Raw genomic sequence first — 271,911 nt, 5'->3', positions numbered from 1 at the left:
AACAGTCAAAAATTGTGTGTACTGTAATTTATAATATGTTTCATGGATATTCATAATATATAGCTGTGTTACTTTTTATATATGTAGATAAAATAATATTGATTCAATTATTAATTAAAATTAAATACATTTTTCTTTTAACTTTGCTAAACATTTCATTATAGTAATTCTTGGAATACGATTCCGAGAACAAAGACTAAATTTCACTAAAAAATAAATTGAAAGACACCAGTCTTAGTATTTCATAGCAAATTAAATAAATTGAAGATACATTAAAAGCATGACACATATAAGTTACCTCGGTGATAAATCCATCAAGTGTGTTCTGGTGAAAGTGATCTCAGTGATTAGTGCTTCGCCGTCGCAATAGGAAGATTCTATCTGCGTTAGTTATCTAAAACTGGTTAGGTTTGGTGACACCGTTGTGTAACAAGAGGCAGATTTGACGCTCTAATAGTTTTCAAAGATGGAGCAGTTACTCTTTACTTATAAAAACTGCTCAAATATGCTATATATACTTATTATGTAATTCATTTTAATAATATAAAATATATTTAAATATAAACGATCTATAAGGTTAACCTTCTCTTTTTAGTTTTGCGAACGAGATGTTTACGTGAAAAATATCGTAATCGTATCGTAAATGATCGTTTTTTTTTATTTAAATTAACAGATTCAAAAACTTCATAGGGATGTTTAATTTGTGCATATGAATTAACGAAAGAACTGATAGTGACAGCATTGATTGATTTACGTCCGATGAGCTATTCTATTTGCCTGTCATGAGACGTGAATTGATCACACCAATACAAAAATATATATATATACAAAGTCTATATATTCTGAATCCCGAGTAAATTTACGCTTTTGCGTGGTCATAAAACGGAACGTTTTTGCTGCTATATTAATTTGCATATTCATGAAAGAAATTTAAAATTATTATAACTACATATAACAATATTGTATCTATACAGAAAATATTTTTGAAAAGTATAACGTGATAGAAAATTATACCACATTTATTTTAAACGTGTTGTCTTTTTGTTTCTGCACACATGCGGAGATCACTACAAATTATAATAAGGAAAGTTATAACTTATATAAACTAAAAACATACCTATCGGACGTCAGAAGTACATTTTTACATTATTTACCATTCATTTTATTCGTAAAAAGTAATTAAAGCTGGACACTGGAAATTGAGAAAGTTCTGATTCTACAGAAATACGCATTTTCTCGAGGACAAGAAAATGGGTATTAAATACATAGGATTATAATTTATAGTCTCGCCTATCTCGAATTTATTAAATTAATTAACATTTTAACAATTTTGTAATAGGATGTTTCACTGATTTTTAAATTGAACCATTAAAATAGTTTTAACAACCGTATATAGGAATTTGCTTTTAATCAGCACTTTGTGGTAGCTTTAGTAATTGTCACCGTTTAATTATTATGTATATTTTGACCGCACTTTTAAACCTGACATCAATTTATAATATTTATATGTTTGAAGCATAAATAAAAATTGGCTCACTGAATACACTGAGTACAATTTGTATAATTACAATATATCTTTCATACTTCGTAAAAAAAGAGCATATTGTATTCGTTTCTATTAAACTATGTGTGTGTAATGTATTATGCAAATTATTTGTTGCATCGTAGAAACATACATATAGATTATATACGATTGATAGTTTGTGACAGTAACATCTGGTTGATAATAACATTCATATATTTAAAAAGTAATAAAAATTTAATTTGGTGGACTACAGTGTAAAATATATACCCGCTTAAAACAAATACTAAATCTGAGAATTTTTAATCCAGTTATATTTACCGCCACCCGTCAATTAAATTTTACACATTATTGTAGGTTTTAAATAGACTATACTTTGTGTTATTACATTAGAGTTAAAGAAATTAATTGGGCTTAACATTTCTTGTGGCAAAATTGTATTCGGCACATTCAGGTTTTTTACGTTATTTTTTTTTTCCACCAGATTGATAAATTATTGGAACATGAATCTCAGTGGTACTTAGAAACCGTAAGAAATATTTGCAAATAAATATAACTTATTTTATAAAAAAAATCTACGCAATAAAAAAGCAGAATTAATCATACGTTATAGAAATTAACGTCTAACTGTTAAAGATTAGCTTATTAGCGGTTCTTGAGATGGCTTGGATCATCTCTTGTCTTATAATGAACCAGATAAGCTATTAAGCTTTTCTTTACACTCACGAAGGCTGCGATAAATCACCGTCACTTGTGCGCGTGCAGAGGTGAAAGTGATCAGAGCGATTAGTCAATGCGTCTGTGCCATGTTAAAATCATCGCCGCGGAATCGATTTAACTTCATGTATAAAAAAAATCTGAAAATTAAACGATCGATATTAATAATTCTTGTCTAGAGCACTATTCTGTAAAAACGCACTTCGTGTCTCACTTGTGAAATGTTGAAAATCGAGTCACAGTGATACGCTATTTTTGGAATTTTATGTTTATTATAGTCAATATCGCATAACACTTACTGATATACGATAAAATGCAGAAAATAGCGATATAATATTTATAATTACTTTTATAAATATATAACTTGTTAATATTTATTAAAATTAATGCCAAAACGTTTTCTAGTCGAATTTGTTTCAAGTCTTATAAGTACAAGTTATATATTTATATACCTGCCATACATAAAAGAGCTGATAGAACTATCGGACTTTGTTAATATTTAATATTAAAGTGAATTATTCCGTGTTTATAGCGCTGCTAGTCAAAGGCCTTCTCTCCTCATAATTAAAATGAATTCTCAACCCTGCTTCATTACTTACAGATAATTTAATATAATTATGATTAACTAACTTACATAGTATGAGCTTGTTTGGTTTTCACATTACTTTTTATGTTATATATGTATAAATATAATTATATATACATATATTGATGAATATAATGAACAAATGCAGTTATAGTTTGAAAATCAATTGAAGGATTTTTTTTAAATCCGGTTTCTCAAAATAATGATCGTTAAAATAAAAAATATTTTCATAAATGTATGTAAATATATTATACTACATTAAATTAGCTTACTCGTGGAAATTGGGAATGATTTTTGTTTAAGAAATTTCTATTGTCGAGGCCTCGGCTGCAGCCCCAGATACCCTAAGTCCGAACATGAACAAATGAAAAAAACTTTGACCGACATCTGATATTTATCCCAATTAGATATTTAGTGTTTAATTATTGCATTATTATATTACAAATATGAATTTAAGACAAATTTATTATTCATGTAAAAAAAGAAAAAAAAATAGGTCATTCAAATAAACAACTCTTCTTAAATATCCAATAACATTGTGGATTCTTAAAAATCCATACTCTGTATAGGAAAAAGCTTCTGTTCATATAAAAATCAATTATTCATCCTTTGGCGAATATATAACCATTTATAATAAATCTTTATTATTTCACCAAAACGATTGGCACTAGTTATTCACATTTTTTCTGAATAAACTGTATGATTTGACTCTTCTAATGGAATGAGACTTCATTCTTCAAATATCAACAAAATCATAACAAGTAAACAACACAACTGTCTCAACTAAAAATGAAACCTTTATTTAATCCTATGATTCGTTTATGTGAATAAAAAAATATAATTAAAGTACGCAGTTAATAAATTACATTAAGCATATCAATCTCATCATTAGCATAAAGCGTGCTAAATGAGACTAAATCTCTCTGGAATACGAATAATTTAAGCCACTTGTATGAACTATAATCAACACGCGAACGCTTTTGCATGATCATAAAACAGAAATACGTATTTGCTGCACTTTTTAATTTGCATATCCATTAATATTGATGAAAGAATTTTTAGTTTGTTTGTATCTCTTCTATGGCTTTGACTGTTCATAAAATATGAATGATTAATCTATACAGAAGCCTAGAAATAATTCTTGTATTTCTTGTATCAGTTGTCTGTTGCTGCAATTTTATTCTTCATACATATATTATAACAAGACCATTTCAAAGAACCTTTTTATTACGCTACCAAATAAATCTTGCTAAAAATAACGAAAAAATGAAAATTAAAAACACATATAAAATCAATTTCGTCTATCTAGAAAAAAATTATGCCTATGATAAGATATTTAATTGAAAAAAATATTGTGAAAATGTTAAGGCTTATTATTTCTTAAAATAATTTCGCCAAGTACATCGTCATTCGCACGCTCCTTTTAGATAATTATCTGTAAATTACGTTCTAAGTAACCAATATTTAATTAGTGGTGACGGTGTGATCAACGGTCTCGTTTTTATTACATTATAACTAATAAAAGAAGATAATTGGTAACTGACAGTACGATAGCTATAAATATGTCAAGTTTATCGATATTTTCACTATTCCCTTATTTTATGGGATACTCGTGTGACAGACAGTTTTTATAGGCTTCTGGTAAATAAGCGACACTTGGCGATATATTATGATCATAATACTAATGAATCTTGACGATGTTTCGTTTTTAATGGTCATACCATTTGCAGTTACGTAAGCCTAGTATCTAAGTAATTATATTAATATTTTTAGGTAGTATTTATGACTTCGCGCGACGTTCTTACACCTCCTGTGTACACATTAACCACACTGTTATTTTTTTTTAAGTAAAATTCTTTATATCTATGAAAGTAAAATTTCATTTAAGTTACATATACATATATAAAACATATAGATTATAATTATATAGAATAAAGTTTAATTTGCCTCAAACCTGACCCCTGCCCCCTGCCAAGATTTTTATGAAATGTATGTCTTAAACGGTTCTAATGGTACTTAACAGAAAGAGACAAATCGATGTGTCACCCGCTATGAAAGGTATATTAGTAAGGCAGTTTATCTAATCAATTGAAACAAAATATATTTTACCTCATTCGAAATTAGAAAAATGTACATAAATATTTTTATATAAAAAAAATGTATTTTGTTCTCGTTTTGTTACAACCCACATTAGATTGTTCTATAAATATGAATAGGTCGTATTTTATTAGTGTTATTGCGTGTTTTTCCTGCGACAATCTTTAAGTTAACTCTGTTATGGCTTAATTAACCTCAGACTATTTATCACACGCGACATCATACTCTCACGACGGGCTCTCTATTACAATATTGTGTGAAGAAATATTAATAGTTTTTGACTTTGAAAAATAATATTTCATGAAATACCTACTATGTAAAATCTAACACTCATAGTGATTTGATTAGAACAAAATTAGCGTGATCGAAGTAAGCTATCGTTGATTTACATTACCAATATTGTGAGCTTTTTAATAATTTAAAAAAATTAATTACTACTTTTAAGCACGTAGAGAGGGGTACAAATAGGTATATAAATTTTAATTAACACACAGCTGTAATATAAATTTACGTTACATTAAATAAATACAAGGCAAACTATGATAAAACACGAAACATTTTATATACCCCTAGCAAAAATTATAGTGTAATGTAATTGGCAACTTGACTTGAACATTAACTCTATATTGTAAAAGCCTGAAAATGTCTTACTTCTTCGAAATAGTAACCTTTCTGTTAAAAAGAATAATCGGAGCTTATGTTACTACTTAGTCTAGTATCAAATTCATATAATTATTGTATTAATATCTTAAGTATGTATCCATAAACAAACAACAAATGTATGAACTACAGATCAGATGTATTTCCCCTGGGTTTTAATAACGATTGCTTTCGAACCAAATAACCAATGTACATAATAGAACTATTCAATTGTATAAGGAATGAACTGTACGTAACTGACCTGTGCTCTCCCATACTACCACTAATAATACTGACTGACTGAGTCATATTATATTCCGTTTTTTAAAAAGTAATCATATCATATAAGTGTAACAGAAGACGTCAAATTAACTTGTGGTTTAATTAACGCTAATACGCTTCCCGTCGACCTTTAAGCGTAACAAGTCCTTTGTACGGCACATTTTTCGTGTTTTGAACACTGTTATATATAATTTTATTTTTAATTTATATGGTGTTTTTGCTAACTACATAGAGCCTAATATATTTCTTATAATTTATATTAGGTCGGTACAAAACGAAATTATTATTTCTTATTGTTAATCAGATTCCTGCTTATTGAAACTCTTTATGACTAACACTTTTTTTGTTTTATCATAACTTAAATTATTTGTAAAAAACGCAAAATTTCGTAACTAGTCCTATAGTACAATTATACATAACTATATGTAATAAATTTATTCGAAATTTAACCATTTATATATAATTCTACATATGACACGAGATGACGCAAGTGACCTGATTATCTCGCGGTTTAATTAACGCGAACCCTAACGCTCGCGGGACTGCGTGTATAGACTTTAGGGTTGCCAGGAGTACGGATTTAATCGGATTTTACGGTTTTGTCCTGTCATATATGTAGTACTGTCCATCTTCTTTTGCTCCTGTAAGGATTTTTGTCATAAAATTACATTGCAATAAATTAATAAGTATGTCCAACTTTAAAATCATAATTCTGCCATATGAAAATATCATATGGCAGAATTAAAACATATCTTTTATGTGCAAATTTTCCGACTTATTTCAATGCCGAATCCGATTTTTGTATTATACAGCATGGCAACCCTATGCGTGCAGAAACTTCTAACTCACTAGTAGCTATACTCGGCTACAGCTGTAACCGGCAACATTATACATTTTATAGAAACTTCGTCATACCACCGTAAAGTCTCCGTAACATAGTTTCTATCCTTCGAATCCAGTAAAAATAATTAATTTTATATAGAACAATAGGTTTTCATATAAATTATGATTAAAATTTGATAACCTTCGGTGGCGTCTTCAGTTGGATCTCTAGTTGAAAAAAAAAGTATGGTACCTGATCGACCAACTATTGTAAATCATGCCCACTTTTGGAGTTTCTAAAATAACAATTTAGCTTCTTTTTTAAATAAGATTCTATTTAATGACAATTATAAACTGGAAATAAAAACATCTATAAATAGCTTGTCATAACTCATATTGTGCATAGGTAAAGCCTATTCTTTAGGAATATTTGAAAATTCGTCCGTGGTATCACTGACCCAAGTGGGATATTTCCCACATCTCATAACAATCTAGACCCGCAACCTGCACGCAAATACTAGATTATCCGATATTTACTTCTAAACGAAAAAAATAAATGAACAATATTTGTAGATAATTTCGTGATCTACAATTAATGTCCTAACTAATAGTGTAAGATCTGTATCAATTCTCAACACAATGCGAATTATTTGATTCAAAGTCAAACTAGACATTTAATTGAAAAGTCTAGTTTGACCGGACTATATTGCTAACGAACATGACAACTTCGGACTTGGAGAGTAAAGTTTCTAAAAGAGTCGACAGACTCTGTCTGTGACGTATGCCATCCACAGTTAAATGACGAGACCAACTTTATAACGAGATCAGTTGAAAGCAAAAATTAATACCAAAGACGTCAAAATTAATATCATTTACAAAATCAACGTTACAAAATTATATCAACTTATTATATTTTAACTTCAATAATTAAATTTTTAAATATTTTTATTCCATCAGTGGCACCAGTTGGCGGACGGGCAAATGGACCACCTGATAGTAAGTGGTAACCACTGCCCACTGTATGAAAACTATTTCCTACGTAACCAATGCGCCACCAACCTTGTAAACTGAGATGTCACGTCCATTGCTTGAAGTTATACTGGCTCACTCAGCTTTCAACCGAATTATTATGAGTCGATACCTACCCAGACGGGCATCATAAATCAAGTAATTGCTTTCTTGTATTATGCCTCTAAATTAGATAAATGTAAATAATTTAAGTAGGCCGTAAATTACATTTTTAAAATAGTTAAAGTTGTTTAAATATTAAAAAAATGTTACATATATTATAAAGACACTTTCTAAGAGTATTGTAACGTTAAAAATAATGGTCTATACTAAAATTAGTTGTATATGTAATAAGAATGCTCATTATAATAACTAGTTTATGTAAGAAATATTTATAATACCATAATGAAAATGGAATGATAACTTATATCTACAATACATTATAATGAAGTACGAATAAATAATTGTTTAGTGTATATTATTATATATTAACCGATTCAAATCCCGGCACACCTCTGATTTTCATGAACTTAGTTCAATTTTTTTTTTTTTTTTATGTCATAAGGTGGCAAACGAGCAGGAGGCTCACCTGATGGAAAGTGACTACCACCGCCCATGGACTTGCAGGTGCGTTGCCGGCCTTTAATTTCATTATTTATCTCTTGCTCGACGGTGAAGGAAAATATCTTGTGTAAAGCTCCAATGTGCCGGATTCAATACATGGAACCATGTGCATCCAACCCACATTGGAGCGTTACCAGCGTGTTAACTCCATACATTCTTCTCAAAAGGCGAAGAGACCTAAGCCTTTCTAAATTTCTAAAACCTAAACCTATAGACCTAAAATTTCTCTGCAAAATTTTTTTCAACAAATTTTTGCTAGCATATTTTTTCACATGTTTGTCACATTTCGAATTATATTTTCCAGTGTTATATATTTTATCGCAACAAATTTACATTTTCTGTCACATTTTTTGCACATTTTCCGTCGCTCTGAATACGTGACGAATTTGGGCATGTCGTGTTATTCGGTATGACATATTTTCCATAGGCAGTGCTGTATGTATATTTTTTATGAATGTGAAAACTAAATATTGAAGTTACATTTCAATTTATGTTTTATAAAGGTATAGTATTTGCTTTAATTAGTAGACTTTCAAACAAAAAGCCCGTATTTACAAGATCCGTCGCTACTGAAAGCTACACCTCATTTTAGGTACTTTTTATCGGATCCATTGGTAGTGGAGGTTAAACCATATTTACGGTATCGGTTTTAACGGATCTTTCGCTACTGGAGGTTTCACCATATTTAACGAATCCGTTACATATTTTGTCGAATCAATATTTTTTACTGATTCTGGAATACTATTGTGTCTGTGAACTTGTTTGTATAACTACATACATATGTATACTAAAAAAAGTAAAAAGTAAGACGATACGTTTTTTCGGTAATTTTATTTTTATTATGTATTTTTCTTTACAACCTCAGCATAATTTTTAACGTCACTGAGCACTAAATAACCTAGTAAAGTAATTTGCACATTTTCAATAAATTTTAAAACAAAGAAAAAATATTTTAATTACCAGCTTTTTGCATATACATTTTAATTTTACGTAACGGTTTCACGTTTATAATTCTCCAGAAAATGACTAAGCTATCATTTCGAACTATTTTTATGAGTCCAGATGTTAAAAAATCAATTAAGTATGTCTTATATTAACCTAAATCTCAGTATTGTCTTCAAACCATAAATTATTAAGCCGTAAACGCGACAGCATTCCTGGAATAGGAGCCATGTAGGTCAGCGATGCGTTGCCAACATTTGTCTAAGTCTAGACTTGGCCTATCAGCCATTTTATCTTACAATAGGAATTTCGAACACGATTAAGAAATTTTATAGATACAGTTTTAAACTAATTTATACATTGTATAAACTAGAACTATTAAATTACGCCTTCCTTATCGTGTTGGAAAATCTATTTATTGAAAAGAAATCACTCAATTTCGTTGTTACAGTTTTCTAAAATAATGCTGTAAGTTAAATATTGGATTTATGTTGTATTTAATTACTACTACAAGATATCTTTATTTTTATTGAAGTTGGAAGACTGGCGGGTGGAAATGTACCAGTATTTACAATCGGCGAAGAAATCTAGTAATAAGCGCAATGCAAGCGACAAATCTTCTAGTTTTCCATCCTTCTCAAATTCTTAGAGTAAGATTTTATTTTAAAATTAGAATGGAACTACTCACGATAACTGCCGATGTAATCGCCGGCTTAAAATATTAAAAAATTGTTTTACAATCGGCGAAGTTATCAAGGAACATACAAAGATAATTAATCCTGAATTGATAACTCTTACTTATAATAGTCAGCTAAAAAGTGAGATTGTTTTTCCAAATAAAAATTTTGGCTAATTAAATCAAATCAAAATTCTTCTAAATACACTTACTTATTGATTGTATTATTAAATTATAAATAACACCCTGACTTGAAAAGAAAATGCCTGAGAAGAAACTCAGTCAGTTTTTTTGGCAGTTTGCTATTGCTAACAAAGTTTCAATAAAATTAGCCAGGGGACGATCGTTTCCTTCCTAAGGTGGGTATCGTCCGTGTAATCATCATAATATTATGTTATTATAAATAAAACCTTTGACAACATTCTTGATTAACATTAATATGGATAGCTTCACTTTTTTTTCTCACTCAAGATCAGTATTCGTTTATAACAAAAATACGAATATGTACCATATAATACGATAAACATTTTCGTATGAGTGACTAAAGAGAAAAGCTTGGCATTAGTCGTTATCTTGCTAACGAGCTAGTACTACCTACCTTCGCAATCTGTCTCGGAGATATGATCGGACTATTACTAATGTTTTCTATTAACTTTTCTCATTGAATCGAGATTATCATGAGATTTAATCGACTCGAGTATTATATAAGCAAACACATGTAGGCATTTCAAACAGTACTCAAGTCAAGGTCAAGGTGTTTCAAGGTCGTGGCTGCTTACGAAAACATATGATAATAATACTGAGAGACTTTCAAAATAAGAATTATACATATAATTACATAAGAGTATGTGCGTCAGAGTCGAAATACATTTTAGTAATAATTATGGTTAAGCATATCCTTATATTTAATATACGACTTGACCTGATATAACACAAAACAAACTACAAACGAAAAATCGCGTAATAAACTTTACATTTTTTACTAATTAATTTTTACTTAAATATTAATTAAAAACACAATTAAAAAAATTAAATGAAGAGAAATAGTATTGATAAATTTCCACGTTATTGTCGAATGATGCTGTTATTAAATAGCCTTTTAAAATAAAATCTTTCGCAGTGAAAACAAAGAGTAGGAGCTACAGCACGCGATGCGTTTTCGAGTACGACCGTCACGCGGTCAAAGCTCGCCGATGCTTTAATTGCTCTAATCAGAACACTATCTAGATTCCTCGCCGCTTGTTAGTGTTAGGACGTGCGAGATAGCATCGAGATTTATTTAATAACGTAACCGTAGTACCGCAGAACATCTGCGTGGAGATGATTCGGAGAATCGTGTTAATCGAAATAATTTATTTAATTATATGGTATCACTAATAGTAGTGTTTATATTCAGATCTATATTAAGACAATGGCGTTGTATATTTTCAATTATCTATGGATAATTTACTGTCATTAATCAGACATACTGATACCGGTATTTAACTTGTTACCTACTATACTGTATCGATGACCCAAAGAATAGCTTGGTTTTATTAGATTTGTCACCGAATTTTTCAAATTTAAATATTTAACAAATAAGGAAACAAACGAAAAATAATTGCAAAAGCGGCCATTTGTTTTTTTTTTATTTTTAAATCTAATTTGTTAGATAACTTAAAGATTATTTTAAAAACGGTAGCGAAGTCAGTTAAGGCCGGATATTAAACTTTAGTACTAGAGCTTTGCCACGGAAAGGACGCGGCTTAATTGGCAATTACCATGGAAGTGATACTTATAGAGTATGGGTTGAAATAGTTACTATGATACTATTTTTAAACTCATGAAAGACCGCTTAGCTCAATCTAATACACAAGTATTTATTTAATTATTATAAAGTACTTTGTATAGTCAATTATATATATCGGAACGGCCTCGTTGATCTAGTGGTAAGCAAAAAGGTCGTTGGATTTGTAGGTTTATCATATATCATAACTTCAGGCAGACATATACTATTACTGAGAGCTATATTTCATTTATTTATGTCATTGTAATCGGAGAGAAGTTTGAGGACCCGGACGCTCTCCAAATGGATACTGCAAAATCTATAACAATTTCAAAGATTTGAAAAAAGTGTAAGTCTAAAATAACTTTCCCTTATAAATAAGTAGCACAGCTATAATTAAAAAAAATAGGAAGAGATAAATAACACATTTTATAAAATTTTCATTTATCATTTAATATAAAATTATTTCAAAATAACTAACACGTTAATTTTAAGCGTTAATTTCAAATATTTTTAGTGCCGTTAAATTCCGTCACAAAAGACCTGGAGCGTGCCTAAAATGTATTAATTATGAATATAGGAATATATGATATTGATTTCAAAATTAAAATAATTTAGATCCTTGCAATGTTGGGATGAGTAAACATAATGCAATAAATGTTATATATTTTATAAAGATACATATGTATGCGTTTAAAAAACTTTCCTTCAGACAAAATATGATTCCTTCCGATACACAGAAAATCAAACGAGGAAAAAAACATTTGACAATTAATTCATTATCGTTCATTTGATACTATGCTAACTAGGTTTTAAAACTTGCTAAGATAAAATACTGAAGCGTAATTAAGATTATTTAAATCATAAAAAAAAAAACATTTTACTTAGCATATCATTTTTAAAAACATGATCCAAAGTACAAGAATCTTTATTCTATACGTATTAAGAACCATATTTCAATAAATGTTAAAACGATTATAATTTTACCTACATTTAAAATCTGCTCCTATTATATTGTTACAGATTGTTAATTTAGAATTACGCTTTCTTCTCTTTTAAGGTGAAAGTGGTCAACATTATAAAAAAACTAGAACTTATTGCTCTACTGTTGCGGGAATTTTGTGATTAAAAGATTAATATCAATTCCGTTACAATTGTTACGCAACAGTATAGTGAAAGTACATAGTTGTAAACTTAAAATAATAATATGTCAATTATCATAAAGCTAAAACTCATTTGAATAAACGTCAATTATGAAATATGTTTATTTGATAACATGTAATTAAATATGTCATGGAATTTTTGACAAATCGAACGTTACTAAGTTTGCAAGTAAAATAGTAAGTTACTTAAAACTTATATTTAGATTAATTAATAAATTTTTATTTTTGAATTTGTTGCTGTTTATATTATTATAAATATTCGTAAGTAATGAAGTGGCTATTTAAGGTGAAGCGACATACATATACGTGTATGTGATGTGATGATTTTCTAGATCGTATTAGCTATCTTTATTAATGACAATAATGTTTTCTTTAGCAAAATTCGTGGCGATTTTATTGTTAATACAGGTAATATACATCTCAAATAAGTACTGAATTTTATCATATAAAACCAAATTGTGTTTATAAATATACGTACACAAAAAAGTGTTTGCAAATATTGTGTCCAGGGTACTTTGCAAAGTTTTATAATCATATGAAAGGATCTACAATTTCTTCGCCTCCAGCTTCAATTATCGTATGTTTTTGAATGTCAAACAATAAATTCGTAGAAGTAATTTCTATTGACAGCATTGAGAAAGTAAACGTTATTATATGATATATGAATAAATTGATATTCATACTTTAAAAATTAACTTATGTTTTTTTTTTTTAATTTCAACGTAATTAATTCATACACCTCTGCTTTTAAATATTGCAATATGATATGATATATTGCATATGATTTAATAGTGATAGGATTAATAAACGATCGCAATACCTATTTATATATGAATGTGTAAATTAATTTAGCAGTATATTTTACTCCATGTTTTAGCTCTTTACCATAACCTGTGTTCTAGTTAATAGAACGCTATAAAAAGAATAGGTTTTTTAACTTTATTCGAGTATTATATATGTATGGCAAATGTAAATTTTTTACGTTTATTTATTATAGAATCGAATACATACTTTGTGAAGCCGAAAGCTTACAAGTTTATCTTTACTTCTCGTATTTATACAATCTTTGCCATTGTTTCTATCAAAATCATCGATGTTGCTATGGATATACGTGATGTTGTTGTAAATATATTGTGACGCTACCATAAGTATTCGTTTTTTACCAAAAACCGAAGAAGAGTGGTTCTAAGATTACAAATAGCCCTAACTACACGTTTATGGTGAGCGAGTACTATTTTTAAGTCAGAAGTATTATCCAAAAGTAATGTACCATAAGACATGATACTATAAAATAACTAAAATATACTAAACGAGCAATATCGATGTCAGTTTTCTACCAATATAAGCATATTGCTGAGCTGATCTTTAAGAGAGGTTAAATAAGAATTCCATTGTGATATCATTTACAGTGAGATCTTATTTATCGAATACTAGCTGAATATTTTGTAGTTTTAAATTAAGTAACGTAAACACTACACATTTTTGCTTTAAAAACAAAATTATTAGTTGCGAATAAATTCTGTATTTGTGATAATTACATCAACATATCTAGTGTTTTTCCTGTTAACTTTAATTGGTTATTTATCATCAGATAACAACTAAATTCCACAAATATCATTAAAATGGGAATAGATCATTAATTTATAACAAATATAGAAAAGGGCCCAAAATTGATACCTGTGCAACGCCCGTTTATAACAATGACCCAGCAGACTTTATCCTATTCATAAAAATATGCTAAATTCTTTGACTTAGGTATGAGTCAATAATATTAAGAACTTTACGTTTAACACCATAGTGATTAGGTTTAAGTAAAAGCATTTCGTGTGGCACACAATCAAATGCTTAAGAAATATCACAGAATATACCTACAACATTTTGTGATATCTCCCGTGAATAGTATAAATGCGTATGTAAGGAACGTTATTTTAATTCTAAACTCGTAATATCTAAAAATATAGCTTTTACGATTTTGTAGAAAGATTATAGAATATAGATTAAAATATTGATCTTGTTGGTACCAGAATAAATTAATCACAGTTATTTCTTTAATAATATTAGTATTCATAGTCGTCCGTTAGATGCAAATTATAATGTGCATAATATATTTTTAAACAATAAATATCGTCGACAAATTTCAATGATACAAATACAATGAAATAGTTACGTACAATATTCTCGAATATTTAAGAGATCTTTCAAACATTTCTTAAATATGTTTAATTTCGTTAATAAAGTATTCAAAAATATATTGAATATTTGAGTTAGAATCAAATTGGTTTATTTTATATATTTTTCCTGTGATACGGTATATTATTGATTGAAACTATTGTAATGATTTCATAAAGGTTTTTGTTAAGATTACTATGTGGGTATATTTGTATTTGAATTGAAATATTTTTTACCAATCGCCTGGAATAAAATTAGAAAAATTCTCACAACGTTTTGGTTTTGGTAACGTAAAAAATTATAATTGAACATTAAATGTTGTTTATTATTATCCCAACTTTGTATCTCACTTGTGAAATGTTGAAAATCGACTTAAGACATATAATTTTTGTATCGATTAATTGTTATAATTTTATTAAAGTCAATGTCGCATTTAACAATAGTTTTATGCGGTGAATTTCGAATTAAGAATTTTATTTAATAACGAATATCTCTACTGGTTAATTGTTCCATTTCTCTGCAGCTGTATCATATCAAATATATCGTAAATATGTTCATTTTATCTTACCATTAAGAAGATTAAATATAACCAACAAGCGTAAATTTCTTGTTCAGTAATTAATATTAATAATTATAAAATTAAATTGAACATTATTTTAACGCGTCGCTGATCCTGTATAAACTTGAATACTGAGATTTCAGATAACAAGTCGTATATTAGATATGTGGGCAGCCATTATCTAAAATCTTCAGCGAAACAATGAAAGTTCACGTTTCGAATGGCTAATAGGCCGTGATTACGGTCGAAGATATAATTAAGTTAGAAGAGATTTAAAAATAAATTAAGAATTAACTCTTATATTTAAAAATTAATTATTTTTATCGACTGGTCTTCCGCATCTTTTATCTGATTTAATGGAAACTTTGGACACTATTTTTTATTGGCATAACATTACTATACCATAGGGGCGCAAATGATATCGGAAAATTCTTAGGGAAAACAATTTAAAGAATAAATGAATGCCTACTTAGTAATATACATGAAATCATACATACAAAAGATAACTAAGACAGGATACTGATTACTTGCCGGTTCATCTGGTAGTTATCACCAACTATATTATTATTCTGCTACTTCAGTAGTTCGAATGAACTACTAAGGAATTTTGTAAAGTACACAAGTACAAGTGAATACTTGCACTTATCCCATTTATTTATAAATTACACGAAGAAATCTCCTTTGGGCTGTTTTGGGGCTTTGGTTCTCGCCACAATACGGGTGGTTAAAGCGCTTACGTGCCGGATTTATAGATATGGATAAGTCAAATTCTACATCATCTGAGTTTTAACGAAGTGGCTATTCTATTCCACGGGAGCAACAATACCAAAACCTTTAGTATTCATAAGTTATTACTAAAAACTTATACAAGAAAAGGATTTTTTTTTATATTTTTTTATAAAGTATTATTTAAAATTAATTTAAAAATGAACGTTCAAAACGTATGTAGTAATGACGCTATTTACAAATAAAAAAAAATATTAACAATAATAATTTTGTTAGGAAGACGTGCGAGTTATTTAACAATATAGTTAGCGATATATTATATATCTACAGTAGACATTGGTGCAGAAGAAAAATAGTAATGTACTCTCGATCGATTGTTCGCGGGAGCCATTTTCAAGCAAGACTCGTCCCTATTAATCTTATATGTAGGACATATTATAGTGCACCAATGTGTGCGCAACAATATAACCTGATGTTATGGCTATAGCTAGTATTAATACTGCCATCTTCCAAGCATTGGGCTACTGAGAATATTTCTACAGAAAAACTCCATTATTATTTTATTGACCTGTCCCATTCCTTGAAACCTCGTACCTCGAAATCTGCGGCCTACACAAAATAGGCTAGAAAATACACCAACATAAGACCAAAGATTGCTGCCTACCTTCATAGTTTTAATATAGAGAATATCTCTGTCACTTCTAGCATCTTAAATGGAAGTATTATGTTCGTGTAATTTATATTATCTGAATCGAAACTGCAATTACGCGTATGGTCTTTATTTCATTCTATTTAGTATATTTTTTGTCTTTATCTAAACGTTTATTTGGAATTTATCCAGTAAGATACTCTTTTAGGAATGTTAATACATGTTGCACTCATTAAAATATAACTAAATGTTTGTATGTGATATCTTACGTTTAACTAATTCATTTTTATTTATTTATTTACTGTTAGCGTTCTTAATGATCATATAGATACAATTATTTATTTTATAGACATTATTTGAAACATAGTAAGAGATATTATTTTCACTGAGTATTCTCGCGCTATTGTGTCTTTTGAAACGTCCGCAACGAGAATACATCACGTACAGTTTAGTTTAGATGCGAAAAATTGCAAATTAAATAATATTTATAGTCTGTGTAGAATATTTTATCTATAATTTGCGTCAAATTATATATTAAGAGGACAGTAATGTTATACAAAAGCATGTACAATTGCAGGACTCTCATTGTCTTCGTCTTATTTAAATTAATGTATTATAATGTTAATTAAAATAGTAATAACGTATTATAGTTACTTTATCCATATCTTTTTTAGTAATTAAATTAGCATAAAAATAAATACAAACATTCGTGAGAAACATTTTTAAACAGTTTTAAAGTAAGTGTTTTCGTTATATCAACATTAATGAAGAATTCATGGAAATTCGGAATGTTTCACGATGTTTTCTGTATATGTGATAAAATTAATCAAACCACAATATAAAAGGCTTTTTATATGTATACTATATTATTATTAATGTAAACCATATCTTTTACTGTATATTTATTTATCGATTTGATATTACAACGATAAAATCGATGTTTTACATCTGTCGGCGTCCAGTTACCATTCCAGCCTAGTCCAGTAAAAGTCGTTTTTTTTTTAAATAAAATTTCCATATTTTAAATATTCGAACATACATACACACTTTTATCCATAAGCGATAAAACTCGGTTGCGCGTTTACCAATGACTTATTCATACGTGCAAGTCGAAAGATATAAGTAGGTATTCTATATTTCAAGCATTGAAAAAAGACGAACTTCGACCCACTCTTTCATGCCCTATTTCACATTCTTCTCTTTCTTCTCTTAGTGCTCACCTTCATTTCATAATGATTCTTGTGCAGAATTTCATCCTGCTTCATTTGCATCCTATGTCAGTCAGTCATTTTAAAATATTTTCAAATGTATTATCAAAAATGATTTTCAATCATATATATTTGTTAGATATTTAAGATTTGAATAATACGACGATAGTGAGTGTATGTGCTCTGTACGATAACATTAAGCCGACAGATTTTTTATAATACAGTTTTTTTTATTTATAGTACGATTGACATCTGTCGTTTATTCAATTCAAATAATTAATCATTTTTTTTTAATTTTTACATTCAACAGATAAAAAATTAAATGTCACAGCAAAATAAATTATGGACGTACAGAATATTTTTGATCAGTCTAGTTTATGCGTCGATTAGAAATTATGTTATGTAGGTAATTCCTACCCGCTCACTAAATATTCAACGACCAAGCAACGCTATGTTTATGTGTTCTAGTTAATATTGAATTAGCTAGTTTAATTACAGGCACAATTGATAAATTATATATTATAAAATGCAGGAATTATATATAAAATGTTTATTCGTCTACGCAGAACCACATTGAGTATCTAAAAAAAAATTTAGTCAAATGGCAACCTTTACATGCAAAATATACTCTTCTCACCGATAAAAAATAAAACCAATATCTGAGCGTCGTTTACTTTTTTCCTTAAAAATGTACGTATAGTTGATATTATTTAATAATACCTTACTTTTAAGAGTGACAAATCGAAAAAGAGTAAGAGGTTTCATGGAAATCATTAACAAAACAATAATTTTTCTTATGGCCTTTGTATGGTTGATACTAAAATTATAGTATTTATGGTTTAAGTGACCTGAAAATATGTCAAACGTTAGTAATAATTCTATAAATTATATTATTTGTTTGTTTATTTCGAATTGACAATAAAAATACTCATTAAATTTTTAGTGAATTTACAGATTGATCTCAACGAAAAGTGTGTTTTTTATTTACAGCAATAGTTAAAACTGGTAAAATAATGAGGAATATATTACTAAGTATTTGAACTTTGTGAGGATTAGTAAGCGTTAATGAATAAAATAGTTTACTGAACTAACTTCGATAAAAAAAACGAAGATTATTGTCTATGACTATTATGACTTCCTACTTTTTTGAAATCTAAGAAAGTCTATAGCACTTTTAGATATAATTAGCACACTTTAGGTTGATTTTAAATATTTTTATTAAAATCTCGTTATTTAAAAAAATCTAGGGCATTATCTGTTAGATAAATATTTAATTATTGCCTCATGAAATCGGGAAGATCAGCTACTATAAATAATAACCCTGTACATTATCCAATTCAGCTTGGCCAACTAATAAGAGGAATTAATAAGAACTACCCAATAAAATAAATTTACTTGTTTAATCTTATAGTATTTTAAAATAAACGTATAAAACCAATCTTACGATCTACTATTATTGCATAAAATTGGCAACAAATGTCAGTGTCTCGAACCGATATAGCTCGAAGCTACGCACTTTCCATATCCTCATTATCGTTTCAATCTCTTCATTACTGGTCAAGTGTAGGTAAACAAACAGAGGAATTAAATGTACAGAGTAACTAAATAACAGAGTACTAAACAAAATATATCATTAACAAAAAACAAATCTGTCGTGGTGACATGTATATTGTACATGTATGTTAATGCATAGTGCACGTAATATAATTAGCGCTAGGTAAAAATATTTAATATATTTACATATATTTTATTCACATTAATATATTTTTTTAAATAAAGTATAGGTTGACACACTTTTTTATTAATTGAATCGAAAATGTCATCACGCGGATGCGGTGTTTCTTGACCACTCTGATTAACAAATACCGCCCTGGATTATTTATTCGTCGGGAGCAATTGAACCTTACATCTATCAGGCCCTAACTATTGCTGAACTCAAGAGAATAAAAGATAGACATCAGACAGATCGGATGCAGTCTTGGCGGATTTCTCGACCGGTTTTGCAGAAAACCCCATCCAAACCACAAAAAACGTCTCCAAAAACTCCAAAGTTAACCGAATAAATTTAGATTCAGTGTTGTTTCGGAACTTGTTGGAAAAAAGAAAGGTTTTTCCAAGGTTTTACAAAATATGTTTCTTGAATAAAATAATGTCTAAACTCTGTGCTATAATTACTCTGTTTTTGATATACACGTTCTCCGTAATTGGCATATCGACATGTCGGGGAAATGTACAGCTATGACGTTTAATTACACGCTGTTGAAAAGAACCCCAAGCAATGCAAAAGCAAGGCTTTTTAAAAGGAGTCGTTGGACATCGCAAAAAAGTATCGTCGTTACATGTTTCTGTGTTGTACACGATGGGATAAACCTGTGCTGCTACTTGTTCATCACTAATGATTGAAATACAAAAACATTTGGGCGACATTTTTTAGGACATGGCATTTCGAGATTAACTTTTTGCACTATTCAATGAAATTCTTTTAAATAAGACATAAAATATTACAGAATCAATTTAAATATTAGCGGCGATGAGAATGAAGAATGCATGAAAAAAACTATTAGTGTTTTGTTTTAGATTTTTTTTATGAGCAATCAAATATGCGAGGCGAATACAAAACCAGGTAAGGTGGTATTATAATCAAATAACTCTTCCGAACTCTCCCTAATGTAGAGTCCAAAGAACACACACTGTGATCAAATGTCTTTTTTCACTAATGACTTCACGAGTAAATTTAACATTTTCCACTATTCGAACTTTTGCAAATTCAGAAATTCTCTTTTGGGATCGTACTGTGTTGCGCCGACCCAAAAATTTGAGAACTCCATACGAGCTCAAAATAGTAGTTCTGAAGATAGTTTGGCTTTTCCTTCCAAATGACCCCGGAATTCGAATTCATTAGATATCAAGACACTAAAGATCCCAATTCTGTAAAATAGTGTAAATGGTGGTAAATGGTGTCTACAATATGCACAATAATATGTGAGGGCGAAATTAGATTCCTTTTTTAAATGTCATATAATAATAATATCGCCAAGCCTCGCCAATACGCATGTGTAAATGCGGTGTTATATGCTTTTACTATATGAAATAATGTACTGAAACTTCATTTTATTACCTATATATTTTCTTTGGATATGTATAAAAGTCGAATTCCATATGCATTCTACTTGGAGCATCTTCTCCTTTCTAAACAGGGCTTAGAGTCTATTATAGTACGAGTTCCAGTGATGGTTGTTAGACATGTTTTTTGTAACAATATTTGTATTGTTTTCTAGAATAAATATGCTTTTTGAATGCAATTTGAAATGGAAACAATTCAAATTGCATTTGGATTTGGATGTAGTTACAAAAGATACTGGGCGATGTAAATTTTTTTTAAATTGTTAAATTATAATGTTTTTCTTAACACATATCAAAGTAAGTGTATTTTAATATATTTTTAGTTAACCTTTATTTATTTCTAATCTTATAACAGTTATTGAATACGACTAAGCTGAAAAAACCGGAAATTAAATGAAACTGAAGTACGCAAAACGCTGACTCGCTTCTTTGTTAAACGCTGACTAAACGAGTCTGCGTCAGGGAATTGCAGAAATGCTGCTTCAGGGAATCTGCTATTAAGTAAATTAGCATTTAAATTATTTTTAAAACAATATCTGAGTTTAGTATTGAGTTTATATGATATATTATATTACCTTGTATGTAAAAAATAAATATCATTAAAGATAAATTATTATTTATTCAATTATGGCATCAGATACTGGTATTATGATAAGGTTAAATTTATTATTATCTGCATATAAAAGGTGAAAACATAACAATACCCTTTTCTTCCATTCGTCGACAGATTTTCTTCTTTTTTTCTATAAAAGAAGTTTAGTGTTAACTACAAAGAATGGAAATAAAATAGTAGCGATGTAATTAGAAAAAGAAATATTCGAATCAAGCAAATTCAAATACCTTTGTTTTCGTTAAATTAATGATTATATTCGAATATCGACTACTGGTCAACACTAGTGTATATATTTATTTAAATCATCTTTTGAAACCTTTATATTATTTCTTTTATTGATTAGAGCTAATTAAAAAAAACCTCGTTTTGAGAACAAGCTTACGTTGTTATAAATATAGTAGTATATATTATATTATGGATAGTTTTGAAATGAATATTTCACAATGGTGCGAAATATATAATTTATTTATTCGACTACAAAATGTAAATTGTGAAGGAAATATTTATATGTTTATTTAAATCGAGTCCCAACATTAAATATGTCCTTGAATCATATAATTACTGCGTTTATCCTAGATTTTTATTACTTTAAGATTAAGTTTTAATTTCTCCGATAATACGCTTAAGCGCCGATAAAATGTACGCTAGGGCGTTTTGTATTTTGAGTTTATCGTAATCAGTTTTATTTTAAGTTTATTAGCGCTTGAAATTATATTCAAGTAAAGTTAAGTTTTTTATTACGTTCTTAACTTTATTTATTTGCATTTAATAGTCATATTATTTAAACTTAAAAAGTAATTAACTTAATCCAAGACCAGCTTCGTTGTGTTTTGTTTTGTTGCTGTGTTATAAATAATCTCTTTTAATTCACTTATATTTCTTATCTTCTATTAATATTATCTAAAAATAAAAATATAACTAATATATTTCCAAAAAGTTAGCAATGTACTTATTATTTAACATAAACTCTCATATTATTTATATGCGAAATGCAAAATAAAAGAGAGAGAATAACCGAAAATCCGAAGCTGAATGTAATAATTCTGAAGCCATGTTTCGTTCTAAACAGTACATTTTCTCTTATTTATATTTATAAACGTCTATCTGTTCGTACATTTAGAAATCGAGAAATGTTCGACGCTTGATATCGCTTTCGAATTATATACTATGTAGCATATGTAATGTAACATAATAATACTTTTAAAATAATATATTCGTAGGACGAAATAAATAAATAATAGAGTAAATCAATAAATACTCTACTTTTACAGTTAGTTCAAAAACTGAAACAATCTAATATTAAACAAGTACATAGTTTCATAAATCAAATATATATATCGAAAATATATAAAAAAGGCACTGAGGTTTCATGTGCTTAATTTGTGTTTATAATTCATCTCGTGCTCCGCGGTGCCACATGTGTATTCCACCAACCCGCATTGGAGCAACGTGGTGGATTATGCTCCAAAAACCTTCTCCTCAAGAGGAGGCCTTATCCCAGCAGAGGGAAATTTACAGGCTGCTAATGTTGTATCGAAAAAGTTAATTACAATTTTTTACTTCCTTTTAGGTTATATAATTCAAGGTTAACTAAAGACATCAATATCATTTTATTACAACCCTGACACTTACGTAAGATGAAACGGTTTTTGAACAATAAACTTTAAACTAAATAATAAGCGCCATCAAATATCTGGAACCGTTCCTATATATCACAATAGAAAAATACTCAAAATGAAAGGACAATGAAATACACTACGTTTCTATTTCAACGAAAAACTTTTATTTGTGCCGGATGCATTCTGTGTTGTTGCAATATATAAAAAAAATCTTAATGTTTTATTTTCATTCAGCGCCGTTAAGCCGGATAAACGACACGAGTCGTTTCCATCAACAGTTGTATTATTATTTATCCTATGTGCTTTTATTATATAAATAATAGCGAAATAAATTATGAGACCTCTTTTAGTCAACTTTTGTATAATTTTTATTATAATTTATTGCTTTTTTTATTAAATTTAACTTAGTGCAAGTAGAGATAATAATGAAAAAAGTAATATAACATAGAATGGGTGTAAATATACTTAGTATGATACTATAAAAAATATATACATTTATAGAGAAAAAGATTGTACAGTCTTTTTTGGCAGCATCAAGGTAAAATAATTTGCGAGGCAAGGTCAATGTTTCCACAATCATGGATAATGGACAATAGGGCACTCCAGGGAATCAGTAGCAGTCCGTCAGGCATTTTGCCGTCATCACGATTAATTCCAAAGGGATCAATTACAGCTGGAACGTTGATAGAGGCAAATGCTCTTTTATACCGAAAATAAATTATCTTCTGATAATAAAAGAAGTTCGGTATGATATTATATATTAAGTCCTATTATGTCCTTAATTTAAAATTCAATGTTTTTATTACTTTATAAAAATGTTAACGTCCTCTGAAAATCTTTTGCAAATTAAGCGCAAATACTACGGAGTAAACAAGCACTGTACCTTTAGGCACATAATCCCTGTGGAAATCTAACGTGAATACCGCATTTCTTGAAAGAAAAACGGAACTGTGTAAATACTGAAAATTAAAAAAGCCTCATAACATTTTAACTGTAAACAATAGTCTTACTTGTTCTTTTAAGACTTCAAAAAAGGCGATCATCAATTCGCTTTATATTCATAAAAAATCCACAACCATGAATAGCAAATATTGCTAAAAAAAATACCGTAGGCACATGGGGACAACTAAATAACAAAATACATACTTTATTAAAAACCGTACAATATATAAATTGACTAAACCCAAAACCAATTATGAAAAAAATAATTCAAATAGATATAAAACTTGAAAGATTGAAAGTTAATTGCGATAAAAAAATAAATATTAGTTCTAAAATGTTACTAACGATTTGCACTTTCTATAGATTGCATTGAGCGTTACCAAAATTTAATATTATGATTGGCCGTCAACTTTCTCTTTATTCTAAGTGACAATCTAAGATGTTAGACAATAAATCAGTTTTTGTATTGCTCTTTTGTATTAACTGTGACGAGGTCCGGATAATCAAAAAAGTAAGTTAGAAAAATATCGTCTTTTATTGGAGAGGAATGAATGAATATTTACAATCTATTTAAAAAAAGAAAGCTTCTTTTATAAATAATCAGAGTCCGTTCTTTACACGGGTAAATTCTAATAATTTATGTTATAGTAGGTCTTAAAGTACTTTTACTTATAAGTATTAATGAATATTTTTGCTGTTTGAATGTGTGTTTCAATTTCATCCGATACATGCCAGTTGTCACAAATAAACTCTCCACTTGCATTGTTCATAAACATTTTTCCGGAAACCTAGAATATTAATCGTTCTACAGTGTTCCTTTTTCAAAACTATATTTTTTTATACAAAGTTTTGATAAATCAGCTATAATTTTAGAAATAGTCGCTTAAAATGCTCCCGCGTACTTTACCAATCTATCATAGTCGGATATCGAACATAATAAATAAAATATAACTATATTTTATACACGTAGGTATATCGCCTATGTCAGCCTGAAATACCTAAAATTTTATATTCATCCGATTAGCAAAAAAAGTTTAACCTTGATAACATATTTTTGTAATATCTATTATATAATTATGATGATATCTACACTCAGAAACTAAAACGTAAAATATAACTTAAATTTACGTTATCGGTCCATTTCATATTAAGTCAGGCGCATTGATAGAAGCACCCGTAGATGAATTCAATTGCTATTATACTTAGGACTAGAGAAAAGTGAACGAAATTATACGATGAATATATTCATGAAACGGTTAACGAAGATACCAACTCATTGAATGGGAATGAACAATTTATTCACCTTAGACGTCTGACAAATGGCAGGCAACCTGTCTTTTAGGCCAATTACAAGAGTTGATTGATTCCTCCACAGAATAGATATAATAAATTTTTGAAATATTTGGCTTAGTTGTATTTTTCAACCATGTTTTCAAATCGTGTAATTTTTCGTACATGTTGGAATATAAATAACAATTAGCAATCGTTTCCTTATCAATCATCATCAATTGTCAATTTATTTATTTTACATTACAATATATATGTCCTGTCTTTAATAATATTTATGGTTTTAGCTTTCATAAAATATATAAAATATTATGTCAATGAAGTTAAATTTAAAGTAAAATTGAAGTTACAAACTATTATTTAGATAATTTTAACTGCATATAATAAAATTTAAATAAATTCTAGTGAAGCGTCCAAACCAGAGGATGAAAGTTAGACAAACGAATAGCTTGAAAGGTAAAGTAGGTAGTACAATAATATGGCGAATGAAGAGGTATTTCTAAAAGTAAATTCTCTTCAGAACAAAGATCACGACCGTGCGAAAAGAACTTACTTAAAATTATATACAAACATGATATCAGTTAACATTTAAGACTACAAAAAATAATATATTAAATGAAATTACATTTATTTAACTTTAGAAAATTTTTAAAGTCAGCATAGCACACAAAGGTAAAATAAAAGTTATAGTTTGTAAATGTCCCACTACAACTACTGGGCAAGACAACTCTCGGTTTGAGCAAGTTAGGAGATTATTTAAACAATGGCGGAAAGACATGTTGTAGATTTTCATCCGACACATGTCGATTTTCTCGCGAGTTTTTCCTTTTATTCCAATTGGGAAATAAATTATAAGAACTAATTAAGCACTTCAGTGAAATTCAGTGGTTGCCATTGCCACTTGCCTGAGTTTGAACCTAAAATCTTCGTTTAACATTAAACTACTGACTTTCTCAGCTCATTGCATAGCATATATATCGACAAAATTATGCTAAATTCTTAAATGTAATTAAAGTGAACTGCTTTCTAAAAGCGCCTGTTGAAATAAATTAGTTATTATTACAAGTAACTTATTGCCGACAAACTGAGCCAGGCGCGAGCTAGTAAAGTATGCACGAATGCTCCGGTTTCATTAGTGTAAGTGAATAAATAAAATGTTATTACAGAAAGGAAATAACTACTATATTACAAAAACTTTTTTTTTAAACATCGGTAGGCGTCCGGGCAAATAGACCACCTGATGGTAAGTGGTCAACACTGGCCATAAACAAGACGACGATGAAATTTTAATAATTTTTGGCATATAATGTTGAAAGTAGGCAAACCTCGTATTAATCTATTGGAAAGTTATTATCCTCTTAATTTTTGTAAATACTTCTTTAGTTTAAAAATAACTGAAGTACCTACGAGTTTAAGAGTTTGAATCTTACATCATGTCTCTGAACCTTTTTCTACGAAGAATAAATTTAGGTGAATCGTTAACACAAATAATAATATTTGGACAATAACCTTTACTAAAGCCCTCGACATATTTTAGCGTAACAAAACAATGTCGTGAAATCGCTAGATTTAAAACAAGGTTAAAACATAGAGAAATTTAATGCTTATTTATGTACTAATTAATTACTTTATTAATAATGATGATTTAGATTTTTTTTTTCATTTTAAACGCTGCAATGTGTTTTATGTTAAAGGCTATTTTAATTGAAGCATAAAATCTAAGATATCTGGCGTGTGGCGTGTAACAGTTAAACTAATAACTTTTGATTTCATAGGTACGCGAGAGAATAAAACTTGTATGAATTACTTAATCGAAATAATATTTATTACTGAATAACAGTAGTATGTTTATAATCTTCTAGAAAACGTATGACCCATAACGAGTTGCGTAAACCAATGCCCCACTGCTGCGTCTACTGAACTGGAAAGCAAGGTCTCCGGTAAAGTTATTGTATTTGACAGTAGCGTTCTCATTACAGGCAGTTAAGACAATAAGTCAGGAAGGAAACGATCAAGCTCTCATACCGCGTGAAAACTATCGCGGCACAAAGCAACCACTTCGTTCCACCGAATTTAACATGACTATAAATAAACGTTGCAATGGCAATATAATATTAGTCGATTGCAGTCGGTGACAATTACATCAGTAAAATGTTGACATCAGTTTTCACTCTCATGCTTGCGCTAACAGCAACGCAAGCGATCAAAGTCGAATTATCTGAAGAAAAAACTCCGTACGATTATGTGAAAGAACGTTTGGATGCTATAGGAACTGATCCAAAATTTGGTATACCATTATCGAGCTCATACGAAGTAGAAGAAAGTGAAGATTATCCTGAAGAAATTAAAGGAGCAGCTTCGAATGTTTTAAATACAGTAACTGGAGTTGGTGGTATAGGATTAGGCCAAGGATTAGGTTTTAATGGAATAAACGGGCTTGGTGGAATCGGAATTGGTCAAGGCTTAGGTACCGGCTTAGGTATTGGACTTGGTGGCTTAGGCGTGGGTGCAGGTGCCGGCTTAGGTGGAATCCAAGGAAATGTACTTGGAGGGATTGGTGCTGGTGGAGTTGGACTAGGTAACGGTATAGGACTTATCAACCCAGGCTTGGGTGGCATTGGAGTCGGTGGAATTGGTCTAGGAAACGGACTTCTATATCATCCTTTATTAGGAAGCCAAGTTGGAGGTGGATATGTTGATAAAAATGCGTATGATGCTGCTCAAAAAAAAGGAGCTGATGAAAATATTGAGAAAATTGAAAAAAAAGCTGGAGAAGAAGCTAAGCATGGTCAAGAAGGATTCCAACAAGCTGCTGCTGCCGCTAAAGCTGAAAAGGGGGAGTCAAGTTTTTATAAAGATGAGGAGGCGAAAAAGAAGGCAGCTGGAGATGAGAAATTTTACCAAGGTGGCCAAAAGGTTGATAAGCAGGGTACGTTGTAAAAGATCTATTTGTTTTTTTTTTTAATAATGATACAATACGTTATCAAGATATAAGAATACAGTATAATTAAGTCTTATAATAAGTTTTATAAAAAAGTAATTATTTTAGGTGAGCAAGTACTGTATTATTTGTTAAAAAATTACAGGTGCTAATGAAGAGCAATTGAAAAAAGCAAAAAGTCACAAAAAAGGTCACGTAAACAAAGGATTTAAGTCATCAAGCAGCAAAAACGAAGAAGAGAAATCTGAAAGTTTCTATGACGAAGCCCATGACGAGTCCGATCATAAGGTGTCTGGACACAACGCTGGATCATTTGGGGAGAATTCGCAGCAAGGATTCAAAGGAGCGCACGAGGAAAAGGTTTTGGATGCAAACTCACAAGGAAAAGAGGGACATCACGTGTCTGAACAAAAGGTTGACGACGCCAAAGCAAATAAGGTAAACAATTTTTTACTACAAATTATGTAATATATGTTATTTTATTTACTTGAAAAACTTTACGCATTTGCACTTACAACTATTTTACCAAGGACAACATTCATTATTCTTCAAACAAATTATTAGCATTAGCATTAGCAGCCTGTGAATTTTCCCACTGCTTGGCTAAAGGCCTCCTCTCCCTTTGAGGAGAAGGTTTGCAGCATATTCCACCACGCTGCTCCAATGCGGGTTGGCGGAATACACATGTGGCAAAATTTCGTTGAAATTAGACACATGCAGGTTTCCTCACGATGTTTTCCTTCACCGCCGAGCACGAGATGAATTATAAACACAAATTAAGCATATGAAAATTCAGAGGTGCCTGCCTAGGTTTTGAACCCGAAATCATCGGTTACTATGCACGCGTTCTAACCACTGGGCCATCTCGGCTCTACAAACAAATTAATGAACACAAATTTAAACATATAAACTGTCAGTGCCCATATAATACGTCGAAAAATACTTCAATAATATTATAACGTCAAATATTAGTTATTGATAAAATAAACGTAGTTTATTTGAAAATAGAAGATCGACGTTTGATAATAACATTATTTTAAACAATAATAAAACTTCACGTTTTTTATACCCTGTTCAAGATAGCTTGATCTTTTTGAGAGATGTAATTTTTTCTGATCGACATTTGCAATGACGAACATGTTATGTTTGGCTAGTGGTTGGTTGGGGTCTCTTTAGCTAGTAAAACTCTTTTTAGAAAAATAATTTCCATCGTCGTCGATGGAACATTCCATCGTTCCATCGACTGTTATATATGTTATATTTTCTGTTCCTCATCACTAGCCCGTCTGTCAAAAAGATCAAGCTAACTTGAACAGAGTATAATCGTTATAAATCATTTTGAAATGTTATGTAGAAAAAAATCTTAAATATTATTTTTAGTTCATATTCGTGTGATGATACATCTGATAGATTGGATGATAAATCATGCAAAGATTCAATTTTTATCGGTTATTTTTATTATTTGTTGATAATGTGAAAAATTAAGGACACTTTCCGAAAATGCAAATAAGACCGCAGGAAATCGGAAAAAAGCCTAATGTCTGTCCGTCTAATTTTCTTCGAAGCAATTTATGTAAATACAAAGCCGAATTGAAACCCTTTTTTTGAGTCGGCTAATATATTAAAATCACTTACTGTTTTGTTTATTAACTATTTCATGTTGACAATATTTGCTTTCTAGTGTAATTAATGCATTTATTTTATAAACTAAATGATTTATTTTCTTTTTAGGGTGAATTTTTGCAAAAGGGCTTCAAAGAGGGCACGGAGTCGTTGGAAAAATTCAACAATCTGGGCGCTCAAGCCGTTCACGGACACCAAGAAGCTAGCGGGGGTTACCAACAGAATAAAGGAATTCTACCGATCCATTAAACTTATCTTGTAACATGACCGTTCAGTATTCAAAATGACAACAAAATACACATAACTCAATATTAATTTGTTTTTATTATACTACCTACGTTAAATATTACACGACAAATTAAAATACGCGATGAACACATAAAAAAATCACTTTATAAGAAGCCTTTTCATTTTGATATTATTAAAGATAGCTATGGTAAGCTGAAACCAATGTACCAGTTTTAACTATAGTGGATGTCGTTTACTAGCTTATAATTTGAGTTTTATGGTTATTGTAAGGATCTTAGCAAGTTATTCTCATATAAACCATATTTTAAACATATTGTCAGTACTTGAGATAAGCGCGATTAATAATACTAATCGTAAGTTAATATTTATAGGAGATTAGCATTGAGAGTATTTTAACATAATTTATATTAAAATTGTTAGATTTAAATCAAACTAAATATTATTTAATCAAAAAGGCTCTTAGATTCGGAATAGTTATTTAAAAACGGAAGACCAGTAGAAAAATAGTAAAGTAAAAAATATCAGTATTTTCTCTTTTAAATCCATTAAATGACATATACAATGTAAAGTACAGTTATATTTATAAATTCTTGTCTGAAAAAAACGAAAATCATCATACATAACAGTAATATTTCACGGAAATAAAAAAAATATTATATATGAAACCTTTAATCACTGAAAAAAATGAAGACATGCGAAATTAATCAAATTAATACGTAAGAATAAGATATATACAAACAAAACTTTAAATAAGATCAAGCATTTATTAAAGAACATTGTTCTATAAAGCCATCACAGTCCAACACAACTTGAGATTTATTCCACGGACTACAAGATAGATAACCAGACTCGATGCTCCTTTGACTAAAAATAGACCTAAAACATTCAAATTACATTACATTAATTTTAACTGATTTTTATATCAAAATTAATTTCATTATTATAGGGAAACTCTTAAAGATCAGTCAAATATTTTTAAATGTCGACAGCTTGAAATAATTTTATCGAATTGCTATCATATTTTTTTCAAAATTAATAGCTATAAAATGATATAATATATGGAATAAACGATAGAGGAATATAATAAATAAACTTAATCTAATCTTTAGTCAACATTTTTAAATAAGAGTGAACCGGATTGTGCACTTTTTATTGACGCTCGACATGAGCCACTTTCGAAACTTTAAGCAAAACACGCATTTACACTAATTGCATTGTATCTTGTAGCAACTAGCGGCTTCTGTATAAACATATATTTTTTAATTTAACTCTATCAGTAAATTCATTTAAGAACTAACTCCGTAGGTGACTCGCGAAATGTTGACTAACTTACGATACTGAGATTTTAATACGTTTATCCACCATGCGTTAAAATTAACGCAGTTAATGTCACATGTCACTTTCTAATAATATAATTCATGAACGTATCCTGCAATTAGTTCAGAGAAGAATGGTTCCACTTCAAATAGAGGCACTTCCTCTCAAAAATCACTTATTTTACTCTTATCCAAATGCCACCAACAGGAACTTAAATTCAAAGCGTATTTATATTCAACAAAACGACTGTCTCCTAAACTATAAAACGGTTTTTTTTTTATTTGTACCTATATCAAAATAGATTATGTTTATTTTTCAATTTTATCTTTGCACTAATACAACATTATCTCATGTACACATGAAGTCAAGTTTTTTTTGTAATACTGAAAAAACTATTAAATCTATATACAAAACAATGTACCATAAGATGGAACTCGTTTTAGTGTTTAATATTATGATACAAGTTCGTTTCGCAGTTTCATCCGCTTTAAATTTAGACTATTAACGTGACAAGCGAGAATTCAAAGTAAGAAGATATATCGGTAGACATAATTCGCAATAGCTTCGCAAGCTTGACGACTACGCTATGAAAATACCATCAGAGATTCTTTAAAAAGTTGCTGTACCCAACCGACTCTGGCGTTGGAGGCGTGAATACCGTTGACGATATCTTGTTTGACGTATTTGACCTCTGTAAATATAAGAATGAAAATATTGTATCTACAATACAGTACGACAGACGGCTATGTAAGAATAGTATTTATATGGTAGCACTATAATAATAATTTGTATGTAATCTTATTAGTAGTATACACAATAATACACATACGGATTAAAATCCATTGGTAAATATATACGGGCGATATTTTTTAAAATTACAATTCAACAACATTATATCAATTATAAGCACAATTGTGGCTTGTGAAAAATTTACAAAGAATTCTGCTTACAATGTATAGAAAAAAAAATGTTTTGGATATAACTTATTCCATACAAGATATTATATCTGAACAATTTGTTCATAATACTCAAGTAACGAATATATCATTACTAAAGCAAGAATTTTGTTCTTCTTTTGTCTTTTTATTGATCTGTGTTTTTAAATGATTGTAATAGAAAATATAATTTAAAATACCTACTTATAATCATTATTTAAAAATTATTATTAATTAATTCAATTTAAAATACATATTATTTTGTTTATGTATTATGTAAGTTTTTTTACAATAATTTATCCACCGCTTTAAGACTTTGTATTTAATATTATATCTGAAAATATATCTATCGAATTCTTTAACGCAACAATAAAGTATCAGATCGATGTTGTTTTTCCTTAGATATTATGGACTAGAGTTATAGGTACACATACAACGTTGCCCTTGTTACTCTCCAGTCACGAAAGCCGGAGGCGAAGCTGGAGATAAAAGCTAGGTTTTAATATTCATAAGTACCAAACTCTTAATACTTGATTTTTATATGTCTGGTAACAATATAATCACGCTTTACACATGTGTAGGTATGGATAAATAAAAAATAGTAATGAAATACATTAATAGTTAATTAAATACATGAACAAATTTATCAATTTTTTGTTTAGTATTTTTTGCTTAGTATCTATTTACTGTTATTAAAAACAAGATAAATGTTCGATACATGCAAAATCATGTTTTCCTTATTTTTTGAGTACTTATCGAATTTCGACTATTAACACTCGATAGACAACCTCAATTCTTCACTAATTTTATTTATTTATTTTTACACATAAGTTTTGTTTACATTTTATATAACATGTTATATAATATGTAAATAATTGTAAGATTTTACAAAAAAAAATGACTTACCTGACTCGCGCTGAAGCTTGCCGTCCGTTGCTTGCTTATCCGCGTCGGGGTCAGGAGGTTGGACTGATATGGTTGCTGGGTCATATTCCACAAACAAAACAGAAATAATTATCTTTGTTTTTAATATCTTATCAATTATATTCTATTATGGGAATACCCTAAACCTTTTAGACTCGAAGTAAATATTGTTAGAAAAATTCCTTAATAATTCTTAATTTTTCCTCAATATTATGTTTATAAATAAAATATAATACATAAATAAAACGTAACACGCAATATGATCTAGAATTGAAAAGCTTTCGCGAAATAATGTACTACACTAAAATACTACATTTTTAGAAATAATCAATTTATTTGGAATATAATCAAATTAAATACGTGTTTTTTTTAAGAGGTTTGCAACCTTTTTGATAAAAATTATTTGTCTAAAAATAATTTCTTTTTCATATTTAAAAAGGTCAAGTCATAAAAATAAGATATCAAATAATGTAGGCACAGATACGATATTCGAATTCAAAATAGTACAAAAATTGTTACAAAACAGGATCTATTATAAAAATAATATGAAAAATGTTTTAAACCTTACATTATATGGAGTGCTTTTAGCGTTTCTCTTATACGTAGGCGTAGTCTGAATGAAGGTTGGGGACAAATTACTGCCGGGCGATATGGGCACGCTGAATGGAGACATTTGCTCTAAAATTGATCATTTTTTATATGAATATCTACTTTACTTTCCTTGTCTCCCACTAATGGCAACATTTAATTATAAAAACTGCTTAACAAAATAATAAGTTTTAAACACTTCGTTATAATTTAATAAACTTTCAATCAATCGATTTCCTATTCATTCAAGAAGTCTTAATCGAAAGGAATTCGATTATAGAGAGCTAAAATACCCCTAAACTGTTATGATCTTGCCAAGCCATGATTTATGATCGTCTTTGTCTGATGGAAAATACCGAGTGTATCAATCAAACTCAAAAGTATGCTGACGTCAAAATATTAGGTTTGTGCCAATCAATATTGATTTTAGTATCGGTTTTCAGTTTGCAAATCGAATTAAACATGCTTTTACATCGTGTTACTATTGAGGAGAAGGTTAGGAGCCACTACCGTGCTGCTCCAGCGCGGTTGAATACATATGTGGCAAATTTTAATCCCAAGCATGCCGGGTTCCACTGATTTCATGATGTTTTCCTTCACCGCCGAGTATGAGATGAATTAAACACAAATAAAGCACATGAATATTATGGACTAACTTACAATAAAACCAAAATGTTTGTCCATATACAAACTATCGATATAAATTTATCGAAACATCGATTTTCTGTAATATATTGCGAAAATATTGCATCCGTAAAAGTTAATTATAAAATACCATTTGGTTAGTTGAAATTTTAATTAAATAGCGTTGAATATTTAATAGATGATCCATTAGCGCTTTTGGTTAGTCGCTTTGGGGCGAGTGAATAAAGATGAGGAGCAGATTACACCGTCCAGGATGAAATGAGAACGTTCATATAGAGTAGATCTCGTTTAAAATACTAGTTATTGCCCGACATACCTCTTTAGTTTAAAGTTAGGTTGTTACTGTGTAGAGTTGATGTGCTGCAGATCTTTATAACGACAAGGAAACAAAAATAGTCTCCATTAAATCGTATATATATAAATACAAACTTTTGATGGTAATCGGTCAAGCGTTATTAACGTCTACCAATTTCAAACGAAACCGAAAAACATTTTTTGTATTGACAAACAACTAACTAAATAGAAATAAGAGTTTTTATAAAACTATCCCTCTCGTCTTAGTACTTTTCAGGGTACAATTTTAACTGAAAATTATATCAAAGGATGATACATGAAATGTAGACAGTGTAAGAAATATGCAGATCATTTATAAAATTGGAATATAACCGAGCTTTTGCGGAAACTCTTACATTAATTAAAACATATTTTGCATTCACAATCAATTTTCAGAAGTTATAACGTAATATTCGAGGCTGATAACTTCTGAGCATTGCAAGTAATTACATTTTAAGGCCATCCTCAGACGACGAACTAAATGAGATTATCATCATCAGACGAGAACATTAGGGATTAAGGGACAGAAATATTCTCTGAATTTTCGGCTTTCATCAAAAATAATGAAATCTCTTTGACTTACAAAGAATTGTATTATTATAGGAGCTTATAAAATGATAGAAAATATTACGAAAGGAATGATTCATATTTAATATTGAAAAATATATAACAATTTAAGGAGACAACATGTTATACTGCTTGTTTTCGTTCTTATTCTATGTTTTTACGCATTGATCGTTCAATCGATTCCATTAAAACTTCGTACAGTCGTTGTTGGCACTTTTGTAAATATATCTAACACAATTCCCATCAACGAATAATAGATTGCGTTAGTGTTCTAAGAGATAATTAAAAAATAATAAAAAGCTCTACTACTAAACTGCCCAACACTAACTAGATCCTAATTAAAATAGAGAGAAGCCAAGAGACAGAGAAAGAGAAATATGCAATGCGGTTTATGCAGACAAGGTCATGAATTGTGTACAATAGATATTTGCAAAAACTTTTAATAAGACAATTTTTGGTTTTTGTAATTAGTGTTTTTCCATCTTTACGTACCTGTGAAAACTGACTTATTAGCATATCTTTACTTGAAGTTAGTTTCAATTAAGTGACAAAAATGTAAAGATAGAATATTTTGTAGACGACACGAGTTACACGACATTAAATGAATAAATATATTCTAAGAAATAAAACCACCACAGACTTCACGTTATTCAATATTTTGTAAGATGACACGCCCTAGAGGATAAATCGTGATTATAGTGTGGTTTTGCTTTGTTTATGACAAATTTTCAAACTATCTTCATTTTTGAAAAACATTAGTTTTTAAATTAATAAATCGATACGTAAGCAATTTCAAATATATTCAAAATGCTTAGGGTTACATTAAATAATGATAAAAATATAACAACACAGACATAAAAATCAAGCTGAAATGATAACACAAAAACCTTTTTGAAAATGCGTATTTACCTGTTCTGAAATATGTGTAAGATTACATAATAGTGTATTAACGAGTGATTAACTCTCAACATTTTTTTAAATGAGTCACTGTCTCTACATCATTCATTAAAATCGGTGAATCTTTAAGCAAAAATACATTACGTAAAATCGTATATGACGTAACGAACAACATGTCTTATTGGTACCATGTCGAATGTCAGACCAACAATACCATATACGGTAAATATACAGACAAATAGCTATCTCATTTTTTGTTGTCTGTAATAATAATTGAAACGCTTGCTACTTTGCTTTCTCTGTATATTTCATATAAGATTTTCTGCTATAATACTTTAGTGGCAATTTTGTGAATAATATGCAAATAATATAGAAAATATTATCTTTGTTTTCAATATATCTACCATGAGATAATTTAAGTGTATATTTACTCGGTTGACCGGCGAGCTGGTTTTCTAATTTCTTAACAATCTTCTGATACTCCTTAAGCTGTTTGTGCTGCGTTTGACAAAGCTCTGTCATACGTTTTAATTCGCTTCTAGCTTTGTAGAATTTTTTCGTCTGTAATGTCAAAGTTTTCAAAACAAAATGTACCAATTCTGCAAAATTGTTGATTTCTTTGTGAAACGAAGATAGAAGATAGTTATTATAATTAATAATATAAATGAGAAAGTTTATTTGCTTGTTACCTTATCACATTTACACACCGTATACTCTATTCCCAACCCTAACATGAAAAAAGCCTAGTAAGCAACATTTGACAGGAATTTGACGCGATATTATTGGTTGAGAGCTTGATTAATCTATAATATTCACTATGGATTTCCGAAAAATGGGCGTTTTGAAAGTTGACGAAACTGTTATCGGAATTTTGGAAATAAAATCAAAGTGAAAATAAGTAGTTAAGTGTAATAGAGTGGTATTAAAAATAAAAATATGTTAATCATAAACTCTTAGTAGTGCACAATATAGCTGAGTTATTAGCAAAATGCATGAAATACATAAATCTACGTTTTTTCCTACTTCCATTGGACTAGGCTATAAGAAGAGGCAAAGCCGCGGCAGAAACCTAGTTCTACTATAAATATTTGAATGCATAAATTAAATTGTCATAATTACCATTAAAGACAAAGAATACATTATGTGATCGCGATTTACCGTTACGTCAATATGGGCAAGACATCGGGGATGCAGCGGCATGAAAACACGATTAAAAACAAGTGTTTTATCATTAAAATTAAAATTTGTACAACAAACGTTTTCCTTAATATAGCAGAATTGTATGAGGGTGGATCACATTAGAAAATTCAAGTAGAAGGGCCGTTAATTGGATAAAGTTAATTAAGTTTTGGGGTAGCAACCTGGAATTTATTTACCAAGAGCGAATTCACGTCTCGTATTACTCAGTCACACTTACGCTATGGTGGTTCGAGTTGAAAAGTTATATTATTAAATATTGTTTCCACATAAATCAATACTATAGTTATAGATGAAGATGTCCATATGATTCAAAATTATACAATAATCGAATAATGCGCAATGTCATTGCACCGAAATAATTAGGAGTTCTATGACGTTATTTTTATAATGAGGTTTAATTAGTATCGAACCTCGATCGAATATATTATAGTAATCAAAATATTCATGAATTAAATCCTACCTTACAGAAGTCATCTATCATAGTTTAGTTTAGATAAATCTAAAGAATAGTTCTAGAAACAACTATCTAAAGAATAGTTCTACGAAGGGGCTGACGCGAAAAGTGACCATGTATAATACTATAGGGAATAAATAAAATATATAGAAGAATTTAGATACAATTATACATATATCTAAATACTTTTATATCGTGTTAAGGTTAATTATTGCAAATACTCAACAGGAAAATAATGTTCTTTTTTATATCAAATATTCTTAATATTCAAATATTAATTATTGATGTTAACAGATTCCGCCAAGTAATGGCTAATTGATCAAGACTGGAAGCAATTTCTTAATAACAACGAATGAAGTAAATTAAATAAGTGGACTTTATTAACCTCGTTGATCTACGGATTAAGTAACCAGTTTAACAAAGATCTAAAACATCGCAAATCGAATCGTTTTTTATTAATTTATAACTGGATGCTTTGAATATTGATAGTTTTTTTTTTAACTCATATACATACATAGTATATATATATATTTTAAAAAAATATGTTTGAAATTTTACCGATTGCAATAAATATGACAATAATCGACGTCTGTGCTGCCTTTGAAATTGTAGAACTTCAGAACACTTTTTAATCAATTCTTCGGGATCTGTAAAATAATCTTGGATTTCTTGATTCATCTAAAGAAGAAAAAAGGGCATTTGAAATTTCATAACTTATTTTTAAATGAATTAAGTGAATACTTACGTCCGGAACTAATTTCATAATAGAGCACGGCACTCGGCATACGAGACATGTACCTTCTTTTAAACCTAAAAGCAAATATATAGCATATATTTAATGTTTAAAATATTAGTGAAATATAAAATATTTATTCATTATTAAAAATATACTAATATACATCATTTTCATTATGTGATAAAACAAAACACACCATTGTTAAGGCAGTTGTTGCAAAACATGTGACCACATGACGTCAAATGAAGAGTAACACCAGGTTCCAATTGATTGAAACAATTATTACAGTGAATCCAATCCATTTTATATTAAAATAAAAAAACTTCTTTCACTTTAACAACCCATAAACGCAAAACATTATTATTCGACTATTCGTTAGCCTACCTAAACTGTTTTTTGACATTTATCCGCCATTTTTTACTTATTAAGTAATTAGGTTCTTTATAATGCGAAGAAATTCGTAATAAAAATATTAGCTATTTTAAATTAACAAGACTTATCTTTAAGGTTCAATCATTCATTTTAATTATAAAATTATAACAATGTTTTATTTAATTTAATTTTTGTGTCTTTAGTATATAATCACAATAATTTCAAAATTATTATAGATATACATAAATATTTAGTTGCCTCTTCAGATTTTTTTTTATTATCTTATTAGCTAAATTTCACATTTTTAATTCAAAATACATAAATACATTATAATACTTATTTTTTGGCAAGTACATAATTTTTGAAAATATAAATAACTTAGTATTTATACGAAATAAATATAAAACACTTAGGTAACGTCATACAATAGCTATCCTTCAAAGATGTAATGAATCTAATACGAAACCCAATTTCAACTGAATTATTTTATCGTATCTATAGTGTTAAAAAATAATCACAACAAGATATCCCAAGCAACCGAATCAATATATAAAAGAAATCGTAGAATAAACGTCCAGTCGTGTTAACATTCGCGCGTGGTCGAACGCCTGACCATGACTTTGAAATATTTATTAGTTTTGATAGCTCTGACTTGTGTCAACTGCAAATCTCCATGTATGTTTTGATATATTTTTTGTTATTATTATCTGTTTTTTATAAAAAATAGCATAGTGTGATAAATGTCTTGGCTGTATGTATACGATCATTTGATTTTGATTTATCTTAATGATTAAAAACTTAAATGTTTTAACATTTTAATATATAATTAATTTTGGTATAACTGCGTATAATTATACTAGTATTTGAGTTTATATATACTATTTCTTTCATTTAGAGTTAATATTTGCACTTGTTCTAACGTGTTTTTGATAACCTTTGCCATTTTTAGACAAAATATGCGTTCCGACGCAATACTTGAAGGCCTGCGAGGCGATGCTTGAAGTCCCTACAAAGAGCAAGGCTATTTTGGAATGCATACCAGCAAGAGATAGGTAGGATTTTATTAGAACTTGTAGGTACTTGGTTATGTAAGTTTTCGAATATACTTTTTTTTTGTATATGTTTTTTCACATGTATAAAAAATTGCAACGTAAAATTATTTGTTTTCGTACGTACTGAGCAGCATATGTAATAATTTAATTTTACTGAATTATTAAGATGGCGCCTGCCACCTACTATCTTTCCCGCGCTTTTGCTGCATTCATTTATTTTAATATATTTTACCTATTGCAACAAAATTAATATCTTATGAAATTTTAGGCCTGTAAAAATATATCATTCAATGGACTAGAGTTATAAAGATCAGTTATATACAAATGAACGTTTGTAACCTTTGATATCTTTTTTTTATAAATAAAGTAGATATATGTATAAATAAAATATGCTTGTACATATTAAAATAGTTTTATAAAAAAATTGCGCTGTGTAACATTTTGTTGTTTTTTTTTTTATGTTTTGTTCAGTAACTCTTTTCTGTTTGTTACCTTATTATAACATAACTGATGTACCGATTTTAATGTTTAACATAGAGAAACAAGGACTGAACACGAGCATTTATTTGCCTACTGTGTAGTATGCTCCTCGTCTTTGTTAGCTGTGATGATACAATCATAAAACGCATAACAACGCTTTTTATCGTATCCCAAGGGAAATTCGACAAATCCTAATAATAGTTTTTTTTTTTAGTTTTATATTTTAGCATACTTAGTAGTAAACACATAAAGGCGTTAACTTTAAAATCTTGTTACCTTTAATAGACTTGACCGATTTTGATGAAGTAAGGACAAACACTTTGCTGAAAAACTACTTAAAAGTGTTTTGGTATCTTGCATATAACCATATTAAATTATTTTGAAATCACAGACATACATTCCAGTTTTATTTAATTGTACAGACAGTAAAACATTTCGCCTACCTTCAAGATTTCATTAAAACGATACCAAAATTTAATTATAAATAACATCTTGTACATTAAGCGAGAGAGAAACGAGAGAAATACCGGAATATCTCGAGACCCAGTTGAGAGACGAAAGCAATTTATCAAAGTGACATTTATTGGGTACTCACTAACTATGTTACCTTCAAGATTTGACAAGTGCAAATTCATTCGCCATCCATTAGTCATGTACCAAATTTCTTCTTGAGGAAATATAGGTATAATATAATTTTGATATTGAAATTCGCCCTCCAAGTTTATTGAGTATTTCGGTACAAAAATATTTTATTATTTAAATATTATTCCTTTATTTGACTTTTATAAATTGTCCAAAAACAAATGACACAAGGGAAAAACGATTGCGTGCATACAAAAACGATTGAGTATGAGCATTTATTCAATTTATATTATTAACTCTATCATAAAAGATAATAAAAACAAAGGATAATATTTTTACTGCTTTGATTCATAAAATATTGTTTTAGTTTACAATAAAATGGAACAATAGTCATTGTCGCCACGAATACTCGTATGCCATCTATTCAAGTACGTGCTACGAATTTTCGAAGAGCAACGCGTAAAAGTCATTTTTATTAAAATATAACCTCTATTTTTATAGGAATAAGACCCATAATGTATGTCGTTTATAAAATTTATACGTAATACGGTTGAAGTAAATCCTATTTCATCTTATGATTTATCCTTATGAGGCCTCCGAATGTTCTTATCAATTATCCGAAGAAATTGAAATTTGAAGTCTTACACTCTGGCATACCTATTTCATAATTCTCGTGTTTTCTCCTTAATTAATTACCTAAATATAAAATTAACTAAACGTAAAGTATATAAAAAATACCTGAACACACCTGAAAAAACTCAGATCTGGGATTATGAGCAAATCTAGCTGGATACAATCAAACAGCAATGCTACTAGTCTTTTTGTGTGTTCTCGATTTTAATGACAGTAAGCCTGCGTAATTATAGACAGTGTATTTTTCTAAGACGACATCTTGATTCTAATTATTGACGGTGCATCAACGGAATATTTCTTTTTATTGCATCATTACCTCATTTTCTATAAGGATTGTTGCTCGCCTGCGAATTAAAATCAATTTTTCTACGATAAAAAAATGTAAAATTATAAAATATCTGCATAAAATCTATATAATATCAAACATAATATAACATTACAAGAAGGACATAAAACCTCAAATGTTATTACTATATACATATTTCTATTCTTTGAACGTTGTTTTGCAGTTTATGTGAGCGAGGAATCGTTCAATTCGAGAGACCTTGATTCAATTTGATCTTTTACGGGTCTATTCCCCAATTTAACTAAATTGGATAATACGATCCCAATAAGACTTCGTTCTTATTGAAGCTCATATGACCGTAAATGATATTATTATATTATTCGAGACCCGTTATGATTTAACCTACAAATTACATGTTTTAAAAACAAGAGAAGATATGTTTGTCGTCATCTCAATAAAAAATGAAATTTTCCTAAAATCTTTTTTCTTTGTCTAACTATTATAAAAAAAAAATAAGTAAACATTAATTATTTATACTTCCTTCTTATAAAATTTTGACTAAAATTATTTGGTGAAGATGAAGTGTTAATACATTTGCTTCCATGTTTAGGGTGGAATGTCTATCATTCGTTCAACAACGTCAGGCAGATCTTGTGCCAGTTGACCCAGAAGATATGTACATGGCTTCGAAAATACCAAACCAGGATTTCGTCGTCTTCCAAGAGTACAGGACAGATGACGAGCCCGATGGTAAGTTTTTGTTACAAACAACCAATTAACACTTGTAATATATTATACATAGTAATGTTAACAATATCATATTGATATTCATCTTTAACTTTAAAACATTATTATTATTGTAACAAGTATACGTATTTATACTAAAGGGCGGGTCACCAGACACCACAGTCTGAAGCAGTGTTAACGAACCTGTTTTTTAATAGCAACGTTGGTCCCTTTCTCATTCAGACAGATATCTTAGTGTTACATAAGAGAGAAAGCTGATAATGTATGTTAATGTATCACCAATCTGACCTCTAGGGTTACTGGGTGCAAATGTCAATCATTCTGTACTAAAACAATTTATTTGTCAAATCTTGTGACTGGGAAATTAGTAGGATAAAACTGACTTAATATAGAAATAATTACATACATAATAGAATAAAGTATATTTTCAAACGGTTTTATCTGTAATAAAATTGTGTATGGTTGAATTATCTATCATAGTATATTTGGTACGATATAAATATCATTCTCGTCATTTTATCGATAAATCACAAAATGGGAATAACTAATGTACTATGTAGTACATTACAAGTATTACAATGTACTTTAAGTCATACTACCATTGATTTTGATTTTTAATGGCGAGCGACTTTGTTCGCAGAGGCATAATTGAAGAAAAACCAATTTTGTTAACAATAATAACCCTTGTTGATCCAAGGTGTAAGCTGTTAAAACATCTCGGTATACACATACACGCACAAACAGACGTTTTCCAGACATTGTGTTCTCTAGTAACGTTTCCTAAAATATTTAATGTTTACGCAAGAACTGATGTAGTTTTTATAGGTTTAGACCCTCTGGATATATGTATAATATGTAGGCACCATTATATAATGATGAGGTGTGTGTGCTATAACATTTGGACTCCCTATTGTACACACTCTTAATGCTATACGACACGCTCGGGGAGAGTTCAGACACAGCACCAATGGCTGAGAGGCAAGGAAGTGTTAAAAATTTCATTTCATTTTCTAAACTTTAGGCTGCTACTGAGAAATTCGTGACAAAACAAACACATTTTTATGTGTCTGGCCTAGGGTCTGGTCCCAAAGACGCAAAAAGCAATCAAAGATAGGTATGCTTAAATATAATCTTACAATAAAATACAAATAATTAAGTTGATCAAACATTTATTAACTGTACAACACATTCTCACCTTAGAACACTCGAGCCAAGATTGGAAAAAAGATATACATTGAAGACGTACATTGACCGCACAAAGTTTCGAAACTAATCAAACATGCTTAGAAACTTAGATAGGCAAATTCGTATGCGCAAGATACATTTAACGAGATATAGGATACTTGGAGCGAGACGGGAGATTCTTGGAAACTTGTTTGACAAATAGATTGGAATTAATTTAATATAACTCCGGTACGCTGGCTTTTAGCTATCATTTGTTTCATGTTTCAAACGTGATAATGCGATGTGCTCTCAATCTATCTTCTAATTATAATTTCAACGAAGCTATGTTTATTGATAAAAAATGTTAATTATTTAAAATCTATTTAGTTATTTCAACTTTGAGATTAGGTAGTACATTATGTAAAAGGTAAAAGCACTTGAAACACAATACTAATAACAACTTTCGACTATGATATATATGATAGATCGAGTTATCTTATTTTAATAAAAGATAGAAAGTATATACAATGATTTTGTTCTTATCATTTAAATAACGTTGTATCAAATATTCTGTATAGTGTCTTAACATAATTTTTGATAACAAATAAATAATTGTATGTACATATATACTAACGGACTACTGCCAAACTGTACTGTTCTGTTCCGATTTGAAGGGTCAGTGAGTGGGTCCCAAGGTTGGTGGAGGAATGGTGATGTAAGGAATATTTAAAATTTTATACAGCGCCATCGTCTATGAGCGATGGTGACCCCTTACCATCAAGTGACCCATTTGCCAGTACGTCTATTTCGTCAGTATTAAAGATTTTATAGGTTTCATTTTGTTAGAGTAGCAAGAGCATTTTTTAATAATTGCGTATAACTTACCAAATAGAACACGCATTTACTTTTCTCCTCAAAGGTTTTAATATTTTTTTTTTACTTTTGGATAAACTTCCGAATGACGAAAACCTTCGTAAATATACTCAGCCATGTGAGAAAATGACTTACAAAATTCGATTTCTCGTAAAATATTGCGAGTCGCCAAAATCCTTTTAAGGGACTCTTAGATAGTCCCATGGAATACCTTTCACGACGTAATTCGGTTACGTAATGGTAACTTTATCCTTTATTCTAAAATTTACTTTTATAACATATACAATTAAAATATAACACATACAAACAATAAATTAATTAATTAAAACTTATCCACATATATGATTAATTTATGGCATCATGCTCCAAAACAAAATGAATATTCATGTCTCGCAAATGTTATTCATAAACACAGAACATGCTAATGGCATACATAAGGCATTAGAATTCTAACCACGCTAGATAAAGAGATAGGGACGAATTACCCTCTCACTCTCAGAGGTACAATAACCAGGCAGAAAATTCTCAGAAAAAAATCTAATATATCAACATATATTTTAGTTTATGAAAAAAAAAAAAACAATATTAAATTACAAATATTTACTGTTAGATCAATGTGTCAATAAGTACGAAGCATAGCATAATGTCACCTCTGTGTGCTGGGTCAAGGTTCTACATCATAAACAAACGCCATCATTAAAGTACTTTATTTACCACCCTCCCGACCCACCGATCCTCCGCCTGACCAAACGATAAACAAATAACAAACAAACAAACGATATTTTTGGGTATTTATATATATATATATATATTTTTTTTTTTTCTATATATTTATACGTAATATAAATTTAACATTTTTTTTATTAGAAAGTTATTGATGTTTAGTGTGAAAATATAACAATATTTATCAAGGCCGAAGAATTCGGATCGCCATTTTTTCATGAATCTACCACCACTGTGTGGGTATTACCAGTGATGTCGTCAATTCAATGTTAATTATTTTTTATTTGTGATAGGATATACATACTGACCCAAAATATTGGTTAATTAATAAGTATTCATTTACTAAGGTATTATGTAGAAGTACAAGTTAGTTCTATATACACATAAAATAAATTCATTTATTAAATGGAATTTCAATCTAAGCAACTCTAACAATTAAATGTATGTATCAAGATTATTTCAGTTAACAAATTTCTTGAAAACATCTATAAATAAACCTGTCTGTTACTTTTTGAAATTTTGCATGGGTATAGTTTGAGTCCCGGGCAAGGACATCAGCTACTTTTTTTAATTCACCCCTCGAGAGGTAAAATATTTTATAAATTTCGCACAGGTAATGCCGCAGGATTAGCTAGTCGGAAAAAATTCCTTTGATTTGATATTATTATAATAAATTTAGTCAACGTACCTAATATATACGAAATTCATAACTTTCCTTGATCTTACATTTGGGAACGCATAGTTATGTCAAGGGTTTGTAGAGTGGTCACAAGGGGTACATTGGTACACGGAGCAGGGTACATTGACCTGAGCTATAACATCATGTTCTATTTGTCTACCTTCGTGTGTTCGATGAAATACATGATAAACTATTTACTAGTCTATGCTCGCGACTCAACTGGCGTATACTTTTATTGTCATGAAGTCCTCATTTCTAACCTGTCGAGAATTTATCGTTGAACATAATATAACATTTTTTATACATTGGTCTGGTTCTGGAAAAACATCTGAATTTCTGCAGCTAATGCTTGGTCGGTATTTTGAGCACGGACTACATGTGTTAGTGACACATCAATATACTAGTTGAATATAAATTAAATCTTAAATACAGTCTTCTTATCTTGAATATATTATATGTACGTAGTAATGTATAGAATCGTTCAAGAATTCATCAATACAAGCGTACAAAATGCAAATTACTAAAAATTTCCTGCACAAATAAAACATAATTTATGATAAATATGAGCTTAATTTATACTATTACAATTTACAACGCAAAAGAAACACTTCGGTACACTTCATTAAGAACATTGCCAATCGTTATTTACCATCTTATAACTTCTTATATTATAAATATTCTATATCATATTTAAAGAAGGCATTAGCTAAGGCATTTAGGGGCTACACTAATTATTCTTAGTTTTTTCGTAAACTTGAAAACGTCAGGTACCAATCTTCAACAATATACGACACTTTTTTTGTCATATGTTTTCATACCGGACACTTAAGCCAACTTAGTTTAGCTATCTATAAAAATATATAAAGTTCAAATACCCGAGGATATTGTATTTAGAAGTTTAATTAAATTTAATGAATCAACACCGAAAAACCTCTTAATTACGCGGCCGTCTTTTATTGTCTCGTTTAAGGACAAAGGCGTTCAATGGAATTGTTTTATGCTCGTGATAATTAGTAAAAGCTAAGAAATGTGGCTTTTCAAAGGTATATACGAATTGTATTGTTGGTCTTGTCTGATTTAAAATATTGGAAAAGCTATTGTATAGTTTCAGAAAAGATTGTGAAAACAGAAGTAAAGCGACAATGGCTTAGCGTTTAAAATTGAAATGATTTCATTGGGAATATAAAAGCATGTTCATAAATACAAGGGCCCATCAACGTTAGAATATTTTAATTGTATTCTAGTTAGAACCTTAATATTTTAAGCTGATTTCTGAATTAGGTTTTGACACACAAAGGTGTGTACTTTGTGTATCAAAACCTAATTACAAAATGATTTAGGTAAGACAAAACAATTTAAGACCATGTAAGATGTGTATGTATATATCTCACTACATATGACCTAATATTATGTTTTTTAAATAAGAAACTTTAACTTTTTAACAACTGTTATTTTTAAATAAGAAACTTTCTAATTTTACTCACGTGTTTCGAACCAAATTTATTTTATAGTAAGACATAAATGTAGAGATACGTATAGTTTATTGAACTTAAACTTTAATATAAATGTTCTTATGTAATAGTAATTATCTCATCTCTCATTAAAATGCACTTAGCTGTTCTCTTACAATACTTCTTTCACCATAGGCCGCCTGTCAGAGATCGCTATAAGTGATAGATGCCGCCTTTGTCCACAATTGTTAATTGTTTGTTGTTACTCTTACGTCATATTTTATATGTACATATGATATGCAATCAAGTATTAAAAACAAATAAAAATACACAATTAAATATAACCTTAAATGTCCTCAAATTTTGTGATAGTTGTTATTTATAATTAAGATAGTTCAAATATAATGAAACAGTATATTTCTATCTCTTTTAGCGGAGTTTCGATATGAAGCGGTCATAGTTGTCCACAAGGACATCCCGATAAACAACCTGGACCAGCTCAAGGGCTTGAAGTCTTGCCACACAGGAGTCAACAGAAATGTTGGGTACAAGGTAGGTTATATAACAACAATTCACAATACGACGAAACCGGTTCTACTATGGAAGTACATATTTAAATACTTCAGTAAATAATGTACCTACTATTAATTTTTCCTTGGGTGGTCACAGTTATATTTTATTTTAATAGGTTTCGTTTCAATGGATTCTTAAATGATCGAGGAGTTTATTTTTCTCTCAACAGAAAAGTTGTCCGTGTCTTTAATATATTTTATCTTTAAATTTTATTTGTTATTTTAGCGTGCTTGCATGTTTTATTACCGAGCAGCATCACAGTTTACGATACCGAGCAAACAGTTTTTTTTTTTTTAATATAGATATATAGCGATAGAGCCGAGATGGCCCAGTGGTTAGAACGCGTGCATCTTAACCGATGATTTCGGGTTCAAACCCAGGCAGGCACCACTGAAATTACATGTGCTTAATTTGTGTTTATAATTCATCTCGTGCTCGGCGGTGAAGGAAAACATCGTGAGGAAACCTACATGTGTCTAATTTCAACGAAATTCAGCCACATGTGTATTCCGCCAACCCGCATTGGAGCAGCGTGGTGGAATATGCTCCATACCTTCTCCTCAAAGGGAGAGGAGACCTTTATCCCAGCAGTGGGACATTTACGGGCTGCTTATGTTGTATGTTATGTTATGTTATAGCGATTTGGGAAACCTCTCATGTACAATCGTACGAGGTATTAGATTTGTGATTTTATATTATACTTCCATATTTAAGCAGATATATTTTCATTTAATTCATACTAAAAATATTTAACATAAATATAAAACATTTGAATGTTACTCATTTTTTAAAACACTCTATGATATTCATGTAATAAATGAATAATTAAAATTTCTGTACACATACAAAAGCATTAAAAGTAAAAAAACAAAAAGGAAACTATTACCGCCTAAATATTTGAAATGAGTAAAATTTGGTTTTGTTCAACGGCTCTTTCAAAAAGACCGAGTAACAAAACTATTTCAATTACAAGTTGGAAACCTCCTTCCTATTTATCCTGCGAACTTATGTTATCCGGCAAATATTGGAATTGAAGCGAACCAACCAAAGTAAATTTGACTTGTAGGGTTATTCATCCTTTTGTACATACATATTGAGAAATAGTATTTCCATAAATAAAAAAATCACCAATTTTTTAGACTACCTATAAACTTATCGATTTAAGATAATATATTTCGAATTCAGAAGAAACGTAATATATATTACTTAGATCACGTGGATATAACAACAAATCAATTTCATTTAGAATAAAAATGTGACGTCTTTTTCGAATAATTCATTTGTAACTAATAGCTTACAAAATAAAATAACAATATTACTAAATAAAATGTGTGAATGTTTCACATTGACGCGTCTTGGGGGTAAGTCCCAAATATATAGTGTGACGGCAAAGTACAAGACGATCTCGCCACGCCACCTAATCGCCCTCACCACCACCTCTCAACTCCTTCGTTAGATTTCCTCAACATTATCGTTACACTATAATATTACATAGCAAAACTTTACATTTCAACAACTGAAATACCTACATGTAATTTACTAAACAAAACTGTTAGCTAATCTATTCCTATGTTTATGCTTAAAGATGAGTAATTCAATGTGATTTTGTATACGGTCCCAGAAATCTGTAAATTAAAACTTCAACACCCACTCTGTTTCTTCTGCATATCAATGACTTGTTGCAAGTCAGGAACATTCACTGCTATGCAGACGACAGTACCGTTGACACCTCATACACCGGCCGTGCTAATATTTCTAGGGAAAACGTCGAAGAAAACCGGAACAAACTTGTGTCTGAAATCGAGTCTTCGTTAAACGAAGTCTCGAACTGGGGCCGGCTAAACCTAGTCCATTTCAACCCCAAAAAGACGCAAGTTTGCGCGTTAACCGCCAAAAAAACACCATTCGTCGTATCTCCACGATTCGAGAACATTCCGATAGCCGCCACAGCTAGTATCGGAATACTTGGCGTTGATGTTTCAAGCCTCGTTCAGTTCCGCGGTCAACTGGAAGGCAAAGCCAAATTGGCATCAAAAAAGCTTGGTGTGCTCAGCAAGGCAAGACAGTATTTCACGTCGATCCATCGCCTAAGACTATACAAGGAGCAAATTCGGCCTCACATGGAGTACTGCTCTCACCTTTGGGCGGGTGCTCCCCAGTACCAGCTCCTTCCATTTGACCGTATCCAACGTAGAGCAGCTCGAATTATCGACGATCAAGCCCTTTCTGATCTGCTCGATCCTTTGGCTTTGCGTAGAGATGTTGGATCACTCTGCATCTTCTACCGAATTTTCCACGGGGAGTGTCCCGAGGAATTGTTTGGATCAATCCCGGCAGCTGCATTTCACCTTCGGACATCTCGACAAAATTCTAAATTTCACCCGCACCACTTAGATGTCCGTAAATCCATAACAGCGCGATTTTTAGGGCATTTTCTGCCTCGCACAACCACTCTGTGGAACCAGCTTTCGCCGGCGGTTTTTCCGGACCGATACGACTTGGGAACCTTCAAGAAAAGAGCGTACTTATTTCTTAAAGGTCGGCAACGCACCTGTAACCCCCCTGGTGTTGCAGATGTCCATGGGCGGTGGTAATCACTTTCCATCAGGTGAGCCTCCTGCTCGTTTACCCCCTACATCATAAATAAAAAAAAAGTGGAAATCTGTCCTAATTTTTTTAGTGTTTATTAGAAAAGAAAAGTAATCAAACATGTCATTAGAAAGGTATGGTGCTCTAAATACACAAAGAAAAGGTCAAATTTAGTCCAAAAAAGCGATTAGATACGCGCTATTATTTACAAGTGTCAGTGTAAAATATAAAGTCATTAAATTCTGATTCGGAATAAAATTTCGATGCCAGAATTCCTTTGATCTTAGTAGACGAAATGAATCTCTTTACAAGCTATTTGAAGTAATTTACGTTCTTTTGATCACGCTATTGCTGACTTATTCAAAATTAACGAGATCAAATTTAAAAAATTGATGTTGCTAAGTACACATTTTAAACATTAAACAGGTCAATTTTTCCATGCGATTGGTTGATTTTTTAATGTAATCTAGCTCAACATTATTGGTATTTTTATAGATTCCTTTGACAATGCTTATGAAGAGATCAGTCTTTCCCAAAATGACTGATCGCACTATTTCTCCAAAAGAGAATGAGCTTCGCGCCTTGTCGACGTTCTTCAAAAAATCTTGCATCGTCGGCAAATGGTCACCAGATCCTAAAACTAATTCAGCTTGGAGTAAGTAAAAAATATTACATTTTAAATATTTATGTTTATATTAAATTTGCAAATTAAGTACTTCCTGTAGATTTACCTTAAAGTACATAACAGTACTCGTCGTTTTATTAAATGTGACTGTTTCACGTACTACGTTCATGTGATTTATATCTTAGACTATGACGTTTAGTCCAACTATTGCTTCCACTAAATGAAAACAAATCCCTATTTTACATTAAGAACCAATAAAAAAATTCATACAATACAAAATTTTAAAATTATAAAAATACAAGTGTATCTTAAATTAAAGCGAAACAAAACTATAAATTAATTACAAATTTCTACAATTGAGTTACAAAAACGATTTATTTCTAAGCAGTCGAAATAATTTATACTTTGCCCAGTTCAAGTCTTAAAACTTTAATCGTAGCAACTGTTCTCGATCAAGTTTATTCGAGATAGAAAAGTCGTTAAACTTAAGACAAGGCAACAGGTGGCTCACAGAAATCATTACTGTGAGGAGTTCGATCGGATCTTGAATAATGACGGTAACAATAAGTAATTTAAAATTTCAAACGTTATGTTTGAAATCAAATTAAATTCAACAGATATTTTACTATATGTTGATTTGAGATCATGGATAGGTTACGACTAAGCCTTACTAAAACTAACTTAAACCATTCTCAAACCATCTCTTAAACCATTTTATTTTATATAACATATTAAAATAAACAAAAACATTTGTTATTTCAAGACATTTATAGACATATATATATCTATAACTAATTGTTAGCTGAACTAATTAATTGTTAGTTTCGTATTTTGGGAGGTAGTTATATAGTTAGCTAGATACGCCTACTGATAAACATCAAGACAATCCCTATTTTTAGGTTAATTCATGTATTGATGATATAATAGAATATTGGTTATTCAAACAGCTGAAATAACTAGAATGGTAACATTAGAGAAATGTATATATTTTTTATTTGTTAGTTTTGATGATTTTGTTCATAGAAAACCAAAGTGGTTCTATGTGTATATCTGATTGAATGCGAATAATAGTAAGAGAATTGTTTTTCCAAAATGTAATTTTTACGAAAAATTAATAAGTCTTTTCAGTTTTTTGGACATTGTCACTTCTTTCAAAATATATTGGAGACTTAATAAAATAAAAAGTTTTTTTTTTCATTGAAGTCTTTAATTACAGAGGGTCAATATAACCAACTGTGTGCAATGTGCGAACACCCAGACAAATGCGATTATCCTGATAACTTTAGTGGCTACGAAGGAGCCTTGAGATGTCTGGCTCATAACGGCGGTGAAGTAGCCTTCACTAAGGTCATCTACGTGCGCAAGTTCTTTGGGGTGAGAATTATTAAAACAACTAATTCATCATAAGCAGACGTTCTCATTCTAACGGATGTAATTAAAAATGTGAAGGTTTTCGTTTCGCTCAGTCATTTCCATTTAATTAATATTCCTTATCATGAAAACGAAAGTTATTAATTGCGAACACATTCATGTTAAACTTAATAAGTTAAATTATGTAATTCTACTATACAAAATAATAATAAACGAAATCTAACTAAATAAATTAATATATAACTAATTGTATCTAACCTCAGCTCCCAGTTGGAACTATCCCAGCCAACCAAACATCAGAGAACCCTGATGACTTCGCATATCTATGCGTGGACGGTTCTAAGGTACCAATAAGGGAAAAAGCATGCTCATGGGCTGCCAGGCCTTGGCAGGGACTGCTGGGACACAACGATGTATTAGCAAAGTTATCGCCTTTGAGAGAGAAGATTAAGCAATTAGCTGATGCTGGTAAGTTCACGTAGCTCTTTAACGTAAACCTATCATTTACAAATACTTCTTAAATGTATACGTTTATAAAAAAAAATTTTTTTGCCATATACTTAACACATATGACACTGCATAATATAGAGTGGTAGGGTTTTGTGGACGGTTGAATACATATATATAGTAGATGATCTACTCAGGTACACCATCACATAATCTGGTGCCAAATAGCAATAGGTACTTAGTATTGTTTGGTTTTTTAGAAAGTTAAGTGAGCCTGTGTAACCACAAGCACAAGGAAACATCTAAGTTTCCTAAGGCTAATGGGGCATTGGCCACGAGTTTCGTTTAACATTTCTTAGTGCTAATATAATGTGCCGGGGGGGCTACTTACCAATAAGTTGCCCATTTGCCACTCTGCGTCCAATAATTACTCAAATTAAATATATAATTTCTTAAAAACAGTTTGATTTCCAATAGGACCATAGAAAATAGCTCCCAAGATAAAAAGCACGATGCTGAATTATTTTTGCTATTATGATAATTATTAAACAGGAACAGGAAGACAATATTTTTAAACATTGTATTATAACTACCGACTTCTGAGTGACAATAATTCTTCGTGACGAATGTTTTCAAAAATATCAATCCCCAACAGATGTTGTTTTCTATATAACATAGGAATTTTTGTGCAATATTAATACTATTAAAAATGATAAGCTTATATTAAAAAAAAAATTAAACGATTTGTCAAATGGCAAAATGTCTTCAAATATGTTCTTTGGCCCTTTTAGCACCAAACCCACAAATATTGTTTTGATACTCATGTAGTTACCATACATATCCGCTTGATTTTTGGTATTTTCATTTACTTTGTATTATTAATAGATTCCTTCTTACTGTATTTCATGTTATTATTATACTCTTGGGGCAAGTAAGTCTTAGAAAGAAGAATATCTTTAAATTCGTATGCGTAGTAGCATACACGCCTTTCAATTAAGTTAAATATTAATACTTAAAAGATTTAATTTAAAATAGGACTTTTTAAAATAACATAAAATAAACTCAGTTATGACCATAATGATAGCTTTTTGAAGTAATTTTTGACATCACCGAGTTAATGTACATTTTTCGTACGACTGAACTGTCGTTCGAGTCACTGCGTCATCACGGAGCGTAAATTTTACAATTACTGGTATTTCTAGGTGCTAGCACCCAACCAGAATGGTTCACGAACGTCTTAGGGCTATCAGTCAAGATCCACCACGTAGCAGACAACATCCCCATCAAACCAGTGGATTACCTAACGAAGGCGAACTACACGGAAGTTATAGAGAGAGGTCATGGACCTCCTGAACCGGTAGTCAGGTAAGTGCGAATTTACATTGTAGTTACGTCAATGATATGGCAGACTTGTGAAAGGTCAACACCATTAACATTATTTATCTGTCTGCAACGTAACAGGTTGTAAAAGTCTAGCTACGTATCATTAATTATTTTTCGTTTACATATTCCGCAATTTCCAATTAATTCCAGGAGGGACTAGCTGGCCTAGTTTACCCTGCGTTTAAGATTAATGTTAAATGTTTTAATTACTGACATTTTAAAGTTACAGCTATCTCAATACATTGAATAATTTTTTAAAAAGAGAAAAAGTCGTATTTATATTTATGCCTTATGGGCGCGACACGTTTTGGTTATCACAAATACGTACAAAAAAACCTTGAAGTACACTTTGATTTTCTTTGATCGATTGATAGAACATTCAGAGATGAAACACTCAAAACTAATTGCGTCTTTACGTGACAAAGAGAAAACATCCTTTAATTTGTAATTCCTAAAGTCTGTATGTCATATATGTATATACAGAAAATCGTTAAAAATATTCATGGACATTCAAACTGGAGTTTGTTATCAGGTTGTGCGTAACATCAAACGTGGCTTTAGCGAAGTGCCGTTCGATGTCAGTATTTGCCTTCAGTCGCGACATTCGTCCAAAACTTGACTGTGTCCAAGAAGCATCTGAGGACGATTGTCTTAAAAGTGTAAGTAGTTCAATTCTTCGGTAACAAATATCTCATTTGTGAGAGCACCTGAATAATCCATCTAATAGCGATATACTTACCTACCCACTAAATATAGCTTTTATAAGGATAATGTGATGTTTAGGTATAAATTCCTAACATTTTATTAGCTCCTTCATTAAATATTGAACAGAAAACTGGTATCTGTGAATCACAGTATTTAGAAATCAATAGCAATTTACACTCCTTATAAACAGTTTTTCTTATTGCTAGCATTGTATTAATACCTCAAACAGAAATATGAAAATTTCCGTTAATCAAAAAAATACTCTTGTTTTATGTGGTTGAAAACAAATTAGCATTTGAGAATAATTTGCTAAAGAAACTCCGCTGTACATACATTACTTCTTAAGGGTATAGTTCGTTTATAATGCGAAAACAATACACTCATGAATTTTTCAATTAAGCACATCAATAACATTTACCAAATTTAATTCCAAGGTGCAAGATAACGGATCGGATTTGGCAGCAGTAGATGATATGAGGGTCGCTGCTGCCTCGAAGAAATACAATCTCCATCCCGTATTCCACGAAGTGTACGGAGAAGCGAAGCTACCGAACTACGCCGTTGCAGTCGTAAAGAAAAATTCACCGTTTAATAACATCGACGATTTGCGTGGAAAACTGTAAGTGTTGACTTTTTTTGAAGGAACCTCATTTCAGCTTTCGAATAATCTCGACACTAACATTTCATCTTACCGCGCGTCTCACTCTTTTTATGTCCTTTTTCAATCATCTTTTATTATATCTGAGAGTAGGTATCTTTTTTGTTGTACCGTATAACTATTAAATTTATATATATAACCTAATCAAAGACAATGTGATTTAGACGTAGACTATTTTTCTTCTTTTCAGTAATTTTATATATTCCTAACAATATCTTCGTATCCAAATAACAAATTTAAGTGGTGTTGTGCGTAAATCGGATTGTTTTTTTAAATAAATAAAACTCAAGCTACTTATATTTAGCTCACTTTATGGTAGGCCGGTTCAAGTGAGTGATATAATAACAAGCGCTAGGAACATATGATCTTTACTTATTTAATTATTGTTATTTCTGACATATCCATTGTATATACATTGCCCATACCAGGAGCAATGATGACCACTTAACATCAGGTGGCCCAAGACCTTTTACCGCGCCCGCGGACTTATCTATATACATTTTAAGGTAAGTTGCTCTTACTTAACTAACTCCTACTGGTATTACCTTTTCTTTCAGATCCTGTCACAATTCAATCGGTACATTCAGCGGATTTATTGCTCCACTGTACTATCTTATAAACAAAAATAAAATATCATCAGACAACTGTGTGAAGAACTTTGGTGATTTCTTCGCAGGATCATGCCTGCCTGGTGTTGATAAGGCAGAACACAATCCACGAGGTTTGATTGTTGCTAAAAAAATATAATTTACTAAAAGGGTATAATAATTATAATGTCAGGACAACCTATTCTTTAAGAAATTTAAATAATACCTGATGTCTCCTAAAACAATAACAACAAAACTTGTTGAATATTTATATATTTTACATTCTACTGTCAAAAAAAACACTATGCTCCTACTAGACTCATGTATTGAAATATTTTATTAGTTATTTTTTAAACAACCTCTATGATAAAAAATATATTAGAAAAAATAATAAAATTAATATAACTTTTTTATAAATCAAACATGTCTAAAAATATTTTTCAAATTTATATAATAGGGTTATGGTATTAAATTTATTATAGGTGAAGATGTGTCCAAATTGAAGAAACAATGTTCCGGGAACAACAGTGCTTGGAAATGCCTTCAAGACGATAAGGGAGATGTTGCTTTTGTCTCGAGTAAGTAAAAAATAGTAAATATACATTGCATGCTGCTTAGTCAGCATCATATTTCAAGAGAATTTGTAACTAAAACTTGCAATCCTTGCAAAAACCTGCATCAAATCACACATTTTTAAAATTGAACCACGACATTAAAAATTTGATATGGGTTACTTTTCATTTGTTACTTCCAGGTGCTGACCTATCCAACTTTAACTCTACACAGTATGAATTACTTTGCCTGAACCGTGATAATGGTGGAAGAGATCACCTTACCAACTTTGCTACTTGTAATATTGCTCTGGCTCCATCAAGGACATGGCTGTCTGCTAAAGACTTCCTATCTGATGTCTCTATAGCTCATACACCACTAAGTTTGGCACAGTTACTAGACACTAGGACTGATTTGTTCAACATTTATGGAGAATTCCTCAAAAATAACAATGTTATTTTTAACGTAAGTATATGAATAAGCATTGTAGTCAGTTTTGTTTTTAAAATGATCAACAATAAACTTTTACATATTTTTAGAATGCTGCCAGGGGATTGGCAACAACAGAGAAAATTGACTTTGAAAAATTCAAAACTATCCATGATGTTGTGAATACTTGTGGCGTTGCATAGAAATGGATGAATGAGACTAATAATGTTTTATATTGTTTTTATTTGCAAGAAAAAAAGACTGTAAAAATATATGATGATGTTATAATAAAACAGATTTAATAAATGTAACTGATTAAATTTATTGCATAACTTATAATGAGAACAAATAAATAATACCAAAATATTCAACAACTATTTTTGCTACTTAATCCTTTATTTATAAGGCAGCGAGGAATAGAGTGATGGCAATTGTTCCTGCTAACATTGAATAACCAGTAGTGTAAACTTCCTTTATTGTCAGTCCTTTAGCAGTATCCCAGTAAAGATGTCTAATTCCATTTGCAAAATGATATCCAAATGGAGATGCGATGGCTGCTTTTGCCAGAAATATAGTGGCTGGTGATAAGTTGAGGCCTTCAATCATTGTAATGTAGTGTGATATATCATTTGGTAGCATAAGAGCTCCCATACCCAAAGCAGTTGCATATCCAGTAAGAATAATACCTACAACAAAATTTTAGTATAAGGAATGATAAAATATTTTTATTATCAATATCCAAATTATTCATTTCTTAAATTTAGTTGATTCTAACTTAATAACATAGAAATATGCAGCACTTAATAATACCTAATACTGAGGGCTATACATAAGTATTTAAATACTACAATACATTAGCTTTGTTATCTTTCTTTAGTGACTAATACAATTATACACTAATATCTTGATGAATTGGTAAACTGTTGTTTAGAGTATTAAAAACATACCTGCTGCTCTATGAGTAATTGACAAGATACTAGTCAATTGAAACTTATAGATGGTTAGATGGGGAGACAACGGTCTATTTAGGCGTTCGTTTCTTAAATCGTGATGTTCATCTTTCGGTGGTTCGAATTTCTTAAAAGTTATCTTAGGAATTGATGCAGCCTGAGCATATGACACAGTGCCTAAAGCGGTGCGAAATTTTGCCAAGTTGCCTAACGTCGATCTACTTGCTAATCTGCAATAAAATTACTCATATTACAAAATCATAAAGTACAAGTATAAAGCATTAACTTTGTTACATAATAATAAATTAGTAAACATACCTGGTGCAGCAAAATAAAGCCATTATGATGGAAAGAAGGAATATATGATAAAAACGAGTTGTAAGTTTTTATTATTTTCTTAATAATTATATATATTAGATTTGTGAAAGTGTTTCGCACCACGAGATGAGAGGTCGACAAAAACAAGTTGTCAACGTCAAAGTTTGAATCTTTCGTCTTTACATTTACAATAGGTACTTGGTTACCCTAAATGTCAATATTGTCGATTTTAAGAGAAGCATTTACGAAGCAATTTTACTTAAACGCAATGTATACGTTATAAATGATAATCTTATTAGATAAACTATTTTATATAGGTGTTTATATTTGATTCGATGTTTAAAAATTTTGTGTAATGAAAAGATGATTTCTAATACTTAAATTAATAGAAAATAGTAATATAAATGTCATGACATTCATTCGTCATTTGTGACAATTGGCAGCGGATAATCTCATAACATAAACTTGGGTTTTCGTTTGTTTAAAAAATTATATATAATTAAATGTTCCGTTTATTACTATTAACCACAATAGTTGGCTCTTTTAAAACTCATTGTAGTACAGCTACAGCCACTATGGCACTCAGAAATGTAGATTTTGAAGTTTTTGGACGAGTTCAAGGAGTATTTTTCCGGAAGGTAACCTTTGGTTTAAAAGTAATATCCATAAATAAGGGTTGAAGGATAAAAAATATGTAATATCAATTTGCAATAGAAAATTAAAGAAGTCATAAAAATTAATTGTATAGTTATTGGAATATTCTTGTCTCGTTAATATATTTTTAATTTACCTCTCAGTACACAAAACAGCAAGCAGATAAGCTACAACTTAAAGGTTGGTGCAGAAATACCTCTCGTGGAACAGTAGAGGGTCAAATGCAAGGGCCCTCTGATAAGTTGGAAGAAATGTAAGTTTCTGTTAAATTACTTTACAATTTATGTCTTTCATCTTTTTAATCACAGATCGTCTCCATAACAGAAAAAAGCCTACTTATTATTATCTTTTCTATTTTGCCTTTTAGCTATTGTTTCATACTATATAGACTACTACTACTACTAGTTGTATAATAGTTCTTGAATTTTTGAATCCAATTGTTTTTAATATACTTGTGACTTTTAAATTATTACTTCTGTCAGTTTTTATATATTAATAAAGCCTATTTTAAAAATTAATTACTATTTGTGAAGTGATCTGAAGTCAAAATTATACTTGAATGAAATTAATATATTAAACCAAATATAAAACATTCAAGTGTCATAGAGGCAGTTTTATATAAATGACTAAAATTATGTGTTTGATTAAAAAAACAGCAAAGGAAAATTGCTCTAAAGAATCCCATTTTTTTTCACACGGTAGAGAGCATCAACGCTCACATTCACTGCCATTGTTACCCTCCTTTTCTAGTTAAGTTTAGTAGGACCCTGATGCAAAGTTTTGAATGTTCGTTCTAACATAGAACTTACTGCAGATCTTGACATGCCAAGGTTTTTCAAGAGGTTTGAGAGATTTTGCTGGTTTATGTCCCACACTCACTTGCAGTGCATATAAATTAAACACTTAGCCATTTCTTAGTTCGCTTGTTTGTAAGTTCGTAATATTTATTCATTTCTATTACTTGATCTCCCGGTATGTTCATTTCCCATGACAAGCTCTACTAAGTACTACAAGTTTCGTTTTTGTAGAGAAAAGATATATTGGTGTATTAAATAATGTTTGTTTATTTATTTTTTTTAAATAATAAATTAAATTATTGAACCTTAAAATGAAGTATATGAACCTATGAAAATGTATGTACCTTAATACTTTGTTATTTTCATTATACATATAAGGAAATTAAATAATGAAACCTATTTAACTAAAACTAAAAAATAAAAACAGTAATAAATAAATGTCGTAAGAAATAAGTATGACGCACGATAAAAAATCAGCCAAATTGAAGATTTTTTTTAAAAGATTTTTTTTTAAAGTCGCCTAAAAACATATCTTTAGCGTGAACTTAAGATTTATATTCTTACAAAGATCAAAGGGTCTGAGATCACTTGACCTTAAAATACAACGTCGCCAATTTTATGTAAACAAACTAGAGCGGTGTTTTCACATTTAGACGTTATTGCGATGGGTCGAGATTTAATAAAATCTACGTATTTTGGATTGCCGCAAATTCGATGTTCGCTTTATTAAAAGTAGTTTATTTGTCAGGGACAATTTTTGTACTGAGCATAAATGACAATCCGACGATATTAGAAATCACAAAAAAAAATATCACCCGATTTTGATGAAAACGAAAAGTGCGTCATTGGATGATTAAAAAAACAAAAATCATAGCCAGGGATCGAAACCGTTTCGTTTCGTCTCAAGATTATTATTATATTATCTCATTTCAATTATTTATTATTTCTGTGCGACAAATTATGTGTGTACATAAAAGACATATGTTCGCGAGTGCATCGCTCTTCATAATTTGAAAACAATTATAAACATGAACGTGAAACCAATTTCACCCTATGCGTTTAATGACAAACTGATAAAAAATATCCTAAAATTAGATTTAGCAGCAATTTAATAAAAATTAAATGCCTCGAAATATTATACAATGGTAGAATGGGTTGCCTATCAACAGGGAGCACATTATTCCTCATCTATTTTGGTGCGCTGATATTCTATATATAAATAATTATTTTTTGTATAACTTTCTGTTTTTTTATAACTATGAATATAGTTTTAAATCATGTTTCGGAAAGTAGATTCATTCAAGAAGAAATTTTTGTCATTATCTTCGTTAAATGCTGGCACCATTCCACGAGCAATATATTCATATTATACTATAGTAGTACAAAGATTCAGACGAGATTTGATTCCTATTTTAACTTTGGCATTATAGTATTCTATAATGCCAAAATAATGGTATTTAATACTATTTAATAGGTACTTTTGCTTTTCTTTTAATAATAATTTTTCTCTTTATAACAACTAATTTCTTAAATAATATAGTGATTTCTAGAAATTATTACTTGTTTTGAATGCTTATATACAATTTTGTTATTTGGTTACAAAACTAATAAACAATTAAAAGATATACGAAGGCTACATTAAAGATTAACCTGTTACTTATAATATATTATGTCACATTATACACAATATATTATGTATGATATAACAAATAAAGTCCGAAATACATTGAAATAATATATCTGTAGTAAATATCTCACATATAAATTAGATAGAAAATAATTTTATTCGCCACCCTCGCCTTCTTTCATTATGAAAACGCCCTAATAGCCGACATTAAGCTTTAACTCTCAAGGCTGACTAAAAAGAGCTTTACAAGGAACGCCTTTTTTGGAAAAGTAGGTTGATATTTTTTGAATGCTCTTTTCATTCCAATTTGTTTTGCCAACCCACCATTGAGTTTCTAATTACTACGTAGTGTGTCAAAAAAAATCTTGTAATTAGTATTTCAATGTGATGATTTTTCTCTTAGGCATACATCACTAGCTTAAGCTAGTGGAAAATGGTTCAATCAACAACGACTTAAGTTTCTTTTGTTTCAGGAGAAACTGGCTGAAAAATACGGGCAGCCCAAGTAGTCAGATCGACAAGGCGGAATTTAAAAACGACAAAGACATTACTGAATATACTTTCAGCAATTTCGATATACGACGTGACGATTAGATCTTTAACCTTTTTTTATTTAGTTTATAGCAAGTTTGTTACGGCTTTAAAAGTCCCCATGTGATATTATTTTTACCTTTTTCCGTGCTTATCCAGCAGTATTCCTCTATGAATATAAAATTTTAAAATAAAAATTGTTTTATTTCTACATTTGCATGAAAAAAGAAAGGTTTTTATGTCATCCACTCTATCCTACAGAGATAAATTTAAAACGCAACTTTATTTCCCAAGGCCGTAATAAAAGGCTCGCGTTCCGTAGGTAATGAACATGTAAAAATTCTGACGCACTGATGTCCATTACAGAGTTCTAGCGAAATATTGCGATTCACAAAATCCATGAAGGTTACAACAAAATTAATGTGTTCCTGATCTGATCTATACCAAATGTATAGAAACAAAATTAAGATGTCTAACTTAATAATACCTGATGTATTCAATACTATGACAATTTAACATCCACGTCCATGATTTTGTGCCGCTGTTACTGCCTAATATATAATTTTATACAATAAGTAATAATTTAATACATACATACCCTGTGAATAAAGTCAATAACTTATATTTCTATTACACATTAAAATATATTTAAATAGACAGTAAATTGATTAAATCATTATTAAAACATATATTTACTATACAAAATCAATTATTTCTGGTGCGTAGTGTATTTATAAGCTTTTCTTTATCTTTTCCTGTTATTGTACTTACTTTATTTGGTTGTAGGGCTTTGTACAACCTCGTCTAGATACCACACGCTTATCAGATATCTACCGCCAAACAGCAATAATTAGTATTGTTGTGTTCCGGTTAATAAAAGCAGGCACGAGGGACATAATAAAGTTCCCAATGTTAGCGATTTGGTTAATATTTCTTTTAGCGCCAATGTGGATATATAGGCATTGGTGACCAGTTACCACCAGGTGACCCGTTTGCCCGTACGCCTACCTATATCACATAAAATATATTGTTAAATCAAATCTCGAAACTAAATTTTAAAGTAGTTTTACAATCGATTGAGATGAAATGGTGCAAACACTTAATAGTATTTAAATATACAGTATTTAGTTAAACCTAAAAGCTTAAAAGTTCATTTAAGTTATACTTTAAGTATTAAAACTGTAATGAACACATGCGAGTTCACAACTTCTGCACACCTTAGTTTCAAAATTGTTATTTTTTTTAAATATGTGATAACGTTACACACCGTAGTACTTAGTACCTAGGAATTGTTAAATAATTTCCTAATAATACTTATTTTAATAAGTAATTTATTTACATAGTCTCGAATTTATATAATACCATACAAATCTATTCGAACATAAATAATATAGGTTTGAGTTACCTACCTACTTTCGTGGCTTGATTAGAATTCAACAATTGAATTTGTCTCTACTTACTAAAACAACAATTTGTCACAACTTTGTAATTTTCGTAGTTGACAAATGTTTTAACTGGATTAAAACGAGTAGCTCGTAAAATATAAATGAAGGTAATTTATAGATATCTATAGTTCCAACAACTTACATTACCACTGACAAACAATCCAGATGCTAAACTACTAAGTGCAATTTCGGAGAGAAAACTTTTAAACTTTGATAAAGTCAATGAATTTCGATTTCTTTAATGATAATAGATTCAGAGAACTTATTTCAAAACAAACACACATACCGGAAAAATCTGTTTTAACTCGCCACTGACGTTTAAATCTACACGTTTACGATTAATTACATATGTAAATTTTTTATTATAAACAAAAGTGAGATTGCTACTCAAAAGTTCCTACTGAAGTTATATAACATAATCCAGCACATTTTTGTAGAATTATTGTAGCATTACTGTAGTAATAACATAAATGTAAAATATATATTTAATAAAAACTAGGTACTTTTTGAAATTGTTAAATTTTCACGTCGCGGACATGGTCCAAAGATAACTACTAACTTTCTAAATAATAATAAAGCATATGTTGGTTGACAATGGCCTAAGACCTTGGAGACTTTTCAGAAGAGTCCCAACTTGAAGGGGTAGGAAATAATTACGTCCAAGTCAGTAACCCGGGCGTGTGTTATTGATGGGAGCGGGCGCGGGCGGAGGACGCACGGAAAGTGGGTCAGGAGGGGCGCGCAGTCGCGCGGCACTGCGCCCTCAGCCTCCAGCCATGGCGGACGCGCCGCCAGAAGTCCTCGAGCTGAACGTAGGCGGCGTGCACTATGCCACTACACGCGACACGCTGTTGCGCGAGCCGGACTCGCTACCCGCTGCCGCGCTCCGCGATCCGGATCATCCCCGCGACGCGCGCGGTCGCATTTTCTTTGATCGCGACGGCGTCCTCTTCCGCTACGTACTTGACTACCTTCGAGATGGTGGCCTCGTCTTGCCGGAATGCTTTCGCGAGCATAAACGCCTGTCGCGCGAAGCCAAACACTATAGGTTAGTGGGTCTGGAACATGCAGTACGGGAAGCCGATCCGCGACCGCCAAACCGGGAACGTGGCTGTATAACCGTTGGCTATCGCGGTAGCTTTGCCTTCGGCCGTGATGGCCTTGCTGATGTCAAATTCCGCAAGCTGTCGCGTATTTTGGTATGTGGAAAAGTAACACTATGCCGGGATGTATTCGGTGAGACACTGAATGAATCCCGTGATCCAGATCATGGGCTTGCGGATAGATACACATCACGATTCTTCCTTAAACATTCTTTCATCGAACAAGCTTTCGACATGTTGCAAGAGCAAGGATTTAAACTAACAGCTAGCTGCGGAAGTGGAACGGCTGGCGGCGCGGCAGAACTGAAACCTGGTGTTGATTCCGAGGAGAACCGCTGGAATCATTACAATGAGTTTGTGTTCGTACGCGAGTAATATCTCTATCTATTGTGATACTGGATCCCCTAACAATATTTGGGGCGCAATGCTTCTGTGGATCAGCCACAAAGATTATATGAAACGTTTAAAAGTATCCACAGGTAACCAGACTATATATATATATATATATATATATATATATATATATATATATATATATATAAACCGTTATTACTTCCACTTAAACTAACGTAATGTCATCTTTACATTTATAAATTAAAACTTCTTAAATTAATTTTGTACTGTTAACTATAAAATATTCTCAACTGTTCTACAATACATTGGTCTTTCAATAAAGTACAGACAATTACTATGTTTAAGTATATCGTTCTAGAAATATTACTAATTGAAAAAAAAATTAAAGACATGTTTACATAGGTAATAGATATGTAGATAAAGCGAACTTAAATGTATTCATGTACCGAATAAGTAGCTAAATGTAATAGAGTAAATGTATAAACAATAAATGTAGAAATTATCTAACGTTTAGAGCTAATCTTGTGTACTGTAATAGACCTATTTCTGATGTATCCACTATATTTTTTAAATAATTTTATCTTACAATGTATATTGAAATTGCGTGATGTTTTCGAATAAAATTTCAAGTTTCTATGAAACTTCAAAAACGCATAGATTCTTGAAGTAATTATCGCTATTTTCCTTAATTTTATAAAACAATGTTTACAAAAGTTCATTGGAATCTATATCTTATAAACGAACCCTTTACACCTACCTAAGTACTGACCGATGCGTTGTGATCAATCCATTTTCTACACTGTAGTCATTTATAAATCTTTATAGTTATAAGGAAATTTTGTTTTATTAAAGATTTAATTGAAAACGTTTATAAAATGCGCGAAAAAGAGTACCTAACTTATAATAGTAAACAAATGCGGTTAATACTGCCCCGTAGAACATAATATTAAACTTTTGTATCAGATAAGAACTTTGTTAAGACTTGAAAAGGCTAAAAAGTTTTAAAAATATCGCTTTTACTCACAAAACTCTCATATTTTAATTAAAATTCGAATAACAAGCGCGCCGTAGCATTTAAATATCCACCTTAATACGTTATTTGCATAGGCGCGAAGCCAACATCGAATTTACGATCGTAGCCATATCATTAGAATACAAAATAGTCTTAAGCTTACATTTTCGAACTCTCCTGCTTTTATGCTACGAACAAAAAAAATATCGTTATTATTTTAAATGCGGGAAATATACATGTAAGGATTGTGTCAAAATTAAAATAGAATGTGATACTGGCCAAAAAATCTATGATGATAAATATCTTGTGACACAAGTAAAAATCATTCAGATTGTTAATTTAATTTAAATATTAGTTTGTTAGTGTTGTTACACTGATATATAAATAAAATAAAGAAATTCGGTGTTTCGGTGGAAGCGGTAGTCATATACTCTTTTTATTTCAAAACGACGCGCTACTTAAAAAGTCAAAAAACCCTATACAAGTAATATTAATATTGAAAAAACTAAGTAAAACTTTATACATAGATATCATCGATAATTAAATAAAAAGATATACTTAGTAATGTTATAAACTCTTCTATAAATAAAGTATATACTCAATTTTAATATCAAATAAATATCGGAGTAAATTTTTCATACTCCTGTTCACACTTTTCGGTAACATGCCTTTGTATCTAGGTATAACAAATTCCTTTGTTGACATTTAGAGTCTACATTATTATTAGATCGTCCTCATACAATAATTAATAAATTAAAACACAAATTTAATTACATAAATATACATTCGAAATAACGTCGCGATATAAAATCTTAATTTGAAATCAGGAATTTGTGCGTTATGGAATTTGAATAAATATTCCATTTTTTTATTAGATAAATTATCTATGTACACATATATTTGCTATTTATAAATAATATTATATTTCTTGTCGCGTTTACATTTTGAATAATACATAACCACATATATAAATATATACATACACAATTGGAAATAATGAATTGTAGAATATAATGCTTACGACATCTTATATTTATACTTTGTAAAGTATTACACTTGAAATTGCTATCAAGTTATTCTTCGTCAAATACAAACATTCAGCAGCTTAAAAAGGAAATTGTTCTCTTTTTATAAGTAAATGTTTTCATTTAAAAATAAAAATATGCAAATCATTTCAAATAAATAAATGAGTTGTTTCAAGTAGGTTAGCTTATTTTATTGTTACTATTTACCTACATGATGACGGTAAGAGTTTACTTTTTTCTTTTTAATAAAAATCAATAATTATATAGTTAGTAGGATATTCTAAAATGTTTTTAAAAAAATCTTATAAAATGATATATACATACATATATATTTAAAGAAGATTTCAACTGCTAAGTGTGTTCTTTCATGTTTGAAGGTAAATTAAGTATTAATGTAATTTAGAACGTTTAAAAAAACTAATAGGTACTTTATTTGCTTATTGTAAAGTTATGGTGTTTATTCTAAGGTTATGTGAAAATGATTCTGAAATCAGACATTTCCTGTTATCGTTAACGAATAGATGAATTATATATTATATTGTTTATTATAAATATTTAAATTTTATTTAATAGTGTTTGAGCGGCGGTAAAACTTAAAATAATAAAAACTGACATTTTTATTTTAAAAAATCTTATCTTAATTATGTTATAAATATATTATGATTAGAAACAAAAAATAGAATGTTAAAGCTGGTCTTGACAACTATCGAAGGATTTTTAAATAATGAAATTGTTTCATGAATAAAATTAGTAAAAATATTGTTTTATTTCACTCGTTTACTTTATAAGTTAGTATCCAGGTTAACATATTATTTTACAAATTCTAGAATCTTATGCAAGTATTCGAAGTTAAATCGAATATGCTACTCTACTACGCAGTTTATCAATGCCCAGAAACTCTTCCGATACACGAAAGCTCAATCTTCACTAAGTTTGCCGCTACAGCCGAACAAGACATTAATTACAAATTTAATGATTCAGACTGTATGGTATTTGAACTCTAGTTCAACTAATTGGCTAGTTCGCTCTCTTCTATATTATAGTCATGAGTTTCTAATTGCGTCCGTATCAATCAATACACAGACTGGACACATTGATATTGGACAATTTTTAGGCATACCAGTATATAGTTACCGCAGAATAATATATTTACAAGTTATTATATAACTTGCAATCCTTGTTTGTTTAGGTCTACTTCCTATTACCTAACCTAGCTTAAATTTCAGATGTATATAATTCCGACGAGTGTATTTTTATTGTGAGTATGACCTGATTATGCACCCAGGATTAGCAACAAAAAGAGGAAATATACAATGGTCAACAGCATTGATAGAATTTTGTATACATATAATTTATTATTTTTAATTTTATAGGTAGGCGGGCCAGCAAATGGGCCACCTGATTAAGTGGTCGACACCGCCCAGACATTGGCCAATGCGTCACCAACCTTGGGAACTAAGATGTTATGTCCCTTGTGCCTGTAGTTACACTGGCTTCCTCACCGTTTAAACCAAAACACAACAATACCAAATATTTCTGTTTAGCGGCAGAATATCTAATGAGTGAGTGGTACTTACCCAGATGGGCTTGCACAAAGCACTACCTCCGTGTAAAAATGAAGTTAAATTTGTTTTATGAAAGTTTTTTACTACCTATTAAGTTATTAGAAATAGGGTTACCATCAAAATTCTGCTATAATTATTATATTTGGCGGTAGGCTGGTTTGTTTGATCCAAAAATGTACATCCGAAACAATAATTATTTACAGCTCTAGCTCTCGAGTTAGTAATATTTAAGTCATCAGATAAGAATTAGTATCAACATTATCAAATTATTTTAAAAATGAATATAGGTACTTATATTGAGTTTGAAAAATAAACAGATGTATTAAGCTTTTTTTCATCAATGTTTATATCGTATTAAACACTATTTTCAATTTGTGTACTGCACAGAATCTCCTTGAGCGAGATGCTTGAAATATATTAATATCACATACATAATTATACAGATATATGTACCAACAACTTTATACTACAAACCAAACATATTAGTGTTTTTAGATGTAAACATGTAAACTTATTTACATGTGTACTTTGTATGTGCTATAAACTATTCAACCTCAAAACGATTATAAAAACTTACAAAGTTATTACAAGTGAAGAAACTTTGCCGCACTCTCTGTAACAAACTGACGTTATAATTGCCTTTCCTAACTATACATAGATAGATAATCTGATTTCTTTGAATTGAAAACTGACCTAAACCAAGTGTACGTATAGAAAGTTACAAACATTGATGTGTATTGAAAAACTATACTAGTTTTATATAGTATACACATAAGTTTATCTAATCAAAAACAATAAGATTTGCTAATATAATATATTCCTAACAAGTGTGACACATTAAAATTATGTGATGAAAGAGTGTATCTAAATGAATAGACTCCAAAATGAGAGACCAAAGCTCCATTTTTTCATTTTGGACTGCAATCATAACACAGTATCTTAGTTACCTGCAATAGATTTAGGCCAACCAAACTGTTTGTAAAAAATCAAATTATATCTATATTGTAGCAAGGTGTTCTTATTGGATATCTTAATTTAATATTAATATATTTGGCCATCTGTGACTGCCTTTTTTTTCTTAACAGACATCTCATTTATTGTGTATTTTTATACTTCATTTTTACACCAAATAATTCATAAGTGATAATCAAATAAGCGAGAACAATTTCGGTTGGTAATTTCAAAATGAACTGACAAAATGCGCCTATTTCGTAACTCAATGGTGCGTCAAATCCGACACGACCGGAAAAATCGGGCGAGGAACCAAATGTGTTTTCCGAGGTACGGGCGTGTAATCACAAGCAAGTTTCAAAATCCAGGCTACTACAGATAATTTCTCAACAGAAAATCTCAATAAAGATAAAATAAGAGAAGTGTGTGATACGAGGTAACCAGCTCATAAGATTTCAAGTTTAAATATCAATAGACAAACAAGGCATTTTATATGATTTAATACCAAATCACTAGTAGAAACTTAAATAAGCAACAAACACTACAGATGGTAGGTATGAACCTATGTATCACTTATATAAGGAACCTATATAATTTATAACCTGCTAAGTTCCAAATGTTCGCACGTAATTAAGACTAGATACTTTAATTTTTGACCTCGATTTTAATTAGTTTCCTGACGTCACTATGTATACATATTTCGGAGCGCGAAGAACAATAAGTGATGAATTATTCCTTAAGCTGCAAATCTTTTGTTTTCAGGTTGCGATCTCTAGGTGCTAACAAAAATAAAGACAAAGGAGTCTTCAGTTCAGTATAATGACTACAAAGAAGAAAACGTTTAATCTATACGTATTATAAAATTAAAGGTGACATTTTTTAACTTAAAAATATATTTTAAAATATTATCTGTGACGAATTTAATGAATTGTATCTCAGATTAGACTTCTCGTTGTATTTACGACCTCCGTGGTCGAGTAGTGTGTACACCGGTTTTCATGGGTACGCCACTCTGAGGTCCCGGGTTCGATTCCCGGCCGAGTCGATGTAGAAAAAGTTCATTAGTTTTCTATGTTGTCTTGGGTCTGGGTGTCTGTGGTACCTTCGTTACTTCTGATTTCCATAACACAAGTGCTTTAGCTACTTACATTGGGATCAGAGTAATGTATGTGATGTTGTCCAATATTTATTTATTTATTTATTATTTACTTGTCATTTGCACACATAAAAGTACGCCCGTATCCAAAGAAAAATACTTTTATATTTGTGTGTTGCCTAGTATAATAACCTATTTTGGGATCTAGGAAATTTGGGACATCACTGAGACTATTACAAAAAATGTCGAAACCGTAGTAGCTGCAAGTCACGTAAAGGAAACTCACGAAGAAAGTATCCTCACCAGTACACTTAACGGTAAATAATCAGTAATTCTCTCTGTCGAAAGTTTCTCCTGAAGGTTAAAGTACAGTATGTGGTATATCATCACCTGAAAAACGAGGATCTAACGTATCAGTTAATAAGTACCCCCGATGAATAGATTAAGTATACTAATTATCACATACTCTTTTCCGACGGGTACCGTCACAGGTAGTGGTAAAGATACGAAATAGGATTATTTAGACTACTTTTAGGAACAGCAATTGATATAGTCTTTACTTAGGACAATGTAAACATAAAGATCAGAAATTTATCGACTTATACGATATTAAGGAATAATATTGATTTCCAAAGGCAAATACTAATATTAGTGTTACAAAATAAGTGGAAGATTATGATGAACATGTAAATAGAAAATAATTTTGAAAAGTATCAATAATATCTCTATCTAATAAAAGTGAACAAGTGTACACTTTTATTAGATAGAGATATGAGTTGGAGGCTGTGTATAGTCCCCTGGCTTTAGGAAAACCAGTTTTACTATCACGAGAAAAGTGAAGGTACCAAAACCAGTTACGATAATATTATCTTTCAGTTTCGCTCTCTATATACATTTTTTTTTTAGCATTAGCAGCCTGTAAATTTTCCCACTGCTGGGCTAAAGGCCTCCTCTCCCTTTGAGGAGAAGGTTTGGAGCATATTCCACCACGCTGCTCCAATGCGGGTTGGCGGAATACACATGTGGCAGAATTTCGTTGAAATTAGACACATGCAGGTTTCCTCACAATGTTTTCAGATGAATTATAAACACAAATTAAGCACATGAAAATTCAGTGGTGCCTGCCTGGGTTTGAACCCGAAATCATCGGTTAAGATACACGCGTTCTAACCACTGGGCCATCTCGGCTCTCTGCTCATCTGCCTCGATATACATACATTATTAACCAGCTACAGTAGGCTAAAAATTTATAGGACCTAGAGCGTATATGAATCAACAAAAAACTATGTAATCATAATTCTCGTATAACGACGCACAGCCGTGTTATCGCAAAAAAAACGATATCAACCCTTTTTTAAAGATGGCGGCGAACACACATAGAAAATCGAGGTCGACAATTCCAAGTTAAGCTTTTCTAAGCCCCTCCTAGAATATTTCCAACAACCAACCCACTCGGTTCAATTGCTTTTCTCGGCCTTTTTTATATATAATATTTTTTTTAATAAGACACGCGACATTGTACTGTATGTAGATGATACATTTCTTATTTTTAAACTTGACAGATCGATAAACAACTACCAGTAGGTCGCCCGCGAAACTTCGCATTTATTCAACAGATTTTTTAGAAATTCGACAGGTTTTGTTTTGATTTCATTTCATTGTAAACTGCAAGTCAGTCATCTATATTTGGCGCCAAGATGAAACCTCTTTAAATGGCATTTTAATGTCAAATAATATACTTACATTAGTTCAGTTAAAATTGGAGTTTGTCGAAAACTATTTACTTTAATTTTGTTAAAAATAAACTTTGACAACTTACAACTAATAGTCTAAGAGCCAGTGATCAGCAGACTTACGGTATAGTAGCAAACTCCATATTACTGCCAGGTATACTGCTTCACCTGCTGTTGGGGAAATGGAGGTTCACTATTCCCATCGAGGGTTCCTTTGAGCAGACAAAGAAGTCGAAAAGCTTAAAAATTGACTTTCAAAAGTGAAAAGAAAGTGCGAAACTACTTGGTGGTAGGGCTTTGTGCAAGCCCGTCTGGGTAGGTACCACCCGTTCACCAGATATTCTACCGCCAAATAACAGTACATTGTATTGTTGTGTTCCGGTTAGAAGAGTGAGTGAGCCAGTGTAATCACAGGCACCAGGGACATAACATCTTAATTACCAAGGTTGGTGGCGCATAGGTGATGTAAGGAATGGTTAATATTTCTTACAGCGCCTTTGTCTATGGGCGGTGGTGACCATTTACCATCAGGTGGCCCATATGCTTGTCCGCCAACTAATGCCATAAAAAAAAGAGAACGATGCGGGGCAAAAACACTCGTTCGCCTTTAACAGAGCAAGAGATAACTTTAAGATGAAGACAGTTATCATTCATCCAGACAACTTGAAATCAGGTTCCGTTCCTCAGGCTCAGCATCATGTTCAAGTTACGAAGCAGGATGACAATTGCACCAATTTTACATTATAATTTTTGAGGTGGGAGTCCTGATCCGTTAAGGCATCAAAAATTCAATTGATTATCGAGTTGGCTCTGCAAAATCGTTCGTAACAATAGAGGCGATGCTTTTGTAGCTGCGAATGTGATATAGTATTTTGTTTTTAGCCTGTTGATTAATTTGGCCACAGTTATCATTTTTAGGTGAACTAATGTTACAACCACTGACTTCTTTATTGCATCTGCTGAGAAGCCAGAACAATAAACTGCTCAGGGACACGCATAAGTTAAGAATTGCGCAGTGTTTCTTCATGACCATCACCAATATGTAGAGCCTAGACGTACGCAGCAAAGTCAAATTTTCCAGTGTTGGCACGCATGTAGACGCATGTTAGGTTGCGAACTTGAATAATAAAAATAAAATGAATAATAGCCGATCTATAATAGAAGCGGCAATGATCGCAACTAGCTCACGGCTTGAAAACCGTGACGCGCGAATTGCCGCTACACCCATCGCTTCGCCGCTTTTCGCGCAGCCCGCTCCTTTGGTCAGACGGTTACGTTGACTTATCACACTAAATCGATAAGTGCATTATCAACCCACAGTTTTAACTACCACTTTTAAAAATTATCTTAGGGAGAAAAGATGGGCGTTTCGTCAAAACAAAGCTAATGGTGATTTTTGAGCTTGATCTTCATAAAAAAGGGGCGGTTTACTGTATATACTATATAATAAAGACGTCTGCTGAATTTGATGTATTTCTACTCTGACAGATAAACTCTGAAATATAAACAGTAAATTTATTAATGTAGTCCAAATATTTTACAAATTAACATTTCAAACCATAAAGTACATATAACATCTCTAAAATATATAATTTATTGTATCTAAGTCAATTTTAAATTACAAAGAAACACGTAGTACGTTTTGTTCATTGAGTATGTTTCTTTACGCGAAAGTAATCTATCGCTCTACACTTTAATATTCATTGACCTGCATAAATTCAGTGACGTCCATTAATAAAATCCTTTGATCGTGTGGTAAACGCATTTATCAATCTTTAAAGACTTCATTCAAATAAATTTTGATTTCTTCCATCATCCTAAGTTTTTATTTTTATTAACTTATAAAATTAGTATTGTAAAAACTTGTAAAATTATATTTGTTTTATTAGATTTACTCTTTTTTAGTATCAAATGTTTGTGTGTGTGTAACTATGTATGTTTTCCGAAAATAAAATAAATAAATAAATATTTACATTTATTAGGTTTACATGAAATTTGGGCCTTTTAAAGTTTCTAGTTTTTATAATGAGATGGAATTTCGAAAATTTAAAGACCCTCCTTTTGTTTTAATTTTAAGGACCCCGTAAGGTAAGAAGGATTGTATTGTTTAATATTACAATTATTTCATCAATTCCGCCTTGATATAATAATAATAATAAACCTAAATGAAAGCGTGAACTTCCTACTACACCAAAAATAAAGAGACAGCGTAGCGAGGAAACTGATCACCAAGGACACAAACAGTAAAAACCAAGGAGATTCTGGACCATAACCAATAATAGAGATTACACCATTAAGGACGTCCGTGAAACGAGAACAAAACAAACAAGCTAAATAGTTAATCCTACCTATTTATAATATTAAAATAACCTAAATGTTTAAATACTATCAAAATAAATGAGTTATGTTGAAAATTCATGAAAAACGCCTTTACGTTCAGGCTAGGTTTTATAAAGTAGGAGTACCTTCTCCCACTGCTTTGAGCGTGGGTAGGAATGGGAAGGAATTTCTCTAGGTTGAAGGCCCGCAAAGATGGGTTTAGCACCATACATAGTGATTTTATTATTATAGTGATTAAATAGATATAAAACAACAGGTAGCTAATATACGTAAGTAATTTAAAATAATACATAGTAGCGTAGCTTAGAATATTTATTGGGTTCACATCGACGAAAACCGAAACAAACTTGTTCTATATTGAAATCGAGTCTTTGTTAAACAAAGTTTCGGATTGAAGGATCCTAATTAAGCCCCAAAAAGACACAAGTTTGTGCGTTAACCACAAAAGTCACCATTTTTCGTATCTCCACAATTTAAGAACATTCCCATTGCTACCATTCCCATTGTTAGTATCAGAATACGTGATCAATTGGAAGAAGCAAATTGGCATCTAAAAGCTTGGTATGCTCAGCAAAGTAAAACGCTACTTCTCGTCGGCCCATCGACTAAAACTATACATGGCGCAAATTCGGCCTCAATTGAAGTGCTGCTCTCACCACTGGGCTGGAGCTCCCTAGAACCAGCTTTTTCGATTTTACCGTACCTATTCAACGCAGATCGGTTCCAACTTAAATTAACTATGGGCATAATGAGTAAAATTACAATGATAACTGAGTGCATGCACACACACACACACACACACAGATTAATACATACACACACAACCACACACACACACACACAAACACACTTTATTTTTAAATGTACTATTTTATTTTATTTTTTTGTTTACATTCCTTTTTTTATATGTAATTTTGTGTTTTTCTTTTTTACAACACTTGAAGTTATGTCCTATTTAGAAATCTAATGTGCAATGAATTGAGGAATCGCTGACTCTGATATTACAATTTACATTAGTTTCGGGGTCAGAGGTCCACTATTTTTTGGTGATAATGTGAAAGCTCTAGATTTAGTTAATAAGCATAAAAATTGTGTACTTTTGTTTCCTTGGGTGTGAATAAATAAATTATTATTATTATTATTAAAAAACTATCAGCGATAAAGCTACGCCACCTCATTATGGGAGTTGGAGATACCTTTATTAATGATATATAAAAATGTATCAAATAATATATCAAACATGATAAAAATTAAACTAATCAATTTTATATAAATTTATCAATTACATTTAAGAATGATGCCAGCTATACAAAATGGGTCACTTAGTAAAGTTGAAAAATTTAACAAATATAAAAAAATTAAATAATGAGGTCATATCGACACTCAATATGGAGCATGATTTTTATCGGACAAGTTAAACACAATTTTTAAATTAACTTTACTAAACATATTTCAAAAAATTAAACTTGTATGTATGTATGTATGTATAACAAGGAATCATAACGACATTTTTGGGGTGGTGGACAGGCCATACGCAACATGATCTTTGTCGGACAAGTTGATGACAATTTTTAAATTATTTTAAAAAAAAAAATTAAAAATCAAAGTTGTATATAGGAAGAGTCATATTGACGTCATATCGACAATTCCAGGAATCGAGCATTCGAAAACACAGCAGAGCCTAAACTTTTCGCATTAGAAAAGTTTTTCTGACTTGTTGCAAAAAAGGCACCCACAAAGTTTTACATTTGTATGCATAAAACAATTTTATGTCCTTCTACTGGCTGGCCTAATATTATTATATATTACTTTGCATTTTATGATGTTGCATTAAAATTGTCATTTTATCAGTTTTTTCCTTAAGAATCACTTATGAAGTTCCATGGGAAGTTGAATTGTACAGTAATAACCAAATTAATAAAACCGCTTAGGACTTGGATTATACTTAGTAAAAAAAGCTCAGCATTGAGACCTTCGCAAGGATGCATGCTCTTACAAAGACTTCTGTCATTCAAGATTAATTTGAAGTGATAGGTATGCCGACCGGCAAATGAGCCACCTGATGTTAAGTGGTCACCACACCCATAGACATTGGTGCTGTTAGGAATATTAGCCATCCCTTACCTTTGCCAATGGCCCATCAACATGGGAAACTAAGATGTTATGTCCCTTGTATTTAAACTACTAGCTATTAATATAATAAATAGTACAGACAAAACCTATTTAATTAAAATGAAAATTCATACACACAATCACAGTCAAATAATTATTTCACTTAAATATGAAGTAAAATTCCACTTATTTCTCTATCTGAATTACTATAGAATTCTAAACCAATGAATGATGTCAAGACAAAATTTATGACTTAAGTATTTATGTACATTCAGAAAAAGTACATGAATACAACCAAAAATTAAAATAACTACTGTACAAAACTGTACAAAATGTATGGAATGGTAGTAGGAATGCTAATTTCCTCACTGAATAAGGATTCAAATTTACTGATCAAAAAAGTAAGGAGGAAACAATGAAGGCAAGAGACAATTTAACATGTACTTTATTATATGTAAGTTCTTTTTTACTTAACAAATAGATTTTCCATCAAATTGTTTCATTTATAATTGAATAAGCTAGCAAAGTAATGTCTGCCTTCATTATAATTTAAGTAATTCTACTGAAATAATACTAATTCAAGCATAGGTAATTTATAGTATAAAATAAATAGTTTATTTTATACTACTACTGGTTTAGTTTACATTATTCAATTTGCATAGTTTCATTTTGTTTAAATATATTTACCCTATAATAATTTAACTCTTCTATACTTTCCTTAATATCATTTAAGCATCTATGCTGAAACTTCTTCTGGGGTATCCTCGAATATTCTTTTTGATACCATCTCTTAGCTAATTCTTTTATAGAGCTAACATCAATAATTCTATAATGTAAATAATCATTAAGATTAGGCATATATTTACGTATAAATATTCTATCCATGTAGACACTATTACCGCCTAATGGGCACTTTTTTTCAGGAACATGTGACTTAACAAAGTTCAATATTTGATTTTCTGCTTCAAGAACAGAAACATTTGATTCCCGACTAGCCTTTGTCAATCCACTCTGAAAAAGACAATATAAAAATATGATTGTATATAATTCTTATTTAATTTTTTTTGCAAACTGATTGATGATTTTATTAGTGGCACATACAAAAATATCAATAAACCAATTATTTATTGTGTCCTAGTAGGCAAACATTGATTTGTATCATAAAGGAAATTTTATAAAGCAATTGATTTGATTAATATATGCTGTTGGAAAATTTACACTTAAATTAATCTATTGGTAATCTTACCAAATACATATTTAATGAAAGGGGATACTAAAAAACCTCAAATTTTACAAATTATATAAACTTTTTTTATACCTCACCGTGTTGAGCAATGCACCACGCATTCATATTACTAAGTATTTCATCAGGTTGATGAATTATTATGTTTGGTCCTTCTGCGATCAAATTTAAATTACAGTCGGTTACTAAACAGGCAATTTCTAAGATATGATCTTTTTCAACATCTAACCCTGTCATTTCTAAATCAACCCAAACAATCCTTTTTGCCGCACTATTTGAATGTAAATCCATTTTTGTTTCTCGATATACTGTAAAACGTTAAAATTATTTAATCGTTCTAACTAACCTGCAAATGATTCGTTAATTAGTTAATATGAATTTCAACTTCGGACTTACAAAAATGTTTTGGTGAAGTGCTTAAACAACCTCTTGTGTAAAAAGTCAAAAAATTACGAAGAAAAATCATTTTAGTAACATTGACAATTTCTGGATAAAAAAATTTGTTGATCTAATACAAAGAGTCTGATATCGCTTATTTCTGCGTGTAGCAAACACTTTCTGTGAATTTGTGTTACTCACGTGTACGTGTAGTCTGTTTGTGTTTAATGACATAAGAATGTGAGTTAGAGCACACAACGATATATCGATCGATCATATAATATTATCGAGTTATCGACAGTATTCAAGCGAAAATATTAGTTTGCAATAAAAGCTAGGTTCGTAAATTGCCTATACAACGAGAAGAAAATCAAACAGCAATTTTTATGATTTTACTAAATTATTCTTTCCTTAATTTCTGTATATCATTGATATCATTCCTACTTCTTGACAGTAAAACAAGCTCAAATCTTGTATCGTAATCTTTTTTTACAAAATAAATAAATTCATATGCTCTCAAAGTTCAAGAATGTAGTAATATTTAACCTCCTTGTTTTATATCATTTTATAATTTATTTCATATGTCACTCTTAAGAACTATGTACTTTTATTATATAGAATAAAACCGTCTATAAGATCTTATTACAAAACAATTATTACGACATGATCTCTACCCAAATACGGCACATTCATAAAAAATTAAAGATGAAGTCAATATCCTGATTGTATAAAGCAGTCATCCCTGTCTGGATTCCGTATTTTTATCGATATTAAAAATACCTGTACATCACTATTATGAAGCGGAAACAATCACCGGAACGATACTCATTTATTAGTTTATACTCTGTGGTTCTTTGGATAAAGGGAGTGTGTTGTTAATATTGGAAAAGGCACAAGTATTATATTTTAAGGTATATCAATATAGTACCTGTTAAGAAAAAAAGGAATAATAATTATTGGCATACAACACAATACACATCTAGTGGTTATTGTAGGTTATAAATTTTAAAATGGAAAATATTTGACAGAAAATATTATTTTAACAATATAAATTCAAAGCTAACTAAAACTACTAAGTTTCAACAGACATGAACAATCAAAATCCCAGTAATAGCTCTTTTAATAATCATATTATACATGTAACAAATTATAAATAATTTTTATGTATGAAAATTCACGATCTTATTGTAAAATCTCTTGAGTTTTTTTTGTAGTTGGACATTATTTCGTAGTAATAGCAACATTACATATTTGAAACTTTCATTTTCAAATATATAATTATATGTGGTAATGATAAGAATAATTAAGCTAAAAAACATGTATTTTAAAATTTTATATGTACCTATAAATTAAAAAAAATGTATATAACATAAATTGTCACAGTTGCTACAGATTATATAAAATATTGCTATTCTTCTAGATTGTCATGGTGCCTAAAGGTTGAATTTGTTTTTAAGTTTCATAATTTTCCTGAAGTAAGTCCAATTTAATAGGCAAAATGAATAGAATAGTGTTAAATCGTTGTCGGTGTTTAAAAAAATCCAGTAAGTATAAGAATCTTTATTCATCTTATAAAATAAACGTACTTTATATCGCTATAACCTTTAGTATCATTTGATTGATTATGTTATGACTTCATCAATATATAAAGTATATTTTAAATATTTTAATTTAAGTAAACTCTCATAATATAGAAAATATCTTATAAAGTGGTTGAGGTTATTTATTTTTTGCCGTTTTCAGAATGTTTATCAGTATCCATAATACATACATTTATATTTTACTCGAGAAATCACATGGTTATTTAATGTTGTTTATATTTAAAATTAAGTACCAAATACTTTAATTAATTACTAACTATCTTTATTTGTAACATTTACGAAATATACTTACCCCAGATCTTAAGAAAAAAAAAACAAATTTGACAGTTCGTTTTATATTTACACTTGTTTAAATAGCAGTTTATAAATATAAATATTATTTGATTTCAGCACTACTCTGGGAGAATAGGCAGTTCCAAAATTTTCCATACATTACTCTTTCAAGGTCATTATCCTATTACACAACTCAACCCATTGGATTGCAGCATGATATAAGTCAGAAACCATTCAATAGAAAAGTATTCTACCCTGCTTATGTAAGAACAATAGCAACAAGTAAATGTTATTATGAGAAGGAACCCCTGAAACCATCTTCTAAAGTTGAAGCAACTGTTGAAACTATAAAAAAGGAAATTGAAGAAAAAGAAAAATTACCCAAGAAGGAGGAAAAAAAGAAGAGCCTAAAACAAAAGATTATGGACGAATTGAGACACTATTATCATGGTTTCAGGCTGCTCTTTATTGAAGTGAGAATATCAACAACATTGTTGTTCAGAATATTACAGGGCCATTCTTTAACTCGCAGAGAGCATAGATTATTGGTAACAACTATTGGTGACTTGTTCAGAATGGTGCCCTTTATTGTATTTATAGTGGTACCATTTTTGGAATTTGCATTACCAATTTTCATAAAATTATTCCCTAATATGTTGCCATCAACATTTGAGAGCCGAAGTCAAACTGAAGCAAAATTAAAACAGCACCTAAAAGTCAAATTAGAAATGGCTAAATTCTTTCAAGAAACACTAGATCAAATGGCTCCACAGGCAGGTAATAGGCATTCAGAGTTAGCTAAAGAGTTTTCTACTTTCTTTACTAAAATCAGAACTTCAGGAGATGTTGCTACAAGTGAAGAAATAATGAAATTCTCAAAGCTCTTTGAAGATGAAATTACATTAGATTCTCTTCAAAGACCCCATTTGGTTGCATTATGTAAAGTGTTGAATGTATCAACAATCGGAACAGGTGCCATATTGCGGTTTAATTTGAAAATGAAGTTGAGATCATTAGCTGCAGATGATAAAATGATTGCTAAGGAAGGTGTGGACAGTTTAAACTTCAGCGAGTTGCAACAGGCTTGTAGAAGTAGAGGTATGAGGGCTTATGGTGTATCTGAAGAGCGATTAAGAAAAGAGTTAAGAAATTGGCTGGACTTGTCATTAAATGAAAAAGTTCCACCATCATTGCTCCTATTATCAAGAGCCTTGATGGTACCTGAACATGTGCCTACAACATATAAATTAAAGGCAACAATTTCAGCATTGCCAGAACAGGTTGTAACACAAACAAAGGCTGCAATTGGTGAGAAAGAAGGCAAACTTGACTTCAAGGTAATTTTCCATTTTAATCATGTGTCTAATCAAAACATTCTTGAAATAATATTGTATTCAAATTATTATGATTATATAAAAATCTTTTCAGACTAAAGCAGAAGCCATTAAATTGGAAGAAGAAAGGATTAAGGAAGAGAAAAAAGAAATGCAGGAAGCAGAAAGAGAGAAACAAATACTTGAGGCTAAGAAGAGAGAAAAAGAAGAACTTAAGGACAAAGCACCAATTCTTGATGAAGAGAGCACTCCTGTCATGGTTGATCCAGCACCTATTTTGGTCGTGGATAGTCCTCTTTCTAAACCAGAGGAAGGCCTGTCTGGCAAAGACATTGAAGTGATTGAAGATGCTTTAGAGAAATTAGGTAAAGTTGGCAATTTGCCACATTTTGTTACACAAGTTTAATGTTTTGAATTATTATTTTGGTTGACAATGACTTACATACTTTCTTGGAATATTGTTGAGTATTTACTATATTCATAGTAAATACATATATATGTGTGCAAATATTAAGTTTTTTTATATAAATTTTTAAAGAAATATTGATTAATTAATTACCCAAACATATTTATATAAGGATCTAGTTTACCATGTTTTTCATTTCAAGTTTTAACTGAGTTCACTTTTTAAAATAGATATTTTGTTTTAGCTGAACAGAAAAAGTCTCTTCTACTAGAAAAAGAGAGCATTCAAGAGCTGAAGGGAGAGTTAATGGATTATAGTGAAGATGTTAAGGAGATGAATGAAATTGTTAAGACCAAGCAAGCTGACATCAAATTAACTAAAGGAGCCAGGAGGTTTGATTTCATTTTACTATTGTTGCTCTGCCATAAATATGGGCAAACATTTTTGTTAATAGATTTACTGACAAAATATCTACATATCATACCTGAAAGAAATTATTTAATAATACATGTAGTCCTAGAAAATATTTGTAAATAGCCTATCATTTATATCATATAGGATCTTCGATTTCTGATGTAATTGTATTTTTTGAGTCTCATAAACATACATTTAATATGGTTTCATAATGATAGAAAAAGTCAAAATGATTGGTGTAATGTTAAATGTGTCTAATATTTAAATATGTATACAGTTTATTTTTTTCAACAATCTCAATACAAATATTCTTATTGCTTAATTATGAAATGTAACATATTAATTAAATGATGAAGTAAGCTTAAAAGATGTAGATATAATAAATATTACTTCAATTTATTCACTGCAAAGTGGTGCCAAGAATATTACTAATTGACTAAACTATTTTAAGATTATATGTATTAGATGTGGATAATCATAGCAAACCTGCTAGTATCTAATAATTTGGTTCTTTGTGATCAAATAAAGACTTATTTATAAGTGCGATAAAACTAACCAGGTATAGTTTAGTCTACAATATTAATTTATTATTATACAATAAAAAAAGTATATTTAAATATTAACAATTGTAAGAAGTGATAATTTATGATTCACAATTGAATTCCTAAACTTCTCAATGATTAATATTTTTCAATAATTACATGAGAAAGTTACTAAAGATAATATCAATTCATTAACTTAATTTAGGTTATCGATGAAAGAACAACTACTGTTAGATAAAAGGCACCAAATTATTGTCCTATAATGCAACTGATAACTTGTTGTTTATAAAGTATTGTTTTTAATCTTTAATACCTATTTCTATATTTTTATGTAATTTATTTATAAATTATTATTCAGTGCTTTAACTATTATTATAGATAAAATGATTATTTTCTCAAAATATTAAAAATATATTTAAGTAATATATTCACACATTTTCTGTTTATCAATTTACAGATTATATCGAGCAGTTAATAACATGATCAGCAAATTAGATTCGGTGCTAATTGAACTGGAAAGCAAAGAGAAAGCTCTTTTAACTACACTGGAGCAAACAAAATCTGAGCCTGAGAAAGCCAAAGAGCATTTGATCCAGATAGACGAACTTATGCATTCCATTAAGAGTCTACAGAAAGTGCCTGATGAGGCAAAATTGAAACTTATTCAGGATGTCCTTGGAAGGTTAGATGATGATTTTGATGGACAATTGAAGATTGATGATGTTTTGAAGGTGAGTTTTGTAGTATTTGTATTTGGGTAGGGCTTATGGTATGAAATGTTTTAGTTTATTATAATTTGTAATAACCCACCACCAAGTAGAGAAAACATATACAATATAATTATGTTTGTATTTGTTTGTAAATCTCCCCCAATGGGTCCTAATAAATTCACACAAAATAATAAATACAATTTTTTTTACCTTATAAAATTCTGCATATTTTTACAGAAATAGATTTTCTCCATACTATTTTACATAATATAATTGATGTGCCATTAATAGCATGGTTATGGTTAATTTGTTACAGATGTTAGAAATAATAGGCAACGAAAACGTAAATCTGTCAGAGAAGCAAATGGCGGAACTGATTGAGCTGTTAGATAAGGAAGAGATCCTGGAAGTTGAGAGTAAGATACAAAAGGCATTAGACAAAGCTGCCAGTGCAGCCAAAGAACAAGATAAAACCAGTGGATCTGACGGAAAGGTATATTTATTTATTTGTTTTCATGTCATCCATACTTATATCTCAGAAAATGTATGAATTTTCTATTCCACATAGATGTATCTTTAACTTTATAGAAAATCTAACCGAAAAAAATATAATTGGATGATTTGTATTAGGCCGATGAAGCAATGATTTGTATAGTATATAGTATACGGTATAGGAGAATCAAATACATCGCCGTATCGGCTATAACGCGCCAATACAAAAACGGCTCCATGAAAATATAAATTTGTAATTTGAAAGTCTAATTTCATGATGATAAATTTTATTAATCTCAAACAGATATCCCTTTCTATCTCCATATACAGTTATTCAAACTTAGTAAATGATTATATCCAAATTTTGAAATGCAATTCATAACATTGACATCTATTATACTCTGAACAAATTTTAATTATTATTCTATTTCATTACTATAATTTAAAGATAATTTTCAGATTATTTCACCAATCACCACACTAATATGGCGTGGTATACGCGTTTCATATCCGTCACAAATCTAATTTTATTACTACTTACTTTTTACCCAATTGAATACTAATTTGGCCATTTCAGCTCATTTGTATTGTTTAATTCAATATACGACTGTTTATTATATTAGAATTATTTGTGATTAATATTTCTTATAATATTCTTATTATCAGAATCTATTCGATCTGATCCGAGAAGCGCAGAAACGACGAGAAATGAAGAAAGCGGTTGAGAAGTTTGGGGAGCAACGGAACATGCCCAAGAGTGAAGATATTGTCACCGATCACGAGGAAAAGACCAAACGACCGGAGAGCCACAATAAACCTTGACTTTCCTAGCTTAAACATTTTTTTTCTAGTAATGATGTAAATATGTTATGTCAGTTGGTTTAGGGGTTTATGCTTTCATGCCATTTTGCTGCGGCAAATTTGCATGAATGCAAAAGTTAAGAGCTTGAATAAGGTATTTGACTATTATTCGGAAATATGTTTTGTGTTGTTTTTTTCTGTAAGATTATTTATCAATTCTGTAAGATGATGTCAACATGCAAAGTGTATTATTTAAGTAATATTTTTTAATAATTAATGAAAATTATTATGATTCGCTAATGTTTTCTAATAAACAATAAAGTTTAACTAAACTACATGAACTTTAGACAGAGATATATGTATGGTGAATATTTATTAGTAAAACATCGATGTATGTTGCATGAAATATCATAAGAATAGTCAAGTACTCTTATCTTTCTCTATGTTTTGTTCTGGACCAGACATATAGGTGCGTCTAATGTCTCGCGAAGTAAATGAACGTAGAAAAATTATTAATGTGTTACCTTAATGACAATAACCATTTTTTAAAATACATTTTCACATCATTCTGTACATAACTAATATATTATATAAAAATATATTGATTCCACGCCGTACAAAGTTACTGTTCATATAATATTTTTATTCTTTGGTATTTATGGTTCTGTTTATTTTGGTTATATCAGAGTTTTATTGTTATTATTTATGCATTTCTGTGATCAATGTTCAGTAAGTTTATTTTATTTAGTTTAAAAGTATTAGCACAAAATGTTGCTTCGTGTACAATGCATACACTTGTTTTCAAACAATAAAAATTTCCCTCTTTTTTTATTTTGATTACTGTTTCACTACGACTAATTCTTGCTATGACAAAAGTGTCATTTTAACTTAACGGTGGTTATTATTTTTCGAATACATAACAAATAATTAGCGAAAGCTAATTACAATTTCTATTTATAACCTTTGTAATGAACTTAATTATAATAAAATAATTAAAAGAAACAACTTCTTATTGTTAAGTTTTTAAATATAAACAAAAAAATGTCGTAACAAATTATCTTTCAAAGCAATTTTATGTTGAACAAGAATTACAATTATTTTTTTTAAATTAAGTAAGTGTACATGAAGACCACTATAAAGTACCACCGTTTTCATATAACATTTAGTTGCTTTCTGTACAGGTTACAATTAAATTAGTATACATTGAAATATGTATTTCATTTCACATTAAAAAGAATATTTGCATATAATGCAAAAATATTTAGACATTTCTCCAAAATCTATTTATATTGGTTTATAGTTATAAAGAGAAAGCGTAAAAGCGATGTATAAATGAATTTCGTTTTGAATAGATGTGCAGACAAGCTGTAAAATGTTACGATAATACAGATGTCCTAAGATAACATGTTTGTGTTTTATTTTTAATACTTCTTTATATATATGTACGCATACAAATACAAGCGGTATCCATACTAAACAAGGCGTTAAAAGTTACGATGGAAAAATGAACATGACATACTCTGACCAAAGTATTAATAATTTTTTTAGTTATAATACAATTATTTTAGGGATGTTACTCAATCAATAGGTTTAAGAAGGTACTATAAAACTTAGCCGCTAGGAACTTATCACAATTGGCTGCGGAGTAACAGAATCGTGAAATCCCTGATGAATGCGAATACGAATATTTATAGTTATTCTAAACAATATTATTTCATTCCATAAATATATATAACTCTTGCGAGTGGCGTTCCTTAGATGTTTTCAATACCTTTATAGCATATCTTAGCAATCCCTATAAACAATACATATCATACACAATTAATGAAATAATCGTATGATTATGTATTTATTTTATTTTCATATAAAATTAAATTCATAATCTACTATTCATGAACACGTCTATTATACATAACTGTATTTACATTTCTAGCCTTAATAAGGAATTCTCCACACCTTTGTTTTTAAAAATCCTTTATTTTTTCATAGCTACTATTGATTAACTTCAGCTTCAGCTTCGAGCTTACGATATGAGTATCTTAAGAGTTTAAAAGCAGATTTACTAATTTTTTTTTAACAAATGTGTAAACAAATATATTTTATCTCATTTTTGTCAAGTAATCTTATTATGATTACTATATTATCTATTCCACGCCACTTTATTTGATTTGAAATATACTGTATATATATGTTAAATAAACTGTGAACACTTTGAATAAGTTTACCTCCATGGTATGATATTCAAAGACAAGTAATTTAACAAATTAGTGTTCCAGTCTAGATTTTCCAGCCATATATGTACTAATTTTATTTCAATCATTCTAGTAATTTAGTATACTAGCAATCTCTATATAAAAAAATTATTCAATCAATTGTATTTAAGGTTCAATTTTATCATTAAGTACTTTCTTTATTTCATCAACTCTATTCGTTAGACATTTTTTTTATAAATTGTAATATTTCAAATATTGGCGGTCTAAATATGGCGCGAAAGTCATGATGACGTCAGAAAATCAGTATTACTATTGGTTACCTTTCGAAATTGTTGCCCAATAGCATACTAGGCACACATTTCCACGAATCATGAGCGACAATCAATATAATCATGAAATCACGGGCTTTTAGTCGGCCATGTTTAATAGATTAAAAAATCGTAGCATTGTCATTGGTCGATAGGGAGACGTCATTTCAATCTTTTGACGGCGTTGCGCAAATTATAATTTTTGACTCTCACTCATTGCGGCTGCCATGTTTTTTTTCATGTGGGGTGTATGTGTATAGAAACTATCATGATAATTTCACCATATAAACTACTAAGGGTAAGTGTATAAATTTTTCTAAACTTTTATCGAACCCACGCGGAAGTGCATCGCGCAACCATAGTGAAAGTGTATCATGTAATACTGTCGTGTTCTTGTGAAATTGTATCGTCTCATTTCTAACTCGCAAGTACCTAACGACTGTGTCAACATAATTAAGGATTTAGATGTTGCGCGGCTATCGCTTTGTTGATGTCAGGTAAAGATATTACACGTTAGTTCGTATTCAATAATGGCGTGTATAAGTATAAAGTAATACAGCCCTTGCGTCTGTGACGTTTGTTTGGCGCCATCGACCCATTTAGCGCGGCGGGGCGGGTATGGGTTTCCATGAAATTCTTTGTGCCCTTGCAAGTCATAATGAACATTGCAACAAAACAACACGTGACATCATAATAAATATAAACGTTTATTTTACAGAAGCAAGGGGTGCAGTAAGTGCGTAATTCGTTAATAGCTAGTGACAATGAACAAAATTTACTAAACGCGAAGACCGTCTCGAGAGCAAACTACGAACCACTAGCAAAGATTAGGCCAAAGAAATAAGGATGTTTTAGTACGCTCGCATCCTAAGGATCGATATAAGCACACGGCCCCTGGCAATTGAAAAATGGACATTCGATTTTTGAGCATTATGATTGTGTTTGATAGCAGCAAAGATTATATCGGGCAGGATGCGTAAGCATAAGAGAGGGAGCCAGGCCTACGCCTGCTGGCCTGCTACATCCAGAGAACTGCATCTGATTCCGCACTCCATCTGATACTTGCACACAATACACAGGTAAGTTGTTATACCAAGTAATACATTATGATACATCTGTATACATAGCATACATCACCTTACATTACTCATGTATTATGTGGTATGTTTGTACACAAATAAAATTTAGATAAATGTTTCAAAGGATGCAAATTAAACAATATGCTCCATGACAAGGGATTGACCTTAAATAAACTTAACTTATATTTAAAACAATATTTATATTTAGAATAAGTACAAGGGCTAAATGTGACAATATTTCTAGTAGACAACATTTAAAATTTGCACATTCAATTACAGTTATAGAAAGATAAAATATGGCTATAATATAATGTTAGTTATCAGTAACAACATCATTAGTAAACTGTTAAGTAATTAAACTAAAGATAGCTAATTACTAGGCACTGCTTAACATTAAATATAATATTGTAAAGAATTTCCAAATAAATCATTAGGGCACATTAATGTTAAGAACAGTATTTGTTATACTTTTATAATGGATCAGTCTTAGATTACTAATTTATTATTTTCTCTGCTGTGAAGAGGATATGCAGTGCCCAATTGTTCAGGAAAGGGACCGTAACCGGGGAAATGTTAAAATGAAGACTTTTAACACTTTTAAGAATTCTTATAAAAAGGTCGGTCAAGTATTGCACTATAGATCTGCACGGAGAGTTTAATTCACAGGCAACATTCAAATTAGTAACTTGTCCCTCGTATTTTATTGGAATTATATTTATTGGCATGTGTTGTCTGTGAAGTGCACTTGAAGTTTTTTTTGTTTCCCTTGGTTTGCATACATCCTCTTTTTGTTTCATGCCTATGATTTTTTTCTTGCATATCAGTTATAATACTCAAAGTCGTATCTTACTCATATTAGCATATCTCCTAAAATGAACATATAATATGTAGCTCCATCATTCATTAAAATTATATTGTTAATAATATTTCTTGCATTTTCACTTTTTTTAATTAGCAAAATTTTAAATTGAATTGTTAAAAATATTAACGAATGTAATATAATAATATATATAAATATATGAAAATTTCAGGAGTCTAATCTGGACAACATTGTTGATCAGCTGTGCACAAGACTTCAAGATATTAAAGATCAAGAAAGCGCGTCGCTAATAGGCATGCCCACGTGTTCTTTGGAACAAACAGAGGCTGTGCGTCGATATTACGCTGCATTTCCGGCTCTAAAGAAAGGACAAGAGTCGCCATTGCAGTATTATTTGCCGCCACCGGCCTGGTGTCGTAAACATACGCCCGATACGAAGGTCAAGATGCAAAGTGAACTCTCAATGTCTAAAGATTGGAATTCCAAAAATAAAAAGTTTTGTCCCGGTAAAGAACGTCGGAACTCGTACCACGGTCAAAAAAAGAATAACAGAAGAAGATATAATAGTTACACTAGATCATTTGAGAGTAAAGAAAATCTACCTGAGTGGATGACGCACGAAGGCGTTTGGGATATGGAAACTCAAGATCCAGTTAAGGAGTTTATTAGAGCAATAGCATTGGATGAAGGTTATGGTACTTGTGAGAACACGGTGACTGACGATATTAAAGATATAACCCAAGTAAAGTTCAGATTTAAAGAAAACATGGTGCCCGACTGGGATGACAGCCTCGACCTCGATGCTGAGTGGGTCATCACAGATGATTTAAACCCGCGGGCGAGATCTCCGATGGAGGAAGAGCTATACGCGAAATTCGAAGCGAAGTTCGATAGAAGCATCGAGGCGCTCTGGTCGAAAGACCAGAATACTCCAGATGACGAGTATCAGGACCTGCCGATCGATTTTCAAGATTTACTCTCGTCACCCTCCGATCATCTCTTCGCCGATCCGTCCGCCGAAAAGTGCAGCATGATCTCGCTTACCGAGAGCATTTGGTCTAACGACGTCCCTGACGTTCCGAGTGGCGAGCGAGCCGACCGTGCCGACTCGCCCACCCTCATCGCCGAGGGTCTCCACGACCGCTTCCGCCCGCTCAACATCGACGATACGGAGCCGCCTTGTCCGCGCGAGATCGAGTCTTTCTCGCTCTACGATGGCGACGAGCTGTACGATGCGCTCTCCACCGTCGCCAAGACGATGCGCTCCTTCACCGCCATCAATCACAGCCGTGACCGCAGCGGCTTCGTCGAAGTGCCGCCACGGCGCCGAAGAGACGAGGCGCCGGCTGCACCGCCACCCCGCGCGCCGCTCATTACGCGCACTCCCGTTGAGCGCGAAGATCTACTCACATCTGCGCGAACACACTTCCGCCCCATCCGTCGCGAGGCCGAGGCCGAGCCGACGCGCTACGCCGACGGCGACACTTTTGACATCCGCGGCGACCTCGACCCCGTCGAGTTCCGGCGCAGTGAGTCTGGTGGTGTCTACCTCGGCGGGTCGCTCGAGCGGTATCTCGAGTACCGCGTTGCGCGGAGCATCGACTACGGCCGACTCAACCTGACCGCCGCGCAGCGTTGCCCGGATCTAGACGACCCGGGCTTTCGGCTGCGCTTCCCGGTGCGCCAGATCGATGCCGGCGTTCAAACCGAGCGCCGTGCGGACGCCGCCTGGGAGTGCGACGAGTGCGGCGGTTCCGCCAAGAAAATGCGACCGAGCGCGATCCGCAGCATCTGGAGCGAGTCGCACGCGTGTGAGTGCGGCGGCGCGGCGGGCGGGCCGGGCGGCGGGCCCGGAGAGCGTACCGCCGCGCCGCCGCCCGACGAGCTGTCTCGCGAGTGGGAGGAGCTGCTGGAAGACATAAGCGCGGCGCACCGGCTGTACGCGAGCGAGGCGGGCGATGCGTGCGACGACGCGGGCGTAGGCGCGGACCGCAAGCGCCGCCACAGCGCGGCGCTGCGCTGCGCGGTGGCGCCCTGCTCGCACCCGCACGCCCGCTTCCTGCATTGCTGCGCTACGGCGCTCGACCGCCCGCTTACGCGCTGACCGCCCGACCCCGAGCCCGAGGACCTACACGCGCCGCCCGGTTATTCGTTAGTCGGTCGTATTCGCTTTTGGTATAAGTACCCCTCGAAGTGCGTAGTTTGTAAATTCGTTTCGATCTTTTGATATTCAATTGTAGTTTGGGTGCGAGACCACCACAACCTAGATTTTTCCTTTTCGAAGGTGACGCGACAGTTGCCCGATGAAACGAATATTATCGACTTTTTTAAGTGTTTGACTGACCATCGTTTATTTTGAATGTAGACGAATATTTTGTCTACCTGTAGTGCCTTGTTCGTAATATTAAAGATAAATTGACGTAAAATGACAATTTTCCTCTAGAAATGCTTCAGGCACTACGACCGACGAATAGAATAACTCGGTAGCGAAACGTTGTCAGTATCGTTTCGAATATGTTGGAATCGTTTTTTACTTCGGGTGCAAATTTAAGGTTTAGCAAATAGTTTTCATATGTTTGTGGCATGTTACGAGAGAAGAGGTCAGCTTAGCACATTATTTACAGGAACTTCATATAGTATTAACATTGAATTCAAAATCGCTAGCTAATATACTGTGATCTTTAGCGGAAACATATTGGCCTTAGAAACTGTAAATTATGAAATCACAACATCAGTATGTGAATATTGTGTCAAGGTGGCCTTTATCGATTATTTCTTTTACTGAACGATTATATTACGTTCGTTGTATATATCGCCTATCGAACTTGTTCTTATACGAAAAATTTAAGTAATTATAATGTCTCTTCCTGTTAATCATGTCTCTGGTAACAGGAGTGGGGATTCAATATAAAATCGCACTATTTCAATACATTGAATGCGCTTGAATATTCATGTTTGATGTTTCCATTTTCAAGTCGCAATATAATGAAAAATAGCAATAATAATAATATATTAAATTAGATTCCTTAACTTTACCGAATGTTACGGTCGAGATTCAAAAGGGCTAAATGTGCTAACATATCGTATGATTTCTAGGAGTTGAAGAAGACGAGATAATTGATTGATCATGTTAGTTTGTTTTCTTTGTAGCGATTTTATATTGATGTAGGGATACTCAATGAAATGCTGCTGCTTATACATTTTTATTGTTTTAGTAAATAACAAGTATTCATTGAAAATGATTTTTTTATAGTTTATCATAGTTATACCGAACTTATTATCTGTTGGTCTGTATTTATATGATTTTTTAAATATATTAATATTTTCGATCTGTTAAAATTTTATATACTTTAAAGCGATAGCATTTCATTTTGAGTATTAGGACGATTCTAATATAATTCTTACAATAATATCGTCCCAAGTTGTTTATACAATTTGTTAATATGAAACTAGTTAACCGGTATTTTATTTTTTGTTAGTATTTTTTCGTTTTGTTTTCTGACAATCAAAATTTCATTAAAAAGTGTATGGTAAGAAATTTATTTTATATAAAAAAATGGAGGCATGAAGTATAAGGGAGAAGAGCATCTGGACGGTCAGTGTTGGGCACTTGGTTAAAACAAAAAATTGACGAAGAATGTAGCGTTATATAAAGTATACATAAAACTAGCTGCAAATGCTGCTTTTATTTATTGGAAGTGTCTAATGCTGATATTGCTTTGGCAAAAGTCTGGGTGCTATATATATTAGTATTCGTTATTAAGAGGCAGTGGACGTTTTGTTTTAATGGTTTGTCCAGTATGTCTTAAGTTTTATACGCGGCGATTTTATTGAGTAGCCGCATAATTAATGGTAGGATGGCAGATAAGTGATAGTTGGAGGGTTTGGGTAAGGATTGAACTCACATCTGCCTCTAGTAGTAAAGTGTCAAGTTTTTTTATGAAGTTGGACAATGTTTAACTTTGGGGCGTTTAGCATCGCTCCTTAGTGCGTTATGTGAAGAGATGGGACGGTGGTTTGTAAGGTGATCTTCGATAGTTATATTTACAGTCCCTGTTCAATATTTTTTATAATTTATCAATATATATCATGTACTTGATTTCACTGTGAACTGTTTGCATTATTGGCAAAATGTTATTTCATATTAAAACAGCATGCAAAATAAATTTAGAGAATATTGAACAGTGATAACATTAAATTGTAATATAATTTACAGCTCCAAATATGGATTGTAACAGTTCATATAGGCGTAACTGTTATTATATAGTTTATGTAAAGCGTAAGAAGTGTATATGTTATATTTTGTAATTTTTATTGGAGTCTGCGGTTTCCGCTTTAGGTAAATCGCCTTTTTATAGAGCCCAATTTTACCCACAACGTGTTTTTATAATGCACTGGTAACATTGTGTCTCTGTGGAAGACTCACATATCATTTATTTATTTCATTTAAAAGTCTTTCTTTAATTATTACATTTCATATATTTCATAACTTTGCTACGTTTTGTCGTGTTTATGTATTTATTATATATACATATATATGTATGATTTCTGTAGTGTGACTTCTGTTTGTAATAACTGAAAATCAAAAAATAAACAAAAAAAATATGTCGTTGCAAAAAATGCATTGGTATGACAACTGTATATATTTAATATGTGAAGTTAACTTATAAGTCATTTCAGTTTTATATAATATATTTATTGTTTTTGATTTGTCGTGTCGGAAATATATAAGCTAATATCTTTATTATTCGAGTAATAGCGTGTTCTCGACATGTTTCAGACATGGCAACACTACTCTGTATGACTTATCAGAATAGAAATGAGCAAAGTTGATATTTTTAATCTCATCAAACTAATGAACTCATTTTTCATTTTATGTCATTTAATATTATGAGCCCATCTCTGTTTTCATTTTGTTCCGTCATAGGTCATATTATATTGTACTTATTCCATTAACGATATTTGCTAAAGAATACTTGAAAAAAAAAAAACTTTCAGAAAATCCAAAAAAAAAAATTGTAATAATTATAGTCAAGTTCGCATATAATATTATGTTCGATTAGCTCTTAATCTAATGTAATGTGCCTGTGCACTTGATCTGTGTGTTTATCCTTAACATCTGGATATTAGTTGTATTGTGACAACGCTAGTGTTGTTTTTAACAACTGACGGGCTTGTGACGACCTTAGATGGGGACATAAAAACCAGGTTGTTGCAAGTCCAAAGTAATATGCATCAATAAAACTGTTGCAACCGGCGAAATTATTTCCGTAAGAGATGGTTCAAAGCGTGTATATTTCAGTAACTATTAGTGAAATACGAAGAACTATCGAATACGACACATTTACCATACGTTACTCCACTATGTATACGATTTAACTGTTTTGTGACGAACCAGCTGTCAACAAATCAATTTGCACGACATAAGTGGAAAAGCCAGCCACTGTTTCTGTCTTCCCGCGCTAATGTGAACCAGCGCTTACGACGATATGTAACGAGTTTACAACAGCTTTATTGATTCCATATTGATGTCGCCTCTAGGTTCGCTTGTAACAATTTCAGATTAAGTATGAACGGAAATTTAATATTATTTATGTACTAAGATTGATGGTCTTTATAAATATGGAAAATATATTTCTATATAAATGCGGACCCTGAAAACATACTCCGACTTTCGTATTTATAAAAATCATAGGAAGATGTGCACTGTTTAAGGTTAGGAAATTGAAAAATAGAGAGAATAATAGAGGCGATCCTAGTTATAGTCCCCTAAGTTATTTCACACTTTATAAAACCACGATATAACACTTAGTGGTGAATGAGCTTTTTGTCAGTATGTATTTATAATTCGATTTGTAAAATTTCACTTCGGCGAATATTTACTTCCTAATATCATGTTGAGATGAGAGCAGTATGTTTTTCAATTCATCATTTTTGAGACACATCGCTAATCACCACACGTTAAAAAACATTTTCAATAAATAAAAAAAATATAAAAATGCATGTAGATATTTCTAAAGACTAAACCTTGCATTGCTCTCGTCTCAAGAAAAACTTAAAACAAGTCGGCTTGTAACCGATCGCCGACGATAGCCTTGGTTACATGCATATTTGTTACTGTTCATCTCAATATATTATTTCTTTTGTTTCCAAAATTCTGTAATTCATTAGACAAAAGTATCTTGTAAACCGGGGTAGTAGCAGTACTTAAGGGATTTCACATTTTTTATTTGGTGCCAAAATAGACATGCAATTAATACCATTTTACACCACATCTCTACACATGCAAATATCACAAACGTAAAATTGCAAATTTTGTATTAGCTATATTTCTGAAAACATAATTAATTACGGATGAAATACGCATATTTTGGCACCAATTGTTTCGTTCTTTATATTATGTAGAGGATTTAGGTTAGACGTTAAATTTATAAAATTGAATTTTAAGATGATACAACCGTTACTAAATCAATTAGAAGTGGTTATCCCTGAAAATAGTTACCATTTTCGTTTACGTTAGGTTGTGCTCACTACTCTGGTTCTTGCCACCTTTGGGAAGATAATAAAAATAAACAAATCACTTATTTAGTTTTATTCAACCATATTTTTATAAATCCCTTATACTAACGAAAATACTACTAATATTTACAATATACGAGAATTTTAGATTAACGAATGGTGGGCGAAGTTGCTACTAAAATCAAGTCTATTCTAGCGGACTCTGCAGTCCTTGTCTTGCGTTCGCGCAGAAATGAGAGAGCACTATACAAAAACCACAGTTTACACTTTCATCCATTGAAATGCACGCGGTGCTTCGTTGAGAGCGAGCCACGCCGGTTTGTCTTAAAATATAAGAAGCTGCTTTTATCGGCAGTAGAATAATAAGCCCATTTATTTCATAAATTGATTGTGATAAATTGTGACTAGACAGTGATATTGAACTGTTCGTGTTGTTAATGAAAAAAGTTTACTATTATACTTGTTGCTGATAAGGTAAGCTTTGTATACTTTTTTTGATAAAAGTGTAGTTAATGAGATTATAGTTACGTTATTCCATAATGAAATTTGTATAGGTTATTACACTTATCTTTTTATTTTAATTATGTTTTGGTTAGTAAATAATAACCCTAAATAATTTTAATTGTGAATGAAACTATTTAATAGTTTCACAATATAATATCGCACAGAAGGTTCAAATTTTTAAAGTACAGAAACTTACTTTCGATATTGACATAAATATATCATTTATTGCATTGAAATAGATCTATAAATCAATCAATCAATAAAAAATATTACAAATACCTTGATTCAATTTAAAATATATCATTTATTTTAAGGATAATATTACAATATTTTTCGTTTATAAGCATATCTTTAAAACCAAAAAATAAATATACTAAGTATTACTAGGTATAATATTTACCTAATTGTGAAAGATATTCTTTATAATCATCAGAATTTACTGATAGGTACTTTAAGAGTGAAGCATAAGCTATTGAGAACCGTTACAAATTTAATCGACTTCTTTAAATATGAAGCAATACTTAAGTCATAAAACAAACGACTTGCGATGTTCCAAATTTTGTCAGCAACGTTTGTATAGAATTAACAATAATTAAGAAAATTTTATGTGGTTGCGCTGTGATAGGCCGAGCAGGAGCAGAGCTTTTTTTTTGGAATGGTCCAGCTCTAGACATTCATAAAAATTACATGGACATGTTAGTTCTAGTAGTTACTATTAAAAGCACAGAGTCTCCGTTGACTGAATTAGAATTTTAGTACCTAGTTCCTATTTAAGTATTCATTGTTCGAATCGAAAAATCTCATGTGAGCTTAGGTGCTCGAGTAAAATTTCATGACATATTACTAAGGGCTCGTCGAAAAACTCCAAAATCGACTCGCGTATCCATTTAATGGATGGCCCCTAACACCCCATCAATGAAACACTTCTATAGTGTATAGCTTGGGTAGTCAATATTTTTTTATTCGTTATGATTTCACAGAAATTCAGGCTGACTTCTTGACTCTATTGTAAGTCAATCCGTAAGTTAAATACAAGCCAGTTACACGTGTTACCCAAGGACAAACCTAGATAGGAGCGTCCATACAAACAGGCTGGATATTTATTCAAATAAAACAACTTTTTCTCAACGCAACTCTTTTTGTATGTCTTTTTTAATGTCTACTTGTACTTTTAATTTTAAAAGAAAGTCTTCGATGATAATTAGTAAAGATGTAATTTACCTTTAACTATTAATTTATTAAATAATTGGTTATCCTTGATTTTAAATAGTAGGTTATTTTTTTACAGCAACTTGTTTAAAGTTGCTGTAAAAAAATAACCTCGTGGTCAGTGTTCTTCAAATTACGAATATTCTTCAAAATGTTCCTCGTATTTGTACTTATAACAGAATGTATGAACATCTACCTGGTACTCGTGCAGTATTCCATACATAAGTACAAAGTGGGCCGACACATAAAGATTTTGTGTAATTTGCGGGACTATATATACTTTCTTGCAAAAGAAATATCTTTTTTAGCCGACTTCAGTAAAGGATATACTTTTCCAACGACGTTTTTTACTTTTTTACTTTTTAAAGAATAAGATATGACAAATTAAACAGCTATTAAATGTATATATTATGCAATATGTTAAAACATATTCAGTGGTATGTAACTTTAGAAGTGAGGTAATTTAGACCGACTAAAATGTAAATATTAATGGTTAAGTAGTGATTTTTTACGGAATAATATATATGTAAGTACCTATTATTTATTATTATTTTCATGCAAACTACTGATTAAATATGGATCATCATACAATCACGATTGGTGTTAGGCAATTTGAATAAACGACGGAGCGCTACTTACATAATAGGTAATGCAATAAGCCTTGATTGACTTCAACGAATATTCACTATTACTAGCATTGTATAATGAATTCCTTATTTTATTTCTTAAATATTTTCAAGTTCTATACTTTCCATACTAATTTTATTCTTTATAAAATTAGTATGAAAAGTTAATTAAAAATAAATACTAAAATGTACAAAAAAACTACTTATAATATTGATTATATGATTGTAAATATATGATTGCAAAAAATTGAGAGCTTAAAAATTATATTGATAATTAGATAGCACAAAAATATATAATATGTAATTTAATGAAAAAAGGTAGGAGATGGAAGAAGGAATGACGATTTGAAAAGTTTTTGGATAACGAGGACCGTATATGCCCCAATAGTGTTTAACGTTCTAGTCGACTTATATTTTTAGCGCTGTGATTTGAAGTAACGTTTTATTTTACTTACTAACTATATGTATAGGCTTAGACAATATATTGATCAACACCGTATCATTATTTTAAGTAGCTCTCATCCTTAACGTATCCGTCAACGGTCAATCTTATTAATTTCGTATAAGGGATCGCAGGTGGCTGACAAAACCATCTTCGTTTTCAATGTACTTAATAAGATATAACTAAATATATTACTAACAAATAAGATATTATAAGCTATCGAGCAAAATTTCATTTGTCATTCGTATTGTAATTTTTAAAATCGTTACTTCATTTAATGCGTTTATTCAAATAAAGTGTACTTATTTTGTTCGTCAAATACTATGTTTGCAAATGATTAGTATAAAAACCGAAAATTAAGAATAATAATTGTTTTATGATTACCATTTTTTATCTATAATATAGAAGATTTATTTTATAAAAAAAAAAATAGATAATTTATGACTCATTAGTGAGGTTAGATACAGCGATAGGGAGAGCTGTGCGCTCGATAGCCGCCCACACACAGACCTATAATTATCCACCATTGTCCACAATACGATATAAACCTTCATGTAACGCGCATTCTTCGAGATTTAAGATACAACCTCTAGCCATTACTAGATGTTTTTAACGCTTCGCCTGTAGGGCTGCGATACTTCAAATACTGCCATCGCTGCTGTGTGGTTACAAAAAAAGTTTAAATTATATTGTAATTTTAAATTTTATTGGTTTATACTGAATAATGGGTAATTACTAACATCGTTTTAAGCTTATTTCTAATTTATCTACGACCTTTAATACCTATGATATCTATACTAATATTATAATTGCTCTAGTAACTCTGTCTGTCTGTTAAGATTTCAAGTCGTGTTCAATTTCTTCATTTTAAAGATGTGCTAATGGGTATGATGCCTACTGAAAAAAGTTATAAAATACTGTCAAGTGTAGTTATATGAAATACAGTAAAGCCCCATATAATGTTAACTTACTTAGTGTCAATATTCAATATAAATGAATACTAATACTTGACTCATCAGTACAAATAACAAGCAGTTATATAAAGGTATTCTAGCAATTTCCCCTATAAATTAAAAAGAGAGGAGGCTGAAACTTTATAAATTAAGTAATGTTACTGTTTAAAGAAAGTATTGTATAAATTCATTTATTTAGGTAAGTGACGACGTAGATATTCAAACATATCGTCATTTAAACTTTTTGTCTTAATAATACTTAACCATATACCTAATGATTTATATCGAAGGAGACATTATTTTGTATGAGGTTTCCTTTGTTATAAAAGATACAAATGTGAACCATACCGTAGGGTCGATTTTTTGCGTAGCAGTTCAACAGTCAGTCTTATTTATGTCTATAATTTAAATATGTGTTATTATTATTAAAACATACCCTAAAAGTTAAAATAGCAAGATGAATGTTCGTGACAAGCTGAATTCCACGCGGGTGAAGCTGCGGATTCTCTGTTATCACTCTGGGCCCAAGCCCAGGACTCGATCCGACCAAAATAAGTAATTAGTAATTATCAGTAGCAACTCTCTTCAAGTTTGGCATCTTTTACTCTCCCACGTCTCGGAAAATACGTAATCATTGGTTATGCTCCTGAATTCTTTCCGGTCGTAGTAGGATTTGCCGTCCCATCAGATAATTCGCTTTCGCGCCGAAAATGGGAACGCTACCAAGACTGGGCTAAATAAATAATGTTAGTAAGTAAAATAAATACTAGCGCATTCAGAAAGGAATATAACTCTGCCTCTAGGTCATTCAAAAACGTGATCGCTAAGGCGAAGACGGAGTACATTGGCAGAATTGGCGAGAGACTGGTGCGCCTCCCTTCAGGAACACGTGTGTTCTGGTCTCTCGCCAAGGCTGTCTTAGGGAATTTCTGTCAGCCTTCCTTACCATCTCTGCACAAGGACGGTGAGTCATTGGCAGTCATGACCGAGGAAAGTCACCACCAACAATCCCGCGGTGTGATACCACGATGCCGGAGGTTAAATTCCGGCAAAGTGCAGTTCGTAAAGCACTTCTTTCCTTGGATATTCATAAGTCGAGTGGACCCGATGGCATTCCTCCAATCGTGCTACGGACTTGTGCTCCCGAGTTGGCGCCGGTCTTAACGCGTCTTTTCCGGCAATCCTATACATTCGGCGTCGTCCCGAACTCCTGGAAGACTGCTTTGGTGCATCCGATCCCTAAAAAGGGCAACCGCTCAGACCCGTCCAATTATAGGCCTATAGCCATCACCTCCTTGTTCTCCAAGATAATGGAGTCCATTATAAACTGTCAGCTCCTGCGGTACCTAGAGGAGTACCAGCTGATTAGCGACCGTCAGTACGGTTTCCGTCGGGGTCGCTCAGCCGGTGATCCTCTAGTTTACCTTACTCATAGATGGGCGGAAGCAGTTGAGAGCAAGGGGGAGGCATTAGCAGCCAGTCTGGACATAGCGAAGGCCTTCGATCGCGTGTGGTACAAAGCGCTTCTTTCGAAGCTTCCTTCCTATGGGCTTCCCGGGAAATTATGCAATTGGATTACCAGTTTTTTGGCAGATCGGAGCATCAAGGTCGTTGTCGACGGTGCATGCTCTGACTTAAAGTTCGTCAATGCTGGTGTTCCACAAGGCTGCGTTCTATCACCCACTCTGTTTTTTCTGCATATCAATGACTTGTTGCAAAACAGTAATATTCACTGCTATGCACACGACAGCACCGTAGACACCTCATACACCGGCCGTGCTAATATTTCACGGGAAAACGTCGAAGAAAACCGGAACAAACTTGTGTCTGAAATCGAGTCTTCGTTGAACAAAGTCTCGAACTGGGGTCGGTTAAACCTAGTCCATTTCAACCCCAAAAAGACGCAAGTTTGCGCGTTAACTGCTAAAAAAACACCATTTGTCGTATCTCCACGATTCGAGAACATTCCGCTAGCCGCCACAGCTAGTATCGGAATACTTGGCGTCGATGTTTCGAGCATCGTTCAGTTCCGAGGTCAATTGGAAGGCAAAGCCAAATTGGCATCAAAAAAGCTCTGTGTTCTCAGCAAGGCAAGACAGTATTTCATGTCGGCCCATCGTCTAAGACTATACAAGGCGCAAATTCGGCCTCACATGGAATACTGCTCTCACCTCTGGGCGCGTGCTCCCCAGTACCAGCTCCTTCCATTTGACCGTATCCAACGTAGTGCGGCTCGAATTATCGACGATCAAGCCCTTTCCGATCTGCTTGATCCTTTGGCTTTGCGTAGAGATGTTGGATCGCTATGCATCTTCTACAGAATTTATCACGGGGAATGTTCCGAGGAATTGTTTGGATTAATCCTGGCTGCTGAATTTCACCTTCGGACATCTCGTCAAAATTCCAAATATCACCCGCATCACCTAGATGTCCGAAAATCCACAACAGCGCGATTTTTAAGACATATTGCCTCGCACTCTGTGGAACCAGCTTTCGCCGGCGGTTTTTCCGAACCGATACGACTTGGGAACCTTTAAGAAAAGAGCGTACTCTTTCCTGAAAGGCCGGCAACGCACCTTCAAGCCCCCCGGTGTTGCAGATGTCCATGGGCGGTGGTAGTCACTTTCCATCAGGTGAGCCTCCTGCTCGTTTGCCACCTATGTCATAAAAAAAAAAAAAATTATGAGAGTTAGGTAATAGAGACTGAAGTTGTGTTTGCGCACTCTATTACCTATAATAATATTAATAATGCACAAGTAATTACATAATAATATCTATTATATTATTACTTGTGCATTCTAATATGTGCTGTACAGTTAGCTCGTCTCGCTTGATATTATAAATTTAATACATTTTTATTTTAGAATGCTGACATTGTATCTAAATTAAATATTACTATAGACGGTGCGTAGTGCAGTATTTAAAATTAAAATAGGAATATTATAGTTCGTATTGTGTTATAACTATTTTATTTTTTTAAATATTTTATGTAAATTTCTTTCATTTCATAATTATACCTACAAAGCATAATTTAAATTTATTTTTTTAAGAAAAAAATAGCTACGCTTATTGTTTGAGCTACAAATGATAATCGTGCTTAAAAATTAAAAAAAATAATCGTGCTTAGGGTTAAAAGTCAATGCTGAAATAGAGATGCTAAGGAATCAGTATTAATTTTTTAAAAAACCTCTAGAAATCAGCCAAAAGTGGAACAAAGAGCCGATTAAGCACCGTTTTTTTGCTTACTAAAGGTAGGTACAGTTGGACTTTTGTGTGCTTCTACACTATTTTATATCGAATATTTAATATATTTAACTGGTACAGATAACTGTATAAAATGATTATTTCTTTGAATTAAACCGAATTACAACCAAAATTTATTGTATGTATTCAAATTAATTTGACATAATATGCTAATCTACACCAAGAGAGATCTAATAATGTTCACAATATATTAATGTCACAATCGGTGCATTTAAAATAGAAATAAATGTAAATAATACTTAACTAGGAAAAGGATTCAGTAGGAGGAAGAATCATACCTTTCAATTTATAATAATTTTAAATTTATAATACCTACATACAAAATATATAATATAATTGAATGAAAATGTTTTACTGCGCACTTATGTACTTTAGCCCTTCAAATAGAAAAAACTCTGAATGTCAGGTAGAATGCGCACAGATAAAAACAACCAACGAATCACTAGTTATTTCTTTCACTATTCTTAGTAAATAATAAGATATATGTAACAGTTCTCGTGTTTTAGGTATTAGCGAGTCCATTTCAAAGGAATCTTTTCACTTTAGGATTTAAGATTACATCACAAAGACGCAAAATATATAGACTGAAGATTAAAGAGAAATCACTGTAATATTTAAATAAATTAATGTTTATCCATGATAATACTATTATGTTGTTGTTCCACTGTTGAAGAGCATTTTATTCATTACCCAAAATTTAGAGATTTCTAATTTTAAACGAATTAAAGAATAAAATATAAGTACTGCTTAAAAAGTAATAATAAAACATTTATATTTTAAATAATAGTAAATAGAATATCTAGGTTAATTTTCGAATAATATTTCTGTATTTAGATTTTATATTATAATTCCTAGTTCAATCATGCTATGAAGCTTAAAATGTAAGTCTTTTGAACAATTGTTATACATAACAATTAAAATCAATAATAATAGACAGGGCTATATTCCAGCGCTCTAACTGGCAATTTTAATGACAGTGACATGTTTCGTTTCATACCATAAAGGCGTACTGCAAATATTTTCTCATAGTTTTTAATATCTTCCTTATTTAGCTGTAGTATAATGTTACGACATGCATATCAAATGCCAAGTTTGAATGGGTCACGGTTTCCAGCCAAGAGCCAAGTTTAAAAATCGAACAGATTATTAAAAGCAACCGATAGAATTTCTTGGAACACTAAAATATTTTAATATCTGAAAATAGTCTGAATATACAAAAAAAAACAAAGATATATCACCTTGATGTTCGAAGATTTAAATTGTATTACGGTGTTTAATATGTCAGAATAGATATGAACAATTTGTTCCAGAACTTTAAACGAATGCTTTTTAATAAAGAATACAATATACCATGAAGTGATAATAATCAACATCGAAGTCTGTAAAAGGGGGATGTTGTGGAATTGACTGCTTCGGATTCTTCTGCCCACTTTATCGAACCGCGGCGATGTTCCTGGGCTGATCTAGAGTACTTCTGACGTACGGGTATTGGTTAATTATTTACCGAAGCGGCCGTCTCAAATTTCGTCACCAAACGTTGGAGAGTCAACGATGGCCAACGTAAAATAGGCGCAACGAGCGTAACGTTTGTGCTAGCGTACACTTATTTTGATACTATTTCTTTTCAATTTAGATTTCCTGTTAAATCCTATACGTAACTTGTTATAGTTAAGTGATATCATTGCCATAAATTACAGATTAAACTAAGAATACAGCCATCACAGTATGTATGTCAATTAAACACAGCTATTGAAAAACCCTATTCCACATTTTTAGCTTTTAATCACGCTCATACATTTCTTTATATAATTTTGTTCTTATTCTTAATATACCACATTAAACTCGTAGTTTAATCCCGATTATATGGTAAAAAAAGGATGGTGAACATTCCTTACATGGTGAATATTCCTCAAAATATGAGGCGTACTACGAATAGATAAGCAATCCGTTTATTTTTTAACTTTTTATTCCGATATAGCCCCGTGGAACCTTGAGAGCTCTCGAGTTCACCGGCACATTACTCAGAGATAATCAGTACGGATGGATGAGTCACGAACGATGGTAAGATACGGTCGAATCGACTCTTTGTCAAACCCGCCTGGCTTACGGTACCACGAGGCCTTCCATAAACGGAGACTTATCTACATAGTCGTATATACCTCAAATTTTCTGGCAAGGAGCGATGTCATTGTTATTGGTGTTTGTGCTCACAGTTGAAATCTGATTTAAGGAGTGAATGTTTTTGATCAGTAATGACCAAACATATAATACAATAGGCTCTATTTTTGTAATAATGTAGTGTTACAAGAATAATGTTACTGCAAACAGAGTAAATCTTTGGAATAAAATTGCCTTTTTTTCATTAAGAATATTCATTAATTCTATAAAACACATCATTATTATATTAGGGCTATGTTATCATTAGTATAAACTCTAAAATAAAGTTTAAAACAACAGAATCTTTCTCACGAATCCTAAAATCTACTCTACGTACTGGCCCAAATAACTCGGTTTAAATATTAAATATGCGATTATTGTTAAATAAATGTTTAAACCTTCTCCTCAAATGGAGAGGAGGCCTTAGACCAGTAGTGGGAAATTTACTGGCTGATAATTTATGTAATGTTTAAACTTAATTTTGGAGATTTTACTCTAAGTCTGTGCCTTGGCAGATTTAAAAGGCTCTGGGTAATACATTTTTTGAGGCCTTAAATATGGGCAATCAACTTTATGTAACCTCAAACTCCGTATAATATTTTTTGTAATAAGACATATATAAAAAAAGGAATTGAATATATGTTTTGTCGTATAGTAAATAACCGCTTACAATTTTTTTTTTAAATGCGAAAGTAACTCAGTATGAGTTACATCATCACGTTTAAACCGCTAAATGGTTTGAAAATAGTCGAATAGTAATTATAGTAATGAATTTTGTCATAGCCTGGGATCTGGATAAATATAGAAAAATACAGAACTTATAGCTTTTTACGTCGATATAGTCACAATAGACAAATAGCTAGCACAACATAAATAATAATTTGGTTTTAGTTAAAATGATGTACATTATAAAAAATCTGGAAATAAGGATACAATATGCTGCCGATTATAAAATAAAAGCAGATGGAGGGCTCTAAACATAGTAGTGAAAAATGAAAATCAAAAGCACAAAGAAAAATGAGGTAGGTAAATAGTAGCATACGTCAATATTAAATTAAATCAATAGTTAAAGTGATAGAACTTTGTATGTATTAACAAAAGACACATGCTGTCACACTACCAAAAATTTGTATTCTGTCTTTTTCATATTTTATAAAGATAATGATCAAGGTGTTACTAAATAGTAATCTTATATACATTAAGCATATACTGAATTAAAAGAAGTACGTTAATCCTAGAAATTTTAATAAAAAATAAAATGAATTGGAAAATTTTAAAGTTTTTTTATTATGTGTGTTTGTTATGCATGAGCAAAATATCAATTCAAAACGCTGATACTTACTTAAATTGTACATTGAAATTGAAAAGAATCATGAAGTTGTTCGGATACTTTTTTCTCGGCAACGTTAGTGCAGCCAGCTATTATTAATCTCCAGATAAAAACACTCCAGCACAACGTAATTGCGAGGGCGACGATCTATGGTCTCGAGTCTCAATCATGACTAGGGTTACTAAATAATAAAACACATTATAACAAATGACTTTGTTATTTAATTAAAAAAATAATTATTTTTTATAACTTTACTTTATAATTTAAAAAAATATCTTATATTATTTTATCGAAAACTTTATTAATTTTCATTGATATTTTTTAGATATATATTCGAGAATAGCTGAGTAATTAACGTATATGATAATAACTATCTTGCCATAGACTCTGATACCATTAGAAGGCCTTTTTTATATTGTAAAAAAGAATGTGAATATTCTAAACTTTAATTTCTAGGGCTTTTTCAGTTTTTCTCTTCGAAAAATAACCGATTCAAAGTATTATATCTTCGTAGAAGAATGACAGCGAACTGTGTTTTGCTGACAGTAATGAGCTTTTAAAAAACAAAAATGTTTTTGATAGACAAATCACTGACTCTTAAATTTAATGTAGAAAAATATTAAACATTCCTTACAACACCAACTTTGGAAACTAAAATGTTACGTCCCTTGTGTATGTAGTCACGCTGGCTCACTCACCCTTCAAACTGGAAAACAACAACAATTAGTATCGCTATTTGACGGTAGGAAATGCACTTGCACAAAGCCCTTTCATCAAGACAAATGTATATTAATAACAAATAAATTAAAAATATGTGAATGTTTTTCAGTTTTAAATTGCAACCCTATATATTCAACTATTGATTTTACTCATATTAACAATTTACATTGGCAATAAATAAATTTTAGACTTGTGGTCCATTTTTAATTTCGTAAGTTTCGTGACGAAATAAATTATTTTTATTCATAGACCTAGTGTCTATGGGACATATCTCCTTACACCGTCAATGCAATACCACCATGGAAATTGTTGTCAATTATTTTTCTAATTTTTACATTTCTTCAAAAGTCATAAAAAATATAAAAAAAACAAAGTTTCAAATTATTTTTTTGTTGGTGAAGCAGCTTAATGCTCATAACATCTATGATCATTAATAACTGGCCCCGGAACCGGACAAACCGGAACACGGCAATACAGAGTATTGATGTTTAGCGTTAGAATAACTGATGAGTTACCCAAATAGCCCAGGCCAGTATAAATCCATACTATTAACCGGAAGGTACCTTTTGATTTCCATGAATATAGTCTATGCATAAATATTGCATTTTATAGTTCAATGAGCTTACTCTTGTCAATATTAAACGTATACTATAACTAAACATAAAAATATCTAGGATATAGTTTAACATGGTGGTAGAGTTTTGTGCAAGCTCGTCTAGTAGGTAACACCTACTCACACATTACATATTGTACCGACAAACAGCAATGCTAAGCATTTTTGTGTATCGGTTCGACAGATGAATGAGCTAGTATTACTGCACGCACAAGGGACTCCCAAGGTTGGCAGTGTGTTGGCTATATAAGAAATGGTTAATATTTCTTACAGTGCAAATGTCTATTTGAAGTGGTGGCCACTTACCATCAGATGGCCTATTAGCCCAGCCGCCGAACTAGATCATAAATTAAAATAAGTTAGTAATAAAGCAAACCTTTTCATGAATTAAAACTGTTTGTATTATGTGAAAATCATTATTTATTCTGTGAATGTAACACGTCCAAACTCAAAACTTGATGTAATCAGATGATCAAACGATAAACGAAACGAGACTCAAAGTCAAACGTTCACATAACTTTAATGAATATAACAATATGTATACAAAACATTATGAAATCTAAACCACGTTATGTGCACAGTACCATTGATATTGCCTGTCCGTTTCAGAAATGCTAAACTATCGATTAACGCCATTTATTAGTACTGGGTTGTAACATTATGTGCACTTAACAATATGTATAGCGTAAACAAAGACATTTCGCAAGTGAAAACATAATAATTCACTAGAATTGTAGCGTAGCTGGATAGGATGTAATTACTTCTATCGCCTATCAGCTAATGCGTTATCTCGGATATAATATATTGCCTGTAAGATAAATGTTGCTTTTTAATGACTGGATCCTTAAAGAAGATTTCGTCTTAATTAACGTTGTAGGTGGTTACATTATTGCTTAACGTGTAAGTTGCAAGTTTTATACAAACTTTGCGTATTCTACATTGCTCTGGCTAAGGCAAGCATAAACCTATTCCATATTAATTATTACTGTTAAAAGCATTTATATTTTATTTTTTTATTGTTTTAATTTTAGAGGATAATCGTATAACATTCTCATTAAATTGTATAACAATTCATAAACAATTGATAAAAAAAAACACACTTTTTTATTTTTTTTATTTTTTATGTCCTGTCCGCTAATTCAACGTAAAGTAAACTTATCTATTAACACGGACTGATTAGGTATCATAAATATATAAATAGTATTTTTAAGTTTTTAGTTTACCTGTGTACAAATTTAAATTCAGTTTTAATATTTGTATTTAAATAAATAGATTTATTTTAGTATTAAATAAGTGTTGTAGTTTTTTTTTATATTATATATCGGCACGCTCTTTTGAACGCGCTGTTCAAATGAACCCGAGTTGTTTATAGAAGTATAGGTACATAGTTTAACATCCTTAGTGGTTGAGTTTATCTTATTATTTAAATGGGACTATCGTTAAGCTTTCATCTATCGTTTAATATAATCAGGTTTTTACATTAAAAATTCAAAAACACGACTGCCCTGAATGAATGAAGTAATAGCATTATCCAATTACCAAATCTGTTCTTTAATTTCAAAGTTTATGGTGTTATAAAGAAACTTACATACAAACATGAACGCTAAAAACATAAAAGTCCTATTTTGGGCTGTGTGAATATAGACAGAGCAAAGATATCGAGGAATATACACACAATAAGTGACGAATGCCATAATTTTCACATATATTCTTATTTTAATGGGTGTATTTTACTCTACTTGGTGGTAGGTGAGACACACTTTATCGTATTATATTCTACCACCAAACAGTAATACTTAGTAGTATTCCATAACGGTTTGAAGGATATGTGAGACAGTGTAACTACAGACACAAGGGACATAACATCTTATTTCCCAATGTTGATGGCACATTGGTAATGTGAAAAACGATTAATATTTGTTACAGTCCCAATGACTAAAGGAAGTGGTGACCGCTTACCCATACAAGTGGCCAATTTGTTAGTCAACCTACCTATTTGACATTAAAAAAATGTATGTCGTTCTTTGGTTAGCCCACAATGAATCTATTGAATTTCTTATAAAAAAAAAACAAACGATAAAACTACTAGTTTTCTACCCTTTATTCCAATTTTACATTTCTTGAAGTGGATTTAATTTAAAACAAGAAATAAAAAATAAGACCACCCTCGATAAATTATTGATCAAATAAAAAAACCCCTATCAAAATCATCGAAGTGTTCATTCATATAAAAAATAAGATCGAATTGATAACGTCCTTCTTTTTTTACCCCGGCAAAAATGCTTTATTCCTTTTGACGAAGAAAACTTCTTATGTATAATACTATATAACAATCCCGTAAAGGCGCTCAGACGAGGTTTTTTTGTAATAATATATTAATTAAATAAGTAAAATTTTTCGTGGCCGATTAATTTAACTGTTGGTTGCCAGTATTTTTCAGTTCTTTTTAGAATATATTAGGTTAAATGCAAATGAATTTATTACTAGTTGAGTTCACTCTGGATTCGTGTCGATATTGTAACTATTGAATTTATTTGTACGCGGTTTCCACGGGAAAGTATGAGTAAGGGTGATTCTCATGGAAAAATCCGTTATGTGTAGGTACCATCGGGAGCAGCGCCCTTCCTGTTTGTTTTATTTGTCGATAGCGCACACTTTTTACTTCAGTTTAATAACCTTTCTTCAATAAAGATCTGAGTTGACGTAATAATCGCTAACAGAAACACGATAAAGGCAGTTTAGACACATCAAAAATATAAGATTCGTGACAATTATTGCCCTACGTAAATTATATATATATATATACATTAATAAACATTCACACTGAGATATCAATATATTAAACGCCAATGTCAGGTATTATGTATATCTAATTAAGATCATGAAATATTATTTTAATGCGAATAGAAAATGCAAGATAATGTTGACTGACGTCCTCATAATATTGTAAGCATTTTAAAATAAATATATGTACCTACAAGCAGGAATATCAAAGATTGTAAGCTTTCACTGCTATTATGAGGTTGTTCACATATTACTTAATCAGTCAACTTATACACCAATACGTTATAAATTATTGTCACCGTGACATAAAGATTTTATCGATTTACGTGGAAAATTTACTCAGTTATATCATTAGAAATGTACCGTGTCATAGATATGCACAAGGTGCGAAATTAAGACCAAACGCAATATTTCTTAAAATAAATGTCTATCTTAGGTATATCTCAAATTATTAAAAAATAATAAAATTGCCTATATCTAAATCTTATTATCTTTAATTAGTTCTATCTAGTATCCATTACATTTGACAAACGATTCTACGTCAGGAGACTATAAATGAGTAGCTTATGACTGAGAACTGTATATATCATAATTAGTATATAGTAAATAAATAATTGATCAAGACTTATATATAAACTGAATAGTGATTACTACATTTTAAAATCGACTCGAAGTATAATACTAGTACAAAGTATCCCATCTATAAGAGTATACATCCATGAGATGGTTTTCAAAAGAAGTTAACATTAGAAGTATACAAGTATCACTATTACCAGAGAAACTTGGTCTTGACTTACATTGAAGTGTAATGTATCTTCGAATTACTTGAAAGAATGGTCGAGATTCAATGATTTGATTAATAGCTTTCTTATAACGAAACATTATTTTTTGCCTCGCTCTATTTATTGGTTATGATGATAGGAACTTACCATTAATCGATGTTACATCTAACTCACAAAGTACTAATTTTTTAAAAGTAAAGCCAACATTGGTTAAGTCAATATACTATTAGGTCGATTTCAAATGATAAATTAATAAGTGATATATGGGTATCATTATAAAAACGTGAAAATGTCAAGCAAGTATAATTTATCAAATATATCCATCTTTCAAAGAGACTTCCGCGCAATTAAGATTATTGAAATAACACGCTTCACATCTATATTCATAATAACTAATAAGAAATGAATAAAAAAACATGTGATTTATCGCACTCATTAAGCTGACCGTAAAAAGTATTGCATAATGCGTGCCATTAAAGCCACACCCTTATCAGAGGTTAATATTCGGCCTCGTCCGCCAACCGCTGTACGCAAGTCCCACGTACATCCGCGAGCCTTTGACATAATCGTGTTTTACTCAATTCGATACCGAAATGATATAAAAGTGCGGAACATTGTGATTGGATTAGCACGATTTGGTCAAACCACTATTGAATTCGATTTTTTCTCGGTTCATATGTTTTAACTTAGATAATTTATAATTCAAATCATTGTTACATTTAGAGAGATGCATCATGGGTACTAGAGGCTTTGTACAAATTATTCTGTGTGGGAACTAACCATCATTTGCGATGCGGTGTATCGATTTGATGGATGAGTGAGCTAGTGTAAATAGAGGGACATAAAATTTAAGATGGTCAGCAGTATATTGATGGTATTCGAAGTTATTTCTATATTTTACAGAGTGAGGGTTTATGAGCGAATAAAACCACTATTATACGATGGTAAATTTGCGCGTGTGCGTTTGGAGCTTTTTATTCAGGGTTTTTATATTAACACACGTAAAGATGTTGATCCTGAGGTCTCTCCAGTCGCGTCAAATCGCCGTGTCATCGGGTCGTGAGAATAAAGGAATAGACGGTACCTACACCTGTGTTTACGCACACACTCATACATCACAATATCTCCTGCGCATTTGAATATTGAGATTGGTTGAGAATAACCGCGGACATCAAACCAAATATATAATTGTATTATTTTACTGGAATATATATTTTAACATATTTTTATATGACTGGTAAGCTAACCAATCCTGAGATATTATCTTCTATGGAGAATACGAAACATATTTTAAATGAATTATTTTATTATAGCATAATATGTAACAAAACACAAACTATATAACAATACTCGTAGTTACGATTGAGATTATTTAAATAAAAATAAACAGGTCTATGCGAAAACTTCAAATCCGATGAGAAACATCGATAAACCTGAATATTTATATTAAACTCCCACCGGATTATGAATGAGACGTCTTCATATTCTAATATTCACATTAGTGCATAATTTGTATGTAAACCTGTTCACGAGTAGCTGCAGTAGAAATAAATACTCCGTTATAAGGTTTTAGGTTTCTAGCGCGTCAGGGTTTGCTTGAAATCCTTGACTATAATTAATAGTTATATAGAACATACATATATACCTTCAATAATATGTATTGTATAAATACGTTACGAAAACATTAAGTCACCGATTGCAGTATTTACTTCTGCGATTTTTATTATTTGTAATTCCGTTTTTTTTAAAAGGCAAAAATGTAAAATTCAAGTGTTGTATAAAATAAGAAGTTTATAAAAATCTTTTTGTTTTCTCGTGGATGATCAAATTATCAAAACATATTTTATATATATCAGGTCTATTCATCGAAATGATGTAAACAAAACATTTTTATACAGTGGAATTTCATTTTCATAGTAAGATTCGTTTCGAACGAGATTGGATATTTGTATGAATTTTAATTAATATGTACATAAAATCTTTATCAACGACTTTCTTTGTCCATGAACTCATTTGCATGAAACAAATATTGCATATTAAAGTACAGTAAAAAAAAAACAATCGCGAAATATTAATTCCCAATTATTAAAACAAACGAAGAAAATATACTATATAACAGCAATAAATTTGTACCGTATGATTCTTTTATAAAAAAATATAGTATTTAATTATATTGGTATATTATACTTTACATAAATGTATGTTTTTATGATTTCTCGTTACAGTGATGCGTAACAACTAAGCAATGGGTCAGACGGAGGAGCGTGCGCATAGCGTGCGAAGATCTCCCGAGCTGCCGCCACTTCCACCACCAATACAACCATGTAGCGGATTTCTCGGCAACGTAAGTACATAATATTTACAAAAAGCATTTAGTGATGGTTTTTTTAAGTTTTAGTAGGCATCCGAACTTAACATAAAAGTTATTAATCTATCTATCTATCTATCGAAGCTTAGCTTAGAATATCTATTTCAATGTTAGTTACAATTATTTCATATCTTTTAAAAGCAAGCATGACGCCGCGCCGTTTCGAATTATCAAGATACAGAAACTAAATGTTATGATAATGGTTAAAACCGGCATGTGAAGCGGGGCACCAGCGTATATCGGATTGGCCTGCTTACAGTCACACAAATTGAGAATAATCGATGTTAATAGACGATAGAACCGTGAAAATTTTAAATCATTGTCTAGTCGGATTCCACATTTAAAGAATCATGTAATTGTACCCATACTTTATTGCTTCTAAATAATGTATATTCGGTTATATTTATAAACTTATTTATGACTTCATATAGATAGTGTTGACCTGTTAAATATATTAAATGTAATTTTTTTAAGCTTTAATTATGTAAAAATATATAATTATGTAAACGCTTCAATTGGCTCTAACGACAATTATGCAGCATCTCAAGAGCTCCCGTTAAGGAACACCAATAATTAGGCAACATGTGGTCCATTTGTCTTGCTTTGCCGACTTTCTTATCGACAGCCAGTTTAAAAGCGTTAACGGTACAGCTACGAAAGTGAGGTGTAAATCAAATCGGTCCGGAGACCCTTGTCGCTTTCAACCGGTCAATAAGCCGACATGATGAATGTTGGACTATGTCGCCACCAGACGTCTCTGAGACTGCCGTTTTACATATTAAATTATTCCTTGTGTTTTGCAATAGGTGATTTAAACTAACGGTTGAGATAGCGCCATATTGATTCTATCGTGTTTATAGATCGCAGCATTTTGGAATATAACTATATTTTTCCTTTATGTAGCCTATTTATAATTTCCTTATTGATTGGTATTTGTTCATTGTGTAGGCGTAAAATGGAATCTTATGAAAGATAATTAAAATAACATGTACTGCAACCATAGCAACACTCCAGATTTATAATATAAACATAGATTTAAAGATAGTTAGTATTAATAAAAAAGAAATAACTTTTTATTTTTTTCGATTTAACCTTTTTTATTTATCCAGCAAGTTAGGCAGGTACCTTAATGTTCCTTTAAAGAGACACTGTTTCAACGATAAGACTACCTTTTGTATACTTGTCTTATTTCATTGGTACTCATATTTGTATATTCTATCATTTCCTATTTTTATATTAGATAGCAATTAAATGATCATTGCTAAAGAAACAAAATAATTTTAAAAGTTCTTCCTCTAACTGTACAAATGTGTAATTGTTATAATGCGCCCGTTAGTACGCACTACGCAGTACCGTAGAATATGATTCTATAACGATTTGCTAAAACCGTCCGTTGTTGGGTATCACAAATCGCAACAATTTATGCTGTGGGAAGAGTGTGCCTGAGGCTAACGTAAGATTACTTCAAGCGCAATCTTCTTACGTCCATAAATTGCCCTTATTACAAACCCAGCTTTGAGGACTTGTCTTCTATTCATATTAATATAATAGACAATTTAAAAAACCTTAAACATTTGGGACGAAAGATGGATTCTGAACTTTGCTTCCGTTTTATAGTTAAAGGAACTTTTTTGTGTAACTTTTTTTTTACACTGTACTGTTCAACAAGAAACTATGTAAATAAAATAAAAACAAAGCATTTTTATGCACGGCTTTACTTGCGTGTCTAGTCATGGGGTATATTTATCTTAGCTCACCATGTGAAATAATTATACTTCACGTATCATTTTTTGAATGACTAATATAGTTTAATGCAAGATTCAGTGCAGTAACAGTAACAGTAGGAAAACTGTAAATATGCCAGGCCACATGCCAAGTGTGAGCAAAGATCTTGTCATCAAAAAAAAGAGAAACTTTGAAGGTTTTACCAACACAGTGATCCGGTGGACTGTTTTTGGTGGATAAAAATGCCTTAAGTTTCTTCTTTGTGTTTTTTCTTTATCGCCGAACACACGAGGTTCTTCGAAGATTTTACAAATAGACATATAACATTGTTTGCAGTGCAAATAACATTTTATAGTATTTAACTTTATCTATAAAATAGCTTTTAAGAATTTAGAGTCACTTGATTAGATTATATGTAAATATGGAAGATCGAAGAGGATTTTCACATTGATGCATTACGGCCCACCCACACGTAATCTTGTGTGTGTGGTCGGTTGTAAGCATATGCTCATACTGTCCCTTTTAAATAGAGCATTAGAGTTTTATATATTTTATATAAACGTCAAGAACTAACACACGTGCTTTATAGAATACGTTCGAGTGGATCACTTATTAAAATATTTTTATAAATAATATAATCAAAATTATAACAATTTAACGTATGTGTTTTAAGAGCTTGCGACATTGTTGTATTATGACGTTTACATTGGCAAGGATGAACCGTTATCCGAACGACATATTATTTTACTAATGCATTGCAAAGCGTGACCAAAGACGACCTACTTAAATTTATTATTTTTTGTAATGTGTTGTTTGTGAAATCTTAAATATGTTTAGCAAAATAAAGCTATATTTCAATTAAAATTAGTACATTTACTAATCTTCAACATTTATTGAAGTGAATGGGCATAGTATATATATATACGAGGCGTCAAAATTATATTTTAATTTTATCTCATATCTATCTTTTAAAAGTATCTTGTCTATTAAAAGATTGTCTTCGTATTCATTTTATATATATCCTGCTCGTTTTCGAAACTACGTAAAATCAAACCGACTAAAGTCTTGGGTAAAACAAACAATTTAGCTCACACCATGTCAAACAACTGAAACTGCAATTGATTTTATTATAATTAGTTCCTATATCATTTTATTATCACTTCACATTATTCAATTCATTAATTAAAATGTCTAATTCCAAAATGATTTCAAAATAAGAAAAAAATAATTGCATTTTAATTTAAGCCGTTTTACAGCATTGTCCCTCAAGACGAGACTGGTTCTATAGGAAAATGTAACCCTTAGGAAAGTATATACTAAGTAAATGGAAGGTTAGAAATACATTTCACAGTTTATATACTTCTAACCAATCATATAAATATGATAAATAAATTATGTGGTAGAACATAAACAATTGTTTATTATATTTATCGTCAGCACTAAATATAAAGCTAGCTTTTTATATGAATGTAAAGAAGTAACAATGTTGCATAAAATTGCACGAAGTGGACACTTGTAGAACCAATTTTAGACAGAAGACACGCTTGGTTGATGTTAAAGGAATGAGGGGGCGATTACCCTGTTATATTTGAAGACAATGCGGGGCACAACACGCCTGACCTCGGAACGGCTCAAGATTACGCTTGTTTGTCTTTTATTTTATAGAAAATGGCCAATTCAAGCCTCGACGGAATGTACTCACGACGCAACACGACTAGTCTTGATACTCGTCGTGAACTTTTTGTTCAATAAATTGCGGATGTATTAATATTGACTCTCGGTTATCTTAGAAATTTCCTTGTTTTTTCGTTGAAGATATAACGTGTACTGTAAATGTATGTATAAAAAATAACACTTTGATCTATCTCGTTTTATATTAATGTCCTTAATTCTATTAAATAATTTTCAATAATTTTGCCCTTCGCTAGCAATTATCGTTTTGTGATTTGAATCGAATTTGTGATTAATATTATTTAATTTTCTCAATTAATGCTTAAATGTTTAGAAATCGAAAGAGGCGTTTTCAGTCACGACGTGAACTAGTGAATCGTTAATTGTTGCTGCAATTAAAGTGAAAATCTCAATTGCAATTGTATCGGTCGCAGGAGATGTTGTTCTACTTCAAAACCGGACCATCGCAGTAGTTAAATTCATGCTAATGTTTAGTAGTAAATTGATATAATTAAAGGTGAAATTAAAAGGAAATAAGTAAAGTAGGCTATAAATTTTCGCGGCTGCTCTGAAGTTTTCTATTGATGATTTGGTTTGGAGCTGGGAGTGTGCTTGGAGTGACCACCAAGATCTAATGCAGAACTTAGTGTACATACATTACGCAGAATTTCATCCGAGATATCCAGGATTCCTCACGATGTTTTCCTTCATATCCGAACATGAAATGAATTACCAACAAACTAAGCATATGCAAACAGTAGTGCTTTTCCGGGTTTGAACTAGTAATGTTACCTTAAACTTAACTTTAAAAAGCTGTAAATTAATAAACAAGTACAAACTAGTGCAACATTTTGATAGGTACTTGAAAAAGTCCCGTTAACACAATGAGTGTTACGATTAAGTTTTGCTGTAAAAATACTGCGAGGTTTATCAAGTTATATTGAACTTTATAGACAATGCTATCACGGGCCACACACATCAGCTAACAGTAAAGTCTTAAGATTAGATGCTAGATAAACCAAGAATACTAGATGGAACGACTATGCTAAACGCCAATTAGCAACAATCTCTCAGGTAGAGATAGCAGGAAAATCTTGAATGAAAACATAATTATTTTTACCTTATAACTGTAAAGATTTTTTTATTGATTTATATTTATAATTAAACTCTAACGGGGCCCTGTCTGTATATCTATATCCTGTCGGATTGTATTATTATGAATTGAAAAGAAACATAGACACTATTTTTGGAAACAATGCTCCTATGTGAAGAAAAAATGACTCCCAGAAAAAATGACTCTGATTAAAATATGACAAAATTATTTTTATCAAGCATTATATTACTCATCATTTAGCAGTAATAGTACGTTAAAAAAAATGAACATATAATTTTATAAACAAAGAGTAATTAATAAATAATTCATTTGTTTTAAGTAACGTAGGCTTGCATATACTATTACTTAACTAATAAAAACGACGATGACATGTTCAGATATAAAAAGGTGTAAATATTTCTATAAAACTATATTTCACACAGAAATTTAATACATTACACCCTAAAATACAGAAATCCAATTATATTATTTGATTTGATATTTATTTTTTGGTACTCCAAATACATACTCAACTAAGTCTAAGAAGCGAACTACTGAGGGGAATTACAGTGCAAGTATGTGTGCACAAGTGCACTTTCCATGGTCTCATTGACATTGTCCGATGAGGCTGCTTTATCCACAGCTTAACGTTTCCACAAAAACATTGTCAAATTCTTAAATATAACCCAACAACTTTTTGTTTTGATTTAAACCGAAGCCTTCGGGATCTGAAACCTTGAATGCTAGCTGCTAGACCAAAAGGCAGTTAATAACAGGTTTTTTTGTCAACGTACTTATAACATTACTTCATGTATTTAATTATTCATCTGCTTTAATCATACGATCAAATTGCTTTCCACGTTCAGACGGACACTTCCTTTTATGTTATTGAATATAAATGAATAATAATAATAATACGAATACAAATGTATTTATAGAATTTAATAAAATATACTTCATAATATCGCAAATAGCATTTAAAATGAATTGCTTATATAAAATAAAAATTACCTAATATTTACAATGTCATTAATATTATTTTTTTGTAAATAACAATAATATATACATAATAGTTTTAAAATATAATAAGATATATTTCCACGATAAGTGTTGCTATTGTTTAAACTTCATATGTTTTTCTTTCTTTTAAATAAGGTAGAATTAAAACGTACTTTTCAATTATTTCTTTTATCTATTATTAATATAGAGTGTAAATATCCTATGATATGGAATATACGGATGTATAGTACATATGTACATGCTGAATTAGCGTTTATAATTAAGTTTGTACTTAACATTTGCTGATTATTTATTTATTGTGTAAGATTAATTAATACTTTTATAAAAAAAAAGTAGGTAATTGGTGGACCATTACGAATAAAATTATTTATTACTTACTTAAAATTCAATTAATAATTAGTTTAACATTTTTTTAATTACATATTAAAGTAATTTAGTTTTAATGACACAAGTAATGAATAATTAAGTCTTTCACGATTCTCATAAAATTAACTTTATTATCTTTTTTTTGTTTGAGAAAAAAAATTAAACCATGTTTTTTAAACCCTTATTTTTATTAAGGACTTTACAAAATCACTTATTTCGAAATAAATCTTTTGAAATAATGTAATTCTTTCGTTGTAAAACTTTTTCCATTTTAATACTCATTATAATGTAACTATAAAATCTACGTGCAGCGGGCACGTAGATTTTATATTTATTGCGTTTTTTTATATTGCAGATATTATGTTGTCTAATTTATGATTATACGCTAAAACGATATGTTTTTGAGATACATAAGTCCAATGTATGAAATTAGATATGTTACAAAATAGTATTTAAATAGGTATATGTGGAAATGAGTTCGAAAATAAACTGCAGATTGAGGACGTTGCTTTAAAGAAGCTGTTTCGCTTCCGTATGCATTACAACATGATTTTTAAAATAGCTCAATTCGCTCAGGGTATAGAGCACGTAGAACTCAACAGAATACAAAAGTATAATATAAAATTCAGACGTTTGAGTTTCTCAATAGTTATAAATTATTTATATTGTAACTATTAGTAATTTAGATTTTATTGTCAATATCCATGTATGTATTTACTCTTTCACACATACATATTTATATATGAGTGCAATAATTAATATCGATTCCGCCTTCAGATTAAAATGAAAAAGCCATCAACAAGTCCGCAAACAAATGTTTGATAGCAACAGTTGCTATGCTATAACCGTAATAGCACCACAGTAGGTTTTGATTAAAGGTTGATATCTATATTAAAATGGCGAGAGTTAACATTAAATGATAAAATTTTATTTAATTTCGTAAGTAACTTGGCAATAAATCCATTTGCGAATTTTTTATCTTTTATATTAATTAGCAAAATATATGACACTAGCAAACGTTTAGAAAGTATGTTAAACGCCTCGTATGTAAACGGCCTAAATATATTTTGTCACTCACAACGGCCGACCGTCACGGGTGTCAAAGCAACATTCTCTTTGCTTGACGTAAGAACAACTAAATAATATATTTGATTCGTATCATATGTTGATGCGAAATAATTATCTGGCGAGTCCGCTAAATAAAAGTTATGATGTTTTAAATAACATTCGCGACATTTAGATCTTATTTTTGTGTCGGACATGTCGGTTTTATTTCTGTGTAAGGATTTTGGTCATATTTATGGATATTATTGTTTCGCACTCTGGCAATAACTATTTTGTTCAAAGCAATTAAAGTCTTCTTTTAATATTAGATGTACTTATAACCACGATTGTGTGATTGTTTTTTTTTTTAGAAAAATTCTATAAATATAGTTTTTTTAATTATTCTTCGATGATTTTCCGAGTACGTTTGTTCGACATGTTAGTCGCTAAATAAACTACGGCCGGTTGTCTTATTTTTTAGTATTGACAAATAAGGCAGTTAGTGTAATTCGGAACTATTTAGGTGTTTGTTCCGCGAGCACGTACTGCCTTTAGTAAAAGATTTTTTCCATTACCTAGGTCCATCCCTTTACAAGAGGATCAGTAAGGATTGTTCAATATACGGCTTATTCTACCATAATTACAAGAAAAGTGTACGTAAGAAATGTACGTACACTTTTCACTCAAGAGTTATGACGAAACTGAGAAATACCTAACCAGGTATTATTAAATGAAAAAACACACACTGCACCCACTCACACACGCACACACACAGACACACACACACACTAACCCACCCTTGTAAAATAACTATGGAATACAATATTGTATAATTTTTGTTAATCTAAATAACGTGTTCGCATGTTGTACACAATGATTAGAAACACTCAAAGAAGGGAACGGGACTGTTACTCTTTATTACAGATTATTTTATAACCTAGCGAGGAGTACAGTACTACACCCAATTGATTGAAATAAGATTAATTTGTACAAACCAATATTATATGTATAGATTTTTCAATAATAAATAATAATAAAAAATAAAAAAAAACTCCAACCTCTTCATTTTATTTCGTAACGTATCGAAACGTCATATCAACAAAATATGTATAGGGTATTGTTAAAGCGTGCATATATGTTAGTACAATAATAATTAAGTTTTTAGTAAGACTTCTTGAATTACACTGCTTTACTAATTTAGTTGCATTTGCATTTCGCATTAAGTGTAGTATATAAATTCAAAACGAATATGCTATATTTTGGTTAAAATTGCCTATATTTCTGATATTTTGGACGAAAATTTGTTTTACACGTTTGTTTAATATTATAATAGACATAATTGTAAATGATCTGTTTATTTAAGATTTTTTTGTTAAAATTATTATGGTCGTGTAAGAATTAATAAAAAAAATCGTATAGCCAAAGTTACAATAAAAGTCTACGAATGACTATGTAAACAATTTCTTTGTCAATACAATGTTAACTTAAATCAATAGAATCGTTTGAGGTTACAGGTAAATATAAAATTTTGATGACCTACGAAGAGTTCTAGCAACACTGCAAGCTAGTCAGCTATAAAATGACCATACAAAACATGTGCATTCAAAATTGCATGTAAAGGTTAGTTTCATGTAGAGTAACGCCAAAGTATGCCATTCGGTCAGCACTTGGCACGCTTCCGATTCTGAACACGCTGTGTTGTGCGTGTGAGCAAGGTGAAGGTAGTACCTACTCGACTTTTAAGCAAAATTACAAAACCTCAATAATCTAATACTTTTTTGTTTTAATAAAAATAAATGCAAACTGCATTTATTTTATTGTTTTAAATTTAGAAAATATGGCCAGTATTTCTGTTACTAAATGTTAATGTTGAAACCGTAATTTAAAGATCATTCAAAAACTTCACTAGTAATACAAATATAAGAAAACAATTTGAAGCTTATTTTTCTGCAAATATATATGACCTTAACTGCCGTTCGTTACTTAAAAACTCCAAAGAAAGATCATTTACTATACATACAGACGTGCTTCGAACACTTTCGCTATTCTTTCGCGATGAAAAATTGATGTTTTTAAACTCCATTAAAGCTTTTTAAATGTTAAACGTGTTTTGTAATAACGGCGATAACTTGAGTGGCAGTGAAAGTAGGGATACAAATAATATCAGGCGTGACGTCCGGCGTCCATTGTGATAAACGAAAGCGCAAGAGGTCGTATCACTATCATGATTTGCAAAATTACATTAAAATTTAAAAGCAATATTGAATAACATTGTGCTAAAAGGAAATTGATTCGAATAATTCATACGTTCTTGTAGTGATTTATTTTAAATGTCGTAATTAATTTTATAAGTTTCGTAGATTAAGTTTTGATTCTATAAAAGCTTTAAGTTGTTACGACTAAAAATTTTGATGTTTTTAATATTTAAATTGTTTATGATAGGCTCCATTGGTGGTATTAAATTCAACAATGACACAACATTCCGTATAAAATGTTGATTAAGGTATAAAAACAGAGACTTAAATAAACGGCTTTGGCATTCGGCATTTGGTATCAGGTAATGTTATCAATTATATTTCAATTAGAAAGATCAATGAACACTGTAATTAAATTAACAACTAGTCGGCGTAAAGGTGAGAAAGGCAAATAGTTATTGGGTTCGACAGCGAATCTGATGGCTTCTGACGTTAAAAAAATTGTACAGACCACAGTCTTTGTCTGTCTGCATATTTGTGTTTAAGATGTCCTCTGTGACACAGGATTGTATTATAATTGTGTCCTAATGAACATTTATTTATTTATATCCCATAATTAGCAGTACAGTGGTATTATTAATGCTGACTACAATACTACAGCCCAGATTGCTTCTTTCCTATCGCAAAGTTCCTATAATATATAATCAGTTTATGATAATCGTAGTCACGTGGCAGATCGACACGAGACTACACAGCGCGTGATCACGCTTATTGAATTCAATATGAAACCATCACGATGTGACCTGTAATGTGAAATATTTGATGTACTAGAGTTGCTTACAAGTATCAAGATTGTTGATTTGCGCTGTTATATAGTGTTTATCGAATTCTTATTTATATACTTACTGCTTAAATTTTTTTCGACCACTTATTTTTTTGTTTGTTCTTATTAAAAATTAAAATTAAATATAAAAGTATCTTGTATCTTGATATCTTAGTATAATACGTTTTATTAGATATATATATATTGTTTGTCAATTAGAATGTAATTAAAAAAACGAACAAACAAACCAACATATTTATTTATGTTTATTATGTTTTGTTCCGAATATATTGACGAAAAAGCTTACGAATATATCTCAATAAATATTCAAAATATTTTGTGGCATATGTCCGTCCTATAACTTATCATGATGTGAAAGTTCCATATTAATCGGATTATTAATTTTTGTGTGAATCCGGAAAAAGACATTCAAACAAAACAAACGTCTTAATAATATTAGTAACACTGGCTTATACGTACATGGTCGTTTGTTTGGATTCGTGCTACTTGTTTTATTGGATTAACTATCCGTATGCTTACTTTCACAAAGATCGGTTGAACCTTGAGGTGGAAGCGGAACAAATCACAAACTAAAGTCTTTTTGTCTTTTGACATACAAGATCTATACTAATATTGTAAATGCGAAAGTATCTCTCTCTATCTGCCTGTATGTCTGTTGCTCTTTCACTGCCAAACCACTGAAAGGAATTTGATGAGGTATGGAGCCTGACCTCCGAGGAAGGACAAAGGCTTTTTTATGCATAATCCACGGATGAATCCTCGGGTCACAGCTAGTATTTTATTAATCATATTGTTTCAAGAATTATATTTGTTTCTGAGAAGTACTTGCGTAAATAAAACTCCTTGTGATCTTTATTAACCAACACAAGACAAATATACTGAAGTTAGTGTTTTTATTTTATTAATTACAACTAAATAAATTAGAGAGGAAAACATTGGCAACATTTTAACTTTAAAAAAAATATGACGATGATATCCGCATTATTTATTTCAATCAGCAGTTTTCAAGCGAGACTAGCGAACTGCGTAGATAATATAGCGTAGGTACACAAATAAACTAAATATTCCCTTTATATGTAAGTCTGATGAGACGATTTTAAACATGGTCATTCAAGTAAAAGGCCAATGGCTTAACGTGCTTTCTGAGTTAGGCAAAGATAAACACTGTCAAATTACAAATTCCGACCGGCTACTTAAAGTTTACTGAACCATAGAATTTCAGTTACTGAAGTCCATATAAGTTCAAGTAAGAGTTATTATTTATTAAAAGTAAACATTCCAATTTATAAGATTAATACAATTTGAAAGATCGATTTATTTCTCATTATTTTGAGTTTAAAGATTTGTACAATACCAAGTTGTCGATACGTGAAAGCTGAGCGCCGGCGGCTGTGGCGCACTGGAACGAGATATGAAGGCCACAGCGAAAGTTTATTAATTGAGCTTGCCACTTGCCGGTCAAGTGCGGGAGTGCGGGTCGAGTACACCTGAAATACGATCTTCTAAATATGTGATAGTTTAAAAAGACACTTCCTTCGAATAGCATTTGTAGAACAGATGAACGCTCTCAAATATACATTTATGTATATAAGTCGTGTACAGATCTAACATGACATTAAATAAAAATCCCGCTGAGTTACTTTCGCCGATTCTTCTCTGGTCCGAGGTGCTTATTTTCAAATTGGTAGTAGATATTTGACAGTTAATAAGCAAGTTTAACGTTTCTATATTGAGTAGCGATTTTTGACTTTGACTTACGTAATCTTTATGAACCTGAAGAGAAATTCCATATAGAACATACTCGTATTTTATATTGACAGTGTTAATTTTCAGATCAATACGAATCGCTATGGTCCAGTAAATTAATGTCAATACATCGCTTCAAGTTTGTAATACTGTGAGACATTCATCAAAATAATACTAAAAATGAAAAAAAATCCATGAGCCAGACATCCCTGGCTGTCATTATTACGAGCTATATATCACGGAACATAGTAAAAATATAAAGCTACACTATATAATACTACGCTCTAGTGAGTCGTTTGCTCAAGGTTCAAGTTGCTTCCGTTTGATTAATTATAGCTTCCTTCATATAAAAATAATTGGCGGATATTTTCTAACTAAAATATGTATATCCGAAAACATTTAAAAATGTATAATTTTAATTAGTTATTTAATCAAATAAAATATTATTAAAACTTGAATGAAGAATGCACGTATTATTTATGTAATATCATTTTTTATTTTCAATTGAGTTTTCAATAAACATTTTAATTTGTTTGGTCGTCAGATTGATTTTTTTTAACTTTTTTGCTGTTCTTGCAATTAAAAACACGAAAGCAAAGCTTTTACAAACCACAAAATAATAAAATAGCAATGAATCTTCATTTTTATTTGTTTTAAAATAAATTCCAGATTTGTCAGCCTCAGAGGCAGACATAACCGAATAATATGGTACCTTAATGAATTTCTAAACGTATATAGAGTTTATTAACAAATCCAAAGAACTATTAATTAACAATACTGCGGTACTAAATACTACTAAGCCAGATAAGTTGCTGATAGAACGTACTCGAAAGATTAATTGTATTAATAATTATACAATATGCCGTAATCAAATCATTATAAAAAATATGCTTACAGGCTCCTTAACGATAATGAAACTTTATGTCGTCATGCGATGACTTTCTAATAGATAGCACTCTAATGGTAGGATAACTAATACTAATTACTTGCTAAGCCCATATAAATATTTATATAGTAGATTGTAAACTATTTATTCTTTCCATTGTAAGTTTTTGGTTAGAATTATTTTAATCTGACAGCCCTAACATTAGGATAATTGTAAGTATCCAGTAACATATACACACGGAAATCTTAGTTATTTAAGTATACTTGGTAGTAGGGCTTTGTGCAAACCCGACTGGGTAGGTACCATACCTCCGATATTCTACCGCCAAAACACTCAGTAAATTGTTGTGTTCCGGTTTGAAGGGTGAGTGAGGTAGTGTAACTACAGGCACTAGGGACATAACATCTTAGTTCCTAAGGTTAGTGGCACATTGGTGATGTTTAATATTTCTTACAGCTTTTTTGAATGATTGGTTATTTTTCTGACAGCGCCATTGCTTATGGGCGGTGGTGACCACTTACCATCAGGTGGCCCATTTTTCCATCCGCCTTCCTATATCATAAGGAAAAAAATACAAAATTAATTGCAACCAACGTCGGCTGTGTGATTTCGTATAAAGATTTTGATAAGGATAATAAAAGTATTCCTCGGCAAAAATTTAAGAAACAGTTTCTCCACATATGTTAAAGTCACGCGAATGCATTCCACGGTACACTATACAGCTTGCACCGTAATAAATCAACTGCTGTTGCCTTTTCCGACATTTTTTCATCGTTTATTAACAAGTACAACCGTTATATTCTACTAATAAAACGACATAAAATAAAAGAGTATTGAGGAAAAATAATACTTTTTCCTGCCGACGCAATCTTTATACTTTAGTTTTATTGCAGAATTCTTCACTACATCACCAGATCTTGATAACTTACTACAATCACTTACATTTTATTAAGAGAAAGTTTGAAATCGTAAACTTTATTAAACATTATACTTTGGATCACTAAACAATACAACGGACATTTGCTATATCGGTACATATCAATCACGACACAGCGTCAGTCGAAAATATTCTACAAAAGTATGTATTGTAACAGGCGGACGATAATAGATATGAATGAGTCTTGTTGTTATATAACTTTTTTATCAGCTTATAAGTCTTGATATTTTTTTCTTTTTGTAATAAATAAGTATTCGTTCTGTTTAATTTATTACTATTACTATTGCGTTCATTAATGTAGAATGCTCGAAATAATGCCACTTTATGTTTAACAAAAAGAATACTGTCGCTTACTGATAACTTTTCATACAAGCTCACTACAATAAATATTTCACGATATTTTCGTCAAACATTTATTATAATCTTAGCAATTTATTCTCGATTTTAACATTCATGATTATGAATGTTAAAATCGATGATGATTTCAATATTCTTTCCCTATTTTATCGCAATAGGTTTCAAGTATAAATAAATCTATTTGCAAAAAACAAAGATTCAAAATAAGCAATTTTGAGGTGCTAGGGGTGTAAAATCGAAACCAAACGATATTATCCCGACTGTCGGACTACGATATTATGATGTAAATGTTTGGACATCGACAGAATATAGCTTTTCATAATTCTGCCGTTCCATTTATGTATAAAAAAACAATGTAATTTCATTGTCTTGTACGTATTAATCAATCAAATTTTCGGATGGCCAAACTTAATTTATATTTCGAACTAAAAAAAAACCATTAAAACTTTTAGTAACTAATGTAAGTACTTGATAAAGAAAGAAATCGAAAGTTCTAAATTAAGAAGACTTGCTTTAGTACAAGTATTAATGATAATAAACAATGTTATCGAGAATACGAACTCGATGTTGTTGTAAGCTACAAAGCTAAATTATTACGTTATTCATTAAGAGCTTGTCTCTGTTCCCGTATTCTATGTACAACCTGACGTAGACCACTTCATTAGGCCGCATTGTACTATAAATGGAGCCCAATTAATGTACAGACGGACGATGTAATAAGGCTAATTATATGCTAATACTTATGAATATTGTGAGATTCGAGATGGCTAGGGGAATAAAATTGGCGAAACTGAAGATCGCGATTTAAAACGTGGGTAAGCTCAAAAAATAATCAGTGAGATTTTTTTTTAATCTCTCGTCATCGATTTATCTTTGAATTATGTTGATGGTGCTAACCGAATGAAAACTTTCAAAAATTAACTATCTAAGTTTTCACTTAGTCAGATGGACGAAGCGTCATTCAAAAACATCAACAAAAACAATAATTCATTTATATTACAGGTTCAAGTTATGGATTCTGTTATTATATGTATTGTGTATATAATATTATCGATGAAATACTTGTCTAATTGTTAGGTTACGTCAGAGTGTATTCGTACGTAGATTTCAGTATTGAGGCTTATAATTCACTGCCCTGCCGTATTTTATTAGATCCTGTTCTGATTGTATTGTATGTGCACTGCACTACATTACACAACACTTGTTTTTCGTTTGATACACATGCTTATTTGACTTTCTAACCTGAGGCTGATTTATGTCTTCCTATTGTTACATAACATCAATAAAAGTTAATTGTTTGCAAAAAATATTACAGATAAAGTACAAGTAAAATAAACGTTATCATTGTGCAATATGAACTAGGGTTAGATAAATAAATTAATCAGTTATTAGTTAGTCACATTTAAAAACCACACTCGGAGGTAGAATGTTAGTATTTATCCTTAAAATCATTAAATTATTCGATTCAATGATTGGACTTCTAATACCTGGATAAAACTAACCTAAACCAGGTACCTGACTTCGACTTCAATATTTGCTTGTACATTAATAAATGATTTGGCGGTTCCATTAGTGTTTACTATGTCAAATGTTTTTATCTTGTCAAATGATTTTGACAAAATATGTGTAATTCCTAGAAAAAAAAAACTAATTACCTGCATGTTGCATGTGCAAGTGCATGCGCATGTTGTGCAGGTTATATCTGGACGTGCTATAATTTTGAAATTTTATATACATGTTAATATATACTAAGCAACAAAATATTTTTTATAAATTATATAAAAATATTATAATTAAATATAATGACATATAAATAATAATATTTCAAAGCAAATTGTACAATTAACGTTTATTTTTTCATTCGGAATTTCTCGTCTAAATGACTTTTCAAATTCATACATTCGATTTTTTATTTTTAATGTTTATCGTTCTTTGTTCTTTAAACAAATACCGTTACAAAAGTTAACACTTGCAAGAATCTAAAGGATTTAAAAATAAAGAGAAGTAATGTGAGTCGAACATTAACCGAAACCATAATTTATATTTTATTGTTACGTTCAAACAAGCCGTATATGTACTTATTAAGGTATTGGTCATTGACCCGTCTTTGTGAATTCGTATTTTATTTTGAAAGGGCAATAATTAATTAATATCGACATTACATGTTTACTGTTTGTATCATAAAACACGTGTCGCAAATCACGGTCATTGCGAGCTTCTTGTAAATTATTGCAACCTGCGAACATTCAAGAATTCCTGCGCGTGTGTAAAGGCCTAACAATGAGCATTGTTTTGTAAGTCACCGATATAAAATTATATAAGAAGTGACTCAGAGAAGAGCAGAAATCGCAATGTATTATTTATATTTACAGAAACAATGTATGTAACAGTAGTAATGATTTTGATTGCTAAAAAGCCAAAATATAAAATAATGACTACCTGATGGTAGGAGCCCACATATGGGTACATACTGGATGGTATCTTATTATTATATTATATTACTTATCATATATTCTACTGCTAAACTGAAATATTTAGTAGGTCTTATTGTATTTCGGTTTGATGGGTGTAATAATGAGCGATGTAAGGAATAGGTAATATTTTTATAGTGCCAATATCTAGGCAGTGGTGACCACTTACCATCAGATGGCACATTTGCCCGTCCGCCTACCTATCACATAAAAAAATTACTTATTTTCATGTTGCAATTTACTGTCAACGGTTTTGTTTTAGAATTATTATAGGTTTTTTTTATAAGTACATGCTTATTTATACATAATCTCTTCCATTTTCTGTACATAATATAGGAAGCGAACTTGAACTCCCATCGCACTTCCGCGTCAAGCGTTTGACTCCGACCCAGCGTCCATTATGCAATGACATTGACGTTTATGAGCTGTCTTATGACGACAGCATTAACAATACTGCCGCCTTGTTGTTAATGCTTAGAATTTTATTAAAAAAAGCTAAAATGCGTCGAAGACGAAATATTATGCTGATTTTTTCACTGTCCATCATGTTAAAAAAAAAAGAAATGATAAAATGACGAGTACGAATATATGAGTAGAGGAGACCGGTAACAAAAGTAACACTTTGTACTTTTACTTTGATTTCCAGCGATCAATCATATGTTCGATAAAATGCATATAGCCCTATCAAACTTTCGTCTTCTACGAATGTAAATTATGATATGATTTGCCTTTCTTTTTGATGTAATTTTTCTCATGATTTGTTTTGTTGTAGGTATCATATTTTATTTTAAGGTTTTTTTCTATTTTAACGATTATCAGTGAAACCATTTACAGTTTTTGTAATAAAAGTCAAACAAAATAAAAATCTTTCACCAGTAATCCCCTTTTTGTTTTGGATCTCGGACAAAATAGTGCTAGTAATAGATAACTTACTTTGGGATGAATAAGGTATAGGCTGTGGAGAAATCGCCTGTAGCCAAGTAGGTCATGTGTGTTGTTTGCCATTGTGTTATGTTTATTTTAAACATAACCATGGATTTGATATTGTGCATCTGATCATTTTAAAACGTAATATACAAAACATTGCCTTATATGCTCAGATATACATGACGTGCAGTTCAACGTTATAATTAAATATTAGCATTTAAGAAAATAATTGAATACAGTGAGTCGATACTAAACAATAAATATTACCGAAGAACAAAGAAACTATGAGAACAGCTGATACGATCGAAGTTAATATTGAACAGTAAAAGCTCTACGGCTTCTAGTTTGAAAGATTACTTACAATTTTTCCTGACCATTGTTTCTATTTTATATACCATTGTTTGAATACAAAAACATAATGACCGCTATTACTTTGATGAAAAGTAAAAAAATATGTCTATGTATAAATATGTATAGCCCGGAGCACGCCTTTTGATAATAACATAGCATTGTTTTTATTACAGTTTCCTTCATTTCATTAATGTATTATTAATTATAATAGCATTATAAATACAGCCGTAGTGCATATATAATTATGTCATAATAAATGTATCTATATCCTGGTGATGATAAATATACACATGGAGCAAACAAATAACGTAAATGCAATAATCAGCTTTATCAGCGCCTGCTCCGTAACAATTTCCATTGATCACAATAAAAGTAATGCAGTGTAGGCACGCCTACATAACAGCATTACATAAATCGTGAATTCCTTACGAAAACGGATATTGTTCTCAAGACCATCTCAATAACGGTACGAAGAACATTTATACAGGAACGCTAAACGGTTTATGCCACACTCGTCTTTATGACATTTTATTCTAAATTTTTTTCATAATTTTTTTTGAGATTTACCGTTTTTTTTTTAATTTAAAAATATTTTTAACATAAAAAAATCTAAAGCAGTACATTTTTAAAATTCTCTAATTAGTTATACAATAAACATACATTGTATAACTAATTAAAGAAAATCAACTCGAATATGTATTAGATGAGAATGGCAGACACCGAAGTAAGGAAGTAAGTCTAACCTACATCCAGACCGTTATGTTCTGCCCCAAACAATCGGTCGACGTGTCTCAATCACGACAGATGATTGTAGTGGAAATGACGACGTGTGAGGTCAAATGTCGTCCAATCTTATGGACTCTATTCTGGATGACTTAAACTTAGTAATTAAATTAAGTGAACCAAGCAACATCATTTATATCACATATTCATTTGAATAAAACAGAAGACGGACAGAACTTTAATATTTAAGATTTTTCTAAATTTGTCGTTGTGTAAGTCCATCGGGGTAGGTACCATCCACTCATCAGATTATTATATCGCCAAACATACTAACTCAGTATTGTTGAGTCGATGTAACTGTATTCCCCAAGATTAGTCGCCACTAATTTGCGATGCAAGGAATTGTTAATCATATAACATAAAAATTAGTATTATTTTTTTCCATCAATAAAACATACCGTGGGTTGTTTCATTTAGTGTGAATACTGTGGTAATTTCAGCGAAACTGTCGATCTCTTCTTGTCTCTATCTTGTCTTTCAATCTGAACACTGTTATAATTATTGGTAAATATATGAACTCAGTATTAGAGTTAGGAGTATAGAACGATTATTGACCTCAAGATTATTAGGTGACGATCGCTTTCTGAATTAGAGTAAAAAATGTTGCTCTATATATGTCATCGGGTGTCTTCATAGCAAATGTCCGCTCAGTCCAATTAATCGACATACTTTGAGTGATTCCATATATGGAATAATGATACGGCTGATTTTCTATCAATCGAAGAGAACCACAAAATGAGCGGGGTCGTGAGAAAACCGGTGCAATTTAGTCGCTCTGCAGTCTGCAGTGACACACATACTGATGGTTCTTGTACAACTCGAGACCACGATCAATACCAATTGTACGAAAATATTTCGAAAAAAAATATCTTAAATCTTTTTTTTTTATTCATAGCATATATTCATATTATATTGTATTTTACACTTTTTTTTAAAGTAGATTTAGATTTGTTTCATATATATATGAATATATAATATATACATATATAATACTTTTTAGTTTGTTTTTTCCCATTCAAAAATCTATCATTAGTTTAAATTGTTTCATTATTTGTTATAAAATTTAATATGTAATTCATAATATTAATTTTTACCGCAAAACTGGGAAAATTATAATATCATTATTTTATTTATTAAAATTCGCGTATAAAACTCAAATAAAAAAGTAATTAGAGAAAACTACACGATGTAACTATTGTAACTCTCAGTCACACAATAAAGATTTCAATACAGTATTAGAGAGTTTAAACATGAAGAGAAAAAAAATAGCCTTATTATAGGACTAATAAAGAACGCGCGTGGGTTTATGTCATGTTTAATATATTTTACAAGGTCTTCAATCACATTAAAAGCTATGCCATTTTAATTATATTATTTTAGAGAAAATAAACGTACCTTTATACGAATAAGAAATACGAATATTAAAGATTTTTTAATTTACAGTAACGCCAAGCATAATTAATTAGAAATGTAAGATGTATTGGATCTTTTATCATTTAAAACATATTCGATGGCTTAATGATGATATATTTATTTAGAACGGATGATAAAAAATGAGCGATTTTATCGGTATTTTAGTAGTGTTAAAAAATATTTAAGTTAATTAAGCATTTCAAAGCGCCGGAAACGTTTAAGCCGTGTCTCGCTATATCCTTTATAAGTTATAAGTAGTAGGTATAATTATATCTAATTAAAACATCCACTTCATTTTACTCGTAAATACATGTTACTTTGAATTATTACATGAAATTCGGACACATGTGTATAATAATTTAATGACATAGAATTTAGCAAATTCTAAAACTGCACACGAATCGCATACGTTATAGTAAAAAAAGATAGAAAGAGATCAATAGATAACATGAGAATGAGAAGACATTAAAAATTTAAAACATTTCATACCTAATGTACAGGTTTAACGTCAAACATTCTGTTTTAGTTTTATTTGATTATATTAAAAAACGGAACGGATTAATTTATTTATAAAATTATCTTTAAACGTTTACTATTAATTAAAATTTTTAAAAATACTATTTATTAACTTTTACTCGCGTTTTAGGGCTTGGTCGTCAGATGCTTCTCCTATGCTTCCTTGGAGTTCAAGCTTACTTCACATCAAATTTCATCAAATTCGGTTCACTGGTTCGGCCGTGAAAGAGCAATGGACAAACAGACAGACAGAGTTAATTTTATATGTTTATTATTGATAGCTCTTTGCTCATAAAAATGGCCCTCCTAAATTACAATTTTAAATCTAAACATTTCATGTTCCACTTGAGTACCTGCATTAAAATATCTAACATCAAGCTCATTAGCGCATGGACAACTAAAAATGTTGAACAAGTGAAGTAGTACTTCGTGAGATAAGGCTCCACGGGTCTGTTTTCGTTTCGTCCTACGATCATTACTCATTAGTCGTAACCTGAGCTATTTCTTAAACTAAGTAATTAACCATGTAAACGCGATGTGCAAGAAGAAAGACGGAATTCACATTTTTCTTTATCGTAGGTGATAAAGAAAATTGTATTTCGAATAACTCACGTATCGCTTAGCGAATTCTACCAACGTTGTATGTTCATACGATAAATGAAGTACCTATATCTTATACAAATATAACAAGATCTCTTGCCTTTGTTTAGCTGCGTATAGCCATACGTCGAAATAAATATGTCTATCTAATGGTGACTTTACTAAATAACATTAACATAGCTTACTATGTTAATGTTAGTAGTCAGTGCTAAGACGCTTAGTACATAACGTATATGTTCTTTGATATTACGTTAAGTTGACTGCACGTTACTGTTTCCTTACGAAATTCCTTTAGCAAAGGGTGTCCATGAGAGAAATATTACATAGCTCTAACACGTAGACACGTATGACCGCCTTTTCTTGCTATATATTTTTTTGTATTGTCTTTTTAATGTGGCACTTTTATGTCCTTTTTTACATGTTGTGCAATAAAAAACCAATAATTGTTTTTATTAAAAGGAGTCGTAGTACTTATTATTTTGCTAATGTTACCAACTTTCCTATCGGAATCTTTTTTTTGAAGACAGATTTACTGGTGTAGAGTCGAGCTATTTTATGTAATGGTATTTCTTTTTTTTTCATTACTAAATCTAGAACTGCAGTCGATTCGTTCGATTCTTGACTCAACTCAACAAAAACTTGTGAAGTCCGCAATATGTTACTTTAATTAAAATAAGGCGGAAGATGTTAATAAAAACACAATACCATTCAATAAATAGCAGCTATAAATCGAACCGTATCGAAGCAAATGCGTATCGTGGAGTTAACATCGTGTTTTTTATTTTTTCTCTTATGGCGTCATTCGGTGCTTATTTAATTTTATCTTATTTTAATAATCATAACGTGTCTCAAATTATATTTTCTAAATCTTAAGTGATTTATAGTATTTTAAATCAAGTTCAATTGAAAAAGTCATTTAGCTAAATATTATCAAGCAATGGATTAAAAAAAACTATCTCACTTGTATTTGATAAAATGACTCATTAACGGGACCTCTTTTATGTGATTTATATACTGATACAATAACATTGAGGAGTAGCAAATCTTTGTCTTTTCTTTTACGCTAGAATTACTTATATGTTTTATACTACATATGCTCTGATTTATATTTACATATATAAAAGTAGTATTTTATGACGATTTTAATATTGTTCCTGGAGGCCAATTCTAGTTACTCAAAATTGTATTGATATGTTTCCGATTCTATTTCGATCCAACGTTCAATGTTCATGTAAATCATTTTGTTGCAGTAAGCGTCAAAAACAACAGTTTACGTAATTGTGGTAAATACGCTTACCAGCTCACTGCTCACACAGTGCTCTTTTTGTAATGACTGGATTAGTCAAAACGAGCTCTCAATTAGAAAGTACTAACTACATTTCTGAGCTGTACCTCTAAATTAACCTAAGTATTAGATTTGTTATTTTTGTATTTGTTTTATATCAAACTTTAATAAATATAACAATTTTCTAAGATATATTATAAAATATATTTATTATTGCTATAATATAGTCATATTAAGCTTTTTGATTTGAATTTTTTTTTACATCAATGCACTTACGAGCTTATTATAAGAAGTCATATTGACAGAGATAACTGATGCAATTTCTAAGTGCAATGATAAAAATAATTAATGGTTCACGCGGAGAGCAATTTGTTTGATTGCGGGGCAGATACAGAAATAAAGTGTTGTGTGCGCAAATAGCTATCTCGTTCCATTTGTCTATACCGAGGTATCTCGGGAAATGGATGCTTGGTCACGTGCTATCTAACTACAATTTGTAACGGATGGCTTATCCTTGTTATAATTTCTAATGACCATTTTTCCTGGCGTATATCAGCCGCATTTTTTCAAGATCTAGAAGTACCAAAAAGTTCGTAACTTTAATAATTCCGATGATCATTTATATTCTACATTCATATTTTTAGATTGTGTTAATTTGACATTAGCGACATTTGTTTGATCGACGACGAAGATCGACGTTCCTGAAAACACAGACACTCGAATTAAAAGTCGCATGATTTACGTAAGAACCACGTGTCCACTTGACTGTATCTTCATATTGTATTGTGTATTGATAATAAAAAACGATATATAAACCACATTTATTTTATTATAGGTTTCTAATCCATCGTAAATTTGTCTTACTCCTATTGTATTAAATATCATCACTGAAAACTTTGCAGCTATTTAAGAATCTTAAAGAGAGGCTAGCTTTAAATAAGATATACATATATACTTACATAAATAACTGTTTTCTTCTTATTAATAATGTAATTAATAAGTAGAAATGCGTTGCCTTTCTGTAACTCTGTTTCGCTCGAACTATTGGACAGATTATAATCAAATATGGAATAAGTCAATAACGTCACGGAATAAAACGTAAGATAAAGTTTACGTACGAGAATACTGTTTTAATATTAAATAAAAATATGGGATTGTTACATAATAATTTACCCTGAGTGAAGCCGGAAGCTCACAGTAATATATTTTATAAAATTATAATACAGGAGTAGTAAAAATGAAACAAGAATTTAATACATTATTCTAGATTATTCCTTAAAAATAAAAGACAAAGATAAATATATTCAAGTTATGAAAGCGTTTAGACTTGTACCTGTTACATATTGTATTCGTTCAGTTATATACGATATTGACAAACACAGGTCCCGATCTAAACCGATCGTGACCTAAAGTCACGATTTTTTCACATTTCCACTAATCCTGTTGTATCGACGAATGCTGTCACACTTGCAACTTAAAATTTACCTAATATTCTGACACTATTCGAAAAGGACTATACCTATTTCCTTGGAAAGTATTTATTTACTTTAAAATAATTTATTCCAAATACGGCGCCGGTGACTCTTCGTATTTACTATAATTATATATAAATTCACATCGATTTAAGTTTTAACTATAATTTTCCATGATGTTCTATTTATCTTTTGTTCTTTTTTTTAAAATTATATTATATTTGTGCTCTGTAAAGTTTAATTAAGTAGACACAGATGAAAAATTAAAAATAATATTATTAACCTTAGATATATGTCATATACATTTTTTCTTTAAAGTATACAGTACAGTGTGTATAGATATTTTTAATATAAGTTATTCAATTGCTTTTATTAATTTAATAAGAAATCAGTGCAATTGATATTTCAATTTCTGTTATTAATTAAACACGATACCTTTATATATTAGTCAATTAATAAAATCTCTGATTCCGCAGTGACCTAATAAATATATGCAGTAAACGCTAATTAGAAACAGTTAACATGTAAATGGCTACGGCTGCTTGAATTTTACTATAGCGCTGTGATCGATCCACGTATCGATAGTAGATCAATCGATAAAAACGATAGGATCAAATACGATTCGAAATATACATTGATTTAAATAAAGATATATTTAGGTCACATTAAACTGTTTTCCTAAAATGGTAACGTTATATTTAAAAGCATTTAAGTAATTTCTTAGAACTTAATAAAAATAGTGACTGTTTTTAGGTATATTTTACAACGTTATGATACGTAAAAGGTTTGACGAATAACATTTTGTGTCCTCGAATAAGTTTCACGAACCAAAATAGCAGGTACTTTTTTATACCTTTACTAAAACCACAAAGAAAACCGATAAGATTTCTTCGAAGAAATTTGTACGCTTATAAAGGCTTACAAGAGCGTGATAGTATCTCCGATAGATGTACAATGCACAATAAAACTGGCTACAATCATTCGCATACATAAACAAATCACACATGCGAGCTATCGGCTAATAAAACCCATTAGCACTTTTAAGGATCCATAAAGCGGGAATCACTAGAAAGTTGTCATAAAAACCGGATTAACGCGGCGAAATGTGGCGAAACCCTGCAGTCTCGACCACGTGAGAATTTTAGGCTACTGAGGTAGCCATACTCCTTAAATTCTCTTGTAATTGAATCAGCACGCTTTTGGGATTTTGCGTTTAAGAGTTTTATATTTTTTGCTGTAAAAGACTTACGTATTTAAATGTTAAATCGGTAATGCAATTATACAATTACAAGATTTCTAGCGTAGCTTCAGTGTGCATATTTGTGTTTTACGTATTTACTGTATTTTTAGCAATACTCAATAAAAAAGTGTACTCCGTTCATTTTGATTTTTATCACAATAATCCTAAAGTAAATGGAGCTAAAGGCTGTTAATATATATGTCATCTTTGTGTAAAAAAAAAAATATCAAGAACATTCATACTTAAATAGCTACAAACATTCACAGATAGCGTGGCCTACAATTGGAAGTATTATATTTCAAAGTTCAAGTTCGTTCTGATGTTACATTGTAATGATACCATCGGATCATATTACAGTGTAACTACACCGTGCACTGACATGTTATAGATGTCTGATATTTTCAAAACATTAGATCCTATTGGATAATCTTTTGAAATTTATATAAATAAACGATTAATTCAGTTAAAACGAAATAATTTAATTTAGAGATTCGTTCTAAGATTTCATGACAATGTCTCTACGGTATTTTTTCGTGTTACTTCTCGTATTAAACACGTAAATAACAACCTCAAATAACACTAGTATTAACTTCAACTTCGTGTTTTAGAATTTATATTACATTTGGTAATGCCATTTCATTTTGCACACATAAGACTAACCAATTTTAACTGAATAAAAGTTTGGGAGAAATTAGTCTCGGTTCTGTAGTAATACTTTATTGATAGATTTTTGACTGTTTTGTAGGAGTACTTTATTGATAGATTTTTGTGTTTCTAATATTATGGATTATAGTTCTATAGTTATTTTGAAATAAGCTATACTGCTTATTTTCTTGCTCATCCTTTTAGAAAAAAACATTGAATACATATATGTACTCAATACATGCTCGAGTCAGTGCAAATAAAAGGCTATAAATATATAAAATTATGCGCAAGAATTTGTAGCCAAAACAAAAAGGCATAACATTCGAAATTATATTCATCCCTAAGTCTTATCTATTTATCGAGATCTTTATCACTGTATGAGATCGATGTTATTTTCTCTTACAATTTATATGGGTTACTGACATTGGCAATAAACTAGCGGCTCGCCTTTGTATTTTTTCCCACGTTTGTTAAGGAGTTATCGATTGTCGTGGGAATACGACGGATGGATAGAATATAGGAGCCGGTTTTTACCCGGAGGCCTTGAGACAGTATTTAATACGCCATACAAAAGATTGTAGTGTAATTAGTATAATTATTCCATATATAGAATAAAAAATAAGCTGTTGTTTTAAAACGATGATGTGAATTATTGATGTATTTTAAAAGGCTTAGTAAATTTACGTAATTTATTTTATTTTTACAAGTCCAGTTTAATTTTGAGTTTGAAATCCGCATTAGATCGCTACCACAGCTTGTTTTTGGGTTTTGCTCTGTCTTTCGAAGACAGAGCAAAACCCAAATTGACAGTGATATACTCCCGTACCTCAAACAGCACGAACAACCATTGGTCACGGCTGATCTTTCTACGGCCATGTTGGATTGCCCTGACTTTGAGAGTAGGACAATGCACAGTGCGCATAGGCAATAGAGCCTATTCTAATCACATTCTTTATCTAATTTAGTCGATGTCATTGGTTCAAGGCTTAAGTAATCTATGATATTCATTATGGTTTTACAAAATAAAGTTTTGAACGTCGACGAAGCTGCTTTCGGAACTTTGGAAGTAAAATAAAAGGGGACATAGTAGTTAAGTGAAATTGTATTGTAATATTTATTAATCAAGAACTATTAATCAATATAGCTGAGCTGTTAGAAAATTACATGGAACACGTCAATTATGTTTTTTCTTCGATTGGATACTTGTGTCCTATTTTACTACTTGTCTCTTTAAATATCATTTTTAGCGTATATTTTGATATATTTTGATAACTACGAAACTAATGATCTGAAATCTAAAGCTTCAGCACAAATTATATAATTCCCTCATACACACTATAGGTATGTATGCTTTATTTACTAATAATTATTGGATTTATTTTACTTTTTATTTTAATAAATAAAAGAACGATTGAAAAGAGTAACTACTGTTTTTTTTACCGGGTCTCCTCGGTAGAATGAACATTCCGAACTGGGGTAGCTTGATATTATAATTAACCTTCGAAAATGACGATTTAGTGAAAGTTCTATTTCAAAGCCTACTTGAATAATGTAAATATTGATTTTGACATTAAGATTTTGATTCCATCAAATACTAAATACTATAAAATCAGAAAATAATTAATATAATATATCCATATCATAAGCCGGACACAGTTATAAGCAACCAAGATTATTTTTATAATAAAAAATAATTTTAAACATGTCAACCGACATAACAATCACACGATTATATATAATTATATACATGCCCCAAACAACAAAATAGGTAAAGACTTCACGCTCAGACGCTGAATTTAGCAACACTTGGTATTATACTGAAACCGATTCTCTGATGATGTTGCGTAGGTTTTTGCTCTATTTACCGACACACACAAACACACTAAGCATGAACAATGGTAAGCGTAACTTGGAGTTCGTGCAACTGTATTGCGAGTTCTGATGCAATAACGGAACGCCTCCTGTACCTCCCTAAAGCTTAAATAATGTTGAGAACCAGTCGCAATATGTAAGTATAATTTGACCTTTAAGAGGAAGTCAATAGATTCTGTTTCAAAACGAGATTAACGCTATCACTTGAAATATTGTAAATCATTTAAACCTTATTTACAAATTGGTTTGAAAAGGCCCTTAATCGATATTTTTGTTTTTGTTATCTTTATTTTATTCGTTATGTTCACAAGAAACATAAGAATTAGACGTCCAGATTCATAAAAAAATGATAAAATATTACACGAACCATTTTATTGCTAATTAGAAAAGATTTGTGACACAATATCGCAAACCAGTTTTCGTATTTTATTTATAGAAAGATAAAAAATATTTGTGCCCACATATTTTTTGTGAATGGCAAGGTTAATTGATGACTCATCGTTTCCTTTAAATATTTACATCGGTTTTTTAATTCTTGACCTATTAGTGGTTTGGAAAGACAAATTGAAAAGGAATTTACTCAAGTATCGTTCCTAAATTATCTATCGTTTATTACTTTATTAACGATTAAAAATAATATCAGAATAATGTTCTAAGGTATGCTATAATTTTTAAATAGAATAGAGCCTAAGTATTTCTGAAAACTTTTAATTTGATCAGCAAAAGACTGTCGTTGAACTCTGAGTTAATCGTTTAAATATTTCCAACGCTTCAGGCTAAAGACAAAACGTGAGAGCAGGAATCTCAAAACAAATCGATTCCCAGACAAATCGGAAGCTGTAATTGCAGATTATTTAATCCTGACCATGTACTGCCAAGTGGAATTTAGGATGATAGAAACTGTTCCACTGACTTTCTTCGATTTACAACTATGTTTGCATCCTATTTTTCAACATTTATAACTTTTTTTTAAATAGTTTTTAAATTTTATTTAAAAAGATATATTAGGTATGCAGATTTGATACGCTTGCGCGTTATAATAAATGTGGCTTCTAAATGACAGCTCGGCCCACCATAAAACTTGGAAAGAAATATATAGGTAAATATACAAAAAAAAATCATTGCACTCTAAAGAAATAAAAAAATATGTAAATAAAAAGATTGCAAAATATGTACCTATATAAAAATAAATATATATTTTTTTATATTTGCGAGATACCTTTTTGCAAAAAAGTTAAATTTTTATTTTTAAGAGTATTTCTTTTTTTTTACTTAATTGATCTGTTTTTAAATGGCAAGTCAAATCGTACAAGTTTTATATTTTTTTTATTAGAAATGGCACGACAAAAATTTTATTTTCAGACATACGTACAATTTAGGGAAATATACCTAAAATCATAAAACATAACATTTTTTAGCCTATGCGCTTCTTGTTTAATGTCTAATATGTTATAAACATATAATTAAAGTTATCGTTGTAGGTTTATAGGATAGAGAAATTTGAATCAAATGCGTTAGGGGTCAGGATGAACGGTGACCTCCGAACTCGAATGGTTCATTGAGCACGGCAGCTGAGCGTCACCCATTGAGTTGTGCGCCGCCATGGCGTTGTGCGCCGTTCAGTCACGGCTAAACATTGAACGCGTCACACGCGCTGGCTGAATAGTTTAATACATATTTATTTATTTTTATCGCGCGCGCTTGGCGGGAATTTTGACAGTTGACATTTAGCCCTAAGATTGACATATGTTTTTTTTTATTTTTGTAAAGAGTTCAATAACTTGTTTTGGTTACCAGTGAAATGTTCGCTTAGTTATTCAGTCTGTATTTGGTTTACAATTTGTAAACTCGCAAGATGACGTCCATATACAATGAGGTGAGTGTACGACATTTACCTGGCATTTACGTTTTTGCTAAAATTTGCCCTGTAAACTGGTCTGAGGCGTTATTAGCGTTGTTTTCTTATAATTCATAAGTTAATTACTAATGCCTGTCAAGTGAACTTCTCTAGAAATTGAGTAAAGTATTTTTCTTATAAGTTTTATAACTTATTCATAATTATTCAACTGTTCCGTTAAATTATTGTTGCTGTGATCAATTGCTGCAAATTGATGTAGATTGCAAAACGTTTACAAAATGTCTCTCGACAATGCATTGAATGAACTTTAATGCATTTCAACATTGCAACCCATACATAATCTAGGTGTCAGGAATTAACAATAGAGCGTATGTCTATTTACGGTTGTATCCTTATGAGAATAATAAATACGGTTATTTCCTGACTTTGGCAGTTGAAACTATAGTAATGGTCTATATGTACTTATTAGGATCTATAATAGGTAATTTGAATTTAGATCGTGACGATTCTAACTTTGAATGTCACATAACTATTGTAGAAAATTACATTTAATATTCGCGTTCCAGATTAGTTTAATTCTAATTAAATAATTAAAACATGCTTTTGGAATTTATATTTCTCATGGGTAAATCACATACTTTTAAAAATTAAAACGCCGATCTTAAAATATCAGACATTTTTTTTCTAAACTAGAGTCGTTCACAAACGGTGACGACCTCCAGGGGGTCTGGCATTTCGACAAAGAGAATCGTGCGTAACCAAGTATTGGAATTTTAAGATGTCTGTTAATATTGAAAAAAAGATATATGCTACTTCATAATACTTAAAAAATCCGAAATACGAAGGAGCCTAAACAGTCACATTCCTTAAATAAAAAAACAACTCGGATGTTTTTTTTTTTAATTTGTATTTGCCATTAACAATCATAGCTGTAACTCCAATTTGTTCAATTAGCTCTGTTTTTGATAAATAAAACGATACAAACAAATCGAATGCATTTCTTTGAACTTTTTAAATTATGAACGTTTTATATTTTCGGGCGTTAGTTGTACGTTTCGTTGCTCATTATTTGTATATCTTATTATCGAGTGCAATGCACCTATTTGTAGTTGAAGGGAACCAAATGTACGACGGTGTGTTTACATTGCTTCGTTTACTGACTATCGTGTGTTCCCTGTGAGGAATTTATTTACGACATGGGGTTTTGTTGATTCTGCTTTTAGTGGTCGTTTCAAATATTCATTTCGTTAGAAATAATATCTCGAATATAACTTCGTTTTTCAAAAATCTATTTCTCTATAACCTTGGGGTCGTCCATATATCACGTGATGTTTTTAGCAACTTTTTGATATTTGAATTTGAAGTTTTAGCTATAGTTTAAAATTATTAAATACATCTTTTGATATCGCTTGATCTTGTCCATCCCTTTGGTAAATTGGCCACCCGATGAGTGATCATTAGTGACCATAGACTTTGGAACTGCAAGAAACACTGATCAACCCTTACTTTACCAATGCCACCAAGCTTGGGAATACACGTTACACGCTGGCTCACTCACCCTGCAAATCGCAACACAACAATACTATGTAAATATAATGTATATTTGGCGGTAAAATGCATACATAATATAGGTACAAAAACCGGAGATACACAAAGCCCTTTCACCGAATTAAAAATATGTATTTATTTAAAGTTTACCTATAGATGTATTTAAAATGACAATTTTAATGACAATTTTAAAATAACCGCTAAATTTTAAAATTCATGTCGAGACCGTTGACTATTTATCTTGATATAAAAATATGTAAACAAAATGCTGTTTACGCTATCGTTAAACATGGAATCAATTTTGTTTGCTTTAAAATAACATTGCTTAGAGATTTGAGTTATCAGATATAACAGAATTATTACATATATTTTTATTTAAATTAAATAAGATAACTAACTATCAAAATTCATTGATATTTACAAATTTTCGACTTTTTAGAAATAAATTATTCATCAAACTTCTTGCAATAAATATCTAAATACGATACTATTATACGTCAGGTTGACATATTAATAAAATTATAAGGTAAAAAAGTAATAATAAGAAAATCGTAGGTTGTAAGTAAATATTTTGGGAATAAGGTCGCTATGATGAACCAAATTTTGTCTCTCCACTACAACTTTCACCGCGGAACTGATGATGTGCGATACCTGACATTTATTTGTTGTTTAAAAGCTCATTGGTTACTTTCGCTGTCATTATTTCATACTAATCATTGTTTTCGTTTGGAAATTATACCTCTCATCAGAGAGTTAGTTCGATGTACCGTTACATTTGAAATGCCTTTTATTTCACGTACTAGATAAATTGTATACTTTTGCAATATAATAATATAATTTTATGGAAACTTTATATATCCTAGATATATAAGGACGCGGGCCGGGCCAAAAAAAAGTCAATATTCAATATTATAATTTCTCCGATGACATTAAATGTATTTTTTTTTTTAATATAAATCGGCATTATTCTCGTATTATGTTCTATCTTGGGCAAAAATATAAACATAACATATAAGGCTTAACAAGGACATTCTTGTCTTGGACATTACCATGTCCATATTATGGATATGCAAATTTTAGCCTTTCTGTTATATGTTATAATTATCTCTCCTTAAATATTAATCTTTATTTAATTGCTGTCATCGAAATAATTTGTATGTCATACGAACAAAATTTTAGGACTCGTTTATGACCACTATACTTCTCCAAATAATGTTATATTTTGCGGTAATGTCGAATCCATTTATACTATTTTTATAATCTCATAAGTCATAACTTCGTATGAATATGTTCTCTTTTTTAATCGTGGAGTTTCATAATTTTTTATACGATAAACAATTAATCCAATGTTAATTCAATAAACTACGTACATGAAAAACAACAATAAATATATAAAGATACTAATAATCATAATATCTTCGTATATAGGCTCAATGGATATATCAAATTTGTTCTAATAATATAAAAATGTTTCAAAATGTAATGTTAATGAACAATGGGGACGATAACGCAATGATACAATCCAACATAAGTAGTTGCAACTTTAAGCAAGATTGTTTAAGTTATGAATTATAACGATTTACTCCATATGCATTCTACATTTAAAATTATTTAAACATTTTTAACATTGCACTTTAAAATGTATTGACTATAAAATTATATAAACAGTCGTTAATGGTTGCAACTTAATATTACCTTCAATTATTCTCTGTAAAAGTCCGTAAACATCCCACTGCTGGGCAAAGGTCTCGTCTTCTATCAGAGAGGCGGTTTAGACCTAATTCTCTTATTCTGCTTAACTTTTATGATCTTGCCACAAATGATTGGAATAAATCAATTTGCAGAAAAACTTGTTTTTTAAATATCGACCTGCAACAATTGCAAACATCAAAATATACGAAAAAAGTGTTCATTTTCAGTACTTTTATTATAATTGAAATAATGAGTGAAATAATGAATCTTATAAATGCTATTCCTCGCTTAAAAAAATATATTTGAAATATAAAAAGTAGAATAAACAAAACATATAAAAATAACGCTAAAAGATATATTTTACTTTTTATTAAAAAATAAATATATGTATAACGGAAGTGATAAGCTTATGAAATTACTCTGGATGCAAATATCTCGACACTGTAAGTAGAACTCGCCTGACCATGCCATGGCATGTTATGGAGGATGACGCCATCCATGAGTCATGCCGTCAGATGTTCCCAGTCACAGCCTCCTTTCTAGCTCATGCCCGAAATATATGATTTATGACTTAGGATGATTTACGGATACTAAATTGAAAGATACTTAACCCAGATAAGATCGATGACTGCTTTAAAATCTAAAGTAAAGCAATATTAAATATGAAAATCAGAAATAGTTAAATATACTTTATGAGAAACTTCTGCACACAATTTTCATATACCTACGTTATAAACGTATAATATATATAATATATAATAATATAAAATAGCAGACAGAAAAAATAAACAAACAGAGTAAGTAGACATTTTTAAACAATAAGTTTTATTTGAATAACTTTAAAATGTTCGTATTGTCTAAAAGCATATTAAAATTACCAAATTTATTTATACCTAACGGTATGAAGTCTAAATATTTTCATTCGCTATGAATGCTTAGATTTAGTTGTCCATCTTGTTGGTAACTAGTTTTATAATTTAAAAATTCTTCGTTCGAAAAGAAATTTATAAACATGAATGTGTGTGATCATAATTTATGGTAAAATCCTAATTCATGCAACACAGTAACCTCCATATGAAGTTCCATTTCATTCACTGCCGGTTTTATGGCTATTGGTCTGTTATATTATTTATGATTTCAGGTCATCAGATTTCATTACAAATTTAATAGTCTTATTAAAAGTATTAAATTGTTGAGTGACTATTATAATGTTACCATACATTTTCAAGCCTTAAATTTTATCTCTTAAATTAAGTATAAAAGAAGCTATTGATAGAAGTATGTATTTTAATAGGTTTTATGGTAAGTGGTCATCACTGCCCATGGGCATTGTTGCTGTATGAAAATTTAACACGCCACCAACGTGGGAACTGAGATATTATGTCCCTTGTGCTTGTTGTAACACTGGCTCACTCACTCTTCAAACCAGAACACAACAATACTAGAATATATGTTGAGTGGATGAGAGCCCGAGTAAAAGTAAAAGTCTTAAGGTAAAAACAATGTACATTAAAAAGACAAGTACTGCTTAGAGATTACTTCAGTATGGACATAACGCAGTTCCTGAGATAAATGAAATACATAATGAATGACCATGACATTACAATAGCAAGTTTTGTCAAAGAATTGGATCGTGGTTATTATTATTAAACGCAATGTTTTGTACGTGCTTTAGACAATTATTTAGTTCGTTTAACTATTAGCTTCCAAGTACTGTTGCAATACATGTATCGATTTGTTGCGTACCATTTTAAGCAAAGTTGTTTAAAGACATAAATAAAGTTGTTTAATAAAATTACTCTCCAAGTTAGCAATCATGATAAAATTACAGGAGCTAAGACTGCAAATTAAAAAAAGAAACATAATAGTGCAAAATCACGGTCGAAACTGATCTAGCTTTACATTTAGAGCAAATCGTTTTTTGTGTATGAGTCATCACGTAAAAACAGCCTTCGTTTTGTTTCGGTGCTGCCCACAATGAAGCCTTAGTAGGCAGTTAGGAATTTCGTACAGTATTCATTATGCCAAATTTAATACTCGTATTAAAATTACCATCTTGCGAAATCATTCTATAGCAAAAATCGGTTATTTTTTAGAACCGGTTTTTTATTATATTTATGCATACTGAATAATAATTAATATATTTATTATATAAAGCCAAACTTATATTAAATGAATACATGTTTCTATTCAATTTAAAACAATTGCCCACGATTATATAGTTATAAACTATTGAGCATCGTCTAATAAATCAGCTTGCTTACAATTACATGTCTTCTATATTTACGATTGGACGTGGGACTCGTGGGACCGTTCTTTCTCGAACACCGTGACGGTTGACTGATGTTACCAATGAGAAACAAATCAATGACACGCATTGTGCAGCTTTGAAGAGACTTAAATAAAGACTTGTTGTGTATTCAATAATTAGTCTATGCCAAAACAGACGCGAAGATATTACCGTTTAAACAATCGAAATAACTATGATGCAAGAACAAACGAAAGTATTGGTTCGTTTTATGCTAATAACTCAAGCAGTATTGTTTTATTTATCATACGATTGTATTATAATAAATATTACACATATGAGTATGTTTATTATTTTTGAAGATAACATCAACTTAATTAAATATTTTATAAAAGTCGTCTCCATAAGGTTTACGTTAAGAACTACAATTATGGCGTGATAGTACTGCGGGAAATAACAAAAGTATATCTTTTATTGATATAAAAAACGTTCTCACATTCGCCCACGGGGCTGTGTCGATAACATACGTTGATAGGCGTGAATTTTATAGACTGACAGAAACGATTGACCTCGTCGGTATATTGACAAACTTAATTTTCTCTCATAGTTCTTCTGGATTACTTCGCCCACTGATCACTTTTAGGTGTATTCATTGTGACAAATCCGATTACAACTTAAATTTTTAAGAATTTTCACATCCAAAACAATTAGTTTAGCATAAAATTTCCATTTCCGTTCCAATAAATTTACATTTTTTTTATTTAAACTAATACGTTTATAATCTACTATTTGGTAATTCTTTCAGATTTCGCGACTACGTTTTCATTCTTATTTATGTGTTATAAGATATTTTTTTTTAATTTTATATTTCAATCAAATATTGTTGGACATCAATTTGATTGTAAAATTTTCAGCTTAAAACGTCATTGTTACATCTTATCAATGAATCACTGTTTACTTATCTTTCTAACTTATCACCTCGCATTAAAATGGCGACGTTAGATATAGTAATACAACCTTTTGTCCATTAATACTTTCTATTTGACCTTTGCTAAATTATATAAAGGTGTGTGGAAATAGTCCAAGGCCAGCAAGTTGCTGGCGGATTTCAGATCCAGTGGTCACGACTTGATCTGGCTCAGTGTCCGATAATTATTACTAACAATGCTCAATTCAATTGATATTGCTTTATATCCTATGTTATTTGAAGGGGGTACAAATAATACGGATACATTTCTTGTTATTAAAAACATCCACCTCGATCAAAGATTTTTTTTTAAAAACATATCTCATTTAAGTATCTACAATTCGAATCTTTACAAGATTTGATAAAAAAAACCTTTTACTCTATTCTCAGTCATAAAAAATTGATCTACAAAGACCGGTCATTCAACTAAAACTTGTTTTGCATTTGGAACAGCCCCTTTTTTACCGATTATGGAGTACTTATTCACTATGTATCAATCCGGTAATATTTTATACGTTAATGTTTTTTTTTAATCTATTATATGTATGTATGTTTATTAAGTAAAATAGCTTATGATTTTTTTAAATTTTATTTTAGATTTCAAGGCTATTTGAAGTCCCAATATAAGTTACACAGGTGAATATCGAATCTGAAAGCTGACCGCTTGACCCACAGAGTGGAACAAGCATTGATGCCTTTCCGCGAGATAAGCCCCTATGTTTTATTAATCGACCCCATTGTTTTACCTGCCTTATAAGATTCATACTTGACTATGCATGAAAATTCCTTTGCATCGCAAAAATTTTATATTTTATTTATAAATATGCATACGAGCAGATGGGTAACCTGATAGTTAAGTGACCGTCTTGGCACATGAATATTGGTTTTTTTAAGATATATCGTATCTTTATCTTTATTTTAATTGAATGAAATGTTTTGTAGACAAAAACACTTTTGTATGATCAAGATTTTTTTTTATTCTTGCGCGAAAGGCATTTAAATCCAAGTCATACATTATAAACATTATTTTGATAGATATTAGAATTATTTTTGTAATTACTATTGTACAAATTAAAATGTTTATTATTGTTTATTGATAATTCCAAATTTATTGCTCTATAGAGAAAGGCTTGTTAATATCTCTTATTATAAGAACATGCCTGTTAACATGCATGTTGTCTTCAGTTCTACGAACAAGAGACAGATCAAAATAAGACAAAGTACGTTTTGTATCTCGCAATGCATCAGACCACCAGCTATGCTCATTTCCATATCTCAAAGCACCAACTTGCATTACCTAGCATCCAAGTAATTAACCGTTACCTTCTTTCCATTAATTTATATAATCAGGATTGCTAGACTTATGTTATTCGATTTCGTTTGGTATGATGGGATTTGTAAACAGCCGACTACGTTTTTATAAAAGCAATGATGTACTATATAATAAAATTTATAATAATAATGTTCCTTCCATCCGTCGTTTGTCATTGTTATTTTCACTTAAAAGACTAATAAAAGAAGGAATAAAAAGGTTAGAAGAATGTTGTACATCGTTGACACATATAGATATTTTTCTTAATAGTGTAAATTTGTTGGCATATAAGAACGCAACCTTATTAGTTTATTAGTTGACAACTTATATATTTATTCTTCTGTCTTATTCAGAGATTGAGATGTAAACTTGTAACCTTATCTACTTACAATATATGTTAATTTATATCAACAAAATCAATGAAAATATAGCAATTGATTGTAAAGTAAAATAATAGAAAGATGTGAATCTAAGAGATAGAGCAATACATTGGTCGCTAAAACGTGTGAGGTTGCGAATTATTCACGCTTGTCGGTTATCTTAGCAGGTGACGTCTGTAGATTGCATCGCCTACGCTTCGCGGATTAACCATGTGCTGACAAGTCTATTTTATGCTGAAGATACGTTGGGTTAACTGACAATCAAGTTATTTGAATATAACTCTAATGACATCTTACACATTAAGTCATATGAATACAATTGTTCGTGGCGTACATTTTGATTGAGTGTGATACAATTAAATGAATAGAATCTTCGATTGTAAATTATTTCAGATAGTCTGACATACATCTACAAAGCAGAATAATCTGAATTCTATATATAAGATTTAATTGGATTTTGCCTTTCTATACCTTACATAAATTTGCGGAAGCTTTGGTCTGTAATGTAACATTTTTATCACGATTAATAAACAGATGATGAGCGTGTGGAATATAAATATTATTCTATTTAATTATCTTATATTCATTGCAAACTATGAATTTTTTACCACTTAAACCTAATCGGAATTAACATTAACATTCATTTTGCCAATATTCAATAATTTGTGCCTTATAATGTAATCTAATATCTTGTTTCAATTTCTTTGCATTCTATTAGAGCTGGCTAATTATCGCCCGTAAATATATTTTGTACATTACTCTCACTTTCTCGAACGTAGAAATGATTAAAATTCTAGCCGTGTTTCGATTTGGTTATTCAGTGAGGTCGACAGACTTTCATCAATGAACTGAAGCTGTGAAAATGCCAGTGGCAAAGAAACTACTTTAACCAATATAATTCTATAATGTATGTATAACTCTAAGTCTATAATAAAATAGTTTCATGAAAACATATAACGTAATACTTAAAATGTTGTTTTCAATTGCACTTTTATGTCTTGCAGAGCAGCCCGTGCTATTAGTCATTGTAATTTATAACGACTCATTGCATTTTTGTCGTTTGTCTTCTTACGATTTTGGTTAATATATTCGCCTTGTGGTAGTCCTTTTTGCCAGCACTCGCTTTTGATAATTCAATCTTTCTCAATAAGGAGAACAATGATAAACAATAAGAAATACAGCAGCACAATTCAGTCAACAATTATTAAACTGCTCTTTTGACACACGCATTTCGATCTCTTATGAGCTGTTGGTACTGCTTTTTATCGCTTCATTCCGAGTAAATATTTGTAGTCGTGATTCATTATTTATCTTTTGCTTTGTATGCGAACCTTATATTGTACTTACGAATATTTTTTAATGATTTTAAAATTTTAAAATCACAATGAGATAAATGAATACCGACTTAATGTAAATTATGGAAAAACTCTTCTGTCTTTAGGCCAATTTGAGATACATATAAATCCTTTAATTATTTTCTACAGTTATAGCTACTAGAAGAATTATACAGAAACGAAGAATTTTTAAGAAACGATCTCTATACAGCCTTTAATTTAAACGTAATCTTGTTTGTGTTTTATTTAATTAAGATTGTTTAACAATATTCGTGATTTGATGAAGGAAAGGAACTAAGAGAAGAAGTTAAATAAATGCGAATAACGTAACGTCGAGGATGTATAAAACCTTTTTTAACCTTTTTTAATAATAACGTTTTGCATGTTATTTTAAAATACTGTTCGTCGTTATATCCTTTTAAAACATTCAAGCGCTTTAATAGTTCTTCTATACATTTCGGTGATAACATATTCTGAATATTTATTGCGACGCGATTCGCAATCAATTAAGATTGCGACATTTTAATTTTATTACCTTGGCTCTCTTTATATGGATTCCTTTATTCTTGCCCACAATAAATCTCGTTACAGCTTGACGAAGTTTATTATTTCTTTTTAATATAAATTTTCAGCCGTATTTAAATAATTCCATCAATTATATATCAGACCAGTTGTTTATGAAGAATTCTTAAGTAACGACAAGTTGAATAAAAAAATCTAAAAGCAACGAAACCCCTTTTTTATACAGCAATAATAAAATTCCGATTACGAACATAAATTGCTACTTTTATGTTCGAAGCCCTATTGAAATTAAACGGAACCAATACAAGTTAAACATTTAGTTTATGCACCTATTGATTTATTAGCGAGTAGTCCATTGTTCCCATAGTTTTTTTTAAACAAAACACGTTTAATGTATTGTTTAATAAAGTGGTTGTTTTATTGAAACGCATGTATTTGTTCATTGTTGATTTAATAGACGACTCTGAGTTAATAATAAACGCTGACGTTTTTAACATAAGTACATATGTTATTTGATTAAGTTAACTTCGAAAGAAAATGTTGTTGAAACGAGAATCTAAGGCAATTAAGTAAAAACTGTTTGATATTTCCAAATGAAACGGTGATTTATTGATGGATAAATTCCAAGAGAAGTTTAGCAATAATGGATAAGATTTAATTAAAAGGTTATAAGGTGTACCAATATACGATACACAAAGATACGTATGAGTGGTATTATGATATTTATATAAATATAATATATAACGAACGCCCACAAAATCTTAACAATGCTGTTGAGATAATTGTGCAAAGCCACTCACATAGATGACTCCGCGATCAAAAAGTCTGATTAATTATAATCCTATCGTTTCGTAACAATTTCTTTCATAACGCTTTAACTTTTAAAATGTTGACATTAATTATTATTATTATATTGCAATAATCAATTTTGTGCTTTTCAAATGAGATGTTACGATCTCTTTTGCATATTTATTTCCACAGAATTTACAAAATAGAGCTACCTATATGTATTCTTAAATTATTAAAACAATAATAAAGTTTATATGTAAGGAAATTCACCATTAGAACAAATGTCGAGAAAAAAATAAAATTAATATATAAAAAAAACTCATGTAATTAAAAAAAAACGGTGTAGGTACTTTTTTTCTTATTAAGTTTAGATGTCATCGTGTTTTAAATAATCATTGTTATTAATGAAGCACCAGTAAAAGTAATCCTGATCGTATTATTTATAACGTCTTTCCAATGCAATTAGTAATTACTATTGCTACAAAACTACGAGCGTAATCGTCGACGAACTTATGAGTAGGTATACATCACAGAATTATTTAAAATATAATATAATTAATTAAATTAGTAAATTATTTTAATCGAAACAATATAAATATTTCATATAAATTAAAAACACAATAATTATATCTTTCCAATAAAATGACCAAGATAACGTTGAAATATAAGATATTTCATATTATTTTACTTTACCTCTGATGTTGATATTGTTGTAATGGATTTGATTGTCTGTGACAGAAACAATGAGCTCTATTTTGACCTAATGTAACTCACGATTCGACGGAAATTCTGTCCAATCGTGAGTACCCTCGTACTTTGACATTTCGTTTTCGGTTTTCGATTCTCATTTGGGCGAATGGTAATTAGGCTTTAAATCTCTACATTGATAATCTTCCATATAAAATATTATCGTATGGGAACTGACATTAAGTGACCTGATTCAAAGTAATAAAGATTTGATTCAACTACAATGGAAAGTAACGAATCCTATTTATAACGTCAAATCAACATTGCTTGAATTATTAAATTGTATTTTGTGAATTTGAAAAAGGTTTGTGTTGATCGTGAGCTCTTAATCGGATTGCTTGTATTCACGTCACGAAGTGAACCACATTTGTGCCAAGGTCCTATACATCGCTAATGTGGTCTGGGCGCCAATAGCTGATGTTGCATATGCTCAAATGTGTTGTATGTTATTAAAAATACCCGGAACACATGATTTTACGAAAAGATTTTAAGCGTGTTGTTAATACATCGTCTGATGTTTTACAAGTTTAAAATGTGGTCTATAGATTAGCTTGAACATTGAATTCTACCTATTCACTCCAATTTTGAAACGGTATCCCTATGCAATAATATGGCCACCCTTAAGAAGAAGCATTCGAATTTTCTACTTCTTACTTCGACTTGTTGAGAGGCAGGTATTAGGTATTCTAATATCCTTTTCTGTACCAGTAACAACGTATATACAAAATTTCTTAATTTTTTCGTAATCAAAATTTAAGTATTTATAAGCACATCTGCAAGAGTGTGTTCGTGTGTAAATATAATTAAAACAATACATATAAATTATACTGATCATAAAACTTTTGTAAATGTTTTTACACTGAGAATATATTAGATAAAACATTCAAAAATATACCATCTAAATATACGCAAGCAATATTAAAACATATGGAATTGTTAATGATCCTATGCATCGTATTCCCAATACTTGTTTCTGTTTGTTTAACACCAACATTCGACAACTTTCTCTGGCCCATAAAAAGTGACGTGTGACCTGATCGGACCATCTATTGATTGTATTATCATCACATGTAAAAACGTACACGCCTCGAACGAAACCGGCTGAACCATGCGCCCGCTCAGTTGAGGACACATCTGCATTTCCTTTTGGATAGCACTTAATTTTATAGTGTTGAGTGTTAGCATGCCATTGCCATGTTATGTGATTTATTGTTAATGAAAACCAAACATTTATGCAAAGTTGGAATATCCACGTTCGGGAACAGTGTTAAAATATTTATACGTTCTTTGGTGGCAAGATTCTGTGTACTGATTATGAGGAGTTCAATACGGAGCATAAAAGAAAAAATGTATACCATTTACTCTTGAAGATACTTGGTGAATATGTCCTTTGAAATTTAAGGACATTACGCTTGAGATTTGGCTTTTCTATTAATACGCACCAAAGGCTCAAATGAAAGCTGAATGGTATAGACTCCGTTTGCTATACCTTATTATATGTATGTATTACAAGAATGCATTGAAAGCTTGCTTGAAAATGCTTTCGACGCATTCAGAAATGAAGATACGATTATATTCTTTATAAAAAATAATTTAAAGATCGCATATTTTCTAAATTAATAAAGTAATTATATATAATTATTAAGACATATTAAATCTTAGGTAAAGTTTCTTTTTAGCTTTTGAAATCCTACTTTAAAATAATAGTAAGAAGGTCTTAAAAAGTATAGCAAAAAATGCTCAAAAGATATGCTCTCCATTTATAATCACCTCATTTGCGATTTAAAAATCCCCCAATATTTCACGAGCATATCCTTTAATCATTAAAAGCAATAAGGGTCAAATCAATTCTAAAGACATGGACGCTCAAAGAGCGGAACGCTCGGCAGATGTTTAGGACAAAAACATCTGCCGGGCACGTGCGACCGTCAATTTTAATAGTAAAATATAAAATATCACTCAGTATAAACTATGCTCCTTCGGGATATAAAAAAACAAGTAAGGGTAAAATATTATTGTAATATTAATATAAATCGCCCAGTATACGATAGTCTTAAAACAAATGATGCTGAAACCAAATATTTATAGTAATTATGAATAAAAAATGCGTAGCGTCAGAAAAATATGTTTTAGGAAGTTAGAAAACGATAAATGGGCCTTAAGAAATGCATTGCGAAGGGTCCTCGACGTGATTAATCCGGCCGTGGTGACTTTTTGTTTTATTCTTAAGTAATTTGTTACATAAAACACCCATAATAATTATAATATTATTCTTTGTTTTTCTAATCTTGTGATTTATACTTGAGTACATTAGTATTACTCGACTATGTGCACAAAAGAAATGTTTTCTTTTACGTATATGCCAACGAAATTATTATAAAGTATTATATCATTCATTGTTAAGTGTCATTCGCCTTTCATGATCTTTTACTTACAAGATTCATGTTTTGATCGTTATCTTCTAATTTACGATGGTATGTTTTTAGAACCGGAACCTCATTCCTCCAATATAATTATAACTCCAGTAATAATTATATTGCAACAAACGCGTCTACAGTTAAAAATAATATATATTGCAGGAAATTACATTTTTGAATGACGTGAATTAAAAAGGAAAAATCATAAATATTATAATAAAAGACACTTACATATTCAACATACAGTGGAATCTATTTATAGTGACGTCGAAGAGAATTGAAATAGAAAAAGAATTGAGTAAGTAAAGTATATATACATACATATTATGTAAATACGAATCTAAATATATTTAGTCCGATACCGACACTGGCATAATTCTAAAATCACAGAATTTTCGTCTGTCTTGATATTGCTGAAATTTGTCCAAATTTATTGTTTCTAAAAATCAAACCTCGCACAATAACAAAATGAGAATTAGCTATTTAAATATATATTTTCTTAATTATATTAATGGAGGTATGTTAACATATTGACATATGTTAGTTACATGGATTGAGCAATCGCTACACTTGCACTACACCATGCAGTTGCGTGCTAACTATAAAACTTTCGTCCATGATCGGAATGCAAATCACTGTCTGCTGGCTCCCTATAGCGTGTGTAAGCAACACTAAACAAGAATCACCGAATACACTCTAATTTGTTTAATTGTAAGCCTGAGATATAGCCGGCGGTTGTTTCAAAATCCTTACATTTGCAAAAATAACTGGCGAATATCCAAAAGCACGTGTTACATGCGTGTAAGAAATAGCGTGGGAGACGCCTCGGGGTGTCGCAAAACTGGTCCATTTTATTTGGACAATCATTTAGTCGTGCATGTTTGGGGTTTGCTCATCTTAGAATAGGCATGTGTGGGCGAAACACTGTCGTTGCTATTTAAGCTAGGTATTTTGAAAGTTGTAAAATATCTCAATGTATTATACTTGGATTTAAATACTTTAGTAAAATAAAGCATATAGATATTGCAATAATTTTGTATAACAGAAACATTTCCAAGCCCTATTTGCGATCAATCTAAAGATTAACATCAAGGAAATCGTACGCTAGATAAAATTACATACAAAGCGAAACGTTCACACGAAAACAGCACATTATACGCGCTAAATGTACAACTGTAACGAATACCGTTGATTCCACTTCTTACTATATTATAATGTTTCTAATCTCTTCTACCCATAAATCCATACTATAAATGGAATTACAAGACGTATTATTCCTCAGCTTACACTTTACGCTATTCAATAGCGATTTAAAATATCTTATGCCCAGGGGAAACAGGCTGGATATTATACTGCCTAACACAGCGCCTTATGCAGTAAATACGATAACTGTAATCTCTCTGCGACTAAATCCCGCGACTAATAAAGTAATAAATGCATAGCACTCGACGCGTATCACATTTATATTCCACTTATAGTCGACAGCATTCTAAACGCTGTAATTTGGTATACGCCGATATGGGTCTTAAGGTGTACGCTAATAAATACGGGAATTGATTGCTTATTGGAATGTTATCGAGAGAGCGGTGAAGTGTACGGCAGAACAGGTAGAGCTAATAGTTTAAGCAGCGGTGATTCCATAAGATTGTCTAATAAATCACAGGAACCACCCAGCTAGTGCGCGATGTGGGTCGACCGCAGATCCGTTTGGAGATTCACCGCGAACTTTTCACATAAATATACCATATCATATAAGCGTTGACATTGTTGGAACTGTGTCACTAGAAAACGCTTCAGACCTTATACGGGTACGTGGATTTACAATGCATAAACCAACTCACGCATAAACCACTTCTAAGATGTTTTTCGTAAAATCGTGCCATCACGAGGAAACATATTTAAGGTTTATGTTATTTTTATAGCTGCAGTTAATGCAGCCGCGTTTCAGTGTTGACGTTGTTACATTATGACAGAAGTGGAATATATGTGTATAACAGCACAATCCAGTCTTACTCCTAACACCATTACATACAAATGCGACGTCTATATTACTTGAGATCAAGTGAAGGGTCTGAAGTGGTCTACTTTTATTGAAAAGATCGATTTCACCTTATGAATTGAGACCTTTACTTCTCTCGCACGATCTTGTTTCTAAATAACGATTCCTGTTCGAATTATAGTACTGAAACCTTAGTATTCGCTTGTTTGCAAATAATGCTGTTTTAAATTGTCTTGTTGTATAGATATAAAAATTACATATATTTATAATATTAGTTCGACCAGCGTATAAAATTGCTTTCGCTGTGTTTATTTGTCGGACATGTGTAAGATTCTTCAACGCGTTAAATCACAGATCACGGGCCTATGATTACTTACCACCAACCCACCAACACTTTCGTCGTAATACCACTAATGCTACATCGCCTGTACTGTCATTGCTCAGCAACTATTCATTATGTGTCTGCAAAACCAGGCTACAACAATTTGCAATGATACTTCGAACGTCAAGTTACGATGCGAAATGACCGAGTAAACATGCTAATATTTTCTTTAGCTTTATATTCTTTATCATTGAATGTTTCCATTACGTATACGTCGCTTAAAGTAGCTCTGTTAACTTTTGTTATTTTAATTTTTTACTCATAGTAATACTGCGATAGGAACAAGATGGATCAGTACATATACATTACGTGGACCTTAAATGATCATTGATATCCAAGCAGGAATTACTAAGATTTCAAATATTTAATTATGTAGTAATTAAATATTGTTCTTATAATTCATATCATGTTAAATAGTTAAGAAATGGATGTCGTACCAAACTCTGTGGAATATATATTAACTAGATAAAAACACGGCTTCGCTCGTGTAAAATAAATAAAACTAGACAAATATAAATGAACTAACTGCCGTGCACGAAATTATTATTTGGAACACACTTTAAACGTCTAACAGGCTGGCCGTTGAACTGTCATGTCATTGAATTTCATGGATTTAATATCGAAATATGTTGATTACACGAATTTTGCTGATATAAGTTGTCGACTAAAAATTATTATTTTTAAATGGTCTATAATTGCGGAAAGGTTTGGATCGGGTCTATCGAAGACCTGTAAAATGAAATTATTAATATAGATTAACCCGTAGTGGGGCAAAGATATAATATAAGAAGCACCTTAAGCTTAATCATGTTATGATCACGACCATGAAACTGTACTTTGTGATACCAATACACAATTTATATTAAAGTAATTGTAGGTGTAAAGCTTACAGCATTTAAATTATCGCTATTTTAAATTCATTATTTTATAAATATAAATATCGTGTTCTATATTGGTTTCCAACAGCGACTAAGTCGAATCACTAAAGCTTTGAAGATATACTTTCTTGGGTCAAACTTTTTTGAATTGGTGCCATTATTCAGCCAATGTAAAATAAATAAGTAGCATTTCTTAACACCGTCATGTACCGCCATTTTATTCGGAAATTTTATTTTTTAAAAATCGCTAGTCATAGTTTTATACGTAGATATTAGTTAAGCGACATATCTACAATCTCGTCTCGTTCTACAACTATTCTGTCTATTTGTTATATGATGGATCCAATTTACAGACGCCATGCGGTTTTATTCTATGTCTTTAATATTACTTTAATTTCTACTCTTTGTTAGCGCCTCATAGCAATTAGTTTGTTATAAAAAAACGCGTATATCTTGGGTCGATATATAAGTTCAAAAATATAATAATAAAGTTTTATCCTAATAACAAAATATTCTGGGAGCTGCTTGTTATAGTCTTCAAATAACGATCATAAAAACTTGTCGAGGCTATTTGTTAATAACATTGAATTTTTTTACATGAGACTAAGGTACCACCCACTTATCATTCTACCGCTAAACAAAAATTGTATTGCTGTAGCCGTATTGCTGTGTTTCGGTTTAAATTATGCATAATTCAATGTAATTACAGACACAAGGAAAAAATCCCTTTCTTAATTTCTATCTTAGTGGATGTAAAGAATGGTTAATATAACTTGCCTTGCATTTATATATTTTAATTAATAGGTAGGCGGACTGGCAAATAGGTCACCTGATCGTCACCAACGCCCATAGACATTGGCGCTATTAGAATATTAACCATCCCTTACTTCGCCAATGCGTCACCAGCCTTGGGAACTAAGACGTTATGTCCCTTGTGCCTGTAGTTACACTGGCTCACTCACCGTTCAAACCGGAACACAAAAATACCAAGTATTGCTGCTTGGCGGCAGAATATCTGATGAGTGGGTGGTACCTACCCAGACGGGTTTCAACAAAGCCCTATCACAAAGTAAATATTTATATTGGAGGTGGTGACCAATCTTCATCAGGTAGTCAATCGTACGGTATATAAATATATATATATAAAAACAATTAAAGTGAATATTTCATGTTTAATGTTTTAAGCTCTAGTCTATAACTTGGTCTAAACTTCAATCTACAATGTAACACCAATGCTTTCTCACGGATAACCCAGTAATGTGCAAGTGCCTACCGCTGGTGGAAAAAGCATTCGTTACACTCAAAATGGTGTTGTGATATTATCATGATTGTTTATTATATCCTGGTTTTAATTGAAACGCTGATACATGAAACAAATAAATATGCACTACCTTAGAATTTGTAATTATTACATGCATAAATATATTAATGAAATCTACATAATATAATACATACTACAATAAAACATCAGTTTCTTTTTATTAGGTCCTTACATATGAAATTGGCGTTTATACGGGAGGAATATAAAGTCATTTTTGTTTGGGAAAAATATATTTAATTAATCAAAGTATGCACCGTTGTTATCTGTGTATTTTTTTAGGTAGTTCATTGATCCCTTTACTATAAAAACCATGGGGTCGAGAATCAATAAACTCTCTGAAGGCGGTTTGGACTACCGCATCGGAGTTGAATTTTTTTCTTTGTAAGAAGTCCCCCAAAATCCGGAAAAAATGGTAATCTGTTGGAGCAATGTAGCTCATCTAACTTGGTGGTTGTTTGTTGTTCAGTGTGTGGTCTTATATTGTCGTGAAGCAGCAGTGGCCTAGAGCGAACTAAGTCTCTAGGGTTCAACCATTGCCACGAACGCTTCCGATTATCGTACAGAATCCACTTTTCATCACAAGTAATAATTCGATTTAAAATCCCTTTGTGATGGTGGATGTGGATGATGTCGTGCTTTGTGATGGATCCGCTTTCACAATAGCCTTTAATTCTTAATTTTCCACCTTGTTCTCCGACCGTCCACTGGGTCCTGAAGGTCGAAATATCCAAAACGAAAACGTTAAAATCAAAAAAGTATCGTTCTTTCTTTTGGGACACCAGCGCAGGACACATCATTAACCCTTCAAGCTGTTTCTGCAGCCGATATACTAGGCGACGCCAAATAAAAATATTTTGTGGGAAAAAAATGAATGACTGTTTTCAAAACTCAAATGTTCCAGCTAAATTAATTTATAAATTTGAATTTGCAATTATTAACCAAAGAGGAAATATTTCAGATCCAAGTGGTCAGTACGACAAAGCACTCATTTCATATGTAAGGATCTAATATATTTACAAACATGAAAAAAGTGGCTTAGTATTTACTATTAATACTTGGGATCATAACAAAATAATTTGTATGTTTGTCGCCGCTCACCATGACATAACCATAAATGAAACAGCCTGTAAATGTCCCACTGAAAAGTAATTTTTTCCCATTATGGTGAAGATTTGGAGGTTATTCCATTACACTGCGCCAGTGATGATTGGTGGATACACGTACAGTCAGCATTTCATTCGCACGTCTTCCGTCCTTGAGAATAAGACAAATTTTAAGCACAAATTAAACAATTGAACACTCACTGGTCCCTCATCATTGTTGCTGGAACCTGAAATCTATAGTTAAGAATCACGTTTATTTAGCCATTGGGCCATCACGCTCGAAATAGCCATGCTGTTGCATTTAATACACAGTATTAAATAAAACATTTAATATATAGATGTATAAAATGCATTTAATAACGGTAATCTTATATAGATTCCCACGGGAAATTTAAAACTATAACGTCATGTCCAAAATCCAAACAAACGATTAGATATAGAAGATACGTATTATATTACACTAGCGACCCGCCCCGGCTTCGCACTGGTGCAATGCTGATACTAAATATACTACAGAATGTTTTTATATGCAACGTTCACAGCTTTTTTCGTTAAATGCACAATGTATTTAAGGCACTTAATTGGATATGGATTAATTCTGTACTGCTTAAAATCTCTTAGTAAATAAGCCATTATTTCTGTTAAAAAGTAAAGATAAGACTTGGTTATTGTGGGTTATCCCGAAGAGATAGACCATTTTCTGTAGAACTTTTTAAGGTGTACAATATTGTAGTACATTATTTTGAACTGTCCCGAAGGGTTTAGCTAGTGTTTGCAATGTAAGCGCAAAAAAATTGTGTTTATTTACGATATCGTATTAAAACACCTAAAATTATCAGTCTACCTCTACTATATTTTGCATGTATTATACATATAAACCTTCCTCTCGAATCACTCTATTAAAAAGAACCGCATCAAAATTTGTTGTGTCGTTTTTAAGACCTAAGAATACACTGGGACAGACAGACAGTGGGAAGTGTCTTTGTTTTTTACGATGTAGTGATTCAATTTATTGCTCAACCCCATAAAAAAATTCAAAACATTAAAAGGTGATTAAAACGTGTAAATAAAATACTGTGTTACAAATAAAGCAACAACTGCTAACACTATAAATACCTGTTTTACTTTGACGTATGACGTTTTCAAGAAATTATCTGCTGACGCTAAGTAAAAGTTAAATCTACCTTTTACTAGAAACCTTCAGTTATCGTAACAAGCGGACATTGAGTGTCGATCGCAATGCAGTTCCATTTCATTGCCGGTGGCAATAATTATATTTGCTTATCTAATGCCAATGTTTATCAGTTCCCAGTAATTACAAATAACTTCATGCTTTCACCTTGAATGTTAAACTAAACTTGAACTTGCCTGAATATTCTTCTATAAATATAATGAATGATAGCAACATCACTTCGTTTAATTGGACTTTCGATTTCGTCGTCAGTCATAAATCACGTTTCTTTTTACTACATCTAAATAACAATTAAAATAATTCCATTTAGTTACGTTTGCTTGCAAATGTTTTGTAACGGGTCCTTCTCATTAAAAAAGTTCAGAGTCATGTATCCGCAACCGACAATGCGTGACCGAGCAAGATCCTTCTCGCTAACAGTAGAAGCCTTCAAACAATCGTGGGATTTTACAGACTGTTAATGGTAGTAGTTACTACTAATGAATGTTTACAGAAAATTGATCATTTTACTATTTAATTTGCGTGTATTGTAATAACGTATTCAAATGTTTTTTTAATATAATTATAAGAATCATAATAATTATTCCTTCCTCGTGCCAACCAATATCAGCTATTGCGGTACTTTCAATAGAATGCACAAAAGTGTGCTGAAATATTTGTAGATGAACTGTCTAATCACTTACTCTTGTAGTCCTACGGGACGGCAGGTATACGCCGGAACAAAGGCTTCACGTTCTTTCTCAAACATAAGAATATAACTCTTTAAATAAATTCTTAACATATCAGCCTAATATTATAAATTCCAAGATAGCTCCCCCTCTACCGCAAATTCGAACTTGACACCTCGAGGCCATAAATTTCCTTAAAATATATTTTTAACAAACTTAACATTAACAAGTATATGTCATATAAAATGTCAACTTTACTTGTGGATGGATGGAATGGATATGTCTATGTCTAAACTGTTAGAATTATTGAAAGCAGCCATTATTTCCATCGATCAATCATGCGATTTATATTGACCGCGGTATTATGATTATAGCGACGTTTATTGATTTTATCATTAATACCAGCTTAGTTGATGATGGGAACTTATTAGGCTAGAAAATTGTGCGTGTTACGAATATTTATAGACGTAATCACTTAAGCTTAATATATAATATTTAACTGTCTTGTTATGCATGCAATGTTCTTAGTTTTATTATGCCATCCATATCTAGCTTAAAAGATTACTTATACGGCGCATATGTTATTAACAGTAAATCGAAATAAATGTTTTTTAGTTCAATGCTAATTGTTAGTATTAGCTACAAATGGTATACATGACCTTCGAATATGTTTTAAAAGAAATTTCATTATTTTTAGTTTCATTATTACCAATATTGCAGGGTTAACGTTAATTGTATTATAGTTCATTTCATATGCTAATGTCATGTCAAGAGTACGATAAAAAATATGAGGTTGATAATGTGTTTGCAATAATAATAATTTAAATAATATAATATCTTCTATGTAGTCGTGAGAATGGACTGAAATATTTCGGTCTTATTTGGTACCACCCTATGGACAGATACCACCTGTGAAAATGGCACTAAGTATCACTGATACAATATAATAACATTAATAAAGCTAATTATGTTTCTACATCCTCGTCTAGTGCGTGCATTTTTTACCACCATACTAAATGTGGGCTACGGATTGCTCACGTGCAATTAGTTAACAGGTAACTGCATAGGAATTGCCGATAAAACAAGCGCGGCTCGTGCTCGGTTTAGCGGTTCCTACGGTGCGACAATTCCATCCCAGTTTTTTACACCTGACATACCAAGCTCATTGGTTTGTTCGACATCGGTGGCTGCGAGATATTTCTTCTTAAACTCGACATTCCGCTTGATCGATCATGCCTTACCAATGTGTCCGTTTGAACTTCGGTTTTGTCATAATCATTGACTGCATTTACTGTGTACAGTTTATATAACTACAACTGTGTTAAAAATTAACTCGTGTTTTTATTTTGATATGTATTTGTATGAACTAATACGTTTACTTTACTTCTAATTTAGCATAGATAAATGAAAAGTCTCAAAAACGTGATACAGCTATCTAGCCTTTGTTGGTCAAACACAAAGAGGAAACTTGTGACAATGTTATCCGTTAAGTGGTCTTTCCGTTACAGATTTTGTAACAAATTTGTGTATTTCATGAACGAACATCGATTTTCTTTATATATACGAATACAAATACGTACATATATATGGAAAAGGTGAACTTGGGTGTGCTAATCCTTTAAAAACTATGTACGTACTACAAAGACAGCCTTGTCATACTTTACTACGTGAATATTATACTACAATATATTTAAATTAAACTAATAAAATGTTTGTTTAATATTAAGATATGACCGTATTTCAAACGAATTAGAAAGTATTAACTAGGAACGGGATATTAATATTTAATTAGTAATTAATTGTCACTAAAATTGTTTAATAATCACGATCGACCGTTAATTTTTATTACCCAGCAAATTACCTTGTCCGTTTCTATTTTATTGTTGTAAATGTTTGAGCCGGTTTAAATTGGGACAATTTTATTGTCATAATCTAGCTATTATTTAAAGGCCAATGTCCTGGCTGTCTGATTATCAACGTACAGCTTAACCTATATGACATAGAGACATGATAGCTTTGATACAATTCAGTGTGATTTTGTTGTATGGTGCGAGCGCTGCACGCGCTCAATCTTTACCATCATCCAATTGATCCTATCAATATGTTTTTACTCTCAATGTCGAGAATGTATTTTTAATTAGGAATGGGTACCGTATAGCTGTTATTGTAAAAGGAAAGCGTCATCTTTTTGGATAAGCACAGTCTTCATTTCAACATAAAATCGGTGTAAAGGATTTACGTGTGTCTTGACGAGGTACCTACATAAAAATAAGAGAACTTTAAAATTTTAAAAAATTATCTTTTTTTGCATTCTGACGGTCTTTAACAATATTGGGTATATGTCTAATTAACTTTTGTCACACAAAAACGGCTCAGCAAAATCAAGTAAAAATATGAACCAGTAAATGACGAAGTACAAAATAGGATCGTTTAAAACACCGGAACTTAAATTATTACGCAACTAAATGATTGACTGGTGGATATGGCAAATTCTATAAATGCTGACTTCGAGATCCGCTTTCGTAACTGTTACGTTTAACTGCTGGTTAAGTGTCAAACACTTATCTTGATTATAAGGTAGTTCACTGTCCATAATTATATAAATAAACTATTAAACTTCTAGAACTTAAACGCTTATAGGATAAAATGTAAGTAATATTGAGTTTATATGCGATTTAGTAATACATACTATACCTTGCTATATTCGAAGAACTTTGTCTTGAGGAAAATATATTATCCAAAATTAATATTTTTCAAAGGCTTACATTGGTTTTTTTTTCTCTATGTTTGTTGTATTACTTTATTCCAAGTAGGCGAAATTGAAGAAAAGCCTTGCGCCAAATAAAGGTCAAACCAGGTCTCTTAACACCTCTTGAACAAGCTAGCGATCGTTTATGATAATTAAAGAAAATCTATCACTAAACAGTGGCGTCAGCATCACGGTCAGTCATGATAAAGCAAAAATATTTAAAAAAAAATACAATTGTTTACCTGTGTTGTTATTATAACATAAATTTCAAAAAAATAACATGAAACAGAACAAATACTGCTTGGCGCCATTTATTTACCTTTCAATTTAGATAGTATAATTCGATTAGTAAGCACATTGACAAATTTTAAATGACATAAGCACTATAAAATCACTGAAGTTAAGTATGAGTATTATTAAAGTATTCTGTTGAAATAATAGTTTTAATTCGAATAAAAATATATACGTTATTAATATTATGTTTACAATCCAAAACTTAAATCGATTTTGGAACGAAAAAAATCTATGTCCTAATGACGAAATGAATACCACACACCATTCCAAACTACAGATATCTGTCAATCCTTTTTTTACTCGATTCCCTGGAAGACCCAAGAACCATTTTTTTTAATTTAATATAGGTAAGCAGACTAGCAAATGGGCCACTGGACCTGATAGTAAGTGGTGACCACCGCCCATAGACAAAATACTTGCATCGCCTACTCTAAAGTATCTATCAATGTTGTTATAATAATATGAACTGAAGACCTTAAAAGAAGGTATTGTCATTATGTTATAAAATATATTAGCGATAGATCTAACTGCTTAAATTTGTAAATCTATTTATATTTGTTTTTGATTTTTATTTGTCAACAAACAAAGCTAGTACATACGCACGTTGTAAATATATATGACCTTTGAATTGTGTCATTTTGTTGCGTCTAACGTACAAAATGCCGATTCCGTGCCGCTTCACAGATAACGTTGCGAGATAGCCATTAGCTTACATTTCTGTAACGAATATCATTACATTCATCTAACAAAAATGATATCCCAACTTGCCCAATACACTCTTGATATATTATCTATGAGTCAACCAAAATAAAAAAAAAATTATAATTTTATTCTTTGCTTAGGTGACCACAATTAACATATACTTATTCATATCATAATTTACACTGACAATAATATCATAATCTTCTTTTTCTAAAATATGCAATAATTAATTAATGATTTTTTATATTAAAAAGAAGAATATTCGAGATCAATGATAGTTTTAATTGGTTTTGACCTTTATTTATTTTTTATTATAATTTAACAGGTAAATGTCAAAATATCATTTATGTTATGCACGATATATTAAGATTATTTGTTCGAATCGATCGATTTCAATTTTATCATTATTCGTATTCGTATTCGTGATAATATTCTGCAACAAATAACGCAACAAAAGCAATGAAGAAATACGCTAATGAATATGTCTTAAATGAAATTTGCTTATTTCATCGCTACTAAATGAGAGTAAAGATACATAAAATATTTATTATAAGTTAAATATTTATTCTATATTAACTTATTTTATGAAATACAAATTATTTCATAATTTGTGTTTCAATATTTTTATCATATTTTTAATTGTTTCAGGGCAAATCCGTTATACGTCCGATAGCGTTCAAGCCGCTAGGCGGGCGCCTCTCTGCAGGCGGAGAGCGGTATGGCTCCACGCCAGTGCTAGCGAGTCGACCGCCATCACTCATGACCCTATATGGCAGTAAGTATATAATATTTTTAATAAAAATGGGATTGATATGTACAATTCCAAATGTAATCGGTTTTCATATAGGTGCAATTACCTTTATAACAAAAACTATTAAAAATTACAATTTTAAGTATTTGTCCAAGACTTTTAAACTAAAATTATTTTATTTTATTTTTATTAGCTTCGTGTATTTCACTTTACGTGTATTTCAATGGTGAATCGAAAATCATGTGGACGTTATTTTTAACTAAATTGCACCTTTCGTGTACTTTTTCTCTTTACACACGAAGGCGTGCCCCTCCACGCTGAATTATCGACGCGAATGAGTGAGTGAGTAAGATGACTAATGTAATAATATAGACGCCGAAAAATAACTTATAGGGGCGCGCCTTCGTTAGTGAACAGATCCTTACACCTATGCTATATAAAAGAAATAGTAAAATAAATCAAAAAGTGATTTACTTATGAAACAGCTCAACGATACTTGTCAGGTTCGTCGGATGTCCGCGAGGCACGTTGGTGCGGGTCGCCACAGCCAGCGTCACTCTCCGCTTTACCACCCGCCACGCTTTCCGCTCCGCTCCATCAACGACACCATTCCGCTATTATGTAAGTACAAGTATTATTAATAAATACCTTTGCAATTGTATTGTCGGCTGAGCAAAAGGCTACTCTACCCTTAAGGGGATGACTCGTAGTGATGTTAGAATTACATCCGACACGTACTTCACGATATTTTTTCTTACCTGCTGATTTCGATATTTATTACAAATACAAATTAAAAACATATTCAGTGCTAATTCAGTTTCGATCTATGAGTTCAATATATCAAGCAGCCAATAATTTAAATTTGTATTAAAAGGACCAAGATCAATAGCCCTATATACAGTTTTAGCAATCAGAATAAAAGTAATGAATGAACGAATGATGCGTCATCTTTATGTGATAGAATAAATAAATAAATTTTCTATGATTTCTTTTTTGAGTTAAATAATAACTGCTTGTGATGCATTTAAACATAAGAAGTATTATTAAATTTGACCGTACGATAACTCTATTCGTAACTTACAATGTGTTTTGATAGACCAAAGTTCCTTTGACTACATGCAACATTAATTTTAACAATCATTGTTAACTGCCCGGGTTTTATTACCCGCATCTATCAATTAAGTCCGGCCATGTTACATCAAACACAATGTTATTTAATAGACTCGTCTGTAGATTAGTCATGCTATTTGACATATTGGCCAAATACCGATTAGATTTTATCGAAATTAATTGACTCTCCGAGAAAAAATTATTCAAAGACACATACTTAGTTAATTTATTGCCATCCAAAGAATTTTTTATTTTATTTCACAATAACTATTTTTATTATATTTATATTAATACGGGTACCTAAAGAAAGGAACGGAGTGAAACATATCTGTACTAATATTATAAATGCGAAAGTAGCTCGGTCTGTCGGTCTGTCGGTCTGTCTGTCTGTTGTTCTTTCAAGGCTAAACCATTAAACCTAATTTTATGCAAATTGATATGGAGCAAACTTGAACTCCAAGGAAAGACATGGGCTTCTTTTTTATGCCTAGCACCTGACACCCGACCCCTAAAAAAAGCCGCGAGCTAAAACTAGCAGCATTATAAAATAATCCTAATATTTAAATCATAGTCTAGATAATCTCGACCGTTCAATCTTCTTTCGTACGTGTATAAGCGAAATAATAAGTGAATCTTTGCACCACCAACAATTACTACGTTAATAATTTGAAATTAAATTAAGTACCACTATAATAAAATAGAAGAGTGCAATATAATATAATATACATTATAATATAATAAGGTACATTAAAATTGATCGGTAAGCACAATTGATTGTTAGGAAATGACTAACTGTAGGTATTATTTATAAAAACCAGACATCCCATATTGAGTCATAAACAAAAGTCACTGAGAAAATATAAGAGTTAAAAATATTCATTTCATTAGATATATTCGTTTTTTATTATTTATTTAAACTGACGATGGAAATTAAAGTACTGTCAATTTTTATTTTATATATTTCTTATAAATGAGAACGCCTAAGGACATTTAAGTTATTCTTAAAGTTATTTATTATCAACATTAACATTTTTTTATTAAACATTCATATAAAATGTTATTTTGATTATATCGATATTATAATAATGAAGTATCAGATTAAGTTGTTCTTGATTATAAAAAGCCTTAAAGAGAGATAGTTGAAAGACGATTTCTGGTTTTGATAATTAGTTAATTGTATATTGCAACTTTATTATTACACTAGGTACAATAAATAAAACTAAACAAATACGGTTTATCATTTATTAATATCAATTTATTATGGATACGTTTCCCTTATGTTTACCGTACCCCAGTACGATTTTTTTTGTTTTGGCTTTTATTTTTCCAAGAGGGCACAGATTGTTTCGCTATGATTTGGATGACACTTACTGAACGCACCAGTCAACGTCAAACATGGCCGCCCGTTAAACTTCATGTCATCGAATTTTGTGGATTTTATATCGAAATATCTCGGTTATACGAATTTTGCGGATATGAGTCGTCGACTAAAGGTTTCGATCGGGTCTATCGTAGACCTGCACGAAATTATTAATATATATTTTTTCTAAATAATAATTAAAAGTAATAAAATTTCGTCATTGTAGTGTTAGTAATTATACTGATGCTGTTTGAGCGTGTCCAGCAAGTAGCGGTAAAGGTTTAGGATCAGCTCGTTAGACGAATAGTTTATAATTAATGATAAATTACAAGCAGGCTAGGTAAATCTTGTTCATATAATAAATATTGCTGTAATCAGACTGGAGCCTGTTTTTTAGCAGGTTTTAACGTTTCCTGTGTTTTTATAGCTATATATGTAGCGAATCTAATAATACATAAGACAGAGTATTTATTTATATGACAACAATAATTAATTAGACGACCAGCTGAAGAGTTACAATTTACTTTTTTAATTCCATGTGTTCGATATTAGCGTGTTTTTTGGAACGTTAATTTATCGTTCATTCTTTATTATCATGATCAAAATATGAGATTATTTAATTAATCTACAGAACCATTGTTACAAGTGGTTAAACATACACGTATGGTAAACACATTTGTATTACATTATAAATAAATAATTATCGCCCGTATGCAAGGAGGGTCTTATATTTTAGGTTTAGCCTGTGTCCTTCCATGGGATTCAAGCTTCATATGAAAATTCATCAAATTCGGTTCAGTCGATTAGCATTATTACCGCATATATAATATTAATATAGATAATGAATTGACGAAACCGTTTTCCTATATTATTTAATGGAATATGAAAAATGGTCGTCTATAGACAATAGACGTAAATTGTAAAGAGTATAAAGGTAAAAATTTCGATGTAATTTATGTGTAGTCACTCAGACTACATCAGGGACGAAAACATTTTAACTCGGATATTGCTGCACCATCTCTCATACCGTTATCTTAAGTATACATCGACTTAAGAACATAATGGATGTTGCTCACGACGGACTTTATTAACTATGAAATTGTCTATTAATACTCCTTTAACGACTCTCATAACGATTAATGTGCTTGTTCATCTAGACTTCTAGTAGGTGGTCTTATTACTATGTTCAGATTGAGCAATGTAGTCGAAATGATTTTTAAATTGAAACCATAAAGAGTATTTCATTTGTGGTCGGAACTAATTCTTATTTTTATTATAAAATTTTATTAAATCATTTTTTCCTGACTGTACCCAATATACTTTTTACTGATTTTTTTACTGACTATACCTTTTAACTAATCTAAATATCATATCCTACCATCGATTGTTTTCATTTCCTTTATCATACTAATAAATAAACGACAAAATTTTATATACACGTACGAACACTACCAAAGCTTTTTTTTTTTAAATATATACACTTAAATATACCTATATTTTACATCCAACAGTATAAAGTCGCTCTCATGCGTACATACAATATCGTATAAAATACCTATACAAAAACGAAATTCCTCACAAAACCCAAGACGATCCCACGATTTAAATAGAACTGCTAACAATGAGCTTAGTAGTGACATTTAAAATCATTGGTATGGAATGATAAAAAGATTGTACAAGCTCTTAACACTTAACAGAAATAATAATGGAAATGCCATGTATGATAACCGTACCACAGACTCTACTTTATAAATATATTTGGTTGGATCAATCAATTTAGAATCAAAAAAAAAATTAAGCCCAACAACTGTTGGAGAGATTTCCTCCGCCTCAAAAGGAAATGATAAACTTTTACTGTCTTTATTTTTTAATTGGATAATAACAGTACTTTCATTACATTATTATTTAAGTAATAGCGCGTCAATGGCGATCATTAAATACATCATAAAAGTGTATAATATCTGTCTTAAAACGGCAAACGTACATAAATTAAGGTAATTGTGTTTAAAATAGCTAACAAGCTATTTTATTTAATAAGCTAATACCTATATTAACTAGATTTCATATAATAAACAAGATGTCACTTTAAATACGTTTTGGTCTAAGGTACGTTACAAGTGATTCCCAGTCTGAATCGATGGCAGTACGGCACACATTGCTTACCAGGAATCAAACGTGTGTGTCGGAATGTCGTCTGCGAGACACTACGTTAAGATAGTGAATTTATTATCCTTTCATCGACATATCCGCTATACATTTGATTTCATTGTCATGAGTGACATCATTCGAATTCCCACTAGCATTCGTAATGGACTGATTTTAATTATTAATAGACCGTCTGTCGTTATTCTGACTAAGGGATGGATCACCGTTGTTAACGTACTAATAGTAAAAGCTATATCGGGAAATATTGAAAGAGTATTTTATAAAAAATATGGTTTTATTTTGAAAAGTGAGATGTCTTCAGAGATTTGTTTCAAAAATATCAAATATGTCACCAATATAACCAAACCTTTATATAAGTAGGTATTTCAAAACAGTTGTTTAATTACGAATTTCCGAACGACACACAAATGTTTTATACCTATTCATTGAATGTACTAAAACATTGATGTACAAGATATACACGAACATGGTAACTGTGTTAGTAAATTTTTAAGATAATTATGAACGTAAACGTTGAATAATATATGATATATGACCAATTTTATTTAATTCCATTCGGCTATAATCAAGACTTTCATTGTAATATTTTTTAAAAACATATTTTGCGAACTTTGATATTTCAAATAAAGTTTACATGAAGTATTCATAAAACATTGAAAGACAGACTAATGCTTACTGACCGTTCAATTTCCATAATTGGTTTGACGAGCAATAAGCGGCTTGGCGCATTAATCCTGCTCCAAGTACAGATCTTAACCGCGTTATATTTATCCAATTTGAGATGAAAACGGTAGGAGAGGCAACGATTACGCGATTATGTCGGGCGCACCGTGACAGGCCTTAAGAATTTATTGTAAGCACTAGGGTGGAAATCTTAACTTTCAAATGAAAAATATAAAACTGTACACTTATTTTATACAAATTTGTATCCGTGACTTCGTTCGAGGTATGAAATTATATTAATAATTTATATGCAATAAATTCTTCAATTACTCTTTGTTTTATTTTTATCATTACATATTTCTTTTTTCCTATATCTCAAGCTATAGGTATATTTTTCTCTTGGAGTTCTTAAAGAATTATTGGAATGATAAATATCAAAAATAAGAAAGCGTATAAATATATTTAATATTTAAATATATAAAATAGTTAATTTTAAAAACGACGAAGAACATGATGTAAGTTTTTAATGAGTTAAAAAAGAACGATGCTGTAATACTGAAGAACATCAAACGATCGTGGTTTTGTGGTAAAATGCTTCGGTTATGTTTATGTATTTTTACGTAACTTTTAAAATTCAAGTCGAAGTGGAACTATTTTCTATGAGAGGGAAGGAATGTAAATATGGAATACCTAACTTCTTATTTATTTAAAAATTTGAAAGCATGTTGGTGTGTTGTCGTAAATGTTTCAATAGTTGCCCTTTAATAACGTTCAAATGAGGAAAGGGATTCTAAGGAAATTTTACTTATTTTTTAATGTACCGTATTATAAGATAATGTACCGTATTATATATCATAGACTTGTGACAATATGAGTTATCATAAAAAGCAAATATATAAAAATAACATTATAAATTAATACATTTCGCTTAACGGAGCGTGCTATTGCAACTAGTACCTACGTTATAATTTAATCATTTCTTATGTAATTAAGAAAATTTTGCTTTCCAATATGCTTCACTATAATTAACAGGTGACTTGCATATTACTACTAAAGATACAGACGTCATTCTTTCTCTCTCTCTTAAAGCTATTCAATTAAAAAATATAATACATTCAGAATAAGTACGAACGCATTTTGAATATACATATCAATTATACCTGAGTATATTATTATTAATAAATATAAACAAAAGGACGAAAAAAAATCTTCAAACCTTACGCAAGTAAGCTGTATTTTAAAGAAATATTTTTTGTTATTAAGAGAGAAAAAAGTCAATAGTGCGTAATAACTCTCGTTCTTGCAAATAGTAATATTAAAAAAAAAAAACTGTAAATTGCATAATATAAGTAAAGCATTTTTATTTATAATATATTTGTGTACATCGATTGATAGACAATAACTAGATCATTAATGCATTTATGTGCTGAATATTTATTAAGAATTTCTGATGTACAGTAAAATAGAAAAAAAAGATCAATAAAAAGACCACCAGATGATTCTCCCCATGTCAATGACTCATGGTCCCAGTCCATTAGCCGTTTAATTAAAGTTATTAGCAGAACTCGCGTGTGCAGCCGCCTTAACCATTCGTGAATGAGTACTGTTTGTAGCCGTAATATGACGCTTTATTTTACTTTCATTTTATTTCAATATTATTATAAAATCAGTATATATTCATATATCTAATACTAAGTCATTAAAACCAAAATACTTAGGATTGTGAATAAAAATAATCGTACTTCTATAATTATGAGAACCATATATATTGTAAACTCCTTGATAAAGGACTTCTTTGTAGATCCCATTACGTATACGTTTGTAACACTCCGTAAATGTATCACCACAGAGCAAAAGTTCTTCTATTAGATAGATACAAAGCTTGGTGCTTATATTTATTTTAATGTTATCTAAATATTTTTTTGAAAAAAAAAACTAACTACTCATAAATGTTATCAGATTTAATTTTTACTCTAAATATTCTCAATTTTCAATGTACAACATATAAAACATACAATATACAATAATTATTAACAATAAAAATGTTAATAGCTTTACTAAGTTCTATGTATATGTTGTTTAAACATAATAAATTCCTGACTCATAAATAATTCACAATAAACCAAAGGCGGTCCTTAGATACTTATAAATAGACAACAACAAATTATTGATTCACTGTATTTGTTATCTGAGTCTTATATATCTTAACTAATTATTATGAATACTTTACCTGAGACAACTGGAAATTAGAGTCCTCATTAAACTCTATTTTAATATAAACGCGATCTCTTAATGCTTTATCAATTGGTGTTAATAAAAATAAATGATAATTATCAACATAGATGCGCCAAGTACAGTTTTAGCGTCCCGATACGGCACGCGCTCGCATTCACACATAGCACACTGCGTGGTCACGTCGTTTGTTCTTCGTAGGTCTATAGCCTATCGTTTTGTATTATTATTAATAACATATCAACTAATTAATAATGATAATCTGTTGTGAAATATTTTTTATGTGTTAGTGTGTGTGTAATGACTATAAAAGGATTTTGTTGATGAAGAAAGATGTATAGGTGAGTCCTTGGTCTCGTATGTTTCGCGTATGAATTCACTCTGCATTTTCTAGCTTTTTGTTTATTTTCACTGTACTCATTGACACTTTACAATATGCATTATTAATATATTACTCGTTTCGAAACTAAAAACTAATAAGCCAAGAATAGAATAAAATTTTCTAAATATATCAATTAAGTTGATAGCTGTTTATTTTTTGTTCGTATTTATTCTATATTATTTATTAGAGTAGATTAGTAGTGTAGAGTTAACGTGCAAAGTAATTTACTAATTGTAATATTTTTAAAAATATTTACACAATACCGTAAACACGAGATTATAACTTCCAATGTTTTTAAATGTTCTATCCTTGAGTATATACAACTATATAATCCAAAGCAAGCCTGGATACATTTCAAAGTAATGGTACAATTTAAATAGGCATAGCTACGTGCTAGACACGAAAAATAATTATAATGACTTTCACGTGACGATTCAACGGATGCTCTTTTTCGCTGCAATATGAACCTTATAGTCAACGCCCTAAAGTAGTATAAATGTAAATAATTTATTCCGTATATCGCTGTTTCATTGTAAGTGACATAAAAAGTGTCATTAAATGTAAATATGTACATATATGTAGAAATCACGACGAAGAACAACTTTAACTTTGTGTCTTCGATTGTCATATTAACTCTACGATTGTTATAAATTGGTTTATTAAAGTTTTTACAATATCTGAAATAATTAATGAGATATTAAAAAAATAAAATGTAAGAAACATCCCATACAAGTCCCATTTCTGAGTAAAAGCTTCCTTACTTGTTAAGAAGAATTAGGTGTAAGTATATTTAAGCTGGTATACCTTATTGCTTAATGAAATGCAGTTGTGAAACCAGCGACAGTCTTCATGACTTTAAACATGTATAAAAAAATAAACTAAGATACACAACAATAACATAAATCGGTAGTAAGTAGCAAATACTAATGAGTAAAAATTCATTAATAAAATTAAACTTACTTTCAAATTCATACCTTCATAATTCATTAAATTTAAAATAAAAATAAATATATTTATAGAATTAAATAAATAGTGTGTACATTCAGATTAGCTGGTAACGTTAGTAAATATTTTTATTCAATCCCCTTGGCCTTGCGTTAACATTCCAACGGATATCGTCTTTGGATTTACATTATAAGTATAAACTTATCGTCCAGTGTTAATATAGAACTATCTAGCTTTGATCGAAAAATAATAATATAACAACATTTTAATGTACTTAAATACTTAACTTTAGTTACCACTGAAATGACTTTTGAGACTTTTTTTTCTATCAAAACCTCAAAACATATGCATTAATCATAAACAATTAAATGTATAATTATCATCAAACAAGAAAATTAACGTATACTAACACTTAAGTAATTAAAATATATAATTTTTCAATTAATCGTTTAAGAAACGTCGAGATAATGTTGTCCTCTGAAACATTATTTTCAACCTTATCGATGCAATGTAATGCTACGGTATAATATAAACACTAGACGACAAGCTTTATCGTATTGTAAAATCAGAGTTAAAAGTCAGACTCATCGTTTAACTATTTCCTTTGATATTTTATCAAATACACACAATACGTTTCCTGTTGTGCAAGCTTGAAATTGAATAAAAATTGCAATGATTTTGGAATTTAATTACATAATTTAGAAGCGTTTCTAATTATATTATAAGTAGATTACATTGCAGAGTTCGCCAAAGTATTTAAATTAACCTTTACTGTATTTAAAATTATATGTTAAATTTAAGTCAATGTGCAATACATTATTGTTTTCTAAAAGTAATTTTATACACAACAACTAAGTATATAGGGATAGGGTAATAGGGATAATATTAGGTTTTTTTTTTATTAGAGAGATATTTTATATTAGTGAGACATTGTAAACACGTCCAGGGTATTTTTACGTGCCTATTTAAATATCTTGCAAAATAATTAATAGACATAATAGACATATGTTGATGAAAGTTCCATATTATTATAAGTCGAATTAGCAGAATTAGCTTGAAACTGGAAGAACAAACAAACGAAAAAAAAAAGTCTTTTTCTGTATCTCATAAGTTACTGTGACTTCATATTTATATATTGGGTATATTTATACATATTATACATAAAATAATTTAGATAACCAAATTTATTTTAAAGAAATTATATAGTTAAAAGGGGAAACCCCTTAATTAGCTTTTGGAAATGCGAGCTTATATAGGTACTATTTATAAATTTTAAACATTAGGTCCGCTTAGTATTGCGTTAGCATATGGCAGCCGCGTGTCAATCCTGTCTAAGAATATATATTTTTTTTATTTTATGAAGAGGGTTCTGGAATGTGACCGTACTAAATAATATTAAGAGATCGGATTTTGCAATTCCATATGTATGAAGTTAGTAAGAAGTTAGTTACAAAAAAGAATACTTTATTTAATCTACTTTATTTGTATTTTATTTTATTTTACCTCATTAAACTTAAAGTGAGCATGTTATAATAATGCTATTTAGAACATCAACGTGTTCAACCGCTATCAAGCCTTTCAATATATAATTCATAATTTATAGCAAAAACTCTGCAAAAAATGCCATAAATAGCAAGGTTATATTGAATGTACATATAATTAAGACAAATACAACTTAGACGTGCGTTTTTACCATTGTATATAATTATTTTAAGACACATGTACGTGATATAAAATAAAAAATAAAAAAATATATTATTACTAACTTTTGTAATGTACGTGGTATTACTTGCACAAGGAACATAGCAATTTAAAACTAAATTAGCATTAACAACATAAATGCCTCTAAGTATACCCAACAATGTCAATGTTATCATGTGTTCATTTTTTGTATTGCTACCAAAATAAAATAACCTACATGTGATTGGAAACAATACCTAGGTGCGATTTGAATCATACTGTTGCTTGTCTTTAGAGATAATTTTCAACCACTTACTATGGAAGGTAATGTAATTAAAAGTATTGATTACGTTAAAGAAACGTCAATAGCATACATTCATCAGATGATTTGTTGATCTAATGCAAAGATTATAAGTCAGCAGGTCCTGAGGTATAGAGTTAAGAAGATGACAGTGTTACACTCTCGCACCGCTCTAAAAGCCCGTAAATCAATGGACCTTCATCTGATTTCCCGGTTTTTTCGTATGTTTATGCAATATAATATCCTGTATTGTTGTGTTTCTGCCTTAAGCTAGGAGGACGTTTAATGCATCTGACGAAATTGAGCGATGATGAAACGATAGGTATCATTCTTTGTTCGCAAGATTCGCAAGATTCTAGTAACACTAACGACCATACAACCTTGTCGGTGCTATTAGTGAAGTTAATAAAAATTGAAATCATGATGTAACACACATCGGTATGTTACTTAATAATTTAGGAAAACAGAAGTTTATGTTTAACCGGAGGCTGCTTAGAATATAATGGTGATCAGATAGTCAGGAACTACGCTCTGCGGCGTCTAATTTGCATTGTACAACGGATAATTAAAAATAATTTGTTGGCATTATATCGCAATGCCTCTTCAATTATAAGAACCTTCCGCGCATTGCGAAATGTTACTGCTAAGGAAGATATAAAATAAACATTTTAACGATATAAATAATTAAAGAATTGTTTTATTTAATTGCAGCAATTAACATCCGTTCCCGGTCTACTATTGTTATCAACATCCACTACTCTCATTCAATCATTCGCTTATTCACTCTGTTACAAAATTATAACTATCAAACTTAGAAACTGCTTTAGTTTCGCTCGTGGGCGTTTGGATTTTAATTTGACACGAATTATATGGAAATGTTTAGTTTTATTAAAAATATATAACGATGTCCATAATAACTATTTAAAGTAATTTAGCTGAAGGTGGTGTTTCGATATATATTTATTAAAATTCGTTAGATATTTCAAACTTCTATCGAGCTTCAATTTAATTTTCTTTATACGATTGGAACACAATCAATTGAAATTTTTACTACATAAAACAATAATACAATTTTTGTCTTTAAAAAATAATTAAAAAGCCTCTCAAACCGAATTACTCTTAAGGTGAATGTTACTACTAAACAGCTCCACTGCGGTTTGCTGGATAAGAATAGGATAAAAATTAAAATGCCACATGAAGTTCTCACGATATTATCCTTAAGCGCAGAATACGAAATGTAAAATACAGGCAAAAAAAAATTAAGCCCATGAAAACTTAGTGTCGTTTGACGAGATTTGAACCCAGGACCTTCCGTTAAGATCAACGTGTATCTCTCAGCCCACCTTGCCAATCAAAGACATTTTTTTTAATAATTAATAATACACAGACACAATTTAACTCCATGACTTGCTAAAATTATTTTTTTGAAAGTTCGTTAAAATATAAGGTTTTATTTAACTACGAGGTGATAAAAATGGCATTTCTTCGGCAGTTTCAACCTGGTCTCACTTTGCCACGCTCGGCTGCTGGAGCACGACAGGCTGTCGACCGAGACGCTCATACCTTCATACCTAACTTAACATAAGGCTCAATTGAGATCAACAAGTAAAAATATGTATATATTACCGTTAAAAACCGCAAAACCTACAATTTGTCAGTGAATTGTGTGATTCTATTCATTGGTTACGCAATATTTAAGTCTGTCAAATTTCAACAACCCCGAAGTTGCTTCCGAAACTAAATGGTCGATAAACACTATCTTTACTACAATATTTACGACGAAATTTGTGACATTTAATAATTAAAAAAAAAATACCAAATTAACATTTCGTTATCACAGGCAAACAAACTCAATTCTCATAAATATTTATAAATTACTTTCAGTAGAATACATTAATACGCTTAAATTTTAAATACACAGTCATATTTACTTAAAAGAAGAAAAAACTGTGTTTTAATTTTTAGGGTACATTTTATGTCTTCAAAAATCATCATCTTAAGCTTAACACAGTTTTTTAAATTTATAATTAGGTTAAATGAAAGCAATAATATTTTTAATAATCTTAAACAATTATCTTATAAAGTTTTTAAAAAGATAAGTAACCATAAGTTACTTAAGTCACACACCGAAACGAGGTCGAAAAAATAAAAAATAAACTGTTACATTCAAAACACAATTACCCTAAATCACTAAAACATCGCGCAAAATGCGATTCAGAACGACAACTTTACGGATATTTGTAAAAAAAATACTAATAAACATACACATTCAAAAGAAAGCCAACGTAAACAAAATAATAAAATATCTTAACAAATTTACAGTTCAATTATATTCGTTCCTTTAAACTAATCGACGACGTAATGATAAATAATGATTCGATACAGTAAAACCTAATTAAAGTATATCATCACATAGACACTAAAATCTTTATACTACTACTACTACATGTCAACTAACAGAGGCACGCGTGCACTACTAATGATAATACCAATAATGACACAATAAATTGCCCGGTATCAGTGTAATCGAGTATGCAATTTCCAACTTCATATACAAGCTAGGCTTTGGGCCATTTAACTTGCAAATAATAAAGAAATATGTATAGCCCTAAGCTGCTGCCCTTCTGTATGCGAGCCTTACCTCAAGCGATTTAGTTCGTATTCATACCTACATATATTTTTATTCCCATTCAACGCCGCGACACATTGCTAGTTATATGTTATTAGAATAGTTATTGATTTCTTATCAAATCATATTATCGAATTGCATTTGTAACAGCAGTTTCAATTAACGATAATTTATAGACATAATCTATTTGGTGATAAGGAAATTGCTTTAAAAGCTATGCCTTTGTTAAAAAGTCTTATCCAATTAACTAAATTGCAACAGCGGGAACATAATTTATAATTTTTCATTAATGATTTATATCTATGTATTGTATTGTAATAAACTATTATTTATTTCGTTTTAGTTTTTATTTTCATTTTATTATTGTAATAGTTGTTATGTAATAATTCTCGAAATGATACTATCATATTCTTAGAAAGACAAGGTTTTAATTCGAATTATAATATATAACGTCTAAGGTTTACCTGAAGTTTACCTGAGGTTGGTTGGTAAATGATGAAACATTATTGTATAATTGTTAGTGACTTTCTAAAGAATTGCATTACAGTTGCAAATACAATAAAAGCCAACAATTTCAGGGAGACGGAAACATTTTTTATGTTACACGAGTAATAAGGCGGATGCGCAAATGAACCTGATAGAAATTGGTCACCACTGTCCAAAGATATTGGCACAAATATTAACCAAGTATTTCCCATACTTTTCATCAAATAAATGATACATCTTCTTCGTTTAAGATTTCTAATAACGACACCATATGCCACCTCGCTGATGATTAATCTACATATAACTTAAATTTTTCAGGACAAAATCGAGTTCAGGATTGGGTTCCGAGTGCAAAGAGCCTGTGCCGGCGCCCTCACCTGCTGACTCTGGTGTTTCTGAATTGGAGCGGGATCACCATGACTACAGGTATAATAAGTTACCTATATATTTATTCTTCACCATACTTACGTAAATTTATTTTTGTTTTTATAGATTTTATAAATTCTTAAAGTTGCGTCTTAAAAATGTCTTAATTATTTAGTTCATGAAAACTGTATTATTGTCTTCCTCAACATTAAACTGTCATATTAACATCAGATTACTATTAATCATAGAGTTGATTTTTGATTATTAGATATAATTTGCTTAAAATCTATATAAATATGTAAATGCAAAAGTAACTCTGTCTATCTGTTGCCCTTTCCCAACCAAACCAAATTTAGTATGAAGCAAGCTTGGACTCCAATGAAAGTTTTAGGCTACATTTTTATCCCTATTACCTGTCGATAACTAGTATCAAATATTTTTCTAAGTTCCAATCTTTACGGACTCATTTCATTATACCTTACTTGTAACACGACTTTCGATGATGACTTTTGATGCGTGTATCCATTAAATGGTACAATTTTACAATCTATGGATTACGAATATAATTTATGCTATAAAACAGAAAACTGCGCCTTCCACGGTTAAAGATTTCATTGCATTATACATCAGGAAATCCATAAACGCTTTAAAAAATTATAATAACAATTATGCAAGTGTTATTTACCGTAGACATAAAATTAATTTGACATGAACGTTAGTTGTGCTTATAATTTAAATATTACTTCAACTTCGGAGAATATTTCGACTAGGTTTGGTTTCCAAATCACAGTAAGCCTTGTTTATTACAAGTTGAACTAAAAATTCGATAATCACAAATGCAAAATTTTAATCGTTACTTCTAATGTATATTTACACTTGTACATCGTATGTGAAACAGAGTTGGTACAGTAATAGAATAATATATTTCTTGTAATGTAATATATGAATTAATTACAAAATAGCTTGATGCATGTCCGTATCTTAGGAGGAAGTAGGAAGCTAAGCTATAACAATAAAGAAGTTCTTTCTAGTTGTTAATGTAAGGAATTCGCAGTACGTAGTTATAAGTTTATTATTAATTTATTATTCTCATTATATAATACGATATAAATCTTGCACAATTTTTCTAATATATTTAGTAAAATAATATGATTGAGTCTTTCATATAAATGTAGTCGTAAAATATCGTCGGATGGGAAAACAACGGGCGATCTGTGTCAATATTTTTTTTTACGAAATTTACGATTTCTACGAGAATGCTACCGACTAGTGCGTGTGCGACAAAAGTGAATGGTTTGAAAATGTCAATGCATTACGTGTGTGAATTTAGCGACTCAACTGCATGTCACAAATGAAATTCTGTTCTAGCAGCGTCCAATATAGTTCTACAGTTCTTTAAAAGTTTTAATGAAAGTTCCGCTACGGTAAAATAACAGTTGAAAAAATGAGACGCTAACTTCGCAAATAAACGATAGCATCTCATCGAAAAAGGAAACCTAATAATATTGCGAACGAATGTCACGATTGCAGTTCAACGGACCGCCTGCGCGGGCACGACGTGCGCCTGCGAGCGCCGCGCCTCATGCTGCAGAGCTACGGCGCGCGGTCGCGGGACGAGCGCGACGCCGAGCTGGCGCGCGTGCGCCGCGACCGCGCGCTGCTGCGCCAGCGCCTCGAGGACACCGAGTGGAGCCTGTGCCAGCGCGCCGGCGAGATCGCGCTGCTCAAGACGCAGCTCAAAGATGCCCAGGTACGACGCCGCGACTGTCGCCCATGGCCCATCCCTGAGTTATTTTATTATCGTACCAGATGCTCGTCCCGATTTCACTCGGTTATATTACAGTCGGTCAGATTTATGTGAAACTCTAATCGTTGACACTTGCAGCGGAAATTCTCAAAATCGATATTTTTTCCCCTTTTCGCAACATTTATAATATTATTATAAATGTCAGTAGACGATGTTTGTTTTACTATGTAAAGTGGTCCCCGCATATAGACAATGTCATGTAAAATTATTTATCACACCATGGTTCCGCCCGTTTGTCTAAGATATGTCTCAAATTGGATCACAGCAATATGATAATATGATGATGGGTACTCACTAAGTCTCCCCGCTTCATCATATTACTTATCTATAAAGTCCTAAAGTTTTCAATTTAGTGAAGCTTTATTGTAAACAACTAAGAGAGTAATCTAAATAATTGCACCAGTAGGAAAGTGATAGGAAATATGTATGTCGGATAAATGTTAAAATATTTCTTGTCTCAATTTGGTTTTAAAAAAATCTTAAAAAAATAATTTTCCTTACGGTTTTTCTATTATAGTTTTGCTATAGCAAAACTATAATAGAACATATAATAGCAATAATTTTTAGTTTTTTAAATTTGACATTTTAATTTATCATTCCAGAACGAACAAACCGCCAAAGGTCACGAATACCTTACACTGAAAGCCGACTGTCGCCAACTCAGGGAAGCTCTAGACAAGAAAGACAAAGAGACGTCGAGACTACGAGCAGAATCTGAAGAGAAAGACAAATCTTTAAAAAGATTGCAAGCCGAAGTCGACAGACTGACGAACGATTTGATGGAGAAAGTAACCGAAATGTCAAAAACTAAAGAGAGCAATAAAAGCGAAATAGAAAAATTAAAAACAGAAGTAAAAGAACTGAGACAGGAACTCTCCGACGTATCCCTCAGCGGATACGAAGGGATCGAATGTGGGAGGACCATGAGGGGAATTTACGACGTTTGCAAAACGAATGAGTATCACTGGACCTCGAGCGACAGCGCTCTAGAGGACGCCGAGGTGCAAAGACTCAACGGAGAGCTGCCGGACTCGTGCGGGGACTCGTGCCCCGCCAGCGCCCTGGTCGACCGGCTCAAGTGCGAGGTGGAGAATAAGGAAGCCCAGTTTAACAACGAAAGAAGGAAATGGTCGGAGGAGAAGGACAAAGTTCTGAGATACCAGAAACAGTTACAGATGAACTACGTGCAAATGTTCAAGAGATCTCGCACCCTCGAGGCCGAAATCGACGGCCTGAGGCTAGAATTAGAACTCTGCAATAAGAATATGAAGAATCTGAACCAACACAAAACCATAGAGTTGTAAATGTACCAAATTATATAGTTTAATATTTATTTATGTTTACTAATGCTTGTGTAAATAATTTGCGTCCTCTTGCCGCGTGGTCTCGATGGTTGTCAGTTATGGAATTGTCTTGCTATTGTTTAAAGATAGATCTGATTGGTTTATTGTCATTATCTTTCTTGCTCTCGTGAGTAAGAGATAGAAATCTATCAAGTGAAGAGTATAGATATATCCTAGTGTCTTTGATTTAATACTACTGAACTTTTTATTTAATTTTTAAATACTCAGCTGGCAATTTATTTAATATCACATTTATAAATTAAATTATTGTACATTTACTAGCATAATAAAATACGTAAATTTAGGCGAAGATTAAACAATATTTTTTAAAAAATATTAAAGCTATTGTAGATAATATTAATAATAATGTTTTAATTACATAATTTTGTTTTATTTGAAATGAAAGAGCGTTTTTTTGTTATGATTTTTATTGTTCTATTTAAAACGAGCAGATTGTGCAGGTGAGCTTATACTAAATACCTTACGTTGAGATCAAACAAACTTAAAAAAAATTGAACACATGAAAACCTCTCGAGGTTACTTCCAAACATTTATTTTCTATCCATTTCTACTAAATTTGTACAATAAATAGATTTATTGAGAAACAGAATATATGCCAAAAAATATTTCATAAAAAAATTAAAATATTTTTAAAATCGAAAATGGAATGCAACTCACCTATTAGAATGGTTAGCCTTTACCCATAGACGAAAAAAAATGCAATAAATTAAACAGATTAACTCGATAAAATTAATTTTACAACCAAATATAAAAACATTTTTAATACATTTAGCATTAGCAGCCCGTAAATGTCCCACTGCTGGGATAAAGGCCTCCTCTCCCTTTGAGGAGAAGGTTTGGAGCATATTCCATTGATACAATTAATACAATTATATTTAATTCAACCTATTTACTGTACAGGTTCTTTTGAAATGGAAAAATATTTTTGTTAATTTTCACACTCTTAAAATTTAGCCTTTAAATTAGCGAGACCTAAATTCCTAGATCTAAAATTGAATATTTCTCCTTGTTGCTTGAATCCGACTTTGTTTCGGACAGACTTCGCTGGTTCAACCTAAAATAATAATAATATTTATCAAGTCACAAATTTAAAATCTCTATAAACATTTTTTTATCATTATACTGCTTATTTCCTTTAACTTTCGACAAAAAATAATGATACCCTTTGTATATAAAAATAGTAAAATAATTAAAAAAAATCATATTCAAAAATACTTGATTATAGAAATAAATTAATTTTAAATTATTATATTAGGTACATTTGTCGTCACAAATTCTTGAGTTGAATTGAACCCTTTGCCCTTATAATCAGATACCTGAGTCACATCACCAACAGTTGGCCGTTTTCTCCACTTGTACCACCAATACTCCACGCCCAATGTCACACAAGCCAAACCAATACCCATGAAAATCACAATAAAAACCCCGCCGATGTTCTGAATTGAGATGCCGTCTGATTGGTCATCTTGTTTCTCGCATTTTATGGCTTTTGGATTATTATTCCACCAATTCTCTTTCAACTTTTCCAGTTTACGCTTGTTGAGGAGCTGCAGAATCCTAGATGAAGTATGTTATAGAATTATTTTAATTACAAGTTACAAACAGATATACAAAAATATCCTAACACTTTAAAACAGGCAAATGCACAGGAAGGTGGATATTAGATGTAAGATTTAAGACTTTTTCATTGGTTACTCATACCTTATATATTATATGCAATAATTGGCATAAAGCGAATGTATAGGTCTATATTTTTATTTGCGTTTTTAAAAAAAATACATTACATCAAATCTACAATCTACGTTCCAGATAGCGTTCGATACTCAATTTCTTTACCTAAATAAATACAAATATAAAAAAAAAAAAATTTCATTAATTTTATTATCGTAAAACAATTTAGATCTATTCAGTATTTTGTGTGAGTCGCCATTATTAAATACCATTACACAAATAAAAGAAATACATTTCAAATTGATTAAATTATCGTAAATTAATTATTCTCTTTGAACGTAATATTCTAATTTAACAATAATAGACGTTTACAAAACACAAACAGTTATTTTACAACAAATGCGACGTCGGTCACTTATTTATGCATTATACATGAACTCATGACATTAGCCGACATGTTATGTATGAAAATCGCTCTACCGTCATTGAAAATGCATATGTATTCGTTTGATCTTTGCTTTGAAGGTGGCTTCAGGGAAACAATTACCATATAAAATATTAATACAGATAAAAAATATATTCCACAGATAAAAGAAAACAGTAAGAAATATAGTCTTGTAATTTAAACAATTTCTTATCATTTCCAATCTAGAAAAAAAAATATTATAAAGAAAAACTTAGTTGTTAAAGTTTCTGGCTGCTTTCCGACATTTAAGTAAATCATATTAATGTTATATTTTAATGAGTTACATACACATATATGTTAAAGTGGTAATTGTAAGAAACTGCTACACTATAGGTCAAAGGTTTAAATATTTATAGAACTATTTATATTTTTAGTGTTATTAGTGGTTAAATAAGAATATATTACGAGTATGTATATAGTACCTAACAATGAAACACTATTCTGAATAATTACTTACGCGTTGTTAAACTGGTCTTTAAGCGGTGAACCTTGCTGAACAGCTATAGCATATGGCTTTCTAGAAAATTCATCACCAACCATTTGTAGATCGCAGCTCGTCAAAACGTGGTATCTTACGTCTGTGGCGTCTCCCAGCCAAGCGAAACCTTCGCTGGAACTCTTCGATGCTCTGACGCGTTCTATCGCTTCTTCTATAGAATTCGGAAGACCGGCTTCTTTCATGGCTTGCCACATTTTACTGTATTTATCACTTACAGGGTAATCCCAAACTGCGAGCTTTGCACGCTCTACATCACTTAAGCTATCGTTTAGACTCATTTCTTTCCATATCCTGAAATTACAGTACGTTCCTTGTATACATCAAAACTATGATTAAATAGACAGGATAAAAAAAGTTTATTTTAACAAAATTATATTTTTATTATTATTTTATATTTATTTTCAAATAAAAATTCCGGTGAGATATTACAATATAGCATCAACAAGTAGGTACCTACGATATAGACCTACTAACTATCGCCTCCACATGAAAGTGGCGCCTTCACAATATATCTCATATTAGCATATTTTAAATTTAAAAATTTTGTCTCTCTGTATTAAGTGATTTTGTCTTTATCAACTATTTATTATATGTATATATATGATAATTATTTACAGTTTTCGACATAAATCGCTACTATTAACAGATAGACAATGAGATTTGAACAAAGTCAATTTTAATACTTTTTACTAATTTGACATACTTCTAACAACAACAAACATTATTTTACGTCTGGTTAAAATAATATTAAGAGTCTGCTTTCTTTGTTACCTCAACGGCTTCAAATCGATCGAGTATAAAAAAAAATCAGCATATTAAACTCATCAATTTAAATATACTGATTATTATTATTATCAACATCAAATCCAATAAGATAACTCATTTTTATTCAATTATAACTCATTACATTGCATAACTTACGCATTCATCGTTCATCGCATTTCCTTTTTAGAACACTTTACTAAAGATACTAATCATAAAGTCTTTTTGCAACGTAAAATCATTGCATGCGATTATGATTACGAGTTAGCCAAGTGAATTAAAACATCGTAATTAAACCTGCACAACCATCATTTGAGTATCATAGTGGAAGCTGAGCCTGAGGAAATCCTCCTCAAAGGGATGCCTAAACCAGTATGACATTCACAGGCTGATTTTTATGATTAAATATATACCTATATATATATATGTTAGTCATGTGTTAATCCTGAATGTATTAATAATTCGTATATATATAATACGCTTAGTTATCATTAAAAGTCTACTATTAGTTTTAGAAAAGAAATAGCACAAAAATGAGATTAACTGTCGCGAAACAGTAAATAGGCACCACCACCACCACCCTCCAAAATCTTTATAAGAAACACGATGCGTGTTGCCAGACAAAACGTAACAAAAGGTTTATTGATTTTAAAAAGTGAAAATCGTATACATTTTTATAACCACCAACATAATAAAGGACGACCTCTAAGACTTTGTGAATTATTTTCGTATCTAATGTAAAGTCGGAAAAATATGTTATCTTGGTTGCTTGACCGATAAAAAGATAAAGTTGTTTGATACAAAGATATCTTAACGTGTGAAAACAAATTCCATTGATAAATACACGAGCTATTTTTAAATTGTTTTAAGATAACATTTAGGCTTATAGCCGTATAAGAATAAGAGTTTGTTCCGTTAATCTCCTTTGTTTATTATCATCGTAGTGACATAGACTACAGAATATATTTTTTCCCGAGACGAGCAAATAGGTCAACCAAATAGACAGTGATTTTCTTTTCTTTCTTATGAGAGTACATCTGTGTGTTCTTTTGGAAATGGCTTCTCATAGAAATCGTATAGGACGCCGTCATATTGACAGTTAGTTTGAAAAGCAATTGTTTCTAGTTAACAAGCTGATGAAAGGGTCCCGTAAGAAGTAAAAGCACACATACGCAGCAGGCATATGAAATTGCTAAATTAAATTTGATGCTGTTAATGTAAAAATTAATGTAGGTGGATAGAATTAAAAAAAAACCATCATTCGACTAGCACACGTCGCACATGTCTTCATAAGTCACTTAGAAGCACAAATTACAAATCACCTAGACTCACATAGTTATGTTGTTCACAAAGTAACATAACACTTGATCACATTATAGTACTTATCCCACCAATATAATAAAAATAATGTAATAAATTAAAAAAATATATATACATTAATTATTATTTTATTCTTAATTCTTATTAATATACTTTATTGTATGCTACAAATATAATACAGAAATATCTTTGGACTAAGGAAATTAATAATAATTGATGTGTGGCGGACATATAACTAAGTAGGCATTTCTTCCAGACAACCCAATCTGAGCGAAATTTAAAAAAAAACATAATCCTAAATGAAGGGAAATATTTACACACTAATAGAAATACTTAATAAATTATTAAAAAAAAATCTCTATTCCTCTCGCAAATAAAACGATAAGTGTTAAAATGTAGACACGGATCATACAGGGCACTTTGTGAACGTCATACTATAGTCAAGGTAATATTAAATATTTAATAGGGTCTTAACACTTACTCGTAAAATTTTACTTCAATGTTGGCCATCCTCTCGAAATACGTCATAGCTGACGAACCGTTTAACGGCGCGTACTGTATCTTATACTGTTTCGAGAGGTCGTCTAAAGATTCAATAGGAGTGTCCAGGCGGGAAACAGTTAGGAAAGCCGCTAGATTTGCTGTGTAAGATGCTATTATGATGAAGCTAAAAATGGGAAAATGTATACTTATAAATTTTTTACGAGATTACTACAATTTATCCGTCTATACAATGTTATATTTAAATACAGTTGTGGGTCAAATTTTGCAACTGAATTTTATACATACCTGGTGCTGGTCATAATACAAACTAGAACGCTATGAAATTTAGTATTTATTTGGTAAGTAAGTAAGTATGCAGTTGGAGTACTTTTTTTTAGCTATAATAATACATGCTCCCCTAGTTTTAGTTAGAATATACCTATTAGAAATAGAAATAGAAAAAAAAATACTACAAATTAATTTTGATAAGCAATTTTAACCAGTTGTGATTTAGTTGGGGTACATAAAGTTTTAATTACTAATAAAAAACTTTACCCAAAAAGCCACCAAGTAGCAGCAAGCAGTCTTCCGGAGAGGTTCTTCGGAGCTTCCCCGCCTCCCTGTGGGGTTAGTGACGTCATACAGAACCAGAGACACTCCTTCAGTGTAAACTCTCGCTTTTCTTCGTCATCTCTATATTTTTCGCGATTGTTTTGGTAACTATAAGGACTCCATTTATCAAATATCCACATAAGAAAACTGAAAATTATATTTGTAATTAAAATATGTAATATTAATTAATTAAGCTTTTTTAGTGTTTCTTGTCTGTGGGGGTTTTTATAGTTCAATCAAAAACATGCTATTTTTTATAAATAATTATTGACAGCAACAACCGAGGACTAAATATGCACAATGAAGTTCAAGACAACCCATTACACGAGTATTATGTCCAGACGGACTAAAAATATCTGGATTATTCCAACACATTAAGTAATACAGACAATACAGTTGACAAAGGGCAATTCAAACTGCGACAGATTAATGAAAAAATAAACAATATACAACTTACTATTTTTAAGTTAAATATTTAACGCTCTTGGCAGATGACAATTTAAACATTTTAAAATACTAAGAGTATTTTAAAATGTTAAATGTCCGTCATCTAAGTATTACATTACCTATTATTTGCTAAATAGCAAATTCTTTACATGGTGTTGGATATCATTAAATTATTTATATACTGTGTCAGGGCTTTAACGACGATATCAATGTCGGGCGGGCATGGGAATAATGAAGGTGAAATACATAAAGTCAAATATATGAGTTGGCAAATAGTATGTGGCAATATCATATAGTTATTTATTTTATTTTGAATAAATAAAAAAAAAAAAAAAACAAAATATGCCATAAATGCCAAAAAAGATGTGTAAATTTAAATTATATTTAAAAACCTCCAGTCATTATTTTAAGGTAAAACTACATATAATCATTCTATGCAATGGTGAATATATGCAGGACCGCGACCTTATGCACTGAAATAAAAAAAAAAAACATTGACGTTTTTTAGATAATTATTTTTGGATATTTAAACATGCCGCCCGGGCCCTTTATACCCCGCCCTGTATGACCTAAAAGAACCTGATTGGATGTTTGGAACATATGACATTTTTGAAGCTTACTTTCTCTTAATATCTTTCTTTTGTACTTTTTCAAGTACAATTGTTAAATTGCACTTGAAAAAGTACAAGAAAAAGATTTAATTAAAATATTATTATTATAATATAAATAATTAAATATATAATATTATCACGTCTGAATGAAAATATTAAAAGTTTTGTAACCAATATGAATTTATTATTTAACCGACCCAACAATGTTGCTTTCGACATAGAAATGAATATTCACTCGAGCGAACGTTCTTCAGTGTGAACGGCCTGGAACATTCCACACAATTCCAACTAAAAGCTTATTCCATGAATACATGTCGCTATAGGTTTCAGTTGTATGTATGAATATTCATGTGGATAAAAACCTTACCCGCTTTTTATTTGTAATCGAATGAAAAAAATATAGCACGTAGAAAATTTCAATGACACTACTATACTTCCTAGACAATTAATTAGCACTCTTTGATAACAAGTTCCATCGACAAATGAAATACTTGTTTGCCTTTTCAATTTACATATTAAACTAAAGATCCGTCTATGTGATCTAATTTATTTGATACAAAACATATACGTTGAATTTAAAACCTTTTGTTTTAATTCTATTTTTACGAGTCAATTAATCATAAATAATTTAAAAAAAATAGTTTTTAAATTATTGTTAAAAATTTTTTGCATTTTTATGACCATTCTTTTCGACTTGTTAAAAATTATAAGTTATTAATAAATATTTTTGAGTTTAAATTGAATTAAAATATAATATTAAAAAATATATATAAATTTCAAATTGTTACTAAAAGTCAGAAGAAAATCGTAGCTATAACCATTAGATTTATTACAATATGATTATCACGGCTACCGAGTATGATTAGTTATTCCTAGTTCGACCTCGTTCGACAAAATCAGATAAGAAATACATAATGGATTCAGGTGGGCATCGGTCTATTGATCGCATGAAATATAATGGCATAGTGTTATATTAAAATTGTATGACAACTGTCTGGCAAAAAGGCTCCTGTTTAAATTACTGCCCGGAACGGTCATAAATCTGTCCTATACGTGGATAAGTATATTTGTTGGATCTTTTTTCATGCCGATTTTCTGGTCTTTAATAGCGAGACTAGGCAAATAGTTCACTCTGCCATATCATAAGTCATATGCCATGCCAAGTCATAAGGCAAAACGACACCTATGACGTTTTTCATGGCGTCTTTAATACAGTATTTCTTAAAGCGGATTGTTTGGAATTCAAACTGAACAACTCTGTGAAAGAAAAACCGATGACGACGCGAGTTCATATCAGGACAAGTACTATTGTTATAGTTTCGCATGCTAATTAGTATTTACATCTCGTGCTCGTTTGGCGAGAAAAATATAATCTGGGCATGCTTGCATGTATATCCAATAACCTCCCCTTAAAAACACAGTCTCCTCCGAAACAGACGGATTGATATTGCCCGGCGGTGGGTCAATTAGGAACTTGTTCGTGATATTTATGTAGGTATGAATTACTATATCCTTAGCGTGTTGATTGTTTGGAATGACTGTTAAATTTAACTTGGTGTTTATAATATATTGCTTGTGTAGAATGTGCGCGCCTTCACGACTTCCTGTTACAAACTTCCGTCCCTTTAACAAAGTCACTCTTACAGATTGCAGAATAGCGAAAAAATATGTAAAACATAGAAAAGGGAAAAAAGTAAATTAACAGCCTGTGAATGTTGCGTTGCTGGATTAAGGCCTCCTCTCCCTTTGAAGAGAAGGTAAGGAGCTTATTGCGTCAAGCTGGTCGGGATATACATGTGATAGAATAATATCATTAAAAATAGAAACATGCAAGTTTCAACGCTGAGGATTTTAAAAGTGTTTTATTGAAATAGATAACTAATTACTTAAACTGTACGATATTTTTCTTTTAAATTTAATTATGTTCCATTTATATTCGCGATATAATTATAATTAATTTCTTATCTTCTGTAGTCTTTGGAATCTTACACTTATATTTATTTTTCTTTTACGGATTATTAGCTGACTATAGTTACTATCAACCTATAAAAGTTGATTGTAGCTATGGTCAGATGTATGTCAGAACTAACTATTAAGTACAAGGCTTTAACTACGGCATTTATTCTAGAACATAGAGCATTCTTAACCTGAAAACATGTTATAGATATCAATATCACACAAAATCCACAAGTTATGTTATATTAATAGATTATTTTAATTATTATTTCAAATCTAAAGATTCTTTTTTTTTAAAGATCCGTTTTTAAATAAAAAAAAAAAAAATAAGAAACGGGTTTTAACACAAAAATATCAAAAGTTCTGAATTAAACTGGCACCTCGATTATTATCGCTCCATTTTAGTGTATCTTAAAGTTAATGTCAACAATATGATATATATTTTATTTTATTTTCAGTAGGACTACCAAAAGTAGATACAATATCACATTTAAAAAATTTCATTTCATAATTATCTTGGCAAATGTTCTACTATTTATAGATAGTCTCACCATGCACTATCACATTACATAAAATGTATTAAAAATATAAATCAAACATGCTCTCATCTTAGAGATGATAATTAAAATACACTTTTTAAACTATTATTTATACATAAATCTTCATTACATAATATAAAACAAAGTCGCTTACCGCTATCTGACCCTATGTATGCTTAGATCTTTAAAATTACACAACGGATTTTGATGCAGATTTTTTAATAGATAGATTGATTCAAGAGTAAGTTTTATATGTATAATACATGCACAATATAGTAGAGAAACACTGATTAATTAGAGGTTTCTTAAGCGATGTCGTAAATAAACACTTTTTTTGCGTTTACATTGCAAACGCTCGCTGAACCCTATTTTTTTCCTAATTGCGTTCTATATAATCTGGTATAAAAGAAGTTACTTGTATTACGGGAATTAATCTGAGGGACATTTCAGTTAATCAACATTATTGCAAACTATATATGTATAAAATTGTCATAAAATATATAAAATAGTATATTAAACAATCATATTGAAAAAGGTAGGTAATTAAATTTAAACAATAGTACCTAGTGTTTATCAAAAAATAAATATATGTAGTTATAGTTTATATTATTTATGTGGCATTGTATTAGTCATAGAAAAAAATGTTATGATATATACGGATATCAACTAAATGGCGTAAGTCCTATATATAACAACATTGTCCGTGCTTACATTGTGTTTATTCGCAGAACTCGGGCCGGCACTATCCTTCAGTCGTCTAGTACGTCTAGATAAGCTAATTTATAAATATTTTAAATGCTGTGTTGCCATGCGTGATATCTATTTTTAAACTCACCTCGTAAAAAAATATGCCGCTAAAATAGACAGCCAGACATCGTTTTCCAAAACAGTGAGAAACTTGAACAATGACGTAGGTGTAATTGGTAGCTTCATTAGAATTGTTATTCCAACCAAATCGTAATATGGTACAGTAAAATCAACCACATTTTCTCTTTCTGCCATCACTGATAATGATGTAAGCCCGATATCAGCCCTTTTTTCGATCAATTCTTTTATTATCCCATTCCAATTTCCATTTTCATCCATAGTACCAAAATTACCATCCGGCGACAGTGATATTTCATAATCAAATTTAACAATTTGTCGAATTTCCTCGATCAGGTCAATACAATAACCTTTAAAACCTTTCGGTGATTCGTCATCTCTTATAATAAATGGTTGTTGCTGCAAGCAATTAATATTATTGAGATATACCTATTTGTATTTTAAAATAAATATACCAAACGTTGGAAGATAAAATAAAAACGTTACACATTAAAAAGCTAATAATGACATGATTGTTTACGCAAGTGTATCTAAGTAAGCGACTGAATTTTATCAAAAGATGTTTAAACAATATCAGAGTTCATTAACCCACCTCAACTGTTATAATTCTGTACACAAGCTGTGCTGAATAATCACTCATATTATCAGGGTCTGTTAAAGATAATGGATTTAACAGCCCAGCTTTCCATGAACCTAAAGACCTACTTCCGATGGATGCTCCATCTTTAATAGTAACCGCTGTTAAATCTGTGCTAAATTCCATGAAACTTCTACCGTTCATAGGGTCATCTTCCGGAATATAAAAGGGAGCATAGGTAGGCGTTTCTTTTACCTACGATAATAGTTACAAAATTATTAACAATCGTTTAACTAAAGAGAAGAATAAAAGGAAGGTTAATCAGGGGAGCATTCTTATTACACAATTCAAATTACAACAAATGAGGGAAGAAACAATTATGCGGATAATTTTAAAACTCATATTTTGCGTACCTCTTGGAATGCAGTTTTAAGATCCAAGATTCTGTTTGGAGTATTCTTACCATCATAATCGTCGCAATTGATATATTTCATATCATTTGGCCACTTGCCAGAGTCCAGCATCGATCTGGAAATTCATAAAATGTATGCTCATGGAAAATGCCAGGATATAATTAGATGATCTATATAACACGCGTGCGCTAAATTAGAAATAACCAACATTATGAATAGCAAAAGGTCATTACTTGATTGCTAAAAATGTTCGCAGGGAAAGGTCGAAATAAAAGGCAGACGTGATTTCAGGCTCCCCATTCATGCTGTATGTAGTTTTAATTTTTCCTAAGCGATCCCTACTTTTAACATCAGGCGTTGGTCTCATATAGACAATAGTGGCGTCTTTACATCCACAACCTATATCTCCTTTGTCTAAAGACAAGGCAAACCACGCAGTTTTTCTGCCGAAGTATTGGTTCTCGTTAGCTGCATCTAGAACGTTCTTTATGGTCCTCAAACCGCCGATGATAAAGAAATTAACTATATCGAGTTCTCGTAAACTTCTTAGTTGAGTCTTTATTTCATCCTTACTGAAACTTTTTACTGGGGTAATCACATGACGAGTTGGGATGTTTTGTAGCAGAGATTTGTATTTGTGATCCATAACTGCAACAAACATTTATAAAATACTCGAAATAAACGGTTTATATAAATCCAAATTACTTATATCCAATAATACTAACCGAAGTATTCATCAAAAATAATGGCAGCATTTGTAATATCTTGTTTGATAACAATCGCTCTAATTGATTCTGGTAGAATATCTGCAGGTGGCATGATTTGCAAGAGATATTTAGTTTGGTTTGTTGAAAGAGTACGCCATTGCCTTAAATCACCTGCTTGTCCGAAAGATCCAGAAATAGTTGGCAGTGCCAATGCCGCGGTAAACGATTTAATAGTTTCGGAACCAACTCCGGTCATGGTAAAATCTAACACGACGTGTGGCGTTTTCTTTGCCGACAACATGTCGTTATATTTTCTGCAAACTGATCGTAACATCTATTTAGTTACATACACTGTCATAAGTTATAATACCTTTACCTTTAAAGTGTTAAGCTATTAGTACAATCTGCTATACATATTATTTTATTGAGGATGAAATTGCAACGTAAATGGTTAAGACTTTAATTACCATTTTCTAAAAATGCCTTGGCGTCAGAGCGATTTCCCACCACTATAACAGGATCGACAGCAAGACCAAGACTAGGGTTACGCCTTACATACTCTTTAGCTACTTCAAAAGCTTTTTCAGCCAGTGCGTTATTTTCTTCATTTATAAGTACTAAAAATGTTTTTTTTTAATAGTAATAATTGTTTAATTTGTGGTTGTAATAACAATATAATGAACGAGTTTCAATATAACTTACAAACGTTAATATTTTGCGTGGTCTGTGAAATCGAAAATGGAATATTAAAATACACGCTCCAAAAGGCGAGTAAGAATTTCATTTCACAATTATATTGCTGTCAGTCCGGAGAAGTGTCTGCGCCGAATACCGATATCCGTATACTAAACTGAACAAGACTGCTGTGTACTATCTAGTTACCACGGTGATGTCCGGCCTTGATTCGCCCTAGTAATTGATGTTATTCAAACTCATCACTTACATACTGGTTTTATTTACAAGGTAACGCAAACATACATTCATGCATTTTATTTATTAACTATTATTATTGCTTGTGTTTTATAAGGGTATTTGTATTTCTCTAGTTTTTTGTGATTACTGCAACAACTAAGTAAAAAAAACTATCTGATCAATACAAAGATATGATCTTGGTGCACTGGACAATTGTTATAATTCATTACCATACCATACAGTATTTTCTTTCTTATTTTTTTTATTAATATAATTAATATTTATTATATCAAGAACATTCCATATAAAAATAGGATTTACTTATATTATATGAACATCCAATTACGATTACTAATAAAAATAAAAACAGTAATTGATTGGACTATTTTATTGCCAGAAACCTTTTACAAACACTGACTTCACAATAAGTAGTGTTAACTGTACAATCTACGCTTCTAATACTAGATGAACTTTGAATAATATTGAAAAATCTGAACAATTTGTATTGTCAAATAATTATAATCTGAAAAAAGTTAGTCAAAATCTTAATATAATATATTCCTTAGCTTGGAACTTTGTCTCAAAAATTGTTGCAGAATAAAATGAGGATTCATATCCACAAGGATTTACTATATATTTATCTTACATTCGAGGTTTGTAATCTATCACATATTAATGAGAAGCAAATAAATTAGAAAAAAAAACAGATATAAGAAAAATAAAGACCCATAGAATTCAAAATAGCACACAAAAATAAGTATGTCAATATGAACTATCACCTTATTTGTCAACTTTGAACTTTATAATTTTCAAATCTTATAATTATTAGTGCAATGTGAACATTTTAATTCAACAAGGCAGAATAGATCATAGTATTTTACAACACTTATCTGATCTTATCTATCTTACGTACAAAACTTGCTATGAAGCAAGAACAAAAGTTCACATGCACTTAAACCCAAGTCAAAGGAATGTTTAAATGGTTAAGTAATAATGCCTATGTAATATAAATGTGCGACATTTAACTGCTAACTTAAATTTACAACTGAATTATTTATCTAAACACTTTAATTAACCTTAAGTTTATATAAAATCCTTGTATTATAGAAGCTGTTTATATAAGTCGCATCGTTCACAGAACGGATTGTGAATTGATTTCACACTGGGTGAATTACTTTGGCAGTACCTACTGGCGGAATAGTTGACCAATATGTGTTACTCTTTCATCAATTCAATAACCCATCTAATGGTCTGCTGTAATAGACACCGATACGCAAAAACAGCATACTACACCAAATCCAAACTTTCATTAGTTCAGTTCACTGCGATGCACATCTGACATGACTGATATAAAAATTTACACTTTACAGGTACTTCACAGGTAAGTTAAATACGCATTTATATTATAAACCTAAAATTAGTGTGGTCACAAAAGGGCCCAACTCGCAATATAATAAAGTGTACAAATACATAACAATGTATAAAAACTATAGTTTTGGCATTGTGTAAATGTATAGAGGATATGTATCAGTCTGAGTAGAGTTGAACCCTAATGAACAAAGGATGCATTGCAGTAAACCAAGTACAGTGTAGTGTAGTTTAGGCTTTTGCCTCTTCTTCCGCTGGAGTGGCTTCCTCCGCTGGAGGAGCTTCCTTTGCTACTTTCGCCTTTTTCTCAGGTGTTGTCTTCTCTGCTGCATCACCATTGTCGGTAGCTACAGATTTCCTCTTTACACCAGCCTCTTTTTTTTCTGAAATAAAAAATATTCATTAATAAATTAACTATTTTTAATCATTATTATAAATTAAATCAGCAGCAATAATGCAACAGTTACTTTGAACTTCTATTATAAATAAAAATTGCAAAATATTTTAGTATAATAGAAAAATAAAGATTGAATATACCTGTTGCTTCTCCATTCTCAACAGCATCATTGCTTTCGTCGCCGTTTTCTGCAGGAGTTTCCTCTGGAGCATCGCCACTACCATTTTCCTCTTTGCCATTGCTTTCAGCAGGCTCTGCATCTTTCTTGGCAGGAGTTTTCTTCACTGGGGACTCTTTTGGTGCCTCAGTAGAAGTAACTTCTTCAGGTGCGACATCTCTGAAAAAACATAAATTTAAATTAATGCCTATTTAGTTATTTAACATTCTTCTTTCTTTTTAATTAATCCTATGCTAAAATATTTAGTCTAACGTAATTTATTAGTATCAAAAGAATTTGGCGCCGAAAATGCAAAGCATACACATACAATTATAGTTGTATAAAAACTGCAATACGAAAAATTTAAAAGAAAAAAAAATATTAAGTTCACCGACGTAACATCGTACCTATTTACCGAGGAGAGCGATAGCAAGGAAATGTACCGGAACAAAAACAAGTAGCAATTGTTGCGCAAGGCTGTCTTCATGCAGGTGGGAAAGTAACGAGGAAAATAAACGCATGTGATTGCTGTATCAATATGTTAAACCAGTCGATTGCCTCGAGACGTGGACTCAAAAGCGTTAAAAATAACTAATGACAACACGCGGCCCTCGCGAGCGGCAATAACGTAACCGACAAGTTGCAAAAGTCCGAAGACTCGGCAAATTTGAAACAAGCGCGCGCCGATGACGCTACCGCGCCGGCACGCTGCGCACACAGCGCCATCTTGAACCAACGTAAAACGACTCGCGTTCGCCGGCGTGCTTTCAATTTTCCCGTTAATTATACAGAAGGGAACGGCTTTATTCACTTAAATACGTAACTAATCGAGGTTTATTTAGTTCAATTACATTGTTCTTTACATTTTTTTAAAGTGAAACGTAACGAAAAACGAAATGTTTGATTGGTCTCACTTTCCCGCGTGTATCGGCGTCGATCAACTAAGTATCAAAAACTTACAAAAGAGTAAAAAAAATAGTTATTTTATATATGTATAAACTTTATAATTAGTTTAAGTATTAAATGCCACGCTAATTTGTACAAACAACAAAAAACATATCTGAAACATAATAAAGGAAGCCATTTTGATCACGTTTCGAAAGCCGCCAAAAATAAAAAACTATTTAAACTAATATATAATTGATATAATGAGACACTATAAACTTACTTTTCGACGGCTGCGTCTGCCATTTTATATTAAGTTATAAAATTATTTGAATTACAAATAAAAGTATCCGGCACGTGCTACGCACTACGTACAACAATGTTCACTGCACAAACACCGACGACCAAATGAAGGAGAAAGAAAGACAAAAATGTGCTCGACGTTTTGCGGGGCCGCGCGCTTATACTGAAGTTTACGCGCCAACTTCGCTATATGAAATAACTAGACCATAAAACACGTAGGTTAGAGTAAGATAGCTGTAGATACACAATCCATCTTCAAACAGCCTTGAATTTCTTAAACAACGCTAGGCGGGAAATATCTACCTTGCTCTGTCTTGTTTGAAAAACATTAATCGTTAAAATGTTACATCGCGCAGAAAATATAAATTATTGTATAAATAGTTTTAATTATCCTATTAAGTTTATTTTAAAAAAGAATATAAAATTTAGCTTATTGCATTTATAGATATGATATATTTCAAGCCTCTGTTAATCTTTAAAAAATACCCATATTTATATACCAAATATTCGGACACATTTTTTTTAAATCAAATACTTCAATTCTTCATACAAAACTTATTAAAGCAATGATCCAAATTGCAATGAATTCCAAAACTTTTCAACGTTACCTTTATCGATTAGCATTTGAAAATTATGGCTATTCTTTTCAAAAACGATATTATAGATTTTTTTTATTTAAATTGATTGTTACTTTAGTACCTGCAACGTACTAAAGTAACAATCAACGATTAAAGTTAATTAGCTCCACAAGTTCATTTTCCGCCAAAGTGATTTTATTTCACGTCTTGGTTAAGAAAAGCATCATGTTTTACGTCTACGTACCACAAAAATGTAAAAATTTAAATACGAAATCACATTCAAATAGAAACCTTACGACACTGATTTAACGTCCATTTACAAATATTTAGCAGCAAATATATCTCAGCGTTTTGTATTAGGTCGTTGGCTTTTGAAAGAAATCTTGGCACACGTTAGTGATTTCGTCAGAATATGAATTTGTTAACCAGAACAATCCGGGCACGGTCCTAAAGTTTTTGGCAGGTAAAAACCTTGAAAGAAGACTATTATCTTACATTTCGGTTAACAGGCTCACTATAATATGAACCTATTTTATTTTATCTACATGATCTTAAGTTAGCTTAGCTTAGTATATTTAGTAGAAGAAAGTATATAATTAAAATATAAGAATACATTTAATTTTTTATATGAAGGTACATACCGATATTACATGCCTCAGTTTTTAACAAACATTCATTTTAATTTATTTAATAATATTATAAATTAGTGATTACTGATTATAATTTCTATTTACAAAAATAACTATTAAATTATTATTATTTTTAGACTTTATGAACATTTTGCAGTTACCTACAGTCTTATCGCTTGCCATTGTAACCAATTGCCATTCTAATTGTAGATTTGCTTTTGATAGACAAATATAAACTGTCCGTCTTACATCTTAAGATATGTATTCCTTTGCGTATAAACGTAATTCTTAACATCAATAATATAAATTAAATAAAGTATTGAAAGAAATGATTTTTCTTAAATTTATGTAAAATTTAAGAAAATTCTGCCGTTCACGTCTTTGTAGTTCGTAACTAAAATTTTCTATTATTTTTAATAAATAAAACATGAATAATGTAAGCACGGACTACGGACGTTGAATCTGCTTCCTTATTTTATTTGCCATTATGTAAAAATACCGCCTATCAAATCACTCAGACGCGTTAATTAACGAGGGTAACCAAGCGAATATAGAAAATATTTCTATTATTATTCCTTTAAAATGTAATTGTACATTTTGATGGAAGAAATATAAATAGTAATATTAACAAAAGGTCATTTTTAAAAATAAGTATAACGCATGGATTAATTAATGACAAATAGGAATGACTCCATTATAATGCATTCCTTTTTGTCGTGTGTGCACTGCTAAAAGGTAAGGACACATTTAGTACTATATTTTCAATAAAATATACTCCGAAAACAGCCTTGATGTTTTAATATATTTAAATGATGTTGTATAAAACTAATTTTAAGTCTTTACTCTCAGATAATATCAAAAGTTATTGTTTTTTGTAAATTATTATTTTTTTTTTATTTGGAATCCAGAAAGATTCAACATTAGATAATTAAAACTGTTTTTGTATTTTTTAATCAAAATAAATTAAGTGATATTTTTAATATACTAAATTGTAGTAGTCATATTTGTCTTCCTTTTGTAGGTACTCACTAGGTCATTTATTTTAGGATGTTGCGTTCTATTTAATCACCTGGATGAATCAATTCCGCTGATTCACTTATTTCAATGCCGCTTTGTATAAAAATACCCTTCAAATTGTTTCTTTGCCAAAATTTGCAAATCGTATACAATTAAGTGTTTTAATTTTGTATAATTATTGCATTACCGATGGTTTGTTGAAGGAGGCAAATTTTAAAATACTTAAACATGTCAGAAACCGTTACAAATCATTATTTTATTGACTGTCATCAGTTAACTAAATTCGTAATGGTATTTCTGTGATTATACACAATAACTATATATTATTTTAATTTTGCGGTGCGCCCTGGAGATTTTTTGACTCGTATGCCGTAACGTCAAACGACATGACATCCTCCCTCTCCACCGCAGCTCTCTGTTCCCTAGTGTGTGCTTGACTTGACTATATTTATTTCATTAAAGATGTATGTATCAATGTTTTTAATGTTTTTTTTTTAATAACTTATATCCTTTTATCTTCATAAATTTAGGGAAAATAGTTATTTTAATAACCATCAATATGATGATGATGATTTACATCTTACATCTGCCGGGCGCGTCACAACGGCCCCGTTTTTTAATAATGAAATGATTCCATTTTTATAATATTTATACTAAATTGGACCAGACGAGCGAACATGACACTCTTTCTGAATTAGGTACCTCCTTATTGTCTGGAGAAAACATACAGACCATACTAACTTGTCAATATTTATTTATAACAAATTAGAAAAATAAAAATAGAATAAACTTTATGTTGCCATCATTATCATCATTAAACTGTTACTAGGTAGGTACTTTAAGAATCGACCTCCGATATATATTTAAATAATAATATACTTTATTAAAGGTATATAAGGAGGGTATTTGTGTGAACGTCTTCATCTTGACATTTCTCAGTATCTTACTGGTAATTCTCATATTGTTATAAATGGTGAGCTTCACATTTCAATAGATCAAAATATTATTTCTTATTTTAAATAAGAAATAAATAATAAAAGCTACGTGAAAAGGGTTTTTTAAAATGGATAAATGTATTTGTACTAATCATAGGGATATTGATTCAGCCTCATCGATGCCATAAAATTGTTGCAGGCTATATGTTTTTCGCGGATATGCTCGCCGTTTATCTCTATTACAGACAAACAGGGTTTACACTTTCGAATTTATCAAATTAATATAGAATTATAGATAAATTGAATCAGATTTTCCTTTACATTTGGTTATTTGTGTCGTTGCGCTAATTCTAAATTTATAAGTCTAAGTGAATCATTTAAAAATAAAGTAATTATTTAAACATAATATAAGCTTATAAATACCAACCTAAATTACAAGAAAAATTAAAATTTTAATAATACATTATTTATTAAAAAAAATAATTAATATACATAGTCGTTAGTGTTATGGCAATTTATTTGAACAGTAAGATCAATCCAGAAGCATATGCATCAAGCATAAAAAGTACCGAAAGGAATTAATACAAGACAATTCCTATTATAATTTGTGCTCAACTTTTCAGTTATTGTCACCGCTTTTGTAAGTAAGAAACTAATTCGATGATTAGGAATTATTGTTTGTTATTTTAATTAAATTTTATATACCTATGTATTTTTTTTCATTTATTGTACGTTATAACCTAATCCATTAAATTTATACATCGGATTATGTTGCTATGCCGTAGTGCCACCTTGCTACGGGGCGACTGATCTGTTTTACTATTTTGAATCTTATGGTTAGTGTGATACAAGCTATATTATCGTTTAACGTATAACATAACGCAACTCAAGCGTCGGCCTTTACGATGGAACGTTATCGCGGTCATTGTTCCGCGTGTAGAAAGAGATACATGCTTAGAAGTAATATATACGTCTGTCTCTTTCTCGTCGATTCATGATCCCACTGAAATTTTTCATGGTAATGTGCGTTCCTTATAGTCACAGTATACTATACAATAAAATAAAGTGTAGCCTGGCGAATCCTCTAGTCAAATATATCATTTTTCTAAATTATAACAATTTTCAACATTATTTTCCATCTAATAAGTCGCAAGTGTGTATCATACATGTTTAAAACGCAACCATCAAAGGATATTTATCTCTATAATCTATTAATTATTTGTTGAAACATGAAATTATTGGGACAGCAAACAATTTAATTAATTGCGCCCTGTGGTACTGACCTTTATACATTAATCAGTTTGCAAAAGGAAATAATTTATCTAGCAACAATCTTATTTCTATTGATCAAATGAAGAAAACATTAGATGACCAATGAATGAAACATATTATATGTGTATATTGTTTATAGTAAGGAAATTCATTATTAGAAATATAAAAAAATATTATTATTATTTTGAAAAGCCATTGTTATCCAACTGTCAATATTTCATCATCGATAATAATGTCAATTGCTAAATTTATAAAGTAAGGGCCGAGTATGAAATGTGATACGCCATTCGAACTGATTTCCTTATTTCTAACATTAGAAATTACGAATTCACATGCATACAAACATTTAACACCCCTCGGTTACGAATTTAGAAAAATCCTTTCTTAGTGCGAACCTATTATTAATTTATACGTTCCATAAGTAAGCCTTCGCGGTAGGTATTTACTATACCTGTCATAGGTTTTGGTTACTGGTTAGGTTAGGTTCATAATAGATATGACCACAAGGATTGGCTGGCCGAATATCATCTAAACCAGCCTATCCACTAACATTAATTACCCAATTGACAAGGAAGACTTCTGGCTGGCACATAAAAAACTGAAATTACAAATAAAAAACCTAGAACTTAGAACTAGAATAAACTCAAATTTGTAATCATTAAAATGCAAATTTTCCTGGAAATTAGAACACGCAATGCATATTAGACTACTGAGCTCAATCAAAATAGTAGAAAGAAATATCAACAATAAAGATTGTAAGTTATATCCTATTAACAATTATTTAAATATTAACTGCTCGATACAGATACACAGTGAACATTCCGTTAATTTTTTAAATAGGTAATTGATAATTGAAGGAAAATGTTTTTGTTGGTAAATCCAGTTGCGAGTTGGTATCTCTAACCTACCTATAACGATTAATAAAATACTATTAGTGCTCAACTAATAAAACTACCCCGGAAAAAAATTTCAAATTGATATTGGAAATAAACAACAAGTATAACAAAGGGAAATTATTTTATTTTGTGTAAAAAAGTACATCAATCGGTACATTTAGCTTACGCAAAGCGCAAATGGTCCAGTAACGCCCGCCATCTGCCGTCATAAATGAAAACAAAAATTTGGAGTTGCCACAGTGCAAGCTCTTCAATGAAATTGGTAGATTTTAGAAAAAGCTTTTTTTCTACGTTGTGATTGCTTTTGTGTGGTATTTTAATTAGAAATAGAATATTGTATTTTATATAAGTATTATTACAAGTACTTTATATAAAAATAGACATTTTCTTTTTCAAACTAAAAGTAAAGTACTTCGTCACCTTATAACATTTTAATTTTTTAAGCACATAAAATAATAAAGGTCCATAGACCATATATGGCATTTTTATATGTATAATAGCCTGTTTGAAATTAATTGTTAGATTTTACATTAAAATATTAATATTCATGATATCACCTAGTTGTAAAATGCAGACTTGTAAGATACATAAAATTGAAACATTGACGCTTTTATCCTATTATATTTTCCTACTACATTAGAAAACTTTATAAAACTAATATAGTTGAAATTTATGATTGTTTCTAAAATTACCAATAATTTAAACTTGTAAATAAAACATTATAGTAAAATTGTCATAGTTTTTTTTCAAGTGACAGGAGTTGCAACGGGTATCGATTACGTAATAAAAATCCGAAAAAATAAGTTTATCTCTCTTAGTACTGTGTTAGTTAATATAATAATATGTCAATGTAAAATAAAATATTTTGAAAGATAGTTTTGGAAACAAAAGCTAATAATAACAAATTCAAATAATTGAAAACTTTCCATACCTATTTATTTATATACTAATATTTTTTGCAGAAGAGAATACGCTAGGTATTTAGTATTTTGTACGTTGATATCATCAGTTTATTTTTTAAGTTTTTTCGGTACCGAGAAAAAAGGGATCAATGTAACTCTAATAAAGCAATTTAATCCGTGCCTTGAACCAGCAGGGTACCGGTCTTACTTTGGTTAAGAAATAGTCAATAGAAAAATTCATTCTCATTGTGCATAAAGAAATGTCATTTTAAAATTAAGTGGCTTTTCTTAAATACTTTAAGTACAGTAAAAAATCGCTTTTTTATGAATAATATAATGATAATATTATCCTAATAAACGATAACAACTTTCACTTTAAATTACTCTTTTCTTTGTTATTATATTTTGTTAAAGTACAATTCGGCCGAATTGTACTTTAATAAAATAAACAAAAAACATAATTTCTTTATTTTTAATAACCAGGTGAAATTTTATATTAGTGTTATAGAATTTAGTAGTTTTTATTTAAAATGGTAGCAATTAATTCTTTCATATAGCAATACTCTCACAACTGATCGCCACCCGTGAGCAAATCGTTCGCTCGATCTCGCTCTGTCGATCGGGTACGGTAGTGGAAGCCATTTTATTCTTGTGAATGTGACAAAATATTTTTCGGATTATAACGAATTAGTTGAATCGTGTCAATGTGTGCCTATAATAAGTGTCTTTTGTGACGTGCATACGTGCTTTAAAAGTTGATAATGTACGTGTTCAAAATCGGTTTGTGTTGACCTGCCCGTTTCTTAGACGGACTTCAGGCAGGCATCGATTAGTGCAGAAGGCAGCCTATATTACGGCGAATAGAGGCACTGGAATAGTTTGTGGTGTGCGCCATGGGCAATAATGCTGCCACCGCCAACAAAAAGGTGGATGCCGCCGAAAGCGTCAAGGAATTCCTTGACCAGGCTAAGGAAGATTTTGAGGAGAAATGGAAAAAGAATCCTACCAACACCGCCGGACTGAATGACTTCGAACGAATAAAAACGCTCGGTACTGGTTCATTTGGGCGTGTTATGATAGTACAACATAAACCGACAAAAGAATATTATGCTATGAAAATATTAGATAAGCAGAAAGTTGTTAAATTGAAGCAAGTTGAGCATACGTTAAACGAAAAACGTATCTTGCAAGCAATTAATTTCCCGTTCCTTGTAAGCCTTAAGTTTCATTTCAAGGACAATTCCAACCTATATATGGTCCTGGAATATGTTCCTGGTGGTGAGATGTTCTCACACCTTCGTAAGGTTGGCCGATTTTCAGAACCTCACTCGCGATTCTATGCCGCTCAGATAGTCCTCGCATTTGAATATCTTCACTATTTGGACCTAATTTATCGGGATCTTAAACCAGAAAATCTTCTGATTGACTCGCAAGGATACCTCAAAGTGACGGATTTTGGTTTTGCGAAGCGAGTTAAGGGTCGTACGTGGACGCTTTGCGGTACCCCTGAGTACCTCGCACCCGAAATTATCCTTTCGAAAGGTTATAACAAGGCCGTAGATTGGTGGGCGCTGGGTGTCCTCGTTTACGAGATGGCGGCTGGATATCCTCCTTTCTTCGCCGATCAACCGATACAAATATACGAAAAAATCGTCTCAGGTAAGGTTCGCTTTCCATCGCATTTTGGCTCTGACCTGAAAGACCTTCTGCGTAACCTCCTGCAGGTCGATTTGACGAAACGTTACGGTAACCTAAAAGCTGGAGTAAATGACATTAAAGGTCACAAGTGGTTTGCCAGCACTGACTGGATAGCTGTCTTCCAAAAGAAGATCGAAGCACCATTCATCCCACGCTGCAAAGGTCCTGGCGACACTAGCAACTTTGATGACTATGAGGAGGAGGCATTGCGTATCTCATCAACAGAGAAGTGTGCGAAGGAGTTTGCTGAGTTCTGAGCACATAGTTGGAGCCTGCATGCGGACACCCCCGTGAGTAGGTGTTTTGTATTAGTGAATCTTCCATGACACTGGTCGTGGGAAGGTAATGAGTGCATCTCTTGTGGGTAGCTTTGGGTGTACATAGACTTTGAAGCTCCCCAAGCTGGCACCCCAGGTGTATCAAATTTGAAATATAGGTCAAATGAAAGTAGAACTGATCCAGATATTTTTTGTGGCATTCATTTTCTTAGTGCCCGTTCAATCTGAAATATGAACAGACAAAGCGTGTAGCTCCCTGGTGATATTCTTTGAGAAGCATACTGCTGATAGTGTAGTCGAGTGTAAACAGACCTTCATTGTCAGTAATAAGTGTTTTTTGGTATGTAGTTTGCCTTTGGTAGCATTGGAATGTGGTAAGCTTGATTCTTTTTTAAATTGTTTTTATGAATTCATACAAATTGTATATTTATCAGATTTTCTTGTGGCTTATTTAGACTTATAGGTCTTCACTATTATACCTCTCAATTTTAAATAATATTGAAATGCATCACTTTATCGTGTTTAGATTCAGTCATTAATTAAGTCAGCTATTGAAATAAATATCCTAATATGCAGACATAAAGTACTAGTACTACTTGTGCTGAATTCATGTTGCTTTTTTCACTTTTTTTTACTAAGTGAGTTAATAGCTCGTAAGTAAGAAAAGCACACAATGAAAATGATGAAAAAATTCTATTTATATAACCTTGCTATAAATATAATAAATTAATTAGATCAATGTTATTTTGTGAAAGTTTTAATTTTTGACATTTTGTTATTGGTTTTATCTTAATATAATATTGTTAAATCAGTTGATATTTTAATTAAGGAATTTACTACTACATCAAAATATTAAAGAGATTAATTTATTGTACTTTTATGTAGTTGTGTTCATTTGTGCAATTTAACCTGTGTTTGTGATCTGATGAAAGGATTTGTTTGGGTATAAGTGTAACTACATAGTTCCTTATTTTGTAGATTACTATCATAATGGTGATTGTCATGCACACTGAAAGCCAGTTTTGATGATGTTGCATAATCTGTATATTGTTAGCATCAGTTGTTGAAAAGCAATAAATTTCATGCTGTTTATAATACAGTTTAGAGAAAATATTTCCCTTGTAGAAAAACTCTTATACATAAATCATTAAAGTAAAAAAAAAATCAATACCATTTGTAGACTGATGTTTTCAATAGATTGATTTTTGAGGTGCGAAAAGTCACAATTCTGATGTGCAGATTTCACCAATCATTGTGGAGGTTATGATAAAGTTTGTTAGCTATTAGATGTAGGACTTTGAATCCAGGCTGTACAAATAATTATCTACCTAGTTATTTGTAGAGAATATTAATACATTGTGAAAACATTGTTCACATTTGTGTTATAGTCATTAGGTTAAATATCCTGGGATGGTTACTTAACCAATATTGCTTGTTACAAATTCTGCTGGATAATGGAGGATATATAATATATATATTTGGATTAATTTAAATTTTGTACATTGTAATTAAAAAAAAAAAAAATGTAATATTATGTATGCAGTTCTGTCTATGAACTTAGTGCATCATAAAATAAGGGCTAATTTATTGTAAGTAGAATTGATCATCAAAAGTTCCAAAGACTATAACTATTTTAGTTTACTTGTGCTTGTTCATAAAAAATGAAATAAATTAGCCCTTAATGCAATGAATTTAGCATTTGGTTGCACTAAGTGACATACCTAGTGTATGAACTTAACAAAAGTTGCACTTAGATTGATTACATTTTTTTAAATATATTAATATCCATTATAACTATGATGTATGGATGATGCTAAATCATATCAACTCGTTATCATTAAATATTCTGAATTTATATTAAATAGTGTTTGTCCATCACCTTATAGTTCTAGTGGGATAAATTGCTTTTATTACAAACTTAAATTATTGCCACCACATATAGAGAATTAAAAGTTACATAAGTGTACTAATTTATTGATCAACAAATAAAAAATATTGAAAACAATGTCTTATCTGGTGAAGCACCTGGGTTATAAATATTTATATATTTAACACATTAAGTTCTATGAATGAAGTAGTTCTATTTGGTGCCATAAAATTGCTTTTAAACCTTTTCTCATGTAAATAATAAATATTTATATTTCTTATATTGTATTTTTTTATTAATTAAATTACCATATTATTGCCTGACTAAAAATGGCATGTATATTAGCAGTTGATTTTGTTACAGTATTAAGCTATGCACCATCTATTAAGTGATAAATAGACTCGAATTAGTTATAAGACTAAAAATCGTCACTGTTTCATTACTAATAACCTCAATGCAATATTTAGTTTAATTGTAAGATTGTCAAGATTTCAGAAAGCAAAACTAATAAAAGAACACAATTTTATTACAACACTGGATGAAATTTTTTTTCTCTAAATATCTTCAAAATATTGTAGTTCAAACTCTTAATAATCTAAGATTTCTTTTGTTGTTCATGGGACTATAGTATCCATTGTCTTTGTATGAAATTGCTAGCTTTTTATGCAACAAGTTATTCACCATTTGGACATTGTTTGTCAAGGTGTTTCTACTTAATTTCTAAGATCATGTTTAAATTTCGCATTATTGTTAATTTTAGTGGCAAGTGATTTTTTGATCGCATTATAAATTATTAATGAATTATGATGTGTACCTTTCATAATTGTCATTGTATATAACTAGAGTGATTGTGTCCCCAATAAATATTTAGGAGTTTTTAACATCTGCTTGAATACCTGCAGATTTTCATTCCATAAGCTTCACAGAGTGCTCGCCATCATTGTCTCAGTAAATATTCTAATGTGAACATTTTAAGGTCACTTTGGATATTATAAACATTAGTGTGACAGTTTGAATATTTGCGAGCAGTCTTTTTATATCTGTGCGTATAATTAATATTAAAATGTTCACGTTTAGATCTATTATATCGAGTGCCTATAGCATTGAGGAGTTCAAGTGTAAAAAGTCAGTTTCAGTAATTATTTGTCACCATGTATTGATCTTCCATAAAATTACGATGAAATTAAAATATCGATGTAACAGTAACAAATTGTTTCATTATTCTCTTTCAAACTTAAATTTCGCTTGCAGCCTGGCGCTGGTTATTCTGATGTAAGCTGAAGACGTTAGCGCTGTATATATTATGTTGGTATGAACAGTTTTGTAGAGCACTTTTGGCAGGCCTCGGCTAATGCACGTGGGGCGACTGCTATAATGTGCGGCTTCCTAATAAAGCGGAATATTCCGACAGTAACTCGTCTGCCAAACGTGACGAAATGTAGGTATAGTATAAAATGTACGTATGAATACGATTCAAGTAATTATAACATTTTTTTTAGAAAAACTTTTGTAATTATAGTTTTCCAATTATGATTTGTTTAGTAACATTGAACAAGTATCAATTTAATAGATAATTTAAGATATCTTTATGTAAGATATATTCGTATGGCTTGCTTGATAATACTTTAGTCTTTAAAAATAACTCTAGTTATTGCTTCATGTTTATTTAAACGGATGTGTGCAAGTCCATCTGCGTAGGTGTCATCATGAGTGGTCATCAGATATTCTACCGCCAACTAGTAATATTTCGTATTGTTGTATTCCGTTGAAGGGTGTGTAAGCCAGTGTAATGACAAGCATCTTTACACTGGTTGGTGGCGCATTTGCGATATCAGGAATAGTTAATATTTCTTACATCGCCAATTTCTAAGGGCGGTGGTGACCACTTACCATCCAGTGGCTCATTTGCGCGACCACCTAACTGTATTATAAGAATAAAACTGTTTCTGTTTATTCATACTGCATGCTAAGCAGAGACAAATATTTGACGCAATCTAGAAGTATAAATTAATTGGTTGATCGATTAATAAAAAAATATTTAGCTACCATTTTAAAATATATGATTCTGCAATGTTTATTTGTTAGGTTTTGTGCACAAATATTCTAATTTATAATTTTATGTTTATATAAATGTTTTGGATAGTTTTTGTTATTTTAATAACTTATCTTTTAGATATGCACATAAACTTAACTTACTTAAAAGTTATATACAACCAGTTATCACAATGTAGTGAATTATCTTTGATAATAATGTTTAAATTTTATAAAAAAACGTAATAAAAAAAGAGTTCATCAATGAAATAATTTGAAAAATTACCTAATTAAATATACATATAATATATAGCCTATTCCAATGGAAGTAGGAAAAAAATAAACCTTAGATTTACATATTTAATGCGATTTGCTAATAACTCAGCTATATTGTGCACTATTAAGAGTTTTATGATTAATTTATCTTTATTTATAAGCAACACATTTAACTACTTAATTCTACTTTAATTTTACTTTGAAAATTTCGATAACAGTTTTGTCGACGTTCAAAACGCCATTTTTTCGTAAATCCATAGTGAATATCATAGATTAAATCAAGCTCTCAACCAATGATATCGCGTCAATATGCTGTCAAATGTTGTTTATTTGAATTTTTTCCTCTTATGGTTGGAATAGAGTATATGTAATTTTATCATTATTAGTTTGTGTTCATCAACTGCTGGATATGGACCTCTCCCAGGAGTCTCACTGAGATCAATCTTCGGCTCTTATTTCCTAAAGGCCATTAGCAACGTACTTAGCGTCACCCCACCTAGCGGACGTTCTCTCTTACGTTTGCCAGGACGCGTTCTTCACCAGTTTTTGAACATCGTATTTATTTACCGACAAATGATAAATATTAAGATTCTACGTGCATCAGGAATTTACTTCTTACTTTTGATTTCCATAACACAAGTGCTTTAGCTACTCACATTGGGATCAGAGTAATGTATGTGATGTTGTCCAATATTTATTTATTTATTTAGATATAAATATAGTTCCAGGATTTAAATATCGTGTCATATATTAAAATGAGTTTTGCCTTTATTACGCCTCGCTTAAAAACAGATAAGGTCATTGTATTAAGTACGACATATTCTAAAGTAAAATTTTTAATAGTTTTTTATATTTATTCATACAGAAAATATGGTCAATCAAAAAGAAAAAAAAGGAAAATCAATTAATTATGTAAAAAATAAAACATTAAAATAAAAATAGTAAACATGAAACAAGTTTCTATTGACATGAATAATATATCATCGATATTAATACGCATTGATTCAGGCGATAAGCGAGTGTGCAGTTCCACTGCGTTTTTGTCTTGTCGCCACCAATACACATTTGGCCGCTTTTTACACGATACAACTTTGCAGTCACCATTATTACCATTATTATCTTCAAACTAAAGTTAACTATGTTGTTTGGCATGTAAGTTTATATTATAATCTTATTAATGCATAGTTGATATCCACAATTAGGTATAACTTGTTTGGGGATAACGTAATTGAGTTTGAAATCATTCGAATTATTTAATATTGTTCGAATTAATTAATATTGTGGTAACGAATAAATAAATAAAAAAAAAATACCTAGTGTAGACACCTTAAAATTAAATGACGTGATAAAGAGAGATTGTCAATTTAATATCATTGACGCCTGAATGAAATAAACTTTTAACTTACGTAATGTATTTCAGAGCCAAATTGCGTTGGAGTTTAAATATTCTATTTAGCTCTATGAACATATTATTTAATCCCACCCACATTCGATATTCGACGTATTAAGCAATTTAAACTGTTCTAAAAATTACAACTTACCAATATAATCTTGCTGGATTTACATAAATAATATGCTTTAATACTTGTTAAATTTGCTTTGAACCTCGTTTGAGAAAATAGTACAACGAAGAATTGGCACGTTTTGCATAACAATAGCACGGCAATATTATGTTGCCTAAGAATTTTTAGGATCGATGTGAAAATTCACGTAACACCCACATGTTTAGCCTCATTAGCATAATGGACCAGAATTTTTAATATTTATTTGTAAAATAATTTTATATGTATATACTTTTTAGATAGCTATGTTTAGAGATACCCTTTTAGTCGCAGTTCACAGAAAAAAAAATGTTTGATAATTTTGATGACTTGAGATATCAAGCTCTTCTTGTTGATTAAAGAACAGATAATTTTTAAATACATAAATTTGTTTATTAAGACGTGCACGTGTATTCATTTGTAATTAAAACGCAATATATTTTATAACCGCAACTAATTGTTAAAATTCTTTAGTGCTCGTATTTATTCAGTGTAATATTATACTTTGTTATGTAAAAACGTAGCAATTTATCTTTTATTTTATTTAGTAGTGTGATACATAAACTCAAATATAGCATTTAATAATAAGCATTGCAATATCAACACATCAACGTATTTTTATGAGATAAAAATGTATGCCTACATTAATTTGAACGGTATGTACTAATTTCACTGATTGTATTTTATAGGTACGTACAACGAATTGTGCTGATTTGTACTTTTAAAAATTACTGTTACAAAATGGCGGCGTCAGCTGTCGATTGAAGTGAAAAGAATTTTAAAACGTTTCGCTGTTTTGCCAACGAGTGTTGTCGATAGCCGGTCTCGCAATCTAACCTTGGAACGTTGAGAAAGCTAGTTATGTGTTATGTGTGTATTTTAAACACCTATAATATTTAATTAATGACAGTCGCCAGATTTATCTAAAATTGTCTTAATTCGAAACCGTCAATAGCGATAAATATTACTTAATTTGGTCAATATATTACATGATCTCAAGTTATGAACTAGTTACTAACACTAAATAAAGATACGATATTCTTAAAATTATAATGGTTGTAAAGAACACCATAAATTATTCTTCTTAATCAATTCTCTGAACTATGATATACATATATACCCACCGTGTAATTTACATACGCACCGCTCCACTATTTATTAATAGTAATAGTTCACTTGTTACACAATATTAATAGTTCACTTAAACCTTATTAGTAACATGAATTGGCAGGTAATGATATAAAGGCACTTATTAATTGTATTATTGTTTTTATAATTTAAAAAAGCAAAAATGGTTATCTTTGTTTTTTTTTTTTTTGGAATACCTACACTAAATTTTATTCAAATTTATATATTTATATTTAATAGTTGTTATGGTTACAGTATTTTTAGTGTTTATATCTGTTTTTACGTAAGTCTAAAAGGTTGTAAAGGTGTACAAACAAAAGCCAATCAAGAAAGAATAGAAAATAATTTTGTGGGGTTAAAGGATAAAAGGATATTAGATATGTTTGTTATCACTATAGCAGATGCTAGTTTTCCGTTTAACTACATTCTCCAATCTCCACGTCATCGATAGCAAACATGCTAATTTTCACGATGAACATGGTAATAAAATTCAAGGTAAACTTCAGAAATGAGACATTTTCTTACATTTATTGTCGCTGGCAACATTTTTTTTTTAAATTGTTTGTTGGTATGGTGTTCTGATTTATAAATTATTAACGTTTCATTTTTCAGATTTGGGGTTAATCAGCTTTGAATTCTTTCGACGTATAGACGGATAAATGTCCGAATAGCAGAAACCGAACTTCTTAATGTCATTTAACATAAATATTCCATTAGACTATCTAAGACTCCAATGAAAATAGAGTGTAAGGATTTTTAGCTACTTACCGTTCTTACTAGAAATCGAATTTTGAAAGTAATTTCCTCGCACGGCCAAGTATATTATGACCGCAAACCGAATTTCGTCATGAAATTTAGCTGAGTTTCGTTTTATATCATAAAACTTATCTCCGAGGGATTTTTGGCGTTTATTAATATTACTGATTTTTTTATTTTCAAGGTAAATCGAAGGATATGTTGGGTTTAAATATCCCTGGTAGGACTTAAATGGTTCCCACAAACGTAGGTAGTAAAAAGATTTGTAATTTTTTATTAAAACGTTAATAGTTTTTCGTATGGCTAGCGCTAGAGCTGAGCTGAGTACAGGGGAGTCTCATTCCGTCAGAAACCACTCCCATTAAAAAGTAATAGCACTGGATGAAATACCTAGATATATTACAAAAAAAACGATCGAGCGAATGATAAGCTCGAAGAGACCGTAAGAAAAATATAATTCGTAATTCTAACCTCAAAATTAGGTTTTTGTCAACATTTTCGAAAAACATGTGCTTCCGGCACTGCGGGATGTGAGACGTTTTGTGCCTGTACCTTTTTACAGCAGGAAATCTATACTCGCTCCTCACCGGTTTCATAAAACATATCCTAGGGGTAAGAACGGCAAGACCACATAGAGACGGCGGTAAATACAGTCGATTCTTTGTCAATTTCCTAAAAAAACATCTGTAACGTCTCGGGTAACGGTTCTGGTTAACGCAGGTTACAGAAAATTTTACTCTAGTTAATTACTCTTATTACTTGGAGGTAAAATAATTAGAAAACAAAAATATAATTTTCATTTGATAACAGTTTTGAAAAGTAAGTATTTTATTATGTTCACATTTTATAAATACTTTGACTTTATAAGAGTAATTTTAAAATTTCTATTTGTTTTTCTTTGGTTCATTTAAAGCGTGGAAGCGGCTTGACTTTACATTTTATAGTAGGACAATGAAGCTCAAGGGCTGGTAGATGATTAATATGTACCGTGAGAATGGTTTATTCAATACTCGTTTTTAAACAACCCAGATCTCATATCTATAAATCGACGTGAAAATATTTCATTAAAATGAAAGCTAGGTTACTAATAATATACAACATGTTTTGAAAGTTTACTGTAAAACGTTTATATATATATATAAATATTTAAATGAATTCTGATACTTAAATTCCCCGAATCTTCGAACACATTAATCTTACAAGACCTTTCTAGTTTTTTTATTAAAAACTCTCCATGATCTCTGATGTATCTCCTGAGCTTGCATTATGGATAAATAGGCACAGTATTATGTTGGTATTTAATGGATTTTATATTAGTTCGATATTATGGGTTATAGTTCTTGTGTAGGCGTGCGTAGGTTTGTAGATGCACACGTTACTCTTTAAACAATACCGCAGTCCGCAATAGGCGTTCAACTTTTCAATGGTACCGATATAGATAATTTGCCCTATTTTAAGCTTCTATGCTATATGGTAAACTGGGTAATTGTTATGTAAATTGAGGATAAAAATGTATTTTGTAGTTACGTACTTGTGTGAAAAATTGTATACCTAATAAATGAGATTACTGTCAAGTAGTTATCTATTGTTTTATAAAAAAAAATACCGAAATATAATTCGTCAATTACGGAAGTTATGTCATCTATAAATGTAACTTGACATCGGTTTATCAAATTGCTTTCATGTCAATTTAAATAAAAGCATTACTTGACAACACTACAACCTAAGTGATTATGATGTTAATACTCAAATACTAACGGACTATAATTGCTTGTACATATTCGACAGGTGAAAAATAAAGTACGATACGTACTTTCCATCACTATCTATGTAAATTTAAAAAAATCGAGTTGAATGTACGTATTCTTGAGATAATAGCGACATGGGCTACCGATTGTAGCCATCTTTGTTATCACTATGTATTTTAATAAACGCTTTGTAATCAACATGTTTTTATTTAAGTGTATATATGCGTACACTATAAAATTATATACTTACACGTATTATCTCTTTAATTTTATTATATTGAACTTATTAAAATATTAAATTTCGTATATGTTACGAACCAGTTCTATTGTATGAGGATAACTAGCCAAAAAATATAACAATTACCACCTATAGGTAGTTGGTAATTGTTATATTTTTTATATAACTTAATACTTTTTTTAAATTAATTTTAACGAATTATGCACATAATCGCGCCCTGGCAGAGGAATAAATTTTATATATTGATAGTCATACGATGGAGATTATCATGAGTATATAGAAAACATTTTATTGAGTATGAACAGATCTGTTTTAGTTTTATTATGGGACTTGTTGTTTTATAAAATTATTTGTTATAATTATAATTATTATTAAAATTTTAGTATACTACTTTGTTTTGTCACCAGCATCAAATTACCTGTTACATTCCTATAAGTCACGATCGAACGGATTTAGAGAGCTAACGTAACGTGTAAAGGAAAAACATCTGAAAAACATTTATAAAATGAGATTTATTATGGATATATATAAAAAGCGTAATTCTCAATTCACTCTATATAGGTATGTGTACTTAAAATTTATCTCCAAACGTCTTGTCTAAAGACTCGATGCTATCTAGACGCTTATCATTACGATAACGAGTGTTCATTTAGGAGGGCGGCGAGGTCACGTATTTATATACTATAAACTACTTTTTATATCACGGCTTAATGGTTTGAGTAATTTACATTGTGAAAAACGTGAATATGCAAACTAAATTATAATAATTTTAAATATAGAATTTAACCTTACAATAGCTGATATGGTTTACTTAAAAATTAATTTTATTTATCCCAACTAAAGTCATTCTGTTCAAGACTGACTTCGAGCAACAACAAATTCTATAAAAAGAAAATTTTAATACATTTTATCTTATATACAACAACAATCATTGAGTTGTTTTCATTTAAGCAGCATTTTTTAATTAAAGCCATATTAGATAATTATTTTAGGCCGCAAGTACAATCTATCTGCGTCACGCGTAGGCCAAGGGTCACGTTCCTAGCGCGACAGACAAGACTTAGTCGTTAGGTATATATATATACCCTTTATGCTGAACCCAAGGTCTAAGACCAGTGCCTAAAATGAGAAATTGACACGTCAACTTTCATAACCATAATTGTTGTATAAAAATGAACAACCAAGAAAAATGATAATAATCTTTATGATCTAAAAAAATAAGCACGTAAGTAGATTTTTTTTTTTTATTTATTTAAATACAAACCACATACAATACATCCTTTCAACGATCTGCAATATGCCGAACGCCGTGGCATCTAAGAAGTTATATCTCTTGTTCATGTCCTTAAATGTAATGTTTTAAAAATCTTCATAAACTAAAATTTATTTAATGACTACACATTTTTAAACTTTATTTGTTTTATTAACTTTTTTTGACATACATTTAAAACCTTTAGAGAGGTGCGTATTGGTTCGATATAACGTATCCTTTGATTATATGATTGGTTACGGTTAGCCTGACTAATCCTTCTAAAAATCCCAATGACCAAAGGCAACAATGAAGGTTTATCCTGTTGATAATTTCCGTCTCTAGTGATATTATCAATAAAATGTTTTATCTTCGTTAATAGTTGTTATCTTTGTTGCTGTAGGAGCCTTGTTCACGGAGTTCCTGACTTGTTTTAACCTTAACCTTCACTTTAATCTTTTATTCTACATTGCTATCTGTCCTTGTAACCTTTTTCAGGTACACGATACGCAATATATTACTACTTAAAGTGACGACAATCCCGATTCATAAAGAAAAAATATATTTTAAATAAACATATAAAATTAGTAAAATCAAAGTACAAGTCAGCAGCTACTATATATTATCACCTGAGATTATCGTGTTAGTGATTTTGTCAATTGAATAGATACATATATTATATATTGACATTTACATGTAAAACATATACTCTTTGGTGCGTTAGAGTATCGATTTTACGTAAAGGGAGTGTTCTAATATTGTAAAGAAATAAACGCGTTATCTATGTATGGCTTCATTAAAGATAAATTTTAAAATACAAATACTCGTTTTATTTTAGATTTATGTTGTTACATAGCTGTTTTACATAACATTATGTTTCATATCGATGTTGTGTTAGGAGTCCCATTATATTTCCAAAGTATTCAATAAAGTTAAGGAAAGTTTGTGTTCTGATAAGGTCCTTGGCCCTTTTACCGAGAAGCAATTATATTGTTAATCCTTGGTGCTTTTTGTGATTGCTTAGGTGCTATATGGTGCTGAAATATTTGTCGATGGCATTGAGCGCTAATTTCGTATACACGCAGTATACAAAATAACACAGAGAAAACAATTTATAATCATTGAAAACAGCTCGTTATCATTAGTATCAAGATAGGTAGGTAGGTAGAACTATATTTTTTACTTTAGGAATCCATCATAACTCATTATTAACGACTTGAACCTAATCTGACACGTGACCAAAATCAAATATTTAAGCTGCGACAAAATTTCTGATGATTAGATATATGTATATGTATGTATGTCCTATGAGATTATCAGATGATTGGTAGTATATGGTAGATGGTTAAAAGAAGACCTAAATGGAGATTATACATCCTCATACAATTTTTTTACATAATAGTACTCTTATACATACTCTTATACAGTTATGTACAGAAACATTATGAAATACTTACTTGTGAATTTTGTTTATTTAGATAATAAACGGTGTGCACAAATATTTGCTACTCATTTAAAATCTAATATATGCAGAGCAGAAATTTCTTATTAAAATATATGCACTATGACAGATCACAAAGCACCATCAATTAAAAAGTTTATCGGAATTTCATCGTTCCTATTTAAATATAAGTAGTAAAAAGTAAAGCAAAGTCGCGATATAAAACTTCTACATATTTACATTATATAGAATATAATATTTTCAAAAGCTCATAAATAAAAATTTTATATTTTAGAGACCGAAATAAGAGGTAATATTGTACACAAAATATACAACAACAAATAATCATAGTACAGCATAAACAAAAGGTATATGCGTGTTAAGGCAGTATTATCTTTTACACCGATCTCTTCCGGTAACCTTTGTGACAAATGCTTAACCGTAAATATTAAAATAGTTTGAATTTAGAAAAATAGGAATAAATTAACAGTGAAAACCTACTGGATACAGATTTAATTATCATTAAATCTCTAAAATTATGAGAAGAAAATTCCGGTAGCAATTTACAACAGAACAATCGCAGTGTGTACCTACATACATATGTTGTTGATTTGCTTGGGAAGTTCTTATGAGAACAGTCCTACGTAATTTTCGGCTATGGGTTACAAAATAGAAGCAGGAAGCAGAAATTGGTGATACGATTTATAATGAAACACTAAAGTCACGTTGCAAATTGTCGTTACGCTTCCTGTAAGGGCAGCAGTAGCAGACCGGTCATTTTCCACTCTACGAGGTCTTGAGTAATCGCTGCGTGCTAATGTGGGTGAAGAGCAACATCCGTTTTCTGTTCTTCTCCTTCTTTCCCACGTCATTAAATGTCCATGAATATTTTAGCATCGTTGATAATTTGTCATATAACGTTATCTATTTATAATATGTATTTCTTATTTTTGTATTTAAGGTATTTAAGTAGGATATAATTCATTTACATTACAGAATTTTCAATTTCTCACTCGTTCAAACTTCAACTCTAGATTGGTTCTAGATAATACTAGACTACTAAAGAGAGTTAATATATATAAGATACATACCTACCTATCACAATCGTAAATATATTATTTTATGATTACTGTTTAGTTCCATCATCATCGATTTTCATGCCAATATGTCAATAAACGCCAGACAGACGCCGCGCCGCGCCACGTCAAACAGGAAAAACGTCATTAGATGGAAGCATCAATCATCAGGCCCTCACAATTTTAAAATGCAATCAGTTTTTCCATCATAACTAAAAGCGTTTCATCTATAAACTGAAAATTATATCCATAATATATTGTACATTCCAATTTATTAATAATTTTAATAAATAAAAATTAACCGATGGGAATAATTAAGGTGAACTCAAGGGTAAAAACTCAGCTATATTAGGCGCCAAAATAAAAAAGTCAAACCACTGCAGTATGTAGGTATGACAAACACGTGTATTTCTTAACTTATCGTACATAGTAGCAATGCATGAATGTACTTTATTTTCTCAGACTTGCGTAAGTCGCGTAGCTTTTTCGTAAACAGCCATTAGCTATTGTAGATTGGTCGTTTAAGATATCATATTGGAAGATATAATCGCATAAACTATAATAGTTGTATTATTATTGTCAGACACTGTTATTTTGTTTCAATAAAGAAATAATTTTGTAAGCATGATTTTGGAAACCGACAACGTTTAAGCTTACTAATATGTTGATATAGATACTTTGCTTGGTGTGAGACCTATGTACCTATGTGGCTTTATTTTTAGATCTTAATATTTTTAAAGAGAAACGAAACATCCTAATTTGTAATATAACTGTCTGTAGGTTTTTCTGTTACGCTTTCACGTCTCAAACCACTAACTGATTTTTTTAATCGTGTACGGAGTAAGCTTAAGGCCCAAGAAAAGAGATAGCCTACTCTTAATAATAAATAATTTCAGTTTATCCTTCGATGACATACAATTGGGGATGAAGGTTTGTCTGCTATAAAGTCTGATAAATTTCACGTAAGAAAAGCTGTGTTCAGCTTATATTATATTTAAAAGCTGTCTATAATTATGCAGATATTATGCAACGTGTGGAGGTGATTAGTTATTCAATGCAATCTATCACTAAAAATGGGGCGTTGGCTTAGCAACAACAATTTTTTTTCTAAATTAACCACAGAGTTTATTAACGTGCTGTTTTTTGCGTATAGGAAATACTCTTCATCATAATAATAGGAGAATATTTCGCACGTTCAGTCTAATTATCAATAGTATTTTTACGATATCATCATCTTTGACGTAACATATAATTATGATGTCCACGACCACGGTTGGCAATTTCAAGGGAAATTACCTATCTACGCAGAACATATTATCGTGCGAGAGTGTGTGCGCAAACACAGGTAGGTACACTCTCTATTTTCTCACTCTCGTAATCCGATGGGACTGTAAATTCGATTCGATTCGATTCGACTGAAAGATTTCATGCGTCGCACCAACGGATTTACGTGTTTTTCAAGACACGATAGTGTACATCCTTTACAAAAAAACCCAATTTACAATTAAAAAAAATTATCGGCCCGAACTGTGGACCATCGGGATCTGCAGCTTTATATCGATCACCTTTTTTTTTTTTGTTTAACGAGGAGGAAATGCATTTACGCATGCCGCCCGGTCGGGGGACCGGGACGGGTATGTGGGACTCAACCGGGAACTAATGCCCCGTGCCAGGGCACGCTAGTGCTAATGCCCTGTCCTACCCACTAAAACCATCCTCGGGTTTCCACCATGCCGCCGAGTGGTGAGGCCACGGGATCGCCAAGGGCATGCAACCGCGACCCCACCAGCGGCAGCCGCCATAAGGCGGCTGAATATTCATGGAAAGCGCGCCTAGTGCGCGCCTTCCCCCTCATCCTCCACGTAAGAATGTAGCGAACTCCCCCGAGTTCGCCACTGGAGGCTGGGCGTCAACGAAGCTGACGCCCTGCGGCGGATAAGATGGTAGGCTCCGCCGCTGACCGCCGGTGTAAAACACCTAGGAGGCTCGAGTAGCGAGCCCTCCCACTCCCTCCTAGCCAACGAGGCCACTCACATGGTCCGCCCTGACGCCGATCAGGGACTCCCTCAGTCAGTCCCTCCCGCCAGTCTTAGCCGTGGCCGACGAGCAAGCTCAAGCCGGCCCCGTTGCCCAGGGTACACCACGAGGAGGTGACTGACATGTACCCCTTATATCGATCACCTAGGCCAACGTGGTAGTTAACATATAATATCATTAATACCTAATTTGTTCCCTTATCAAAATACCAGGATATATATAGAATGAGGTATACGAACAAGTTATGTTATTATTGTTTTAATATACATATAGGTAGGTATAACTTTAATATTCATAAAAAGATTTATTTATTGTTGATATAGTCTAGTGCAGATTCAAACGGAACACCTTCGTTGTCGGTCGTAGTCGACGATTACCTCTCACTCCCAAAAGTGGTTGACGCTGCATGGAGAAGGAATCTTTCTACGAGAGTGTCATCTCGCAAAAGGAGGTTACGAAGCGGTACTGGTAGCGGTATGAGAAGAGTGTCTTCACTGTCCTGTCCACTGTCCGAAGCGTCGACGTCATAAGCCTATAAGTACGAGCACAATACAAATCACAAAGCCAACAAACAATGGCATATACCTCTTCAAAATAATGGTTACCTATTATTCAAACCATAAATGAAATTACTTCTTAACTATTCAATCCAACATGAAATTTTGCATGTACATTGTCCGCCTTACAGAAAAAGACATATAGTAAAGAGTACGTAATCCTTCCCCCTCATTACTAGGGTGGAAACGAGAATTTATATAATTGTCTTATATATTATGCAGTATGTACACGTACAGGTTTGGTAGCATCTAATGACACGTTTTAATTAATGAGATATTTGTGTACCTGTTTTCTTTATGAAAAAACCTTTTTTTGGGAGCTTGCTGTATATCCCTTAATTCATGTATGATTTAGGATTAGATATTTTTTACATTATAATAGACTCCCATTGTTAAAAGCGGAAAAATTACGCAGGCTATTAAGAAATTCTCATGTAACGTCGGGAGCTGGCCCACATAAAGTATTTTAGATAAAAAAATTCATTTAATAATTAGATTTAATAAAAAATATGTGTCTGCAATTTAGTGTTATAAGTATTCATAGTTTCAACGGTGTGATAAAGTAATTAATGTTAAAGTTATGTCGTTGTCGATCCATTTTTTCTACAAAACCATTTTACAGTGACTTATTAAAAAATCATCAAACTTTACTTATAAAGTTTTCTTGTAGATATAAATTGCTATATTTCACAGCGTTAGCTTGGAAAACCTTTGGGTTGATAATTTTCGCTTCGTCGTTGTAAAGAAAATAGCTTACTGTCAAAAAGTATGAAACATACAAGCATTATTTATGGCTTACTTTGACTCTGAAACTATATCTATGATAATGTAAAAAATATGATTGAATTTAACAGTTTTTGTATAAATAAAATTACAAAATAAGCTTATATTTTAAATGATTTTTATTTGAAAATATCTTCTCTCTCTTTCTTTATTCAAATTATTAAAAAAATACAAAACTGAACACGAAATATGATAATAACATGGCTTATTAATTGATATATTTTTTATAATAATAACGATAAATATTAATTATCCGAGAGCCGAGATGGCCCAGTGGTTAGAACGCGTGCATCTTAACCGATGATTTCGGGTTCAAACCCAGGCAGGCACCACTGAAATTTCATGTGCTTAATTTGTGTTTATAATTCATCTTGTGCTCGGCGGTGAAGGAAAACATCGTGAGGAAACCTGCATGTGTCTAATTTCAACGAAATTCAGCCACATGTGTATTCCGCCAACCCGCATTGGAGCAGCGTGGTGGAATATGCTCCAAACCTTCTCCTCAAAGGGAGAGGAGGCCTTTATCCCAGCAGTGGGACATTTACGGGCTGCTTATGTATGTATGTATGTATTAATTATTAATTGAAATCACAAGTTTAGCAATTATTTGTCTGATCTCACTTTACCTATAAAAAAACCTCGATGGTTTTCAGTAAACTTCGGTTTAAGTTGGATTCTTTTATTCTGGACAGTGAATGGTCTCAAGGGTAAATACGAATTAAATTAAAAAACTGTAATTCTACTTGGTACCTACATTTGAACGATTTACTTATATACACAATTATATCTTGATTATATGTTTTGCATAAAATTATAAATGGCTCAGTAGGTAGAACAAGTTTATCCGAATATAACAGGTTTTAATCAAACATCTGAGTTCTCATGTTCTGTGCATGTTTCGTTTTATAATTCATCATAATGATGAAAAATGATAGATGAAATATTTTACTTGCGAAACAAACTCACTGTAACAGTTTTATGGAATAATCTTTAAACCTTCAAGTAATGTCAGGAGAAAACTCTTTATGATAGGAGATGATGCCATTATCCAGACGTGGGAAATTGACATTCTGTTACTTTACTTTTCACTTTGTCTTGCATACATTATTTTGAAAGGCATGTATGCATGTAGTATGGTATGATTAATGAATACATGTTAAGAATACATATGAATACATACTTATATATAAATTGCAATTGCGGTAAAAATATTTTTATCAATGTTTAAAGGTAGCCATGTTTACAAACTAGTTCAGAGATAAGGATCAACAGCTGCTCGCTGTTTGGTAATGGCATGTTGAAAGATCGTTATCTTATAAATTATTTTTAGTCTATAAAAGTACTTAGTTAATAGGAATTTTTAAGCGTCCATTTTATTGAGACGAAAAGGTTTGGTCAAGTATGTGAAATGCCCAAACTAATTAATAATACTTGAGATATTTCTTGATTTCATACAAAAAAAAAATGTACATTAAATGATGTTCGAAGCATTTTATTTTTTATACAAATAGGTTAATTTAAACAAAGTTGAAGCATGTTTGAAATAATAAACAGTATTAACAAGACATAACATTTAAAATTCCCACACGTAATCTCGTATAATAGATACAAATCAATATTCAAAAAAAGAAAACCGCAACATGTAAGCTATGAATTATTCAGAACTGAAATATTAGCATTTTTCGCCGATAGTATGACAGCGTATTTTCGTCGGCGGTTGACGTTAGATTTGGCAAGATATCAACAGGTTTTTAAAACTCTATCTACTATTCCTGGACGACATTGCTGTGTGCGGGAACCGCTGAGGGCAATTAGTTTTAGCATGGTTGATTTTGTAAATAATACTTTGTGATATACATTGAACATAATAAAATAAAAAAGTTTAAAAATATAGCTGTTTGAAAAATATAATATTGTTCAAAGTTATAGGTGAATTCATTATCACTACAAAACATAGATTAAAAAATAAACGAGCATTAGAAATTATTACAATTTAAATTCACTGCTAGTACGTACATTTTGATGAATTAATCACTATGTGGACTTATACTTGCTTGCATTCAACATTGATTTAGACTGTTTAAACGGCCTTTTATTTAATCATATAACACATGAACTGTAATATAATTAATTGGATAACTACACACACTCCTTCCTTAACGATGTAATGAAGATTGTGATTATATAAGTGTAGGCACACAAGCAACATGGTCAACAATGTGTGCGTGAGTAGACATGCGTTGAATGAAAATATACGTGTTAGATAGGATTACCAAGTGTTCGTTGGACTTTAACGGACAGTTAGTATATATGCGTGTGGCTTCAATATATATTGTGCAAATTGTTCTCTGCGTCTTTCTTGCTTCTAATGTTAGTAAATTAGTTTCATGAAAATAATTATAACTACATAATAAGATAAGCAATTACCCGTAAAGTAATATACAATTACTTGCTTATATAATAATATTGAGTACACTTCAAAGTTATGAAGTCGATAAAAAAATTCCATAACATAACATACATATCTCAATCAATTCCACATGTCATTTTCAATGACATTGTATACTGGTTGAAGTATTTTTATTGCCTACTAAGGAATGAACTTATACTTTGCCATTAATCAAAAAATTGGTCTGAGGTGGTTTTTATTTATTTTTTAAATTTGGAACAATTTACGAAGCTTGGAAATACGAGTTTTAGCGGTGTAGCCGTGTGCAAAATATAAAAACGGTAACAGTTCTTTGGCGTCATCGCGCGTTTTCGATAAATATAACATCATGTAACTAAACAAATACGACAGAACACGGTAGGTACACAGTATTTTATTGCAGACTATATACATTATAATATGACGTGCGTTTTCAAAGGTTGAAAGTACAGTTTTCGCTCTAATATTATTTTCCTATCTGCTTTTATAAACAAACGTCATATTTTAGATCAATGACGCGTTAGATTGAGTCGAAACGTTATATCTGGGTATCTATAAGTATGTCTAATAATATGTTGTGTATGATACTATGTGTTTAGATATTTAAGTTATACAGTATTTTATATTTTAAAGATAATTTTAATTATACCTTTTATTTTTTAATGTTTTGTTATATTTTCATGTATAGATATACAATTAGAATTATTTTTAAATTAATATTGAATTTATCAATTTGTAACAGATGAATTAACATATAGGTAATTTTTAATAGTTTTCTTACATATGTATCTATTTGGTGGTAATTGTGCAAATTACTCTGACCACACAGACATTATATATTCTACCGCCCAACATTAATCCTTAGCATTGTTTCGGTTCAAAGGGTGAGTGAGTCAGTCTAACTATAGGCGCAAGGGACATTACATTTTAGGTCCCAAGGTTTGTGGCGCGTGATATGAGGTGTGATTAATATTTCTAAAAGTACCAATGTCTTTTACCACTTACCATATGAGGACCGATTTGCAACTCCGCCAGCCTTTGTATTTATGATATATGGTATGTGTATGCGATACCGAAATATGCGAGGTGTTACGAATCTTTTTTTAATTTTTGTATGTTTTTTGATAAAGTGATGAATTTTAAAAGAGAAACATTTCATCACACGAGTAGTTATTATGTGAACATCGTTAAGCATACGCGCGATGCAAAACAGCTGTTGTCTGTAAATAATAGTGTTGGATCTTTGGAATAATGCCGAGACGGACTTCCTTGTTTCAATTAATTTTTAACGCAGACATAGAGAGACTCACTGTACATTAAAAAAATAGATAAAGGTTTATTTTCAACCTAAGATATTAATTACGCCAGGCTTAAAGGCTATATGTGTTTTATTAAATTTTAAACTATTAAAATTAATATAAATATAAAAAAATATATATTGGCTTGCAAGAAATAATTACCTGGAAAGAATAGTTCGGTTTTTTTTCAGCATGGTCGCTTAAATCGGAATTAAAAAAAACAAAAGAAAAAACAAGTATCATAATTTTTTTTTAATTTTGTTATTGTACATACCCCTAAAGCATATATTTAAAAAACTGTAGAAAATTTTAAAGTTTCATTATAGAAGCAAAGGAAGGTAAGTTACTATTATAACTTCTAGTAAATGTATTGGTCGAACATTTAAAAAACGTTTGGTTTCCGAACTCATTAGTAATATACTAATTAGTATTCCGTGTTTATACTGTTCTCAAATAAAATCTTACGACGTAATTATAAGGTGGCGCTCTAAGTTTTATAATATAATTATAGTTACGCTATTATTGCAGCTTATGATCTGATAAAAATATAAATTCTTTTATTTTGATAACGATGAAACAATTTACACTAAATTTCATCTCCATAGTTATAATAGTTTTAAATATACTATCAATTTGTTTGATAGTATCAAGTATAATAAATATAGTTGTTTTGTTTATGAAATTATGTGTTTTTATAACAAAAAACAAACATGATGCTCATCGCTGTGTTTATGTTTAACCAAATTGGACGGTGAGGTGGTCAAATTAGAGAGTCATCAAGATATTCGTATTTAGGTAGTGCGGTATAACAGGGTTGTCATTGTTTCAAACAGATCTATGGATCATTTACAATGGTTATGGTTACATGTTTAAGAGTTCTTTATAGAGAGAATAAAAGATTTGTGAGTGTGATTAAATTTGTTTAAAAAATTATATAGTAAATATAATTTAAATAGTTCAATTTTTTACATTTACGGACAAAACTATTTTCCACCCGCGTATCAGGTATAAGGTTTGCCTAGGTTGTCAAATTTCATCGGTTGAATTTGTTAAGCAAAAAAATTACGTTATTTATAATATGCGCAGCCCTGAATTGGTATGAAAATGGGCGTTTATTGCTCACGCGATACCAACCTAAACGTTGACTGCTTGATGACATGTTCGTATATAGGTATACATAGGATAAATATACGCACAGAGTGAAACAAAAACCACAAGCGAAATTCACATAACACTTATAAACTAACTAAAGTACACAGTAACCAATTAACTCGTAATGGTAACAATAACTCGTTTAAAGTAATTGTAATCCAGGTCTGTAAATTTAAACGTACATATATTCAAAGTTTTATGTACAAATATCATGTCAAGTTGGTTCATTGGAATGGTTCAAACTCGTAAATTTTACCTCAAGATTGTAGATTCAAACCCGGGCAAGCGTCACTGTATTTTATGTGCTTAATTTGTATTTATAAATATTCTCGTGCTCGGCTGTGATGGAAAATATCGTGAAGAAACCTGCATGTTTCGAATGAAAATCTACCACATGTGTAAATAAATTAGAGCAGCGTTGTGTAGGTACTGAGCTCCAAACTTTCTTATCAAAAAGTAAGACATTTTTTACTTTATTTAAATATTATCATGCAATATTTATCCTGTCAAGCGATTTGTCCATCCGACCCAGCCAGTCGCTAATGGAGATGTGACCGTGGTCAGTGACTATTCAGGAAAATTATTGAAATTAATGTCATGTGTCATGTGTTTATTTTGGTAAATATGTTAGCATAAATAGAGCAAGCTACTTTCGGTTATTCTTAAAACATAATTGTGATTATTGTGTCATCTCTATAAAAGATACACGCGGTACGCTATCACGGACTTATCTATGGGAAATTTTGTTAATTTATAAATCATCAATAAATAAATTTGTTATAACTATTGTTATTCAAGCGAATTGACAGCATTTCATGAATTTTTATTTAATTTAAAAACTGGGACTTCTTTTATATAAACTATTTTTGCACGTGTAATTTTCTGGGATGAAATGAAAACGCCTGTCTCATGTATCAAACATCATAACAGATAGTAGGTATACGCAGTTATAAATTAGTTTGTTTTCTTCATTTATAATTCGTCACAGTCTATTATCACGTTTGAAAATTAAATCCTTTAAATACCTTAGCGAATAAAGCAATTGGTTTTCATTGAATGTGATTCAGCGTTTGTTCATATATGAAATTTAAAAATGTTGATTATTATATAGAAGGAAATAAATAGAAGGATGATAGCGTGTAAGACTTAATAAAGATTTATACTATTTTTTTAGTGTTATTATGTGTTTTTCGGAGATGTTTGTTGTTGTATACGCTAGCAATATATTTAAAAGTATTCTTAAATCGAAGAAATTTTTCAAAATGCGATTAGAAAATGTTTTATGTGATCGCTACGTAGATTTGATCGTATTATCAGTTGATATGAGTTAATCTACGATTACGCATGTCGCCGCAATACCAAACACACGCGATACAAAACAAAAGATAAACCGATGTTAGGATAACTGCCGAGAACATTTTCCTATCTCTAACTGACAAGCTTTTATATGCATAAAAAGTGGAAAATATTTAATTTGATTAGTAGTCCATTGAGTTAGTTACTCCAGATCAGAAATCTGCTCAGTCGCTAGCAGCGCAGTATTTTTAGTTTACAGGTTCAGGCAAAATGTAGTTGGAACTTGTTTTATGTTGCAGATTCTGAGGCGATAGGTAAATTCCAGGTTGGACTAAAACTTATATAATTTTTCTGACGAATAATTCACAATAACAATCCCAGAGTTAGGAAATTCGCCGTGTTACAGTTCACTGCCTTAGAAAGCACGAAAAGCCATTGGTCATGGTTGTCGTATATTGTCAACATTATTTTTGCCACGCGGCGCTTGTGTCGACTCGCGGGTATTAAATAAAACTGTTACGTAATTTGTTCTTAGATGATTACATCATTACCGTCTCATTGCGATCTGTGTTATGCTAGGGTCACACGAGTTATGTAAATTATTCTAAGCGCATAACTGGACTTTCTATTTAAAAAATATACTATGATATCGAAAATCCATTTAATCCAATATATATATTGTGGGGTGGACTTACAGGTTGTTCATTTTAAAATATCATACAATAATCTCCTATTTTCAGAATACATAACCAAATGAATGTGATTAACCAAATCAATGATAATGATGTCGCGAGAGTGACCCCATTTAAATATGAAGGTAAATTTCTAATTCTTAGTTTGGAATATTGGATTTGTCATTTGACTTCCATAAGCAGCGCTTTTTTAATTGAGCAGCACGCTTAGAAGGTCTGTCCTTATATATTAAAAAAAAACACTTCAAAAACCTTTATACATGCAATAAATTTTGTTAATAATATCTTTATTACGTTAAATATGATTATAAGGTAATTGTATAATGTAATTGTTATTTAATTATTTGTAATAAACAATATACAAATAATTTATTTTCGACCACGTCGATTAAGGTGAAAAAAGGAGACGTAGCAATTTGTTGTATTCTAAATAGATCTCCGTCTTATAAAAAATCCGACTCCTTCACAACAAAAAAAATGATACACCTAATAATTGAACTTATATTTCAAAACATTGGTGGATATAAGTTTTTGCACTATTTTCATTCTAGTTCACAATTAATTCAATTATTGCTACTACAAATGGGATCAAAGATTTTAATTTAATATATTGATACATTTTATCTTCTTAGATTTTGCGGCCGTGCCATTTATTCTAGTATTTTGTGTAACTCTGTTTATTTAGGATTCTAATACATTATGTACATGTAAATTTAATTCTATGATACGTGTATAGTATATGTACTAATATTATAAGACTTTCTTCATGAATGAAGTCGACAATTATGACTCCAACATTACGTTGCCTCTGGACGATACGGCTCGCCTTGACTTCGTTTATCGAATGTTAATAGCAATTTGCTATTCGATTCTACAAAGTTAAGCGCACATTGACGATTTTTAAACTAAGAGAGATATTTGATAATTTTTTTACTTATTATATTATTATACGTAGTAAAAATATATCAGACACTAAAAGGATCCCTAGCCTAGTAGGTATAGTTCTAGTATAGATTTGAAACTTATTAATAAGAGGACGCGTACAATCATACATAATTTAAAGAACTACGGTGAAAGTAAGATATGATATGATGACCTCAGTTATATAACTAGATTATGACATTTTATAAGTGTGAAACTAAGCAATCGTTTTCGAAACTGTTCATGTAGCATATTAAGACGAGTCCTGGGTCCTCTGAAGGAATGAAGCAAGCAAGTAAGGAAAAACATGTAAGAAACCCTTTCCCTTTCATGTGACAATTTTTTTTTTTTGTATATTGAGATTTGTGATTGTGATTCGCTAGTGTGCATATTCTCTAAAACTGCGCAAGGCGTCAGCTGGCCTGACGCAGTCAGATTGCTGCTTTTTTTTAAAAATATTATTATTAAATTCAAATTACTTTTGTCGCCTCATAATTTCGTTCTCTGTAACGAATTTCTAGTTGTATTTGTATTAATAAATATTTCATTAAAAGAAATTATTCATTTATACAGAATATATATATACTAATTTAGGCATTGTATTTATACTAATTTAGTACCTTATAGGAAAAGATAAAAAATAATTAAATAAATTAAAATTAAGAACACAATTAAAAATAATTTTGAATAACGGTTTATTGATTTGCACCTACTTGAATAAAAAATATTTAGATTTTGATTGTTTTGTCAGCAACTCCACATCGTGCTTTTGGTGTATCTTAAATTTCTATATTTTATTTTTTTATTTTAGTGTGTCTGGATGTTTTATTATCAGGCAGCATCATAATTTAAGTTTTAAGATATATATTTTTATCGCAATCCTGTATTCCTATATAAAAATTGAAGAATTGCCACACCTAAGTGGCAGTGGGCGGGGCACATTGCTCGAAGAATCGACGGCCGATGGAGCCGACGAGTTTTCGAGTCGCGACCACGGAGAGACGTAGCGTGGGTAGGCCCCCTCCACAAGGTGGTCCGACGACCTGGTGAAGGTCGTGGTTAGCCGCTGGTTGCGGGCTGCACAAAAACGGTCCTAGTGGCTCTTTGGGGGAGGCCTATGTCCAGCAGTGGACGCCCTACGGCTGAGATGATGATAATGATGAGGATGCAATGTAAATATCTGTCAATTTAATTATGTCTGCAATAGAGGTAGTTGACAGTTAGCTCCTTTAATCACATTATACGAAATCAAGAAACTGTGATAAAAAAATGAATTTCTATCGGTACCTATCTATAAAAAATAATAAACAGTCACCTCTTGATTTGGGGTGAAAGTAACGCGACAACCATGACGTATGTTAAATGTTCTGAATTAGTTTACATATTTTAAGCTACATATACTCATATTAAGAGATTAGGAATCCCAGACTGACCATAAAATATGTATTCTAGTTAATTTAAAGCATTCCATTCTACGGATGAAAAAGACAAAGGTTTGAAAAACATTAAAACAATGGATAAAGCATAGGCGCAATTTTACTGTAAATAATATTTCTTGTAAATTTGAGGAACGATATAAAAATTTGCATAATTAGAGTTTTTTAGTTTCTATTCTTATTTTTAGTTTATATTTCTATTTTTATTTTCTAAAGATTTTTGTCGATAATTTTAGAGTTTATCAATAGTTAAACGAGAAAAATAAATCACAGTAAGAGTAGAAAGACGTACTGAACTGTTTTGTCTCTTTGCCTATTTACTTATATTGGTTGTAAAGATATTGTTGACAAATGTTTCACGCCAGTTTCATTTATTTGCATAATATTATGCGTTATCATGTTTTATAATAATACGAAGCAAACATAATAACTATATTTAAATATATTGTTTAATTTTTATCTCATCAGCTGATAAAAATAAACATCGATAACATACTTGACTAAGACGACGTATGTCTGCGATAAATCTGCCTTGATTAAATAAAAATTAAATAATATCTCGGATAAGCATTCATATATGTATTCATATATCTGGCTTTGTGCAAGGCTGTCGAGGTCGTCACGGTAACATTAGAAAGCGATCCCTTGAGGCCCACCGAATAGGCGGAGAGAGTGGCGAGTCCCACTCCCACTTCATGTAAAATGCGGGAAACGGTAAATTGTTTTTCCTAGTGTGGTCAATAAAATAATGGCTATCTGACTAGGTACAACTTGCACAACAGACATTCTACCGCAAAATTCCAATACTTATTTTTGTGTTTCGGTTTGAAAGTTGAGTAAGCCAGTGTAACTACAGAAGTGACAAAACATCTTAGCGCCCTAGGTCTAGGTCATCTTACCTAGGTCACATGTGGCACATTACGATGTCAGGAATGATTGATATTTCTTACATTGCTAATGTCTATGGGCGTCGGTTAACCTCAGTTTCATTTTCCAAGATGGCATTTTGGAAAGAACCCGTTGATCTTAAATGAAAATCATGCGGTCAAATCCGGACAGCAACGTGTGATTTCATGTAGTCATTTTCGCAAACCTCCAAACAGTCTTTTGTTTTGATATTGGCTGGTAGAGAATGTAGTAAAGTTAAGCTCATATTTTAATTTTGATGTAAAATAAGATAACAGATTTAAATAACGTATATAATATACATGCCCAATCCGCAGTGGAGAAGTATATCATCGATTATATTGGTATGGTATGGTATTTTTATTTATATAAACATTTTCGAACAACCTATTTATGCATTTTAATTTTAGTTATTTTCTTAAATATTTGGATATCTATATTAAATTTTATTTATGAAACAAATACTATTTATATTTCTTTAAATAATTTAATAATAACGTAAATGATTTCTCGTCTAAATACAGTTTAAGAGGACTGTATATACTCAAAAGGATTGTGTTAAATGTTTAAAGGCAAATGTTATCTCAGCTAGTACAGACAAAATTTGTACAATGCGTCAACCCACGCATTGGTCCTTTTGTGAGTAGCTTATGATATAGTTCATTAAAATTTAACGTCAGACCTGACTTGATAAAGTCCCTTGTTTTTTCTTTTTAAGTTACAATCTGTGAAAACAGTTTCACTCAGACAGTTTTGTATCACTTTTGTTGCTAAAAAAACATCTGTTAACTTTTTTTAATAAGCTATCCAATCAAATCATAAAGAAAATGTATCAAAGAATATATTTTTTAGAAATCAAATTAATAGGTAAGCCTTACTTTCGCCGTATGTACCAAATGTTTCTTAATGGTATTTTTGTAAAAAAAATAACTACATACAAGGAACGACTGATCCCCTCAAGTATTTAACCTTTTGTTCAAGAACAACATACAACATTAACAGCCTGTAGATTTCCCACTGCTTGGCTAAGGCCTCCTCTCCCTTTGAGGAGAAGGTTTGGAGCATATTCCACCACGCTGCTCCAATGCGTGTTGGTGGCGGAATTTCGTTGAAATTAGGCATGCAGATTTTCTCACGATGTTTTGCTGCCGAGTACGAGATGAATTATAAATATAAATTAAGAACATGAAAATTCAGTAGTGCTTGCTTGGGTTTGAACCCAAAATCAACGGCTAGGATGCACATGTTCTAACCACTGGGCCATCTCGGCTCTTTGTAATTTTGTTCATTGAAATTAAAAATGTAAATGTAGACTACAAAAAAGTTACCTGATATTATTCAATATATGGTAGGTAATGAAGTTTATTCGTAATCGTTATGTTACCAGGAATATATTATCTTATACTAAATGTTTATAGGCGTAGGTGATCGCTTACGGCCAAGTGTTTAAAAAAAACGCCCGTCAAAACTCAAAATACATTTTTGGATTCATAGTATTTTTGGATTGTAATCGTCAGGCAGACCAGCTACTAGGCCTCATGATTGATGGAAGTAGACACCACCGTATAGACATTATAAAACATCCGTCTTATCAAAATCAAAACCAAAATATACTTTAATACAGTAGGCTTTTACAAGCTCTTTTGATCGTCATTTTACCAACTATATTAAATGAAGCTATATTAAGGTTCGGAATATAGATTGTATCGAGAAGAACTGGCAAGAACCTCAATAGTTACTCTTTTCCAACATTTAAAATATAAAGTTATTTTAGTTAAATACAATCTATATGTATATAATATATCCTGCCTGGAAGTCAACAAACAGTTTTAAGTTTTTTAATCATTTATATTATCTTGTATATAATAATATGTTTTTTTTATTAATGTATTTTTTACAAATGATTTGAATTTATGAATCGAAAAGTTAAAATATCTGCGAAATTTTATTATAGAAACGGTTACCTTGCCCCAAGAAGGATTATTGATACTTGGCGTTATAAGCTTATCCTTACGGCTCGTGTACGTACAATGTTTATCACTGATTCAATCAAAGTGAAGAATGTTACTGTAAATATACATAATATTGTTGTAAATGTATTGTGGTCCAACACTGAGTATTTCCACTTTGTTCAAAACATCCCATATACGAGGAAAGGGTGGTATTACCCAGCGGGCTCGTACAAAGCCCTATCACCAAGTTGTGTGTCTTATATTTATTTTAATGATATATTTTATTTCAGTTTTAATGATATAATAAACGTTTATTTTGTTGTAGTATATTATATGCAATGTGTGCCGATTAAAATAAAGTTTTTTTTTTCTTTCTAAAACCTAAATTTAGAAAACATTAAATTAAAAAACTATTTTTTCGCGCTTAAATACACCCATGCATTGCTTTACATAGTGCTATGGTTTCATTGTTATATAATACGTGTTCATTGTATGTAGCCTCTGTATGCCCAGGGGAAACGTTAGGAGAGGTAATGCGGTCAATGTGGAGAAGTGTATATTAAACTAATTGAAGTTTTCAGTAGGATTTAATAAGCATTTTAGTAAGTAGAGTAGTCTGTTGCGATAAATATTCATTACTTTATTTCAAGATAAGACCTAGTGTTATTTGTTTATTTACTTTACAATCTGACACAAAAAATGTATGTTTTATTTTTGTGTAGATCCATGTGCTTTGTCCACTGGGCTGGTTAATTTATTAATAAGTTCTGAGGCCATTTGTCAACTTTATGTATATTATTTTAAATCCCTAAAATGTCTTGAGTTAATTTCACGTTTTATCGATCGATTAGAAAATAAAATTACTCGACTACAATTATATCGGTTTCAGTCAGGGTTCGTAAACTTATTACTTGTAAAATTATTCCATCAGGAGTTCGTAACACGCTTGAAATAACAAGGAATTGAATTTCTTTGTTTCTTTTTAGATTTATAACGGTTCCTTACAAGCGCGTTAACTTCCGTCTAAAATATTATTGTTGTGACGATACTTTATATTACAGCGGATAGGTCAAGTAGTTGAAGCGTTTGGATTTTAATTAAAGCGTCAATACCGCAATAGTTTCTGGGCTGCCTAGCGTTGCAAAATTTGCAGGTTCGATTTGGACTACTTGGGCTTTACTCATCCCTACTCCTAGTACAAGCTTTACGCTTAATTGTAGATTTTTTTTTAATATATTAAATAAATTGATTAACTAATAAAGAAATAAGAATTTATAACATTAAGTGCTTAAATATATAAAATATGATATAAAATAATTCCTGTATAAATCTTGACCGCGTTGAATGGTGGCGAGAATGCTAGCAGCATTTCCCCGTTAATTCGCAATTTCGATCCTCTGGTCTAAGGTCTAGGGTTCTAGGGTCAAACTATTATAGAATTTATACAAGGACGGTCTGCAGTAGTTATAATAGGAAAGATATAAGGAGATATAAGAAAAATATAAATGTCTAATGGAGTAAATCGCGTCATAGTCTCACAGTGTGAATACAATTTTCACCCATCACGTATAGCTTTGTGTTCAAAATGTATGCAAATACGTTTAGAACGTGTTTAGAACGCTTATGCAAATATCGGATGTACGTAGGTCGGTCTTTGTGGACAAATTAAAAGATTTCATGCAGCTATGACGTTCTGTAGTGGCAGCAATTTATATTATGTTTTACAATTAAAAAAAATATAATAAAAATACTTAAACAACTAATTTCTAAAGTACATATCTTTCACATAATTGTGACATCGTATCTGGCTTATTTGTAAAGCTACGGTTACATGTCTCTAAACAACATTAATATAAAAACATAAAAAAATGTTTATGCTCCGTTATTTTTAACGTATACGGATATTTGCTTAGTAGAATTCTTTACGAGGGGTAATTCATAGGTTAACATTGGCTTGCTATTTACGGATCAGAAGGCGAATAACGGATAGTAGTTTAATTGTATTGAAATGGCAGATAGTTTCTTAATAAGAAAATTAATACGTCGATTAGGTAATACTACTAAGCAATCCGTAAGCAAATCATTATTTTTTTTTATTAACCGGGCTTTAGTCGCACCTTTAAAGCCGGAACAAATACTGTTGCTGTCACCATTACAGGTCGTATGTTTTTATATATTTTGTATTTATTTTATCCATAACGTAATAAGCGACATTAATTAACGATTAGTAATATCGCTTAAGACATTAACTGACAACATATAGTCTATATAACACTTGATTGCTGGTTGCTTAATTAAAATAATATAGCAAAAACTGGCGTTAAAAAGTTGATCTGACCTTGTTATTCTATAGCCGTACATATTTAACACTCGACATAGTGAATATCCTGCTTAAATTGGAATTACATGTTTCGTAAATCAAATTAAATTTAATAAAAAAAAAATCATATCAGACAGATTCGCCTTACCTTGGCTTACCTTTAGCTAACGAGAGTGATTGGGTATTGCAAATATATAATTAATGATTTTGAGATTTATTTGTTTATGCATTTTGGAAACATGTGTTTTTTTACTTTTTATATTTCCATTTTTTTTTCTGTATCTTCGTGCGTTAAGTTATTGTTATAGTTTTAAATATAATGCTCTTCGAACGACACAGAGAGAAGCTCATTAAAAATAGAGTTTAGATAAAGAATCATTTCTAATATCAATTATATTAAGGTGAAGATATCCAATACATAACAAGTGAAGTAATTTCGATTTTAATCGCTTTTTTTATTTATATGAGCCTATCCTTAACCTATATTATTTTGTATAACATACTAATTGTTATTTAATATCGGTTCACGATAGTTTAAGTTTTCAAGTAAGATACAAAAAATAAAATGAACAATTTACTAGAATTCTATTTTTAAGTGTGGATTTTTTTTCATTAATTTTCAATAAAAAAAAAACTCAAAATCGAAGTTAACGATGAAAGAAAATAATTTATACATATATAAGGTCGAATTGATAGTCTCCTTCTATTTGAAGTCAGCAAAAAAGTAATTAAGTGTCATTTTGTAATTAAAATAAACTGCCTGTACCCGATTCGGTCGTTTCTTACCTTGACTTACAATAGATACGTTATAAAAATTACACTTTCCATAGATGGTTTTATGATACTTACATAAGTATACTATATTACGAAGACGTATGTAGGTTTTATATGTAAAATCAGGTTTTAAATCTCTCAAAAACCACTCCTATTTGGAGCATTCTTATTATGTTGTTTTATACGTGACGGAGATATAGTATGATTTTATATTTACTATTTATATTGAGAAGTAACTTATCAATTCATCGTAGTTGCAGAGAAAATTGTTTTATAAATTTCCAGGCGAATCTTGGCAAAAATATTTGTGGCGTTATTCTGTAACAAAAAAAAGGAATCTCGCAGAATGCTATATAATCTCAAATAGTGGACTTGTACTTTCGGAGAGACATTAACAAACAATATGGATTGAAATAAATGAGAAAAAAGACACAAGGTGTGGTAGGCAGAGCGAAGAGAAGAGATTTCTCTTTGAATTTATTTAAAAAATATAATATCCGATTAAACCGTTTTAATTTTAGATTATTGAACCGTTTCGTATAATTCTCATGTTGTATAATTATTATTTTATATTATGGAATTATACACAAGGGCATCACAAATAAAGATCCTTGGAATGAGATTTGACACCATGTACAAGCATGAATAAGCAACACGATTGCGACCGTGGAGCTGCATTTGAATTTCATAGTGAACTATGGGTAGAATAGAATTTTACAAAATCAAGAGATATAGTTCTTATTTTAAACGCAACAAAGAAGAAAATGTACAAGACTCCAAGAAGATCTGGGTGTCTTACTGTACTTTTGTTTCAGATGTATCAAACGATCCAACATCTCTTGAGGTCGTGGAGTGTATATATTTTAAAATTTTGTCAGAAATTCAATCCGAAAAATTGTATTAACAATGTGGTTGCAATCAATATTTAAGGGAATAAATAATTTTTATCGGTTCATTAGTCGAGATTTTGTGCTTGGCTAAAGCGGTAAGCGTGAGCTGTATATTATTAGTATATTATTGGTACTGTTTATCGCAAAAGTATTTTTAAGGTTATAATAATATAGTGAGTTAGCTAGTGTCACTTCAGGCACAAGGGACATGACATCGTACTTCCCAAGATTTTCGGCGTATTGGAGATCTTTGGAATTGTTAATATTTCTTACATCGCCATTAGCCATCAGATAACCCCATTTTCCGTCCGCCAAACTCTATCATAAAGAAATAAAAAAATATATTTCCGACGATTTCAATAAGTAAGTAATGATTATATAAAAAATTTAAATAAATTAGCAAATATATTATTCGTCCTTATAATTCTTGTTTCAGTTTAATTATATTATGCAATCGAATATCGCTAAAACAATTGCGACTTAGAGCTGATATTTTGCCGATCATAAAGATTTATTTAGCTTTAATATAATGAAATAAAGATGTTCTTGACTTCTTTTTAAAATTATATTTGGTGTGTCACATCATAAGTGAAAAAACATGGCCCAATTGCTTATTCCAAATTTCAAATATTGCAGCGGTTTTATTCTACTTATAAGGCCATCGCACAAGTTACGTAAATCAAAATGTTGGCAAGCAACCTTCTCACTTGTTAAAATATAAAACGTAACATTGTACATAATATTTTATTTGGTATGACTCCGTAAGTATTGTATGTCTTTGGAATTCATTAAATAAATCAATAAGTTGGTCATCCTATTAATATTATAAATAGTAGTTTGAATGGATGGATGTTTATAACTCAATAAAGCCAAAACGGATGAACGGATCTGAATTAAATTTAGCGCACAGATAATAGTTTGGAATAGCACATGATTATTTTTATCCTGGAAAAAATGTACCTAACACTTGCATACCCCCAAACAGACGAAGCCGCGGTCGGAACTAGTGGTATATACATCTAATTATACAATATTACCTTACTAGGAAATTAATCACTGCTATTAACCCTTCATTTCGTATAAAAAACAATCCATAGGTAAACAGAATAAAAAAGAGTTCCAAAAATAAACATAGACACTACAAACGTTTCGCTCCAATGTAACAACATGTAATATTAGTTTTAAAATGTAGGTCAGAGAGTGGTGTAATGTTTAAATTACGTATTGTAATTTCATCATCCATTTAGCTACAACAATATTAATTGAAGATTCAGAAACATTCTAATTGAACGGAACCATGACCCTCTGCCGACCCTAGCCTACTCGAAGGACAGGAATTATCTTTATATTTGAATTTTACGTGGTGTTGTATCGCTTCAATTTATTCTTAACTGGGTGTCCGTTCCGACTACGTTCGGGTAAAATTCATAAATAGTTTCTTCCACTTTCCCCCTAGAAGTTTTAATTTCTAAAAATCCTCACGTAGTGAGCACCTAATTAATGTTAATATGTTAGATGGCATTTTACATCTTAAAATAAATTGTTAATTTTATTGGAAGGTGACATTTTTGTCTCGTTCTGACGTTCTGATATGAGGGTTCAATAACCTAGTGTAAAGATAATCAAATTAATGAAAAATAAATAAAATAAAGGGACATAAATAACAACTCGATACCACTGTTGGAATAATTTATCTAATGACCCATTTGATCGCCTGCTTTCCAGTGACGGTTATAAATAAAAAATCGATAAAGTTTTCTTTTTTTAAAACGCACACAATTTCATCATTCACAAATCTTCGACAATTGAAGAGCACCGCACTATTTAATTGAATAACAACTTGAATCGTAATCAGTTTCACCCAGCGACGGTCACAATTGGTCAGAGTTTGTTACTCGGATGACGTCAATGGCTACAATGAACACATTACGTTCTGTTTAGACTGGAAATGCGATCTAAAACACTCTTGTAACTACTATTTGTTTCCTGTTTATGAGTTTGGTGGTAGGTAATTTTTAACAGGTCTTTGTTATTGTTAAGAGCTACTATAATTTCTCTCGGATTTATATGATGCAATATAAAAATCGTAAACTTTATTCAAGGGATTTTTGCTAGTATTTTTAAATTGTACCGCTTTTAAGTTTTTAGTTTACCCCTTTGTAATGTGAATACTACAGAGATTAAATGGAAAAAAACTTAGCATTCTGTTCCAGTCACCTGGATACATAGAATATATCGCTGTTTCTTCGATATTTTTTCAGAGAATAATTTTCTTTGTCTAAAAGCAGCAGTCTGTGAATGTCCCATGGCTGGGCTATGGTCAGCTCTTCCTTTGACGACAAGGTTTGGAGCTAATTTTTTATAATAATTATTTTCTATAGAAAAAGGCAAATGAGCCATACAACACTTACAGTTGTCGTATACAGTGAATTGTGTTTTAAAATAACCTTTTTTGCTTTAATTTTATTTTAACAAGACCGAAATAATCATAATAAATATTGTTATATTTTTTAATAAAGAAATGTATCATTCAGAAATTTCAGTTAATTTTAATGTTAATAGAGAACATAATTATACATATATATTATATATATCTAAAAAGTACATACTGTACAACATTAGTAGTCATACACTCATGATGTGTACATCATTAATCACGATCTGATAAAATTTTGGCAAGATACCCCTTGTTAAATCTCAATTAGAATTCTTTGGACGCAAAACCAGCCTCCTTGTCCCCAGTGGAAGTAATAAAACGGGATAAAATAAAAATGATAAATATTATCGTGTTTAAAATATAGAAAAGTCATCAAATATAAAAGGGAAGTTAGGAATAACTGCCAGTATCACAATTTGAACATTTGTTCAATAATAAACACATATTACAACTCCATATTTGTCAAATACCACAATTAAATGAACATTTTAACAAGGTATCGTGATAGAGATCAAATAAAACTAAATATTTTAACGCAGTTATCTGCTAATGTTAAATTTTTATGCCTTTAAATGTAGCTTAATGCGATTCGTCGAGGTCGACGTCGCCGATGATTGCAAAACTATAATATTTCCATGAGCTCACATGTTTAAGATTCTATTAGATTCTATTACTAGATATATGATCGTTGATTTTTTTTTAATTGATAGAAAATTTTTACGTATTGTAAATTATTTGGAGAATTTGATAACTAGGTCAATATAATTTCCAAGACTGATATAGTTACTAAGCGCTTATTTAAACCTTTTTTTCAGCTTTGTTTGGTCGTTCTGTTTATGACTAGTGATACTTATTCTTTAAATAACGTCATATTGTACTATGAATTAGAAAATAATAACAGCAATGGAGACTTTGACAGTTGATTTCAATATTGTATTAAGGTGAAGACAACTAATTATTAGGCAAAATTTTTCTCATTCTACGCTCAGACTTATTCAGATCTTTATCTCAAAACTTAAGTGCTTCAGTCTGTGTGAGCAATGGGAATGGAAAATAATCGTGTCTAAGCTTTGTCGTTTTATATAATTAAAATATTTTGTTTAATTATATACAATATAAAATACATCCATTTTATATTCCGTAGGTTAAATTTTTGAAATCATAAAGCATCTGTTTAAACAAAGTTTTATGATTTCTTTATCATACACAACAATTGTTACGTTAGATAAAGTATCTGTTAATAAAGTAGGTTCTATTTTACGTTTGTTCAGGTTGTTAGTTGCCTTTCTATCTTTGCATAGTTCTAAGTTCGACATTTTTGTTCGTTTTAAAATGACTGATGAGAAGCTCTCGATACCATTTTGATAATTTGTTTTAAACGAAGGGAGATTACAATAAATTACTTTTAATAATTGATCATTAAAAAACCTATTACATAATTAAGAATATGATAATAATGTAAAATCGCTCGTATTCATTGTGACTTGTTATAAATGTGAACATACCTATATGGAACTCTATACAGAACCTCTGTCAAGCAATTTCAACTAGCGCTGACTATCATCCCATGTCAAGTATCAAAGGTTCAAACGCAGTTCATGTTCAAGGTGCGATTAAAAGTGCTAACAATATACGTGATAGCGACAGCTCAGTCAGATAGAGCAAACAAATTAAAAATTCTATTACACGATGAAACTCGGCAAAATAGTGATGTCCTTAGTTTAAATCGATAACATATTTGGGTAATTGTTTCATTCATTCCTTAGGATGTTACATTCGAAACCAAATTAAAAGTTGCGCTGTAACGCACAATTTATTTGGCAACGTACCTTGGGTAATACTCGAAGGGTATAATAATAGTATATCGTTGCCTAAGGTACGGCTCTGCTGCATTACGTATTTAAAAATCAATAATGTATGCGAATTTAAAGCACACTTTAAAATAGTTTTTTTTAATGTAAACTAATTATATATTACAAAAATATGAAAATATATAAAGCAGACAAGCCATAATTGGTGAATGACAAACACTATTTTGTCAAAATAATAATCAAAATGAACATTGTGTGTCAGAAATATGAAATTATCAATACGAAGCTGTTACTGTCATGTTCGAATACGAAGCGAGTTGACACCTCGTTTTATGTATTTTATTCTTTTTTATCAGACAAGATTGTTTTTTATAGTTTTAAAACTATTATTTTAATTTTTTAAATAGTATTTGAAATCCTGAATAAATTTATTCAATGCAACATTACTTAGATAGAATAATAAAATATTAAAATATCGATATACTATAACAACTAAGTATGCACTAGTGATGTAATTTGTGTTGTTGACAACAAAATCCCAATGATTATAGCGACGCATGTGACGCCAGTTCGTCGCCTCGGCCGAATTAACAATTTTAATTGCATGAAACTCGGGCACCAGTGATGTATCATTTATCGACCGTTACAGTATAAATAGTTCATTTCATTTGTAAACGATGAGTTCTTGAAATTAAATAAACCGTGAAAAATGGGCCGCTTATAACTATCGTATCGATGCATTTAAAATGCAATTTCATTTTATTAAAGGTAAGAATAAACACGTGCTCGATAGCCGATGCCGTCACGTCGACGCCGTTCGCATTACCATTTCTAATTTAAAATACAAGTAGTTGAGATATTCGAGCTCTTTTTTTTTAAACTAGACTAAAATTATTTTTCAATATTAAATATGTTAAGGAACTAGAAGACATATAAAAATAGAATACTCTGACAAAGGTATTTTATTATGTAGATAATAAAGTAGTAAATTTTAATTTAATTTTAATAAAAAATTAAAATTTTTGAAATTAAATCAAGTTTTGGATCGACCACGACCCACAGATTTTGAATATTTCATTAGATATTTTAATATATACATAGATTTTTTTAGACTAGTTTTGCTGTCTTATAAATATAAAACATAATTAATATCATAACGATTTCCAAATACAAATTTTAAAAATAATTAAAGAGAGATTTTGGAAGAAAAGTAACTAACAACGGCGCTACTCTACAAAAAAATATATGATCCGGTTTAACCCTCTTTTTTTAATTGACCACTAAAATATAATGATAATAAGCTGTTGAACTTGTGAGCGTTAACAAACAATACTGAATTATTTTCGGTAGTTACTTAAAACTTTCATCTTAAAGGCCAGTCTTAAAGTGTTAACTCTGAATTCTAAGCCTCCGATCAATTGTAAATAAATGTTATTACAAAGCGGGTAAGATTCCTTACATGTCAAATATGTTTATTTCTTAAAATAGAAAATATGTACTATTACTTTTTCTGCGGCAAAAAGCGAATATACTTATCTTATTTTTAGATTGTTTGCTGATAACACGTAAATACTCGGACAGTATTCTAAAAAGAGACCGGTAGGTAACAGTGCTCTTAAATGTGTGAGGCAAAAGCTTCGGAAAAGGTGTATAGGTACTCCTTTTTTCTGGAGAACGCTTGCCGCCCTAATGAGGGATCAGCCCTCATATGGGATATGAGCCAACTGTATCCAACATATGTATATAGATTATTTATTTCCTACTAACACACCGAGGTTGATATACGTATACGTATGTGATAAAATATAATATTTTATATTTTTAATTTTTTGCCTAATTATCTAAAATAAACATAACAATGCATAGGAAAACAAAGTTGTTTTATAAATGATTACGATTCTTAAAAAATGTAATATAGCTTTAAAAGAAGAATAAAGCATGTAGTATTATTTTAAGCAATGTAAGTAATGGTTCATATTTTTTACAGCGGTGGTGACCAATTATCATCATTGGCCCATGTGGCCGTCTGCCTACCCATAACATTAAAAAAAAAAACACGATTGAGATTTATCTTTTTTGATTGCTTCGTTGATCTATTGGCTAGATATATGCAGCTTTTTTGGCTACAGATCTCAAGGGCTTGTGTTCAAATCCCATGTTGGGCGGATAGAAAGTTATTGAGTTTTTCTATATAATTCCTCAGTAATAGTCTGGTGTTCGAAAGTTGGAAGAACGTAAAGTCGTTGGTCATGCGCCTGAAATATTTCCGGTGGTATCAGATTTGCCATCCCTTTGGATAATGAGAGTGAGAGAATAGACAGTGCTAGGTGCACACACTTGTGCACTACAATATATCCTGCGTAGTTGGATGATGTCCCTTGCGATTGACTCTCTTGACATCACCGTTGTGAGGACACCTGTATGTATATACATACCTATATACATGATCATCCGAATTAGTTTTCGCTAAACAACACAATAAGTATAATATGAATTAATATTAAAGGAAATATGTACTTACTGAGACAAAACAAAACTAACAACAACAACAAAAATAGTGCCCTTTAATGTTTACAACTGCAAACAAAAATAGTGCCCTTTAATGTTTATTGTTTGTATTTGTTAAGGTAGTGTTTCCATAAAGAAATACGTATATAAGGTGAGACAAGGAACTTGTAGTTTATTATCTTATGAAAAGATAAAAAATGCCCATTGTTTGCCATATACATAAGAGTCGCTTCCTGTGATCCATACCGTAATTAATTATACGAGTCTTATTTGTTTATATTTTTTCTTTCTGGCGTAATTTTTTTGTCTCTTTCTAATTGTAAGTACATATAGTATAGTGTTAATTAAATGTATCATATCAGTCCTTTTACATTTTCTTCGAATTGGTTTCAATGCGTAGCATCTTTAACTTAAACAATATAAAAACGTTACAATTTAAATAAAAACTTATAAATTGTATTAATACTACATGTTTAGTATCAGTACCCTATACTTCATTTGATAATTATTCGATTTCATTGAACTGGCAAGTAGGGGAGAAATAAAGAATTATATACCCTATTGAACTGCCTCGTCAGTCTACTGGTAAGTATACAGATCCGAAGACCAGGACCTTCTTTATTTTTTTTGGTCAGGCTATTAAAAAGTTATAAGAAAAGTCTAAATAATTCAAGGAATTCTCGGTAGCTGCCTGAAATCTGTAAGTTCGCATTGTTCATAATTCGATGTTTTCAAAAACACCTGAGCTCTTTCCATTTGTATCAGATTTATCGTTATATCGAATGCTTAGCCAAAACCTTCTGAAACACGCTGAATGTAAAAGTACAAATCTTATATCCAAAATTCATGGATAATATATATTTTATAGATATTTGTAAACAAATGTAGGTTTCTGGATAATTGTTATTTGTTATATATATAACGCATTTAATACATGCATTATTATTACTGCAGGATCCCACAACTTTATGCCTTGAAGTCAATTAAAAACCACTAAAAACTCTAAACAAACTTTTATATGTATAATAGATTTAAATTAACTAAAACTTAACCTTTGTTATCTATAAAATCATGCTTATATTATGTATATTCAATATAATTCATCGTTCAAATCCACCAGCAGCTAGTCCATTTCGAAAACAAGATAAGTAATTTGCAATCCTAAATAGCTTGTTAAAATTACGTCTTAATTGAGTATAGAATAGTTGAAGTTAAATTTCAACTAAGGGATGCCATCAAATGAATAGCATTATGAGAGGAAGATAAAACAGTACATGATTATTATAGTTTATTAGAAAAATATTGCTTTAAGCGCTTGTCAAAATTTCGGACTAAAATAAGATGATATACTTTCATCGCTGTTGAAATTAAATATAGTGAAATGATTAAAAAAAGAGAGTGTCAAGGGCACACTGTTGGATCGCAGTTGCTTTCGCTATTATTTGTTATTTCAATAACAGACAGTGAAACGTAAAGTAACGTTTGAGAATAATTAAATGACAATAAATTAATTGTTTTTTTAATATTTTGTGTGAATATTAAAACAATAACAAAAATAAGTTTGAACAATATAATATAAAACTGTATATGGTAGAAAGAGGCGGAGAGGGGACATAACGCTTTATCCTTTCGTGACGATTTCTGCCAGTTCCTCTAATGTAAAATAATTTTGTTCCATAAATTGACAACAGACTTAACAGTGAAAGTCACAGTGATTACATTATTATATAGTCAGTCAGGATAATGAAATCAGTCAGGATCAAGTTTAAAAGTTTGGCAACCCTAGTGTTGGCCTAGTTGCCTGCAATTCCCCTACATTGCCGACAGCTAGTGCTGTCTCTCCCAATTCCATTATATCACTAATAGCGAGTTTAGCTCAATATCGCAGTGGCTCGAGTCAGGCCCTGTTTACATCATTTGCCAAATGAAATTCAACAGTTTGTGGCAAATGCCGTTTATATTTGCTAATCCCGATTTGTTTCCGACGATACAAAGACTTCATTAGTGATCATTAATAATGCTTATTCGTGGCTGTGTTAAAAGTTAGTGTCCATGATGTTTTGCATTTATCATTCATTACCAGTAATTTGCATTGCATTCAGTTTATTCCATTTATTTGGGGATTTCGAAATTTGTTAAAAATACCGCAAGAAAATAATTAAGTATAGAACTTCGGTCAGTTTCCCTCGCTCTTGGTGGTTTAGTTTTAGCCTACCAAGGTATCACAGCGCCTATTTGAAAAATACTTCACTATTATAATTGCTGAATGTAAATCTTAAATATGAACATACTTATTATAAACTTCACGCGATCTTGCTGACAGATATATTGCAATAGGTCATAAATATCCAAATTGGTGAAATATACTTAAAATATGTTACCATAAGGTTTGTTTTCATGGTGTGTTTCGTATTTTTGGATTCTTTGGATGCTGGAAACCATCGGTGCTTTGCTTGTTACTATTTGAATGATGACTTGAAACATCCTCAAATGTACCAGTTCGATATATATGCGGAAAATATTTTTTTAAAAATTTTAGACGATCTATATAAATATTATTGATCACGTCAGATGTTTCTGTTTTTATTTAATTTAACTGTTTGTTTTAAATATTATTACTACTGAGGTAAGTAAGTATGCTTTTTTAGTTTGGGCCGACTATATAAAAATAGATTGTTAAAACTGCATTTGATAGACATTCTAATTGTTAAATAACAGTTTTGAGGTGGTTACTACCTACTTAAATTGACAATATTTACTTTAATTTAATTAAAAGTGGAAATTATAATTAGATTCGGCCTAAATAATTTAACAATAAATTGCTAAGACTTCATTTTAAAAGTTAAATAAATATTCAACAAAAGTTTAAAATATTAGATGAGGTGTACCAATGTTAATATAAATTATAAGACAGCATTTGAAAGTCGCTGAAATTGTAAAATGTTTATTTTTGTACATATTAATCAAGAAATTTTGGTTGGTTGGTTGGCCGTTGGTATTTGTTGTATGGTGTCAAGACGGATATCTATACTCATGCTATAAATGGGAAGGATATCTATACATACGGGCGAAGCAGCGGCCAAAAACTGTAGTAGGTATAAAGTAGTTAGGTATATATTGCATATAGTTTTAGATATAAAATATACATAGATATATTTATTTGGGGATTTTGATTAAAAAAAACTTGCTTAATTTACTTTGTATTTTATTTACTCATCAGAGTATATAAAGTACCAAGAATATATAAGGTACATTCTCATTAATCTCGTTGTTAATTTTAAATCCAGTAGAGGACTAAAGCTAATTTCACTATAGAAATAGAAATATATTTTTTCATTGCTTCATTTATTTATGACATACAACGTATCTGTTTTCGAATACTGTCGATCCGTTTTAATAAAAACGTGTTTTAAACCATACTTCGGAGTCGACTTGTTGAATTCTCACATATCTTTAGCTGTTGTAATCAATTTGGATATTGATATGAATGTTGGAATAAAGCTGATATTCGTTCGGTTTGGTTTGAAAGTTATTCAAAGTAAACGATTTTTAACATCAAAATACAATTTACATATTCCGTTTACAAAGCAAGAACACCACCGATGTTACGACTATAGTTTGTTCATTTCTGACTTCATATTTTGGTTTGAATGACGACAATACAGAATATATTAGTTTCTTTTATTACGGCAAATATATTTATTAAAGTCTTATTTTTTAAATAAATATTTATTTATTTCTTTTTCCGTAGACTTTTGCCTTTTGTACCTAAATTCTCTATATCAACTCTAACAATTTTGATTGAATTTTAATTTGTGTTTAACAATAATGTTAAATTTTATTATTTACTAATGCGTGTTTACATGACCGTTTTCGTGTCTGTAATCTAGTCGTGAATTCCGCTTACGATGATATCTATATTTTATTTAAAAATAATAATATCTTTAACAAAAACTCATATAATTTAGTGGAAAATAGCTCATTGACATGTTTTAATTAAACCTAAGCGAAGTTAAATACGTCCAATGAATGGAGAATTGAGGCCGGATATGAAGTGTCTCATCAAAGTTGCTCGCATTTCTATGGATGTTGAAAGAATTTCCCTTTTTGTGATCTTGTTTATTTGAAAGTCGATTTAAGGCGAATATTTGCTGCGTACGTTTCATGTCTATATGTTGACGTAAGAATTTATTCTTAACTGACGTCTAAAAAGACGGAGATTATAACCTATATTGTAATGTTTTTTTTTTTAATTCTGTTTACTAATAACTTATAAAATAATCTTATTAAATAATAGGCTAAACGAATTTGCAAGATTTAAGCCTAATTACATTGAGGTCGGCCCCCAGCTTAACTCATATAATTTACTTTGAAGTATTAAACTATTTATTACTGAATTTAAGACTTTCTGCAATGTATATTTTTTTAAATTATTTATAGAAATTATGGTAAAATCATGTACTTTTTATCGATATTAGTTCCGCTATTTCTTAATTCCATTAACACTCATTTGCGTACAATCCACTTCACACCCCTATTAACTCACTTCCCTACAGCGTTTGTAGAAAACAGATTTTTTTTTACAATTGTTACACCTTGTTGTGAGAGACTTATTTTGGTATCAAATGTTTATATGTTATAGGTACCTACAATACTGTATGTGGAAAAAGATCAGCAGTGACTGCAAATAAAAAGTTCTCGTTAAGACTTTATAGTTTGGACAAGTAATTTCGGATAAAAAAGACGTAAAAGCGTACAGTAAGATTGAATTGCTTGTTTGGCGTACGCTGATTGTTTTAAATTTTAAAATACTTAGACTAATTGATTGAGATTGATTCATGAGCGTGGATCCTGCAGCAGTAACGTAGGTTTTCGTTCCGTTTGATTATGTTCTAAGTGAATTATTTAGTTATAAAATATATATTTATAAAAATATATTAGGTATATAAAATTAAAAATCCGTCAAAATTTTTACTATACTAAGAGCAGTGTACATTGGCAAAAAAAATTAACTGAAAAAACCTTTAATCACTGTTGTAAAACAGGACTTCGATTGTATTTCTTGTATCTCTGTTACAATATAACTGATTCGATAGCTTATACCATTTATCGCTTCTATGTCTACATTAAATAGTTCTCAGCATTCTTCAATTCATCTCAGCACCCTTCAAATACCATTTTACTAAAAGTATCTCGTTGGTCTAGTGCCAGCTAGCTAATTAGATCCGGTTTCCTGTCTATGAATTAGAAGAAGTAGCTAGTAGCAAGAGTTAAGAAATTTGTAGTTCTACGCCCTTTCTTTCTAGGTTCATATTCAATTGCCGTCATAAAGGATCACGAGAGTGAGCATAGAATTATATAAGAAATTAGAGATTTGTGTACATCCTTGTGCACTATAATATATCTTGCTCTATACTTTGATATTATTTTTTCTTTTCTCTATTCTTTGAAATTCGATTAAGTCTGGTTAACAACCATCAACTCGATGTCGTATATCTTTTTAAATCTTTTTAAAGAACTGTAAGACGTCCAGCTGTGTACTAGTAAAAATATATATTAAACTAGTACATATACACTATAATACATCATCTATAAATAACGTATGATGCAGACCTAAAGCATCAACAAATTTCGACATTCCAACGAGATAACTACTTAAACACGCTGCAAACAGATCGCAGGTACCAACATTAAATGTCAGATTGTAGTCGACCTTTAGAGGTCTCGTATTTGGCAACGTGTTTTGTAGCTACTGTCGATACGAATAGTTTGATTGCATACTCGACGACTCGTTATCGTGTTTGGTTTAGTTTGACTTTATGTATACGAGCAATTACGAAGAATTTATTAAAAAAAATCTTTTACTTTAAATTATTGACGTAATTTTTATCATATGTATGTATATATATATATATTTATTTATTTATTACAAAATCAAGTATTTTTGGTCTATGACTTACTAATATATTTTTATAACCAACGAATTACTCACGGTATTGATATTGTAAACCGACGATGAATAAATTTACGATGTTTCAAAGATGTATTCTGCAAGTAAAAAGTTGTTTGAGCTGACTCTCATCAGCATAACATATACAAACATATTTACATACAACGTCATTCATAAAGATGGCGCTGCGTTAAGCAAGAAACGAACGCAGACATAATATGTTTGAGACAAAATCGTCGTGAAGACAATAGAGGTAATTTAGACGTAACTCGAGTCATTTGGACAAAAAAAAATTCAATTTAAATAATTCGCTGCGGGGTAGGATTCATCACTCGTTACCAAAATAAACTAGCTTTTCTTTTTTTCTAATAGAATATCGTATCAATATCTTCCTTTCTTCCTATATATTATGATATTTAAAACTAACCAGTGTATCTGAGGACATCCATTTTTGATAGTTAGATAAGGGAATCAATATTGGGCTGCACACGTCCATGTGATATTGGTGTAAAAATTGTTTTATTTTACAATTTTTAATGAGTTAGTGAAGTATTTTATATTATTTATGAATCATCATACGCGTTCTTTGATTCTTTATGCAACAATAGGTAAATGTTAGCTATAATAATAGTTAATTACTAAATGACTCAGTACTCCGATTAAATCATTTGTATAAATCGTCAAAATAAAATGACTGTGCTAAAATTAAGTCAGTGTAATAGACACTACATAAGGATAAAACTGATTTGAAAAAGGCGATCGTAAAAGAACTTTAGTAACACAAGGACAACATTTACAGCAATCGATAAATTTACAGCCAATTTAAAAATAATTAAATCGGACCTTCTTCCGGACGCATATACCTACTTGTAAGACATAACAAGAGTTACATTATTATTACTTACATATTGAATATTTTATTTTGAGCGACACTCAGAAATCTTATTATTCATTAAAAGAATACTTTTATAGAAAAAAAAAACGCCTTGATTTAGGCTCGGGTGTTTAAATATTGACGAATCAAAAACGCTTCATTGTGAAGTTAACTTGAATAAATAAGAAAATACATTTCATTTGATTTTGATTTGATCATGATGCGAAGCATGAGTCGGTGCTTTAGAATCGAAAAATAATATTGCATAATTTTGGCAACTATTTTGATAATTATACTCTTATCAGTTCACGGAATCAAAATAGTTTGCATACCGTCATAAAGATGATTGCTTCGTAATCAGTTCCAGAAATATAAAAAACATAAAAATCGTAGTGCCGTAATACTTCAGTCGTGAAAACTGAAAACACTGTAACTTTCAGACATTGTTTTTTAATAATTTTCAGGAAAGTTAATGCGAATGTCTATCATAGTCAGTTTCATAGTAGTTTAATAATATTTCATAAAAAAATATAACTATATTTTTATCTTTTATTATATGTACAAATTTCATTTCTAATCAATTTATCAATTATAATCTATGAAATGAATATAATACAAAAAAAGTGGAATCCATTAATAAGGATAACAAAATAAAGTTAATCTCATAAATCAACCAAGCGTCAAGCGTCATTTTTAACTTTATAAATAAAATATATCAATGTATGACGTATTTCGGATACATAATATAATGTTGACAAGTTTTAAAACTTATCAATATGTATCTACATGGTTGATATACCTAGTCATGGCTTGTAAATTTTCAATTTTAACGTGACAAAATCAGACTAGTGTTTACTGTAGTGTGATTTTATATTCTTAACTTGTGTTTAGATTCTTGATTAAGCAACTTCCTTTTTACTATGATTGTCTAGACGTACGTATGTGTTACTCTAAAAAAGCAGGTCACGTGTGAGTTATGCGTACTGACGCTCTAATTGGAGCTAAAGCTAAGTAATAATAGTTGAATATATGAAGTTTTGTATCTTATTATATTGTGTTACAGCTCATAATTGATTGAACGTAAAAAATCGACTGTAATTATATATTTGCCGATATATCGTGTAAATTGTGAAGTTGTTAGCTGTCAAGACATACGCCTCTTTATGGTAGCCTGGTATGGCACATATTTGAACAGGTTACTGAATTTTTATAGCCGTTCAGATAATTGTATAAGTAAGCGATTTTATCAGTTACAAATAAAATCCATGTGATATTACGTGATAATTTTTATATTTATTTATTTACTATTAATATGGAAAAGTTTTTTGTCTTGGTAAACCCAAATTACTACAGAGCATATAAAGAAATATTAGAGTGCATAGATCAAAATATTAAAAAAATGCTTTCTCATCCACACTGAACTTCTAAAACATTTAAATGAGATTTTTATTTACGTTAATAAAATGAAAACAATTGAGGGTGATGATGTTAATGAGAAACGTCTGTAGAATTGTGACAATAATTGACCACAAATATAAGCCAAAAAAAAAGACAATAATTGACACAATACATACTTTAAAACATATTTCGAAGATTTAATTGAAGAGAAAATAAATCTGGAATTTAATATTCGCAATGGTAAGTTAAGATCTCTCAGGCATTTACCGACTATATAGTTTTTATGGGTCGATGATTAGGAAAATATATCTGCAAAACCTTAATTGTAAACGTGCAAAGTATGAACAATTATCTAGCTATATAATATAAGATCAGTTTCTTATAAAATTGTTCGTTAATTGCTTCAGAGGAATTTTTAAATATAGAGTTCAAACGACAAGCGAGTTTTTACAACTCTCGAGGTAACACCTACATAAGGTCTTAATACAATTTTTAAATCTCTTTGCAATGTTATGCAGCCATTGAATCGCTTGTAACAATAAATAACAAACAATTATTGTAAGTATTGTTATTAAAGTTAGTTAGTTTTTTTAACGACTCCCTAATTAAATTCGCAAAGTTATTAGAACTAATTTAGATTCGTGAAAATGAGAGAAACTTTAAGATAAAAGTGGAAATAAATATAAAAAGAAAAGAACATAAAAATGTTTTTAAAACCTAAGAGGCAAGATAGTGGGTGGTTCATCCCACGCAAGCGGTCTTGGTTTTAGTTGAAAAGCCGCTTTTGAATGTAAATTGGCACTCTAGCCGAAGACGAACGTTTGAAATATGCTAGGTTTCAGAATTTCTAATAACACGTAGGTATGTCTTAGTAAAAGCAGATAAACTGTGGTCGGGATGAACTACATTCAGGGTGATACTGTTTATATATGTTAAGGTTGAAAGGAATAAAAAAGAGAGATTCTAATTTGGTTAGATTAACAAAAAACGAAGTGACAAGAAGTAACATTAAAAAATCTAATTATAACTAAAAAGTAAATAAACATCCATACATGATTTAAAAAAAAACCGACTTGTTTATTATTTATGTATCAAGATAGACTGTCAAAGCGGAGAATGGGTTGAAAAAAATAGTGGCCAATGGTTGGCCAATATGAACACTCACATTAGTAAAGTAGTATGACGTTTGGCGAGTGTCAAGCGTAACTGTCATGCACAGCAAGAAAATACACTTAGCTCATTTGTTTTAGTTCTTTTATAAAGAGACACTCTTGATGAAACATTGATGAACATTGCCTTAAAAAAAAAAAATAGATACATTCAAATTTTTAAATGTTAACATTACAAGAAACTAATTTAGCGGCATCAATATTTTTTTCTTTTTATAACCTTACATATGCTGTTAGTGACTCTATTTATTTAGTTCATTTGCTTTATACAAAAACAATCTATCTTATATATTTATAAAACATATATACTATATATATACCATTTGAAATTGGCTTTTAAAATAAATGAATGCATGAAATCTGACAAACGTCAAGAATAAATATAGAATAAATACAGAGAATAAATTATCATATTAGGTTTTGTCTAAGAATATAAATTTATATGTTCTTAATATATTTGTATAAAATCTTATTTCACCGAAGCCAGTCCTATTTTTAGTTAATGGCTCGTTTAGAGATAAATATATCTTATATTATTATATTAATTAAGTATAAATAAAAGCAATATAAGAAATACAGGATCTATAAAACTGTCTTGTTAGTTCCATTTACTTCAGCCAAAACTAATAGCTGTAATAAATTTCGCGTTCAAATAATATCGACTGTCCAATTTATGTTGAGAGCTTTAGCTAAATGGCGTTCATTTAACACCTGGCAAAACGTTACCTTTGGTTAAATACACACATACATATATTGATATCTAATTAATTGGATGAAATTCGTTTATGTAAACGGTTTATTAATCGTTAACGCTTTATGTCAAATATGCAAATGAGTGCTTAAATTAGTACTTAAAATAAGTAATTCTAGTTATCAAATCACGATTAGACATAACTATAATAACATATACAAATTATAATAGAATATATAAAAATAATCAATTAATAGAATGAAAAACAAAAAACATGATAGTCCTTAAAACACTAATATCAGTAATTTTACATACTAAATAACTTGTTCCATCATACCTTAATTCTTATAGTTAAGTTTCTGTCACAAAAGTTGCTTGGAAGAAATCGCTATTGCAATATATCTTAGCAAGCTTTTAGATTGCTTTCGTGAGGATTCTGTAAAGCACACTCAAAGCTTTCTAATGTGTAGATATAAACTTCAATCATACTAAATAATGTTTTAACATCATTGTCTATCCGTAATATATTATACGATGTTTTTATCTTACAATTGATGAAGTAATTTACTGTTTCGAAGAATATTTTGTCACAAAAATATTCTAAGATTTGACATTTGAGTTCACGTATTAGTGAACTCAAATCTGCGTCTACATATTATAATAAGTATATAGAGCTAATAAAATATACAAAATATATTTATAAATGTATAAATTAAATACATTTATTTGTATTCAAATAACTTTATGTAACAGCAATTAACTGTTTTCATTTAATCTGATAATGTTTGAATTTATACATTTATAAAGGCATGTAAATTATTGTTTTATTTACTACCAATATTATTATCTGTATAATCATAGTATCATATCCTAAACAATTCTTGACACTTCGTCGCTCATTTACATAGTGCCTTATGCAAATAAAAATATGTTTTAGCCATATTGAAATACGGTTTGCAATCGATTACTCGCCTTCCTTGCGATATCTTTGATGAGAAGAATATATTATGAGCGAGAAATTGTCTCCTGCGTGTATTTTATTAATAGGGTTGTCATAAAATTCGAGCCTTTATTACTTATTTATTAAAATGTTCATTCGCATTATTCGGATATAAGTAAAGATATAATAGAGATAATTTAATTATTTATAGATTATGTTGGTCCCCGTGGCTAGAATACGCCATCACCATTGAATTTTTATGTGTAAATATATTTATTTACAGTTCATATCGTTTTTATGGTAAGGAAAATATCCTGAAGAAACGTATAATTATGTCGGATGAAATTCCACCGCATGTGTTTCATCGCAAGCAACTAGCAATAAAATTAATAGCCTAGCTTTTTTACTAAGTGGCGCCGTTCAATCAGCGGCTTGAATGACATTCCGTCAATACATCTTCCCTTAAAAAAATAGAAAAATTTCCTTTACTACTCTCTTAAAAATAGACGTAGACAATAAACATACTAAAAATGGTTAATGTATGATCTACATAATTTTATAAACTAACCTAACCAAGCTACTATAAATATTTTTATTTTCAGGAGATAGTTGAACAGCGCCCTTCAGTAAAATGGCTAAATTGTTAATTAAAAGGCTAATCTAACTAAATGGCTGAGACATATAGCAGTGTGGTGGAATAAATTGCAAGTAAGTTCCACATAATTCTCAAGTGGAGAGCATTCCTATGCTTAGCAATGGGAATTTTTTTTTTTTTTTATTTTACTTTGATATAATTTTAAAAACAAAAAAAGTGATTTGAGTGGCTATTCTCAAACAAATTACAAAATGAACCAACCCTGTATACTACCCCAATGGATGAACGATTTCATTTACCACTGCTTCTGAATTCAACGCATCTTGATTGCGGACTTTGGACCGTAAACTTTGGTAACCAAACCATACATATGTTCGGTTAGTACAAATTACGAGTAGAACATAATATGGAGTTAATTGAACTCTCACTTTGTACGTGTAGGTCTATCCCAATTAAATTAATACCGATAATTGACTTTAGTTTGATGAGTAAATTTTTTTAACTCAGCGAATTTATTACTATAACAGTAAAATTGCAATAATTCATTAAATTAATCGTGATGGTGTAGTGGTTAGAACGCTGGCATCTTAAGCATGATTGCGGGTACACACCCAAGCAAGCATTGAGCGGAAAATCCTTTTCAAGGAAATGAGATATTTCTCCAGCAGTGGCACAATTATAGATAAATTAACTTATCTTCTAATCTTATGCTGCCCATAATATACTCAAACAATCTGTCAGGAAGAACACGCGTATAATATGATTTGAATGTTATTTTATTTTCCTATAATTGTATTTTTCAATGAAAAGTTTAAGGTACATTCTTGTGGTTATTAAAAATAAAAACAAGTCAGATAAGAGTTCCCAGTTTGGCAGGACGCTTGCTCTGCCAGCCGTTAATAAATGACGCAAACATTTTTTTATTTTTTTTGGGCATAAGAAATTTTATCAAACTTTGACATGAATAAATAAAAACCATTAAAGTTGAGTTCACATGTATCTGCTTCTGTTAATAACTTGATTGAAAATATTGCGGAAGTGAAGACTTACAAGGGCGTAGTTTTTTTTTTGGCATTGGTTGACGGACTAGCATATAGGCCACTCAATGGTAATTGGTCACCACTATAGACAAAGGCGCTGTAAGAAATGTTAATCACTCCTTACATCACCTATGCGCCACCAACCTTGGGAACTAAGATGTTATGTTCCTTGTGCCTGGCTCACTCACCCTTCTAACCGGAACACAACAATACAGAGTACTGTTATTTGGCGGTAGAATATCTGATGAGTGGGTGGTACCTACATAGACGGGCTTGCACAAAGCCCTACCACGTCATATCCTCCTATCTCAAATATATTTTAGATATGACGATTTTACTTGTTAGCTTCAGTTTTATTTTATATTTATATTTAAACACAAGTGGGCCTTTCTCAACAATAAGGCTGAAAATGTGAAAAGATTTTTTCAAATCATCAGCCCGTGTCAGTTCACGGCTAGACCCAGGCCTCTTCTATGACACGATACCGAGTTCGATTTACAGTTCTCATACTACAATCACTACCCGTTGCCTCACGAATGTCATCGCTACAAATTATTAAGCTTTATCACATTAATATAGACTGAAAAATAATTTGGTTGACACACGGCCGCCCATTATTTATTCGATGGGATTATAGCTTTAAAGCGCTCTTTTATAAAAATAACATTTTTCACTTCCCGTTTATCAACAATATAACACATTAAAAGTGTCCCGCAGTTTAATTTTAAGCGGCGAAATAATTTAACATTCGGGTGTGTTGTGCTAATACTATTGTAATCACTTAATAGATACTGTTTAATTTTGAATTTCTGATGTGTCAACAGTTAGAGATAAATACTGTTATTTATCAAATAACTAGGTAGTCCTAGTTTTTATAATTAATTCTTTTTTTAGTTGTGTGTTAGACAAATGACTTTTTATTTAATTATATAAGTTGAAACCAATCCTTATATCGTCTATACCGCAGCGTACAAATATCAATCTGGTATAAGTAAATACGGGTACCCGGATGGTCTGGCACGAAGTTTGCCTCCAGAAATGTAGCTGTAACAAACTATTTTTTAAAGGCCCCAAGTATGGCAACAGTCCAACCTTTATAAATAATTAACTTGAACGAGTTCTGGTCACTTATTTATTGATAAAGTTACATATATAATATGATTCACAACACAGGTTAAATAATTTCTAAAAGCATAGATTATGCTTCATATATTTTCATAAAAATAATAATTAAAAGATGTAACCTATATTTAAATTAATGTAACGATATTTATATTATTATATCTAAAGTGTAACATACAGCTGTCGCCATCAATACTGTCACGGCGCGATAATGGCAAACAGTAATTAATCATTCTATTCCCGGAATTATTATAATATTAATGCTCATTTGAGATCAATTCCGTTAACAAATAATCAGAAAAAGTCTGTTATAATTTAACATAGTAGATAGGTACCTTTTACTGTAATTAGTATCGATTTTCTAGAATAATAACGGCTATTTTTATGGTGAACAGACAGGCGAGCCGATGGACATTACAATTTATGGACTTGTACAAGTGTTTATTTTCTTCAAGGTTATATAGTTAAGTGAATATTTGGAATTAAGTGTATTCAAAATTGTTTCTAACTATGACTGTGTCTGTGAAGTCACTAGTTATTTGAAGTTTGTAAGGGAACATATTCAAAGAGGTTACATAATTTATTTATTATTTTATTATTTATTTACTTAAGTTATATATATATTAGAGGTTAAATAATATAAGTTATCATTGTCTACTACGTTTTTTTATAATATAGGTAGGCGATTGAACATATTATAACTAATGGCAAGCGGACACCTTCTCCCATTGACATTTGACCTGTAAGAATAAAATAATTCGGTATTACTTTTATTGGTGGTCACTACCACCAGGTTAAAGTGATACCGAATTACAGGATTATATATATTGTTGTGATTAAGTTCTTTTGAGAGATCTTTATTGGGACTGTAAATTATTTGATCCTCTAAAAATGTCCAAGCTGAAAACGAGTTTACAATATTCTCACTTATATATACAATAAAATACAATACACGTGCTATTAAATATACTAAAATGCTCGTAAAGAAATGTTAGAGCGTTCAAGGGCACACAATAGTGTGATAATTTAAAATTCAGACTACTGAAATAAAATGCTTAGCAAGCTTAGTAAATGTTTTCACAAATTCTGGCATACAGTGTAGCAGATTTTTCAGGGATTATATAATAAAAAGTTGAATTAGGCGAGGGGATTAATCATAATATTAGCTTAATCCAAAAACTCATATCATGATCATAATTAGACTTATAGTTTAGGTATTTAACAGTACAGCAATATTGTTTCCTCAGAATAAAGAAAAATGTTTTTAACATTCCGTAAATTTCCTATCGCTGGTCAAAGGCGTTTTAAAAAAAAGTGATTTGGAGGTGATATCGTCATGCTTTTCAACTGTGGATTGATGTAGGAAGATTAACTTGCCTGTCCCACGTGGACCGCGGAGATGCAGTTCCTGGTCCGCGAGGTTGGACGAGATCCCTTGCTTCTATTAATCATGTCGATGTCGAAATCTGCGATGCTTCGCAGGTAATCGGCGTAAATCTTTCTACTTTGAGATCACATTGAGTCACGAGTATAGCACAGATACTGTGTGTGAATCCATATACAATAGTCAGGTTTCCCACTCAAGGGACCGGGAATTTCATTATCACAAATATATTAAATAGCATTTTAATATATGCGTATAGAAATATTTGCAGTCACGGCAAATCGTTAGTTTTAATTAAATAAGCACACATTTTACGAAAACGACACACTGTCACATTAGAACAAGTTAGATGAAATTTTCCAGTTCGCCCTGCTTCGATATCGTTCATTATTTAATTATTGAAAAGAGAACCTTATCCAGTATGTATAAGGTTGAAATTTAGTTTTTAGTTTTAAATTCACATTCTTATAAGCTCAGGGTTAGCAGATGACAGTCGTTTGCCGGTTTTAATAGGGATTTTAATCTTCAAAGGTCTGGCCTGCTTTATTCTAGGGTATTCAATTTTCCTTCTTGTTATTTTATACATTGTTACATAATATTTTCTTAGTATACATTTTTTTTATTTATTTTGTCATTGTGCATCTAGTATAGCTAGCATAGCTTAGCAATAAAAATGGTTATGTTTTTTCTTTAAAATGTGTTACTTAAAAAAAATAAGAAGGACTATTTAAGATTTATCAGGCCGACACGCGATAAAAAGGTCGTTTGAAAATAAGTTAACGTTTCTGTTATAATTATATATAAGCAAAGCAAATTCAGTCCTATGCACTTTTTATATGGGTGATATTAGTGATTAATAATTAATTATCTGCTAATTTAATAATAAAGATTTCTGTTTGTCAGGCTATGTTGATTTAAATAACTTGCTCTAATTTTTTATTTGTAAAGCTAAAAAAAATAAACAATTTTTACTTGGTCAAATTCAGCTGGATACTGATTGTACTCAGCCAGAAGAATACAAACGAGGACTTACAATTTAAAAATACTGTATAAAGCTATACAGATAACTCAAAATTAGGGCAAGTTATTTAAGTTATCATAAATTCAGTTAGGTATAGGAAGACGTTCTCTCGTTAGCTGCAATTGGTTGCAACAGAGCGTTACTTAGGCAAGCAGAAATGGTTTTATAGTTTATTTATTATTGCACAAAAAATTAGACGACTAGAAACGAAAAGTTAGGTTAGAACTGTACGAGTCAACACAAATTATATGCATTAATTGCATCAAAATTAAATTCTGTTTAATGTAAAGTTAATTTTTACTGCACATAGTAATCTCTGGAAACTCCTGAATATGTGTGACTTCTAAAAGTAACACATATATATTAATCAAATTACTCAGTTTCCTTATATCGGCTCAAATGCAAAATTTATATCTACTAATTATATGTGTCCATATGATAGGGAATTCCGAACATTACTTTGACAACACTTAAATGTAACGTATTTTAAATTGAATTGATAAAAAAATATATATATAAATATATATAATTGTCCGTCCTGTAATGTGTATCGCAATTATAGGAAATTATACAGATCTGGTTAGGCTCCAATTTTACGTTTTTCAATCAAAACCATAAAAGAAAATGATACGAATCAAAGTAAATAAAACAACATAAATTAAATTGAAAAAAGAAAATTATAATAAAATTTAAACTAACATTATATGATAAAAAATAAAACGAAACCAAAAAAATAATAATATAAATAATATCTGTTTAAAAAGAACGATGGACATTTGAATTAAACGAGGCAGTACTTTAACATTGGCGTCATATTATATAAATAAATTATCAACTGTCCTTTATGAATACAAGCAATTTGGCGTTGTAAAGGTAAAAATATAAAATAAAGTGTGTCTGCAAAATCAGACGAGACTCCCTTTGCTGTTCCGTGTGTTCTTGTCAACGCCTGACAGAGACGATCGAGACATCATCTCGGGCCTTCACAGTCATAGCCCTCGGGATCGAGCTTCGTGTGACCTATTTCATATTCATCCCTGAGGAGGACAGCATCCATAATGGATCCGCGATTTCGTATTACATTTAATGAAAATCTGCGCTTTACTTTTAATCCGCTTTCGATAAGCGGCTTAAAAATAGAAAGCGGTCCAAGTTTAAATATAAATAATATTGATATATTTATTTAAGTCTTTTAACTGCGAGTTTTTAAACTATGTTTTGAATTGAAGGGAGTCTAAATACAGTGTCAAGCGTCTTATTGATGATAATGAACAATAAGTAACTGAATGATTTCAGGAATAAGACATACTTATTGTTGGACATTAGAAAGAACGAGGTGAACTGATCATGTGGCCCATATGCTCGTCCGCCATCCAATGCCATAAAAAAACATTTCGCCATTTTCACTGTGTAACGATATTTCAGCAATAGCACACCGCTTCGAGGTGTGTAAATACTATATCCATTAATAAGTTCACTCGATTAGAAAATACTTTATTAAATGCTATTCGACTGAGAAGAATAAAATTATTGTCAGAGAATTCGTGACATAAGAAATACTTAATAGATGTTCAAAACAATTCCTCTGATCTTTGCTTTTATTATTCACATTTTCGTTTCAGAATGTCGTGAATCTAATACATACTACTTTAATATGGGCATGGATGTACCTATTCTTCAAGGACACGTAGTAAAGTAGATCGATGTTAAGATTAAAGTGTTTTTCAAAGTTGTAATATCGTTGCCCATAAATAAATTAGTGAAAAATTGTCTAACGCAATAGAAAAACTAACACTAAAAGTCTAAAACTTCGTTCTTTTTCTTTGTTACTGTTCCCTTGATTTGCAGCGTTACTTTAGAATCTTAAGGAAACTTTTGAAAATGAAGAAATTAAGAAACTTTTGAAAAAGTCAGGAAATTTTAACTGTAATTTTATCGGTTTCGTAATTGGTTTTTTTATATTATATTCAACATTATGCATAGATAACTTTATAAACTAATAAAATTGTTTTTTTTTTTCTGTTTAAAAAAATACAATACGAAGAAGTTTTTATTCAATTATTTGAAAACGTTACTGGGTCTGTTATAAAATTGCCAATAAAATTGTTTAATTCCTGAATTGCCTAAGATAAGTATCGACTCTAAAACAATTTAAGACAAGTTTTATTGAATTATCTAATTTTTTTGGCAATTGATATTGTTCTCGAGCGGCTGTAACAAAGTAGGTAAAGCGATAAAACTATATAGCGCAAAAAAATCTTGCCTGTTAATGAAATCGATTCTACTTGTTTAGGTGGCTGTTTCTTTGCGAAAGAGTTTAATTTAAATTTAGATGATTTTTGCAAGCCGGTCTGGGTAGGTTATGTTACCACCCACTCACCAGATATTATACCTACCACCAAGCAGCAATACTTACAATATTAAGTAAACACACACCAATATGTATATGTTTCGGTTTGATGGGTGGGAACAGTGCAACGTTAAGCACGAGGGACATAACATCTTCCAATTTATTATTTTACTTTCATCAAAATGTTACAAAAAAAGCTCCCAATAAATGTTCACAAACTTTAATCTAAATTATTAAAGAAACTATATTTGATTGCTGTATTTATAAAATGTTTAATATTAAATTAAAAATGCCCATAAGGATGTTTAGGTTATCTTCAAGATTATAGTATTCACGTATTATTTACAACTTCCTTTTCGCATCATAAAATTCCACCAAACGTTTTCTCATTCGGTAAATAATAATTTCCTCTCTCAGATTAACTAGAAGCTCGGCATTTTGATAAATACATTTTATTTAACGAAACGTTAAAGAAAATATAAAGTAAAGTAAAATATACTGAAAATAGTAACAATTCACAGTTATTTAAAAATTAAACAATGACATCAAATGTCTTGACATAGTTAGTACTTTTAAAGCACTCGGTAGAGATTTACATATATATAATGGTAATTGGTGAAACTCTTGTTCCCCTAATGAGTTTTTTGCCGATTCTTCTTCATAGAATCTACTTCTCTCCACTGAGAGATGCTAAAACTACGATAGCTTAACTTATTTTTTCTTTTTAAATGAGTGGTGGAATAAAAGACATATGTTAACCATCATTGTAGCATCGTTGTGGAAAAAGCCAACATTATCCTCCAAAGATAAGGAGAACGTAGTCCAGGAATTAAAAAAAAATGTTAAATTTTAATCTGAAATTTAATTAAAAACTCATTTTCCTTTCTATATAAATGAATATTTTAATTAATGTCACTGTTATTTTAATTTGCAAAAGAAGGAGATTTTACATTTTTATACCTAACGAAAATGATATCATACTATTTATAAAGTCGCGTCCGAGTAAAGCTGTTAGCGTTGGGAGAAAATAATAATATTTTTGACTTATCATAAAACTCGAGCTTGAAGTGGATAAGTAGCGTACGACCCGAAGTCTATTCTTTTTTAAAAGAGAAAAAAACGAAGCATAGATGCAAATTAGCTTTCTAATGACAGTCTAGGTCGATGACATTGACTTTTCTTTAGAGGTTTTACAAGCATTTATTTTGCTGGTTCTTTTCTTGTATGAAGGGTAAAAAACCGTTGAAATGGCGAAAGATTTTAAAAATACTTACTTTACAAGGCTTTTATGATCTGTGATAAGAGTACTATTGATCAAACTATTACGAATTTCTTTGAGGAAAAAATATTTAAATATTCAAACAATTTTTTGCGAATGTTTTCGTTCAAGGTTCTCCTGAAAAGGAAGATTAAAGTGATTACTATCGTTCGGGAGCGTTTAATGTTAATGAGCCATGAGTTTCAGTTAAATACGAGATAAATACCGGTGACATAATACAGGACACACGTTTTATCATTACCTAAATTAATTTACTTAATATTCCAAAAACTGGTGATGATTGTTTTTCTATACCTATTCCAAACAATTAAGTCGAAGAGCTGCTGTAACTATAATAGAAACAATTTAATTAGGAATACTGAGAAAATATAATATGATGATATTAATTTCTATGCCTATAGATTTCACAATTTTATAGTGTCACAATAATTCAGAAACATAATTTATAGAAGAAAATAACTGTCAGGACGTAAAATATATGTGAAATAATCCAGCTCGACTGCAGCAAGCTCCAAATGGAATTCAAGTCGGAATACCCGTGGCGAACTAAAGCGTTGCGACCTCGCGTTGCGACCTCTTTGTAATAAAAAGTAGGATCTTGCTATAAATTCAACTTGGAAATATATTTTGGAAAATGTTTAAAAGATACCTGATTAATTCAGCTGTCGCTCTTATTTACCTATGTATTTGTATAGACTAAAAAGAAGGTGAATGAAAATATATTTAAGTAATAACCTTTGACGAGGCAATTACATATTATGTCGTTTAAAAAGAAAAGCAAATAATATTAGTAGGGATCAACAGGGAAAACGATTTTTAAAATAATACTAAGATAGTCTATCTGATTTTATAATTTAATCAAAAATTACATACCTACACACTTTAAATGAATAATAACTAATTAACTTTAACAAAATAATAAATACATAATTAACAATATATATAAGAGATGACACTAGCAGCGTTTTTTAAGATTTGACGCCCTGGAAGAATTTTTGTCCCTTATTTGGAGGAAAGTACATGTT

The 271,911-nt window shown here is 30.8% G+C and overlaps 13 protein-coding genes across 19 annotated transcripts; 8 read left to right on the top strand and 5 right to left on the bottom strand.

Moving 5' to 3' along the window:
- The first annotated feature begins 27,811 nt into the window (after positions 1-27,811).
- LOC125066940 lies at positions 27,812-30,551 on the top strand. Its single transcript, XM_047675270.1, has 3 exons — positions 27,812-28,667; positions 28,825-29,117; positions 30,411-30,551. Exons 1-3 carry the CDS (start codon positions 27,890-27,892, stop codon positions 30,549-30,551), a joined length of 1,212 nt encoding a protein of 403 aa, XP_047531226.1. The 5' UTR covers positions 27,812-27,889.
- A 755-nt stretch (positions 30,552-31,306) lies between these two features.
- LOC125067071 (zip homologous protein 2) lies at positions 31,307-39,449 on the bottom strand. The gene is made up of 8 exons (XM_047675451.1): positions 39,344-39,449; positions 39,157-39,221; positions 38,970-39,089; positions 37,189-37,318; positions 34,296-34,405; positions 33,710-33,784; positions 32,495-32,559; positions 31,307-31,427 (listed from the first exon to the last, which is right to left on the bottom strand). Exons 1-8 carry the CDS (start codon positions 39,447-39,449, stop codon positions 31,307-31,309), a joined length of 792 nt encoding a protein of 263 aa, XP_047531407.1.
- Positions 39,450-40,108: 659 nt separating this feature from the next.
- On the top strand, positions 40,109-58,405 carry LOC125066691 (transferrin). Its single transcript, XM_047674910.1, has 14 exons — positions 40,109-40,194; positions 40,469-40,571; positions 43,163-43,302; positions 48,623-48,741; positions 51,847-52,006; positions 53,193-53,350; positions 53,611-53,815; positions 54,997-55,159; positions 55,710-55,836; positions 56,317-56,501; positions 57,098-57,261; positions 57,610-57,705; positions 57,882-58,144; positions 58,219-58,405. Exons 1-14 carry the CDS (start codon positions 40,134-40,136, stop codon positions 58,309-58,311), a joined length of 2,037 nt encoding a protein of 678 aa, XP_047530866.1. The 5' UTR covers positions 40,109-40,133; the 3' UTR covers positions 58,312-58,405.
- LOC125066692 (succinate dehydrogenase cytochrome b560 subunit, mitochondrial-like) lies at positions 58,403-59,538 on the bottom strand. Its single transcript, XM_047674911.1, has 3 exons — positions 59,377-59,538; positions 59,056-59,288; positions 58,403-58,794 (listed from the first exon to the last, which is right to left on the bottom strand). The coding sequence occupies exons 1-3, from the start codon at positions 59,397-59,399 to the stop codon at positions 58,508-58,510; spliced, it is 543 nt and encodes a 180-aa protein (XP_047530867.1). The 5' UTR covers positions 59,400-59,538; the 3' UTR covers positions 58,403-58,507.
- A 262-nt stretch (positions 59,539-59,800) lies between these two features.
- Positions 59,801-63,176, top strand: LOC125066881 (acylphosphatase-2-like). Its single transcript, XM_047675188.1, has 3 exons — positions 59,801-60,014; positions 60,174-60,283; positions 62,928-63,176. The coding sequence occupies exons 1-3, from the start codon at positions 59,880-59,882 to the stop codon at positions 63,046-63,048; spliced, it is 366 nt and encodes a 121-aa protein (XP_047531144.1). The 5' UTR covers positions 59,801-59,879; the 3' UTR covers positions 63,049-63,176.
- A 1,355-nt stretch (positions 63,177-64,531) lies between these two features.
- LOC125067070 (BTB/POZ domain-containing protein KCTD16) lies at positions 64,532-66,032 on the top strand. The gene is given in 3 exon segments (XM_047675450.1): positions 64,532-64,537; positions 65,095-65,171; positions 65,173-66,032. Coding segments are annotated over 3 exon segments (819 nt in total). The 3' UTR covers positions 65,909-66,032.
- Positions 66,033-77,948: 11,916 nt separating this feature from the next.
- LOC125066836 (oligoribonuclease, mitochondrial) lies at positions 77,949-79,565 on the bottom strand. Of its 4 annotated transcripts, none has more exons than XM_047675122.1 (3): positions 79,544-79,565; positions 79,040-79,310; positions 77,949-78,732 (listed from the first exon to the last, which is right to left on the bottom strand). In XM_047675122.1, exons 2-3 carry the CDS (start codon positions 79,253-79,255, stop codon positions 78,367-78,369), a joined length of 582 nt encoding a protein of 193 aa, XP_047531078.1. In that variant the 5' UTR covers positions 79,256-79,310; positions 79,544-79,565; the 3' UTR covers positions 77,949-78,366. The 4 variants fall into 4 exon arrangements, with proteins under 4 accessions (XP_047531078.1, XP_047531077.1, XP_047531079.1 ...); XM_047675121.1 differs by having other exon boundaries at positions 79,391-79,559; XM_047675123.1 differs by having other exon boundaries at positions 79,040-79,272; positions 79,544-79,559.
- Positions 79,566-80,751: 1,186 nt separating this feature from the next.
- LOC125066925 (mitochondrial proton/calcium exchanger protein) lies at positions 80,752-87,320 on the top strand. The gene is made up of 7 exons (XM_047675251.1): positions 80,752-80,886; positions 81,334-82,553; positions 82,645-82,915; positions 83,201-83,348; positions 84,370-84,643; positions 84,939-85,115; positions 85,781-87,320. The coding sequence occupies exons 1-7, from the start codon at positions 80,841-80,843 to the stop codon at positions 85,934-85,936; spliced, it is 2,292 nt and encodes a 763-aa protein (XP_047531207.1). The 5' UTR covers positions 80,752-80,840; the 3' UTR covers positions 85,937-87,320.
- Positions 87,321-88,582: 1,262 nt separating this feature from the next.
- On the top strand, positions 88,583-96,915 carry LOC125066926. 3 transcript variants are annotated; one of them, XM_047675252.1, is made up of 4 exons: positions 88,583-88,734; positions 89,155-89,515; positions 90,038-90,132; positions 90,547-96,915. In XM_047675252.1, the coding sequence occupies exons 3-4, from the start codon at positions 90,043-90,045 to the stop codon at positions 92,437-92,439; spliced, it is 1,983 nt and encodes a 660-aa protein (XP_047531208.1). In that variant the 5' UTR covers positions 88,583-88,734; positions 89,155-89,515; positions 90,038-90,042; the 3' UTR covers positions 92,440-96,915. The 3 variants fall into 3 exon arrangements, with proteins under 3 accessions (XP_047531208.1, XP_047531211.1, XP_047531210.1); XM_047675254.1 differs by lacking the exon at positions 88,583-88,734 and adding an exon at positions 88,794-88,933; XM_047675255.1 differs by lacking the exon at positions 90,038-90,132.
- A 214-nt stretch (positions 96,916-97,129) lies between these two features.
- Positions 97,130-187,693, top strand: LOC125066734 (leucine zipper putative tumor suppressor 2 homolog). 2 transcript variants are annotated; one of them, XM_047674979.1, is made up of 7 exons: positions 97,130-97,328; positions 114,464-114,582; positions 169,816-169,942; positions 170,422-170,539; positions 184,191-184,298; positions 185,769-185,988; positions 186,648-187,693. In XM_047674979.1, the coding sequence occupies exons 2-7, from the start codon at positions 114,484-114,486 to the stop codon at positions 187,347-187,349; spliced, it is 1,374 nt and encodes a 457-aa protein (XP_047530935.1). In that variant the 5' UTR covers positions 97,130-97,328; positions 114,464-114,483; the 3' UTR covers positions 187,350-187,693. The 2 variants fall into 2 exon arrangements, with proteins under 2 accessions (XP_047530935.1, XP_047530936.1); XM_047674980.1 differs by lacking the exons at positions 97,130-97,328; positions 114,464-114,582 and adding an exon at positions 143,709-143,941.
- A 583-nt stretch (positions 187,694-188,276) lies between these two features.
- Positions 188,277-200,049, bottom strand: LOC125066686 (ionotropic receptor 25a). Its single transcript, XM_047674900.1, has 12 exons — positions 200,000-200,049; positions 199,765-199,914; positions 199,316-199,618; positions 198,824-199,238; positions 198,591-198,705; positions 198,193-198,432; positions 197,611-197,999; positions 193,166-193,369; positions 192,609-192,794; positions 190,004-190,336; positions 188,726-188,966; positions 188,277-188,463 (listed from the first exon to the last, which is right to left on the bottom strand). Exons 3-12 carry the CDS (start codon positions 199,596-199,598, stop codon positions 188,353-188,355), a joined length of 2,517 nt encoding a protein of 838 aa, XP_047530856.1. The 5' UTR covers positions 199,599-199,618; positions 199,765-199,914; positions 200,000-200,049; the 3' UTR covers positions 188,277-188,352.
- A 533-nt stretch (positions 200,050-200,582) lies between these two features.
- LOC125066687 (nucleolin-like) lies at positions 200,583-203,457 on the bottom strand. The gene is made up of 3 exons (XM_047674901.1): positions 203,300-203,457; positions 202,115-202,311; positions 200,583-201,960 (listed from the first exon to the last, which is right to left on the bottom strand). The coding sequence occupies exons 1-3, from the start codon at positions 203,320-203,322 to the stop codon at positions 201,809-201,811; spliced, it is 372 nt and encodes a 123-aa protein (XP_047530857.1). The 5' UTR covers positions 203,323-203,457; the 3' UTR covers positions 200,583-201,808.
- A 6,668-nt stretch (positions 203,458-210,125) lies between these two features.
- Positions 210,126-214,597, top strand: LOC125066684 (cAMP-dependent protein kinase catalytic subunit 1). The gene has a single exon (XM_047674899.1). It carries the CDS (start codon positions 210,442-210,444, stop codon positions 211,501-211,503), a length of 1,062 nt encoding a protein of 353 aa, XP_047530855.1. The 5' UTR covers positions 210,126-210,441; the 3' UTR covers positions 211,504-214,597.
- Positions 214,598-271,911: the final 57,314 nt, after the last annotated feature.

Source organism: Vanessa atalanta, chromosome 10 (assembly GCF_905147765.1).
Source record: "Vanessa atalanta chromosome 10, ilVanAtal1.2, whole genome shotgun sequence".
In the NCBI taxonomy this organism is placed as follows: domain Eukaryota; kingdom Metazoa; phylum Arthropoda; class Insecta; order Lepidoptera; family Nymphalidae; genus Vanessa; species Vanessa atalanta.
This window is presented reverse-complemented; position numbering and strand designations above follow the sequence as displayed.

Coding starts and splice junctions, on each gene's coding strand:
- LOC125066691 (XM_047674910.1), top strand. CDS start 40,134: ATGACTTTGAAATATTTATTAGTTTTGATAGCTCTGACTTGTGTCAAC. Junction 43,303..48,622: donor GACAGATGACGAGCCCGATG/GTAAGTTTTTGT, acceptor TATCTCTTTTAG/CGGAGTTTCGATATGAAGCG. Junction 53,816..54,996: donor TAAGCAATTAGCTGATGCTG/GTAAGTTCACGT, acceptor TGGTATTTCTAG/GTGCTAGCACCCAACCAGAA.
- LOC125066687 (XM_047674901.1), bottom strand. CDS start 203,322: ATGGCAGACGCAGCCGTCGAAAA. Junction 202,312..203,299: donor GCAGACGCAGCCGTCGAAAA/GTAAGTTTATAG, acceptor ATGTTTTTTCAG/AGATGTCGCACCTGAAGAAG. Junction 201,961..202,114: donor TGAGAATGGAGAAGCAACAG/GTATATTCAATC, acceptor TTTTTATTTCAG/AAAAAAAAGAGGCTGGTGTA.
- LOC125066925 (XM_047675251.1), top strand. CDS start 80,841: ATGAATAGAATAGTGTTAAATCGTTGTCGGTGTTTAAAAAAATCCA. Junction 80,887..81,333: donor TCGGTGTTTAAAAAAATCCA/GTAAGTATAAGA, acceptor ATTTGATTTCAG/CACTACTCTGGGAGAATAGG. Junction 84,644..84,938: donor AGATTGATGATGTTTTGAAG/GTGAGTTTTGTA, acceptor AATTTGTTACAG/ATGTTAGAAATAATAGGCAA.
- LOC125066686 (XM_047674900.1), bottom strand. CDS start 199,598: ATGTTGTCGGCAAAGAAAACGCCACACGTCGTGTTAGATTTTACCATG. Junction 198,706..198,823: donor CGAACATTTTTAGCAATCAA/GTAATGACCTTT, acceptor ATGAATTTCCAG/ATCGATGCTGGACTCTGGCA. Junction 192,795..193,165: donor GCTACTTGGTGGCTTTTTGG/GTAAAGTTTTTT, acceptor TCCCATTTTTAG/CTTCATCATAATAGCATCTT.
- LOC125067071 (XM_047675451.1), bottom strand. CDS start 39,449: ATGGATTGGATTCACTGTAATAATTGTTTCAATCAATTGGAACCTGGT. Junction 39,090..39,156: donor TTATGAAATTAGTTCCGGAC/GTAAGTATTCAC, acceptor TTTCTTCTTTAG/ATGAATCAAGAAATCCAAGA. Junction 34,406..37,188: donor CCAGCTCGCCGGTCAACCGA/GTAAATATACAC, acceptor GATCAATTTTAG/AGCAAATGTCTCCATTCAGC.
- LOC125066734 (XM_047674979.1), top strand. CDS start 114,484: ATGGGTCAGACGGAGGAGCGTGCGCATAGCGTGCGAAGATCTCCCGAG. Junction 169,943..170,421: donor ACTCATGACCCTATATGGCA/GTAAGTATATAA, acceptor GATACTTGTCAG/GTTCGTCGGATGTCCGCGAG. Junction 184,299..185,768: donor CGGGATCACCATGACTACAG/GTATAATAAGTT, acceptor TCACGATTGCAG/TTCAACGGACCGCCTGCGCG.
- LOC125066684 (XM_047674899.1), top strand. CDS start 210,442: ATGGGCAATAATGCTGCCACCGCCAACAAAAAGGTGGATGCCGCCGAA.
- LOC125066926 (XM_047675252.1), top strand. CDS start 90,043: ATGCAGTGCCCAATTGTTCAGGAAAGGGACCGTAACCGGGGAAATGTT. Junction 90,133..90,546: donor TTAAGAATTCTTATAAAAAG/GTCGGTCAAGTA, acceptor TGAAAATTTCAG/GAGTCTAATCTGGACAACAT.
- LOC125066692 (XM_047674911.1), bottom strand. CDS start 59,399: ATGGCTTTATTTTGCTGCACCAG. Junction 59,289..59,376: donor GCTTTATTTTGCTGCACCAG/GTATGTTTACTA, acceptor ATTTTATTGCAG/ATTAGCAAGTAGATCGACGT. Junction 58,795..59,055: donor AATTACTCATAGAGCAGCAG/GTATGTTTTTAA, acceptor ATTTTGTTGTAG/GTATTATTCTTACTGGATAT.
- LOC125066836 (XM_047675120.1), bottom strand. CDS start 79,430: ATGATTTTTCTTCGTAATTTTTTGACTTTTTACACAAGAGGTTGTTTA. Junction 79,273..79,360: donor CACTTCACCAAAACATTTTT/GTAAGTCCGAAG, acceptor AACGTTTTACAG/TATATCGAGAAACAAAAATG. Junction 78,733..79,039: donor GCATTGCTCAACACGGTGAG/GTATAAAAAAAG, acceptor TGTCTTTTTCAG/AGTGGATTGACAAAGGCTAG.
- LOC125066881 (XM_047675188.1), top strand. CDS start 59,880: ATGTTCCGTTTATTACTATTAACCACAATAGTTGGCTCTTTTAAAACT. Junction 60,015..60,173: donor AAGGAGTATTTTTCCGGAAG/GTAACCTTTGGT, acceptor TTTACCTCTCAG/TACACAAAACAGCAAGCAGA. Junction 60,284..62,927: donor TCTGATAAGTTGGAAGAAAT/GTAAGTTTCTGT, acceptor CTTTTGTTTCAG/GAGAAACTGGCTGAAAAATA.
- LOC125066940 (XM_047675270.1), top strand. CDS start 27,890: ATGTTGACATCAGTTTTCACTCTCATGCTTGCGCTAACAGCAACGCAA. Junction 28,668..28,824: donor CCAAAAGGTTGATAAGCAGG/GTACGTTGTAAA, acceptor AAAAAATTACAG/GTGCTAATGAAGAGCAATTG. Junction 29,118..30,410: donor ACGACGCCAAAGCAAATAAG/GTAAACAATTTT, acceptor TTTTCTTTTTAG/GGTGAATTTTTGCAAAAGGG.